Raw genomic sequence first — 288,358 nt, 5'->3', positions numbered from 1 at the left:
TGTAGTAAGAATGAGAAATGAGCTTTTGTTACTGGCATTTTCTACAAATGGAATAATAATATGTTCCTTTTTATCTAGCTCCTTTCATTTGCTCCAATAAAGTTCATTTAAGCTACATTTCATGTAAGTTCAGAAATTTAAACAGTTTCTGGAGCCACACAGCATAAGAAAACAAAATTATTATTGAAATGTTAGTGTTCTTGCAAGTAAAATTTTAACAGTAAACATGTGTAAGTAGATCCAATAAGCAAACAGTTCAAATATGTCGGTTTATACTTTATATGTAATCTATCTCATTATTAAATAAAGTAAAGCAACTAAAAACTATACAAATTGACTTAAGTTTTTAAAAGATGATAGAGACAGAAAAATGAAGAGAAAATGGAGGAAAAACGAAGTTAGTACAAGAAAGTATAAAAACAGACATTTGTCAAATGTAGAGCACAAAATATACATAAAGTTCACATTGAAGAACAGATTGTACCCTGCTCCAAGTTATTTCATATTGTATAATATATGGATGTTTTGGGGATTCTTTGAAACAAGGTCTCACTATCCAGGTCTGGCTGACCTAGGACTCACTTTTTAGACCAGGCTACTTGCCAAATCATAGAGATCATCTTCCCTTAGAATGCTGGGATTAACTGGCCTAAAACTGTGTTTTGACTCAAGAGACTCCATTTTACAAGAAAATTGTGGCTCCATTTTGAAGATGGAGAATGACTTGACACCTATGTGCACTTGTTAATATCACTGTGCAGTACCATCAACGAAGCAGAAACTGAAAATCTGCCTGTGTCTGGGTGAATTTTGAATGTAGAAGCATATAAGGATGTTAAAATAATATCAATAATAACATATTGAAAATGCCAGATCAAAGAAAAGACGCATCCTTAGCTGGAACCCATAAACAAGTAGACTCTCAGAAGTATGATAGTGACAGCCCCCAGAGATCTGTCATCTGATCACTCAGTCTTTGCATCAAGGACCAGCATATAGGAAGAAAGAGAATTCTTGACTCTCCTTGGGACTTTATTTCAGTTTGGTCCCTACTGATGACTTGACTTTCACAATTTTCATCCATTTGCCTGGCCATCTTTGGATTCATCTGTCTGGACCTGCCATCTATCTAACTCTCTATCCATTCCTTCATCTGGTACCTGTCTTACACTTTTGTATTCGCAGTCACACTCTGTTCTACCACTTTGCTTTCAAACCATTGGTACTCTCTGCCACTACTATTTCCTCATCTTCTTCCCTGTATCCTGGTTTGGTTCTTATTAGTGAGAATTCTATTTCCATTTCTATTATCCTACCTCTAAAACCCCTTGAATGTTACTGTGTGTGTGTGTGTGTGTGTGTGTGTGTGTGTGTGTGTGTGTGTGTGTGCTGTATAGTGTATGCTATGATATTTACAATTAATGAAGACTGGATTAAAATATTCTATTTTCTGTGGCCAGGATTATTAAGGGTAAGTATTGGCAAATAGTTGCCACCGATACCACTTGATCTTGTGAATATGTACTGTTATTGAATATGTTTCTAACATTGTAGACAGACACAATGTGCCTACCTATGTTTCTGATCTAGTGTGCTCATGACCATTCTTACTTGTACTAACCATATTATAAGTGTGTATCAGCTACCCAAAAGAAATAAAGGGGGAAGTATCTCTGTACATATTAGTAAAAAGGCACTAGAGAAACTGTTCCCATAGGACTATTTGGTAGAGCTGTTTCATCAAAATACCCAGTAAAATTTATAAAAAAAAAAAAAAATCCATATTCCCAGGTAGAACCTCAATACTTTAAAATTTTATCAGATGATTATATGTGGGAAGCAAGCTTTACAACCACCCATGTCAAACATTCTGTTGTGTCTAATAGTATGTAAAATACTATGAATTTCAACAGCTGTTTTCCATGGTATTTTTCATTGCAAGGAAATATAGCATAAAATCAAGACATGCTCTGGGAAATAATTAGCTAGCCAAAACTTGGGTAACAACTAAATATTTCGATGGTCTACCCTAATCTAAGAGTGAAATATTATTATCTATCCCAGAAAAAAACTCAAACTCAAAATTTTGTACAAAGTTTCAATAAATTAAGAGATTTAAGCCCAGCCCTCAGTGAGCCTCAATTCATAATCTTTTACAGCACTGATTCTCAAAGCTTCAAGCACATATACTGCTTACAGAATTCTGCTAAATGAAAATTCTGATTAGTAAATAGAGATGACAAGTGTTAGGTTGGCTTGGAAAAAGAGTATACACCTAATTGCCCTTCAAAAATTAGCTTGATTAGGAGGAAAGGCTTTGAGATTATGGAAGCCATGATCAGACCTTGAGGTAGGAACACATTTAAAAAGGAACAGCACTTGAACAAGGTCTTAAAGAGACAAGCATCCTTTTAAAACATAGCAAGAAATATCATTAAGAGGGATAAGTTAAAGTCAAAGGGAGAAAACCGTTGTGGACAGAATGTCAGAGAAAGGTTCAGAGAAGTGAGCCTTCAGAGAAATTTCCCAAACAAAGGAAAATATATGATTTTTATATCCTTCTGGGAGCTGGCTGCAAGTTCCATACCACATGATTGATTTCAACATAGCCTACAAGACAAAACGTATGCCGGAGCCGGATACTGGATAAGGCCATAAATTAGTGGCTGGAAAAAATAATCACAGTACAGAACAGCTTCTGAACTGTCTGTCTGAGAGAGAGAGAGAGAGAGAGAGAGAGAGAGAGAGAGAGAGAGAGAGAGAGAGACAGAGACAGAGACAGAGACAGAGAGAGACAGAGAGAATGAGAATTCTACAGAGGACAAAACTTGGTTACTTCAGGCTGTAGAATCTGGCCTCTTAGAGAGAACAGTGTCTTACAGGCTCACAACCAAGCACTGATTTGAGAGATCTAAAATGGAGCATGAAATTTCTCCAATTCTTTTTTTCTTTTTTTAATATTATTATTTTTATACACTCCAGATTTTATTCCCCCAGCCCAGTCTACCCTCCGACTGTTCTACATCCCATACCTCCAACCTATGCCCCTGTCTCCATGAGTCTGTCCCTACCTCTACCCCCCCACCTGACCTCTAAACTCAATGGGCCTCTAGTCTCTTTGAGAGTTAGGTGCATTATCTCTGATTGAACACAGACCTGGCAGTCCTCTGCTGTATATGTGTTGGGGGCCTCATATCAGCTAGTGTATGCTGCCTGGTTGGTGGTGGTGTCTGAGAGATCTCGGGGGTCCAGACTAATTGAGACTGCTGATCCTCCTACAGGGTCTGCCCTCCTCCTCAGCTTATTCCAGCTTTTCCCTAATTGAACCACAAGGGTGAGAAGCTTCTGTCCATTGGTTGGGTGCAAATATCTGCATCTGACACTTTCAACTGCTTGTTGGGTTTTCTGGAGGGCAGTCATGATAGGTCTGTTTTTTTGAGAGTGCTCCATAGCCTCAGAAGTAATGTCAGGCCTTGAGAACCCCCGTGAGCTGGTTCCCACTTTGGGCCTGTCTCTGAACCTTCTTTCCCTCAGGCTCCTCTCCATTTCCATCCCTATAGTTCTTTCAAACAGGAACAATTATGGATCAGAGTTTTGACTGTAGGATGTCAAGCCCCTCTCTCACTTGATGGATGCCCCGTCTTTCTGCTGGAGGTAGGCTCTATAAGTTTCCTCTCCCCATTGTCAGGCATTTCATCTAAGGTCCCTCCCTTTGAGTCCTGAGAGTCTCTCACCTCCCAGGTCTCTTCTCCAAGTTTTAAAAACTTCCAAAGGATGCTAATATTGTTGGAAGACTTCTAGCTGTTTTTTAGAAGCAATTTTTGTGAAGAAGTGTGTATCTTTCAGGCAATCATTGAATCACTGAATATTTTGTCTTAACAGCACACTTTTACTACAAGATCAATGCTAAATTCTTAATTAAAAATCCAGAATATCTCTATTTTGTGTTTTCACCATGAATCAAATCTTTGATTTTAATTTTGTTGTGTGAATATGCTATAGTGTGGCCTTTTCCCCCTAAGCACATATGTGGTCAGCCAATTGCCATTTTTAAGTAGATATTACTTTGGCAAATAACCTCAACAACTCATTGAACAAAGTTATACAATATCTCAGTCTGTGATCATAGTAATATGGCTCTTAACACTCTATAAAAGCAGCAGAAAAGAAAAGGACATAAGAATCTCACCTGAGATTCTAGCCATTACTCCTTCCTACCCATCTCCAGCTACAAGTGCATATATAGAAATGAAATGGTTAACTGAATGCAAGATGTCACTATAGTGACACTTCCAAGAGCTCATCATTTATGATGGGCTTGGACTTCGCAGTAAATCTGTTCTACAGTCACTCACACTTTTGTAAGCAATCTTTCACCCAGAGTATGTCATTAAACATCAATAAAAGCATTCATATACCATAGTATACTTGGGTGAAAACATGCTTAGTTCTGACATTGCTACCTTATCTGGGCGGAATCTGGATTGAAGTTTGTTTATATCATACCAAGAGTTCATCAAATGTTATATAAGATAGAAAACAATAGAGTGATAAGATCTTGTCATATTTCAAATATACATATTTAATAAGTTGGAATCCATTATTTCTCCTTGTGTGATCCAGAATACCTATGTAAAACTTAAGTGCCTAATATAGACATAGAAATTACACAGTCAGCATTGCCATTACAAAGAGTAATCTACATTGATAAATAGAATAAAAATAAATATAAATAAATAAAATAAATAAATAAAAATAAAGAATAAAGAGTAGTCTACATTGATTCTCATAAGCACTTATATTTGTGTACTTACTATGCTTAGTTTAGTCACTGGCCACTCAGATAACACTTTATATTTCAACTAACATTTTTTAACTATTCATGTACTATTAAGCATTTTAGTACATATCTGTAGACTTTTTCAAAGATGAAAAGAAATATTTGGAGAATGGTTGATTCTACATTAGTATACAAAGAATCTATAGAAACTTCTACCATAATGTACTTTGGTTATTATCATTAGTTGGTAATTCATTGGTCTGCAGTACCACAGATGTGCAAAATTGGTTCTAAGATAACCACATATTATCACAATCGGTCTATACATGATATTCTTTTGTTTATCTACTATATTATATACTAGCTTAAAAAAATCTCAAACAATTTGTTCACCAAAACCATTCTGAGACATTGAATATTACAAACATACTACTGGTACCTGCCCTCTCCACATCTCTTCTGTCTCACTTTCAGAAACAATGACCAACCTGACTGTTACATTACATTTATGATTTGTTTTTTCTTTAATTTTATAGTGTGCATGCCTAAAACTAAAAATATAATACTTTATTTTTATAAATTTGCTGTTTATAAAGGGAATAATTTTATAAAGAATGTTTTGGGAACTAATACTTTAATCGCTACACTGTCAAAATTTACATGTGAAAGTTGTAGTTTGTTCATTTTCAATGTTCTGCTATATTCCATTGTGCCACTATGAAACAATTTAAACAACAATTTTTCTCCTAATTATTATTTGAATCATCTACAATTTTTCTACCAGAAAAAAATATTGCTATACTATCATATACCAAAGTTGTGTGTATTTGCCTATGTTCTTTTATAAATATCTATTCAATTTGCTAAGTATATTTTTCTGTCTGTAACCAATATTAAATTTATTTAACACAAATCTTGACAAATTCATAAAGATTGAAATTACTCTGTGTATTCTATCTGGCCATAATGCAATAAAACTTAAAAGCAAAAGAAAAAATTTCTAAAGAGTAAACAAATTCATAAAGATTAAACTCATTACTAAATGATGAATAAGTCACAGAGAAATCAAGAAAGAAATAAAAATTTTCCTGGAACTAAATAAAAATGAAAACACAACACACACACACACACAACACACTCACACACACACACACACAATTCTCTGGGACACACTGCAAGCAATCCTGCCAAAAAGAATTTATACCTATAAGTACCTATATTAAAATCTCAGAAACAGCAAAAATATATGATTTAATGATGTGATCCAAAGCAATTGGAAGAAAAATAACAAACCAAGGCAATGGCAAGAAATTAAAAAATCAGAACTGAAATTAATGAGCTAGAAACTAAGAAATCAATACAAAGAATAAGCAAACCTAAGAGCTAGTTCTTAGACCATGACAGACAAGATTACAGGTGCCTGGCTCAAGAAAACAAAGGAAAGAGGGAACTGAAATTAACAGACTCATAAATTAGCAAGAAACATATTGCAAGAGACACCAAAAACTAATATTATAAGAGAATATTTTAAAATTTTGTACTTCCCAGTGTTGGAAAATCTAAAAGAAATGCATGCATTTTTAGATTATGCCACACAAAGAAAATTAAGCCAATAAGATATAAACAACCTAAAGAAACCTACAAAAATGAGATTGAAATAGGATTAGTAGAAGTAAAAATAATGATGATAATAATAATAATAATAATTTAAGACATCTCAACTAAAAAGAAAACATCTAGGAGCAGATGGAACCACAACGGAATTCAACTAGACTTTCCAAGAAGGTCTACAGGCAAATTTTCTAAACCTATTTTGTAAAAAGGAAACAGAAGGAGCATTCTCAATTTTTTATGAAGCAAATATCACTCTAATATAAAAACCAGGTAGAAATGCAACAACCAAAAGGAAGTCAAGAAAATGAGAGATCAATATCTCTGATAAACAGAGTAGAATAACTTCAGAAACAAGAAATATTAAAAACAACAACAAAAATAAAATTTTATGAAGGCAGAGTAATAGAGGGAGAACCAGCAATTCAAAGGGGAGAAACGTAGATTTTGCAGGATGAGGTGGTTGCAGTTTAGTCAGAGGGAGATCAGAGGGTAAAATAACAATAAGGATGCCTGCAAAGGTTAAGAGAAATCATGTCATAACCTATATACCTAAAAATGTAAATAATGATGTCTTTATGTATTGATGTGCAAATATAAAGCTTAAATAAAGTGTTCCCATCTGGAATGACAATGCTCCTTCCATAAACCAGAGACAGAGAGAGAGAGAGAGAGAGAGAGAGAGAGAGAGAGAGAGAGAGAGAGAGAGAGAGAGATCCAACACCAGGCATGACACTCTCTTTTTTGATTTGTTGATCAGAGATGTCCCACTCCCAAAACATTATAAGCTATTACTGTTGGTTTTGGTTGCCTCCCAGAGGTGGTATTTCCTATTGCTGAACATACCATACACTTCTGACATAGGACTCAGATGACCTGAGCTAGATCTAGACTGAATGACTCCTTCTACAAACTAATTTTCACAGTACCAGAAGATACCACACAATCTTTAAAAGGATAAAAAAAAAAAACAATAGTACTACCCATTAATAATTACTATGAATCAAATCAATCACAAGAACCCTAAGGGGATAATGTTGACACTAATACCAGCCATAACCTACAACTCTCTAATTGAACTTCACACCTACTCAACAAGGAACATTTTGCCTGGTGATGGAAACCCAGCTTGTGAGGTCATGGATCTTGGGTGTAAACCTATAACCACCATTTTACTAAACCAGAATAATCTGTAACTATATTCTAAATGTATCTGTTTATACACACAGCCTCCAACTAATGTGTCTACATAATATTAGTACCCCTATAATTATAGTTTATGGATCATTGTGAAAGAGAGGCAGAAAGATTGTAAGAGCCAGAGGAATAGAAATTTGCTGTAAGATTTTTCTCTTCCAGAAATATCAGAGAAATGCACCCATGAAGTCTCATTAACATGGATGCCCAAACAAGACCTCAACAAGGATATCAATAGAATTTCTGACATGGAAGGAGGAAATCTCATGGGAACTTAACCCTGAAAAAAGAACCATAAACAACTAAGGAATACTGAAAGCAAGGAAGAACCACCAAATTGGTTATCCATTACCAAGTAGTCAACCTTTAAATCAAATATATAGTAACAACACATACTCAGTATGTTGAATTTGTGTATTTATTCAGTTATATATGTATAGGTGTATACAATTACATAAAAAGGGCCATGAATTAGAAAAGGCATGTAAGACACAAGAGGAATTGGAGGGAGGGGGTCAAATTATGTGAATACAGGTCACATATATGAATTTTTTTAATTTATAAAAGAGATTAACAAAATTTTAATAAGAATGAGAAATGATAAGAAGCATAGATATCAATCCAGAAATGAAATACATAGATACTAATGACTAAAAATATTTAAAATATATTAAAGTATAATGGTTTGCATATGAAATGTCTCTGTTTGAAGACTTTGTTTGCCAACTGATTATCTTTGGGGAATTTATTACATCCTGAAAGGCATAACTTCATCAATTAAATAAGCCTTTAGTGAACTTATAATATGATGACATTATTGGAACTTGATAGAAGGTAGGAAGTGGAGCCTGGTTAGAGGATTAAATCGTTAGATATATGTTGTAACCTCTCTTTCTCTTCCTCTGTCATGAAGTAAGCTATTGTGTTACAGGAGACACCTCCATCATGAAACCTGAACCAGTGATGCCAGCCAACTATTCACTGAAACCTCTGAAACTATTGATTTTTATTTTAAGTTGATTTTCTCATGGATTTCTCATGAATAGTGAAAATTTACCACACAGGACAACTTTAAGAACCTTAATTTGACAATTTAGATAAAATAAACCAATTATTTCACTAAGTTATTAAAACCCACTCAATATGAAAGAAATTCTAAATGGTATTGTGATTAATAAAATAGAACAAGAAACAGAATATGTAAGTTTAAAATCTTCCAAAATTATATTAAGATAAAATGGTTTTCTTTTTTACTAGTTACAGATTTTCTTTTCAAATATTTTTAATTTAAATAAAATTGCATCACTTGCTCACTCAAGTATTCCCTCTATACTATCCCAGTTCCCCTCCTTGAAGCCCCTCCATGCTCTCCAACTCTCAAATTGATAGCCTCTTTTTCTTTGATCATATTTGTTACACACACACACATACACACACATATATATATATATATATATATATATATATATATATATCCTGCTGAATCTGTTTTTTGGTGGTAGTGTTTATATGGTTGATCACTCTACATGGGAAAAACCAATAAGAGTGTTCATTCCTGGGAGAAGCTAATTCTCCTTCTCCCAGCAGTCAATAGTTGCCAATACAAGGTAGTTTTCACTGGAAAATTATATACAATACTTGAAGAAAAATAACATTAATTCTGTAGAATTACCCCCCTTAAAAACTGGCAATAGGAGCACTTTCTAACTTTCTACTACTGATTAGAGTTACATTATTTTGATATCAAACAGACAATACTGCAAGAACATAAAAATCATACAGGCATTCTGGTATATACCTGTAACCCCAGCATTAATAAAGCAGAGTCAGGAGAATCCAAATTTTAAGCTATCTTGGGCTACACAGCAAGTTCCTCTAGCCTAGGAGACAAAGCAGAGCAACACTCTGTCTACAAACAAAAACAGGAAATAATAGATCAATATTACATGTGAATATAAATAATGAATACCTGATAAAATTCTAACAAAATATATCAGACAATCTGAAATTTTCTAATACTATATAATCAAAAGTTGCTTAGGTCAGTACTGCAAGGTAGTTTCAATGCTCATAAAACAATCACTGCAGTCTAATGTATCAGAAAGATCAAAGAAACAAAAGCATATTGCCATATCCATGGATACAAAAGCAATATTTGAAAAGTAGTTGTTAGATCATTTTAATCCAACTAATAAGAACTAGAGAATAATTTTCTTAAACTTGATAATATCCATTCACAAAACTGAGATTTAATGTTATTACTAATTGGGAAAGACAAAGCATCCCTCCAAAATTGGTTCCTAAACAAGGATGCCTTTTTCAGCATTCATAATCAGGGCAATAAGACAAAGAAAATAAATAAAATCCATACCAACTAAAAGGGAAGAGATTAAAATTATGCTTATCTAAATACAAATAGAGTGCCAGTAGTTAATCACATACAATGGCAAAACATATTTCAACATTTACAAAGATTAATCACATGTTTATACTGGGCTTATGCAATCAGAAATTGACATTTAAAAGAAGAGAATAACATTTAAATATACCTTAGCAGGCTAGTGATGTTGCTCAGTCACAGAATAATTGTCTAGCATGCACAAGGCCCTGAGTCTATCCCCAGCACTGCAAATATATATATATATGTATATATATATATATATCAATTACAATATTTTTATATGGTGCTGTGGGAATCACAAAGAAATATTCATGCTTCTGCATTCACAGCAACATCGTTCACAATACATAAAGGCAACCTGAATGCCCACCAACTGATGAATAAATACATGAAATGGGGGTACATGTACATAGTATTATTTTAAAGCAAATTATTCAACAATAAATAGAACAACAACTCTGAACCATACAACTTGGATGAACATTAAGGAAATTGTGTCAAGTGTAATAAAGCAGAAAGCAAAACATAAATGCTATGTGATCCCATTTTTATACAGTTGAATAGTGATTATCAAGAAGTTGGGGGAAGTTGAGCTGTTACATGATGGGTACAGATTTAGTTAAAAGATGAAAAAGTTATCAGAACTGGTTACCATAGTAACATAACTATATTCAATACATTTTAATTATATGATAAATTGTTAGTATCTTTTTATCATAATTAAAGTCTACCATTTAAAAATAAGTTGTGAGACCTATAAAATTGCTCAGTAAGTACAAGCACTTACTGCCAACTGTGTTATCTAAAGTTTCAGAGTCCAGAGTCCAAGGTCACTATTATACCATGGAACCCACTAATATCTTGAGGTTAATCCCTGGGAACTACATGTCAGAAGGAAAAGATCAACTCTCACAAGTTATATTCTGACATCTGCATGTGCACAATTATTCTCTCCCCTACCCCCAACACAAATTCTTTCAATAAAAACAAATAACATAATTTTAAAAATGGTTCTAGAGAATTATATAGAAACCAGTTTAGTGGTTTCCTAGAACAGGGTTAAGGATCAAAAGAAATCATCAATAAATGTATCTGAGAGCTTATACTGGGGTGATGAAATATTTTAAATTGGAGATTCTAGAGCTTTATCAACTTTTTTTTAAATCTTTGAAATGTACACTTTTAGGATGTACAGAGCCTCTGGGTGCAGCTCACTTGGTAGAGTGTTTGTCTGACATGCACAAAGCTCTAGATTTGATTCTCATTTGATGCACAAACCAAATATGGTAATACACAAGCATAACTTAGCACTAGGGAAAGTGTAGCAAGAGGCTCAGATGTTCAAGCTTATCCTAGGCATAATAACTTTGAGGCTAACCTGTGCCACATAAGAATTTGGTTTTAAATCTTTGTTACTTTTATTTCATTAATTTACAAATTTATTCACTTTACACCCCGATCGCAGCCCCCCTCTCCTCCTGGTTTTCCCCTCCCAGTTTTCCCCTCCCAAAATTCTTTCCCTACTCCCCTTCCTTTTCTCCCTTGAATGAGTGGGAGGCCTCTCTAGGTATCCCCACCCTGGTGCATCAAGTCTCTGCAGAACTAGGCATCATCTCCCACTGAGACCAAGCAAGGCAACCCAGTTAGGTGAATGGGATCCACAGACAGACAGCAGCTTTTGGGATAGCGCTGATCCAGTTGTTGGAGGACCTGTAAGAATCAGAAGCTGCGCACATGCTATATATGTGTGGAGACTATATTTTTATAAAGTTAATTAAGGGATTTGTATGGTAGCACATGTTGGTAATTCCAACATTGGAAAGACAGAACATAGGAGGATCCTGAATTCAAGTTCACCCTCAATTATATTAGGGAGACCCCATTTAATAAAACAAGTAAGTGAATTGCATGAAATGTATATCTCTCAACAAACTCATTATTAAAATCTATACATAGATTTTATTCATAGAATCTATGCATAAAAGCAGAAACAGCCCAGGCCTAAAACATGGAAATCACATAGATGACCAAAGACATGAGTACAGAATACATGGAGAACTCTCAAACAAGAAGAAAACAATCTGATTTCAAAATATACCAAGCCCTCAGCTGGGTACCTCATGAAGAGAATGTAAAAACTGCCAGAAACTCTCAAATCAGTTAACAAATTAAGGACTTCAATACATCAATTACATTAGACATCTAGAAAATTCACATGTGCCTTCGGTTGTTTTTACTGATCTTGCCCATTCTGAATGAGGTAAGATGAAATCTCAAAGTAGTTAAAATTTGCATTTACCTAATGGCTAAGGATTTTGAACTTTTTAAAAGCATTTATCAGCCATTTGTGTTTCATCTTTGAGAAGACTGTTTAGTCCTATACCCCATTTATGAACTCATAAATTGGGTTATTTGTTTTCTTGATGTTCAGCTTTTTTAGTCCTTTATATAATCTAGATACTAATCATCTCTTAGATGTATAATTTTAAAGACTTTTCCCATTCTGTAAATCACTGCTTTGCTCAAATGATAGGATCCTTTGCTCTACCTAAGCTTTTAAGCGTACTTGTAGAGAGAATCTTTTATAAGCATTACTTGACAATAAAAAGGCTGATGGCCAATGAGCTGAGGCAGGAAATAGAAGGTAGGAAACTGGCAGGAAGAGAGAGAATTCTGGGAAATAGTGAGGGAATAAAAGGAGATAGTAGGAGAGAACACAAGACTGCTGTGAAGAGATTAATATAAACCAACAAGTAGATGAACTCAGGAAGATGCTGAAGGAGATGTTAAGGATACACAAAGGAAGAAGTAGTCTAGGACTGAAGAGAGGTAACTAATCAAGTGGTAGATATAGAATAGTTTGAATGCCTTAAATAAGCTATTAGATAGTGAGGGAAAGAGCCAAAGTTTATGGCTTAGGCATTTAATGATAAACAATTAGTCTCAGAGTCATTATTCTGGGAGCCAGGGCTGTGAAAGGAAAAATGGACAAATGTTTATTATAGTTAATAAAGTTCCATTTATTGTTAGTCTTAATGCCTGTGTTGGTGTCTATATTTATTGCTACTTTATTCATAATAGCCAGAAATTGAAAACAGCCTAGATGCCAATCAACTGATTAATGAATGATAAAAAATTAGTACATTTACATAATGGAGTATTATATAACTGTTTAAAAAAGAAATTTGTAGGTATGTACAGATATAGAAACAATCATCCTAAGTGAAATATCAACACTCATCAGAGAAGCTTCTTTCAGGCTTTCCTCACACTCACAGAAATCCATGTGGCTCTGTCTCCCAAGTGCTACTACTAAAGGCATGCACTACTATGTCCACTTTGGCCACCTGATTTTTGAGAAAGAAGCCTGAAATACACAATGGAAAAAAAACAGAATCTTCAACAATTAGAGTTGTTCAAATGGATGTCTATATTTAGAAGAATATATATAGATTCATACTTATCAACCTGCACAAATCTCAATTCCAAATGGACCAAGGACCTCTCTATAATAAGTCTAGATACCCTGTGTCTAAAAGAAGAGATAGTGGGGAATAGGCTTGAACTCAGTGGCACAGGAGAAGACTTCCTGAGCAAGATAGCACAGACAGTAAGACTAACAGTTAATAAATGCAATCTCATGAAATTGAAAAGCTTCTGGATGGCAAAGGACAACATCATTCAAGCAAAGTGGCAGCCTATAGAATTCAAAAAGATCTTTACCAATTATACATTTGATAGAGGATCAACCCACATCAGAAAAACTTCCACAGAAACTGAAAAGTTATTGGAAGTTGATACTCACAGGCAGAGGAAAACTCAAGTTGTCTCAAATGAAGTGTCACTGGGTATGTCAACTGTACTCCAAAGCAGGTCCCATGCAAAAGAGTAGTTGACCAGCAGAGTTTCATTTTATTTTGTGTCTTATAGATTTTTTTTGTGTTTGTTTTAATTTTCATTTTTGTTTTGCTTTGTTTTTTATTTTGTTTTGTTAGAGAGAGAGAGAGAGAGAGAGAGAGAGAGAGAACATGAAGTTGAAAGTTAGGAAGCAATGTGGAGGATCTGGAAGGAGTCAGGGAGCGAAAATGATCAAAATATATTGTAACAAAAGTTAACAAAAACTTAATTCTTGTTGGAAAGTGTCTGAAATGGTCAATTGACTATGTTTATCATAATAAAAAATAAACTAGTCAATCTTATTCTATTTATCATCTCTCTCTATGGACTTAAACCACAAAACATTCTTTAACCCATGACTTAAAAACCTGATAAAAATTACCTACCTTATATGGTTATCATAAAAAAGTATGAGACTTTTACATAAACAGTTGTCATATAATAAGGGATCAATAAATAGATGTTACTTTCACCATATTAACACTAATTGCTCTTCCACTGGAGCCATCCTAACCAAGTTCTTGAGATGCATTTTGTCAAGTAAGCTCCAGGGACATCCTCAGATTGAATCTAACAATCAATTCCTATCCTGGGGCACAGACAACAACCTATGCTGAGCAAGAGTGTGCTATTTTCTCAAGATATTATACTTGAAATGGAGACCTTTAATGAGATAGCATTGACACCATTCTTACAGTTCAAGTACACTCTCTCTTTATGCATCACTACTGAAATCCCAACATAGAATTCACAAGTATTCTAATTTTTTCAGGGTAGAATACCAAGAGAGAATCGCAAAAAGATAAGCTACACATGTGAAATTAACAATGTTATGTTGTTCATATACATGCATATATACATGTATATGTATATATATATATATATTCACAATTGTCCAGAACCTCTGCCCATTTTTAACAATTTCCCACTACCACCCAAACTGAGAGATGAAATAGCTTACCTCAGTTGACCCTAGCATCTAGGAAAATCTTTGAAAGAAGTGGCAAACTGGGTGATGCAATTGAATTTGATATCAGATGCAGCATATTTTCAAGCCATAACTGCAACAAATTTACTCCAATTTTAATTTCCCTCACTTTGCATACCCTGCCCCCTGCCCTACTGTCAAAGCATGCTATAGATGCTGCTTGTTCAATAACACATCCCCCAGCAATTTCTTCCTTAGCATATAGTCTCCTGCATCAGAATCTACCATAGATGGGGGGAAAAAGAAAGACATTTCCATCTTCCGCCTCCTCATGATCAAACTGGGGCTTCAGCCCACACAGATCTGTCACTCTGAGTAGGCTCCCCAGTCACAGCATCATCTTTGCCAAAGAAGAACAGAGATAATTGCATCTCAGCAACACAAAGCTAACTTTCCTATTCTAGCCTGTGTTTTAACAGTACTCCCTTCTTAGAACAATTATCTCAAAAGTACAAACTCAGTTTTTACCTGAGTTAAAATCTAACTTGAGAAACAAGTCTCCTGGGCTGAGTTTACACCACAGCCTAAAACCATACTGCAAAAGAACCAAACTATAGAATTAATGAATGTTAAGGTATAAAATCTGGCTTTGTTGGGAAAGCCAGGTTTGACAAGTGTCATCCTGAATTTACTTCCTGAGATGGAAATCCTCTTTGGTTTACATCCCCCTATTGTGCCAACCAAGAGTAGCAGCATTAATGCTGATTCATACACTCTGCTCTGCATTTTAATCCTTCCTGAAGACAAGATTAAAATGCTATGCCTCCCAGGGTACTGCCTTAACTAGTTCATTTTCTGTTCCAAATTCCTAACATGAGATGGTTTTTTTTGTGCTACTACTCAGTTACGGTGGGACACGTCTAAAGTATGCCTCAATGAGACATCAGGCTCAGGAGTAAGAAGTTTATAACATGTTTGTTTGCTTTAGGCGGGTTTTTGTTTCATCTGTGTTTACTAGTTCTTTGAGAATATTTTACTTTTTATGAGTAGGTATTTCACAAGCATTTTCTATTCAACTAAAAATTGCTGAAGTACTAATAATACCTAGGTAGCCGTGAATCCTAGTAAGTCAACAATGTCAAATATGACGGAGCCTGTCAACACTTTCTTCCCAACAGGAGATGGCTGCTACTACAGTCTGAAACATTTGAATAGGAAGATTCATGTATTCATGGAAAGACTAGGGCACTTAAAAGGGAGCCCAGCAACAGCCTTAAGTGAGTTCTGTACTGGCAAGATGAACAGTGAGTTGGAAATGTTTTCTTGAGTACTCCCTTCCTAAGTGGATCACATACACAAATGAAATACTTGTTTAAGTAGCACAGTCCCAAAGGCCAATATCTCCTCAGGTCAAGATTGCTTCCAACAGACTGCTCGTGGGTGTCTCCCTATGTTCTTGAGAAGAAACGTTCTAGTGCTATAAATCCATCTGCAAGTCCTGCTGAGTCACTGTCAAAACTATAGAAGGATTACAGAGACAGGACAAGAGGACTGAACTAAGGAATCAAAGTAAATTTGCACATTCAGAGTATGGTTCAGGTCTAGCAAGGGAAGTTGCTAGAACTAGAAGTTCATAGTGCACTTGAGACATATAAGCACTGGGAGTCGTAATAATGTAGGGAGTTAATATGAGAATGGCTCAGGGGATTCTGAAAACATTTGCTTAACAGACAGTAAGACAAGGATCAAGGTTGTATAATTAAAGTACAACGGATATAGAGGCAATCATAGACACAGTTATAATACTTACTGGTTGTGTGATCTTTGGCAGGTCGCATCACCATTGCCTGTACTCCTTTACACATGAAACAGGACAATTAAATTTACTTCACTGTCTACTTTACAGAAGAGTAATAGGGATCAAAGGAGATATATTTGAACATGCCTTGTAAACTCCAAATCACTGTTCAAATGTGAGCAATTACTATTATTAAATCACACATAGAGACAAGATCAGAGGTGTGTAGCACTAACAATAAAAGCAAGCTGAGTAATGAGCCTCAAACTTGCACCAAAGGAATATAAAGATAGATCAGAGCAGTAGAGGTGCCATAAAGCAACAGAATAAAACAGGCAGAGCAACTTTTCATACAGGGAACATCTCATAGAAGCTAAGACAGGTGAAGACTTTCTCCTCTATCTTAATAGAGAGAGATTTAATAAACATCACACATTTATTGAATGACTGCTGAGGACCCCCCAGTGGAAGGGAGAAGCCCTCAGGTGTTTCCTGCCTTGGTGATTGACACTACCACTATGTTAATCGGTGTTGTACCACTATGACAGAGAGCAGAAGAAAATGATCTAAGTGGAAAAAATTCTTTAGCTCCTAGACTCAGAGGTTTCTGTACTTGCTTGGCTAACTGTTACTTTGTTCCTCATGGTGGACAGGAATCAGAGACAGCTAGACAAACAACAACCAGGCATAAGCTATGGTACCCCCAAGAGCACACTCCAGTTACCTAAGTCACTCAACTAGGTTCTGCCTACAAAAGGTTTGATCATCTCTTAATCATGCCATGAGATTAAAAATCTAGCAGCTGATTAGGTCAGACCCTTCAGGATGCATTTACCTCTTGGTGATTAGACCCACACACTTTACCTTATAAGTCCTTGAGTAAGTAGTTCATAAAGAAACATAATAATCCCTTACCCAGCACCTGAGATGTATTCTTGACTACAACTTATCCATCTTCAATCCTCCCTGTGTAATCAGTCACCAACTCCTGCCATGCTCCTTTTGAACCTCTGTGCTTCCTTTCAATCCCTACACCCACAGAACTCAGTCTATTACTCTCCATTATTTCTGATTAGTTTCAGTGCTAACTATTAACCATTCTCAAACACAAATCAGATTATGTAACTACTCCATACAAAATTACACAATGATTCATCAGTGTCTGCAGCTTAAGTTAGTGTCATTAAAGTGGCAAGACCCTCTATAATCTGGTCCTTACTAACCTTTGTTTATTATTTGTCTGCCCTACTTCCAACGAATGACTGTCTGGTCCTGTCAAAGGTCAAGGTATCATACATTTTCAAGTTTCTGGCATTTCTTCTGCTGATCTTACTGTTTGGATAACACTTCTCCCTCTTTTCTGCCAAGTAAATGCTGACTAAGCTTTTAAGACAAGGCTTAGTCATTATTTCCTTTATCAGCCTTCTTCTACTTAATTTAAACAGAAGTGCCCCATCCCTCACTTGTGCTTATATTAATTACCTTATCTTAACTTCTTTCACAGTACCTACAATACATCATTACCCCAATATGCTTAGTTCCTAATTTTTTCTACTAGATTCCTCTTAAGGACAGGAACAAAGTCTTATTCATCTTTCTATAATTCCTATTTGTAGTTTCACTGCTTATCTCAAGACATTCTTTGTAGTAGGTGCTGAGTAAATGATTGCTGATTAAAAGAAGAGATAAAAATTCACCTGGTGAAGATTTCTAATGCATGAAGTAGGGCCTCTCAAAAAATGTATTCTCTGATCAAGGAGGATGGCACAAATTAGTACAGTAAATAAACATTCAATTGTGTCTTGTGCAGAATAGACACTGCAAAAGAAGAAGAAAAAAAGTTCCATTTTTTAGAGAATCCATAGTGGTGATAACATATAAACTGGGTCTCATAGGATTCACAGGGCTCAGAGCTGGAAGCATACATCTATATGGGAGGATTTGCATACTGGTAAAGAATAAGAGAGTTTCAGGGAGATACTAAGGAAAATGAGATCTCAGGGACAGGCTTAGATTCTTTAAAACATTCAGAAGGATAATGTTAGCCCTTCCTCGGCACCAAATAACCACATTTCTAGTTAATAAGAAGGCTCTCTCTTTGCTTTCTGAAAACAAGGAAATTAAATTATCTGCTTTGGAAAGATTCCCACAGGAATGCTTGGCACACTGGCTGACTAAAGAGTCACCGTTCTGGCAGAAGAAAAATCAAATACAACATTACTTTGACAACGCTCAGAATATGCTGCAAAAACTAAAAGGGACAGGGCTTGGATTCCAGCCATAGCCAGTGAGTCAAGGCCTCTGAAGGATGGCAGAGAGCATGATTTAACACCAAAGGAAAAGTTTCAGTAGCTCTTGAAGAGAATGTGACTTTCAGAAACAAATCTTAACTCCCAAAACAGTAGCAATATCATGCATTCAAAAATATTTCAATATACAAGTCAAAAAATATCTGCTAGATATAAAGAACTGATGGAGCCATTTCCAGAGATTTTTAAAACTAGAGTGAATTTAAAGAATATATTTATTCCCATTCCCAACATCATGACATCTCTGTGATACTAATATAGATGGACAGAAGCTATAAGCTCATATATTCTGCCTGATTTTTGTAACATTTCTGATGCAAACAGATATCTTTTATCAGCAATTTTTACTGACAAAGCCAGTAGCTGTGAAAAACTTTTCAATTCACATTTTGGGGACTTTGTTTTCTTTCTCAGCAAACTAAATATAAAATACATGTACATCATACCATTGACATTGGAGGGAACCATCTAGCTTTTTCACATTTTGATCCATGATGCTTGAATCAGAAAGAGAATTGGGGCGTGAATTGAGATGCTGTAATAGGAGATTCTAGGACTTCTGGAAAAATTATGTAGAATTATTATAAACATAGAAAAAGAAGAGAGAATGACAGGGAAAAGGAAATCCATTTATGTTACAATTAATTTTATGATAAATCAAACTGCTATACTTCTAAGGCAGGTTGTAAACTTAAACTTAACTCCCTAACCACAGATGTGTAGATATATATAAAAATCTTTCTCCTCCCTAGTGCTGGTTACTGAGTCTCATGGAGCATATAGTCCCTGATACCACATGGACCCAGGCACAGATAACTTCTTCTCTCCTTAGCCCATTTTTCTCTCCTTGTTCAAGATGCTCTAAAACTATAAATTATCCTGTATGCCCTATAAAATTTAATATTGCTGTACAGGTTGATATATACTCACATTTAAAAGGAAAATGTAACCAAGAACTGAACTAAAAATACATAGGGATCCTCACTCACAGTAATCTATGGCACCTGGTTTGATCATGCTGATCTTAAAAGACAGAGATGTGAAATAGCTTCTTACTGTCCTCTATTCTGTTCTTTCTTGTTTATGTAAAGTTATATCCACTAAGGCCAGAAAGAAGGTTCCCTTCAATGGAAGACAAATAGTAATTGACCTTGCTTCTGTCACAATGGGGTCTGTCCAGTCTCACAGCACAGAGTAACTACAGATACTCTGGATCACCTGGACATAAATATTTGCTCAGTTATTTCTGAATAAAAGCATAACTCATGTGTTACTTTCCTCAGAAAAGGCTCCCATACATCTTAATGTACAATTGCAACCATTTCTATGTCCTTTTTATGTGCAGAAAACCTACTATTGTGTTGTGTTGTCCCATAGAACTTTCTTTGAAAATGAAAATATCCTATTTTCTGGTGTCTAAGAGAGTGGTGACTAATTTTGACTGGCCATTGAGCATCTGAAAATTGGCTGGCACGACAGAGAAACTGAACTTTTCATTGCATTGAACTTTAATTAACTTAAATTTAAATTGGCACTGGTATTTCTTTGGATAGTACTGGTAGTTTACTTGTGTTTCATAAGAGTAAGGGTTATTCTGATGTCTCTGTGATACTATATCCTCAGGGCCAGTATATAGCAACAATAAATGAATACTTAACTACTCAATTGACAAATCAGTCTATTGACTTTTATTTAGCCCATTGGTGTCAATTCGCTTAGAATAATATTTATGGAAGGAGTACTACAAACTATTCAATGGGATGGTTACCAGATATTCAAGCCGATAGTGAGGACAGAGAAAGCAGAGTCAGAAAGGAACCAGGAGAGAGGATACCCAAAAGTTAATATTTTTGTTCAGACAGTAGCTAGTTATATGGACTTTGGGGTACTATTTAAACCTGCAGATCTTTGGAATTCTCATCTACATATTTTGGACAGACACAATGACTATCTTGGGTTGTGATGGTAAAATGAAACAGCACATTGAAAGCACTGGAGAAATAAGTGGTAATGTTGTTTGTTTATTGACTTTTGGAAACAGGGGTTTTGCCAAATAGGAATAGTATGGCACAAATCACTGAATTCTATAAAATGGTCATAAATCCTAAGGTCACTCCTGAGAAATTCCATTTCTTACTGTATTTACTAACTAAATCCAAGCAGGGTCCTGTATGGCACTCTACTAAATCCTCTTTACATAGACAACAATGTAGACAACACTAGCCCCAAAACCCATGGTGATTTTATATAGTTGTAAGTCTTCACTACACACAAGTGTCCTAAAACCAGATGATTATATTTACAATTGCCACTAGGGTAGTATAACCTTTGCTGAGCATTTGCTATGATGATGGGTTTCTTCACCTTTGGTCATCTCTTCTTCACTGGTGCATGTTATGTAGAAAATGGCAGCAGCCTAGGCTATGACACTTAGGGTGAGAAATAACCTTCACAATTAGGGAGTTATATCCAAGATGAAGGATATGAACCATTCTTTTTACAGCTTCTTATAACCAAAGACAAGGCTGTCACACAACTCATTCATATTTCAGTGATCGTCCAGGCTTGTTGTTTCAGGGTAAAGCTGGCAACTATGGGTAAGAAAGAGAACTAAAATAAAATGTAAAAGCTAATTTTTTTAAATAAAGAATTCTTGGACCTATACATGTGAAGCACAGTAATTTTACAGTGTGAAAATAAGCTAATGTCTCATAACAAATAATCAATTACAGTAGCAAAGACAGGAAAACTGCAGTTTGGGTTATGATGAGGCCTGCCTTAATTAAGCAAGGCATATTACATCTTACCATTTGACTTTGTACATTGTATAAGGGCATAACAGAAAGTCATATTATCCTTTGAAAAACGTCAGAAACAATTTAGCTCAACATTTCTGTTTTCTAGATAAGGAACTAAAACTTGGAAACAGACGATGATCTCCTCAAGGTCACCCAAGCCACTAGTAGAATCTGGAATCCAGGATTCCTGGTGCTGACACATATATTGCTGAAGGTTGAATATCCCTTCTCCAAAGGCAATGAGGACAGTTGTATAGAATTCAGAGGGTTTTGGGGTTTTTTTTTCCATAACTGGGAATATCTGCATAAACTTTGTTGCCTAGCTGTCTGTAATTTAAAAACACAATATGCAAAATCTGAAATTTGTTACTCAAAAAGGATTCTATTTTAGACTATGATTTGGTTACATTTTGGATTTCAGACTCATGACACACAATCTACATAATAAAAATACATACAGTCATAAAACCTGAATTTACATACTAGATGTTCTTGTTAGTAGCTCAAGTCACTTTCATTTACACTCTTTGACCCTCATGCCCCAATCTGTGATGTGTAATTAATAATGATAGACCAAAGACAATTATTTTAAAAATCAAGTAAGAAAGCATGAATAAATTATTTAGCTTTGTTCTAAGCATATAGGATACATTTTCATAAACTAGCTTCCTCCCTGGTATAGTATTCTTTTCACTTACCCATGTCATATCTGCTTCATGGCAATGACCTAAGTAATATTCTTAGGAAATAAAATGGAGAGAAATTCGATCACTAGATCTTTTCTTAAGAATAACATTATCATGGATTGAATGATTGCCTTGGTATGTGATTACAGTAGGATAGAATATTAACCTTCTCAATCATTCCTCTCTCCTGCCATGAAATACTTGAATGACCAGGCAGCAGCACATCATAGGGGTAGGGGAAAAGTTGCTCTCAATGTTTTATTGTTTTGGCCTCACACATGGGAGAAGATGAAAAAATTAGCAAGATAGGAGCTGGATTTAAATGATAGGCAGTAAAACAAGTCTGAAAGTTAAGACTAGCAGTATTCATAGAGCACGTTAATATTATTTGTATGGCTATAGTATGAATGGCTCCATATCTTCTGTGGAGTTCAGTAAAATATCTATATAAAAATCTATATATGGCAAAAACTCTGTATAATAGAATTATTGGTAGAAATTTGAATTTTAAAGATCAGGAGGAAAGTTTGAAGCTTTCACCAACCATGAAATTGGCAAGAAATACAACTTAATTGTGATTAGAGCTGACATTTACATTGCACCTGACTTCTTCGGCATGAACACTTTTCTAGAATAAATTACCAGCTAATTGCTTGCCCCTCTATCTTTCTGACCCTAATATAGCTACATTCAAATGTGCTTCAATTCCTGGAGACTATGCCATATTTGAGGTACAGAGTCAAATGTGGAGTCAAGATGCTTCTTCTACAAAGTCTTGAAAGCCAAAACCCTTTAAGTGTCCCAAATAGAAATGAAGGGTTACATCTGAGTGCTGTTTACTAATTTAAGGTAAGGAGTAATGCTCATATCCAACTCTAATAGCTTTCTAATTTATTTTTGATAGTAGTTTTCCCCTAAAGTTATGTGTTCCTCAGCTCACTCATTTGTCATATATACTCTGCAATTTTCTCAAAATAATCTCTGATAATGCTATGTTCAAGAGATAACCAAGATAGTTAATCTTTCTATGTATATAGAAAGTGCCTAAATATAGTAAGCACAATGTTTCCACAAGATATAATACTTTAAGAAGTATTATAGAGAGCTGGGGTAAGGGAGGTGCCTAAAAAGTAATGGGGTAATTTTAGCTGTGACTCACAGTATTGAGGATATGGAACCTAAAGAGACCACCTCCTGTTGCCAGGCAGGAATCCCAGAGGAGTGATATGGATACAAACCCACCCACAAAACTTTCAACCCAAAATTTATCCTATCTATAAGAAATGCAGGCACATGGAGGGAGCAGAGACTGGGGAATAGCCAACCAATAAGCAGCCAAACTTAGGACTCATCCCATAGGCAAGTATCAATTTGTGACGCTATTAATGATACTCTGTTATGTTTGTAGACAGGAATCTAGCATGGCTGTCCTCTAAGAGGCTCCATCCAGCAGCTAACTCAGGTGGATGCAGATACCCACAGCCAAACAGTGGATGGCGTTTTGGGACACCTATGGAAGAATAGAGGGAAGGATTGTGGGTTCTGAAGAGGATAGCAACTCCATAGAAAGAACAAAGAATCAATTAACCTGAACCGTTGGGCATCTCAAAGTCTGAACCACCAACCAAAGAACATACACAGGCTGTGACCTAGGCCTTTTCATACATAAGTAGCAAATGTGCAGCTTGTTCTTCTTGTGGGTACAGAACAACTGGAGTGAGGGCTATCCCAAAAGCTTTTGTTTGTATGTAAGATATGGTATGCTAGCTAGGCTGCCTTGTCTGGCTTCACTGGGAGAAGATGTGCATAGCCACGCAGACTTAAAAGTGCCAGTGTGGAGGATACCTAGGGTGTCTTCCACCAGCTCAGAGGAGAAGGAGAGGGAAGGTGGGAGGAAGTATTGTGGGAGTGACTGGGATGGGGCAGTGGGCAAGAAGTAAAGTGAATCAGTAAGTAAATAAATAGTATGGATTTTAGTGATTAACCTCTGATATAGTGGTTCTCAAATGTATTCATTTTTAACTTTAACTTTAAATTTTAAATTTTAATTTTAATGCTTTTATTGTTTGAGCTTATAATATAATTATATCATTCCTCCTTCAACTTCCAACCCTTTTATATACCCATTGCTTTTTCTTAAATTTATGTCCTCTTTTTTCATAAATTGTTGTTACATGCATACCTATGTATATGTATGTGTATGCATGTATAAATATAGACTGCTGGGTCTGTATAATATACGTTTTCATGATTGACCACTTGGTGCTAGACAACCAATTGGTGTGATCTTCCTTCAAGGAGACTAGTTTTCACACTCTCAGCATTCTCCAGCTACATAGAAATTGTTTGTGTAGGTTTGAGGCCTAGTGGTCTCATCTTCATGTCCACTTTAGCAGACATAAGAGTCACTTAGGAAATCATCATGTCTTCAAACCGCACTAAACAATAGCCTCTGAAAACTAGATTTTTAACAAAATCAGCTACTTATACAAAATGAGGCATTATTCTGCAAAGGTAGTTATAATAAAGTTTTTTCAGGCTGAGTATATTCATCTTTTTCTTTTTGTAATTGAAAAGAAATGTTTTTATACAAAATATCCTGATCATGGTTTCTCTCCCCACAACTCACCCAGCTCCTACCCACCTCCATATCCATATAACTCCATGCCCTTTCTCTCTCTCTCTCTCTCTCTCTCTCTCTCTCTCTCTCTCTCTCTCTCTCTTTCTCTCTCTCTCTCTCTCTCTCAACAGGCAGACAAAACAGGTAAATCATAATAAAATAAAAATGAAGAAAATGCACAGAAACACACACAGAAATTCCTACATTCACAAAATTAGAAATCATAATATACAAGCAAAAGGCCCAAGTCCAAGATCGAAGTGTTATCAATTGGAGATTTTCCTGATGCTTCTTTTCTCCACTTAGAGGTAGCTATCATCTTTCTCTTGCCCTCATGTGGAATATCCTCTCCTCTTGCATATTCCTGGCAATTTTTCTTCGTATAAGGAAACAAGTACTGCTAGTCTGAGGTTCTGCTCTCTTACAAGCTCATTAAATTTTTGTTTTCACTTTAAAGAATTTCTCTTATACACAGTAACTTTGACAGTTAGGGATTTAACATAGAAATTGGTGGCAATCACAATTCTGTTAATAAATGGTTTACAACCTTTACTTAGAGAAATAATAGTGACTGGAATATAAATTGTAGGGTATAATAAGTCAGAAACTGCTACCCAGAATCCATGATATGCAAAATTTAAGCTGTGTACCTATAAAATTGTAAGTAGTAATTAAAATGGTTTTGCCATCATAAACATCCAAGATAGAAGAAAAAGAAGGAGTTTTGCAACATGCTAAGTAGCCACATGACCACTGAGCTACATCCTCAACCCACCTTGGTAGAAATTTGATAATACACTCAATATATTGAAAACAAGTTCCCAATACAGTAACCATATAATGTATCACCCAAACCAGGACATTTGAAGGTAAAACAAGGCTATAAGCACAAACTAGAACTAACATAGGTAAACAGGTTCCTCTGATAATCATACACATACTGTCTTCTTAACTGCATAGGGACTACCAGTGTTTAAGGAGTAATCATTAGCCTATTCCATTTACTTGTGAATTCATCTGACTAACATAAATGCTGCCTTACAGGGCAAATGAAGGGTGGGTGAGGAAGGGAGTGGTGATACATGAGTCCGTTACGACTTATTAACAGTTTAGCTTGAATCCATTTTCCAAATTAATACGTTCTCAGTTGATAAATGCTAATGAGTATACAGAACAAATTTGATTTTATAGACGAGGGAGTGAAAGGTCATAGATGAGGAGGCTCAGCCACTGTTATCCAGTTCAAAGGTGAACAGGCTGGTTTCTGACCCAGGCCCTTAGCTGTCCAATCTAGTGATCCTATCAAATATACTCCAATATCTTTAAAGAGTAACATTCTTAGGTAAGATTTCATACATTGTTGTCATATAGTGAAGATGATAAAAAGCCTAGAACATGAGCTAGAGAGATAATTCAGAGGTCCAGAGCACTTGCTGCACAATCATGAAGACCAGAATTTGGATCCCAGTATGCATACAAGCTAAGCATCCACCATGTGTCAGTTAACCCAGAACTGAGGGAAGTGAAGACAGGAAGATCAACAAGACATGTCATGTCAGCTTCTATCAGAGTTGAGAAAACATAAGCCCGAGTACAAGAAATGACCCTACACTGAAAGCAAAGTTGGAGAGGAATAGAAGGAAATACAGACACTATAAGCTGGCTTCTACTTTCACACATGAATACATAACTTTTTTTTAAAAAAAGCCTAGAGTATTTGACATCTGTTAGCAGGGTAAAGCCTCCACCCAAAACATCCACATCCTCATCCCCAGCACCTTTAAATATCTTAGACTTTAGAGCAAAAGTGGAAATAATACTGCAAGTGAAATTAAGGGTACTAATAAGCCCACTTTGCAAAGGTTAACCTGTATTGTACAGGTTGGTTCACTGTATTAAGAATGGGCTTCAAAGGTAGAAGAAAAATAACCTCAGGATGATGTGACATGAAGAAACCTTGGGTAGTCGTGGCAAACTCTGAAAATGAAGGGACATGAGCTAAGAAAATGTGGATGTCTTCTAGAAGTGGAAAAGGGCAAGAAAGTACATTCTGCTACCAAGTCTTTAGGAAGGAATTCAGTCCTGTCAAAACCTTCCATTTATCTCACTGAAATTTGCCCTGAACTTCTGGCTTCTGGTCTCTAGAACAGCATGATAACATATTTGTATTAATTTATCCAGTAATATTGTACTAATTTGTTATAGTCTGGAAATTACTTGCAGGGCAGTTAGCTCACGTGTGGGTGCGGGCGTGGGTCCTGTTGAATGGAGTTGTGGTTCTGGTTGTGGTTGTGTGTCTTCAGCCCAGGGCCGCTCAGGGAGGCCCAGCTCTGGGGAGCAGAGGCATGGGAATTTGACTGAGTTCCCTCCACACAGCGCCAGGCTGACGCTGGGCTGTGAGAAGCCACTTGGGGCTCTGCCAGGGAGTGGAGAGACCTCAGTCTAAAATTCCCATGGGGGCAGGGCTCCTGAGTGGACCCAGAGGCCGGTAGTCTTTGTCCTTGGGCCCCCAGACTCTACAGCATCCTATAGGAAGGAGACTCTTGATTACTGCACTCGCTCAGCTCTATTGGCTGCTCAGCTAGCTTGCTTGAATCAGGGTCCTCTGTGGCTAGAACACAGAGAAAGTTCAGCAGTGGCTTGGTAGTTCTAAGGCCCCCTCCAGGGTTTTCCATGGCAGGACCCAAAGACACGAGGAAGTCCATGGTTTTAAAGGGTTTATTGTCATGGTGGAAAGGTAGATGAATCTGGCTGTAACCCCACACCCCCCAGAGCAGGCCTTTGGTTAAATACCATTTGTAAGGAGGAGGATCTGGAAAGGAATACTTACTTGGCTAAGCCCTCTGGCCTACAGGTAACTCATTAATATGGAAATCTCTTGAGAATGAGTCCTGTAGTCACGCCCTCTACCTGTGGAGAGGCTGGTAGGGGAATTGCCCAAGTTGACTGAAAGGCATTGATTAAATGGAGGTCGTAGAATGCCATTGTCAGGAACCTGGAGTCTGGGAGCCTAACAGAAATATATGCTGTTCCTCGTGGCATGGACACCTGTTGGGTCTCCGGCTATCTCTAGCCAGTGCTCTACCAGAAACCAAGCCATCCTTTCATGGTCCCACAATTACTAATCTCTCAGAATGTGCTGAAGGCATGTTCTGCAGCTGACAGTACTTAGAGGAGGAAATAAAAATATTAGGAGGTCAGGCATTTAAAAGATATAGATCCTAGGGGTCACTGTTTTGAAAGTAGACTAAGATGCCAGAGGTAACTGCATGATTTAATGTTTGTCCCATTGTTTAAAGTCTGTTGGATTTCAGATGTGCCTTCTTCCAATCCCTCTTCCTAATTCCCTATTTCTCTCTTTTCTGAATAAGAATATTTATATTTCCTATCAGTATACATTTGAAATCTGTAACTTGATTATTTTTAAGTTTTTCAAAGCCTTATGCAAAAAAAGATTGCCTTGAATTTTGGAGACACTGGGCTTAAACTTGTGAACTTTATTATAAAACTGTTAAGACTCTGAAAGATAGACAGGATGCATGTTCCTCTGCAAAATGCCTGTGAGCCTTTTGGAAAATATTAGTTACTTTTCTGGTGCTATGATGAAACCTATGGCCAAAGCAATTTATAGAAGAAAGAGTTTATTTATGTCTGAGTTCCAGAGGGATATGAGTCCACTGTGATGGGGAGGTATGGCAGCAAGGAGCACAGCTGCCAATGCCAGACTTCACATCCTCAACAGCAATCATGAAATAGAGTGAACTGAACTTAGGCAAGGCTTTGAGGCATTGACTCTTGACCTTCCTAATGCTGTGACCCTTTAATACAGTTCTTCCTGTTATGGCAAACTCCAATCCATAAAATTATTTTTATTGCTACTTCATAACTGTAATTGTGTTACCATTATGAATCGTGATGTAAATATCTGTGATTTCTGATGGTCTTGGGCAAACCATGAGAACCACTGCTTTAAGATCTTGAAGCCCTTCCCTAGTGACATGCTTCCTCCAGCCAAAAACACTCCCTAAACATTCCAAACAGCACCACCAACTGGAGATCAAGTGTTTAAATGCCCAAGATTGTGGGAGATTCCACAGAGGTCAAGGGTGCAATGTCTTAGTTATAATTTCAAGTACCCTACATTGTAACATGTTAGAGGCTTGGTCCCTAGTCAAAACTGCTATTGGGAAGTGATGAAAACTCTAAGAAGTGAGGACTATTTGGAGTAACTAGATGACTGGGAGGGTGCCATTGAAAATTACATTTAAGACCTGAAGAGATGGCTCAGCAGTTAAGAGTACTGGCTGTACTTCTAAAGGTCCTGAGTTCAATTCTCAGCAACCACATGGTGGCTCACAACTATCTGCAATGGGATCTGATGCCCTCTTCAGGTGTGTCTGAAGACAGCTACTTATATACATAAAATAAATACATATTTTTTTAAAAAAAGAAAGTTATATTTGAACCTCTGTCTTGTCATCCTTATGGTTGAATTTATCCTTATTTCCAGCAGTTTCTCCCCTCTGATCAAAGATGATGAGTATTTACTGTGCAATAAGGGCCTTCCATCTTCCTCAGCATTCTTAAAGATAATATTTGAGATAATATTTGGGTAATATGGCAAGCAACAGCTTTTGGGAGAGCCTCACTCTAGTTGTTCAGCACCCATGTGAAGGCCCAGCTGCATATCTGCTACATACAAGCAGGAAGGCCTAAGTCCAACCCTTGTATGTTCCTTGGTTAGTGGTTCAATCTCTGAGAACACCAAGGGTTCAGGTTAGTTGACTCTGTTGGTCTTCCTGCAGAGTTCCTATCTCCTTCGGAACCTGCAATCCTTCCTCCTATTTCCACATAAGAATCCACAAGTTCTATCCACTGTTTGGCTGTGGGTGTCTGTATCTCTTTCAGTCAGCTGCTAAGTGGAGCCTCTCAGAGGACAACATGCTCCTGTCTACAAGCATAACAAAGTATTATTAATAGTGGTAGAGATTGGTGCTTCCCCATGGGATGGGTCTCAAGTTGGGCCAGTTATTCATTGGTCATTTACTCAGTCCCTACTCCAACCCCCATGCCTGCATTTGTTGTAGACAGAATACATTTTGGGTTAAAAGTTTATATCACTCTACCAGGGATCCTGACTGGATATAGAAAGTAGACTCTTCAGGTTCCATATCCACAATGTAGTGAATCACAGCTAAGGTCATCCACATTAATTCTTGGGTGCCAGATATCCCATATCTCTGTCTTGTCCTAAATATGCCCCCCACCTTCTCACCCCCATCAGTTGCAGATTTCCATTCATTTTCATGGCCATCTAGCCATCTCTTCTGTCTTTCCACACACCTGATCCTGAATCCTGATTCCCTCCACATTCCCTCTCTCTCCCAGTTCCCTCCCTCCATCTGCCTCTTATAACTATTCCATTCTGCCTTCTAAGTGAGATTCTAGCTTCCTCACTTGGTCCTTCCTTCTTCCTTAGCTTCTTTGCTCCTGTGGAGTATAACATGGTACCTATATTTTATGGCTAATATCTACTTATAAGTGAGTTTATACTATAAAGGTACTTTTTGTACTGGGTTACCTCACTCAAGATGATATTCTCAAGTTCCATCCATTTGCCTGCAAAATTTATGATGTCTTGGTTTTTAATAGCTGAATAGTATTCCACTGTGTAGATGTACCACATTTTCTTTATCCATTCTTCAGTTGAGGAACATCTAGGTTGTGTCCAGTTTCTGGCTATTATAAATAAAACTGCTATGAACATAGCAAATGTCTTTGTGGGATGGTGTGTCATCTTTTGGGTATATGACCAGGAGTGATATAGCTGGATCCTGAGGTAGAACTATTCCTAGCTTTCTGAGAAAATGCCAAATTGATTTACAAAGTGGTTGTACAAGTTTGTACTCCCACCTGCAATGAAGGAGTGGTCCTCTTGCTCCACATCCATGCCAGCATGCGCTACCTCTTGAATTTTTTATATTACTCATTCTGATGGGTATAACATCTCAGAGCTGTTTTGATTTGCATTTCCCTGATGACTAAGGTCATTGAACATTTCTTTAAGTGATTCTTGGCCATTCGGGATTCCTCTGTTGAGAATTCTTTGTTTAGTCCTGTACCCCATTTTTTAATTGGGTTATTTGGGTTGTTGGTGTCTAAATTCTTGAGTTCTTTGTAAATTTTGGATCGTAGCCCTCTGTCAGATGTAGATTTGGTGAAGATCCTTTCCCAATCTGTGGCCTGTGGATTTGTCCTATTGACAGTGTCCTTTGCCTTGCAAAAGCTTTGCAGTTTCATGAGTTCCCATTTATTAATTGTTGATCTTAGAACCTTAGCCATTGGTATTCTGTTCAGGAACTACTCTCCTGTACCAATGCATTCCCACCATCTCTTCTATGAGATTTATTGTATCCGATTTTAGGTTGAGGTCCATGATCCACTTGAATTTCAACTTTGTGCAGGGTGGTAAGTATGGATCTATTTTCATTCTTCTACATGTAGACATTAGGGTGAGCCACTTTGTTTCACAATATCACTTGCTATAGTGACATTCTGCCTCATTACAAGCTCAGAAAATAAAAACAGTAATGAACTATTAGCAGGCCAAAATAATTCTTACCTCCTATTAAACTGTCTTTATTGGGTATTCTGATACAGTTATGCAAAAGTAACTAGTACATAATTTGTTACGTCAACATTAGAAAACTAGTTTTCATAAGCAGTAAAAGTGATTAGGAGAGAGAAAACAGAATTAAGGTCATTTATTTTCTAATATTAATTTTGTTTATTTTACAAATAAAACAACAAATACAACTCATAATTGTTACTGATAGCAGTTTGGTTGTAATATTCCTTTATGTCATTATGTATAAATAACCCTGGTATTCAAATCTGCATAAATAAATCAGTATTGATAAATTGAAATAACTCATCTGGACCTAAAGATAGGTTCAAAGTACTTTCCTTCCCAGTCTGTCTGCAAATATCAGCGTTTTTAAGACCAGAACATCAAATGGATAAATAAGAGAAATTGAAATAAAATGTTTCCATTCTTGACAATTTTTCTCTACACAGAACATCTCTTCTTGCATGACCCAATGATGATTCTGCCAGTGACTTGCACAAGCATGAAATTCTATTTACTCTGCATTTATTTTTCTATTACTTGATTACATGGAGAAAGTGAAGTGTTAACCAATTACATAGAAAGCTGACTTTGAGCGTGATATTCTCAATTGACAATCAGATTTTCAGGGACAGCTTCAACTGCAAATACACTTTTCTCTCTCAAGCAGATACCCTGAGCTAAGCTGTCACATAGTATAAATTTGGAGAATATCACATTCTAATAGTTCTATAATTTTCACTATCTTGAACACTGTAGCAAAAGCAGTATCTTATCAATGTGCATATCAATGGCCTGAAAAGGAATGTCTTGGCTGAATATTAAAAGAATAAGATTTTCCTCAAACACACTGTGTCCCATTTAAATGAGATCAGCTCTAATACCTCAGCAGCTACTGTTCACAAGGAAGAACAATTAACGAATTCAAAAAGTAGAGTTTAGTTGGCACTTAAACTAAAAAGAGAAGTTATTTTGAGATTATACATTAACCTGTAAGTTGAATTTAAGGAAAAACAGCAGCTTTGTATAAACCTTAAATTGACAGACTTCTGCCATAGAATTTTGTAGATCTATGAATATTTTAAATAGTACCATTATCATCATTAAGACACAAAATTTAGAAAATATACTTATCTACTTCCATAATGGAATATGATATCATCTGCCAAAAAGGAAAGGCCCAGAAATATGTTCTACAAATAATTTCATGACTCCCACAAGTTTGAGGTTCTAGAAGTCTTCAGTAATAGACACTAAAAAACCCCTTTTTATCTACTTCTTCATTATATAAATGACTATGTCTTGATTCTGACAACTTTGAGAATCATTATTTCACAGTAGAGTTGCGTGGGTCATATACTGACTCACATGTTACAAGATGAAGTGTGGAAGCTGTTCTCTTTTAAAGCACAGGGCATAGATTTTCCATGAGATAAAGGAAGGGAAAGAAAAAATATTATCAAAATATTACAAATAAACAAATACTTTACATACCAAAATTAACCAGACCCAAAACATATACAACTCGATAATATTTCTATACAGATAGAATAAACATTTGAAATGAAAGTTAAGGAAATTTACATTAAATTTTACATCTTCTCTACCAAATATATTTCATGTACTTATCTACCACCAGACACAAAAAAAATCCATGAAAGAATTAAAACTAAAAATTTAATTAGCTTTATATCTTCTTCCATCATAACTTGTGTCCATTTTTTATATTCAGTCCTTCCTTACTCTCTTATGTTTAGCATTTCTTGTTCTTCTTTTTCATGTTATACTATATGTACATGTGCATTTGTTTTCATATATACATATATACATATACTATTTGTTAGATTCCATACATGAGAAAGAACATGCAGATTTTTCTTTCTGAGATTATGTGGTAATCATTTAATATTATGCATTCTAAGTTCATCCACTTAACTTTGCTTTTTAGAGTTGAATAGTCAAACTACACACACACATATATGCATATATATATACACACATACATACATATAGTAGTGATGGTTTGAATAAAAATGGCCCCCATAGACTCATATATTTGAGTATTGAATGTTTGGCACTACTAGGAGGTGTGGCCTTGTGGAAGTAGGTGTGATCTTGGTGGAGGAAGTGTGTCACTATGGGGGTAGGCTTTGAGGTCTCCTATTCTCAAGTCTGGCCATTGTATCACAGTCTCTTGTTTGCCTTTGGATCAAGATGTAGAACTCTCAGCTCCGTCTCCAGCACTATGTCTACAGGTGCACTGTCATGTTTCCTGCCACAACAATAATGGACTAAACTTCTGAAACTTTGAGCCAGCCACAATTAAATGTTGTCCTTAATAAGAGTTGCCTTGGTCATGTTGTCTTTCCACAGCAATAGAAACCCTTACTAAGACATACATATATATGTACCAAATTTTTATTTTACATTGTATTTCTATGTACTACCTGTGTTCGTGCTAAACCACACACAAACTACGGATTTGAAACAAACAAACAAACCTACACTTGTATCACTCTCTAATAGTGAAACATAGCCAGAATATTCCCAGAAAATGTGGACCAGGGCTAAACTCAATTCTGAAATGCCAGAAGTTACATACTCAGAGAAAACAAGTAAATGCTTAGAATTATTAGAAATATGAGTAGAAAGAACTCTGGATTAGAAACAGTAATAAAAACCATATCCTTCAGTGATCAGAAAATCCCACATTAATACCTTTCAATAATTTTTAGTAAACCATGATCTCACTAAACAGGAAAAAAAGAGCTGATAAGAAAGTACCAAACAGTGTTCAGTTGGACAAATTCTTATTTTAAAATAGCTGTTTCAATGAATTTTTAAAAACACAGAAATCATTATTCTATACTCTAACAGATAAACTTAACAAAGAAATGGAAGCAGTTTTTAAAAAACCAAACAGAAGAAAAAAACTTAACAGAACTGAACAAAAAGCAGATCAGTCCAGGTCAGAAGAAAGAATTGGTGAACTTGGAAGTACACTATGAAGAAACAACAAAAGAGATGCAAAGTAATGAAGAAACTATAAGAAACTGGGGGCGGGGTGGTGAAGAGCAAGTATTTAGGTTTGAAAAGAGACTTGAGAATAGAAAAATTATTCAAAGAAAACTAACAAAACTTCTCAGATGCCTGAAGGATAAACATACAGAAAGGTCAAAGTTACCAGGCATATTTAACTTAACCATGTCTACCCCCAAGGCATATTTTAATCAAGCATTTACAACTCATTTTGTCTGGTATGAGGTTTCTTAGCCAAAGAGGCATTCTCAAAGAATAGAAGGGAAATTTTTTAAAACAAGCAACAAAGACTATTGTACCAACCCAAGCTATCATTTTGAAGTGAAGAAAAAATTAAAAGGATTCTGGTGAAAATGCTGAAAAAAAAATACAGCTCTTGCCTTATAATAAATGTGAAAGAAAACTCTTCAAATAAAAAGCATGGAAAGGTATGATACAAGTTAGAATAATTATCCAAAGTGAGACTAGTCTATAATTGTAAATATGGTACACAAATCATTCTTATCTTTAGTGTAGTGAGCCGCTGTTTCAGTGGCTACACATTTGCATTTCCTAGATGGCGCTGGCCGCGTGTCTTCTCCAGATATAAACAATTATCTGCGCAGTTGCTAGGCAGATAGGCGTGCCTTAGTCACTGCCAATCCCGAGGCATAATATTGGGTGGTGAGCAAACAGCCAATCAGAAGTGAATACGTCACTCTAGACTGTACTTAAGCTGGACCCCTTCCTCAGCTCTTCCCTTCCGCGCCTCTCCGCGTTTCCCACGTGTGTGAGAAAGATTAAAGCCTCGTTTTACAGTAACTACCTGATCTCTGCGTCTCGTGATTTCTCCACGAATGCAAGGCTCGAAGGGGGGCGCGTTAGACTTTAGTATTAAAATAAAAAGATTAAAGGCCTGATCTAGTGGCAACTGCCTTTAATCCCTGCTCTTGGGAGACTGAGGCAGGTAGACTTGTGAGTTTGAAGCCAGCCTGATCTACAGAATGAGTTCCAGGACAAGCAGGGCTACATAGTGAGACCCTGTCTCAAAACCAAAATGAAACAGAAGATTAAAAGATTAAATAATTTACTATATATTAATTGTTAATAGATAAACAATACAAAATATGTAAATTAGGCCAGTGGCAGAAATCAATGGATGAAAGCAGTTGCTCTAAAAGTTTGATGATGGCTTGATTCCTCAGTCCTATGATAGTAGGGAAGAGAAAAAAGTTGTCCTCTAAATTGCATCTGTGTGCTCTGACTCATACATGCAATAATAATAAGTAAAATACTAAAATACATGTTAAACAATATGGTAAAAACAATTTAATCTAAATCTTAAATAGTATCTATTTGATAGAATCAAACATCTGTGTCCTACCAAAGACAAATTATGCTACTATAGGCATACCTTTTCAGCTGAAAAAATATTTTTTTTATTATGATAAAGTAAGAATCTTATTAGATGCAACCTCTTTGGGGTATTTCCCACAGAAAAAAGTATGCCATAGGCAGCCAATCCAATGGCTGGGAAGTTAAGTCAAAGTAGAATCACTTCTTTACATAATCTTCATAAGACTACTGCTGCAACTTGAATAAGTAATACCCCACAAAAAGGGTCAGCCAGTGCTACAGGCTCAGACCCAGGTAGATGTTATAGGAATAAGTAATTTCATCACAGAAGCACTTAGTTTTCCTGTAATTTTAAGTGTTTGCTATATTTATGTTTTAGAGAAAACATTTCAAGATAATAGGTAATAATGGAACTCGAAACACAAAAGGCAAAACCAGGAATTGATAAATAAGATTACTACAAACCAGTCTTTGCTCAGCAAAGAAAACAACAAAAGGCACAGAAAACTTTTAAATGGGAGAAAATAACTTTCAGCCATTCATGTGCTGGATGATTGATATCAATAACATATCAATAATATTTCAATAATTCAGAAAAACCCAACAATAATTTTTTAACATGGGCAAATGATTTGAATAAACATTTCTATAAAGAAGATATACAAACAACCAAAAAACAAATTTTTGAAAAGCTCAATATAAGTGGCTATCAATAAAATGAAAACAAAAACTGCAGTATACCATCTCATCTCCATTAGAATTGCTGTTTTAGGAAAAGACAAAAGATAAGAACTGCCAGCAAGGATATAAGGAAAGAAAAAAGACTCTTGCATGCTATTGGAAGGAAAGCAAACCACTGTGAAACACGGTGTGTCACTTAAAAAAAAAAAAAAAAAACTAAAAATAGGATGAACTAAAGTTCCACTCCTTAACTATCCCACTTTTGGGTATACATCAAAATGAAATAAAATCATTTTATATATTCTAGTATGAGTATGTTTACTGTAACAGTACTAACAATAACTTATATATCAGCTTACATGCTCATCAAAAGATGAACACATGTTGCATGAATTTTTTTTCCTGGGGAGACATGAACAAGTGTCTCCCCTCCAAGATAAAGCACAAGTTGCACACCAAAGTATGACTTCACCAAGGTCCTGCTTAGGAAACCAGTGAGGTTATTGGGTTTATTTATATAGCAATGAATGAGGGGGTTACTTACAGAAGCATTGATGACTATAAAGCAATTGAAACATCAACAAGTCTCACTCTACTGCTAAATAGATGGAGTCATCTTTTTTAGTTAAACAGTCATGTTTTGCATTCCTTAGCACTTCCTAAGATCATGAGACTAAGTGTGATTAGAAAAGAATTACATACATCTGGCTGGGACAAGCAGATAAGAGTGGCTGGAATCTCAGGTGAGTGTTCTGCCTCCATAAGTCACATTTGTTCTGATGAAGATGATGGTGGCTATGTTCAGAGGATATCATTCTATATAATATATAATGCATATAGAGTAATAAATTGTTATTCAGTCATCAAAAATTGAAATCCTCTAATTAGCAGCAAAGTTAAACATTGTATCAAGTGCAATAACTGAAAATAAGAAAGACAAGTACTATGTGAGCTTTCTCAGACCTGAAAATAAAAAAGTTCCAACTTACAGTAGATTCTTGAGTACCAGTGATTGGAAAAATCACTATAGCTGGATTTAATCAGTACACACTTGATGGATGTATGAAAACATTACACTTAATCCATTAAGATGTACAATTAATATGTATTCATTTGGCACTTTAATTACATTGTGATACATTAACCAACAGATGTAAAACATAATTTTCTAGATAAACTAAAATGCTAAAATATCTACTATAAAATACAATTGGCCTCTTAAATTGTATTTGTAAAACATATATTTGAATCTATGAATAAATATTCCTTAATTTTCATCATTATACATTCATTGTACAAAATGATTGGTACCCTAATGACATTTTTTACAAATAGCAAGCATTTTGACCACATTCACTAACTCCCATTCTTTTTTGCAAACATGCTTCATTCTATTTTCACATCGTGTGAAACACTTTCACATCATATGAAATACTTTCACATTATATAAATATATGTGAAAGAATATTCATGTCCTTTCCCATTTACTGGTAACATTATCCCAGGACTATTTATGTTTAATTTTTGAGCTTTTTATATATTTCAGATGTACAGATGACACATTCCATTCTTTATGCTGTTCGTCACTCTTCTTTCCATATATGAGTGAAAACATGATATTTGTCTTTCTGCATTTGGCTTGTTTCACTAAATATCATAATCTCCAATTTTATTTGTTTTCCTGGAAATGACAAATATTTTGTTCTTTTTAATGGCTGAATAAATCTCCATTTAATAAACTACTAATAAAACCCCATAGATACCACCACTTCTATCCATTATCAGTTGATTGATTATAGGCTGATTCAATGACTTTACCACTATGAACAGTGCTTAAATTAATAAGGATGAGAAAAAAATCTCTGTGACATCATGATAAAACCTTTTTTTATAAATTTCCTATTCTGGGCTATAATATTATTCCAGTTGTGATGGGATTATTTTTAAGTTTGAAATTACCATTTATTTTTATATCTTTAGTCATAATTAGTAAACAATAACACAAAATCACCAGGAAGATTCATTGATAACATGACACCAAATATCTACATACACAAATACATAGAGAAAATCACATCAGGAAAAAAAGGGTATCTGTTAATATAGCTGGGATGAAACATAACTAAACATTTTGTTTAAGTGTCTACATAATATTCATGATATCAACATCACTCATTATATCTCATATATAAAGTCAGTAAAGTAGACTTCAAAATGATGATTCAGATGTTTGAAGAACCCTCATACTGATTTCCATAGCATCTGTACTAGTTACACTACCACCAGCAGTGTAACTAGTTGAATCCACATTCTAAAATTTTGTGAGGGAATATTCTCTAGAACGATGGTTCTTTATAATACTGTGACCTTTAATACAGTTTCTCATATTGTGGTGACCCCCAACCATAAAATTATTTTTGTTGCTATTTCACAACTATAATTTTGCTACTTCTATGAATCATAATGTATGCATAATGTAAGCATCTAATATGTGGGGATATATGATATGTGACCTCTGTCAAGGATCATTCAACCCCTCTCTTAAAATGGGACATGACCAACAGGTTGAGAACCACTGCTCTAGAGTCTGCCTCTTGCTCTGTCATATTCTTATCAATAGCTCATGCTTAAGACCTGACATAGTCTGTAAGAATGGTTTTATGTTGTTACCAAAAAGCAAGGTGACTAATACTTTAAAATGCTAAATAATATATATATATATATATATATATATATATATATATATATATATATATATATAACTGTGTATGCAGAGAATACAAAAAGAGGGCCATTTGGATGGTTCAGCAAATAAAATTACTTGATGTACAAGTCTGGTAACCTGAGTTCCATCTCTGCAACCCATGGTGTAAATTAAAAACTGACTCCTCAAAGTTGTCTAATGATCTACACACACACAGACACACACACACACAGAGAGAGAGAGAGAGAGAGAGAGAGAGAGAGAGAGAGAGAGAGAGATACACATACACACACACACTGCACCCATGCATATATATTAATTATATATATGTTATATGTTACCTATTATATATGTTATATATTAATTATATAATATATGATATATATCATACTACACATAGAAATAAAGTTTCTAAAAACAGAAAGACATTAAGTTGTATTTTTATGCTAATAAACTACATGAAAGTCAAAATATGCTGTTTGGTTAAGAAAAAGTACATTTCTCTAAGTTTGGAGATTTTTGAGAGATGGTGAAAATGTAAATTTAAGAAAGGATATAGGACAGGCAAAATCCAATGGGAAAATAATGAGATTTTATGAGGAAAGTTAACAGTATAGAGATAGATTTTTCATTAAAAAGTATATTGGTATAAGAAGAAATGTTGCATAGAAAGTGACTTTTGTCTTCAAGTACAATGGGTGGCATTTCCTTGGTTGGAAAGAAGAAAAGACAGAGAAAAACTAAAGGTTTAAAGGGGTCTGACCATTATACAACTTCATGAAGGAGAACTTTATGAAAGAAAATATCTTTATAATCAAGTTAGCCATAACTAAAAGTAATTATTTGCATAGTTTTCTAACACTTAAACACTAAGAAACTAATCTAGACCCACAAACTGATTCCTTATGCTTAATGTTTTTCTTCAGAGGTTAATATACTTCTAATAAAAGTTACAGAAACTATACTAGAAAACAAAGATTTGTTTCAAATCAATGTAATCTCTTATAATTTCTGCTATAGTTCTTAGAATTTTTGTTATTTAGACAAATATCTTTTAGATATATATGTACTTTGAGTCTTTTAAGTATTTATACTTGGTTAAATTTGGTTAGTTACACAGGTTAAGTAAATGGCTGTTAATTCAACAGAGTGTTGTGATCATATTTTATATTAAATTTCTAACTATTATGTAAAATGTATAAAGATTATTATGATTGTAGGATAATGAAGCCTACTGTGACTTTTATTATAAAGTAGTGTTGGAAATAATAAATAAAAATTCTTATTAATTGCTAAACTCTATAAAAATTTTATTAGTAGTCCAAACCTTTTATCATCTAAATTTTGATATTTTTCTAAATAATTGCAACCAAATTTATCAAAACAGCTACTGATTAACTAAAACATTATTAATTCATTTAATTTTTTAGTGTATACAGGTGTTGTGACTGCAGGAATGTCTGTGTACCACATGTATAGCTGGTACCTTAGAAGGCCATGGTTTACTGGGAATCAAACCTGGGTACTGTAGAAGAACAGCCTCTAAACTGCTGAGCCATAGTGTCACACCATAAATCTACTCTTAAATACAGGATTTTTCACAAAACAAAACTCATTTTACAAGTAAATTATTTTTTATTTGCTTATCTTTAGTAAACACTATTATGGCAAGATAAAAATAGATTATTGGTTCAAAACTATTATACAAATTGGGCTTTCTTGTTTCTCTTGTTTTGAATTTTCTGTTTCAAGCTTTATTGCAATTGCCTGACAAAATTGTACAGAAGTGTAACTTTAAAAAAAAAGTGACCCTGTGATTTTTAGATAGCACTATAAGACATATCTGAAGTTAACCACAAATTCTATTTGAACTTAGCCTGAAAACAACCCATTCACTAATTATTGGCTGCTCAAATGTATCTAAAGAGACACCTAAACACAGTCATAAATTGTTCATCTTTAGCTCAGATATTCCCACATTAGAAATTTTCAGACCAGACCAACAACCAGTAGAAAACCCAGGTACATCTCAGCAATGAAAGGTAATGAAAACCTAACTATGGGATGGTTGATAAGTCATATTTTCAGAGAATAAATTTTGATCAAATGAAGAGAATGAAAGAAAAATGTCAAAGTTTTCAGAAACAAAATAGAGTCACATAAACCTTAACAGAAGGAAAAGGTAAATAAAAGGAAAGGTTTTGAAGCATGTGTTTTTACACACTATTTCTGGTAACTATTACAAAAGTCTATTGACGATAAAAAAAAAAATTGCACACAGCACAATATCATATAAAAAATGTGCCCAGCAACTGTCTGTTCAATCTAAGCATGTCATTGTTGTTGCTAATCACTGATCCTTCTCATTTTTTGCTTTTTCTTTATTCTTCTCTCATACAATCCCTTCCCTCCTCTCCTCCAAATCTTTCCCCTGCCACCTTCGCATTCCCCAGATCCACTTTCCTACAGAAAAAAAAAAAAAAAAAAAAAAAAAAGGCCTTCCAAATTTGGTATATCAAGTTGTAATAAGACTAAGCAAGTTCCCTCATGGCTTGAAGAGGCAATCCAGTAGGAAAAAAATGGTCCCACATGCAGGCAAAAGAATTAGAGATACCACCACTCCCACTGTTAGGAGTCCCCAATAACACCAAGCTACACAACCATAATACATGTGTGGAGGTCCTAGCTCAGACCCATACAGGCTCTGTGGTTGTTCCTTCAGTCTCTATGAGCCCCTATGAGCCCTGTTTAGTTATGGACTCATAGGGCTATGGGCTGTGTTCTCCTGGTACCCCTGATTTCTGTGGCACTTCCTCTCCATCTTCTGAAGTTCTGAGGCTCACCTAATGTGTTTCCCATCAGCTGCTACAAGAAGCCTCTTTCATAAATAAGAGAATCTTTGCCTCAACCTTTTCATATATTCCCAGTTTACTGTGGCATATGCACTCTTATTACAGTATTATACAAAAGAAACATCATTATTCTTTCTCTGATTACTTTCTTCATTTAACACTATACACTGGGATTAGTTCAATAATTAAGTGACTTATCTTTATGCGTCACTGGCCCTCAACAGAGAAGCTTCACCTTGCAGTAAATGGGAAATCATACAGAGGCCCCAAAACTTGGAAATGTGCAGAAAGTGACAGACTTTGGGGCGTTCAGCCCTGAATAGTATACATTTATCATGTCCCACTTCTCAATGAACTATGTGAAATACGAGGTAAAATTTCTACAAGTCAGAGTGGTGGATGATCCCAAGAAAATATAATCTTCCAGACACAACAAGACTGATATATATGCACACAGGAAATATGACACCATGCACAAGACCTTCACTACTTCAAACCTTTAAAATCCCAGTTCAGAGAATAGCATGTTGGCACCAAGAAGCTATTTGGAACTGATGCCTGATGGAAAATGGGAAATCAGTTTTCTCCAACAGAGTGTCATGGAGTAGTTGACCACCACTAAACAGAATCTATTTTTCGTGTACTTTTTGTTTCGAGATGTGTTTATTGGAATAGTTCCCACTTATCTTGAATCAGTGCTACTTCTCCCTGGAGGTTTTTGTCTTATTGATTTTTTTTTTTTCAATTTGTCTGTTTTTATTTTCATTTTTATCTTGTGTTGTCCTTCTGGTTTTTAAAGACAAAGACACATTCAGAGTGTGGGTGGAGGATCTGGAAAGAGTTGGAGGTTAAGAGGAATATATGGAAAAATTACAAGTAATTTCTTATTAATAAAAGTTAAATACCCAGATGAATGCTGGATTACTTCTACCATAATTAAGACTTTTTGATTGTTTTATGTAATGAATGGCCAAGCTTCAGCAAAAATAGAAAATGAAATGCAAGCTCTGTGAAATCTGAACTTTATAACCTGGGAAAAGTCTCTCTCCCTCTTTCTCTCTTCCATTTAAAATTTTTAATCTTCAAAATCAAGATAACCATAATACCTACTTCTGGGATCAATGAGGCATAACATATCATCATTTAAAAAATATCTATCATGTTGCTTATCATAAAGTAAATGTAAAGTAAATATAAAGTAAATGTATATATACCATTACTGTGGGTGTGGGCTTAAGACCCTCATCCTAGCTGCCTGGTAGCCAGTATCTCTTAGTAGCCTTTAGATGATAATGTAGAACTCTCAGCTCCTCCTGCACTATGCCTATCTGGATGCTACCATGTTCCCTTCTTGATGATAATGGACTGACTGTCTGAACCTGTAAGCCAACCCCAAATAAATGTTGTCCTTATGAGAGTTGCCTTGGTCATGATGTCTGTTCATAGCAGTAAAACCCTAAGGAAGACACGGTGTGACTCATACTTCCTGACATAAGAAGAAAATTTAGTCAAAAATGTAAAATCAGAGAAGAAAGACAGTCCAGAGAAAGTTGTGTTCCTGGTTGCTTTTTATTTTTACTTCTAACTCTAGACATATTCAAAATCAAACAATCAAAAACCCTTTGGATATCTTTTTTTTACATTTTTTATTTTTTTATTTTTTGGATATTTTATTTATATTTCAGATGCCATCCCCTTTCCCCTTCCCCCCCCCCCAGAAAACCCCTATCCCATGCCCCCTTTTCCTTTTTGCTTTTATACAATTTTTTTAAATGTTAATCAAAGGTTTTATAAATTTGGTAATGCTCAATCAGAAGTGTAACCCAATACCAAACCTAGATATATCAACTATCTTTGAGTGGAGACACGTGAACAACTGCCTCCATGTCCCCCTCTCTCTTTCTCTGTTTCTCTCTCTCATCACCTAGCTTCTCCTCCTTCTCCTCCTCTCCTTACTCCTTCTCTTCCTCTCACCTTAGCTCCTCCTACATATCACTCTTCCTGTTAAAATAAAACTTTTCTCTCTAAATACAATTAGAGCATAATTATACCAATTTGTACCAGTGAGGTACAAGATAGTCCTAATACCCAGTCCATCATTTTGTTGACTAACCAGAACCTCTGACATCTCTCCTAACTAAAACACTTAGTTCTGAACCTGGCTTTTTTCTTGGCTTTAAAATGAATGTCAGCTGAAAACCATCCACTCAAATCTTTTCTCTCTAAGTAAATAGCCAGGATTGGCTATGAGACTATAAGTTTTCAACCCCGTCAGAAATCCAGAATGACTGAGTTAACTGAAATTGTGGGAAGTACAAAGTATAGCTTCTAAAACTTAGCCAATTTATAGAGACCGCTGAACACCTGGACAGTCCCTATAATACAAAACGTTGGAGCATCTGATCTACAGCCTTCTGGCCCAGGATCATCTGACAGACATTAGTGATGCAGAATTATTAAGGGCTTATTACTCTGTCTAGGCAGATATAATCAGTCGACTATTCTGCAAGTGTGTCCTTTTCTGGACAGTAATTTGTCTGTAGATGAAAAGAGGCAATTCTTGCCTAGTGGCTGTCTCACCACAACTGGAGTAACTCCAAAGATGCTCAATTTCTTCTTAGAATCCAATACAGGAAGCTGTCAGGACCAGAAAGGTCTCTAATCAAAATGAACATTAATACAGAAATGTTTGTAACGTCAATTCTGTGGATTTCTGATGTTTTGAAAACCAACTATCCATGTAAGGTAATCTGGACTGTTGTCTGTTAACTCCTCTCAGCTATTTCTAAATAAAATATAGAAAACACCCCAACAATAACTCAAAGCCATGAATTTGCTATAGGCACTTAACTCACAGGCTAACCATCTCAACTGAGTTAAGAAAGTTAAAGAAGGACTGGGTCTAAGCCTTGTATTCCTAAAAGTATTATACAGGCACAATGCCTATGAGAATAACAATATTCAACTCACTTTTATATTAATAAGAAGCTTGTACCAATGGAAACCTTAAATTTGAAATCAAAATAAATTTTGTATCATTTAAGAAACTATAACTTCATCTTGATAACAATTATACAGATTTCTACCAATAGGTTATGGCTATGAAATACATCCTAGCTAATCCTCCATGTTCCAACAGAACCACTACTTTTCCCTAGAAAGACAGACCAATATTAACCACCTTAGTCCCCAAGCCCAGGGAATAGGGGCGCTGACTCTTCATTAACTTCTTCAAGCTGATTACAGGCATTGAGATATTAGAAGAGGGGCAGGAGGAAGAGTAAATTGATAAGCCTCTGACGCTGGGTCTTCACTGCATCCAGATGGAATTCCAGGACATCAGAGGTTTGAGAAGGTCTGCTCAGCTTGCCTGATGAGTAGATAGATAAACCAATAAAAATATCCAATAAAAATGAAAAAAAAAAAAAAAAAAAAAAAAACAAAAACAAAAAAGTTACCCCATTCTCTTTCTGCCTCCATCCCCTTCTAGGTACCCCTCTCATGTCATCCCCATTTTCAAATCAATAACCTCCTTTACGTTGATGGATGCACAAATATATAATACAACATGCTGAGTCCACTTTTCTGTTTGTGTTATATAATTTCAGAGCTGACCACTTTGTATTAGACAACCAATTAGGGGATTCTTCCCTAGGAGAAGCTAATTCTTCCTCTCTCGGCAGTCATTAGTTTGTAATTTCTGTTTTGCCTTGGAATAGGACCTTATGAAATTTTCCCCTTCTGCCTTTGCATGTCTTTTGATGTTGTCATTGTTCCAGTCTAGTTTATGTACACATTTCTAAGAGAGACTGTTCCAGGAAACTTCTGATATTCTGGCTCTAACAATCTCCCTATCCTCTCCTTATCCATATTCTCTGATCCATAGATGCATGAGCTGTGATATAGATGTGTCCATTTAGACTTGGTTCTCTGTGATCTGTCAATCTCTATCTTGTGTCCAGTTGTAGTTTTCTTACTTTTTATGGGATATTTTATTTATTTACATTTCAGAAGTTAATCCCTTTCCCATTACACATCATAAATCCCCTATCCCTTCCCTCCTCATTCTTTTTTGCTTTTATACCATTTTGATTTCATGAAAGTATTAAGGTCAGTTCTAGGTTGAGGAACTAACAATAAAATAGATGCAGATATTCAAGGAACAAGCAGGACAATAAACACAAATAGTCAAATAACAAGCAAGGCAGTAAAAACAGTCCCATGATCACTATTTCTAAGGGCTTATCAGGATGACCAAAATATCTGAGCCTACATTCCTGGCCTAGCCCAAAGTCACTTTTATGCTGGAAGCCTACTTCTTTGTTCTAGCCTAAGACTTATATTCCTGCCTGTAATTACTTCTTTGTACTAGCCTATTATTTAGATTCCTGCCTGAAATTACTTCTTTGTTCTTGCCTAGGATTTAGATTTCTGCCTGAAATTACTTCTTTGCTCTAGCCTAATGTCAGATTCCTGTTTGCTGCCCATTTCCTTGACCTTGGTCATTGTCAAATTCCTGCCAGGAAGCCCCAAAAGCTCTCCGCATCTCCCCCTTTTTATTGCATAACCAGACTGAGCCTGTTTTAGGTCATTCTGACAAGAATGCCTTCCTTACCCATCGTGGAATATGCATTATCAAAAGCAATGCACTTCTGTCTTAGGTTGGTAAGGCTCTATGCAGAATCTTACTCATCCCTGGCTTGCCAGCCTGTTAAATTAATAATTCTGTCTGGGGGGGGGGTCCATTTTCAGTTTCAAGTCACGTACTTTGGCTGCATGTAGGTTTTTGTTTTGTATTGTATGAAACGCCTTTCATTATCTTTTTTTGATAGCTTTATGTTGAAAGTCAATTTGATATTAGAATGGCTACTCCAGCTTGTTTCTTGGGACCATTTGCTTAGAAAATTGTTTTTCAGTATTTTAGTCTGAGGTTGTGTCTGTCTTTGTCACTGGGGTATGTTTCCTGTATGCAGCAAAATGCTGGGTCCTGTTTATGTATCCAGTCCTTTAGTCAATGTCTTTTTATTGGAGGAATTGAGTGCATTGACTTTAAGAGATATTAAGGAAAAGTGATTGTTACTTCCTGTTATTTTTGTTATTAGAGGTGGAATTATGTTTGTGTGTCTATCTTCTTTTAAATTTGCTAGAAGAAGATTACCTTCTTGCTTTCTCTTGGGTAAAATTTCCTTCCCTTGTATTGGAATTTTCCCTCATTATACTTTGTAGGGCTAGATTTGTAGAAAGAAATTGTGTAAATTTGGTTTTGTCATGGAATATCTTGGTTTCCCCATCAATAGTGATTGAGAGTTTTGCTGGGTAAAGTAGGCTGGGCTGACATTTATGTTCTCTTAGGGTCTGTATGACATCTGTCCAGGATCTTCTGGCTTTTATAGTCTCTGGTGAGAAGTCTGGTAAAATTCTGATAGGTCTGCTTTTATAAATCACTTGACCTTTTTCCCTTACTGCTGTTAATATTCTTTCTTTGTTTTGTGCATTTGGTGTTTTGATTATTATGTGACAAGAGGTATTTCTTTTCTGGTCTAGTCTATTTGAAGTTCTGTAGGCTTCTTGTATGTTCATAGTGTCTCTTTTCTTAGGTTAGGAAAGTTTTCTTCTGTAATTTTGTTGAAGATATTCACTGGCCACTTAAGTTAAGAATCTTCACTCTCTTCTATATACCTATTATCCTTAGGTTTGGACTTCTCATTGCATCCTGGATTTCCTGGATGTTTGGGGTTAGGATTTTTTGCACTTTTCATTTTCTTTGACAGTTGTGTTGATATTTTCTATGGTATCTTCTGCACCTGAGATTCTCTCTTCTCTCTTGTATTCTGTTGGTGATGCTTGCATTTATGACTCCTGATATCTTTCCTAGGTTTTCTATCTCCAGGGTAGTCTCCCTTTGTGATTTATTTATTGTTTCTACTTGAATTTTTAGATCCTGGATGGTTTTGTTCAATTCCTTCAACTGTTTGCTTTTGTTTTCTTGTAAGTTGTTAAGGGATGTTCGTGTTTCCTCTTTAAGGGCTTCTACCTGTTTATCTGTGTTCTCCTGTATTTCTTTGAGGCGTTATTTATGTCCTTCTTAAAATCCTCTATCATCATCATGAGAAGGGATTTTAAATCTGAATCTTGCTTTTCCAGTGTGATGGGGTATTCAGGACTTGCTATGGTGAGAGAACTAGGTTCTGATGATGCCAAGTAACCTCAGTTCCTGTTGCTTATGTTCTTGCACTTGTCTTTTGCCATCTGGTTATCTCTAGTGCTAACTGCACTCACTGTTGCTGACTGGAGCCTGTCTTTCCTGTTATCTTGGTTGTGTCAGAACTTCTCAGAGTTCAGCTGTCTCTGTGATCCTGTGATCCTGAGATCCTGGGTGTAAAAACTCCTGGGATTCAGGCTGCCTCTGGGATCCTAAAATCCTGATGTGATCCATCTCCTGAGATCCTGTGATCCTATGATCCTAAGTTCCTGAGCATGTTAGAGCTCCTGGGAGTCCAGCCTCCTCTGGGTTTTGTGATATTGTATGCAGAGCTGATGCTTAAAGTCTGCTCAGTGCTCTGGCACAGACCAGAAGGAACTGGTGCCACTGGCCAGAAGTGAGTTCCTGGGTCCCAATAGGTCCCAGTTACTCCCTATTTGAGGCAGGTGTTACTGCCCCTTTTCCTACCCTCCTGGGTGTGTTAGAGCTCCTGGGAGTCTATCCTCCTCTAGGTTTTGTGGGATTGGGTGCAGAGCTGATGCTCAAGGTCTGCTCAGTGCTCTGGTACAGACCAACCAGTTGTGGTTTTCAATGTGGTCTTTATTTGCTGTGAAAAGAAGTTTCTTTGATGAAAGGTGAGAACTGAGATACACTTCCCTGTGTGTATACGAACAAGTATTTAGTCTATACTTAGGAATTATACAGCTTACACATTTAATTATAATCAAACTGCTTTGACATTGTTTTCTCTAATATCCTAAAAAGAAACCTTCAGACTGGTCTTCTTTCTTTTAGGAAACTTTTTAAAGCTTTCCCAATTCTTTATTCAGGCCCATTTAACAATCACTTACAGTTTGCCCTGGTAGAAATAGATCTGATGTCATTTGAGACTTTGTTTTTCTTTCTCTGTAGCTTTATTTGAAAATTTTCTCTCTAATTACATCCTCCAGTCATAACCTACTGTTAATGTGCATGGGCAATTAACAAAGAAAAATATAAAGAAGCTCTAAACTTTCTGTAATTCTTTGCTATTTTCTGGAGCAATTGAAAAAATGACTGATCTTTAAATGAGTCAATTATTGTTCCTTCTGAAGTCCACATTGCTTCTAACAGTGCCTTGTTAAAAATATTTCTAGACAATTTTGCTGTAGAAAAAAACACTGCTCAAAAAATAGACTGTTAAAAGATTTGATCCTAAAATGTAAATGTTCCTGAGAAATACTTTAATAATTTAGTGAAAGGGGGCTTTTTTTTTTTTAAGTAAATCAGGTCAGGGAGAGTCCAGGGAGAAAGGCTGATCAGTATACAATACATTACAGTTAAATAGGAACAAAAAGTTTGAAATGCTATTACACAATAAGGTCTTCATAGATAACAGGAGTGTAGTCAACATTCCAAAAGTTAAAAGAAAGTATTTTGAAATTTTTCACCATAAATAAGTGGCAAATGTTTCAGCAGACACTCTTAATCTGATTTAAACCATGCGTGCACACTCACAATCACACATATACAAGCATACACATACACACTTTCATACACATAAATATATACATTAAATGGTATCCCTTTGACATTTATATTTTCAAATATTTTATATAAGAGTTTAAAATAAATTTCAAAAATATTGTCAAACCAATTCTCGGAGTATCATCAAACTGAGTTCCAAAGGCCTGTAATGAATAAGAAGAGGAAAAAATAAGGTAGTACCTTTCCTGAAGTGAATCATTGACCATAAAGAGACATGGACATTTATTTAAATAAATCAAAGGAAGAGTTGATACACTCTCTAACACTACAACTACAACAAAAATACTTCTGGAATACAAGAGACAAAGGAAACTATTTCAAGTGTAAGCCCTTTGAGAAGACTTATGGTGCCTTTATTGAAAGGGAAAATGGGATATTATTGGTAAAACCCAAAGGCCCTACTTTGGGGCAGATCTAGGTGTAGCTAAGAAATTTGAAGCAACTAGGAATGATGGTTTATGCCATTATTCCCAGCACATAGGTTGCAGAAGGAGATAGAACTTGAGTTCAAGGACAGCCTAGACTACATGGAAAAATGCTATGCAAAAAAAGCTAGAAAGGAAAGATAGAAAGAAAAAAACAAAAGAAATTAAGGGTTATCAATAAACATTTGTGATTATACCCACAGATGAGTGTAGTCTTCACCCCTACCTCTATCAAGGAAACCCCATTGCACTTGACAGAGACCACTACAGAAAATCACAACCTATCAAAATGCAGAGTTGTGGAGGCCAATCTAAATGGATACATGTTGAGGGGAAAAAACCTCCATGCCTAAGGCTCAAGGAACATTGCAAAAGAGGGGTCAGAAAGATTCTAAGAGCCAGAGGACTGGCTAGTTTGCTATGAGACTGTGTCTCCTAGGAATTTCAGAAGCTATACCCATTAAGTCTCACTAACATGACTGACTAAACATGAGCTGAACAAGGATGACACTAAAGAACTGCCAATGTGGATGGGGGAAAGCCCATAAGGACTCAACCTATACAAGTAACTATAAGCAGCTGAGGAATTCTGAGAGTGGGAAAGGTGGTCTTCTCGAAAGCATAAAAATTGGTTGTTCAATGCTCTGAGAACATACATACAAGTAACACATATATCAGGTTATACTTATGAATATATCTAGAAAGCCAGAAAATGGTTGCAGAGTGACTTTTTAAAAGCCTCAGTGAACTTGGGAGGACTCAAAGTTATAAATGAAGTAAGAAAATCAATTTAGAATCTAAGAAAGGAACCTAGTCTAGAGAAACATGCTCATCCATCTTCATTGTTGCTATACTCATAAATATCTGCAAATGGAAAGAGCCCAGATGCCCATCAACTAGTAAATGGATACTGAAAGTGTGGTGTATGTACTTACAAATGAAAGTATAAAATGTGTGGCTACATGTCTGGGTCTGGGTTCTATCACCCAGAGAAACAAAAGTCACATGTTTTCTTTCATCTACAATATTAGATCTGAATCTTCAAATTTGCATATTGCATTAAGAATACCCATAAATGTCTGGAAATTACTAAGAGGCTATGAAGAGGACCTCTTATGGGAGGGGAAGATAGAACACACTGTTTAAAAAGGGATCAAAAGAGAATAATGAAACAAGAAATAAGAAGGATTGAACTAGAATGGGGAAGCAGAGACTATAGTAGAGGCAGGAGTATAGGGAATGACAAATAATACTAAAGACAGATTGAAGAAGCCTCCTAAGCATCACTTAGGCAAAAGTGAAGTTCTATTGCCTGGCTCCACTTGCTATTCTCTCTCCGTTTCCAGTGTGTAGCTTCAATATGATCATTCTCTGTTCCTATCACATTCTCTGCCCTGCCTGTTAATATGTCTCCCCACCACAATGAACTCTATAGCTCTAGAACTGTAACCAAAATAAATTCTTTCACTCTTAAGCTGTTTTTGTCAGGATGTTTTATTAAAGCAACAACAAAATGAATACAGGCTACAATGTAGATAAACCTAAAAAATAGCTTGTCAAGCAAAATAAGGTACACACAAAAGGACAGTAGTCCTACTTAGGTGGCATATCTGGAATAGGTACATTCATGTGGAAAGAATAGAGATTAGGGTAAAGCTGATAGCTCAGTCAGTAAATTGCTTGCCTTGTAAGCATTGGGAGTAGAGTTTCATTCTCCAAAGATCACATAGGAAAAAAAAGTAAGCTAGGCATGGTGTTGTATGTTAATCATCTGAGATTGTGAAGGTGGAGCCATGAAAATTTTTCAGGCTCATTAGCCAACCACTCAGTCTAGTTTCAAGCCAATGATAGACCTTCTCTCAAAATAAGTGACACACAGTCACAAAAGAAAACATTTAAAAATCAGATTATAAGTTATTAATACAAGGAATGTGGTCAGAATATTATGGGTTGCTACTAAATATGATTATGAAGTTAGTTTAGGTGAAGAAAAATTTTAGAAATATGTAATTGTGGCTTCATATCCTTTTATATGTAACTAATGTCAGTAAGATGCATACTAATGTCAGTAGGATGCATACTTAAAATTGGTTAAAAGGATGAATGTTGTGTTTTGCCACAGCAAGTAGTCAAAACCTTATTTCTTTCAAACTATAGTATCCACCCAAAAGATTTTCTTTTTATTTTCCAGAACAGATACTGCAAGTGTTTGAGTTTGTTCTATGCCACCTCTTGGGTTATATTAACACTAACCTATAAGCTGAATATGGTATTGCATGTCTGTAACATGGGTGGCAGGAACAGGAAGATTACTTGTCATTTGATGCCAGTCTGATCTACATGGGAGACCCTGTCTCAAAAGCCTTTTTGCCCTGAAATAAAATAAAAACTAAACTCTTAATCTTCTATTTCTAGAAGAGGGCAATATCCACAACCAGTGTCCTGGATTGGATTTGAAGTGTTCATCACAAAATGCTCAGAGGATTACATCATTCAAGTTCTGGCCTCACCAACCGACAGGTTCCTAATCTGATGATATCATTAGGTTATAGACACTTTCAGAGATGATGTCTAGTTAGAGAAAGTAGACTGATAGGCATATGTACTGAAAGATATTCTCTCTCTTATTCTCTCTCTTATTCTCTCTCTTTCTCCTTCTCTTTCTCTTTCTCTTTCTCTTTCTCTCTCTCTCCTTCCTTCCTTGACCCCTCCCTATCTCTCTCTCCCTCCTTCTCCCTCTCAGTCTTGCTTTCAGACTCTCTAACACTCTAGCTCTTTTACTCATGCTCTTTCATGTTCCATCTCTTCCCCAATTCCAAGTCCCATCCCTATTCAAGTATGAAGCTTTGTTCCATAGCATGCTTTCATCACCATAATGTTCTACATCACCACTTGCTAATAGCAATGTATCAAAGGGACCATACACCGAAATCATGCACCAAAAGAAATCCTTCCCTTGTATGTGTCAGGTATTTTGTCACAGTAATGAAAGGACATAGTACCACAGATACTAAACTGAGAAGGACAATGAACAAATTCTTGATTTGGGAAAGATAATCACTTCTAAGAGGTAAAACTAACAAGAGAAGGAGAAAATCAAGACTAGCAGGCCAAAATAAACATCTAGGACTTGAGGGATTTTAGGGGTGTATACAAGAAATGGAAGACTGTTCCATGCTTTGTAAGATACCAAAGGGATCCAGTCCATATCCACCTGCCAGCACAGGCCTCTTGCACCTCCTCTGTCACCTGTCCACACCTGCCACCAGTTCACTACGGATGATGATATTGCTTTGCTTCTTGCTGACAATGGCTCCAGTATGTGCAAAACTGGCTTTACAGGAAACAAAGTTCCCCAGACCATCTTCCCCATCATGGGCAACCCTAGGCACCAGGATGTGATGGTAGACTTAGCCCAGAAGAATGCATGATGATGCCCAGAGCAAGTAAAGCATCCTTCCCCTGAAGTAGCCCATTGATCGTGGCATTGTTACCAACTGGGACAATATGGAGAATATCTGGCACCACATCTCTACACCAAGCTGTGTGTGACTTCTGAGGACCACTCTGTGCTGCTCATGGAGCCCCACTGAACCTCAAGACCAACTATGAAAAGATGGCCCAGATTATGTTTGAGACCTTCAATACCCTAATTATGTACATAGCCATCTAGGCTATGTTGTCCCTGTATGCCTCTGGTCATACCGCGGACATTGTGATAAACTCCAGATGTACTGTGCACATCTATGAGATCTAGGCTCTCCCTCGTGCCATTCTTTGTCTGAACTTGGCTGGCTGAGACCTGACATACTACTTCATAAAGATCCTGACTGAGTGTGACTAAAGCTTCACAACCACAGCCAAGGGGAAAATCATGAGTGACATCAAAGAGAAGCTGTGGTGTGCCATTTTATTTTGTTTTGGTGCTTTTGACTAAGGATTTTAAAACTTGAATGGCGAAGCCAACAGTAGTTGGTTGTAGCAAGCATCCTCCAAAGTTCTACAATATGGCTGAGGACTTTGCTTGTACATTGTTTTTCATTTGTTTTGTTTTGTTTTGTTTTGTTTGTTTAATATTCATTCTGAGTATCAATGAGATATATGGCTATAGGAAGTCCCTCATCCTCAAAAAATCCACCTCCACTCCTTAGAGGCAGATAGCTAGGTGCTCATCCCAAGCCTGCACCAGAGAGGTGACAGTATTGCTTCTGTGTAAATTAAATACTTCAATTTTTTCCAAATCTTTTGCCTTAATACTTTTTCGAATGGTCAGCCATCATGGCCCTCCCTTTCTTTGTCCTCCCAACTTGGTGTATGAAGGCTTTGGTCTCCCTGGAAGTAGGTTGAGGTGTTGAAGCATCCAGGATTTGTCTGTACACTAACCTGAGTTCAGTTTAATAAAAGTACACACCTAAAAAAGATCAGAGGGAAGGGTATAAAATTACATTTTAAGTGATATTATTCTTTTTAATATTGTATAAACTATTTTTAATATTTTATGAGTTCTTTGAGAATTTATATATTTTTATTATATTTGCCCTGTCCTCCAACTTCTTTCATATCCCCAATGTCTACCTTCCCTTCCCACCCAGCTTCAAGCTTTCCCCACCCTTTGGGTAGAGTCTGTGTTGCCTAACTATTCTTGGGAGTGAAATCAGTTCTAGCACATGGTCAGCCTATCTGGAGTCCCATCATTAAAGAAAAATAAATCTCCATCAGTCCCCCGGAAGTTGTAAAATACCTCAGCTCAGGGTGGGATTCCATGTACACCTCCTTCCATGCTGTGATTTTTATCTGGCTTCAACATATGCATGCTGTCAGTCACTATGTGATTACATGTCCAACTTCCCTGTGTGTCTTGAGGGAGAAACAATTTCCTTGATGTGTGTCACCATTGCTGCCTTTTACAATCTCTCTACTACGACATTCATAATGATCTCTGGGCCTTGTGGAAAAGAGCATGATGATGTATGCCCCATTTAGGACTCAACACTCCACAGTCTTCTATTCTCTGTATCTTGACCTGTTTGGGGTTTCTGTGTTAACTACCACCTGCTGTAAGCATCTTCTTGAACTCAAATGTATATACAGCAATATTCAAAAATCAATAGTCTAAAAGTACTGGATACAATATAAACATTCATAAATAAGTCATATTTCAATTACAAGTTTAATTTAATTCAATTTCTTGTAAGTGGAGTTTTCTTGAATATTGGAGATCTTTTCTTTTTAAGATGGTTTTATTCCTTCACAATTTTATACATACATAATATGCTTTGATAATAGTCCCCCCATTATTGTCTCTTATTCCCTTCCCAACCCTGCTGAATCTCTCCTTCACAAAAAGTCATCTTCTTGCTTGTCAGGCCTGACAGGAGGTCTAATCTCCATTCAACTTTCACCCTTTAGTCACATACACAGGTGGAGGGTGTGATAAACAGGCCTCAGGCCCTAGAGAGATTTACATACTAATGAGGTACCTGAAGGCCAGAGGGTGGAGTCAATTAAGCATTCCTCCCCAGTCCCTTCCCCTTCTCTCTTTCCCTGTTTAACTCAGGTTTGCCCTGGGTTTTGGGGGTGTGCATCCAGATCCATCTACATTGGCCATGACATTAAAGCCTGTAAAAATCCATGGACTTCCTTGTGTATTGGGGCCATACTGTGAGGAGCCATGGTGAAGCCTTTTGCGAGCAGCCGGGCCTAACTTCCAGCTGGAGGAACCCAGGGCGTTCCCAGCTAACTACCTACAGCCTGGCGTGAGAAACCCTGCAGTTCCCCAGCATTTTTACCTACAGCTGGCGCCCAACATGGGGTACGAACACCCCCAGATCTACAAGAACCGTCCTGGCCAAGTCTGCTAAGCAGGTATACTTCCTGTGAGGCTTGGTGCCAGAGCTCTCCGTTCTCAGTGCATGCCACGTGCTCCCTGCCTCCATCCTGCTGTGTGACCAAAGACCCCAAGATGTAGGCCAATCTCGGCACATAGACCTGTCGCCATGCGCCCCCACAGTCTCCGTCCTGCTGTGCACCCACCCCCATGATGACTAGGGCCCAGATAGGAGATTCTCACGGAGAGTCCTGCGCCTGCCTGTCCTACCAACGTGGGACTCGATCACCCATGCAACCAAGCAAGTACAGTAACCTTTCTTCTGCCGGGTGCTGCCAGAGCTTCTTTCTTCTCCCCACCCCTCATTTCTCTTGGCTGTGGGCTAGCTGGTCATGCTCCCACATGCCCCCTCATCTCAGTCCTTCCGAGGCCTCTCGGTGGTCTGCTTAGAGAGTTGATTTCTGAAACTTAAGTAATAAACACAAGTGTTTATAAAACTGAAGAAAATACCTGTAATGAGAACTATATATAGATAATGCTTAAGTTTACATTCACATGAAGAATACAAGGGTTTATTCTGTTGCTAATTATTTCTCACTCAGTAACTGATAACAATTATATTCTAGTTAACCAGGTGTGGTCTAGCAAGCTAACCCAACAACTAATTATCATTTTATTTTATCTTATAATTTTATATAATATGTTTATTGATTATTTGGGAATTTCATATCATGAAACCCCAATAATACTCAATTCCCAGTCTTCCCATGTCCACCTTTGACCCTTGTGAGTCCTTTCCGAAGAAGAAGAAGGAGGAGGAGAAGAAGAAGAAGGAGGAGGAGGAGGAGGAGGAGGAAGGGGAAGGGAAGGGGGAGAAGGAGGAGAAGGGGGAGGAGGAGGGGGAGGAGAAGAAGAGAAAGAGGAAGAGGAAGAAAAAGAAAAGGAAGAAAAAAAGAAAAGAAAAACAATCAAAACAAAAAAGCCAATTTGTAGTTACCCATTGGAATTCCAGTTTTGCTTAACTGGGTGACTTTTCTGCTTCACATGTTATCAATTAGAACCACTTGGTGGTATATTTGTTACTTGACTTGGTGTGTAGGGTCCAAGATAGCTTGACTCATATTCCTAGCGTCTTGCTAAGGACATTTCAACGTGACCTTTACCACTCTGGATGGCATTTCAGAATTTCCCTATTTAATCCCTTAGCAGGTCATTGAAACCTCACATGAGGTTAAGGATCCATGAAACAAAGATGGAAGCTGTCAATATTCCTACTGTTAGGTCTAGAACAGACACAGCATGCTCTATTAGCCACATCAGGAACTAGTTAGCCCAGACTAGTTGTTGTGTAGTAGTTTTTCCTAGGAATAAAACCTTCAAACTTGGAGGGAAATTTCTTAAGATACGGCATGAAAAGGGGGAAGTAAAACAACAGTATATTTAAGATAGAATGCTTATAAAAAGGTAAAACAACAGGATTAGTAGGGGAGGTAAAACATTTCATCCTGCAGGGATGCTCATTAAGACAGGAAATAGACAATTCAAAATCACTTTAGGAAGTCTCTGAAACTGACCAGATTAACTAGACTCCTTCCACCTTAAGTGCTCTTGAGGTACTCAGAGGCAGTAAAAACTGCTAAGAGTCATTTTCAGACACACTGATCTGCTTAGAAAACTATAATACAAGCTGAGCAGCTTAGAAGAAGCCCTTAGTCAGCAGCTTGAAAGAAGCTGCAGAAAGAAAAGTAGCCAGGAAGAAGCAGAATCCAGCCAGGCTACTTGGAAGAGACACAGACCAACTGACCCACCAGTAAAGGATATCCCTAACCTGTTCAATGTGTTCCAGGTCTCCAGCTTTTGTAAGCTGTCACCTTTGTTGGCGTGGGCTTTTGGTGATGTATCTGTCTTGGACTATTTCTGTTCCTAGAAGTAATCCTGACTTGAATAAATCTCAATGGCTCCCCAAGTTGGACTTTGGTGGCATCCATTCTTCATTCTGTAATTGGTTCGCTAACATTTGTTTGTGTTAGCCACAATAATGGTGGTGTATAATTCTAACCAAATTTCAGTGTAGTGGAGATAGATACTAACGCTTGACCAAGTAACTATTGAAGCATTTGAAACTTGTATCAATTTGTTATAAACACTTAAGCAAATGGCTAAGAGGCTTGTATCCCACTTTAGATAATAGACAAGGATCAGCCTGCTTATTCCACATTATTTGAGACCTGAAATAGTAGTTATACTACTATAACTATATTACTAATTCAAATGAAGAGAATAGCCTGACTATTGGGTATTAAGAATGTTTGAAATATGTAATGAATCTATACAATGGACAAAATTTCCCATCTCTTCAAGGACTTCAGGTTTCCCTCTTGTTATCAGAAATACAGTTAGCTTTTAGACACAATATTCTTTCATTTCATTGTGAGTAAAAATTACATAATTAACATTATGCTGTACATAGGTACTGCCAACTGAAATTTCAATTATGTGACTTAATAAATTAGACATATATTTAGCTTCATTATGGGTTAGAGAATATTGTAACATATAGTGTATATTAGATTATCTTGAAAACTATATTATATACAGAAAAATTCCATGGAAGCCTTTTTGTTCGAATATTTGCTTCTAACTAAAAAACTGGGAAAAATATGCTATAAATCTATTAATACTTTCCCTACATACTAGAATAAGGGCCAGAAAAATCAAATTAACTCAATACATAGGTCATATGTTCTAGTTTTGAAGTATAGACAATGCTAATGGCTGCTTAATGAAGGAAGTTTCTGAATCTTTATGCAACTTAAAAGCAAGTAGAAAGCAATATAGTTTTGATGACTCCATCAGTGACCTTTTTCCTTGTTGTAATAAAATACCTAACAAAAGCAAACTTAAGGAATAGTTTATATAGGTCCACAGTTTAAAAGGATATAGTTCATCATGACATAGAAGGCATGGTAGCAGGAAAATGAGATAGCTGTTCACATCATATCCATAGTCAGGAAGCAGAGAGAGAAGAAGACCAGTGACCAGTTTGCTTTCCTTTTTGTTTCTAAAATAATATTTTTTTAATTATTTAGAATTTTATATCATGCACTCTGATCACACTCACTTTCCAGTCCTCCAAGTTCTGTCCCCAATCCTTGTGTCCTTCCCACAAAAAGAGGAAGAGAAGGAGAGGAAGAGGAGGAAAAGAGGGGAAGGAGAAGGGAATGAAGGAGGAGAGAAATGTAGAGGAATGGTTCTGATGCTTTGATTTAATTGGGAATCTGTGAGTACTGACTCTGAATGTCCTTTTCCCCAATTGGTTCTTGATCAATCAATAAAGATGTCAGTGGCCAATGGCTGGGTGGAAAGAAAGAGGTGGGACTTCCAGGTTCCCATAAACTAGGAGAGAGGAGGAGGAGAATTGAGCAATTGAGGAGAGAGAGACAGAACAGCCTCAGAGCTGCAGACCAGCTCAGCTGTTCTGGCTCAAACTCTTCTTCAAGCTGACTGATTCAATCTGGCTTCTCTCAGCTTCTCTGAATTGCTCTGTTTGGCCTCAAACTAACTTTGGCAATATGTTCTAATCTTTGGGCTCATTATATAGCTCATACTGTCTTCATCTATGTCTCTGTAAAGCTGTCCTGGTAATTCCACCTCTGCTTTCCACAAACTGAACTACAGTGTGCCAACTGCAGGGAATAGAACTGACTCAACCAAACTAAATTCCACTGCACTGACTTTGACTGTACTCAAGTGAATGAAACAGAACTTCACAAACAAAACTGATTCAACTGACTCCATGAACTGAAGTGACTATACTGCTGTTAAGGAGTCTTTCTTTCCTGTGTTGTTCTTGAGAAAGTTGAGTTTATCCTATCTTTGACTCATTCTGTCAAATCTTTCTCTAATTCATCACATTGTATGTCACTCACTTAGACACCACTTTCAAACATGTGTGCTTTCTTCTACAAAGTAACCTTACCTTCACTGATAGTGGTTAAAATTGTGTGCTAAGGGCATGACTGTATTCCAGTCACAGGTATTAAAGGTATGTACTAAAGTATGTCTGTATTCCAGGCAGATCATAGACCTAAAAGGTCTTTGAATGTGATTCCTTGCCAGAACAGTCACATTTCTGTCTCAAAATTGCTCTACAAATACCCCACATGTACCCTCCAGATGCCATAAATTATGGAGAGCTACACTTCAGCATCCTTACATAATTTTCAAGAGTTCTTTTCAATGGCATTCTACCTAGGCTACAATTGGGGGAGTGAGGTTAGCTTAGGAGACAGGGGTTATAACAAAAGATTGCTATGTCCCTCTTTATTCAAGACCAAAGCATATAGGATGGTGTTACCCATATTCTGGCAGGTATTTCTTCCTTAGTAAATCATTTCTGGAAAGATTCTGACAGGCATGTCTTAGAGGTATGTCTCCTAGATGGTTCTAAATTCATTGAAGTTGACAATAATGCTTAAAGAATTATATATATATATATATATATATATATATATATATATATATATAAACATTTTCTCCATCTTCATGAAGACTCCAACACTCATCTGACACTGAAAAAATGAGGTGCTTCAGTAAAATAAGTTATAATGAGACCCCAGTAAACTGCTTCAAGAGCAGTAGCTACTAGAAGGGAGTGAAGAACCAGAAAGAAATGCAACAACTGAAATGTAGCTATAGTAGTGGAAAGCAGGTTTGAAAAAAACACTCACTGCATTTTTTGGAAGCTCCACATGTGTGCAGAAGACAGATGTTGTTACTAGTGTTTGGATATGAACTACTCTCCTAAATTATGAGTGTAATAAAGGCTTTAGTCTCCAGTTAGTGAAAGAACTATTGATCAGGGTATTAATTCATTGATGACATCATAGCTGAAGGGACTCATAAATGATGGGAACTAGTCAGAGAAAGATAAGTTTCTAAGAGCATGCCTTTAAGGAGTGTAACTCATGCACCATCCATTGTTCTCATTTTCTTTGTCTCTTGGCTGCAATGAAGTGAGATACTATTCTCCAGTACTCTGCTTCACACAACACATAGGTACAGAAGCAGTAGATTCAAATTACTATGAACTGAAAGGACTGACACCACCAGTCACAAAAAATCTTTCATTCCTTCTTTTAAATCACTTATCTTGGGAATTTTGCAACAGTTACAAATTCTTACATACAATTACTTTGATAGCTATTCATGGTTGCCAACTTGACTACATCTGGAATAACTTATAATCCAGAAATGGAGGGCACACCTGTGATCCAGGTCTTGGGGCTGGAAGACACAGGCTTCTAACCTGAATCTTGACAGGAAGATCTTGAGGCATAGTGGCCATGAAAAGCTTAGACCCAGCCAAGGTAGTACACACCTTTAATCTAAGGAGACTGAGGCAAGCATATCTGAGTTCAACATCAGCCTGAGACAAAGTAAGTTCCAAATCCAAGCATGGTGGCATACATCTTTAATCTGGGACACACCTTCTGCTGAAGGCCTACATGAAGATATTAGAAGAAAGAAGACTCACCCTTCTTCACCTGCTTGCACTTATTTGCTAGCACATCTGTTGGAACCTACCCTTCAGGATTCCAGCTTATCAGGGGAAACAACTAGCCTTATGGACTGAAAGTACTAGTTTCTTGGACTTCCCATTCACAGCTTCCCATTGTTGGGTCAGTTGGACTACAGACTGTAAATAATTACAATAAATTCCCTTACTATAGAGAGACATTCCAGAAATTCTGTGACACTAGAGAACCCTTACTAATACAATTACTAAGATCAAGATATAATCTTTCTGCCCCATCTTTTGCACTGTTCTCTTAGGTGTGGGAGTGTTTTGTAGATGTATCCATTGTGACTGGGCTCTACAACTATGCATATTGATTGGTTGTAGCTTTCTGTACTGGTCTCTGTCTATTGCAATGAGTTTTCCTTGACAGGGGTATGGGTGAAAACTACACTTATGTATAGCTATAAGGACAAATGTTTATAGATTGTTGTTAAAAATTGTGCTGGTATGGTAAGTTAGTGGTGGAAGATTCTCCAGTTACCATAATTTGGCTAGCACTGAGTAGTTAACTAGGTTTCCAGTACCAGGTATGGTATCCCTCTTGTTGAATGGGTCTTAAGTCAGTCCACCAATGGTGTGTGTGCCACTAACTCTATACTTTTGGTCATTGTGCCATGCTGGTCATTGATATGATTCACAGACATCACAGCTGGGTGAGACTATTGGTTGCCTCCCACCTTTGAAAGTTTTTATTGAACCTGTGGTACCACTGTGAGAGCTAGTCCTCAGGAATGAGGCATTCAGGTCAATTCCAGCTCAAGAGCCTCTGGGCCCTGTGAATGAAGGGCATGGTGTTGTAAGAGCCAGAGGATCATGGACTTTGCTGTGAGATTGTATCTCCTAGTAACATCAGAGGCTATTTCATTAAAGTCCCGCCAAAGTGACCACCCAAATGTAAATTGAAAAAAAGACAACAATGAACACAAGAAACTGAACTATGAAAAGTCCATCATGTCTCAACCTTACACAAAGCACTATAGGCAACAGAGAAAAGCTGGGAGTAATAGAAGTGGCCCCTGGAAGAGAACACCAATTGGTAGTTCAGAGCCAGTCAGCTCTTAAAACATACATGCAGGTAACACTATATGAACTGAGCAGATTATATTTAGGAATTTATAGCTGCACACATGCACACGTATATACACAATACACATACACACATGCACACACACAACACACACACACACACACAGGTACTGAGAATTAATGAAAAGAAGGGCCATGGATTTGAAAGAGAACAAGAAGAGGTACATAAGAAATTTTAGAAAAAAGAAATAGAAGAAAATGATGTCATTATAATATCAAAAGTAAAAGAAATAATTTTGACAAAACAAAATAAGGTGTTGGTAAGAATGTGGTAACACAGGAGCTCTCATATACTGTGGGTGGAAATATAATTGTATTCATTTGGAGATGTTGTCATCTGGTAAAATTGATGACATATGTACCTTATTATGAAACAATTCAATTCCCATATTTTTAATGATATTCCTTGCAATATTCTAAATGTTCAGCAGTAGAGTAAACACATTGTGACATAGCCACATAAAGAAATATTATTCACAATAAAAATGATTTAAGTATGCATAAAAGCAACAATATATACAATTCTGGAACATAGAGTGAGAAAAGACATGTCAGAGAAAAACACATAGTGTGGTTGTTTGATGAGAATGGCCGGCCCCTGTAGGTTCATATATTTGAATAGTTGATCCTCAGATAGTGGACTGTTGGGAAGGATCAAGAGGTGTGGTCTTGCTGGAGAAGGCATGTCACTAGTTGTGAACTTTGGGATTTCAAAAGAATTGTGCCATTTCTACTATCCCCCCCACACACACACACACCTCCTACTTGTGGATCAAACTGTAATCTCTTGGCTGTTCCTGCCATCATACCTTTGTTCTGACCCTATGGACTTTAACCCTCTGCACTGTAAGCCCCCAAAACTTTCTTCTATAAATGGCCTTTGTCAGGATGTAGTATTATGCAATAGAAAAGTAACTAAGACAACAACATTATACAGATTTTGTGAGGTTCACACAATAAAACAATAACAGACAAAACATCATTTGGAACTATCTACATGTATGATAAAGCTCTGAAATTTTCAAGGAAATGTTAAGTGTATGTTCAGGCTAATACTTACTTTTGAGACAAGCAGAAATTTGAGTCAGGGATGAAAATGAGAAATTTAACAGTACTGGTAATTTGCTAGTTTTCTAGTACAGAATTTTAAAACTGAAAAAAAAATATATAACGTAAATACATTTTACCACAGGCTCATGATGGAGCCTGAACACATGCTAGGTATCCAAGATAGAGAAAGCATGGCTAATAGACTGTTAGAAGCTCTAACGTTTAATAAAATAAAAACACACTTAGCCTCGGATACATAGCATACCATTAGGGGAAAATGGCCACATGCTGGCTTCCACAGGGCCTCACAGAAAGGTGCTCATTACTTTGGCTAACTTACCATGGTGCTGGGTTTGGCCCTATGCCTTGCAACCTCTAAAACCGGATATTATCAGCTCACCAACAGCAAATCCACATCTCAGCAATGCGTGCACACTAATTAAGCTCTGCAGACTGAGACAGACACCAAAAAGCCAGTTCATTAACTGCCAAAGCAAAATCTAAGCCTCACATGGACTAGCATAATCAAGTCAGCATGATAAGAGAATTCTCTCCCAGTAGTCATACCATGTGGGAGGCCAAATCATAATAAAAAGTTATTTTATTAAATTTACACTGAGAATTAACTGTCACCATCACAGGATTACTTACAGTTTATAAGAAGAGGATATTTTTCTCCCCATAGTTATACTGCATAGAAAGCCACATAATACTCAGAAGGTTAACATAATGAGCTTGAAATCATCACAAAGGAAATCAAAAGGATCTAAGTTTTAAAGGCATCATCTGTAGCCTGATGCATTGGTCTCATTGAGATGCTTTTAATAATAGGTTAGAGTATTAGAAGGACATTAGCTCAAGCTCTCTTCTCAGCAGTCTTGGGTAGACACAGCTACCATGTGACTTCCTGAATGTCTTTTATACTTATTGGATTAATATACCATCTTTACAGATTTCTTTATCTGGTATATTAATATAGTATACACATTAATACAAATCCGTGTACCATTTAACTTTAAATGGTTATATATATCTATCTGACCTAAGTGATAATTTCAGAGGGTAACTTGTTCCCTCATATTTTATGGTTTTGAAAGCACCTCACTAAACCCATTCTAAATGTTTCTAAGAACCGTTTTGTGGGCAAAACCATAAGGAAAGGATCTGAGGCCCTAGAAGACTGCCATGGAAGACTGGAGCATTTGGGGAGATAGGAGAAATGAGCATACGCCAGGAATCACACAGATGTTTGGCCTGTTCCTTTTCACTCATAATATCCTCTATAACAAAAAGAATTTAAAGTAGCTTCAATAAGTGACCACAAAACCAGTTCAGTAAAGAACAAATAAATTGAGCATCATTGATGAAAAGGGGAGTTACAGTATTACTCAAGAATATAAATAAAATCATTACTGTAGTTACGTTTGGAAACCTGTCTTATTTATTTTGACAACCAAGATAAAGAGGTACAGAAGCATCAAGATATACTTTCCACAAATAAAATATGAGTATTGTTTTGGAAGACTTCATTTACATTCTGCCCTGGTACATCATCCAAGTTCTACCTTTGCTCCTGTTAAACAATATCAACATTTGTCTTAGTCAAAGAAGGCACTTATGAGCCAATATTGGTAGACTGAAGCATTTTCCTGCTTGATCTGGGCCAGCAATGTTGCCTAGACTGATGCATTTGTACATAAAATCAGAAAGAGGGTGTTGTAAGCAGGGGAAGGATACTCACAAGAAAGGGGAATAAGAAGGTAAAGGAAGAGAGTGATTAAAGTGGGAAAAGCTGTTATGATTTCATTTATGTAGCTGTGATTTTAAAAAAAATACCCCAATGGGGGAAAAAAAAAAACAGAAGAAAGAATTTTTTTGGCTTATAATTCCAGGTTGTAAGGAAGTCAAGGAAGAAATTTGCACATTCACAATGTAGAAAAGAAGTGAATACATTCAAGCTGATTCCTTTCTTTGCTTGTGCTCAACTCAGCTGCTCCAGTCTGATGCAAATCAGGACCACTTTCTTAGGGAATGGTGGCACCAAAAGTCAACTGGACCTTCCTTAATTGAGGTACATGCCCCTCCACAGAGACATGCCTACAGGCCAAACAAATGCAAACAATGCCTCACTGTGAATATCTTCCCAGGTAATTTGTCAAGCTGACAAAGTTAATAATTGCAGAGACAATAAGAACAATGTATAAAGGGCTGGAGAGCCGTGAAGCAGTTAAAAGTACTTACTAATCTTGCAGAAGACCCAGTTTCTTATCTGCTGCCCACATCATGTAGTTCACAAGTGCATACAACTCCAATTCCAGGGGTTCTTGTTCTCTCTTCTGGTTTTCATGAGCACCAGGCATGTACATAGTACATGTACATACATACATACATACATATATACAGGTGGCCATACATAAACGTAAGAAAGGGATTTTTAAAAGAACATCATATGAAAATGCCATACTAAAAGCTTTTAATTGTGTGCTAACATTAAAATTAATTTTTAAAAAATGGGAAAAGGAATGTTTATTTGTGAATGATCATGCAAGTGTTCTAAGTGACAGATCTGTCTGGTTCTCACAGGAATGAAAACATTAGAAGTGGCTTCCTTACCCTCACAAGATCAGTAAACCAGAGTTAGGTGACAATTTAACTTATTTAAGCCCTATAGCAGTGTTGTAAGTGCTATACAACAGGATATATGTCACCAATCAGAATATGAAAGTCTGAGCAGTTCACTGATAGTGAAGCAAGAAAAGGCAAGAGTTAGCTAGTCCATGATCATTGAAAACCAATGCCATAGGCATATTCAAATGTGCCTAAGAAAGCAATATACTCATTTCTCTCCCAGAGAATATTTTCTAAAGATGCAAAATCATCTTAATAATAAGGTACATTGTTTCATGCAGAATTACAGTCTCACCTCAGGAAACAGATGACACATACAAAAAGAAACATAATTTAATATTTAATAAAGGAGTTCTTTACAATGTAAAATGATTACAGGAAATCAGCAAGGAGTGATAAAGTAGATAAATCTGGAAACGTTAATCCCTTGCTTATCTAAAGCACTAACCAAGCATGAAAGAACTTTAGGGGAGAGATGCCTAATAGGAACTGTGCCCTTCCATAAAGGAACAAAGTCAATCTCAAATTACATCAGAAAGGGGAACTAGAATAAGTGCCTCGCTGTTTTCCACCCACCTTCCAACTCCCTGCCAACTCTTCCCAGTTATAAAACCAAATCAAAAACCAGTGAAAAAGGGAAATAATTGATGCATGTGGCCCATAAAAACTGGTCTCCCGGGAGATAAAGCCCAGTACTAAGAGATCTGGAGGATCAAAAGGATGATACACAGCAAGTATTAAAGACACACAGTGGGCAGAGACAATATTCTATAATGTACATATCATATAATTAACATAAATATCCTAAATTTAGCAGAGTACCTGCAAGCATTCCATTCCCAGCATACAGATATTCATTATGTACACAGCACCATACACCATATAACTTTCTTAGCAGTAAGTGATTTCTCAAGTTCTGGAACAATGTGGCTGTTTTAAGTGTGGTACAAAAGCAAAACTGAAGGCACGAGGTTTGACTAAAGGCTGAAGGTATCACACAGGATAGTTCAGCAAAGAAATACATTGCGTTTTCAAAACAGATGGAGAAATTGAATAATTTGAAAAATAGAAATTTTCCAATCTTCATTTCTTAACAAGAATTCTGAGGTAGAATAGGCCTGACCTGCTGGTACAAGTCCAGAGATATGTAGGATATGCCTCTCCCGGGAAGTTTGTCTGACTCTTCTTTCTCTCTCTTTCTGTCTCTGTCTGTGTCTCTCTGCCTCTAGGTCTCTGTGTCTCTCTCTCTATCTCTGTCTGTATCTCTGTTTCTCTCTGTATCTCTCTGACTCTTTTACAGCTGTAGCCATGTGTTCATGCAGTGAACTTGGAGCTCATCAATTTGATTAGGATACATAGCTAATGAGCTCCACTGTTGTGCCTGTCTCCTCCTCCTCACCAGCACTGGGGTTACAGGCTCACGCCACCAAGCCCAGCTTTTTACACGGGTGCTGAAAATCTGAACTCAGGCCCTTTGTGCTTGTGCACCAAAACTCTTTACTGACTTCAATCTCCGTATCCCCTATAAGTATAATTATTAAATCAGAAGTGGATAGTAAAAAGCTACTCTCTTTAAATGGATACAAAGTGACACTCTTCAGAAACTAAGACATTGAGCTGCATAGGGTGAGCTCAAGTCTCAAGGTGAGCTCAAGGTGAGAACAAGTAGCCTGGGAGCTGGATGTGGTCTGGATGAATTTCAGAGAAGAGACAATCCCCAGGATAGTTTTGGATTTCAGTAGCTGCGGGTATATTTATGTAGACAGGCCAGAACTCTTAAAAAGGGGGGTGGGGGGGCAGAGATGATAAGCATGTGTTCCATGGGTGTCTTTCTCAAAGCTTCCAGCTTCTGAGTTAACTTCTGTCTGAAAATGAGCATTATCTGAAAAGGTAGAGTCACTCCAATATGCCAGGGTTCCTTGGGGTGAGGAATTATGCTCTGCTTTGTATTCTCCTAGTCTACTCTTATTATTCCCCTCCTACCGTCTCATTACCCAGCACCCAAAGCCGTGGTTGGTCTCTGACCAGAATGTCACACTACAGGGGTACACAGGTTCTCCTTATTCATCTATAAGGTTCCTCTGGCACAAAACTGTTATATGTAAAAGGTCAATTTTGCTATTTTTCTGCCAAATCTCTCATTGTGGATCTTGCCCTAGAATTCCAACTTTTCATGTATAATAATAAAAAAAAAGTCTTTCAAGATGTTTTTTTTTTTTCAGGAATAAAGTTACTTTCTTTGCACACTGGGCAACACAAAGAACAAGCAAAAGTTTTGTAATTGCAGCTTTTCTCTAATTTGCCAGATAACAGTTTGACACAGGACTCCCTGTCCTGCCAAGTGCACTATAAGCAGAAAGTGGGCAATTCAAAAAATACATTGTCTCCCCTTTCTAAAATGCATGAACATAGATTTGAGGACTTTTCATTTAATGGTTATATAAGGAACAGGAATGTTCTGTCCTTCAAACTTGATCAACTCTGTGGCTTTTTCTGTAACTGTGAGCATAGCTTTTTCCCAGCCTGCTGCTTTGCAGAAACGAAAGGAGACTTTGTCAGAGACAAAGAGGAAATAAAATGAGATATGTCAACTAAGGCTTCTTAAGTGGCAAGTGACCAATAACCTGCTCTAAAATCAAACTTTGATAATATATATAAAATGCAAATCTAGAATTGCATTCCAGGGATGATTGGAATCTAAGGATTTCATCTCCATCCTCATCTCTTATCAGATCTTCTCTTGAATGAAGAACACAGTATCTGACAACTCATGTCATCAGCATTGCTTGTAAAAGCATCAGATTTTCCTACCTAATAGCTCAACAGAAGTCCCAAAACTCAACCTATTATGAAATCAATTAGTCACTGATATTTCATGCTACTTATATAATGATTATGTATAGATGTTTTATAAGACTTTTCATGAAGCTGGTCTTCTATTATCTGAAGATGGTGAATGGAAACAAATATTAAGTGTACTTATAGAATGAACTGAAAGGGTATGGCACCTCAGATACTTGAAAATGCCTAGTGTTGCATTCTGTTCAATGCCAAAATCTCTTATTCTGTAACCAGACTGGTAGACATTCAGCCACCTTGCTAAAACTACAATAACAAGGTTTTCTACAACTCATCTCACAAGGCATTCTCTTTAACTCAAGATTAGAAAATCATGCCTGTAATAACTGTATTTTTCTCCAAGAAGTAGCCCATTGTTTGTTATAGTTCTGCCTTTGAGAAGAAACAAAAGCAAATAATTATTTTATATGCTGGCCTCCAAGTATTGAAAAACAATTTTCATGTGTCCTCAAATTTATGCTCCTCTTATTTTCCACCTTGTATTCATTTCTAGGCTGTCAGGTAAACTCAAAATTATATAACCCTTTATACTTGACAAATTTAGTCATCATATTAATAATCTTCAAAATTATGTTTGTTATCATGTATCCCATTATAAACATAAGAAACCTGTCTCAAAGAGATTTCAGAAAGTCTTATAGCTTTTAAGTATTGAATCAAAGTCCTGTTATGTCAAACCTAAGTTAAAGCACAGAACACTGACACCTAGAAATCATACTGCAGTAGAATCTCTAGATTTCTGTGTGTCTCTTGTAACTCCCAGAAGTTAACTTGATATTTTACATGTGGTGTCTTTCATTTTCCAACAATTATCTATTTTTGTTGGACTATTTCATTTCAGTAGAGTCTTGAATGCCTTAATCCCTATTTCATTTCAGTAGAGTCTTGAATGCCTTAATGCCTAGTGTTTTCTAAATTGTACTTATGGACACTTCGATCACAACTCTCATCTATTTTATATGCTGTGTTTTCAGGTAAAATCTCAAGGCTACAGATATGACTTACTGATAGATTATTTGTCCAGTATGTGTGAAGGTCTGTGTTTCGTTTCCAGCTACATCTAAATATAGGACATCAGGCAAGATTTTTAACAACAATCCAAAGAGTTTGGTCAAAAATAAGCACTAAAACTCGTACCTTACCAATGGAAACCATTGGCATTTAATGTGCTGTGATCCTTCAATGAAGGAACTATGTCAAAATCTTTCAATGTTTGATAAATCCCAGCTTGCTGTCCTTAGCTTTTCTCATCATGTCTGGTTACTAAGCTTTTATGCTGTCTTTCTTGGGTATTCTGTTGTAGCTATGCAAAGTTGACTAGTACACAGTTTGTTACTGCAACAATAGAAAACTAGTAAAATTGAGCAGGAAACGTGATTGGAAGAGAGAAATGGACAAAGGCCCAAGGTCATTTATTTTCTAATATTAACCTTGTTTATTTCGCCTCCTTTTCAACCTGAAGTACTAAACCAAGCTCTAAGAGGAATCCCCTTACATATCAAAACTGTCTTTTTTCTTCAGCTCTTAATTTCTTAGAGAACTGAGTTGCACTGTAACCTGACTGAAGAAAGTCTCACTGATGATTTGGACATGCTTACGCACTGCTTCCTTTAAGTATCTCTTTCAACAGGACAACAGCCTGGGCCTAAGCAGCTTAAAGAATCAACATGTTACTTTGTCACTTTGATCCTCTTACTGAATTTGTTGGCTTCCTGGCTTTCTAGAAATTGTATTTCCACTCTACTGAGACATAGCTGACACGGCCTGATCTCAAAAGTCTGGCTATCATGGAGATTAAAAGATAGTTGTCACTAGAGTTAGAAGGGAGAACGAGTATAGTGAGAACCAGAGTGAGTTTCTTGACAGCACTAACATGTTCTGTACATCCCTCGATATTTTCTCCAAGAACTGAAACAGCAAGAGTAAGAGAAACGAAACAAGGAAAGCACAAAAACAAAGAAGTAGGCACTGTGCTTCTGACGAATAATAAACATGCAATCTGGCACCCAGACCAACTTCCAATGCAAACCATATTTATATTGGCAAGGCAATAAAACCGTAGGTTTACACACGTGAATGAGCATATGTAACATATTGGGACATTTTCTCAAATATGCCAAAATTTTTGAAAGCTGGCAAAAAGCCCTTTGTGTGCATATATAATACACACACACACACACACACAGATATGTTTATATATATATATATATATATATATATATATATATATATATATATCAACTGGTAATTCCTTCTGACTTCTAACTGCCTTATTTTCTGAAAGTTGAAGCCATGTAAATGTAGAAGATATTATAATCAAGGAAATAAAGTTCAAAAATGGAGGCATGCTTGGATTTAAATCAACCCAAGGCAGAAAGTTGTCCTTTTGCTTCAACTTCTTCCACATTGCCTCCACAAAAAGGAATCCCAAGTTCACTGTGGATTGCAAGTTCACCAGTCCTGAAACAACATTCTGTATGAACTAGGTCAAACTACTTTTTCCCACTTGTAATTTTCCCCTTTGTAAAATAGGTACATAAAAAATGTATTTCCAAAGTTCAACACAATACGGCCACGATTTGTTATTTAATTCTAGTATTTGTTAAATATACAGAGCTATGGATAGATATCATTCTTCCAAATCAAAAGAAGTCAGAAAACCAATTTCCTTTCCTAATGAACCCTTAGTTAGAAAGGGTTTGTGTGAGCATTTTAATAGGAATTAACAACAGCTCTGTTCCTCATCCCTAAGTCAATGGCTGATAGAAAACAAATGAAAGGATTTCTTTAAAAGAGTCTGAAGATGAAAAATAGGGCAATCCACAAACTTTAGGAATTCCTAAGAAGTGCAAAGCAAAAAAACAAATAATGCTGAATTGATGAACCAGAAAAAAATGAAACCTCAGCCCAGAACACACAAGATAAATGCAGTTCTTTCAGAGTCACAAACGAAATTTTAAATAGGAACAAAACCAAAACAGAGGTTTGGCCCTTGAGTACTCCTCACCTTTTTTCATTAAATTGCATCCAAAACACTTAGACCAAGGGGAGCCTGCTTCCTCACAGATATGAAATGAATAACTGGAAATATAAACTTTTGTTCTTAAGAGAACAATTCTCAAATTTAAATGTATCAAAAACACTTGAATAACTTGCTTAAGCACTTTGAAATGTTTTTCTAAAAGTTTCTATTCAGTAGTTATGTGATGGTGCCCTTGACTAAGGATTTAAACTACTACTACCACATGAAGCTGGCATTGCTAAGGTAAGAAACACACTTTCATAATCACTGTTCAGTATAAAACCCAAAGAGCCTATATTTTTTTAAAATGTGGTAAATCTGGTTAGGGATAATTTCTATTTTTTAATTTTTACTTATTCACTTTACATTACAACCACTGCCCCCTCTCATTTACCTCCTCCCACAATCCTTCCCTCATAACCCCTCCCCTTATCCTCTAAGCAGATAAGGACCCCTAGGTATCCACTCACCCTGCCACTTCAAGGATTATGCAGGGCTAGGTGAATTCTCTCCCACTGAGGCAAGACCCTGCTCCAATTGTTTGGGACCCACATGAAGTCCAAGTTGCACATCTGCTACATATGTGCAGCAAGGACTAGACCCAGCCCACGTATGCTCTTTTGTTTGTGGTTCAAACTCTGAGAGCCCCCAAGGATCCAGGTTAGTTGACTCTGTTGGCCTTCCTATGAAGTTTCTAGCTACTTTAAGACTCTCAATCCTTCCCCAAGTCTTCCATAAGAGTCCCAAGCTCCATCTAATGTTTGGCTGTGGGTGTCTGTATCTGTCTGAGGCAGCTGATAGGTGGAGCCTCTCAGAGGACAACATGTTCCTGTCTACAAGCATAACACAGTATTATTAATACTGTCAGGGATTGGTGGTTGCCATGGAGTGGGTCACAAGTTGGGCCAGTTATTAATTGGCAATTCCCTCAGTCTCTGCTCCATCCTCTGTACCTACATTTCTTGTAGATGGGATAAATTTTGGGTTGAAAGTTTTGTGGGTGGGTTGGTGTCTATATCACTCAACTGGGGTAACGTCCTGGCTAAATTGGGTGACCATTTCAGGTTTCATATCACCAATGCTGTGAGTTATAACTAAGGTCACCCCCATTGATTCTTGGGTCCCTCCCTTATCTCAGGTCACTGTCTCTTCCTGGAGATACCACCTACCTCCCCATCACTTGCAGATTTCTACTCATTTCATTACCATCTAGCCATCTCTCCTGTCCTTCCCCAAACCTGATCCTGAATCTCCCCATTCCCCTGTCCATCTCCCCTCCTGTCCAATTCCCTCCCTCCATCTGCCTCTCATGACTACTTTATTTCCCCTTCTAAGTGAGATTCATACTTCCTGGTTTGAGCCTTCCTTCTTGTTTAGCTTCTTAGGATCTGTGGAGCATAGCATGCCTGTATTTTATGGCTAATATCCACTTATAAATAAGTATATTCCAATTGTGTTGGAATTTTGATGAGAATTGCATTGAATCTGTGCATGTCCCTTTAGACTGGGTTACCTCACTCAGGATGATATTCTCAAGTTTCATTCATTTGCCTCCAATTGAGGGTAGGAGAGCTGTCCCAGCCCCTCACAGCCTGTAGCACTTAGGAGAGTGTGTCTTATACCTTGACTGAGCATCACAGTGGAGCTGTCCCTGTAGTCAGGGATGCAGGTAAGCCAGTCCCAAAGGCCTTAGAGCAGGAGAGCTGACCCTGCCTTTGTTGATGGTGGCATTGGGTAGCCTAGCGGAAGCAGTGCTAGAGAGCTTACCCTGGTCATGTGGATAAGGGAGAGCCAGTGGGCAGAGCACCCAGGCCCAGATCCAAGGCTCTGACATGGCCCACCTCCAAAATCTACATCATCTGCAAATGCTTGGGATGTGTAAAAGGGCCAGTCCTGTTGTTCCAAAGCTGCAGGATCTCCATGACACAGGACATCAATAGGATAATGGGGAGTGATCCTGATGAGGATCCAATATTGATGGTGTCACAGAAGCTAGAGATTTTTTTTGTTGAATATTATATTTACATTTCAGATATTATCCCCTTACCCCATTCCTCCCACCACCCAGGAACCACCTATCTCATCCCCCCTCCTCATGCTTCTATGAGGTTATGCCCCCACCTACCCCCCACTCTCCCATCCCCACCCTCAAATCCCCCCCAACTCAGTGTTCAGCCTTCATGGGACCAAGGATCTCCTCTCCCACCTATGCCGGACAAGGATATCCTCCCCTACATGTACAGATGGAGTCATGGGTCCCTCCCTATGTGCTCCTAGGCTGGTGGTTTAGACCCAGGGGAGCTCTGGCTGGTTGGTATTGTTGCTCTCCTCATGGTGCCACAAACCCTTTCAGCTCCTTCAGTCTTCTCTCTAACTTCTCCATTGGGAAACCCTTGGTCAGATCAGTGGTTAACTGTGAGCATCTGCCTCTGAATGTGTCAGACTCTGGCAGACCTCTAAGGAGACAGCTATATCAGGCTCTTGTCAGCATGCACTTCCTGACATCCACATCAGTCAGTGTCTACCTTTGGTGACTGCACATAGGATGGATACCAAGGTAGAATGGTCTCCAGATGGCCCCTCCTTCGGTTTCTGTCCCACACTTTGTCTCCATATTTGCTCCCTTGAGTATTTTGTTACTCCTTCTAAGTAAGACCGAGGCATCCACACTTGGTTTTCCTTCTTCATGAGCTTCATGTGGTCTGTGAGTTGAATCTTGAAACCAGAGATCTTGAATCAGATGAATGACTCATTGCAATGAATATTTGCAAGTAAAGATATGTTGACAGAGGGACACACTATGGAACAGACTAGGACATATTATAGCTTTCATGGTGAGACATTTTCTATGCTTTGTCTTTGTTGTTGTTTCTTTGTATGATTTTATTTGGGGGAAGAACTTGCAAGGGCAAAGAGTGGATATGAGGGAACAGGGCTATAAGAGGGACTGGGGTGCCCAATGTGAAACTCACAAAGTATAAATACCTGCCAAAAACACTGGCCTAGCTACTATAGAAATCAATGTGAAGAATTCTCAAAAAATTGTAACACTCCTTGGCACATGCCCAAAGAAGATGACATTCTACTCTACAGGAGATATTAGCTCAGCCATGTTCAATGCTGCTCTGTTAAGAATAGCCAGGAAATGGAAGGAATCTAAGTATCCTTCAACTGATAGATAAATAGATCATGGAAATGTGGTACATATGCTATTCAGCTATAAAGAAAAATGAAATCATGAAATTTTCAGATAAATGACTGGAACCAGAAAATATGATACTGTGGGGCATGTGAGCCATGTGATCAGGTGAGCTGGCCTGGAGCAAGAGTGAGGTCAAGACAAAACCCTGAGAATTTCATCTTGAGACTGGCATGAGTTAGCATTGCTCTCTCTCTGATCCCAGCCTGCATGCTCACATACACATAGTCCTGCACGACCCCCCACCTCTGTCCTTCTTGAGGTAGTCACATAGTCTAGACAAATTACAGGTTTTTTCACTCTCCAGATAAGAACGTGTTCAGCAAGTGCCTGGAATTCCTCTCCCAGTAAATGAAGTATTCCCAACACCTCAGCCACAGCCAATCATGTACACTCACCTCAAAAACCCTGCCAATCCCCAGGTATTATATAGCCCTTGTTTCCCCTAGATAAAGAAGAATGGTTTCAATAAATAGCACGCAGAAGAGCAAGAAGAACTGTAACACTGAAAACCATCTCAGGGAAGGCCTCCCTGCCCCCCACAGCACTCATAGCTGGACTGAGATCCTGACCCACTCCATTCAGTTCACCTTCACCCTTTCCATCCGGGTGTGCAACAGTATCTGGATACCCTGAAGGAAGAAGAGGGAAGCGGAGGGGGGTGTGGGGGTACAGAACGACAATAAACCAAATCCAGGAAGACAAATGTTGCAAGTTCTCTCTCATATGCAAAGCAGATGAAGTCCTGAATGAATGTGCATTACTCACACCATGGCCATGCAAAGGACCTCAGTCTTCATCCATGAGAATGGAAGGGCCTACACAGGTCCCCTGATCTGAATATGGATGTTGATTGTGCACAGAAAATATCAACTGTGGCTTTCTCTTCTATGTTGATTATATTTAAAGACTTGTCCCCTACAGAGACTCTCTTCTGAAATGAGCTAATCTGCCTCCTCCTCATTTATATGCCCATGTATAAGAAATGCTCTGAGTTTCCAGACTGCCACTGGTGTGCCTCCCTCCAAAGCATGGCCCACTAAATCCCAGCATTTCTGTATTTGTGTCTGTCACTTCCTCATCCCATATCACCCAAATCAGGTCAATTCCAAAGCTGCAAATGCTGTAGAATTTTCATCCGTGTTTCCTAACTCCCAGTCTTCAAATATGAGTATATTTAATGTATAGTAACCACAGCCACCAGGAAAGTCAAAAGGGACCATGGAAGAAGGAATGTCAGAGAGGGAAATAACAGAGTAGTGGTGATATGAAGGGAGACAGTAGAGAGGCTTTAATCGGAGTGAGGAAAGGGAGAGAAGAAATCGATAACATATGGGATGATTGAAAGCCATAGAAAATCAAATCATTTTATATTTACCAAAATTATATATAAAACATCTAAACATAGGTACATACATATGTGTCTAGTTTAAGTGAAGTTATGCCATTTGAGATGGCATTAAGACTTCCCCAAAAGCCACAGACTTTTTAAGAAAAATCCCAGAAGCAGGCATGATGAACCTTGTCCTGTTGTTAGGGAAGTCCAAAGGACTCCAAAACAATTCAGTTTATTGCTGTTATCTTTTGTTGCTTCCCAGAAGTTGAAGGTAAGACCCTATTACTGAAGACACTACACACTTTGGATGCTAAAGTGAGATGTATGGGTGTGGATTTGACATGGAAGGTGTAATGCAAGCTGCTAAGAGAAGAAAATAGTCAATAATCTTACCAAGATGTGATGATGCCTGTGAGCCACACAATGATCAGAATGGTAAGATACCCCCAAAGGTGAAATAAAGCACTTATATCTTGGCAGTAGCCAACATTTGTCTAATTATGCCTAATGCCCTCTCTATAAGAGAGGAAAATTGTGCCCAGGAAAACATAAGGGACAATCTTTAGAATGTACATTTTAAAATGATTTCTTGGATATTATGAGCAACAGAAGAAAATATAGGTAAACCAGACATTGTGAAAATCAATTTTGATATTTAAAAGATACTAAAATGAGAAGGAAAGCTCAGCCTATAATATCAGAGAAAACATTTATGGATTCGTATCTCATAAGAGGGTCATAGCTAGTATATATAAATGATTATGGCATGGTTTGATATACAGCACAATGGTACTTATTTAGTACATGTCAGGCCCTCAGTTAAATCCCCAATACAAACACACACACCCCAAAACACCTACAACAATGACCAAAAAATATCTTATTTGAAAAATTCATAGGACTATGCATGTAACTCGGTGATAGAACGTATATTTAGCATGCACACTACTCTAGGTTCAATCAAAAGAACAAAAGACAAACAAAATGTGATCAAATCACTTAAATGAACAATTTTTATGGTGCTGATGATGTCACCGAGGACCTCATATATTAGTCAAGAGCTCTAAATAGAATGCTGTACTGATGAGCTACATGCTCAGCCCTCAAATATTTCTAGAAAGAAAATAATATGACTCTAATAAGCATTCAAAAAGATACTTAATAATAACCATTAGACACACATAAATAAAAATTAATCAGATACCACTTCATACCTATAAGAATGAGTTTTTTTAAAGGAAAATAATGCATTGCCAAAAGTACTTAAAACTTGAGGCTCTCATATATTACAAGTGGGATTAACATGTGCACTGTCTTCGATTTCAGAGCATATTTAAGGGACAGGGGACAAGAAAAGAACTAGAGTTTGACCTCAACAGATGAGACAGTGTTTACTGACACACACAGAGGAGCATAGCTTTTCTCAGAAGAAAAAAAAGGGGGGGGGTCTTGTAAGGGGAAAAACTTTATAATGGCTTAGAAATAAGGAAGTTGATTCAGCTCTAAGGGCTGGCTGTGTGTGTGGGTCTTTGGTCTCTTTCCTTCCTGGAATTGCTTGTTTCAAGCAAGACAGACTATCTTGGGAGACAGGCTGTCTCAGCCAACATTCTTTTCTGAGTCGTGACTGACCAATAACACTGAGGAATCTCATAGGGATCCTGTTATTCTAACCAAGACACTCTACTACTGTGTAAAAAACACTTGGATATTTCTTCAAAAAGAATAATGCAAAGTTTCCATGTGATCCAAACCCAAAAATTCTCCTTCTAGGTATACACTCAAAAAATGTGTCACTGTCACAAGAATCTAAGAGAATCAATTTAAAAAAGGAAATTATTACTTTGACTCATGGTCTCATGAACCCTGATCATCTGGCTCCACTGTTTCTGGGCTTGTGGTAAGGCAGAATATTATGGAGGGAGGGTATGGTGGATCAAAGATGTTCATATAATGACAACCAGGAAACAAATAGAATGCATACATCAGCAATCTTTTCATGATTACAAAATCCTAAAATTCTAAAAAGTAAGGAAAAGTCCCTGTTTATGCCAGAGGGAATTTCTGAGCAACTTGAATGATAAAAATGTTCTACTTAAAATCAAACAGAAATGAATAAAATCTACTTTTATCAATGCTATTTAATACATTAGAAGTCTCAGTTGAAATGAAAGACAATAGTAATAACATTAAAATGCACACAAAGAGATAGGGAGAGATAAAACTGATGTACACAGTAGCATAATGGTATAGAGAATTGAAACGAAATTTTTGTAAACAGCTAGAACTAATAGCAAGAATTTAACATATTCCCAGGATATAAAAAATAATAAACACAATCAAATATATCCTATAGAGTAGTAATTAAGCAGTACAATCAGCTCTAAAATTTAACTGCTTAAATGTACTTCTAACAACAAAGGTAAAATAGTGAAAAGGGCAAGATAATTTAAAACTACTAGTATACGTGTCAAGTTAATGGGTTAGAAAATATAACAGTAAAATGTCAACTTTACCCAAAATAGATTTTTGGATTCAGTGCAATCACATTCAAATTCCAGAGGATATGTTTTCATTGGAATTGATGATCATAAAATTCACATAGAAAAGTAATGAACCTAATATAGCCAGATCAATTTTGAAATGAACGAGGTTGGAGAACACGTACATACTACCTTATGTCAGCTTTATATGAAGGCACAGTATACAAAACAGTATAATAGCAACAGAAATGTAGGTGCTTAGATAAATCATACAGAATAAATAGTCTAGAACTAATCCCATACATACATAGTTTGCTTATTTGGGGGAAGAAGTGCAAAGATCGACAATACACAATGTTAGAAAAATTGAATAAGTATATGCTAAAAAGTTAACATTGACCGATTCCTTACACTATATATAAAAGTTAACTCAAATCTTGTCAATCATATCTACATAAAAGTAACAAATTCTAAAGGAAAGCATAAGAAAAGAAACTTTGAGACTAGAGTTTAAGATAACAAGCTATAGAATGGACAACAAAAGGACAATCCATCAAAACACAGTGATAAATTGGACTCTATCAAAATTTAAAATCACTGCTCTACAAATACAGTGCTAGGGAAATAAAAAAAAACAAGCCAAATAGCTGGAAGCAATATTTTGAAGTCAAATATCTGATAAAGACATATCTAGAATACATAACAGCTCCCAAACCAAAATATTAGAAACAAAACAAACAATGCAATAAAAAGTAGCCAAATGATATGATATGATATATGGATAAAAGCCTTTCTGAGTAGAAAAAAGACATGATAATATGAAGAACTATCAAAGACACAAAGCAACTAAGCAATTTATTCATGGTGAGTGCAAAAACTGACAGCAACTTTGAAGAATAGTTTGGTATGTTCATATGATATGGCCCAGCAATCCTCTTAAGTATATACTGAAGAAAATATAAACATCTTTATTCAAAACATAGTGTTTATAGCAGCTTTGTTCATATCCAAAGACTAGAAACAACCAAAATATTTCAACAGGTAAATTAATAAACAAGCTGTAGTATAAATGAAATACTACCCAGGAAACCTATTAACAATCTAACAGCAACATAGATTATCTCATTTGTTATATAAAGTGAAAGCCAGACTCAAATTCTAACCAACTACATAATTCTATTTTTTTTAATTTTATAAAATAAAATTATATAATAAAAATAAATTAATAGTTGCTAAAAGCTGGGGAAATTGACTATGATAGGGTATATGGAATCTTTTAGGGGTTATGGGGTTATTCAGTAATTTTATTATTATTGTTATACAACTATTTGTCAAAATGTATGACTGTAGACAAAAAAGGCAAAATTTTTGATGAATAATTTATGGCTCAATAACCTTGATATTTAAAAGACTGTATATGTCTGATTGTTTTAACTGCATGTGTATGTAAGTGTGCCACATGCCTGCAAGGCCTACATAGACCAGAAGACAGCATCAGGTACTTGGTGAGTGGGGGTACAGATGATTTTGGGCTGCCAAGTGGGTACTGGGGATTAAACTCTGATTCTCTGAAAGAAGAACAAGTGCTCTTAACTTTAGCACAATTTCTCCATCCCCTATAGCACTGATTTTTTTTAAGTATATAAACAAAAAGAAAGAAAACCTTAGGTCAGATGCCCACACTTAGCAGTATCTCTCATGAACTTTGTGGTCATTTTCTCCAACCAGTCAGAAAGGAAAACAAGCAACTTTATTATATGGCTAGGACAGCCTTGGCGTGTGTAAAGTACTACTCAGACGATAATTGAGACTCCAGAAAAGTATAATTTTATAACATTAATCCCTCTGACCTTATAAATTATAAAACATAAGCAAAGAAATTACTTGATATTTTCTAAATATTTCAGGTTTGTAATCCATGTTAAAAGTAAAATCTGAGTAGGAATATTATAAACATGCACATGAAGGAAGCTGCATACCACCAATGTCAGGATTAATATCAAACAAAACTATAAAATTGACGAAGTGTTTCTTAGTTGCTTCTATGCCTTCCCTTCTCAGATCCTCCTCTCTCTCCAATTCAATTTACTTTCATGCACTACTTATTTCTTCTCTTCCTACTAAAACATTTTCTAATCAAGAAGGAGTCAGAAATTTTTTTTTAAAAAGCAATAACAGCTTAAAAGCTGCCTTTTAAACTAGAAACTGAAAGAGAATTTGCTGGACCAATCACTTTGTTATTTAATTTCCAAAAAAAAAAAAAAAAAAAAAAAGTCACATGAGTGGAACTTACTAACTCCATTTTGCAGAAGAGAAAACTGAAGCCCAGTCAGTTGAAAGAATTCATCACCTCACAACCACTTTGTATACTGAGAAAAGGCCAAGTGAAATGCTTTGAATATGTATGGCCCCTATAGACTCATATGTTTGAATACTTGGCAGTCCATAGAGAATGGCATTATTAGGGGGTGTGACCTTGTTGGAGTGGGTGTGGTCTTGTTGGAGTGAAAGCTGTGTCACTGGCAAGTAAGTGTGTCACTGGAAAGGTGGGCTTTGAGGCCTTACATGCTCAAGCTACTCTGATTATGACATACAGTCAGTCACTTTTGCTGCCAGCAGATCAAGATGTAGAACTCTCAGCTCCTTCTCCAGCACCATGCCTGCCTGCATACCAGCATGTTTCCTGCCATAACAATAATGGACTAAACCTCTGAAATTGTAAGCCAGCACCAATTAAATGTTTTCCTTTGTAAGAGTTATGGTGGTACTGGTATCTCTTCACAGCAATAAAACCCTTATGTAAGACACAAGTCTAGGCTTAATTCATAAGGTTATCAGGTTACAAAATCTGTGTTCTTTCGGCCACCAAAATAATACTTATGCTATTGGGGAAATTTTAGTATTTCAAAAGAGAGTAGAGATTTAAACTAAAGGAAAAAAACCTAGAAATACAAGTTACATAGAATTAACATAAATACGCACCCGTGCGGACACACAGACATACACACACCTATAAATGATTACATGTAAAATGTGGTGCAATCTGAAAAAAAACTTGTAGTTTATAGTTAACAGCATTGTGCCTCATCAATTTATTTCTTGATTTTTAATAGTATAGTATATTTTATATAAGATAGTAACAGAAGGAGTTTGATAGAAAGTACATGGAACTCTGCTATTTTTATTACTTTATAGGACACTAAATATTTCAAAACAAGAAGTTAAAAATCAAGTCTCTAAATAGGCATCTATTATAAACAAATATAATAGGAGGAATAACCTTGTAGTGGTATATATGGAAATCTGGGTACTCCAGGTCCCCTAAGTCATCTCACAAGGAGCTTTAAGGTTCAACATTAGCTGCTTGACTGTAGAAATTCACCCATTAAAAGGAAGGCAGAAGCACAGATTTTCCTGTAGAAATGATGCGTAATTGACAGGAAGTTTTAACTTTATCTACAGTGCTCCTCTTAGGCATAGCAACACTGCATGATCTCTACCTCCACAACCATTCAGATCCTTGGATCTTATCATTTCTGTCCATGAAGTCTATATGTGTGCAGGAGCAGACAGAGAGATTTATGGGATTCTTGTTTTATATGGTATGGATGTATGGGAAGATAATTAACCATGGAGTTGTGGTCCAGTGCTATGGCTGTGGCTTAATAACCTAGAACGATTTATTTACCATGGTTTAACTTCAAGTTTTTTACCTATAAAATAGAGGCATGAGTCTAGAAAGATGGCTCACTTGGTATAAGCACAAGCAAGAAAAATATGAGGACCTGAATTCAAATCCCCAGAGCCCAGGTAAAACTGTGTCCACACTGTGACCATCTAGAACCCCATATAGGGGTGGAGTGGGAGGTGGAAACAGGAGAAACCCAAGAAGCTCACTGGCCACATATGATGCAGACAGTACAAAACCAACAAAGAAATCCTGTCTCAAACAAGAAGGAAGGGGAAGTTGATACTTGAGATCGCACTCTGACCTCCAGACACACACTGTACCATATACACACTCACATATGTACACATTCACACTACATTATAAACACACATACAAAGACAGAGGAAAACATAAATAACATTAGTCAGATAACATTACATAGTCACATGACTTAATGCCTGTTAATTTCAGTTAACTTTTAAAAGTCTAGTAATAAGTTTTGATTGAAGAAATATACCAAATACTGCACATTGTACATGCAACTAGCAAGTAACAATTCAAAGGCCCCTTGTATAGTTGTTTTGCCACTACATTTTTACAAATCTCCATGTTAAAAAAATGTATTTAGTTATTCTCAGTGGTCTGGATTTGCATATAAATGTAATTCAGCTCCCAGCCTAAACTCTGAATGGTAAAATGAATCCTTGGAGTACCTGAATTATAAGGCTGGAGGCTACCATTGGAGATCCCAATGTTGGTCACAGCTCCAGATTTATGAACTCATAAAACATTAACTACATCTCTTTGTGATTTGTGTCTGATTCTGTTTTTCACACATGATGGGTAAGTGAAGTATGTTATTCCCAGGTGACGTCAGTGCACTGGTAAACCTGTAAAATCAGTCTTGAATTTAACTGTACTCCCATTCTGGAAGTATAAATGCTGGATGATATGAAGACTAATAGAATATCTACAGGTTTCATAAAGCTGCTGGTTTTTCTGTCCTGTTTTAGAAATGTGTGAGTGAAAGAAAGGCCTGGGTTAGTAAACTGGGCTCCATAAGCTAAAGTTGGGGTATGATGGAGAGGCTATCCTTGAGATCCTTAAAGTATTTTTATTTTCTATTTTTATTTTTCACATTTCCATCAAGAATCATGGTAAATGTTGCTTTAGGGGAAATGATATTTGCTGTGGTGAAGGTTTCCACAGTTGGATGACATACCTAATAATCATCCCTTAAACCAGGAACACGGGAGCAAGTGGGTAGCACTAAATTTTATCAAGATTTTTACATACAGCTGAAGGTTTGCATTCCTAGAAACTCACATGCTAAAACTTAATCAGCAATGTGAAGGCATTAACAGGGTTGGGGCAAGCCTTTGGGGAGTGATTAGGTCAGGACTGCAAAATTCTTGTATTGGTCACTTTTCTAATTAATTGCTCTGACCAAATAAATACCTGACAAGAAGAAATTTATGGAAGGGAGGGTTTTTTTGGTTCTTTTGTTTAATGGTTTTGCTTTTCTCTGGGTACAGCTTTGTGTAAGAGAGAATATGGAAACAGTATCGGAAAGCAGCCAGTCACATTATGTCTGCACTCAGCAAGCAAGGAGTGGTGAGCTTGGTTTGCTTTTTGTTGTTGTTGTTGTTGTTTTAATTTGGTTGAGGACCCTAGCCACTTACATTTAGGGTGGCTTGTCCAACTTCAATTAACTCAATTATGTTTAGATGTCTGCCACCTAAATTAGTCTAGATACACCATTCTCAACTTGTGGGTTGTGACCCCTTTGGGGGGGTCACACATCAGACATCCTGGTTATCATATATTTACATTATGATTCATAGCAGTAGCAAAGTACAATTATGAAGTAGCAATGGAAATAATTTTATAGTTGGAGTTCACCACAACATGACGGACTGTGTATTAAAGGGTTACAGTATTTGGAAGGTTGAAAACAACTGCTTTAGATCCCGACAGTATAATAAATATTATCCTTGTCAATTTAACAGTCAAACATATCACCTTAAATTATCAATATTCTATCCCTGGTCTCCAAAAGTCTCACTTTCATCTCATACTGTAAAATGTGCTTAGACTATCTCTAAGCATCCCCATAGTTTGGTTTTGGTTGTTTGTTTGTTTGTCCAAAACTTTTAAGTCTGTTCTAAGACTTCAAGGAATCACCTAACTGTGGTCAAACAAGTTATAACTCCAAATGTGCAATATCACAGAGTAAGTCTTACTACCCAAAAAGGAGGAATGGTGGCATAGCAAGGAATGTTCAATGAATGAACAATAGCATGTTCCAAATATTGCATATGGTGCTTATAATAGAATTATCTGTGCTCCAGAGGGTTTCAATAACCCTGCCCTACATCGTTGCTTTCTAAAACACATAATAGCCTCTTCCTAAGGCTAGCTCCTCTCAGTACCTACTGCTTTCCTTAGTAGATCTCCTACTAAGGCTTTAGCATCTCCAGCATCTTGGTGTCTCCAATGTAACTTAGGCTTCACCTTCATATAATCTGTGCACTCTAAGGATCTCCTTATAGAGACTGCAAGCCTATCATACATTGTCTGGCCTAAGCAACCTTCTGGATCTGTAGTACTAGAATCCATGAATCTGCTCATTTCATAACTGCAAAACCAGTACCATATGGACAATGCTATCAACTTCTGCTCTAAGCCTGGGATACAAGCCCATGCCCTTAGACCATTGCCAATGTTGTAGTGGCCTCTGTGGGGTGCTTTACATATTTAAATCTTCAAAAACCAAAAGCACTTTCCAGGGAAGTTACTTTAGAACAGGAAATTCCTTCTATGGCTTTCTCAGTTCAAGCTCTCTTCATTTGAATAAATTTGCATTTTCACAAGATAGAGCCTTCAATGAATAAACTCCTGCCCTTAGGGCACTTTTCTTATTGTCCCAGTGCTGAGCAGGAAGTTTCTCTCTTTTTTTGCTAGCCATAAAGACTTATTATTTAATAATTACAATAGCCATGTGTGAATTCATAAATTAGTTTAAGAAAAAAATGATTTCTTCTTCAAATAGCAAATATAAGAAAGCATATTGGATGACAAAGTTTTATATGTATATATGTTTCTTAAATACTTTTCCACATATATTTACTAAATATATAATCTGTAGTCTTGACATATTTTTCTTTGATGTTTAAATACATTTTAATTAAAATATGATTGTAACACTGTCCCCCTTTCCTTTCCTCCCCCGAACCCCTCCCATGTTTCCCAATACTCTCAAACTGATAGCTTCTTTTTGCTTTATTATTTGTTATATACCTATATGTATGTGTTTATGTGCACAGATATAAAAAATCAAAATACGCTGGGTCCATTTTTATTATTTGTATGCATATGGTTTCAGGATTGACCACTCAGCATTGGACAAGCAGTAAGTGAGCTCATGCCTAGGAGAGGTGAATTCCCCCTGTCCCAGAAGTCATCAATTCCCTGTAGTTCTTTGTCTAGGGGTATGACACCCATGAAATTTCCCCCCTTCCACATTAACTTGTCCATTGATATTGCATCATTTTCATCTTATTTATGCAGCCATTTCTAAGAGAGACTGTTTCACAGTGGGCTTCCAGGAGATAACTCTTTATTGAGGCTGATTTAATAATTACAGGAATGCACTTGCTTTGTGAGCAACTACAGGTTCTCTCCTTCCTCCCACCAAGTGATACGTCTTTCATATCCTTCTACTCTTGTCATGTTTCTCTCTCACTGTAGACCTGGGTAAGAGCAATGATCAGTAACCACCACAAAGTGTGAATGCTATCCTGTCTTGAAATTTCCGATACCAAACAGCTTAGTCCATTTCCTTTAAATTCTACCTCACTCAAATTCTCAGGACACCGGTAGAATGCAGACAGATTATTTGTTAGAATAAACTATGAATGGTCTCTAGAACAATTCCTGACATAGTCCTTGTTCTACTTCTAAGCCTCTTGAACTCAAGACTCCAATATCCATATTTCCCTGAGCCTTCTGTTCTTCCAGATTCCTACCCATATGATCTATTCAGCTTTGCTTGCAGAAACTCTTGGGTTTTTTCTAGGTCAAAATTCCAATCTATTCCACATTCTTCCCACAAACCATTAATAAAGGCCTAAAAATACATGTTCAGTTCTATGACAGCATTGGTTCCACTTCTTGGTGCCACTTTTCTGTCTTAACCACTTTTCACATTGCTCTTAGCAAATGGCTAATGAAAGCAACATCAGAAAAGCTCGTAGTTCCAAGATACAGTCCATCATGGCAGGAAAGACATTGCAGCGGGAGTAGGAGGTGGCTGGTCACATTGCACCTAAAGTTAGGAAGCAGAAAGAGATGAACGCTGGTGCTCAGCTGTGTTTCTTCTATTTATTCAGTCCAGGCAATAGAATAGCACCACTGACATTTAGGATGAATCTTTTGAATTTTAGTAACCTAATCTAGAAACCCCCACACTAAGGGTACCTCACCTCCTAGATGATTTTAGAGCATGTCAAGTTAATAATCCATATTAACCATCAGAGCCCTGGTTAAAGGGCCAGTGCTCTTATGGACCAGAAAGCTTCTTTGCTATGTTGTTATAGAATGGAAAGGCACTAGGTTCCCTAGGCTGCCTCAAAACTACTCAGAGGAAGGAATCCTCTTGTCTCAGATGTTCTGAATAGCTGGGATTACAGGCTCATACCACTATGCCCCACTTTGCTTTGACTTGCCTCTTTACCCATGCAAGGACACACCTGAAGTGGATCAGAAAACAAAAGTCAATTCTAGAAGGACACAGTGGTATCTGCCTACACTAATGAGACTCTGAATCAAGAAGATCATGAGTTCGAGGTCAGAATGGCAGCATGAACTAACTACATAGTAAGTAGCTGTCAGAGATGGAGGGAGGAGAGGGAGACAGACAGAGAGACAGAGGGACAAAGAAACAGAGAGACAAAAGAGACAGAGTGACAGAGAAAGAAAGAGACAGAGAGAAAGACAGAGACAGATGCACAGAGAGATGGGGAAACTTAAAGATGGAGGGGAAGGGAGAGAAGTTCTTCACTAGGCAATGAGTCTTTCAGGGCCGTGACTTCATACTTTCCATCACGGAGCATTGTAAGAAATGAATGTTGCCCCCTCTCGTGGTAGTCCACTATAGCAAATCAAAACAGCTTGATTCTGGAGATCTTACACAACTTATATGAAGAAAATAACTGTCCAGAATGATATAAAAATGACTTCTCAATTGTGAATTTGGTCATATTCAAAATGGCAAAATGACATTATCAAAGGGATAAAACATTCCAGTAAACTGAAGCTTTATACAAACCATTTTTAAGCTTGTGTAAGCTTCATGCCTACAAAAGAGTCATAGACAGAGAAAACAGAACAAAACAAAACTTCCCAAGAGCACAAATGGGCTAAGTAAAAGGAATATTAGAACAAATGAAAAATAGCCAAACAGAAAGGAAGTAGGGGTGATCTTTGAATAGTTCAAAGTAAAGTAGGTGTCGGTTAAGGCAGGGAAGCCTCAATTGACTTCCTTTTCATCCAAGTTCCACGTTATGTGCAATTTGCCATTAAAATAAGGCTTAGGAGTTCTTGTCTCCTTACAAGGTACTGTTAGCAATTATGTTAGACCTTTGGCTACATAGTGCAATATTGTCTTGCAGATTGGGATATACTCAATGGACAGCCCTCTATCATCTTACCTCTTTACATTCAGCCTACCCTGTAATGTTGATGCCTTTTCCCAGATGCTTGTGCTATTCTGAGACTAATAACCAACTACTTTCCACAAAAGATCTCCTACTCCTGTTGTTACACATTCAAGAACTCTACCATTCCAGGCTGCTGATTAAGCTAAAATGTTTCAGATGTCCTTTTGCTTTAGGTTCTGAGCATACATTTAAAGACTTTTGGCATTTCTTTTATTGTGACTGCCTATCTTTAGCTCTTGGTTAGGTCCATGTGTCTGAATCCTTCCCTGCCCACTGAGGAGTTCTTTTCTAGGATACTCTAGTATTTCATAACAACTGACTCTCAACAAAACTATTCTGTGCTTCTTCTTTATGTGTCTAGGAATATCTGATTGGTAAGGCAACTCTAGTTTAAACTTAAACGTCCTGTTACTACACTTACAATGACCCTATGAAAGAGGAAAATCAAGTGTAAGTTATAAATGACAATTGAGGTAACTGAAACTGAGAGAGTAAGTCTTACCCAAGGATACACTATGAAGAAAATACAGGGCTAGCAAGATGTCTCAGTGTAAAGCACTTGTCGCATAAAGATGAGGACTTAATCCCCAAAACCCACATGAATCTGGTGCACTGGTATACACCTGTATCCTTAGCATTCCAATGACAATATGGGAGTAAGGGACAGGAAAATCTCTGCCAAAGAAACATGTCACAAACAAGATGCACAGTGAGAAATGACACCCAAGTTTATCCTCTGACCTACACACACACACTCATGCACATACACATGCGTGCGCACACACACACACACACACACACACACACCTGTGTGTGCTTGAAAGAAATAAAATTCAGAGGAAGGAATGAACTATATACTCCGAGATATTAGTCCAAAGGACTATGCACTCTGCAATAGAAAAACTGCATCATATAGTTTGTAAATTTTATAGAAAAACATGATGGTGTCAGCAAACCAAATGAATGTAGATGTCATGTAGATTATTTAATATTTTTACATCTTCACTTTAACCATGTCAGTTAGTAGATAAGTAGAATGATCCTATCAGCTGTGTTGTGAGTATGTTGGCTACAGTAGAGCCTTATCTCACTTTAAACATTTCACCAAAGACACATTTCACCAAAGAGGGCATTTCAGATCATATATCTTTTCTTTGACTTCAAATGGGTTATGTTTAGAGCCAGAGATGCATTTTGTGATTGAAGATGAACTCAAAATAAGGTATTTAAACAAGTATATTCTAAATATACAAGAGCTTGAGTGAGGAATGAAAAAGAAAAACACAGGTTCATGTTAATCAAAGTCTCTAAGGCCCCGGCTTGTAAAACTGGTAAGAGATTTGAATAGGCCTTATGAAACCTGTGATAGACAATCAAAACACTCCACATTTTAAAACAAAGAGCTTTGCAAATTCAAGCATCCTCAAGCCTGTGCCCATGGAAACCACTGTACCTGTAGAAATTTTCTCACAGGCAAAACAAGCCAGGCTTGTTCCTTGAAGCAAATCCTAGACTTTTTTCTGCCCCTTCCCCCACTGAATCACTAGTGTCCCTTGACTTGAACTGTTTCTGCCTATGGTCACCCCTTTCCCAATTGCCAAAGAAAGGTAAAAGTTAAGCTTTCAACCATCCATACAAGTCAAATGATGGCTCCGTCTAGCTAAACAAACAAGAGGTGATTCATTGGCTGATTTGTCCTTCGAGAGTAGCAGAAGGGAAGAATTTATTGCTTGTCTCAGACATCCTTCAATATGACCTGCAAAGCAAGCAGATTTAACGTAACCTTAGCTTGGTGCTCAGAGATTTCTGGCTCAACTCCAAAAGCCACTTGTGTTATTTGCATTTTACACACACACACAAACACACACACACACACACAGAGAGAGAGAGAGAGAGAGAGAGAGAGAGAGAGAGAGAGAGAGAGAGAGTCTTTGTCATAACAAGGTCATTCAATATCAAGATCATTAAAGTCTCTGTAAAATGATGTCCCATTATCAAGACTAATTAAATAATAACTAAATTCACTGAGCAATGTCTATACTTTAGAAATGATTATTCACTATTCTGGCACTGCTTAGAAAAAAAGACTTTCAACAAGGAAAAGCTATCCGAATTTTTACATTAAAGCATTCTTCTCTTCTTCAGTCCCACCATCACACACTTATACCCACCACCAATACTAACAAATCTAGGCAAGTTCCAAAAAAGAGACTTAAAGCATTTGGTGTTTGGACATTACAGCCATTAGCTCATCAGCTGTAAAATGCTTACCTCTCATTTTCCAGCAGCTTCTCTGAGCCAAAGTTGTTCCCATCTCATAATTTCACAGATTGCATCATTATGCATGGCTTATAGAGCTTTAGGGAAAAGGTAAAATGTAAACAGTTCCACCCAAGCACACATTATCAAATCAAGCAGACAGACTGGATGGATAATGAACATCAAAGTGACATCATTATTAGTGTAGAAACTTTACCCATAAAATATAGAAGAAGACAAAGAATTGTACCAAATATCTCATAATGCCCTAGAAAGTTAAGATCTTACTACTTAGTGCCATCCTGATAATAATAAATTTTGGCCAGAAGTAACCCTCATGAATGAATACATTTTAAAGTCAGGAAGGGGTCTTTCTATTTAATGACACTACATGGCAGATTAGCTCATTCCCATTCTTTTATTTGTTGTCCTTCCTAATCTAGTACAAAACCCTGAACAGTCTAATCTCAACATATAAGCACCTGAAATGAACAATACCAATATGATTTCTATTTTTTATATTTCCAATGAAAATGAAATATGGGTAGAATGGGAACAACATTAATTTTCTCTATTTTATTAATATACTCAGTTAACATCTCGTAAGCACCATATTCATTAGTACTTCTCTTCATTCAAACGCTCTGGTTTGTAAGCATCCTTTTCTGTGGATTTAGATTGCTTTTTTTTTTTTTTTTGTCCTCCATAAAGTCTTCCAGTATCCTTCAATAAATATTAATCCTTCATTTTCTAAACTTCTAGAGCAGCAATGAAAAACTTCAACACACAAAATAGCATCCTAGAGAGCTTTAAAACATAAACAAACAAACAAATAAACAAATAAATAAATATTACTTGGTGCTTCCTACCACAATTTCTGATTCAGAAATTCCAAAGTACAATCACATAATTTGTATACCTAACTTCCTAAGTATTGCTGCTGACCTGGAGCCTTAAAGACCAACAATCTACAATGCTTACTAGTTCAACTAGAACTTGAGAATTACACCATTCGTCAACTGAGTTGTGAACATATTTATCTGTTAACTAATTCTTTATGGTGCAAAAACCAAAAAAAAAATATCTAATGCAAAGTGGCCTAAGCAAAATGGGTATTTATTTTCCTACTTAACTGAAACATCCAGATACTAGTTGATTCCAAAACTTAATGTTTTCAAATATGTGTCTCTTTGTTTCATTGATTCTTTAGGAATTTGTTATTATTGTTATTAGCTTAATGATTTCAGCCCTGAGTATGATTACTTCTTGCCATCTACTACTTTGGAGTGTTATTTCTTGTTTTTGAAAACACTTATCCAGATTAATTAAAAGGCAGAAAAGGAATATCCAAATTACGAAAATTAGAAACAAAGAGGAGACCTAAGAAATCTACAAAAACATAAGGACATATTTTAAAAGCCTGTATTCCACCAAATTGGAATTCTAAAAGAAATGAAAATTTTGTTTGATACATACAGCATACCAAAGATCAAGTAAGCAATTTAAACAGACCTTTAACCCCTAATGAAAGAGAAGTAGACAATAAAAGTCTCACAACACAAAAAGTCCAGATTCAAATAGTTTTAGCACAGAATTTTACTAGATATTTTAGAGTTAATGGCAAAAATCCTTAAATTACTCCACCAAAAAAAATGAAAGAAAGAAAGACAGAAAGAAAGAAAGAAAGAAAGAAAGAAAGAAAGAAAGAAAGAAAAGAGAGGAGCATTGCCCAATTCATTTTATGAGGCCACAGTTACCCTGATACCCAAACTACATAAGGACCAAACTAAAAAAGAGAATTGCAGACTGATTTCTCTTATGAATACAGATGCAAAAAACTCAATAAAATAGTTACAAACTGCATTCAAGAGCACATCAAAAAGACTATCCACCATGATCATATAGACTTCATCTCAGAGATGCAGGGAAAGCTCGACATATGCAATACGATGTAATCCACCACATAAACAGACCAAAAACTTCATGCTCATCTCATTAGAGGCACAAAAAGTCTTCTCCAAAATCCAATACCCCTTCATGATAAAAGTTCTGGAGAGACAGAAAGACAAGGACATACCTCAACATAATAAAAACCAGTTGACACTAAGCTCACAGCCAACATCAATTTAAATGGACAGAAACTCAAAGAGATTCCACTAAAATCAGGAATAAGACAAGGTTGCCCACTCTCTCCATACCTATTTAATATAGTACTTGGAGTCTTAGTTAGAACAATAAGACACCTGAAGGAGATCAAGAAGACACAAATAGGAAGGAAAGTAGTCAAAGTATTCTTAATTGCAGATGATATGATAGTATACAAAACTAACCCTAAAATTCCATCAGGCAACTCCTTCACCTGATAAACACTTTCAGCAAAGTAGCAGGACACAAAATTAACTCGCAAAAATCAGTAATCCTCCTATATACAAATGATAAATGAGCTGAGAAAGAAATCATGGAAATAGCACCCTTCAAAATAGCCTCAAATAATATAAAATATCTTGGGGTAATTTTAACCCAAGCAAGTGAAACATTTATATGATGAAATCTTCTACTCTTTGAAGAAACAAACTGAAGAAAATATCAGAAAATGGAATGATCTCCCATGTTCATGGATTGGTAGAATTAATACAGTAAAAATGGTCATCTTACCAAAAGCAATCAAAACATTCAATGCAATTACCATCAAAATTCCAACACAAATATTTACAAAACTTAAAAGGACAATTTTCAGTTTCATATAAAACACACACGCACATAATGGAACTGTAGGAAGCATAAACATAACCAATATCAAATTGTACTGCAGAGCTATAGTAATAAAAATAGCATGGTATTGGCACAAAACAGACAGATTTATCAATGGAATAGAGTTGAAAACCCAGAAATAAGTTCACACCTCTATGGACAACTGAGTTTTTATAAAGAAGCCAGGAATGAACACTGAAAAAAAGGGCATCTTCAACAAATGGTATTGGTCAAATTGAATAGCTGTATGCAGAAGAATGAAAATAGGTTCACATTTATCACCCTGCACAAAACTCAAATCCAAATGGATCAAAAACCTCAACATATGGCCAGATACACTGAATCTGATAGAAGAGAAAGTATTATATAGTCTTAAACTCACTGACACAGGAAAAGTTGTCTGAACAGAACACTGATAGCACAGGCACTAAAATCAACAATTAATAAATGGGACCTCATGAGATTAATTTTACTTTTTCATGGCAATTGTTCACACCCAGGGCTTTATATCTACTAGGCAAGAACACTATCGTTGAAGTCTGCCTAACTCAAGTAAATAAAAATCACTTGCTTCATCATGTACTGTAGTGACAATCATACTAATACATCTGGGCATTAAGCTTTTCTGCTCTTAAAACTATATGACTGGAGTGTTCAAAGATATGGAAATGCTAATCCTTGATATTATTATCACACATTATATGCTTGTATCACACTTTCATAGTCTACTCCATAAAAACATACAATTGAGTATCATTTTAGTATGCTAGAACTGTGAATATAAGTAAATGATTAAAAAAAACTTATTATTCGACAAGGTTCTGTATACACTCCCAATACTTCAGAAACAATAAAAATACAGCATAAATGATTTTAAAATAATTATGGCATATATATGCCATATATATGGCATATATATATATATGGCATATATATATATATATATATATATATATATATATATATACTGTAATATCCTCCTTTTTCCCTCACCAGTCCCTCACTCAATTCCTCTGATATCTTGCCCATCTAAAACACTGATATAATAAACACACAATAATGAGATATTCCTGTAAACAGTTACTCTTAAATTTTTTTTACTTAGTCATCTCTCCAAAATCTCACTCATAAAACCACCCAAATTAAGATGAATAGAAAAAAGAAGATAAAAGGAAATGAAATAAATCCAAAAAGGAATTCAAAATTATGTGTATGCAATTATGAAAACCCAAAATGCAACAGAGCTAGTTATTGAAGTTTATAGGGAATAATGAACATTCAGAAAAGTTTTGTGACACCTCCAAATTACTATGAATGACCTATAAAAACATATGACAAGCTGCCCAGCATCATTTATAATCAAAGAAACGCAAAATAAAAGCAATATAAATTTTACAATTGCAAAAAAATAAGTCTGTTAATGAGTATTTACAAAGAACTGGTACAACAGTTACTTATACAGTCAGTTAATAATTGGTATGAAAACTTTGGAAACATTAAATATATTCAATTTTATGATCTTCTAGCATTAACTCTGCATACATACTCAGTACTTACTGCATGGGCCAACTCATATGGAGGAATACAGTATTAAACATGAATAAAGTATAGTTATGTAACGATCTTTATCACATAAATGTAAGGTTAAGAAAAAGAAATTCACAATATTTTTATTCTTAGAAAGATAAAGCATGAAAAAAATTTAAATGTTTTATACAGAGATATACACCTTTTTAAAATTCATATAGCAAAGAAAAAATCGAGAACATAAAATTCATTGTGGTGTCTTCTTCTGAGGGGATGGGCATTAATAACAGATAAAAGGTATTGTAGAGATTGATTAAAAGTATCTGATAATAATCTATTTCTTAACCTAGGTGGTAGATCTGTGAGTGCCCCTCTGTCATTTCAGATGTATAATATAATTACGTATAAGCATTTTATGTATCATCTTACAAAGCACACATGTTCTAACCCTAATCACTGAAGTACATTTGGGACAGAATAGAAGGGATGGGAATGTTAGGGGAAGAAGACTGGTTCTCCCACTACAGTTTCAGTCAGTGTGCAGTGGCATGCATCTGAATACAGAAAAACTCTGAAAAGATTCTCATTTGAAAAGGATTGGGGAGGTTGCATGTGAAAAGAAGGGTGCACAATAAATTACACAGTTCCTTTATTATACTTTTGGTATTTATTGATTGCCATTAGCTGTTTGGCAGGGGGCCAAAGACTTTAAAGTCTCAAGTATCATCCCTAGCACCTGTAAACACCAAATTGGAAAGAAAGAGAGAGCAGTAGTGAAATGATTTTGTGGCCTCAGATAAAACTAGTATCTTCTTACATGCAACTTTCTAGGACTTCATTAATAATAAAGTGGATACAGAGTAACTGTTCTCAAAGTCTTTGCCCTTGGTCCCTTCTTCCAAACAGTGGTAATTTGCATAATGATTTCTAACATCCAAAAAGGATTTTACTCTCTCTCTTTTTTTTCCATCCCTTGGCTGTTCCCTCTCTCTGATGAAAGAGAGAGCCTATGTGGCTATAAATTTTGTTCTTTTATAAAGTATGTCAGCAAATGCAAAATTCATCAGCTCCCCACTATTTCATACTCTCTCCAAATCTCTGGCATCAATCAAAGAGTATTATTGTAAAAATACTTTAACTCTGTGCTTCAGCAATTCCACATATAAATGAATACCATCAAAGCTTTTTGTAGCTTTTAATTCATGTTTCTTTTCTATGGAGCATTTTCAACCTGGTATAACTTGCTTGCTGAATTTGTCTTTTTGTTTGGCAAAGGTCAGCTTTGACTGTGCCTTGGTGTTTCAGCAGAGATGGATAATGTGTTTAATAAGAGCAATTTCCTGCTCTAACCTACCCTTTAATTATTTTTAATCACATATGTGGTGTATTTGGCATGGTGATCTCTCGCTTATCTTGAAAACTTTCACTGTAAATGAAAATAAAAGCACATTTACTCTGGACTGTATTGAATAAAACCATCACAGAGAGAGTCCAGCTTATGTTACAGTAGACATAGGTTCTTGAAACATGAGTAGACATATTATTTCTGTAAGTCTAGGATTATGTTTCTATGAAGAAATATGATATTTGAAAATGCTATATAGGCATTTTGTAAAGCAAGCAAAACTACCAACCTCCCTATTGGCTTTTGTAATGTTTAACTGCCATTCACAGATAAATACCCACAAAAATGACATTATTAAAAAATTCTACACTAATAAAACAGAATTACTTATCTTAATATATGTTTATGTGTGTGTGTATGTATGTATGTGTGTGTGTATGTCATGGTACCCCATAAATATGTACATTTTTATGATTTATGTATTACTTCAAAATCAAATTTAAAACTGAATTTCTAAAGCCTTGTAAATGACCTGCTCTTCAATATAGTAATTACTGTCACACAGTCAGTCACGAGCTGGGGTAGTAACACTGAATGAAAACATTCAGTATGCTTTTTATGGCACAAAACCTGGCACATCTCCTGAGATTTTAATATTACTCAAAGACATTGACACAGGAAAAAGGAGGAATGATTTAAATAATTTAAAAAAGTATTGTGGTTCATTTGTTGGTGGACCAGTAATAACAATAGTTAGGAGGCAGGAGGAATGTGTAAGACAGCCTAGACTATAATCCCAAAGAGTGCTTTCAATTAAAACAAACATTTCCTGGAATAAACATGTTCAATATAATTTAAAGTAAATTATAGGAACTCAAATAAACATCTTCAAATGGTACTTAGAGCTCTTTTTGAAGAGTTCAGCTTACCAAGGAGCGTTTGCTTAAAAAAAAAAAAAAACAACAACAAGGCAAAACATTTCACCATTCAAAAAAGCTACTAAAGCAAGGTATAATGTTTCAGGCCTGTAATGCCAGCACTCAGCTGAGGTAGTAGGATTTCATGAGTTTCAGGTCAGCCTAGACTAGAATGAGACCCTGGCAAAACAACAACAACAAAACATTAACCAAAGGCCATTAAGGAGTGGAAAGGGTTGTCCCTATGTGAGGATCAGAAGGTGGTAGCAGTTGAACTTGGTAAATATACTTTGTAAGTGTGAAAAAAAATATTACACTGAACCTCATCACTATCTATAATCAATAGGTTTTCATAAAAAATATAGTACAAATTAATAATTTCTAAATGTATCAAGGAGCTTTACTGGGACTTAAAGATGAAGATTTGGGTCTAAACAACAATATAGTAGATCATGTCTCTAACATGAATTGAAGATTCAACTTGATTTTATGTTAAATACACTGAATATTTTGTAGGCACTTTTTGTAAGAGTTCTATTATATTTCCTAAATAATCTAAAATTGATTGCAAGTGTTTTGCCATAGTACAGATAAGAGGCTCTCTTAAGTATAGCTATGCTTTAACAACTTTCTTTTCTATTGTGCTAAATTGACCCAGAAATGACCATTTGCAATATTCTTCTAGAAATATGTGTGTGTGTGTGTGTGTGTGTGTGTGTGTGTGTGTGTGTGTGTATATATATATTCTGATTTTAAACTATTGGGTTTATTAAAACTAATATTTTGTTCTTTCTTATGAAATATCTTGCTTACCTGAATAAACAAGTTCCATACAGTACTTTAAAAAAATATATGACCATTGTACACAATTATATCTCAGTTCAACTGATAATTTCTTTGTTTCCAGGCCTAAATTACTATTTCTTGGTCTAGAAAAGGCTTTATGAGCCAAACTATCTATAAACTGAACTGTAGTATAGATTCTAAAATATACACATTCAAACCAGTACCAAATTTTTCTTGCTACCATGACTCTGAACTTGTGTACAGGTTCATTAACAGTGAGATTTCAATTCATACTCAAGATTCATTTATTAAGGCCTTTTCTTTTTCATATGCAAGAATTCCTATGTAGGCAATTTTATTATGTTGGAGTGACTTTGTCTTCCCTTCTTGGTATAAAAGCAAATACAAACCTAATTTGTTTTAATTTTTTTCCTATTCTAAAAAAAAGTAGTGATAACTTTGCTCCCTCTACTTTCTTCCAGCATTTTCTTTAGAAAAAAAAAAAAGATTAGAAAATGCTGCCCCTTGAAGTGTGTGTAAATCTCTTTCAAAACTAAATAAGCCTCTCACCAATTATATTACACTCTAGAAATGTCATTCTTAAAGGCCAAGGAACCAGCTCATTAAGTTCAACACTCAGAGCCAACTCGGTAGAAGGAATGAACTAACTCCTTCAAGTTGTCCTCTGAACTCCAAAACCACACCATGGCACACACACTTCTACACAGACAGACAGACAGACATACAGACAGACAGACAGACATACAGACAGACAGACAGACAGCATTAGCTGAGGCTTTTACTAAAGGCAACTACTCTAGCCAGGGAAGCAAGAGAAAAACAAAGAAAATTATATGTTGTTATTACAAAAGTGCCAGAAAATTGGAAGATCAGATTCAACAGTCTTAGGAACAAGGGAATTAAGAAACCCTAGAATATGGTTTGGGTTCTAGATCAGTGTGTATGCCAAGCATAGGTGAAGCCTTGAGTTCAATCTCCATTATCACAACAAAACAGGACAAAAAATTAACTAAAATACAAATGGCAAATAGAATATACTTGAGAGACAAGAAGAAATCTCATGGGTGAGAAATGGACACTCATATGCTTTAGTAACTTTGCCTTCTGCTTGTTTCTTTTCTACCACTGTCTTAATACATATTAGTCCACAGACTGAAGGCCAGGTTTTTTATTTTCTTATGACTTTCCTGTAAATCAGCTGCAAAGGGTCCTGAGGTGCAAATTAAAGGCTAGCATTTCTGTACTCTGGATGCTGCAGCTTGCTGAGCAACTTGGCAAAGGGGCATCTGGATTGGTTCCTTCCTCCTGCCATGGAGGAAATAAGTTGATGCATCATTGTGAGCCATAAAAAGTAATGATACTGATTTAATTTGATATTAGAAACTAATATAAATACCATACCCAAAAGGTGAGTGGTAGTGGTGTGTAAAACAGTAGTCTTTAGAGTTCAATTTGAAGCAATAAAGCCTATTATTAAAACATTAAGGTAGAAAAATGAATAACATTTAAAGTGAAGTCACTCTGTAATCTCATATTCCACACAAGAGGGGGAAGATAAATTTGATAAAAAATATGTCAAATGCTAAATAGATTTGTGCACGATCTTAAAACAGTAAACAAAATGGGGTAATTCCCAGCCCTGAGACTTCCTCACTTTGGTGTCATCATTTGGAACAGATTCTTCTTGTTAATCTATGCTATACTTTTTCCTTTATTCCCTGTGTTTAAATACAAATTCTAGTTGCTTGTATGTATACAAGAGTCACAAGTTTATGAAGTTGGAGAATTCCAAAAGGTTTTTAGGACTGTTTGTTTGCAGTGGTTTAGAGAAAAACTTAATCATTTAATATATATACATAATAAGTTGCTAGGGGACTGAAATACAAGTCAAAAGTGATAGGTTGGTTTCATGGGGACTTAAAGTCTAACTAAAGCAACATATTTGATCTATCCATTCTCAGATTAATGCTGAAAAGTGTCATATTCTTAAAGTCAGCCAGTTTTGCAGATGAAGGGCCTACTACCACCACCATCACTACTACTCCTACCACTCCTCCTCCTACTACATACATACATACATACATACATACATACATACACACACATACATACACACACAATATTTCAGACATTTCTGACAATGCAATTGCATTATAATCCTCTAGATTCTCCCAGTTTTGCCCTTGAATTCAGACAGGTATTTGAACAATTAGAATTGGCTATACATATCCTCCAGCTTTAGGAATTCAAATTCTGAGAAAAACATTCTTCTACTTGCATATTAATGAAAAAAAGCTATAGCAAGTGGAAGTTTAACTCTCAAGTTCATATCTAAAACCATGACAAAACATTGGAAAGTATCTGAATCATGGGGGGAAAGAATTATCAGAAACATAACTCATGCAGTAGGGCATGTGTAGGATATGTATATTCCACACATGATGATATTTATAAGTATATAAAGCTCCACCTTTGCTGGTGCACTAGTAGCCTGACTACAAATAAGCATTCTATTCAGTCCTATTAATTGTATTTTGGAGATGAAAACTCAAGGATGGTTTGTTAGAGGCTTTCCAACTATGCAAATATCAGTAACTTATTATAGAAATTACTCAGGACAAAAAAAAAAATCTAAAAGCCATGATTTTGCTGGCATCTGTAATAGTTGTTATTAAAACATGAAAACTTCCAAACCTGGAAGCTCTGTTATTGATAAGAAAAATCTTGTTAAGTTTCATAAATAAGAATTAGAAAGGGGCCAGAGAGATGACTCAGCAGGTAAGAGCACTGATTGCTCTCTTTCAGAGGTCCTGAGTTCAATTCCCAGCAACCATATACAGCTCACAACTGTCTCCAGCTCCAGGAATCTGACACACTCACACAGACATGCATGCAGTTAAAACAACAATGGACATAAAATAAAAATTAAATTATTTTAAGAGAAAATCTTTTTTAAAAAAGATTTAGGAAAGGGGAAATGGACACATTAATTGAAAGGGGCTTAAATTCAACTGAACTAGAAGAATTAGCTCCCAACAAGTCCTATGAAACAGTCCTTATTCACTTAGTTTTGGTATATTATCCTCAAAGTTGTCTAAGTAACAGAGAGTTTACATACACTAGACTGTCTCTATACCTTTTTTAAAAGATAAACTTGCTCAGAACATGCTGGGTTAAATAGAAATTGGTGAGCAGAATTCTTTACAGACCACTCTCAAAGTAAGTAGAAAAAGTTTATCCTAATTCACATCACAAGAAAGGTGACAGATTTCAGAGAACTCATGCTTATAGAAGGTAGGAGATTTTTTTTTTCTAACCATGGCATATATGATGTCAGAATGGCTGGAAGACTTCACTGTTCCCAAAGCTTCTTCTTAGACAGTAGGAAAAAAAAAACCCTCTTCATAGGCTAATCCCCAAGTCTTCTTCCTTGAGAACACCAGATTCGACCTTCCATACCCTACTGCCCACATCTCCTGTGGATCCCACAGGCTATCCCCTCCTAGCCCATCCCCACCCCCAACTCATCACTGGATCCCAGCCAGCAACTCTGCAAGCAACCTCTGCTAAACCACAGGCTATGCCTGCCAGAAAACCAGGTAGGCTGCCTGCACAACTTCTCCTTTCTCTCTATTGCCCCAGACACAATCCGTTAGTCTCATTACCTAGAGCTGCAACAGAATACATGCTTCAGCCTTTCCTATCACCCTGCCCACATCTCCTGTGACTCCCACAAACCATCTCCTTTTATCCTCCCTCATCCTACTTATTGCTTTGTCCCAGACTCCAGTTCCAGGAGGCACTCCCTGCTAACACAAGAGCTGCTCCTCACAGGGTAACAAGTAGACTGGAGACAGGTGAATACCTCTCTTACTACTCCTGAGATCCAACTCCATCTCTCATCTCATCTCCAGTTCTATAGCTGGAAAAATGCTGTGGCCTCCCTTTCTGCTTAGATCCTATCTCCAAGAAATCACTAACACCTTTTCTTCCAATCTTCCTTCTCTCAACTCATCTCAGGATTCCAGCCCGTAACACCAGCAGACATTCTCTATAAACACACCAGCTGAAAGAGCCAGGAAGGCAGGTAACATAGAGCCATCGCACTCTGAAAATCCAAAGAAAAACCAGAAACCAAGGAACAAAACACCCATCCAACAAAGACAAATCCAGAAATCAGCTGCTAGGTCTTTAATCATCCCAAACCAAATGTTGAGACACCAGCATAAAAACTCAGTCAAAAATAGCCAAGATACTATGTCACCACTAGAGCCCAGATATACTACCAGAGCAGGCCCTAAATATTCCAGCATAGCTAAAGCAGATGAAAAAAAGACTTTAAAACAGCTTTTATCAATACAATAAAGGTCTTTAAAGAGGACATATATAAATGTCTTAAAGAAATACAAGAAAATACACAAAAAAACAAAACAAACAAAAACATTGTAAGGAAGTAAATAAAAGTGTTAAAGACCTGAAATTGGCAAAGAATCAAGAAAGAAAACACAAACTCAGGAAAATCTGGAAGTGAAAATTTGAAAACTCAAATTCAGAAAATTCTGGAAACGAAAAATTAAGGAATTCAAACAGGAATAGCAAAGGCAAGCATCACCAATGGAATACAAGAGATGGAAGAGAGATTCTCAGGCATTGAAGATATGATAGAAGAAATGGAACCATCAGTCAAAGAAAATATTAAATCTACAAAATCCCTGACACAAAATGTCCAGGAAATCTGGGACACCATGAAAAGATCAAACCTATGAATAATAGGGGTGGAAGAAATGAAAGGAGGGGGAGGAGGAGGAGGAGGTGGTGGTGGTGGTGAGGTCAAAGGTTCAAAATATTTTCACCAAAATCATAGATGAAAAATTTCCTGACCTAAAGTTGAAGAATCCTACAAGGGTACAAGAAGCATACACAACCAAATAGATTGGACCAGAAAATAATGTCCTCGTAGCCCATAATAATAAAACATTAAATATACAGAACAAAGAACAAATATTTTTAAAACTTCAATAAAAAGTCAAGTAACATAAAAAGACAGACCTATTAAAAATACACACGACTTCTCGGGAAAAGGCGGGACTTATGAAGCACGTTCAGTCAATCACTAAGAGTGCTCCCGGAGGCTTTATGGTAGACGCTCTCTACGTGTGTTGGCCACCCGGCTGCTTGTGAAGTTCCAGCCTCATGGCGGAGATAATTCAGGACTGCATAGAAGCTCGAATCCCGGAGTTGGAACAGCTGGAACACATCGGACTCTTCAGTCACACGGAGATTAAGGCTATCATCAAGAAGGCTTCTGACCTAGAATACAAAATACATCGGAGAACCTTTTTCAAGGAAGACTTTATCAACTATGTTCAATATGAAATTAATCTTTTGGAGCTGATCCAGAGAAGACGAGCAAGAATTAAATATTCATTTAAGAGGGATGAGATTGAGTACATCGGGTGCAAGGTATCTTTGGTCGTGCTTCAGTGAAGTGGAAAGATGATGTTCAGCTTTGGCTATCCTATATAGGTTTTTGTAAGAAATGGGGTACTAAATCTCATCTTAGCAAGATATTCTCTACCATGCTTGCCATTCATTCAAACAAACCAGCTTTGTAGATTATGGCAGCCAAATGGGAAATGGAAGATCGCTTGTCTTCAGAAAGTGCCAGGCAGTTATTTCTTCGGGCTCTACGCTTTCATCTGGAGTGTCCAAAGCTCTATCAAGAATACTTTAGGATGGAGCTGATGCATGCTGAGAAACTGAGAAAGGAACAGCAAGAATCTGAAAAAGCCACCATGGATATGGGGAATTTTGATCATCCTGAAGAAATCCTTAAAGGTGAGTTGGCACGGATCATTTACAAAAATTCTATAAGCAAAATTAAAGGTGCGGAATTCCATGTGTCACTTCTTGCTCAGCGGTTGATTTTGCCAAAGATCTACAGAAAGAAATTTATGATGACCTTCAAGCTCTGCACACCGATGACCCACTCACGTGGTATTATGTGGGACGGCCGGGAATTAGAGATGGAGTCCCAACCAGCGCGTTTCGAAACAAGCCAAAGCAGTGGAGGTGGGCTGCAGGGAAGAAAGGTGCTGTGCAGTGTATGAAGAGGCAGTGAGAGCCCTGCCTACAGAGGCCATGTGGAAGCGTTACATCACCTTTTGCTTGGAGAGGTTTTCTAAGAAGACCAGTAGTGTACCTGTCAGAGGGCAGAGGCTGGAAAGGACCATGCTTGCATTCAGGAAGGCCCATGAGCTGAAGCTCCTTTCTGAAGTCCAGTACAAGCAGTGGGTTGACTTGTTGCTACGCCAGGACCTCTTCAAAGAGGCTCTGCAGGTGGCAGAAGCTGGGACTGAATTGTTCAAAGACTCTGTAACAATGTGGCAGATGAGGCTCCAGGTGCTCATTGACTCAAAGAGCCCGGGTGTAGTGATGCACTTTGAAGAAGCCTTTGCACACCTCAACCCCGGGTTTGCTTGCCCTTGTGGGTTTCTTGGGTAGAGTGGAGTGAAAGTGCTAAAAGCCAGGAGGATACTGAAGCCATCTTTAAGAAAGCTATTTTAGCTGTCACAGGCACCAGTTCAGTGACCCTGAAGGAGAAATACCTGGATTGGGCTTATCGGAGTGGAGGCTACAAAAAGGCCAGAGCAATGTTTAAAAGTTTACAGGAAAGCCGTCCATTTCCAGTTGAGATTTTCAGGAAAATGATGCAGTTTGAAAAGGATCAGGACTCCTGCAAGATGGTGAACCTGGGGGAGTATTACGAGAGGGCTTTGAGAGAGTTTGGGTCTACAGATTCTGATCTTTGGATGGATTACATCAAGGAAGAATTGAGCCATCCCTTCGGTAGACCTGAGAACTGCGGACAGATCTATTGGCGAGCCATGAAAATATTACAGGGACAGTCAGCAGAGATGTTTGTTGCTAAACATGCCATGCATCAGGCTGGTCACTAGTCACCATCAGTTTGCTCAAATTGTATTCCAAGTCTCGGGGCAGGTTTGTGATGAGCCGGTGTGTGAGTTGTCGAGAGCTGGCAGGAAAACGGATTGATTTTCGTAACATACTTTTACTTGGCGTTACTCTTTGGTTCCAGAAACGAGAATTGCTGGTGCCTGTTAAATCTAAAATACACAGAAATCATATGTTTCAGTTTCATTTTTTGTTCCAGGCTAAGCATATCCAGCTCTAATCTAGACTAGATATAAAGGAGCCAGTTCAAACCCAAGAGAAAGTATAGTTTTGTGTGTTCTCTTCTTATTGTGAAAGCCTGCATGATGCCTGTGAAGATAGGCAGGACCAGGGTAAGGATGGACTGCCTTGACCTTCCAACTCCCAGAGAATGACACAGAGATTTTATTTAGGAAAGCTTGGGCCTTATAGCTTAGGCTTGTTCCCAACTACTTCATATAAATTAATCCTGTCTATATCCATCCATGTTTATCACATGGCTGGTTACCTCTGCTCAGTCTCATACATCTGAGTTCCAAGGGCTGGCAGATCTCTCACCTCTCAATTCTTCCCAGAGTTCCCATCTCTGCCTTTCCTCTCTTGCCCTGCTATGTATAGGCCATCAGCTGTTTATCAAACCAATCAGAAGGTGATGGAGAAGAATGTTTACAAACTACAGTGTGGGTGATGCTTCATAAAATTAAGAGTACCAACGTCTGGACAGCACTCAGCACTCTGCTGATACAGAATCAACATTTGAATATTCAAAGACAACCTTTACAGTACCCAAGATTATCCGAACACTAGGACAGTGCAGAGCAGAAAGCTATCTGTGATCTAAGCAAGGCTGAACAGTGACTTCATTTCCTGTATCTGAATTGGATCCGTACTTTTAAATTAACCATTCAGGAAATATGAGCCTTCCTTCACCTGCAGGAAAGAAGGGAGACTTGGAAGATGAGTGACAGAGAAGGAGGTGCTGAGTATTGGGAGAAGTTTGTCCTTTAAGGGGGTTAAGGTGGTGCAGAAAATGATTTGGACAGGCCAAGAACTGCCTGGAGGACACCCAGATTTGTGGCAGGGGAGAGAGTGGAAAGTCCTCAGTGGGAGGGATGGAGGGGAGCTTGGAACAAAGGAGGGCATTTGGGGAATGGGGGTGGGGGGGACTGAAATAAGTCTTCTCACTTTTTTTGATACCAGGTTTTTGGTTTGCTTCTTTGTTTTTGATAAACCCTTTGAGGTAAGAGTTCATCTCACTAAGTTTTGGCTGGCCTTGAAAGTTCTCAAGTCAAGGTAGGCCTTGAACTTTGAATCCTCTTGCCTCAGCCTCTCAAGTGGCTGAGATCACAGGCCTGAACAACTGGACCTGGTTTCACTTAACATTTTGATATCATTGGGAAGGTATTCAGAGCAAAGTTACTTGATGGTAAGCCTTAGTTAACGTTAGGTTCATTAGTAACGTGGAACCCCTGGAGCATTCGTAGCATTCCATTCCCTCGCTTCATTAACCTCCTGTGGCTAGAGCTTGCCAGTTATTTTTTTTTAAGTTGGTATTATTTTTTTAAATGGTATTGGTGAAGATTCTTGGCAGTCTTTGGTCACATTCACTAGCTGGTACTTCCTTAGGGGACTTATTTGACAGTGAAATTACTGAATTTAGGTAAAAGAACAAAACTTGCCAATTTGCTCTTTCCAGCATTATATGCAAGAGAAAACACCCTTGTCCGCACTCTAAATTACATACGTCCTTTTCATCATTGTATAATTCACCATTCAGTAGTTGAAAGTGATACATCTTTGCTTAAACTACTTTTTCTTTACTAGTTCATGTTTTAAAAATACATTGAGACAGGGCCTGGAGAGATGGCTCAGAGGTTAAGTGCACTGACTGCTCTTCCAGAGGTCCTGAGTTCAATTCCCAGTAACCACATGGTGGTTCACAACCATCTGTAATGGAATCCGATGCCCTCTTCTAGTGTATCTGAAGACAGTGTACTCATATAAAATGAATAAATAAATCTATTTAAAAACTAAAAAAAAAAAAAAAATACACATGACTTCTCAATGAAGAGTCTAAAAATCCAGAAGGGCCTGGACAGATGTGCTGCCGACTCATAAGGAACCACAGATGCCAGCCCAGACTACTCTACCTAGTAAAGCATTCAATCACCATAAATGGAGAAAACAAGTTATTCCATGATGAAGTCGAATTTAAGCAATATCTATCTACAAATCTAGCCCCACAAAAGGTACTAGAAGGAAAACTACAACCTAAGAAGGTTTAATTACACACATGAAAACACACAAAATAAATACCTCACATGAGCAAAATAAAAAGAAGAGAAGCACACAAACATACACACAATGACAAAAACAAAAACAAAATAGCAGGAATCAACACTATTAATGGCCTCATTCCTCCAATAAAAAGGCACTGACTAAAATAATGTGTGTGAAACCTGGATCTATCCTTCTGCATCCAAGAAACAAACCTCAACATCAAAGATTGACATTATCTCAGAATAAAGACTTGGAAAAATATATTCCAAGCAAATGGACCAAAGAAGTAAGCTAGATAGCCATTTTAATATCTAACAAAATAGACTTCAAACCAAAATTAATTTTTTAAAAAGAGGAATCTCAAATGGCTAAGAAACAAAAAAATGTTCAATATCCTTAACCATCAGTGAAATGCAAAATCAAAACGACTGTGAGATTTCATCTTACACCTGCCAAAATGGCTACAATCAAAAACACATGTGACATCTCATGCTGGCAAGGATGTGGAGCAAGGGAAACACTCCTCCATTGCTGATGAAAGTGCAAACTTGCATAACCACTCTGAGCACCATTATGGTGGTTCCTCAGATATTTGGGAATAAATCTACTTCAATACCCACCTATATCACTCCTGGGCATATATCAAAAGATGGTCCATCATTCCACTAAGACACTTGCTCAACTATATTCATTGTGACTTTATTCATAATAGTCAGAAATTGGGAACAGCCTAGATGTCTCTCAACTGAAGAATAAATAAAGAAAATGTGGTACATTTACACAATGGAGCATTACTCAGCTGTTTAAAAAATGGCATGATAAAAATTTTCAGGCAAACGGATGGAACTAGAAAAAATCATCTTTAATGAGGTAACCAAATCCAGAAAAATAAATAGGTAAGGATTCACTTATAAGAGGTTATTAGCCATTAAATAAATGATAATTAAGCTATAACCCATACACCCAGAGTGATTAGGTAAAGAGGAGGATTTAGGGGTTCACAGAAATCTCTGTGAGAGGAGGAAATAGACTAGATTTTATGGCTAGACTGGGGTTGGATAGGCAGGTGATCAGTTCACAGGAGATGAAGTAGAGGGAAAAATATAGGGAGAGATGGCAGAAATTTGGGGAGTATTTAGGGGATGGTGTTAAAACCTAGTGCAGGGAAAAGATCCTTAAAGGTGATCCTAATGATGACTTTTAGTAATGGGGGTATATGGTGTCTGAGCTGGTCATCTCTTATAGCCAGCCAAGGCTTCCAGTGATGGGACTAGATTGCATTCAATTGTGTCTTTGTTCAAGGAGGTCCCATAAAATTCCCCAAGCAAGGCAAGCTGGTGCTAAGATAAAAGGTTGCTTTCAGGAAACTGACATTGGGACCTTATTGCCCAGGACAACACCCATACAATTCACTGAACATAGAGACATCAATTGGTGCCTACATAGAACCCCTCACCCTTACATTCTTCTAGTCTCTTTGGTATGGGAAGGTACTCTACAGGCTATCTAAAGAAAAACATTGACACCAACCCCACCATAAAAGCTTTGACTTGCAATCTGTCTTGCCTGAAAAATATTAGGGTAGTAGTGCCACAGAACTTGTGGGAGTAGACAACCAATGTCTTACTTGACTTAAGGCCCACTTCAAGAACCAGAGATTACATATTCTGAAGACCTAGGGTAAAACCAAACACTACTACTCTAAAAGGTATAAATAAATAAATAAATAAATAAATAAATAATTCCTAATGGTACTCTTCTATACTAATAGATCAGTGCCATATTGTCATCATCAGAGAAGTTTTCTCCAGAAGCAGATGGGAACAGATACACAGAACCACAGACATGCATTATGCAATGACTGAGTCTAAATTGGAGGTCCCCATCAAATTCTTCCCCTTGGAGCTCAGAGAATCTCTCAGAAAAGTAGAGAGAAAGAGAGTAAGAACCAGAGGGGATGGAGGATACCAAAAGAAGAATACCTTCTGAACCAAATAAACAAAGCACATATGAGCTCACAGAGACTAAAGTAGCAAGCACGGAGCCTACAAGGGTCTGCACCAGGTCCTCTACATAAACATTATAGCTATTAACTTAGTGTTTTTATGAGACTCCTGACTGTGAGAATGAGTGGGTTACTGATTCTTGTGACTGCTCTTGAAACTCTTTTTTTCCTCTTGGGTCTCATTGTTCAACTTTAATATGATAGCTTTTGCTTCATCTTATTATATTTCATTTTGTCGTGTTTTGTTGTTGTCTCTTAGAAGCTTGTTCTTTTCTAATGAGAGACAGAAAGGGAATGGATTCCGAGGGAAAAGAAAGTGGGGAGGAACAAGGAGTAGAGGGAGGGGAAATTCTAATCATGATATATTTTATAAGAAAATAATCTATTTTCAATAAGAGGAAAATTAAAAATATGCTAATCTATACTGTTAGGAACCTAGGGTTTATTAAAAAAGAGACAGAGGAAATTGATTTATTGCCACTGCCAGTCAGGAATTAAAACAAATGTCTGAAAAATAAGCTGCCATTCTACAGTTGGGCATGATGGTGCATGTCTACAGCCCAGATTATTTGGCAGGCTGCTATATGAAGTGCATTTGAGCCCAGCCATTTTTACAATACAACAAGACTCGATGTTAAAACAAAATAACAAGCTGTCACACTCCAGGTAGAATGGATAACTTAAACTCTAAAAAAATTCCTGGGCTGATATTAAGCAATCCACAGGGTTGAAATGGCCTGGAGGCTTGCCTCTTGCTTTGTTTACACTAGCTTTACTAAAAATTATATCGAGTCTTACAACAAACACCATTATATCTCTTTGAATTTCTGCTTGGCAGACCCATGAATTTGAGTCTGAAACACTCACAATGTCTTCTTTAACTGAATCATATTCAGTACTTTATAAGACTTCTCTTTTTCTCTAGAAACCCTGAGACAAAAGTCAAAAGGATCTGGATAGATTTACTGAAAGAAATCTATCAGCTTTATCAAACTATGCAATTAAGCCAGACATGGTAGTGTGTACTTGTATTCTCAGCTACTTGAGAAACTAGAAATGACTTAAGAATGAGAGTTCAAATCCAACATGAGTAACACTAACAACAAAAATGTACAGTTCTTTATATATATTCTAGAGAGAAGGTGACAGATTCTAACAGTGCTAGATGGACTCCATTCAAGCTCTGTTGCCTATTCAAATGTCTATCAGACTGAAAGAAAATCTGCATGGATTCATGTTTCCCATATGAGGCCAGATCCTCAGAACTAAACTATGCTTTCTTTTTTTGTTTTGTTTTTTGTTTGTTTGTTTTTTTTGAGACAGGGTTTCTCTGTATAGCCTTGGCTGACCTGGAACTCACTCTGTAGACCAGGCTGGCCTAGAACTCAGAAATCCGCCTGCCTCTGCCTCCCAAGTGCTGGGATTAAAGGCGTGCACCACCACCACCCGGCTTCTTCTTCTTTTTTTTTTTTTTTTTTTTTTTTTTAATAAAAGACAACATTTAATTGGGGCTGACTTAAAGGTTCAGAGGTTCAGTCCAGTATCATCAAGGCTATGACATGGCAGCATCCAGGTAGGTATGGTGCAGGAGGAGCTGAGAGTTCTACATCTTCATCTGAAGGCTGCTAGTGGAAAAATGACTTCCAGGCAGCTAGGGTGAGGGTCTTAAGCCCACGCCCACAATGACACATGTACTCCAACAAGGCCACAACTCCTAATAGGGCCACTCCCTGGGCCAAGCATATACAAACCATCACATTACACTCCCTGGACCCCATAGGCTTGTTCAACCATGAGTCTATGGAGGTCCCACCTAAACAGCATAACATTTAGTCTAACTTCCAGAGTCCCCATAGTCTACAACAGTCTCTAAGCTCAGGTGGAGTTGATCAACCTAAGCTTTGAGTGCTATAGAGGGCAGAGCTGGAGAAGTGACACCAGCCTTTTGGAGGAGCCCAGAAAATCATATGTGGATTCTAGACATTAAAACAAGAAGCTAAACCGTGCTTTCAACAGATAACTTGAGACTAAGATGTCTTGAGTGACTGGCATTGGTATTGAACATGGCTGAAAGAAGGCATTGTGATTAACATTGACTGTCTTGCTTTCCAAAGAGGCATGGATTGTGCTTCCAGTTATAGTAAAAATCACACTGTTTTTCTAGAAAATTAACCTTATTTCTAAATATATATATATATATATATATATATATATATATATTTCTATAGTGCGAGTAATTCCAATCTGCCTAAATTGTTCTTCTACCCTTTATTTAACCTGTATATAACTCTAGTACTCAGGTTAAGAGCAGAATAAAATACAACCATATTCATTATCATTTTAATAATATTGAAGAAAAATAACCAATATACATTCAGAATCTCAAGTTCTCAATTACACACAAGAGTATGTTCCTAAAATTTCTTTGTAAGGATAATATAGAAATGTATCTAATTAACCAAACAAAAACTGGTCATTTACAGATAAAGACCGTAAAATATGACTTTGATGTCACTTCTTTAGTAAACGAAACAAATTTTCTCTGTGTGTCTATGTGTGTGTAGTTATAGTTATCTAAATAGTTAACTATAATACTAATGTAAGTACTGATTTGCACCGAGGTGATAAAACATCTCACAGGTTATATTTGTTATTCAAGCTTAATGTCTTGAACCTAAAACACTACACATTCAATTTATACCCCCAAGGAAGGGCTCACCACTGCCTTTGTGTTTTACACCTGGGAGAAATTATTTGAGGTTATAGAATAATCACTGAATGGTAGTATAGCATGTAAGTATTCTGTTCCTTGTTATGAACAATGAGAACTCTAGGGAAGTTTAGTGGGCCTTATAAGAAAGATTCGCATAAAACCTAGATTACCAGACTCCAGATTTATGCTATGCATTAAGCTTTGAGACAGTACAATTTTATTAAAAACTGCAAAATAATTCTCAAGTAGTCATTTGAAAGCAGAAATAATAAATATATGACAACAGCTCGTAAAATTAATGCATGATTAGAAAAATTATGTATTGCTAATGAAGAATCTGCCTTAATCATTCATCATTGGTATGCTACACTTACAGATTATTCTTCTAGGTTGAATGTTGTACTCATTTTTATTTTATTTTACCCTATTTTAATTCTTGTGTTTGCTTTGTTTTATGTTTCACTGTGGACTTATTGGTTACTTTCACTGCTGCAAACTGCCAGGAGGAAAGTGGAAATAGCATTATAGAGAACTATGATACTAATTTCACTAGGAAAAGGAAAAAATTGTGAGGGTAAACACCCATCTAAAGAATTTTTCCTTTTTAATTAATTAATTTATTTACTCTACATCTAGATCACAACTTCCTCTCCCTTCTTTCCTCCCAGTCTCTCCCTATTATCTCTCCTTCCCCCTATCCCTCCTCCCTTTCTCCTCAGAGAAGGGGAGGCCTCCCATGGATATCAACCCACCATGGCATATCAAAGTGTAGTAGGACTAGGTGAGTCTTCTTCTATTGAGGCTAGACAAGACAGCCCAGTTAGGGGAAAGGAATCCAAAAGCAGGCAACAGAGTCGGGTACAGCCCCTGCTCCATTTGTTAGGGGACCCATATGAAGACCAAGATATACATCAGTTACACATGTGTAAGGGGCCTAGGTTCACTCCATGCTTGCTCTTTAGTTGGTGGTTCAGTCTCTGTGGGCCCCTATGGACACAGGTTAGTTGATTCTGTAGATTTTTCTTGTGTCCTTGACCTCTCTGGCCCCTTCAGCACTTTCTCTGCTTTTCCACAAGATTTCCCAAGCTCCACCTAAAGTTTGGCTATGTGTCTCTGTATCTTTTTCCATCAGCTGCTGGGTGAAAGCAAGTGATATAGGCTCCTGTCTGCAAGTATAGCAGAAATTAATAGTATCAGGAGTGGGATCTCTCTCATGGTATAGGACTCAAGTTAGGCCAGTCATTAATTGGCCACTCCCTCAATTTCCTATCCATCTTTATCCCTGCACATTTTATAGGCAGGACAAATTGTGGATCTAAGGTTTTGTGACTGTGTTGGTGTCCTCATCAGAAGTATTGCCTTGTTACAATAGGTGTCTGTTTCAGGTTCCATATCCCCCATTATCAGTAGTCTTAGCTAGAATCCCCCCTCATTCCTGGGAACTTATGTTGTCTTAGGTGTCTAGCTCTTCCTAGAAATGCCTTCGAACAATTCCAGTTCTCTCTCCCTCCACCTTCCTCAACATAAAATTAGATACACTAAATCTGATAGAAGAGAAAATGCCTTGAATGCATTGGCACAGGAGACGACATCCTGAACAGAGCACCAACAGCTCAGGCATCAAGATCAGCAATTAATAAATGGAATCTCATGAAACAAAAAGCTTCTATAAGACAAAGGACACCATCAAATGGACAAAACAGCAGCCTACATAATGGTAATATGCCTTCACCAACCCAACATCCAACAGAGGTTTAATATCCAAAATATATAAATAGCTCAAGAAGTTAGATACCAACAGCTTAAATAATCCAATGTAAAAATGGGATAGAGTGCTAAACAGAGAATTTTCAACAAAGGAATCTTGAAGAGCCAAGAAGCACTTAAAGAAATATTCAACACCCTTAGTCATCAAGGAAATGCAAATCAGGAAATTGGGAATAGATTTACTTCAAGACCCAGCTATACCACTTCTGGGCATATACCTAAAAGATGCCCCACCATACCACAAAAGTATCTGATCACTTGATAGCAGCTTTATTCATAATTGCCAGAAACTGGAAATACTCTGGCTTTCCCTCAACTGAAGAATAGATAAAGAAACACCGTATAGTTATTCAATGAAATGTTACTCATCTACTAAAAAACAATGACATTATGAAATTTGCAGGCAAATGGATAAAACTAGAAAAGATCATTCTGAGTGAGGAAACCCAGACCCAGAATGACAAACACGGCATGTATTCACTTACCAGTGGATATTAGCCATAAAGTACAGGATAACCAGGCTACAATCCACAGACCCAAAGAAGCTAAGTAACAAGGAAGGACGCTTGAATCTCACTGAGAAGGAGTAATAGAATAGACATGAACATCAGGGGTAGATTGTAGAAGGGAACTGAGTGGGAGAGGGGTGAGGAGTGGAACAGGAGGAATCAAGTGTAGGGAATTTTTCTTAATGTGTAAGAATGAAGAACTTTCTCCCTTCCCTTTCCCTTTGGCAATTTCTTCAGAAAATTTGAGACCATGAGTACAATTATAAGACCTCTTGCTAGTTTTTTTTTTTTTTTTTAACCACAGGCACCTTATTCTTGGCAGCCAAAGAATCATGTCTTTTAGAAATGAACACCATGGAGCAAGAGAGATGAAGGCTCAAATGTTAAAGGACTTGGTGTGCAAGTGTAAAGACTAGAGTTTGGATGCCCAAACCCACATAAACAGGTGTGTGGGAAGTTTGCATCTAATTCCGATCTCAGAGGTCAGAAACTGGGGATTTCCAGAGCAGTCTGGGTATCCAGCTGAGTCTGGGTAGAGAGGTCTGGATTCAGTTGCCCCAATATGTGAGCTAGAGAATGATCAAGGAGATGACAGATGTCAACCTCCAATCTTCACATATATGTGCACACTTGTGCACATGCATATATATATATATATATATATATATATATATATGTGTGTGTGTGTGTGTGTGTGTGTGTGTGTGTGTGTGTGTAGGCATATATATGGGTCATACTTCATGTGTGTTCACACATATGCAATACACACACACACATACACACACATGTACAATCATGAAAGATTGTTCCCTCTTTCCTTGTGTCCTCTTTTCTTGTAGAAACTTACCTCCAAGATATAATTTCTTACTTATCAGAAAGATACAAGATACTTGAATTTCCTTTTGATAAGTACATCTAATTAACACACACCATACTCTAAAAAGAATAAGAGTTCATTTTTGTCTTTTTAGGTGATTGCCTTTGATGTGAAACATGGTCTGGATTAATGCTCAGTGGTTAATAATAGCGCTTCATTATTTTCCCCGTTTTGTGAAAATGTCCTTTCTAGATTTGAAGGAGATTTGAAGTGTAGTCATACGACTCCATCACCATTCACCTTCTTTGGATACTGTCCTTCTCCATACCAGATCCATGGTACGGCAATGTAGTGATATAGTCACTTATATTGAACCACTCAGGGCATAGCATTTTTAACTTTCTTAACCAAACTATTTTTACTTGAATAAGGAAGATAAGTTCTTAGTTCCAACTTTAAAACACACTGAAGCTTTCAGCATGCTAAAACCACATACACTATGTACGAGGATTTGTTCTCACTTCAGCTGTTCCCAGTTGAATTGCATACATAGGATGAGTCAGCTCTATGAATTCTCAAATCTGTTAGCTGCCATTTATGCTTATAATTATAGTTATAAAACAAAGTTTACATAAAATAGTGAAATGTGACTTCACAAAAGACAAATTATTTCTATAAAATCTAAGTGGTATTTCTTAGAAAAGCCTAATGACAACTGATGGTCCTTAGTGAATAAACACCTTGCCATCCAGTAGGGAGAAGCAAAAGTGATAAGCACTGTTCATTTCTAAATAACTCCACATTAGCATTGCTTCTCTTTTTAAATCAACTTTATTGGGTTATAACTCTCAGAGTAAAATCCACAGACTCGGGTATAAAGTTAATAATTTTGAAAAATGAGCACACTAACACATACCACAATTGACATATAGAGCATTTCTATGCAACAAAAAGTGGCTTCTATCGACTTTGCAGCCAGTCTCCACCACACCACAAAGGACTTCAGACAACTTCAATCTACATTCTGGTGTTAGATCATCCTGAATACTTCATCCAAAGAGAATCATACAACGTGTGTATTTGCGGATTTGGTTTGTTTTGCACAGTGTATTTCAAATTTAATACTATTGGTTATATCTATATTGTCTTCCTTTCATTATGGTAGGGTATTACATTATGTTAATACAACACATCATTTTGTTCTATTTTGTCTCACTTCTCCAAGTCAACAGGTATCTATAGATAAATAATATTATCAGTGGCATGTACCAAAAGGCTCTAAAAACCAACATGCAAACAACCTTTATTCATGGATTTTTTTCTGGTGGCTAAGGTATAAATACAAAACAAAATCTCCACTAGTGATCAATTTCAAAGTATCTTACAGTGAAAACTCCAGCTAACTTGTAGTCTCCCAAACTCTAACCTCAGTTCTTCCAATTACAATGGACATCCTTTTTCTTGTGTTTAGGCCTGGAATGTGTCTTCAAGCAGAAAACTGAGGTGATAAAAAAGATTATCGAGCTATTTCCCTTCCCTCAGAGATCACAAACTTGCTGTTTGTATAAAATCCAAAAATTGTCTATTCATATGCCATCTCCTGTTTTGTGGTAATTGATTGCTGGAAATCATTCCATCACATCAGAAGTGCCTCCTAGGTTAGAAGAATAACTTAATAGTAGAAAATATGCTTAGCATGCACAAAGTTATAGGTTTAATCATAACAACCAAGAAAGAAAAGGAGAGGAAAAGAGAGGAGAGGAAAGGAAGAAGGAGAGAGAAAGAGAGAGAGACACTATTATTACAGATTATTTAGTCTGTGTATAGATCAATAACAAACTATTTGCTTATTGTACATGAAGCATAGAGTTTGATCCTTAACAAGGCAAAAACATATATCTTCTCAGTTCATGTTAAGTGATCCACTGCTAAATGTTAACCCATAATCATACATCACTGTGAGAGTTTGAATCTAAAACATCCCTCAAAGGCTCATGTGATGAAGACGAAGTCCTAAGCACGCTTTAAAGGTGATAGGAATTTTAGGAAGTGAGGTCATTTAGGATGTGCATTTAACAAGCATATTGGGAGCTTGACCCATCCTTGTCTCTCTGTTCTCCCTGGACACCAAGGAGTGAACATATTTGCTCTCTCACACACCTATGGCATAATGTTGAACCTTGGAACAGGCCCATAACAATAGAGGCAGCAGACCATGTGTTCAAAGCTTTGAAATTGTGAGCATCAATAAATCTGTTCTCCCTTAAAATCATTTTCTTCCTATATTCTGTGACAACAATGGAAAGTTGACCACCCATACCATCTAAAGACAGACTATAACATGGATAGATACAAACAAGAGAAACATGAATGAAAAAATGCAGAAAACAGAAATATGTTAATCTATTAATATCTTTAGAGAGTTAAGAGATGATATTCTACACACTAAATGAAAATGCTGCTAAGAAAATAAGAAATAAAGAGAATGAGAAAGTGCATAGAGTGAGATATGCGCATCCATATAAATATGTATTTATACATATTGGGAGAAAAGTTGAAAAAACTTTTCCTAGAAATGAAGACAAATAAATAAGCAATAACAAAGAAATAGTAAACTGTAAGGTCAGGCCAAGGCATGCAATAGCCACAAAGTAGGAAATAATGGGAAGGAAATTAAATAATTCAAAAAATAATCTTCAATTTAGCAGTTGTGTCATTGCAGGTTTAAAAGCACAGAGCAATGGTTAATACAACATACAACAGGGTACCTGTTCTGGACCAGTTCTGGACCCAGAATTCCATACTTCATGTCAAATATGACAATAGACTAAAGACACTTCCAGACATGCTAAGTCTCAAAGATTTATTAGCTCCATCAGAAAGAAGAAGAAAAGCCAACAGAAATGATACCATAGCATCCCCAAAACAGAACCAGCAAAATTGAGAAGCCAGGTCTGATGGTGGTGAAGAAAAATGGAAAGAGGACGGCTGCTCAGTAGACTTCACATACAGTTCAGATTGAACCAAGTGAACAGGAAATTCATGAGCAACTAACTGACCAATGACTCTGGCTCTCCCTTTCCAAAGAGTACTGCTCTAGTAGAGTATAATAGATAAACAAAATGAAAGCAAATACAAGGTCAACATTAATTCCAAATAAAAACAGCACTTGTAAAGAAGAAGAAAATAAAGTCACATGCAACATAGTTCACAATATTTGAGTTTCTATGCCATGAAACACTAAATATTGATTATTGGCATATTAAAATGGTAATCGTGTCTCAAAGTTTAAAACCAATAAAAATTAATTAAAAATTATTATAAATATGAAAATAATGAAATAATTAAGTACAGATGTAGAAATCAGGGGTAGTTAGGGCAGGATTACTACTGCTTTCTTGTTAGTGTTTCAAATTTTGCCTTAAATGCAATAATCCAAATGTAAAGAGGCCAAGAGATCAAATTCAGCTCATTTAGGATGAATTCTTACCAGTGGTCCACCTTCAACCCTCAACCTGACCAAATCTTTCAAAAGCTATGTCTTCCATCTCTCTGAGTCCTGAGTTAGCTGTGAGTTCAAATTCAAAATCATAAGAAATCCAAATTTCTCTTTCCCAAGAAGAGAAGAGACTAAAACTTTATAACTATTTTTTGAACCAACGTAGGCCAAGGTCATTGAGTATCATAAAAGGAAAATATGCAACATACCAATGTCCTGAATAAATGTTTTTAACTTGGATGCCATTTCCTGGTTATTAATCAAGGATGCCTATTCCTTGATTATTTGTTTACATGAACACACACACAGAGACAAGAGAGAGAGAGAGAGAGAGAGAGAGAGAGAGAGAGAGAGAGAGAGAGAGAGAGGGAGGAGAGGAACAGAGGGAGAGAGGGAGAGAGAGAGAGGTATGTGTGTATGTGCATCTCCAATGTGTGTATGTGCATCTCCATAGACAAAGACAAATTAGGGCAATAAAATCTATCACTAAAATTGAGAGCAGATTTCTCTATAAATACATTCTTTCTTGTATGAAAAAGTTCCAAGAACAGGATAAAACTAGAGAAAAGCTTGAATTAACCAGCAACTACCCATCGAAATTTAACTCTGAATTACAAACAAAAGGGTGTTTTCTTCCTCAATAATTAAATGAGTAATACCAGCTGTAGGGTTCAGGACTATTGGGACAAATGAAAATTCACATCTTCAGATAGCAGTGCTCAAAGAACCAGTGTTAAAGTATTTAAAAGTACTGCAATTGATAAAGAATCAATAATATGTAGAACTCAAATAAATATTTCAAAATAAAGAGAAACATTCAGCCATAAATATACACAATAGTTAACTATAAGTTAAAGATAACTTGGTTTTCAAAAATACATGTATGCATGTTACAAAAATCAATGAAAAACAAAGAGGCCATGAATTCTAAAGAGAAGAAGGAGGGGTATATTTAATAGTTTGAAGTAAAAAAAGAAAAGGGAGAACTGATGTGTTAATATTATTGTTTAAATCCTTATTTGGTTAAATCACAAATATGTATATGTATGTTTGTTGTGTATGTATTTGTGCATAAACATACATATCAATGTTACAGTATTAATCAAAGAAAAAGAAGCTATCACTTGAGAGACTAGAGCATAGGAGGGGTTCAAGAGAGAGTATCTAGGAAGGATTGAAGGTAATAAAGGAAGGATCCAATGTAATTCTATTTCAATTAAAAGCATATTTAAAAAAAAATAATTCAGATATGTATCTTTGAGACTCTGCCATATTTTTAATGAGCTATCTCTAGACCTTATCACTCCTCAAACTCTTTGCTATATTTTTAAAACCTTAATTTTCCAGTGGAGTTGCCTCACCCCATATCATAAATATATACTTTCGAATGTACAGACACACACTCACTCACTCACATTCACATACACTGTTGATTGCTGACCTAACCTCTCAAATGCTCTACTCCCATATTTTAAATAATGTATTCTATCTATTGCACTGGTAAATTCCTCTTAGAAACTCTAAGTGGATTTGCTCCTGCCTCAACCAATTATATCAGTCTATTTGCAAGGGTATGATGGTGTGTTATGTGAACTTTACCTGGAGAGATGTAAACAAACATCTACTTACCCTGGATGATCCATCCCTGACACGACATGCTTGGTACAAGTCAACCAAAATCTGACTTGGTGAACCAATTGGTTCATCTGGCTTATTTAGAGAGCATGGATGAGGGGTTTCTTGTGGGGTGGGGATGGGAGACCACAAAACAGCTACACAAAGTTCTAAGTCAGCATGAACTGTGATTTCCATGGCAATAGCTGAGTAGCCACACTGCCCTGCTTCAGTTAACCTTCTCCCCTCTATGTATTCTAGCATCTCTAGACTATGAACTCATGTATAATTTGGACTGGGCAGAATTCTATAACTGACAGGAGGTTGCTGCAAGCTTACTTAGATCTCAGGTATGGATCTGCTTACCCATCTTTTTTTCCTGAGCAAATGTCAACAGGCCAAATCTCAAGGCTGTCTTGCAAGTAGTCACAGCTGCTCTGATGAAGATAGTGGTGACCGATATGAGCTAAGGACATTGTTCTACAACACTTGGACCCACCTTTAATTCTAATATGTAGCAGGCTAAGTCAAAGGGATTGTGAATTTTAGCTCTAAGCTACATAGTATTAAGGTATGACAACCCCACACACTTATAACATACAACCTCTAGAGTGTCACAGACTATGTCTACTTTCCCTTCTTGCCCCTGAAAAGCCTGTTTCCTCTCCACAAGAATTTTCCCACTATCTTTCATGTACAAATTCACTACAGAAAAACTACTCTTAGTTTGGCTCTCCCTCTCAGAATGTAAGTAGTTAATGGATCCTTTTAACCAAATGCCATTTTAACAAAAATATTCTAACTTATTTTTTTAATGGAGGTGGTCCTTCCACTGTAGTTAATTTCAGACTAATGGATCTAAAAATCTTCAAAGGTGCATCTAAAATGCATATGCCTAAGCTCTATGCCTCCTCCCACTCAAGAAGCTCTGAATGTAGTAGCTTTATGGTGAAATCTAAATATCTACATTTTCTATAACACTAAGGTAATTCTAATCTTGGGGATAAAATAGACATTACTTCGAAATGCTGTGCCTGTTAGCTTTTCAATACAGCCCACATGTATCCACTTAAGTAACAAGAAATTCGGTGCTTTGAAGACTATGCATCTGAAAGTCTGCTTCTTTTCCTCTGATGGCATTAAATGCACAAGAAATCAAGACCTAAACTGCTGTTACTGTCTCTTTAAAAAGCATCATTATTCTGAAAATGAAATGTTTGCTTGCTTGCTTCACAAAGAAAGTTCTGCTTGCTGTGGGAGTAAAAGGTGTTATGATTGCAAAATTTTTGTTCACCAGACAAATCCTAGTCTTTTCATATGGCTTTAGACAATGCTCTCTCCTAGCTGTTTGCACAGCACTTCAAAATCCTGAGGAGGTGGCTTCAGTGTGGGCTAATGCCAGTGTTATTTAGAGAACATACAGGCAGACTTCAAACTGCTCCAGGGGACAGAACAGTGGCCTCCAGAACAATGGTACTTGCACATTCTGAAGTCACTGTGGCACCCTAGAACCTCTCCTCAACTCTTGAGAAGTGAATTACTTTTCAAGTTCAAAGAGAAGGAGAATCAGGCCCAAACCACTCTTTGGGATGTGTTCGCTATTCCCATAAGACCTTAGGCAAGAGCAGCAATACGAAGATTCATTTTCACTTCTGACATTTTTCCCAACATGTTTGGCAAGTCATTTCACTCCTCCGAGCTTATGGAATTAAGATATCAATATTTACCTCACAAAGTGGTTATGGAAATTGAGTTTCGTTTATGAAAGTATAAAGCCCAGCATCTGACTCATAATTTGGTTCAGAGTCAATGTCAAAACAATCCCTTAATAACAATGAGAATTTTCTCCAGCCATTCTTAAACTTGGGGCTGCAGCTTTTTCCAATGAACACTCTGTGCCATTTAATGTCATTGGTTTTGTGGACAGGGACAGATGGAGTGTGACCTGTCAGTTACCAGTATGATATAGCAGCAAGTAGGTTGTGGGTTTTAATCCTAGTTACAATTCTAATTTAATCCATTTGTTTTCACAGTGTTTCAGTGGCATTTAAAGAGGAGGAACAGAAAAATCTAACTGATCAGATAAAAGGAGAGCTCTCAAAGGCACAATGGAAGCAGAACAGTTTTCTGAAGCCCCAGTGGGTGGTATAGCAAAAGCATGCATATGCATCAGACACTACATTACATTTACTAAGGTTCACAGAATCCTCAGAGACCATCAGCAATACAATGCTTAGAACAGCTATAAGTCTAATTGTCCTGCTAAACTGGGAATTTGATGCCAAACCTGAGCCTTCTTCTAACCCTGAAAATAAAGTGAGCAAAATGTTTTAAAATCCCATAGAAGACTTGTATGGTCTCCTTTAATAAATACTTAGGTTCTCAAAAAGAACTACATACAAAGTATGTCTGAGCAATGATATTGTTGCCATGGTGAAGCAATTAAGAAATTAAATTTATACAAATTTAGAGAATTTGTTTTCCAGCTTCTCTGGGTCAGGTAGAAGTAGAAATCGGGGCAGAGAAAATAGTCCGAGAAGACTACATTTCCTCTGAAATCTTAACCAGAGTTTATGAGCCTATCAGCCACATCGTTCAAGGTGTCTTACAGTTATGCTGAGAAATACTTGTGATCCACTGGTAGGAAATGCCTCCCTGCTTAATTCTGCCCCATCCAATGGAGAGTTCAAAGCACATATTTTCAAATTCTCTGATTCTTAGATATCAAGAATTGGTGAAAGCTGTTTTGCCAATGGCAAACAGCTAACCCTTTTTGTCCTGGGAATACTTTTATTCTTGCCCAACATGTTAAAGCTTTTCTTTAACAACATCAACATGTTGGCAGCCAAAGTACATGGCTTGAACCTAAAAATGGACCCCCAGACAGAGTTTTTAAATTAACAGGCTGGTAAGCCAAGGATGGGTAAGATTCTGCACAGTCTTACCAACCTAAGCAGAAGTGCATTGCTTTGGATAGCGCATATTCCATCATGGGTAAGGAAGGCATTCTTGACAGGACCACCTAAGACAGGCTCAGTCTTGTTAATCAAAAAAAGGCGGGGGGGGAGGTGGAAAACCTTTGGGGCTGCTTTGCAAGCAGCTGACATGGGCCAAGGACAAGGAAATGGGCTGCTTGACAGGAATATGACATTAGGCTAGAACAAAGAAGTAATCTCAGGCAGGAATCTAAATATTAGGCTAAAACAAAGAAGTAATTTCAGGTAGGGAGCTAAATTGTAGGCTAGAACAAGGAAGTAGGCTTCAGACATGAAAATGACTTTGGGCTAGGACAGGGAAGTAGACTCAGATACTTTGGTCATCCTGATAAACCCTTAGAAACAGTTATCATGTGAGTGTTCACATAATTGGGTTTAATGCCTTGCTTTTTCTTTGACTGTTTGTGTTTATTGTCTTGCTTGTTCCTTCACTATTTGCATCTATTGTATTGCTAGACCCTCAACCTAGAACTGACCTTAATACATGCATGTAATTAAAAATGGTATAAAAGCAAAAAGGAGGAGGGAGGATTGGATAGGGGGTTCTAGGGAGGGAAAATGGGGAAAGGGGATGACATCTCAAATGTAAATAAATAAAATAACCAATAAATTAAAAAAAAGAACTCAGGATTAAAGTGACTACATAGAGAAAATAATGAGAATTAGACAGGTAGGGGTGAGGCAATGTGTAAACTCTATTCCATTAGCTTATAACATCATTTTAAAATTTTCATTGTAGGTATGCAACATTATTCATAATTCATCCACTCCCCACAAACTGCTCAGTTTTAAAGGTCATGGTATACTATTATTCAGATATAAACTAAGAGTTTTGTACTTGTCTCAAAAAGTGTGAATGTAGTGTTGTTTCTCCATTAAAAAAATAATCCCCACACCACCCCACTTTTGAGAGAAAGTTGATCAAGGCAAGCATAAAACCTGCAATCAAGTAAAATGACATGAAGCTGACATATACCACTTACATGGTTTATATGCATGCCTTTAAGTTCATTAACAAAATATTTGACCTTATCAGGCCCATCTGGAGAATCAAGAAACACAAAGTAGTATTTATTACTTTCTCTAAAGATAGATGCTCTCCAGGAGAAAATGAAGGTCATTATTTTTAGTTGTAAAGAAAATTAATGCTTTTGAAACTAATGAGTAAGTAATGAATTGATATAATCAAGAAGAGAGGTTAAAAGAAAACCTTACAGCTAAAATAAATAATAAAATAACAGGATTTATCTGGTTTTATTACTTAAAAACATAAAAAACTCTTTTTTTTTTTACCTTATTGCCTTTAGCAATGAGAAGCTGTGCCAATACCCAAACAGCAGTTATAATGAGGTTATGATTTCATGCTTTCAGGGGTTAGTATTGCATTTTCTGCTCTTTCCTACCAAATACCATAGCTTTAATATAATCTGTGCACCCAGTATTAGCAATGTTTTCTCTAGGCCTAACCTCTCTCAGATCTGTACATTGAACTGCCTACTTAGTTGTAATTCCCATAATTTAACAATAATGATGATAATAAAACATATGAATATGCTTATAATAAGAAGAAAATCAAGATAGACAGAGAATTGAAAATGTGGAAGGCATCAAAATGGCATAAAAGGAAAGAATCACAAAAGGCAAAATTGGAATGATTATGGAAAATGAATAGCATGAGAAACAGAAGCAACAAATGACCAAATGACAGAAATAAGTCTTTCTATAGTAATAACGACTTCAAACACAAATATCCTAAAATAAACTAATTAAAGGCTAGATTAGGAGTACGTTCTAGAAAATGACTCATCTGAAAGGGTATGAGGATCACTGAGAATTTGAGCTAATAGTATATGACAGGTCAAACTGGAATTGATACACAATTTTAGGGGAAAGATTCTACTGCTGCTGCCATTAAGACCAAGATCTCTGCCTTTCTCAAAACCTGATCAAGGTATGGAAACCTACTACTGTAGAAGCTTCTTAAAGTATACAAACATATGAAATAAATCTAAATGAATCACCAAATTAATACACTTGTATTGATCAACTTTCTGTCCTGCTGAAAAAAAAAAATGTGTTTAACAACGTAACTTAAATGAAGAAAGATTTAAGAGATTTCAAAATGTCCATGGTTGGCTGGCTCCATCACTTTGGACCTAAGTCAGGGCAGAAAATCCTGGCAGCAGGCATATATGGTACAAGAGTCTGTTTACCTCATGGTAGCTGAGATGAGAGAAGGGACTTAAGAGGGGAACGAAAGGAACGGGAGGAAGGAAAGAAAAAACACTCTGAGCCCCGCAAAAGAACCATGTCCACCTCATGATGTAAAATCTATTAAACCCATCTCTGACTTCTTCCAGTCTCAGCAGTTCCAGCATTGCTTCAAAGTTCATTCTTCTCTAAGATCCAAAGAAATTCTTAGCTTTCAAGTTCTGTAAAATTCAAAATCCACTTACATGCTTCCAAAACACACTGAGGAGATAAGCACAGAAAAAAATATTAGCAATCCAAAAGGAAGGAACAGAGGCACAAATGAGGGATAGAATCAAAGCAATATAAAAAGCCACTGGAGCAAACATCTAATCCTGGATCTCCATGCATTAAATTCAGGGTATAGGATGATATAGTGTGAACACCAAAAGACTCATCCCTATGGCATCCTTCTTAAATTGGTTCTGCTGAGTGCTTACAGCTTTTCTTAGCAGGCTTTCTACATTGCTGGTATCTCTAACTTCATGAAATTCACATTGTATCATCAGATGCATCATAGCTTCAGACCTTGCTCTCTTGGGGACTGGTTCCTGGGACTCTCACCTGGCCACATAGTGATTGACTTTCCATGCCTTTAAAAAAATTGCTTCCAGTGTTCTATAACTGTTGTATTCTGTATGTCTTCAAAACCAGCATTAGATGAGACCCCTTGGACCATGGTTGCAATGGCCTCTGTTAACATGGTTAAATAAACATGGGCAAATATTTCCCTAGGGGCTCTGTTTCAGTGAGCAACCTGAAATGCTTTCCTCAAAGCAAAACTTTTCAAGTAAGGTTACAGCTTTACATGCTTAAATCTTTAATGGCTAGTGTCCAACTAACACCTATTGTCCACATGCAAAGACGCACATTCCTTGACCCCCAAACTTTTCCTATTTTGGTCAAGCTATAAGTTTTATAAATCATCTCAATATGTATTTTGTCTCAATTTCACTGCAAATTTTGCTACACACAGCTACAACAAGCCTGAGGTTATGCTGCTATGAACTTCTATTCACAGATTAATTAGTTTTTCACATTTAAATTCAGTCTCCTAAGAAGTTTCAAAGAATGGGAAAAAAGTTAATGGCAATAATGTAACATGACTAGGAAATTCCTAGTCCAGTCTTCATTCCAGTCTGAGTCTCATGAGCATAGTCATTTCTGTCTGCACTTCTATGCACTCTGTCCAGCATTCTAGTCATCTGAGATGCACCAGCAAAACTCTTAAGAAATTCCAGCTCACAGCTGGCTGGGTCCATTGCATCTAATCATATTGAAAGGCAGAACATTTTGACAGGATGGTATGAAACAAAGAAGCTTCTAACATCATGGCAGACAGGAAATAAAGAAGGGTCCAGGAACAAGATAACATTCTTCAAGGCATGTCCCAAGGACTTACTTCCTCCATCTAGGTTCCATGTCAAAATGGAGCATCCAGCTATGACTTCATGTTCCATGCACAAATTAGAGATGATCATCAAACAACTTAAGCAATCAGTGTGTCAAAAAAGAACTCACAAGTAAAATCAGACAAGGGTTTCACAAGAATAAATATGAAAACAGCATGGAAAAAATATAGACATGAAAGTAACTACCTGTGGGTGGAAATATGTATGTAAAAAGAAAGGCTATATCACAAAATCAATAATCTAATTTTTTACAGCTAGAAGATAGAAAATAAACGTAATCTATATCCAAAAGTAGAAAATGGATAGAAATACAGGTTAAAACAGAGCTTGATGAAATGAAGAATAGTAAACAATAGCCAGTCAATGAAAATCTACATCCTTCAAGAGGAGCATAACACTGAAAATAAAATTAAAATTGGTCTCCACAGCTCAAGAGGGAGCAATTCAGTTTCGTAAAGATATCTGTGAATGGATATTTTGCTCAAGGCTATGTTTAGCTAGCTGTGTTTTTGTGTAGGGGGATTGGAGTGTCAGAACTCTGGTTATAAGGTCCACATCCCTAAGTACTTTCCTGTTCAGAGCAGTGCAGAAAAACAGTGGCTAGTATTTATTACAGAACAAAGATATTGGAACAATTTCTAATCATAAGTCCTCCAAAATTTGCTGAGTGTCTTAGTGACTGAGCTCATTTATCTACTTGGGTCCTGGGTTTCTAGTTTGGAAAGAAAGGATGCATTAGTGTAACAAGTTCCCAAATAACTTTCTACCCCAAATCCCAAATTTGTACAAACAAATCAGCACAAAGTCCTTGTATTGTATGAGCATACAACCTCCTTCATACCATTACTTTTCACTAGCAGTCCTGATGTAAAGCAAAAGGGAAGCAAAGGTTCATAAGGGAATGGAAGAGTGGGTAGCATGCTGAGGTTAGCTCAGGATATCTGAGTAGTCCTCCAGCCAAAGACTCTGAGAATACTCACAAAAGAGGGCTTCATTACAGAGTCCATATCCCAGAAGTGGTTCATAAAATCTAAATTCTCAAGGAAGGATGTATGTAACACTGAAATTAAAATTGCTCTTCAAAGGTCATAAGGGAGCACCTCTGTCTTATAAAAATGGCTAAGGATGGGTATTTAGCTTGAGAATATGTCTAACTATGTTTTTGTTGTGGGTAGGATAATAATTAAAATTTATAACAAAAATAAGTGCAAGTGGATGGAAAGTTGGCATAAGACTATTTAAAAATCAAAGAAAGCTGTACATCTACAAGAAAACCAAATCTCTCTCTCTCTCTCTCTCTCTCTCTCTCTCTCTCTCTCTCTCTCTCTCTCTCTCTCTCTCTCTCATACACACACATGTATACACACAACCTGCATATAGCTGTCTAGAACAATGCAGGAATGACTTAAAAATGTCACACACAAAGACACAACTTTGAGGATTTATTTCAGAAATCCCCATGCCTTTTGGTATAATAGTAACACAGAAAAATTAAAATTCCTAATATATGGTGGGGACCTGTGCCAATTCCATCGGAATAGCTAAGGGTGGGACCCAAGCATTTTTTAAGTCCCCTGGTAGATTGTAATGTGAAGCGAGACCTGGGAACTAGTGGTTTAACTGATCGATACAGAAATCACCATTTTTCCCTGAAGCCTCTGAGGAGGCATAAATGGCAAGGAAGCCTTTGAGCACCTGGGGTTATTTATTCAATCAATACTCGGGGTAAGATTCATGATTATTAGGATTCTTGAATCTTCCTTGCAATCATGGGCTTTGTTCTTCCTTGAGAAACATCTCTTCATTATTTTAGCATCATATAAGAAATGAAAGAGAGAGAGGAGAGTGACTCTCAAACTTTTTTATTGGAGGAGACCTGGGAGGGGAGGGGTGGAGGCAGTGTTGACACAGTGCATTGCAGCTGCACTGTAAAGCAACACACAACCCCTGGACTGTGTGTTTGTTTAGGGTGATGAATGCAGGTTGTGAGGCAGGATGAAAGCCATCACTTGTTAGCACTGTGAGGGAGGAAGGAATGCAAATTTCCTTTCTGGTTAAGGTGACTTTTAGCACAAGAGAGAGGAAGGTGGGAGTTTCACTCCATCTGAAGCTTCTTAGCACCATTTTCCTATATGCATGCATTCATACATTTGTCAGGCTAATATATTGTAATTATATATTTGAAAATTATAATATATTCTTATGTGTACAAGGTGATGATGTAATTTTGCATAAAATATTAAATGACTAAATAAAGGTAAATGTTTACCATCTCAACCATCTAATGTTGTGTATGTGTGTTTATGTGACAAGAACATCAGAAATCAACTGCTGAAATTGTAGAAACAGACAACTACAATGTTCCTTATTCTGTTATTAGTTGCAGTGAGCACAATGGCAGTTCATCTGAATCACCTGAATACCTAATTCATGCTTCCTGTGAGAATGTCCATTAAACACTGACTATCATTTTCTCATTTTCTGGCCTCTCAACCCCAGAAATATAAAAATATAATTTCTACTTTTCAGATCCTTTTTTCTACCTTTCACACATTCATTAGAACATACAACATGTATCTTTCTTTCCTGGTTTATTTCAAGGAGCCCAAGGTTCTCCAAATCATTCCATGGTGTTGTCACAAGTAGAAGATTTTTTTTTTCTTTCATTTAAAGGCTGAATGCTATTCCATTGTGTACATTTACTTTTTCTTTCTCAGTTCATCCCTTGATAGACACTTCAGTTGATCAGGCTGTTATGAACAGTACTTCAGTTAAGTTGAGAGTGTAGCTGTCTGTTTAGAAAAATTATTTCATTACTTTTTGATATATACACTAAGAGATATTTCCGGGGTCATGTCAATGGCTAACTATATTGGTAAAAAAAAATTATTTAGGTCCAATGTTACATTTTTCATGCAGGTGATCTTCCAAATACTGAAAGTGTTTCTCTAAACCCCACCCCTTCTTGTCCCATTTTTTCCTTCCCTCCTTTTCCTGTTTTTTCTTTCTTTGCCACACTCTTACCTTGTCTTGTATTAATCAAGATTCTCTTAAGGACTAGAAGTAATTTGATATATAGATATAGATATAGATATAGATATAGATATAGATATAGATATAGATATAGATATATATTCAGGATTTGTTAAACTGGCCTTTAAAATGTAGTCCAAGTATTCCACTAATGGCTATCTAATGATTTTAAGACCAAGAATCTGATAGTCTTTCACTCCATGAGGCTGAGTATCACATTAGTCCCAATTTGTCACTAGGGTCTGGAGGATTCTTGGACAACTACTAAAACCCATCTGTGCTGCAATCCTGAAGACATTGTTGGATAAATAAACTTGTCTGTGAGAGTCAGGGTAAGGAAACAAAAAAAAAAAAAAAAGAAAATCCTTCTTTCATTGTCTTTTGTATTGGCTGCAACCAGAAGGTGTGGCTCAGATTTAGTGTGGGTCTTCCTGTTTTAAATAATCTGATTAAGAAAATCCCTCACCAGAGTGCCTGGCAGCTTGGGTTTCATTTGCTCCCATATATAGTCAAGTTGACAAGCAAGATTAGCTCTCACAACCCTCTTTTTCTCCCTCATATCCTTCCTCCTCTTCGTTTTTCTCCATCCCCTTGCTATTCTGAAAAGAACCATGCATTTGCCACACAATAGCTACATCACTTTATTATAGCCTCAGCTCAGATAGCTATCTACTTACTAGATATTATTGCTTATTCTCACATGGCCAATGAAAGGAATCTTCCCAGAGTCTTAGTATGAGGACATTCCTGGGTTTATCTAGTCACCTATGGATGCTTCCCCAACACACTTCCCAATACCATCTTACTGAAGGCTCAATTTCAACAACATAGTAGGATGAGACCATAGTCACTCAATCATTAATACCTCTCAATTAAGAATATCCATAAGACCACACCAGCTTACATGCCAGCTTAGGTGGGGGAAAGCTCACAAAGCTCCAAACCTAGATGAAGAACTTACATGTAGTCAAGGGCTGTTGGGAGAGGGAAAATCAGTTGCCTCCAGGGGCAAGCCTGGTTATCCAATCTCAAGGGGGCAGCTCTAAACACACACACACACACACACACACACACACACACACACACACACACACAGAGAGAGAGAGAGAGAGAGAGAGAGAGAGAGAGAGAGAGAGATGTTCATAGCTCAACAACAGTTAATTATAGATGAGGAGATCGTGAATTCAAAACAAGAACAGGAGAGAAAGCTAGAAAGCTAGAGGGAGAAATACCAATGATGTAAATACAGTGTAGTCGTATATGAAATTCTCAAAAATTAAAAATTTATAAAGAGGACTCATTTCTGCACTAGCACCACTCTTTAGCATTTCAAATACAGACAATTGAGAAGTACAAGGTATTGAGTAAACTCATTTGAAATTGCCTCATAGCTGAGTAATACTCCATTGTGTAAATGTACCACACTTTTTGTATCCATTCCTCTGTTGAAGGACATCTGGGTTCTTTCTAGCTTCTGGCTATTATAAATAAGGCTGCTATGAACATGGTGGAGCATGTGTCCTTATTATATGTTGGAGCATTTTCTGGGTATATATGACATGGTGGAGCATGTGTCCTTATTATATGTTGGAGCATTTTCTGGGTATATATGCCCAGGAGTGTATAGCTGGATCTTCAGGTAGTGCTATGTCCAATTTTCTGAGGATCCACCAGACTGATTTCCAGAGCAGTTGTACCAGCTTGCAATCCCACCAACAATGGAAGAGTGTTCCTCTTTCTCCACATCCTCACCAGCATCTACTATCACCTGAGTTTTTGATCTTATCCATTCTGACTGGCATGAGGTGGTATGTCAGGGTTGCTTTGATTTGTATTTCCCTGATGACTAAGGATGTTGAGCATTTCTTAAGGTGCTTCTCGGCCATTCGAGTTTCCTCAGTTGAGAATTCCTTGTACCGCATTTTTAATAGGGTTATTTGGTTGTCTGGAGTCTATTAAAAATAATGAATTCGAGGAATTCTTAGGTAAATGGATGGAGACAAAGTATGGGACAGAAACTGAAGGAGGGGCCGTCTGGAGACCATTCTACCTGGGTATCCATCCCATGTGCAGTCACCAAAGGCAGAGCACATAGGGAGGGACTCATGACTCCATCTGTATATGTCGTGGAAGATGGCCTTGTTGGGCATAGGTGGGAGAAGAGATCCTTGATCCCATGAAGGCTGGACACCGAGTTGGGGGGAATTTGAGGGTGGGGAGGTGGGAGGGGGTAGGTGGGGGTACATCCTCATAGAAGCAGGAGAAGGGGGAGGGGATAGGTGGTTCCTGGGTGGTGGGGGGAATGGGGTAAGGGGATAAAATCTGAAATGTAATATATAATAGCCAATAAAAAAAGAAAAAAAGAAATTGTCTCATATAGTCTATTGTGGGTTTGACTTCTTGTTCATTTTTATGCTTAATAGCAGGTAATGTTTTTAATCATCTTCTAATATATTCAGTATCTTACACAACCTGTAATCCTAAGACCCCAGGGAAGGTAAAAATCAAAATCAACTGAGTCCAAAGTAGATGTATATGTTTGGGTTAATGTTCTACTTGAGGAATGCCCTTTGGGCAATAAAATAATACAGCACACACACACAAATGGCACAAGTACCTTCCTAATTCACGAAGAACTGGACTATCCACTTGAAGCTGTGAGACAAATATCTCAGGCTTAACTCATTCCATAACTCACAGACCATATACTTGCTACATGCTGCAAATTGTAGTAGGAACTGAAGACTCATAAACATGTTCGACTCAAGATACCCTTGCACAAAATTAGCAAAAGATGGAAAGTTCTAAAACACAAAGTAAGATATAGCACAGCGTGCCATGATATATGTGGCCAAGAGACTAGTTTGGAGGAGGAAAGCTAATTGGTGCTTGGAAATGTACTTCTTCTAATTTGCTTTTTGTTAGTTTGATAAACACTACACTCAAAAGCAACTTGGGTGGGGAAAGGGAAGGAAGTCAGGAGAGAAATTCAAGCAGGAACAGTGTAGCAAACACAGAGGAATACTGCTTACTGACTTTCTTTCCAGCTTTTGCTCAGCTAGCCATCTTATATAGCCCAGGGAACCCTGCCAAGGAATGGTACTGCCTAAAGTGGGCTGAACCCTCCTATATCAATTACCAATCAAAAACATCCCCACAAACAGACCCACAGGCCAATCAGGTTGAAGAAACCCCCAATTGAGTCTCCCTCAGATAGTTCTGAGATGTGTCATTAACAGGTGATGCTAACTAAGAGTACTCAGGGGATCACGGTTTATCTGACTAATGGTAGATCACTAGCTAACTAAGCATAAAGGCATGGAAAGAAAGTAATTGTAGAGAAACCAAACAATGTCAACATGGTTAGAAAATAACTGTTTATACCAACATGGTGACGGAAATGGGTGAATTGTTAAGAAACAGGTCTATAATTGAGAATAGGGTATTGAATACCACCCAAGCATTTTCCATTTACAATGAAAGTAGACCTTCTGATACCAAAAAATAGTTATTACTTTCTATTACCACTACTGTCCCAACTGTCCAGGTCATTGCCCACCAACATCTTCATTTGTATCAAAATCAACCAACTTAATGCATTAAATCAAACATTTTATAAATACTAAGTTTGTTGTATGTCTACAAAAGGTCCAATTTGTGTCCACTATAACTGTCTTTGGTAACAGACTTGTTTGACATATAAAACCTAAAGAGAGCAGAACTTAAGTGCCTCCTTTTCCCAGCATTTCTATGTCCTTCCAGGGTATTTGGACACAGCCTGTGGAATATAATCTCTCCAAGATAGATATCATATCTGGTATATTTTCCAAGAGCCTAATTTCCATTCAGTCTTTAATCAGGTCCGATGATCTTTAGTAGAGCTAAAAGAAATCACAATGACTGCTGGTAACTTTGAACTCTTATCAATGAGATACATGACTTAGTATGTATGAAGGTGGGGGCAGCCACTGTATTTCCTTAAGATCAAGCAGTTGTAAAGAAAAGAAGATAGTGGTGGTGTTTCTTCAGTACACAGAACCGTTATACAGATAGAGTTGTGATAGTTAAAATTGTCAGTCACCTGGATTGTATTGAAAGATTCCTAAAAGATTGCATGGGTAGGCAATTTCAAAGGCAAATAGATCAGAAGGGTTCTGATATTCTCAATGGTTTAAGTTCTTTATAATAGTAAAATTATGGGGTAAGGATGGTACAGTTATTGAAACATCTTCACCCAAATGTTAAAGAAAGGTGAGGTTCTAGAGCCAGTCATTTTCAAAACTATGGAGGTTACTGTGCACAGGCTACAACTTATATTTCCTAACAAGGGAGGGAAATAAATATTAACTATTTGGCCTGGCTCATCATACATATATTTGTATTAGAGAAGAGTTTATGCTAGTGACCAGCTTAGCATCACAGGATTTCTCAGGGAAGGCAGCAAAAGGGTGTGGAGTCAACTTTATCTTTGGTGATTCATCAGTCTTTAACTCTTTGCTATTCTAAAACCAAAAGCCACTAGCTTCTGGTAATTAGATCCTGCTGTTAGTAAAGGGGGATTAAGACTTAATTATTTTGGTGCTTTTCTCTTTGATTCAGGCCTCTTACTGGCCAGGAGAAGCATAGAGTTCCTTAACTCTCCATGAGCCTGAGAGAAAGAAAAAGAAAACAAGAAAAGAGAAGAGAAGAAAGGAAAAGAAAGAAACATACTGGATGAAGCTGAAGAAAACTGCATCATCACTTTATTGTCATTCCTAGTTCTTATACTTTCTCAGGATAATTGATCACATGGTTTTTCCATATCTTTACATTCCATAAGTTCATAGCAAGTCCAAAACAATAGTTCATGTCATAAAATGACAAAGAGTTACAGCAGAAATGGTTACATTTCTTTCCATTAAGACTAGTACCTGACTAAATATTCATTATCTCCTAGACCCATAAATTCATTGCAAGTTTAAAGCACTAGTTTTTTCTTTTTAATTAATTGTTTTATTTATTTACATTCCAAATGTTGCTCCCCCATCTAGGTCCCCCTCCCAGAGATCTTTACCCCATTTTCTCTTCCCTTAACATCTGAGAGGGTGCTCCCCAACATCCCCCTTCTCTGAAGCATCAAGTCTCTACAGGATTAAGCACATCCTCTCCCACTGACCCCAGAGAAGAGGGGGCCATGGACCAGCCAGTACTTACTCTTTGTTTGGTGGTTTAGTCCCTAGGAGCTCTGAGGGGTCCGAGTTAGTTGATACTGTTGTTCTTCCTATAGGGTTGCCTTCCCCTTCAGCTCCTTCAATCTTTTCCCTAACTCTTCCATAGGGGTCCCTGATCCCCAGTCCAGTTGTTGGCTGTAAGTATCTGCATCTTTCTCAGTCAGCTAAAGCAAAAAATTTTATGTCACAAGTCAGCCCAGTTTTGTCAATAGATGACTCATCTGCCTAGTGTCTTATTATTTTGAAGCTTTGTATACATAAACCAGTCAATATTGTATTTTTTACTCTTGTTCCTACAGTAAGTTGTCCATTTCCAGTTCATGACTTTTAGTTACCAGATAATGGTCTCAAAACTAACTTAGAAGGAATTTGTAAATTTGTTCCAAGTCTGCTTTCTTATCTCAGTGAAATTAGTCCTGGACACAAGGTTTATAGAGCGCTATTTGCAGCTTTTAGAGGGCTTGAAATTACTTGTATAAATTTAGGAATTTTATAAAATCATCATTAGGGATCATTGGGGATCAATTTTTCTACACAGTATTACTACATGATAGTACATCTTCATATTAATCTGCAGAAAATCTGCCCAATAGTGTAGGCTAATGCTAAGGAATCATTAGGGTATGTAATAGTGACAGGAAAAGGTAAGAAGGACCTTGCCTCAGAACTCACCCATTGAAGGACCTGCAAAATGGTGGGCCATCTCCACCAGAAAAGTCTAGCATGCCTTTAGCCTTTCCTAGATGGCTTCAGACAAGTTTAGCTGGGGATTATATTTCAGTTGACTGTTAAACACCTTTTTATTTGCCTATCTTTTTCCATGACAAATGTTCCTGCATTATAGCCCATTATGGGTTTGAAATACTTAGTCTTTGGGGAAGGTTGCACTCTGTGTATCTGGAGCAGAAGCTTGTGGGGAAGATACCTATTTACCTCAAAAACAAATTCTACAGTGAAGCTGAATGTATATTCAACCCCATAAGTACTCCCTGTCTATCAAGCGCTCTTGAAATAGTTAATCATTTGAAAGGACCATTTGCTAAGAATCTGCACTCTAACAAGTCATGAACCACAATGATATGCAGCATTTATTTGTGTGGGATACACAGCATTCATTTGAGCTTTTCCTTTTCTTCCTCTGCTAAGCTCCCTTCTGAAGACCCACGATCATTATATACAATCTCATGAGTTGCACTGAGACTATCTCCTAACAAACACAGGTTGGTAGAAACAGTAAATATTTTCCCCAAACTGTAAAAGGTGACTATATAAAACTTGGCTTTTGTTCTGGCACATTATGTCATAGGGTAGAGATTCCATGGGCCCCATTTTCCTGTCAGAAGCCAGCTCTGGCTAAGCCACAGCAAATAGGCTGCCAAAGTGGAGGCTATAATCTTGCTGTCTGCTTGCATCATTAAATACAACTAATTTCCCTCTTCCTGCTGCTGCCTACCACCCTAAGTCACTGCAGTGACCTGTGGGTCACTTTGATTCCCCTCTTATTGCGTTTTGCATCCCTTTTCTTTATCCCAATAGTCTCATCTTGTACTCTTCCACCTGCACTGCCATCTCCACAGAATCCTCTGACATGGCAGCCTTGTCTCTTGGTTTTTTTTGTTGGTTTTTTTTTTTTGTGCTCCAGAAACTGACAGGCATCCTTGGGCATATATAGGCCCAGGTTGAGCCACAGAGCCAGACCAAAGCTAGGTCTAGGACAAAAATCATGCTAACAATTAAGTCCAGGCCTAGGAATAGGCCCTGGCCTTCATATTTACAGAAAGTACCTATTATACTTGGATTCTAGGACATCTGGAAATTGACTGATTGATGGGTCACTCATTAAGGAACCAAATCATGAGCTGCCATATGGAGTCGAGTTGAGATTTAGTCATTGTCCTAGATGCAGTGCATAATGAAGTGCATCAAATCCAGAAATTTGAAAGAGGAACCAAACATGCAGAACTTACAGGCTTCCAGTGCCCTGTCCAGGCACATCACCAGATCCTACTCCTTTCCTTAATCTAATATCCAAGTCCTCCTCCAAATCCTCAAGCTACATGTCTCAAGACCAGATTGCTCACCTTCCTCATTATCCTGGTGTTTCTTTGCCCTATGACCTCTATCACCTGACATTCTGTGACTTAGTTACCCAGGTCACCAATGGCTTCTTACTCATACCCACACCAGAACCTCAATCCTTCCCATCACTACTTTCAGCCACCAGATCAATTCCTACAAGATTAAGCTGGCCATTCTGACCTGTCTCAAACCCTTATGGCAGATAGGTAGGCTACCCCAGGGGATATGAATGGGCCAGGGAAATAATAAGCAGCAAAGTGACAATTTCCACAGTTAAAATAACAGCTGAAGAACTGGCTGCCTCAAAGTGGAAACTAGAGGGTGGAGACTGAAGTGTAGTAAGAGGTCTGGGGAGAAGATGACAGCTGGGGGTGCAATGGTATATGCTGGTACTTAAGGAGTACCACAGAAAGAGCAAGGGCATGATCCCTGGTGCTACCACTCCAGACTTGCCTGAGATGATCTGAGTCAGGCAAGGAAGGTTCTGTGTAGCAGATAATAGGGTGTGGATTATGAAGTATCAGCCAACAATCAGCAAGCTCAAAGCTGACTCATTAAAAAGTCAAAATCAAGATTAGTATATTCAGTAACCAATGGAAAAAATGCAACTGCTAAATTTATATATCCAGGTCCTTGCCATATATCAAGCTATATTCTGCTTTGTTTGAAGGATTTACATGCCTGCCATTCAATAAAAGATCGAGGTTTGTAGAAGTTCACAGAACTTCCACTTAATTGCCAGTGAAACCCTTTTGGTTCACACCAGTTTTGCTTTTGTATTTTTTTAAATTGTCATTCATTGGCAAAATTATATTGGTTTATCATAGACAGAACCCTAGGACAGGAATACAGTCAATCATTTGACAATCTCCACATGATAAAGGTTTTTGCAAGCAGAAAGAATCACAAAAGTGTTGTGTGGGGCTGGTAATGTGGCTCAGCATGTTTATGCTCATACAATCAAGTCAGATGATCTTATTTCAATCACTACAACATATATAATAGAAGAGAACTGACTCAATCAAATTGTCCTCTGACCTTGACATGTGGACACCCACAGAAACACATACAATAGATACATAGATAGATAGATAGATAGATAGATAGATAGATAGATAGATAGATAGATGGAATATAATTTTCAAAAAGTGCTGTATTCACTTTTAAGTCACAATACCTGCCTTGGTATTCAGGTACACAGGAGCAGGAGTGGCCATTAATTTCATCCTGACATACAGCAGCCCTAACCCTAACCCTAACCCTAACCCTATCCCTAACCCTAATCCTAACCCTAACCCTAACCCTAACCCTAACCCTGAGGTATCAGGGTGGGTTGATACCCAGTGGGGTGACCACCCTCTTCTCAAGAGGTGAAGAGAAGGGGTGGGAGAGGGACCATGTGAGGGGGAAAATGAGGAGGGTTTCAATCAGGATGTGAAGTAACTAGATAAATAAGTAAATAAATAAATAGGAAAAAGAGAAAAATTAACCCTCCTATGACATCTATACTTACTTAATCTTTGCAGAGTAGATAGTCTTATAAATTTTAAAAAATAAATGTAATTTCTTTGATTCAAAAAATGTTGTATGAATCATATTTCAGCAGTTGTTAAAAAGTCCTCCTTCCAAAGACAATAAGCATTTAGATGCTTTGACATGGTTAAAGCTACCTAGAAAAGAATGGGTAGAGTTTAAATGGATGCTGTCAGGACTGTTGAAAATGTAATAAAGAACATATCCTGGAAGGTAGTTAATTAATTCTGCCAAAATTTAAAACAAAATAAAGGCAAAATTTTCCTCAAAAGAGGAAACCATACTAGACATCAAATGGTCAGGGTTGCTAGGAACTTTGTGGAGCAACACATCAAAACATGTTGTTCATTCAAGACATACTCAAAATTTGAGTATGAGGTGTATGGAGAAAGCCACTTCTATTTTATATCATCCTATAAAAATCATAACACTAAAATTAACTTTTGAAAAACATACCAAGTAAAAGATTTTATACATTACATTTAGGAAAGATAATACCATTAAATCTTACCAACTTAAGCAGGGGGTATTTTTCTCTCATTGACATAAACAAATTTCAATATTGTTGTTCTCTCATGCCATTTCAAAAACTGAAACATGATGACATGAAAATTCATTGGTTTAAATCCATAACACAATGTAGAAAAATCTCAAATCTAAAATGTTCCCACAAAGGCTGCAAATTCAAGGTAGAATTGCAATATGAGACTAGAGATGACCTTAGCAACTATCCTCTGATGTGTTATGGGAGAGTTTACTTATGTATAGATCTCAGTTTTATCATCCATGAAGTTATGGAAATGATTAACTTGTCACCTCAAGGTTGCTTTCAGAATCAAATAGTGCAAACAGCACATTGTAAAATATTATACATGCACACTATTGTATCAATAATATTTCTTTCTTGATTTCTTGTCTTTGAATTATTGGAGTGACACTATCCAGTAATTTCTTGGTCTTCTGGAGACCGTTGTACTTTGCTTCTGAAAGAATAAGATTTTTCCCCACCACATGAAATTAGAGATTGCTTCACTGTTGGAGTTTATAGTCTGCCTTCAGTCAGTTCAGTGAGATAGGTAGATAGAGTAAGATAAGATTATACTTATGATATTAACCCTGTAAAAATGTTATCATGCTTTTATTTGACTTAGTGTTTCTTGGTGCATCATTTTGAAATTTTATGTCTCAAAAATCTAACGATGCTTTTTCTTCTATGGTTTTTATTAGTGTATATTCATCATGCATAGGAATAGCTTTCATAAGAACATTTTCATACAGGTATGCTGCATAATTTGACCATGTTTCCCCCATAACTCCTCCTGCCTCCTTTGTTCCTATTTCCCCACTCCTGCTAGTCCTCTTCATGCCCATAAATAATTCCATTCTCACTTTCATAACACATATACATATTTTATATATTTATACAAAACCTAGGATCCACAAATAAAAGAAAACATACAATATTTGTATGGTTCTGACTTCATTCACTTAATATGAGTATCTTCAGTTGCACCCATTTTTTTCAATATGTACCAGATTTTTTTACCCATCTTCTAATGAATACGTAGGTTGGCTTCATAGCATAGCTGTTGTAATAATGCTACAATACACATTGGTTTACTGAGATAATACTGAGTTACAGAAGCCCTTGAATAAATATCCACGAGTGGTATAGCTGTGTAATATGGTAGATCTGTTTTTCATGTTTTGAAACCTCCATACTGATCCCCACTATGGCTGGATTAATTTACATTTCTATCAACAGAAAATAAGGATTGTCCTTTCCACAGGTGCTCAGCAGCATTTATTGTCATTTGTTTTGTTAATGACCACCACTCTGAATGGAGCTAGAGGCAGCCTCAATTGATAATTCTAATTTGCATTACTGTGGTTGCTCTCCCCATATTTTTCATATTGTTTGGCCACTTGTACTTCATCTTTTGAGAACAGCTTATGTCAGTACCCATCTGTTGATTGGGTTGCTTGAATTCTTGGTATTTATCTTTCTGTAGTCTTTAAATATTTCTTATCCATCCAGTAAAAGTCTATATAATATTTTATTTGAGGGTGACCTCTAAGTATTTTTACACTTAATTCCTTAATCTATAGCAAGACAGTAAAGTTTCAGCTGATTTTTATTTTAAACAGTTCACCTATGTATAGCACCATTTGTTAGATCATAGTTCCCCTGTATGTTGATGTGTAGCCATGTTCTCTTTAGCACTTTCTATAAAAGTAGATGTTCATATTGTGCTCAAATTTCAGGACTGAACGGTGAAGGGGTGGTTCTGATGCTAAGGTCCTGTTCCCCAATTGGTTCTTGATCTGTCAGTAAAGAAAGCCAGGAGCCAATTACTGGGCAGAAAGTACAGGCTGGACTTTGGGGTCCCAGGAGAAAAAAGGCAGATGCAAGGAAGGGGAAGGGGAAGGAAAAAAGCAGAAGCAAGGAAGGAGAACAGGAAGTTTTTGTCATGCTTTGGAGGGAGAGGAATGCAGTAACCATGTAAGGTCTTCCGGGGGTTGGGGGGGGGCTGGAGCCTGTGGCCACTACTACAGGCAGGTGGCTAGGTATGTTTGACAAGGTCTAGGTGAGACTAGCCACTGAAGTTTACGGCAGGTGGGAGGAGTGGAGATAGAATATTATTAAGGGCATGATTTTCCAGGCAGGAGATAATAACACCCAGCAATTGTGTCCTAAGGCAAGTTGAAAAGGAACAAACTGTGTGTGTGCTTTTTGTCTGAGGATTCAAGGAAAGCTGAGTGGGGTTTATCTCCCAGAGATAAAGGAAGTAATTTAAAACTATATGCAACAACTAGATATCCAGTCTAAGCCCATTTTATTTGAGAAACTAAAGCCTGGAGTAAGTTTATGGCTTGGTCAAAGCTATACTACTTAATGAAGAGCCAGTATTAGTACTGGTATGTTTTCACCTTTAATCTGAAGTAGAATTGTCCCTGATTCTTGTACATATAACATTGACAGACTCCTTGATAACCCAAACTTATTTAACAAGAGAAGTAAGTCACTATGAATTCAATGTCTAGTACTAGAGACCAGCCTTTCAGCCTGGCTCCTGAATCAGTCAAAACTTTCTAAACAACTGCATGCAGCAGCTTGGGCCAGACCCTCTCAGAAATGGTTCTGTATGTACCACTATTTTGGTGATAGCAAACTTAGAGTGATTAGGAGAACAGAGCAATAAGGAAAAGCAGCTCCTGACATGTAGAACTAGGCTGGCACACACACAGCTAGACCATCTCATTCTCCAAAAGTTGAAGACAAAAGTACTCCATGCCATACCTACAATAATAACACTCTGTATCCATGAGGAATGAACACTAAGTAAAGCCTTTGTAATTCTACTTAATGGAATTTTAAAATGAGGTCATGAAGCCCTAAACTTCTTCATCTTTTGGCTAAAGTGTCTATACTTTTTTGTCAGATATGACTGTATTATAATCTTTTCTCTGTAAGTAAGATTACTGAACTGCCAATCAGAATTACCCTTATGTTCTGGAACTGTTTATTCTAAGACAAGAACATAGTGTGCATACTTTCTTAAAGCAATGAGTAATAAATTTAAACTTAAACTACAGCCACAATACTGTTAGTCTTTGGCAGACGGACAATTATAAGGTAAACATTTTTGTTATCAGTCTGTAACATATTGATTGATTCAGTCAAGTGAGTTAAGAAGCAGCACAATTGGTAAGCTACTCCTAGCACAAGCTTCCCAGAGGATGAAGGACTTTGTAATGTCCCCAGCAGAGTATGGCTTGATTTAGAGTTTTTAAATTTATGGTGGTTCAAAAGTGATACATATTCAGAATAAATCATTCTTTCAATTCTGAAATTTGGCTTTCTTCTGGGCTGGTGAGGTGCAGTAGCTGATTTTCTCCATTCTGAGGGATAAGAGTGAACCACAACTACCAGTTAGTCATGTGATCATGGTAGCAAAGCAAGAGATACTCTAAACTTCACTGAATGGCTAATCTATGGCATCCATTATGTTAGGTTTTTAAAACACAAACTTGACATAATTTTCAGTTTGTTGTAGGTTGAGTAGGACATAAACCCATTCTAAATAAAGAACTTCTGCAAAATTTGTCTTTTGAAACATAGAAATGGAAAGCAAACAGATTTAGTTACCTTTCTAAAAATTTCAGGATTAGTAAGATACCGAGTCTGGTATAAGAAAATAAAAATTACTCTTAAAGCTCATGCTTGTAAATCCCAGCATTTAGAAGGCTGAAGGAATAGCGTTGGCTGTAGAATGATACTCTGTTTTAAGAAACAACAATACAGGTATTGGAGAGATAGCTCAGCAGTTAAAACAGTGTTTCTACTGTTTCAGAAAACTTGAACTCACATAGGGTAGTTCACAATTGACTCTAACTCCAACTACTGAAGATCTGATGCTGTTTTCTGGACCCTGTAGGTACCAATACCTATGGCATGCACTCATAAGCATATGATATATTCATTCTCTCATTTCTGTTCCTTTTGAGAATCCTGACTAATACACATAAAGACACACAAAAAAGTGAAACATCCTTTTAAAAATTAAACAACAAAAGAAATCACCTTTAACCTCACTATATTATACATAAATAATGACTATATAAATTGATATGTAGCTTGAGTTTTCTTTTTCCATATTGTTGGGAAGATGTACTTCTCTTGACAGAATACATTTTATGACTAAACTAATGTAGATAGGGCTGTACACATTCCATTTAGTGTGCTATCCCTGTATAAATGAAAAAAATTAAGTCTGTAAATTTTTAACATTATGACTATCAAATTTCCATGCAGTGCCAAAAGGAAAAATGTGATACTGCTTTCTAATATCCACAGAGTATTCTTTAAACCCTCAAAATATATATGTGAATGATTTATATTAATAAGTATATAAATTGTTATTAAATATTTTTATAAAAGATCAGTAATAGTATGGTATATAGCAATGTAGCAATGGCTTTTGAGATTCTGAAGTTATTTGAGTCTATATCTTCTGCATTTACATCAAAGTGCACATCTATAACCCCTATGCTGGTGAAACAGAACCAAGCACATCTGAAGAGTTCACTGGCCAACTAATCTATCTAAAGAAATGCACAAAAAGTTCAGTGAGATACTGTCTCAAAATTTAAAGTAAAGAATAACAAAGGGAGAAACATCCCATTCGACCTCTGTACTGTACACATTCAAACAGGTGCATGAGAGGGTGGAGCCAATTCAGCATTCTTCTCTAGACCCTCCCCCCTTTCTCCCTCCCTATTTAACTCAGGTCTGGCCTGAGTTTCATGGGGGGTGCACATCTAGATTCAGCCATCATCCATCACGTCAATAAAGCCCTTTTGGAAGCCCACAGACTTTCTTGTGTCATTGGGGCCATGCCATGAGGAACTGTAGAGAAGGCCTTTAATGAACAGCTGTAGCCACAGCTGCCATGCCTAACTTCCCCCTGGAGGAGCTTTCAGAGTTCCTAGCCACACTACCCACAGCTGGCGTAACCAACATGGGACAGACACAGTGACACAACTACAAAAACTGATACTGTGGATAAGCGTGGAAAAGGTCTCAACTATCGTGCTGCTGTGGAAGAGGACTTCTCTGCATTCCAGCCAAGGAGACAGCTGTCTTCAAGCAAGCTAGCTGGGCCACCATGTCTGCTAAGCAAGTACAGTAACTGAGTCTCTCCCGTGGGGTGCTGCCAGGGCCTCTTTCTTCTCTCTCCCCCTCATTTCTCTTGGCTGTGGGCCAGCCAATCATGTGCCCACATGCCCCTAGTCTCGGTCTTTTGTGGCCTCTTAGTGGAGTCTGAGAGCCCAAGGGCTAGAGACCAGTCAGTCCCTGGCCACCTCTGGGCCCGGGGAGCCCTAATCCAAGAGCTCTACACCCCCGTGGAACCAGAACACAACAGCCCAACAAGATTCAAGAAGCCCTGTCTGTGCCCATGCATGAGCTAATCATTCCCTGCCCATTCAACCAAGCTAGCCAACCCTGCCAAGTGAGTGACACTCACTCTGTGGGGCACTGCCAGAGCTCTCCCTCTCACCTCTCTCAGCTGCAGGCCGATCTAGCCTGCACGCCCCCAGTCTCAACTCTTCCACAGCTTTCAGTGGCACCTGGGAGCCCAGGAGTCTGAGACCAGTCAATCCCTGTAAGCCTTCTAGCCCGGGGGTCCCCACCCAAGAGCTCTGCACCCCACGGAATGTCAGACTGAGAACTTCCCCCGCCAGACGGGCCCATAGCACCAGCTGGTATGGTGCGGAACCAACTCAGTCAAAGATCTCATGCTTCTGATTCTGGCATGCTGAGCCGCAGTTCCAGCTGGCTGAGCCATGACAAACATGCAGACCCACAATGCAGCAGAGACTCACACCCACACGTACCCATACGCTGGCCTACATCCTTCCCTACAGGTGGTAGAGGACAGTGCAAAGCCAGATCCAAGAGCACCCCCGCTGGCACCCGCCGATAAAGCCTCTCCATGGGACAGTGAGTAAATCCAGCCTGGTTCACAAGACCAGACTTGCCTCTCTCTCACAGCTGCCTATGCTAGAGTAGGCTTCCCCTCCTTTTCTGTCATTTATAGCAGGCTACAACTACCTAGTTCAGCAGGCTCACCTGAAGCAAACCCTGTTTGCTCCCTTCTTTGTTGTGTTCCTCACAGTTTCTTCCTTGTGGTAAAAATGCCAGGTTGGGCCTGGTTGCCACCTGCCAGCTTCTCCCAGGAGCTGCCGCTCCAACCCAGCTCCCATGTGTCTCCTATGACTCAGTCTTTTACACAGAATCTCACTGCTTCTGATGCTCTAACAAGCCCTTATGTTTCTTGCTTTGAGCTTTTTTCCAAGGTTGGCCTTTCTTCTCTATATTTAAGATTCCTAAGGGGAAAAAAAGGTGGAATACCCTGACTACTCTGCTAGAGCACAGACACCACATGGCAGAGCAAGGCCCTCCCCCACTGCTTCTTAACCCACCATTAATGCTTCTTCTCTCCAACAGGAAGACCTGCAACAATGTTCATGTTTTTCAACCAAAAATTTTAAAAGTTTCCTTTTCTCCCTAACAGGAACACCTAAAGCAACAATGTTCATGCTTCTCAACTGAAATTTTTCTTGTTTATGTTTAAATGTTTCCTTTTCTCGCTAACACTCATGATATATGTCCAACATTTTTTTCAACTTTTTAAGATTTCTTTAAGGTTCACAAGTAATCTAATCTACTTCCACAGGTTAAATGAACATGCTGATCACCATTTTCAGCTCTTAATTAACAACTAGTTTCCTTCTACAGACAAACTGTTGCTACCTATCCCAGATACATAATTAACATGATGTTTTCTTCCTCTGCCATCCAAAACAGACTCAAAGGTGCCTTCTAAGACTAAATTTCCTCAAACACCTTTGCTTTTCTAGGATCTCAACATCAGACCATGACGTGCTTGCTCCCAAGTAGCCTAATGCTTGCTACATTCCCTTTACAGACTCCCCCCTGATGGGGTGCTGCTTCCTTGCTGTGATTATTCTATAGGTACTCCCACAAGTCCAACAGAAACAATATCACCTCCTGGAACCTGCCTGGGACACCAAGCTACCTTCTTCCAGCCACCTTGTCTGACTGAAGACCCCAGAGATGCACACTGAGACCCAGAGATGCATGCTGAAGACTCCAGAGATACAAGCTGAAACCAAGAGACACATGCTGAGTCCTACAGAAAACAGATCCATACCTCCCAGCTACAGATAAACTCTCTTGTCAAAGTCAAATCGCTAAAAGTTACATGTAAGGAAAACATAATGTCTATCTAGATTAATCAAATATTATTACCCTCTAACTTTACCAACTGTGTTTAATTGTTTCAATGATCCCTTGGCTTCCTAACCCTTACCCCCAGTTCCCCTTACCCTATGGCTTAGATTCTTCCCCTCCTTGGCCCCATAGAAGACATTGGAGCCTTGCTTCTCTTAGCACCCTACCTCATTCAGTTTCTAAAGCAATAGATAATACCAATCAGGTCTTGGTTCAGTATCATACTGTTCCCAACATAAGAGACACTTATTCTGATGACACCTCTCCTTTATAAAAGAAAAAGGGGAAGTTGTTGTTGAGAGCCGCACTGCCACATGTTTGGGGGCCAAAATGTCATGGATCCTCTGTCAATGTTGGAACCTGCACTGCCAATAGCCTTGGGAGCTAAACTGTTAGAGCCCGCACTGCCCCAAGCTGCTCCGGTCCTCAGGTCGGGGTTCAGCAAAAAAGAGAGTGAGGACAGATGTGAAGAATTAGAGACCAGACAGAGTATGACTCAATCCCGTTTATTCTTCAGTCTCTCTTTCTTCTCTCCAAGTCCCTAGTTCCTAGTACCAAGTCTCATGTCCTAATCCTAGTTCCAGTTGCTAGTCTCTTTCCCAATTCCAAGTTCTTTCTCCAAGTGCTAAGTGCCTCATAATTTCTTCTGTCTGCCTCTTGCCTTTTATATGTCTCACTTCTAAGTCACACCTTTAAGTTACACCTTTAAGTCTCACACACCCAAGGAAAAATCCTGGGTATCTAAAACAAGATGTTATCAGAGTGTGCTCAGCTGTTGTAGGCTGTTGTAAACAAGTCTCTTGTCAGGGTATATGGCTCAAGATGGCTGCAAGGATGATAGCCGCCTTCTGTTAGCTCCCCACAAGTTGTGTGGCAGTGGGCTGTGAGAAGCAGCTGGGTGCTTGGTTGAGCATAAGCCTGGAACCCTGGACCTTTATTAGACAGCAGGAGTTCAGCTCTGCTCCTGGGCCCTGGTTCTTTTCATTTAGCTTCAGCCCTCCACAGCCCCTTTCACAGAGAGGTCTATGGCCATCAGACATGAGGAAGAGGCCTCAGGCCCTAGAGAGATACTAATGAGATACTAATAAGATACTAATGAAATGCCTGAAGGCCGGAGGGTGGAACCAATTAAACATTCTTCTCTATTTCTCCCTCCCTATTTAACTCAGGTCTGCCCTGAGTTTCACAGCGGGGTGGGGGGGTGCACATCCAGATTCAGTCATCATCCGTCATGTCAATAAAGCCATTTTGGAACCCACAGACTTTCTCGTGTCATTGGGGTCATGCCATGAGGAACCATAGAGAAGGCCTTTAATGAGCCACTGTAACCACAGCCACCACACCTAACTTCCCTCCTCAAGAAACCCTCAGAGTTTCCAGTCACAACTACCCACAGTACATTACCACTTTCTCACTTCATCCCTCAAAACATGCTTAAGAGGTTGTATTGCACAGAAATAGACCTCTAGCAGTGGGCTTGGACAAACTGCTAGTCTCTGTGTAGGTCCTAATATCAAGGTTACATATTATTCTGTATTAGTGTATGGGGATTAGGAGACATGTGGTGGAAGAGATATAGCTAAATCCAAACCAGTTGAGACCAGTCACTATTGCGAAACCAATCAATTTGAGAATCATGGAGCTACTATGCTCAAGAAACAAGCCATGACACACAGTGAGGAAGGAAAAGGGGTATAAGATAGTTATTTAATTTGGTCAGGAGGCATGTAACTGGGTTCAGAACAATAGTTCAGTTTAAGACCCTCGCTTATTTCAAACAATACAATTGTGTTATTCTATGGTATATATTCTTCCATGACAAATAAATCTTCATGACAAATGTTAGATTTAAGGATACCTGGAGTCTTCTAAGAATTGCCCATACTTCAGGAAGAACTTTTTCTTCCTTGGTAGTGTTTTTGAAACTATAGAAAGTACTACTATATGCATCTATATATTCATCACTTAATTTTATAAATATATATATATATATCTTCACTAGGTTACATTTCTAGGGATGCATTTTTGTCTCTATCTCTAAATATACCCACAGTCATTCTGCAGAAGTAGTTCGTTTCATTAGATTTAATATATGTAATGTCACATCTCTAGCCTTCGGGAAACATGTAGTTTTCCACAGCCATGGCCAATCTTGGTCCTGCTGTGACTACTGCCCCTTCTGACCCTTGCCATCCCAGTCAATCTACTTGTAATAGTTTCAGGCCAGTGAAGTAAACCTGGTTCTACTTTAGGTGGGTTTCAGATGGTTCTCCTGTGACTCTAAACAAGTGAGTCTCAAGACTTAATGTGCACAAAATCCAAAATCCTCTGGGGAGTTGTTTAAAACACAGGAAACTGGCCCACAGTCCCAGAGGGGCTGATTCAGTAGGTCTTGACCATAGGCCAAGAAATCCCACCAAGAAGTGCCTTTAAGACCCAAGAAGTTAAACAATAAGGCAGGCCCAAGTGAGGATGCTTGAATCCCACTTAAAGGGGAAACAAAATAATCATGGGAGGCAGAGGGGGAAGGGATTGGGTGGGAGAAAGAAGGGAGAGGGGAAAAGGAGGGTAAGTTCAGGTATGGGGGAGACAGGAGAGAGACCCCCAAGGCCAAGAAAATGAATATAAATGTGCTGCTACCAGGCATGGGGGTGGGAGAACCTCTAGAAAGTCCCAAAGACCTAGGATGAATGAGGTTCCCAGGACTCAGTTGTAGGTGACCTTAGCTGAAATGCCCAACTAAGTAGGGGATATGGAACCTGAAGAGACCACCTCCAGTAGTCAGACAAAAACCCCCAGTGGAGGGATGGGGATACCAACCACCTACAAAACTTTCATCCCAAAATTGCTCCTGTCTAAAAGAAATTCAGAGACTGAAAGAATGGCCGACTAGTGACTGGCCCAACTTGGGATCCATCCCATGGGCAGGCATCAATCTCTGACACTATTACTGATGCTACGTTGTGCTTGCAGACAGGAGCTGAGCATGACTGTCCTCTGAGAGGCTCTACCAGCAGCTGACTGAGACAGATGCAGAATTGGACAGACTTTGGGAACACCTGTGGAAGAGTTTGTCAAAGGATTGAAGGAACTGAAAGGGGTGGCAACACCATAGGAAGACCAACAGTGTCAACTAACCTGGAGCCCTAGGAGCTCCTAGAGACTGAGCCACCAACCAAAGTGCATACATGGGCTAGTCTGAAGCCCCTAGAATATATGTAGCAGAGCCTTGTCTGGCCTCAGTGGGAGATGATGCACCTAATCCTGTGGAGACTTGAAGCCCCAGGGTGGTGGGATAGTGGAGGTAGACACCCTCTCAGAGGTGAAGGGGAGGAGGGATGGGCGGAAGAACTCTTTGAGGCAGGACTGGGAGGGTTGGTAACACTTGAGATGTAAATAAATAAAATAGTTAATAATAATAAAGAGCTAAGTCAAAGATACTGTTGGTCTCAGCAGAACTGTGTGGCCCCCAGATAAGCCTGGGCTACTCATAAAATTTCCTTTAAAATTATTCACTAGTATAACACTGTACAATAGGCATCTAATATGATTTACATGTGGAAATATAACTTTCAGCAGCAGTCCTAAGAAATAAAAGGAAACTGACAACATTGTAATGCTGTATCTTTATTCTCTATATTTATTACTATTTAGCATGTCTACAGTATTTTTCACAACTACAGAACATGTGAAATCAGACCAGTCATATTTGAAATGGATAAGGGCTATAGGTGGTTAGTGACTAATACAGTAAATACCACAGTTAGCAAGGCCTTTCACATCTTTCTCATAAGAAAACATATTTTAAATGTAGCATTTCTATGGATTTTGAGTAATGACAAAATGATTTAAAATAGGTTTACATTTCATTGAGGAAAAATTTGCTAAATTGCTGAAAGATTTGTATCATGATTATTTAAATAAAATCTCTATATTAATTAAAATTATTTTTAACATTGCCAAACAGGGTCAAATGTATTTGTAACAAAGAAAAGAAAGGGCCGTTGTCTTTGGATACCACTTTGGGTGTGATGAACTTTGGAATGATGTCAACATTAAAATTTCCATGGCCTTCCGAGAAATGAAAACTTAAAAGACAGTGAACCATAGACTCTTTCTTCATTCTCCTTCTTGTTTTCATTCCTCCTAGCTGAATGATCAAATGAGAAAAAAAGAGCAATTATACATTAATCAGGATCAGTGACTTTCTAAACGTAAGGCAGTAAGAAAATGTACATGTAGACATGTGTGCTGTGCAATTGTGTAGTAAATCTGAACCGAGAGAAAACACGATTTCCTCTTAGAACTTGTAACTTGTGTGATTGAATATCTTTATGATGTCTTTGTAGATTTTGATCCTGTGATCACAGCAACTTGGCTTCCTTGTGGTAAACACTAGAAAGCTCTCTATGCAAGTGAGCATGTATGCATGCATGTGTGTGTATGTATGTATGTGTGTCCATGCATGCACACACTGTGTTATATATTTACTTGAGAGATAATTCTGGCATTAAAAAAAAACCTGAAATTCTTGGTTGCAGTATCTGCAATGTGAAAAGGAGGCTGTCATGAAATCTATTGCTGTGAAAATGGAGAAAAAAAAACAAATAGCAAAATGCTGATTCTCTAAATATGCTTAAAACCAAGATATACCTTAGGGCTTGTTTGACGATTTAAATATAATCACTGTACCAGAATTCTGTTACTCCTGAATTTCTGAATATATACATTCAGAAAAGTATCAAAATACAAAGTCAATATGGTCAAATCATTTAGCAACAAACTTGCTGAGAAATTCAGAAAGCAATTCCATTCATAAGAGCCTCAAACAAGATAACAAAACTACAAATAAGCCTGACCAAGAAGGTGAATGACCTATAATTAAAACTACAAAAACCTGAAGAGACGTAACCAAACACTACACAATAGAAGGCTGTTCCATTTTCACAGATCAGCATAATTGAGACCATGTTATGTTAACTGATCTGTAGACTCAATGTAATCCCCACAACTCCAATGATGTTCTTCATAAAACTAAAAAAAAAAAAAAAAAAAAAAATCCTAAAATTCACAGGTTCACATGGAAGTGCAAAAGAGCTACAATAATCCTAAGCAGAAAGCCTATCACTGGAAGTATCACAACACCAGAATTCAAGTTATACTACAAAGACATAATAACAAAACCAGAATGCTACTAGCACAGAAACAAACACGTGGAAGAAAAAGTAAAAATCTCGAACAACTACAGCCTTGTGATTTTTAATAAGGCTACCCAAAATAGTCATTGTGGAAAAGAGAGCCTCTTCAAAAATTCATGCTGCAAAACTGGATATCCACATATAGATGAATGAAGACAGATCCTTCTTACACGCCCTGGATGGAATTTAATTTCAAACATATCAAAAGCCATAGAGGCAGGGCTGAAAGTTTTAAATTGCAAGAGGAAAACCCTCCAAGATATAAGGATAGGCAAGGACACTCCAAAACAGACTCACATCGTTTAGGAAATAATACCAATAACTGAAAAAAACTGGGTTTGCACAAAATTAAAAGACTTCTGCATCATAAAGGAAGCAACAGAAGAGAAAATAACCCACAGAATGGGAGAAATCTTTGCGTGAAATCCCACCTGAAATGTGATTCATATTTAGAATATGTAAATGACTAGATCGAGTACTGTGATATGCAAATAACACAACACAAACCAACCAATGAGTTGGCAAATGAACTGGAAGATTTCTTGTAAGAAATCTTACATCCTTATATCCTAAGTCAACAGGAAAGTGCAAATCAAAACGATTATGAAATCACTGAGACTCCATCTCTCCCCCCACCCCCCAGTGCCAATGGCTATCCTCAAAGGAATAGATGCTGGGGAGAATTTTGAGAACAAAGAAGCCTTACAACCCCACTGCTGGGGATGAAAATTAGTGCCACCACTATGAACAGTGTGGAGGTCCCTCAAAATACAAATACAACTCTTTTGAGTAGGAAGGTGACCAGCAAGAGTGACTGGAGTACATGAATATGAGAAAAGTAGGAGGATGCATGTGTTTGAAAATAACAAAATAAAAGCCACTATTAAGCAGGCTAGATCTAAAAAGGTTAATTTAAAATTTACTATTACTCTATTGTTTGGCTAACATAAAATAAAAGCATCTACAACTAAAGACATCCTTATTACCTAAATGTGGTTCTACTTAAAATTCCAACATTTTTACTATTTGACAGTACTCATTAGAGCCACTGTTTCTAGTGGTTAATATTTGAGTCTGCAAGCTGGGACCTGGTACCACAGGCCCCACTAGTGACTGTCCCAGCCACTTATGCTGCTGCTTCCTACAACTGTTTTCTAAAATAGGTCTTAGTGTATGTCTGATAAAGGTGCTGGGTCTACAGCATTTACCATTTTTAGTAGCCTAAGATTAGAAAAAAAAAAAACCTTGGAAGAACCAATGTATTGGAACACAGTGTGGCTTGTTTTACCCTGCACATTAATATTCTGGAAACAATCTAGATTAAATTGAATTTCATTCTAAACGTCAAGATTTTTTTTTAAATTTGCTTGAATTTAGTGAGTACTTGAAGCTCCAAGTAATAAGCAAATGCAGGAAGACTGAATAATACACAAAACAAAATGCAGATACCTGGGCTGTGGCTGTCCTGCTGGATTTTCTCAGGTTGCTTTGGTCTGATGATTGTCTTTCCCACCTTCTTCGGCTCCTTTTTTCACTGTCTCATCTCCAACAATATCATGTAAATCCTCCCAACTGTCATACTTATGTTTACTGATTGCTAGAGTGAAGAATAAGACAAACATTGGGAAGAGTCAGTCATGGACAAAATAACCTAATTCAAAGCTAGCACCTGTATTCTACCCTCAGGAGAACCAATAGGATAGAACTAAGAAAAGAACAGCCGAGCACCTTCCTGCTGTTGATATTACCTACTCTGCCTTTCACATTTCTCCTGCATGATCATTTCCATAGTGATGTTGCACAGTGGTTCCCTATGTGTCTCCCAGTCAATACTACTGACAAACTTCTTTGAGGAAGACGGAATCGATATCATTGGAGCTAGTGGTAACCTTTAGACTTGGGCAGAGCTTTCCAGGGAGGATAATTGTTTGCCTCAGACAAATTCTACAGTGAAGATGACTGTTTCCTCAAACTGCTGCTTCTTCTCTTTTTACCAAATGCTCTCAAACCAGTTCATCGTTTGGCGAACTGACTTTCTAAATACCTTTGCACATCTTTTTTTTTTTTTTCAAAAGTCATAAACCAAAATGAAGTATAGCAGTCTTGATTTTCCTTGAGCTTTCCTTTCCTTTTTCTGCCAAACTTCCTGCTGCACACCAGCTTCCCACTGACATTATGTGTGGGCTCATGAGTTGCACTGAGAATCTCTGCCGTCTTATTAAACATGGGTTGGTAGAGAGTAACAGATGTTCCCTCAAAACTGCAAAGGTGTTTACTGAACTAGGCTCTTACTCCAGCACATGCAGCCTTATGCTGGAGGAGATTCCACCACCAATTCCCCAACTAAGATCAACACTGGATATGGCCAATATCCAGCACCTCTACAGAAGCTGCCTATGAAAACCTACAGTCCCCACCTCTGTGTACCATCTTGTGAACTCATTTCCTACTTCCCACCTCCTACAGCTGCCTTCCACTTCATGCTGGGTGGGGGAGGGGACTCCCCTTAGATTACTTACCTTTTACATCTGAGATCTGCCCAACGTTCTCATCTATCTTTTCCATGATCGATCCCACAGAATCATCCACAACAGCAACATTGTCAGCTGACTCCTGGTGCACTGAATCCATTGAGGTCATCTGGGGCATGTCAGGGTTCCGGCCTAATTTGATGCTCAAGCCGGTACCCAGACCCAGACCAAGGCTTAAACCAAAACCAGGGTTTAAACCCAGGCCCAAGCCCAAGCCCAAGCCCAGGCCCAGGCCAAAGCACAGGATCAGATAAAGGCAGAGGCCATGGGCATTGCTATTCTGGGAAACAGCCCTCATTCTTCGCCTCTGGTGAAACCGGCCTGCGCCATTAGGTGTATAGAAGCGGGGTCTCATGATCAGAGATCACTGTTGGGTTAAATCAGAATGTAGTAGTTGTCCAGATGCAATACAGAAGATAGTGGAGCAGATCCAGAAGCATGAAAAGAAACCAAACATAGAGAAATTACATGTTAGTGAATCAGGTCCTGTCTGTTACTGCCAGATCTCAACCGTCCTCGTTCTCTGAGGGGTCCATTTAACCAGTCTTCCTCAGTATAACTGCCCTCACGGTCTCTGGCAAAGACTAAGATTGGGACCTACCCCCTCCTTGAGTTATTACTTGGCCTCTGTGTTCTCGAACAGATAGTACTGGCTTCTCTGGCCACAGATGTTTCCTTGAACAACTATAAGCCATAAACTGCCCTATTTAAGGTAGACTCTCAACCTAACCCACACCTTCTCCCTACAGTAACTTTGTCCACTCACTTACCCAAGTTCATGCTAGAGTCACCTGACCATTTTGACCCCCTTGGGGCTTGTCTTTGCCCCATGAGATAGACATAATATCTGTGGGATCATTTTGTGGCATCTACATGGTATCTCATGTAGAAGAATCAAATAAATTCTTCAACAGAGCTGCAATCGGGATTTGACAACCAGGACTATGACTAACAATACCCACCACTGCTAAGACTGTGGACAGTGAGCTGCTATAGAGAGCAGGTCAGCACTCAGGCATAAGGAGAAGGGAAAACCCAGACAAGTAAAACAATGGCAGGTTAAGAGTGGTATCTCCATAGGAAAAACAAAGGCCCAAAGAAAAACCAACTTGGGCTTTGCCTCAGAAGAACCCTTTAAGGGTTCTGTGTGGCAGGTGATGGGATAAGATCATGAAGATTCAACAAAGACCTTCTAGCCAAACCTACATTACCAAGACCATGTGTTTACACCAGCCAGAGTCATCATATCTACAAGCGGTATGTTCTCCTTTCCTCCAAAGTCAAGACTGACACATTTAGCAAGCAATAAATTACAAGGCCATTGGGTTCTACTATGACTCAGAATCAGCTACCTTTCCTTCCAGACCTTGGTTATCATTAGCTGTACCCTTTAACTTCATAACCATCCTGCCATTTACTTATATTTACAGGCAAAAGCATAGTGGTTCAAGGTAGGCTAGACACAGTGAAGAATTCATCAACCAACTGCCACATACCGATGGCTTCTGCAAGCAGGAATAGTCATAAAAATACTGTGTGGCTCAAATCTCAGCAGAAGCAAAATGTTCCCAAGGAGAGAGTTAGATTCTTATAATGTAACATACTTAAAGCCACTTTGAACAGAAGGGCACAGTTGAGAGAGAACAGTGAGACCTCAGTGCTAAAGAGCTGAATGACAAAGAACTGGAAAGTTTTTAGCAAGTCCTGCCACATTCAGTCTATGTCTACAGAGACTGAATGAAATAAAGCTTGTTCTTAGAAAATAATAATGAAGAAAAACACATTATATTGTGAAATGCTATACCTATGTATTATTGTACCAGTAGGAAAATTTCTTTATCCTTGAATTCTTGAAAGAAAGTTTGAGGAAATTTTACATAACTTCAGTGGACTCCATAATTTGAATCTTAAGAAATCATTTTTTAGCCAGGCAGTGGTGGTGCATGCCTTTAATCACAGCACTTGGGAGGCAGTGGCAGGTAGATTTCTAAGTCTGGTCTACAGAGTAAGTTCCAGGACAGCCAGGGCTACACAGAGAAACTCTGTCTCAAAAAATCATTTTTTTTACAGACATGCAGAATTATATGCTACTTCTACAGTGGAGTTTATGCCCAGTTACTTCAAGAAGATGAGTTGATAAAATGAAATGATATTTAAGATATTTGCCATCTGCTTTGATTTGACTTTTTAAAGTTGATTCTCCCTTACTGAATTGAATAACCAACCCAATTTATTCAACTGCAAGTATAGTCCTTGTAGGCATTGGATGGAAAATAATCACAAGAAAAACATATCTGTCTTTACCTCAGACAATGAGTCAGGAGACATCACAAAAATACATACTCTTTTCTCATGACTGTATTCATAAAGGATGGAAGACTTGCACTCCAAAGAGGGATAACACATCCTAATAGAGAACAATTGCAGAGAAAAGCTGTTTTCTGTGCATAGACTTTGTTGTAATGTACTCAAAGTCTCATAAAAGCCTAATACTTGGGGATAATTGAAGAATACGGCATTGACCTGGGACAGAAAGTAGGGAATGTGATAGGGAAATCCTTGGATAAGGAAGGTATCTAATAATACACTGGCTCTTCCAATAAGGCTACATACATACTTGCCTCATTTTTTTTTTTTACTAAATACCCACAGAGCAGTGCTTAAATATATCATCAGTGATCTAATTTTTAATTCTCCTTTCTGTCTCTGTTCAATCATTATTGCTTCACAACTCTCAACAGTTCCACTAATATTCACTTTACAGGAGTCAGCATGGTACAAAAAATAAAAATTCCAAGCCCATACAAGCATGTTCCCACATAGAGAAGAGTTCAGCTCTCGCCACTTGAAGCTGTAAGATAAATTCTCCATGCGCTAGTCATCCACTCATTCACTGAGCGTACACTAATCACCTTATGTCTGGAATTGTATTAGAGGATAGGAATTCAAACATACTTAAGATTCATGGCTTGTTCTATCTAGCCCATGCTCTGGAGAGCAAGACAGACATTTGGATGACATTAAGTCATATCACACACTAAGAGAGAGGACAACAGTGTGCTATGGGAGCTCAAGACAAAGATCAGCTGAGGTGGGAAGGATCTGGAAGGGAGATACCTTGATGTGTAGGAAAGCTGGAAACAAAATTAGAAGCTCAGCTGGCAATAGACAGAGGTAGCAGGTGGCTGCAGATAAAGAAAGCAGTATGAAAGTGGCAGAGGTGTGTGGGGGGTGGTTGTATATATATTTGTCCAGGATAAAATATCTAAAGCATTGGAGAGTGTAGGATGGGCCTTTAAATGCTTCATTAAAACCTTTGCCCAGAAAAGTAGATTTTCTACCTTCAGAACAGTCTGTTGGGAAAAGGTTTATATCTGATCTTACCTTTCTCTAAATATAATATTAAATATTTTCTCTGCTATTTTCATAATCTAACTCTATACTTTCCTCCCATCCTTACTTTACATGTTCTCCCCCCCTTTCACATTCCCTCCTCACTTCACGAACTTAAATGTTGAGATCTTCAGCTCTTTTTAAAAAAGACTATGAACTATGTCTTCCCCAACCAAAGCACCATGCTGCTACTGTCCCTGAACTCAACCGGGAATACATAGTTAAGTGAAGAAGTTTTTTTTTTCCTCCTGTAGCTAGCACTAAGACAGTTGCCAAACTATAACAGTTGTTACTGCAGCTGGCTTCTCCTCAAAAAAAATTAAAATTCAGAGGACATATGCATTCCAACAGATGCACATAACACAACAAACAAAAACAAAAAAAGCCAAGAGACAGCATTCTACTATGACACCTCTTCAAGGTGGCAACTTCTCAGTACTAGAAAAGAAAGATAAGGAGATAGCTGAGATGCAAGATAAGCATGTTAGATTCCTGCCTTAAATGGGACCAACAATTCCATACAGCATTCAAATAAACAGATACAGAAGTCAATTCAAGATGTAGACATGAACATGAATAAATACACTCTGGACCTAGACAAGAAATTTACCAAAGAGGATGAAATAATAAGCAACTTGGAGGAAAATTTTTAAATACATAGAGGAACAATTCAGTAAGGAAACTGAGACGCTGAAAAGTACCAAGCACATATTTTGGAAATGAAAACATCAACCAGTTAAATAAATAAATAAATAAATAAATAAATAAATACCACAGAGCTGGGTGTGATGGCGCATGCCTTTAATTCCAGCACTCAAGAATCAGAGGCAGGCGAATTTCTGAGTTTCAGGCCAGTCTGGCCTATGAAGTGAGTTCCAGGACAGCCAGTGCTACTCAGAGAAACCCTGTCTCCAAAGATAAAAAAACGGCAGAAGGCAAATAAGACCAAGTAGAACAAAACAACTAAGGAATAGATGAGAGGGTCAAGAAAATACAGAGAGTGAGACAGACAGACAGACAGACAGACAGACAGACAGACATACTTAATGATTTTTAAGACGCTTTAGATTCAACCTATTTAATAAAATTATAGCTGAAGTTCAAATCTAGAGGAAAAAATAGACACCGAAACATGGTCAGCATTTAGAATACCAAATGAACATGACCAGAGAAGAATATTTTTGATATACCAAGCTCTATCAAAATCAGGATGTCAAAAATAAAAAGCAGCAGAAACAATATAATAGCATAGTGGTATTCATAACTAATGAATTAGACTTCAGATAACACTTATCAAGAGATAAAAATTTTCAGTAAGTATTAAGAAAGATAAAATTCATCAAAAAATAAATATTTTAGTATTACTCCATGGCATATTAGGGCTCCTTATTTCATAAAGTAAATATTAAAAGGTACAAAAATCCACACAGAACTTGACAAAATGATAGTGGAGAGTTTCAATGTCTTCCTTCACATCCACACAGGACTTTCAAAAACTAAAAAATCAACAAAGAAACTTCAGATATGAAATACACAGCCTTCTCAGTAGCATATGAAACCTTCTTTGTATTTAATAACATTATAGGCCAAAAGCAAACCCAAACGTGCAAAGGCAAATAGAAATAATTCTCTGCATCCTATCAGACCACTGGAGACTAAAACTAGAAAGTGGCATCAAGAATTCTCAGAAACTACACAAATCCCTGGAGCATCATATACTTTTCAACGAACTGTAAATCATTAAAGAAATCAAGGAGGCAATTAAACAGTTTGTAGAATAAAATCAGACAAAGGTGCACACTGTTTCCACTCTTCCATAGGATAGTGTTTGGAGACTTAGCTAAAGCAGTAAGAAAGATATAACAAAGATGAAAACGAGAAAGGAGAAGTCCAACTATACCTAGCTGGAGATGTCTTAAGTTTATACTTTAAAACCCCAGTCTCTAACAGAAAATGTTTACCTTTAATAAACAAATATTTACAGAAAAGGGGCAAGGTCCAAAATTAGCATATAAATTCAGTACTTTTATCTATACCATCACCAAAATTCCTCAGAGGAAAGTTAAGAAACACATCCCAGTCACAATAGCTCCAAAAGTATCTAAGAATAAGTATGATCGAGGAGGTAAAATCCTTTTGCAATAAATTATTTTAGACACTAAAGAAAGAATTATATGAAAACACAAAATACAGTGATGTCATACTGCTAGATAGTGACAGAGGTGGACAGGCACCACAGCATGGGGATGGTGAAGAATGTCAGACCCGCAGTGGACAGTGTGCTGTGGTGAGTAGCATTTGGCTTTTAGACCTGGGGGTGGGGCTCACTGGTAGAGTGCTTGCCTAGCATGGACATGGCCCAGATTCCATCCCTAGCACCACACAGTGAGGCACTTCTGTAGTGCAACACTTAGGAGCTAGAAACAGGGGTCCCTCAGGTCCAAGCCCTTCTCTGCTGTATGAAGACTTCAAGGCTATTCTGAGCTATAGGAGACTCTCTCTTTTCAAGTGCTTTTTATTCTTTATACCTTGTCAGAACTTTCTATACCTGTGTTAAGCACTCTCATTGCTTCCCCTGGTTCTGGTGATGTTGTTTTCTTACTCATCTCTTCATGCTCTGAGAGCATCAGAGGAGGTACAGCACTTAGGACATGGGAACTAGAATTCTAGCCAATAGCCATCTGCCATTTGCTGTTTCAATAGATTCTCTCTCTCTCTCTCTCTCTCTCTCTCTCTCTCTCTCTCTCTCTCTCTCTCTCTCTCTCTCTCTGGTGTGTGTGTGTGTGCTGTAAAGAAGTGAGGAAATCTTCCAGGTTAGAACTTAGCTAACTCTAGCCGTAGCACCTCATCTGCCAGCTACTTTAATTCATTTCTATGCTATCACAGAATGCCCAAGACTGAGTGATTTTACAGTGAACAGAAGATCATTCCTTTATGGTTCTGAAAGCTGGGAAGTCTAAGATCAAGATGCTAGTGTCTGGAAATGGCCATATTTCCTGTTTCCCCACAGAGCCTGCGCTGGCTAGTCTTATGTCAGTCTGATACAAGCTACAGTTAATCTGAGATAAAGGAACCTCAATTGAGAACAGGCCTCCAGATTTCTAAGTTCGAGGCCAGCCTGGTCTACAGAGTGAGTTCCAGGGCTACACAGAGAAACCCTGTCTCGAAAAACAAACAAAGAGAGAGAGAGAGAGAGAGAGAGAGAGAGAGAGAGAGAGAGAGAACAGGCCTCCATAAGATCCAGCTGTAAGGCATTTTCTTAATTAGAGATTGATGGAGCAATCCATGGTGATGTAGCCAGTAAGCAGCACCCCTTTAGCGACACTCCATCAGCTCCTGCCTCCAGGTTTCTGTCCTGTTAGAGTTCCTGTCCTGACTTCCTTCAATAATGAACAGCAATGTGGATATGAAAGCAAATATACCATTTCCTCCCTCCCCCCCAAAAAAAGAAAGAAAGAAAAAGAAAACACAAAATACTACAGATACCCAAAGCAATATTAAGGATAAAGAACACTACTAAAGATATCCCAAAACTTGATCAAAAACTACATTACAGACTGATAGTGATAAAGATGTCTAGGTACCAGCACAAAAACAGATGTGCAAAGCAATACAGCAGAATAGATCCAGAAACAAACTGACAGATCTATGGACACCTAATGTTTGACAAATGTGTCTAAACTATACACTAGAAAAAAATTACTATTCAACAAATAATTTGGGCAAAATTATGTATCTACCAGCAAAAGAATGAACTTAGATCCATCTCTCTAGTCATGCACAAAAATCAATTCAACATGTATCAAAGGTCTTAATTTAAAACATAGGCTCTAGAGAGAAGTGCTGTTCTAACAAACATGAAGACCTTTCCTGCAAACAAATCAAAATGTCAGGCATCACGTTGAATGTACCTAAATCCCAGTCCTGAGTATATGAAGACGGAGATCCCTGGAGCCTGCTGGCTAGCCAGATTAATTAGAGAACTCAAGGCCAATGACAGACTTTATCTCAAAGGAAGTAGAGGTTATTCCTCAGTATAATACCTGATTACCTTTCTATTGTCATGACAAAGTTCTATGAACAAGATAACTCACAGAACAACACTTAATTTAGGGGCTCATGGTTTCAGAGGGTAATTGAGTCTGTAATCATGGTAGACAGCATGAGAGCAAGCATGATGATGCTGAGGCAGTTACTGAGAACTTATATCTAATCCATAAATACAAGATGGGGGTGGGGAGGAGGGATGAGAGAAATGATTAGGGATAAGAATGGTGTGGGTTTTTGAAACCTCAAAGCCCAACCCCAGTGACATTCCTCCTTCAATAAGGCAACACCTCCCAATCCTTCCCAAACAGTTCCAACAACTGTACTTAAATATAAAAGCCTATGAGGGATATTAAAACTACAACACTCAAGGTTGTCTTTGGCCTTCACACTCATGCATGTACATGTGTAAGCATACCTACATTCATGAACAAGCACACACACATGTATTTTAAAGGAACTTGAAGTAATGAAACATATAGAGAGAAAAATAGAGGAAAACATTTTAGAATATAGGTATAGATGAAAATTTTTTAAAATACAACCCCAGTAGCACAGGAAATATCTGCAAAAATTAATTCATGTAATTACATGAAACTAAAAAGCTGCTGCACATCAAAGGAAACAGACACCTGACACTGTAACAGGATAATATTTTTGTCAGCTATACTTTAAATAATATGAAAATATATAGAATATATGAATAGCTATAAAAATTAAGCCCCAATAGAATATCAAAACTGTCTATTAATAAATGGGCCAATAAACTGAGAAGTTTTCAAATGAAGAAATACAAATGAACAAATAGCTATATTTAAAAGTGTTCATCATAGCCATTAGGGACATGCACACAAAAACTACTCTGAGATTTCTTCTCACCTTTGTCAGAATGTCAGTCATCAAAAAATAAATAAATAAAGGTTCTGGCAAGTATGTGAGGAAGAAGAAAGCCTTAGTGTTGGGGGGCATGTGAACTGTTAGACAGCCACTACAAAAGTCAGTATGGGAGTTTCTTAAAATCTTAAAAATGGAACTGCCATATATTTGAAAATGCCATATTATCTACAAATTAAGGATATAAACCCAAAGAACTCTGTTGCATACTACAGATATCCTTGGTCAGCCATGTTCATTGTTGCTCTATTCACAATAGCCAGAAAGTAGAAACAACCTAGATGCCCATCAACTGATGCATGGATAATAAAAATCTGACACATTATGGAACACTGGTGAGCTACAAAGGAAAATGGCATTGCCGCAGTTGAAGGAAAATGGGTAGATCTGAAAAATATTAAGGGACATTACAGTAGTTCAGAAAGACAAATACTTCATATTCTCACATACATGAGGATCCTACACTACTTTTATATGTTTATGTTAATGGGATAGCTAATATGAGTATAGGATATGAAACTATAAAAAAGGACCACGTGACAGAGAAAAATGAGTTTAAGTAGTACAAGTGCAGAGGGTATAACAGAATATATGTGACATGAAAGGCCAATACTGGAGATACACGTGGGGTGGGGTGCAATGAGATGGGTGAGGAGCAGCAGATGGGGAGAATAAACTCAATCATAGTGCATTTGAAAATTCCATAAGGAAGTCTGTTACATTTTCTGATAATTTACAAATAAAGGCATTGCAAAGTTTAAAGAACCACCTATAAGATTCCACTATAAATATTTGGAAAGGAAATAACAGATTGGATGGAATTTTGGTTTTTGTTGTTGCTGTTGTAGTTGGGTTTTTTGTTTTGTTTGTTTGTTTGGTTTGGTTTGGTTTGGTTTGGTTTTATTTTTTCATCCTAACAAGTAATTTTTAAAAGCTCTAAATTGTCAATTTGGGATGAACTTGGTGTGACTTCTTAACTGAGATGTGCTCTTGTTTCTGTTTGGTTTGAATATTGCACTCATTGAGAGGAAATTAGGCATGGACATGGCAAAATACAGAAATTCAAGGGTAAAGCTGTACAGTGAATGTTAGTATTCTTTCCAAACTCCACCTGCACACCTGCACAATTACCTGGGCAACAGCCTGGTATACTCCTCCCCACAGTTACCTGGCAACAGCCAGGTATGCTCCTCCCCACAGTTACCTGGCAACAGCCAGGTATGCTCCTCCCCACAGTTACCTGGCAACAGCCAGGTAGGCCTGATCCACTATAAAAGGGGCTGCTTGCCCCCTCCTCTCTCTCTTAATCTCTTGCTCTCTTGCCTCTAGCTTCTCTCTCCCCTCCCCCTTCCCATTCTCTTCCTTTCTCTCCATGTGATCATGGCTGGCCTCTACTGCTCTTCTTCCTCTCTCTTCTTCCATCTTCTTCCATCTTCTTCCCCCCCCCAACCTTTGCCCTATCTCCTGAATAAATTTCCCCCCTCCTTGGAACCGTTTGGTCTGGAGTGGTCTGTTGTAAGCTGCGCGAGGACGTCTAACAGTGAATTCCTTTGATTTTTGTGCCTGTTTAAACTTTGATATTTTTCTAACCCCAACAACCCTATGATATTGAGACTATTACAGACAGTCTTCAGTTTGCTATGGCTTCACTTCAGTTTCTCAGCCTTATAATGGTGCAAATCCGATGCATATTTAGAAAACTTTATATTCTGAATTTTGATGTTTCCTGGGCTACTGAGGTGCAATATTGTGCTTTCTCCATGCTGAGCCCTGGCGGTGAGCCACAGCTCTCAGGCATGCATGAGATCAACATGATAAACCACACAAACTATGCACCATGCACCATGTATGTTAAGGCCATTTGATGCACTTTCAATTACTCTCAATTTCTTACAGGTTTTTTGTTTGTTTGTTTGTTTTATTTCGTTTTCTTTGTTTTATTTACTTTTGACTGGAAGGGATATTCCCTCCTAAGCTGAGAAGCATTTACACATCTATCTTTGCAAACAAGGAAAGAAAAACAGGATTTTAATGTTCTATTTTCTTGCATTTTTATTTTTATTTTATGTGTATGAGGGTTTTGCATGGCAGATGGTTGCAAGCTGCCATGTGAGTGCTGGAAACTGAGCCTGGTTACTCTGGAAGTGTGGATAGTGTTCATAACACCATATAACCAGTAAATGACAGAACCTGAATTAAAAAAAATATTACCTTTAATCTCAAGGTGTAGAAATAGTCACTCTGTTATTTGCTATATAACCCATTTTCATTTTTCCAGATGTCTAAAAAACTGTAATTCTTGACTCATTGTTATCTACAAATTAAGAAATGATAGATCATCTTGCCTCATTCTAAAGAGGTTTCAGTTTATCATGGCTGGGGGTGGGGGTGGGGGGTGGAGGAGAGCTGGCAAGGTAGTGCAGCTATCATCATGACAGCCAAAAATTAGGAAAAGAAGGCAAGAAGGAAGAGGGTATACACAAGATACCTCAAGAACTGAACTTGCTTTTAGTGACCTACGGCCTCCAACTAAGTCAGCCTTACCTCCTAACCAAAATAGTGCCACAAGCTAGTAACCCAGTCTGCAGTATATGGGCCTGTGGAGGATATTTCATTTCCAAAACAACAGCCAGTACACCTGTGCTTATCCCAGCACTGGTCACAACAGCCAAGTTACTGAGTCATCCTAGATTCCCACCAATTGGTAAATTAAAGTGCAGGGAAATGAATGTAACTGGAGATTAACACATTAATTAAACAAAACTTAGAAGTCAGCTATCACACATTTCCTCTCCTGTAGAATCTAGGAAAAAAAAGATTTGAAAAGTTGAAGGGACATTAAAGAAGAAAGAGACTGTGATGGTGGTGAGTAGGTAACTGGAATCAACTGGCTAATTGGAAGGGTGGATATAATCAAAACATAATTGTGAGTGAATCAAGTCACGAGTAATTCATTTTTTTCAACTATGATGCTCTAGAAAATGTTTTAAACTTCTAGTGTTGCTTAAAATAGTAGTAGCCTTGTTTAAATGATGGTTTTGATTCATAATCATAAACTCTCAGTAATGTTTAACATCAGATAATGTTTCCAAATATAGAATATATTCATTAAAGGGAGCAACTCAGTGCTATTCTTCCCAATGTATCCCATAAAATCTGTCCTAGTTTCCCCTGTCTATGCCTGCCTGAGCTTCAGTCATTTATCTTCCCCCATCTCAGAGCTTCTTGAACTAGGAAACTCTTCATGGAAATAATTTTCCTTGAGCTGGGATAGTCAAGATATCATAAGATATAGGATAGCTAAGGTAGTCAAGATTTTCACTGGTAGAAATGATTGGACAAGGAATTCTAGGTGATTATGACAAACAACAAAATACAGACTTGGGAAAGGTGCAGTGTGCCCAATAGTGTAACAATGTTTTGAGGATTCTGTCCTGGTGCCCATGAAATATCATATAGATACTGTAATAGAAATTAATATCATATTTTTCCTAGATGCTAGAAAAATAGACTGTTAACTAAAAATATACTTTAGGAAAGAGAGTTCATTATCTCACATACTACTGAGCCCAAAGTGTCCCAAAGACATATCCTCATATTCCAGGAAAGAAAAAATTTGGATATGATAGTCATAGGAGACATAAAGATAGGAATTTACTTTTAAAACAATCATTAAAAAGTGTTTTCCCTCCTGGGGAAGGCAAGGAAGCATCCATAATAAAAGATGTATGAAAAGTCACATAAAAATATAATTTATTTACAAATTTTTGGAACTAGAAACCAGAAGCAAACTATGATTATAAATTTTTAGAGCAAGTAACCACTGGAGACAGCATTCCACTATATTACACTCCTCCAGGCTACCTCGACATATCTGCCTATCTGTGCCTATAGGGAATTATAAGATCTCTGAACATGGTACCAAACAGACGAGAACAAAACTCCTGCTTATTTCTCCTCAGCTGATAAAAATATCTTTTTATTACAAAAATAATTTCATCTCTAAGATTCCTAAATTTTTTAAAAGCAAATGATCAAAACATTCCTGATACTTCTGTAGTATTCAAAATATTAAGTAAAATGAGCAAGCTAAATGTAAATACAATGTGGTTTTTAGGATTCTAAGAAGTAGATTTTAGTAAATAAATTGCGATTTAAACCTAAAGCAAACTTCCTTCTTTATTTGGCATCATGCATCACTTCTTTGCTGACTTGAAATGAGTCAGTAGGGAAAGGCAGTGGGGTACCATACCTTTGTTGTATTAATATTGCTGGCAAGGTATCATCCTGATGCACAGAAAGCCTCTTCTCTAATGCAGAAATGGAACTGTGATAAGAGATTAGGGAAATGGCAGCAGCTTGTATGTATTCAAGCATATTATGTATTTATGTCTGGAATTAGGTTTCTTTGAAACCCTTTTTGCTTTTCTCTCTTCTGCTTTGCCAACTGAATGGGTGAGGGATTCAGCCTCCTATGTTATGGCTTCTCCTAAGGGGAAGGGATGGCACACTTGCATTTTTATATAAATAGGACAATTTTCTGTTTCTCTAAACTTCCATTTTGTTCACTGAAACAAGAATGAAAGAAAGATACACTTGATTAGGCCAATCCCTTCATATGATATATGATAGTGGACCAGAATTCACTCTGTGTGATTGCTTTCATGGTTGTTTTCATCGATATGCATCATGCTTACTAAAAGGTGATGATAGTATGCATCCATTAGTCTTTAATTTGTAACAGTCATAGCATGTTATATATAATTTAATTCTTGTGATAAGCCTGTGAAGTAGGTACGGCTTTTTTTCTATTTTATAAAAACAAGGAAACAGCTTCAGAGACTCGATGTTTGTTGAACTATACTTTCTAACCACTGTGAAATACTGTCATATTGTCAAAGATTAAGGATTCACAAGTATGGTAGTCAAGATGTTTTCCTTATTTTTATATAGAACATGTGGTTTGGATATACTTGGCCCAGGGAGTGGCACTGTTAGGAGGTGTGGCCTTGTTGGAGGAATCCTGTCACTGTGGGCGTGGGCAATAATACCCTCCTTGTAACCATGTGACAGTCAGTCTTCTAGAAGTCTTTAAATGAAGATGTAGAACTCTCAGCTCCTCCTGAACCATGCCTGCATGGACGCTGCCACGTTCCCACCGTGATGATAATGGACTGAACCTCTGAACCTGTAAGCCAGCACCAATTAAATGTTGTTCTTATTAGAGTTGCCTTGGTTATGGTGTCTGTTCACAGCAGTAAAACCCGAAGACACAACATATGACAAACTTTCATTCATAAAATTAGACAGAAGAATGTTGAGAATGGCATTCATATACATACTAGACTTGATAGGGAGAAAAAAGAACAAAACTCAGAGCTGGATGGAAAGGGAAGAGAAAGTAGAGATGATTGATGTAGAAAGAATTGTGGGAGGGGTGAATATTTCAAAACACTGTGTGAAATTCTAAAAGGATAAAAATATTGTTAAAAGACTATAACAATTTTAATCTCAATTATGGATATAGTCTTTGTCAGCCAGTTTTCTGCGCTCCAATTTTATTATAAGTGAGAAGTTTTTCTGAGTATGCACTTCAGTCCTTTGTTAATGTTCTTTGTTTACTGAAGGTCGCTTTTGGTGTAGAAGCTGTGTTTCTCCTAAGGACCTTGTATAAATTTCATTGTGATTTTCTAATAGCCCTCAACTTTATATATAAATTGATTTACTAGTTATTAAAGAAAACAAATTATTCTCTATCAAAAAATGTTCCCTTCTATATCAATGCTATAACTGTATTATATAGAGAAATCTGTTTCTATAAGAACATATATTCATATATTAAAGTTAAATGTGGTTGTCCCTCATAGATATAGGGATTATTTTGAATTTTTCTATGAAAGCAATGAATTTTCCAATTTTTCTTAATGAATGTTTATACTAAGTGGAATCAACACAAATTAAAATTAGAAGAATATGTTTATCAGATTTTGACTGGGATGAAAAAAGTAGAGAGTCACCCCACAGGCTAGAATCTAGGAATAGGCGAAACTTAACAAATATGACACTTAGCAGTTTGAGGGTTATTTTGCAGCATAGTGTTCTATAACTGTGAGGCTGGATCTGAGCTCTTTAAACAGATTTCCTCTTCTAGCCATTACAATACTACTTTTGTCAGCAGATACAAAATAGACATGAGAAGAAGAGGTTTGTGTTCCTACTTCCAGTGTGTTCCATGAGACAGATACTTTTGGCAGTGCTAAGCTCCTGTGCTGTGTGGGTGGCATCTCCCAGATAAAAGCTCCTCAGTCCACTCCCCTCTTAATTGCTTCTGATGGTTTGCATATGCTTGGCCCAGGGAGTTGGGCTATTAGGTGGTGTGGCCTTGTTGGAGTAGGTGTGTCACTGTGGAGGTGGGCTTTAAGACTCTCATCCTAGCTGCCTGGAAACCAGTCTTCTCCTGGCAGCCTTCAGATGAAGATGTAGAACTCTCAGCTCCACCTGCACCATGTCTGCCTAGATGTTACCATGTTCCCTCCTTGATGATAATGGACTGAGACTGTAATCCAGCTCCAATTAAATATTGTCCTTATAAGAGTTTCCTTGGTCATGGTATCTGTTCATAGCAGGAAAACCCTAACTAAGACAGTGGTTTTGTGGTTAGTTTCTATAAAATGATACAGCCCATGAAACCCAGCAAAAGTATGTTTCTGAAAATGTTCAATGGGTTGTTTTCTGGCAAGTTTTATGAGTATAGCACCAGAGAAAATGTTTGTCAACCAGTTAGCCACACCTAGACCTTTTCCATCATTATCTGAATCTCAGCTCTGTCTGAAGAAACAAAGGTGGAAGAAACTCTCCCATTCACACTATATCTCAGCCCTAAGGATAGTGTGTGCATATGTGCGTGCATGCCTTGAGTGTGTGCCTGTGTGTGCTTTCGTGCCTTTGTGCCTGTGCTTGCTTGCCTGCATGTGTGTGTGTGTGTTTAAAACTATCGTGTCAATTATTTCTCCTAATTAGACTCAGACTGATACTGACACCAGGTTACTGAATCTGGCCACTTAAGTCTATCTTACAGACAGGCCCTTATTTGGCAACTATAGAGAGGGACACTACAATGGGAAGGTATGTATATACCTTTCTGACAGTTGTGGAAGTGCTGAAGCAAAAGTGGGTACATAATCCAGAATTAAATGTCACCATTCTCTTCTTAATGGCTCAATAAATTCATTTTCCTGAATCAACCAAGTTTTCCTTTTACAAAAGGAAAGCTATAGAACCTATCCTACATTATTTTTTCATAAGAAAAAAAAAAGAAAAGAATTAAGAACAGCGAATATAACGACCCTAGTATTGGGCTAAGGATGCTTCTCATCTCAGCCTTTGGAATATCATGAGTTTGAGTCCAGGACAAGACATTTAGCAAGTCTCTGTATCAAAATATAAAATCCTAATATGGTACTTCACATGTAATTAAATAACAGTACACAACAATACACAGTGGTATAACCTAATAGGAGGAGGAGGAGGAGGAGGAGGAGGAGGAGGAGGAGGAGGAGGAGGAGGAGGAGGAGATGGATGGATGGATGGATGGATGGATGGATGGATAGTATGGATAGAAGGCTTCACTCTGATGTAAATAAAACATGGAGAAGAAAGAGTTATAATATTAAAGGTGAAACTACAGACATGTGTTAGGAGCAGATGACAACATGAAAGTGTATAAGACTGTGGGAAGCCATGGCAAGGCCTTACTCTAGGCAAACATTAACCCTTGGCTCTCCTATCTACTATTCTTCTTTCTGCTTACCTTCCATGATTCACTTGTCAGTTCTCAGAACTTCAAACAAGGCCTCATAGCAACCCACCTTAGTAACCCTTCCTCCTGATCTCTAGATTTAGCCAACATTCTGCTAGATAGATGTTTGTAGAACCCCTGGTAATGGAAAGGCTTTGCAAGAATAACTTAGTTAGACCCCACAGCTGCAGCTAGCTTCCTCCACCTGCAAAGCCCTCTTTCCTTTCCTATTCCTCCCCATATCTTGTTTTTAGAGTATATAACTGGTGTGAACAATAAAAATTTTGCCAGCTTGATCAGACCTCTTGACTTGCTGTGCCTCCTTATTTTCTCTCGCATCTCAGTCCTCTCCACAGGGTCTAAGGGTCCCACTTGATTGTCCAGCTGGCCTGGACATAAGACTTTCTCCTTTCATTCAGGAAGACCCATTTGTGCAACCTGTAACTGGGTGAAGAAGAGTCAGGATGGAGTCCAGCATAGGTGATGAGAACAGCATGGGTCCTGGTAACTCCTGACTGAGTTTACTGGGCTCATAGGTGAAAGGTACTAGATATAACAAAGGGTAGCACTATCTGAAAATTGATAGGACAATGATAATTATGGCTCCCATTTCTCTGTGTGAGCAGACTAATTCAGATTGTTTTCACCCTTAAGGGCTTAAGAGAATATTCAGAGTGTATGTGTTAGGAGAGTGGTATCTAAGTTGTATTTCTGCTGAGATTGACTCCATGCAAGTAAAACAAAATGTGGACATTATTTGCTGTCCTTGTCTTGTCTAAAACACACACACACTAGCTTTTGTCTGGTACCATGTCCTGGCTAAGCCCCTGCTGTGTCACACCTTCCTCTCAGAGCAAACATTTCGGCATCTGCACTCAAAATACTCTCGGGAGAAAATACACAGACAAAGTGTGAAACAGAGACTGAAGGAAAGGCCATCCAAAGACTGCCCCACCTTGGGATCCATCCCATATACAGACATCAAACCCAGACACTATTGCGGAGACCAAGAAGTGCTTGCTGACAGGAGCCTGATATAGCTGTCTCTTGAGAGGCTCTGCCAGAGCCTGACAAATACAGAGGCAGATGCTCACAGCCCACCATTGGACTGAGCATGGGGTCCCCAATGGGGGAGTTAGAGAAAGGACTGAGGAGCTAAAAGGGTTTGTAACCCCATAGGAGAAACAACAATATCTACCAACCAGACCCCTCCCCAGAGCTCCCAGGGACTAAACCACCAACCAAAGAGTACACATGGAGGGACCCATGGCTCCAATCACATATGTTGGACATGGATGAGAGGAGAGGCTCTTGGTCCTGTGAAGGCTCAATGCCCTAGTGTAGAGGAATGCCAGGGCAGGGAGGCAGGAGTGGGTGGGGGAACACCCTCATAGAAGGAGAGGGAGGGGGATGGGTAGGGGGTTTCCAGGTGGAAACTGGGAAAAGGGATAACCTTTGAAATGTAAATAAAGAAAGTATCTAATAAAAATAAAACATTCATCAGTGGGGAAAGGGCTGAAATGAACGTTACTTCTGTAGTTGCAATTCTGATAATTACCTTGATCAGCTCTACCTACAGAGTTTATGGCTAGATGGCTTGGCCTTCTACAGAGGTAGAACAGTGTTGTTTGAATTAAATTACTGAAGACTCTTGTAATTTTTTGGTCATGATCTCGTTAAAATTGTGTGAAAGAAGATGTAAACATCTCATTTTAATCACCAAAAAACTATGAAGTAGATCCAATCATTTGGTTTAATAAATAAGACAATTGAGCCTTAGTTTAAGACACTGATCCATGGTCACATAACTAATACATAGCTTTTACTCAGTGAATGAAGTTTGTTTATCATCTATAGTGGCCCTGGTACTATTCTGAGAGGTAGGAAAACAGCAAGAAACCATTGAAAATAATCTCTGCCCTAATAGAGCTCACATGTCTAATGGTAAAGGGTAAATAATTAAAATTTAAGTAACATTCTCTATATAAAGCAGAAATAAACAGAGAGTACATGTATTAGATTATGATTTAGATGGGATGATAAGAAATGGCCTTACTGAGAAGGAGGCACTTGAGATAATGTGCACAGAGTACATTCTAGTCAGAGAAATTAGGAATTGCAAACAACAAAATGCATCAATAGACTGGATGTGTTCAATGAACAACAAAGAAGTCAGCAACATGAGCAGAGTGAGGCGATGTGACAGGAGATGAGAAAGGCGAAAGAGTCCAATAGGTAGGATCTGTAGCTATGATAGGATTTTTTTTTGTTTTGATCTTTACTTTTATTTTACAGATAAGAGGGAGGGAAGAATATCAAGTTGAATGTGAAGGAAGGTGGTGAGGATCTGGGAGAAGTTGGGGAAAGGGAAAACTATGATCAAAAACATACTGTATAAAATAATTTTAAAATACAGAAAACTTAAAAATAAAACAATGATTCTTATATTGGGAATAGAGAAATTTGGTAGAGAAATTATACAATTCTTTTTTTTAAAGGGAGGGAGGGTGGGGGAAACCTGATTGTTACATTGAGAATATACTATGGTTAAAAGGGTTGTAACAAAAAATAATCCCTTAAGTAATCCCTTCAAAGATTGTCTTTGAGTTCAGTTCAGCAAACATTGAATGCAGAGATGAATCCAATACCTGTGGCCCCTAAAGTAGTACACAGTTTGGGATCCTTCTCTAGTTCAAGAATTCAAAACTAGGCATGAAAGTGAGTCTTTCTCCCTTTTCAGTATTGTATTTTGTGATAAGAATGAGAAGATGTATTGCAGTGCCATTTTAAATTTTTAATTAAGAAGTATGTGCATATTTATAGTATATAACATGAGATTTTGATATATTTATATATTATAGACCAGTTAGATGAACTAATTAATATATAAACTACCTTATATATTTACATTGGGTGGTAAGAACTCTGAGAATCTCAACTAGAAATCTTTTTGGAAATTTTATATTCTTCATACATCCCTCCCATCCACTATGTCCAGCCTCTGTTACATCCTACTCTCTGTTTCCATGAGATTGATTATCTGTTTAAAATATGCCTAACTGGAGGCTGGGAAGACTGCTCAGTCTGTAAAGTGCTTGTCAATCAAGCTTAAGAAATTGAGTTTAGATCCCTAGTATTTATTTTAAAAGTCAGACATGGTGGTGTGTGCCTAAACTCCTATGTCGGGGCAATGTATACAGAATAGTTACTGAAGCTCATTGGCCACCCAGCCTAGCCAAATTAGTCAGCTTCAAATTCAGTGAGAAACCCTTTCACAAAAAGTTATGTGGGTGGGCTGACAAGCAGGCTGAGCAGTTGAAACATGTCACCAAGCCTGATGACCTAAGCTTGATCCCTGAGAACCACATAGTGAAAGGAGAGAATTGCCAAATGTTGTTATCTGACTTCCATATATATGAGGTGACATGCATACATACAAATACATACATATATGCATACATACGTACATACAATGTAAGTTTAAAAGAATAAGGAAAGGTGATTAAAGAAGAAACCAGCTGGTGACCTTTGACCTCCAAATATGCCATCACATAAAGCTCCTTAATGTGGGATATCATTAGATCCATGTTAGTTATAAGACTGACTTTTCATGGGCATCCTTCCTATTTTTCAGTATAGATCATTCTACACCATCTTCCTCCAAATGCCTTACACATTCTTGACTCTGCTGGGCTTTTGCTAACTTTGCTCCATGAGGCTGTAATGCCCTATCTTGACCCTATGCCTCTGAATGATGGCCCTTCCTCAGTTCCCAGCATTTGTCTAGTTTTTTGATGGCTTCCCATACCAAACAGCCCACAGAGATCTCTCTGCCTCCCCAACTCCTACAGATCTCATCAGCAACCTTGTCATTTTTATTGTATTCTTTTACCTCCCAGACAAGTCTGTTAACAAAACAAAGAAATATCTCTGGGAAGGGTCAATTCCTTTAACTTTTTGTAGCCCTGAGGGTCTTGTCTAACACTACACAGGAAAGCCATAGGAAGTGAGCTGAAAAGTGTTTGCATTCACAGCAGGTTATATTTCTTTCCCCTTATGTTCTCATTTAGTAGAGTGTAACAAATTCGCAAACAATTGCTTTTCAATGAACAACATAGATTTGGGTCATAAATACAAGTTCCAAAAATACATTGAAGATAAAAAGTTCTTTGTTTTGTATGCTCTTATTGCAGGGAGGTATCCTATGATATACTACAGGATACTGGCTGCTATCCTGATAAATATTTTATGGATCTATTTATCTAGCACCATGACTTATATTTTCATCCAAGGTTATAGTTTATATTTTGTAGACTTAAAGGGAGTTTATTTGGGAAAGAAACATCGCCATTAAATGTGGTTATCCATCAATATCTGTGGGCCCATATTCATGGGATCCATCAATCATATATAGAAAATATTTGAAAAACTATTCGTCTCATCTGAGGGTTTAGCTTAGTGCAACAGTGCTTGCCTAGCATGAACAAGGTATAAGGCCCTGGGTTTGTTAACCTCTAACACTGGAAAACAAAAAGAATACATGTGCCTATATGGACCATACTGAACATGTACTGACATTTTTCTTGCCATTATTCCCTAAATAATTTGGTGTAATAACAATTTATATTACCTCTACTTTGTAGTAGGCATGAAAATGGTCCAGAGATAATTAAAAGTATACAGAAAATGTGCAAAGATTTAATGCACATTTTACAAAATGAATTTAGAGGCTAGGAAGATTGTGGCACTGACAACTCTTTCAGAGGGTAGGAGTTGAATTCCCAGAACCCACACTGCCGCTTACAACTGTCTGTAATTCCAGTTCCGGGGGACCCAATGCCCTCCTTTGGTCTCTGTGGGCACTGCATGCATATGGTGCATGAACAAACAAGGAGGCAAAAATACCCATTTAAAAAAAAAGTAAAATTGAAATAATTCTTTTTGAGAAGAATTCAAGCACTTACAAATTTTAATATCCTAAGAAATTTGTCAAAAATACAGGGGATCACACATATTACATTGCTGTTTGCTAATGACTATGATGACATATTCACTAGGGACAGAGATAATGTTCTAGAATCAGTTTCATTAGGATGTTCAGGAAGGAATGACTAGTATGAGACAGATAGAGATGGAGATAGATATATAATATATATTTAAAGAGGGAATAATTCAGACATAAGTGAAAAAAACTAAGGCAATGAGATTGTAACCTTGCTGTAGGTGGAAAAGATGAAGCTTTGATTTCTTTTTTTTTCTATGACAGGCAGCTTAGTTTATAGCACAATGATTTTTAAAGTGTATCCTAGGTCTTGAGGCTTTATAGAGTTGCTTTGAGAATCACTGTGAGCTAGTGGGTTTGGTGGGTACTGTTGACAATATGAGGAAGAAAGCAGTTTGGTTAAAGTCCCATTTGCTTTTTATCTTCATCACAGAGAGCAAAATAAGCTATGGAACTTATGACCTCATCTTTTAGTCTAGACAATTGATATCCCACTAGCCTTATTCCAGATAAAATGAGTGCATCATTGCTAGCAGTTCCTAGCTACTTTAAGCCTATCTACTCATCTGTAAAATGGAAAATGATATCAATTTTATAGTTTGGCAATCAATCTCAAATGGGAGATAATAGTAAAATTCTATTTACTGAACAAATAGTTGTGCATCAGGTCCCTTTCTGTCACTTTCATAAATTAATTCATTGTTTTCCAGTGAACCATTGATTTAAAGAACTTGTCAGAACAAGGGGAGTAGCCAGAACTAAAGCACAAACTGAGAAATGGAGAGTTTAGGACAACTGTGAGATAGGAAACATGGAGACCCCAGCTAGCGTTAAAGAAATTATCACCTCAAGATCTGGGTTTGAACCCCAACCCTCCTGTCAATTTGCTTAATGACCTGCAAGGTAAATTACTATTACTGACTCTTGTTTTCTGCATCTGAAAATTGAGGACATGGGTTATCTTTTAGAGAATACAATCGGAAGAATTACATGAATTCATGAGTGTAAAAACTTTTGGCAGACAGTGGGATTTTAAAAACAAACAAACAAACATGGTATTAGCCAGGGCACAGAAGATTTCAAGATTTTGTTTAAAGATTTTATTTAACACTCTGTAGGGATGAATACATGGGCCAGGGGGAAAGAAAGAAAAAACAAAGAGAAGCAAGTGGTCCTGCTGACCTCTTGTCCAGAAAAGTCTGCAAACTAAGCTTTGAGACAGACTCCCAGTTTCCACAAAACAGTTTTAGTTTTACTTTCTTGAGTTTTCTATTAAAAATAAACACTCACACGAAACTTGATGAGGCTAGCCTGGTTTTGTTGCTGTTGTTTTGTTTTGTTTTGTTTTTACATTGGAATATTTTTAACTACCGATTTGATCTTATTGGATGTTACAGTTCTCTAAATTGTTAACATAATCGTGATTTAACTTTTAATTGTTTTTTTTTATTTTTATCTTATTTTATGTAAATGAGGGGTTTGTCTCCATGCATGTCTGCAAGTTGGGTCTGCATGCACCTGGTACTCAAGAAGACAGAAGAGAGGGTCAGAGCCCCTAGAACTGGAGTCAAGCTGTTAGGTGGGAGTCAAACTCTCATCTTCTGGAAGAACAGCCAGGGCTTTGAAGCCAAATCGTCAGCCTTTTTTGATTCAACTTTGATAATCCATACATATATAGAGAGAAATTCATCTATGTCTTTTAAATTTTCCAGTTTGATAGAATATAGACATTTAAAGCTAGTCTTTATGACTCTCTGAATTTCCTCTGTGTTGTTCCAATGTCTTCCTTAGGTGTAGCAAAGGGACTTTGTAATGCTCAACCTAGATAAGACATCTATATCACACCTCCTCCTCTCAATGCTCAGGGATCAGAGAATAAGAAGGTTTGGAAAGTGTGTAAGAGCCAGAGGCAATGAATGACTATAAGGAAACCGTATTTTTCAGACACAGCATGGCAACTGCACATATAAACTCATAGCACTTATAACAATATGCACTTGTGGCAAACTCAAACCAGACCAAATCTAAGTATTGAGAAGAGAAGTAGGCATGAAGTCCCACCCATAGACAAGGAGTTATTTTCAACTGATAGCTGCTAGGAAATGGAGATTCACCTTCCTTCAAAAGTGTAGCCCACTACCGTGACCACACTCCAGGGGAAGGCCACACATTCAAGAATATGTCGACAGCATAAAGTGGACTTCATGGGCTAAGAAAAAAGGACCTGGATCTGGGATGAGCTTAAGGAGGGCGGCAAATATGACTCAAAAAATGTATAAAATTCTCATGTAAATAGTAAAAATAATTTTAAGTTGATAAAACAGAACAATTTATAAGTAAGACTGATTAGATGTGTTGACAGATAAAGACAATTGTCACAAAGCCTAACAACCTGAGTTCAGTCCCAAGGAACAATATGGTAGAAGGAGAGAACTTATTCCTGCAAGTTGTCCTCTGATTTCCACATATGCATCATGGCACACACACACACACACACACACACAAAAAAAAAAAATAAAATAAAATAATTTTTAAAAAATGTACATAATCAATAAAACAAAGAGTATCCTCTTGAAGTTATCCTACACAAAGGATAATAATCATTGCAGAAACAATAGATTATGAAATAAAAATCCCAATGCCAGATCTAGGATAACTTATTTTGAGTTATTGGTCATGAGTGTGTCAGAGATCCTAAAACAATACAGGCTATTGTCATAACTTTGGCTGCCTACCAGAACTTGACAGTAAAACCCAGTAAAAACAGTAAAACGTGTTGAAGATACATGCCCTGTGTTCACAGAAAGTGGAGAAATCACGCTGGCACTAATAAAGAAGCATCCTCCCCAATGGCTTGCTTTCATAGTACCTGAACCTGCTGTGTAGGCTGCTGGAATAAAAAGTCATGACCAGTCTTATTTAGATGTGGATCCTGTGACTACAACAATGACAAAATGATGAGTTATGGCCATAGTTGTAAGAGTGTCATGAGTGGTTTAGGGGTAACCAACTGCTTTCTGATTGAAGACTACTACACAGAATGAAACACATGTGTGGTGCTATAAATCTAGCCAACAGCCAAAGGTTGGGAGGCTGACAAGAAGCCATAACTGTGAATAGTAGCAAGCTGCCTCTAAATTAATACCTCTGTACCCATTGAGTAGCACAGCTCTCAGACCTCATTGGAGTTTCATTGTACAGTGAGTAGTACCTAAACATAAAAATTCACAACTGATTCAAGTTCAGAGAGAACAAGAGACTATGGATTGCTTATTCCTAAATTAGACATCTATATCACTCTCCACCAAAGTAAAGTAATCGTGGAAGTAAAAGAGAGAAAGGTTGAAAGAAACAGAGGTTGGGGAGATAACTTCTGGATTTATAGGAAAACTACCCTCATGAGTTACAGCAGCTGTGATTGCCTGCACAAGATCAAGTCAATCAATGTTCCAGAATGGATGGTAGAGAAAGGCTCCTGATTCCTAACTTAGGAGATATTATTAGCTGTTAACGGCTTCTGAGAGATGAAGAGTCAATTTTTTTCTTCAAGCATGTGGTCTAATGGTCCAGTGGAGTGACATGAATGAAGTTGGGAGAGGGTGAAGACAGGCCTGAGAGGACTCAGGGGGACACATGGGAGATGAATTGAATTGAATGAAATTCTCAAAGAATTAATACAAATAGTGTATGTTTGAAAAGATAAGATTAGCGTAGCAGATTATAGCCAATGCTGCCAAAAGAATGACAGAGATGGCCCAAATTAATAAAGTATATGAAAGGGGAAATGTTGAAACAGATTCTAAATAGATCCAGAGGATCATTGGAACATACTTTTCAAATATTCTGTTTTTAAAGCTGGAAAATTTATGTTAAGAATATAATATGGAAAAAAGGGGGTTATCTATTAAGTCTTACATCTGCTTGTTCTCATGGGCAGTATCTGCAGCTTGTTTTTGCAACATATGTAGGCTACATTTTGGATAGCTTATAAATTTTTGTTGAAAATGAGACATTTTGAATAATATGTTCTAGTAGCTCTAGTTTCTGGTATTTTTTTCTTCCCCCTGAGGGGGTTGTTATACTTATTTGCACATTTATTTGTTTGATAGCTAGCTGGATAATTTTAGTGAATTGTGTTTGCTTCCCACAGTGTGAAGCCTCTGATATTTCTCAGAGGAAGCTGCTTGGCATGTATAGAGCCACTTGCAACTGGAATCCACATTGTTTTGGCAGGGGTTGCTTTCTCTTTCCGTGAACCTACCCTGCTATTGGGTTTGTTAATTGCAGCCTTATTGTTCTACTGTTTTCTCAGTACTCCAGAGCATAAATTGTTCTATAGGCTGATCCAATTAAATTCTGACTTTATTGACATAAATTTTTGAGATCTAAGAGAGAGATACAAAGATGGAGACAGAGACAGAGAGACAGAGCATGTGGATATGTGTGGTGGCAAAAGTCTTAGTTGCTATGATAAAATACCCTGACAATAGCAATTTTAAAAGAAGAATGAAAAGAATGGGTTTAGACCCCTGGCAATGGGCAAAATGACATCTTGTTTGGTGGTGATGTTCTTAGCAGTCAGGGGCAGAGCAGATGGCAGTCTTTTGTTCATCCTAGCTTGATGCCTGGCTTGGTGGCCAAAGCTGTCTTATGGCTAGAACTCATAAAACTCGAATCAAATCAAATCCAAGCAGCACAACACAGAAGGAGAAAGTCAAGAGATCTGTGGACCGCCATGCCACCTGCCCTCCAGTGCATGGCACAGATGGGCCATAGATAGCCCATTGATGATATGCCACACAGTGCGGATAAAGGATGTCACCCAGGGGCTTGCCAGCCCCTTGGCCAGCCTGCAGTGGGAGCCACCACAATGTATGAGTATGTGGTATCAGATGGGAGAGAAAGAGAAATGGACCAACTTGAGTATTACGAAGAGAGTGGTGGAACCGGCAACTCGGGGGTTAAAAGGTGGAGCCTGTTATGAGTGGCCAGCCCTGCCACCTGGGGCCATGATGAGGTCCTAGCCGAGCACACTGAAAGCCATGTCTGAGTCTGTGACTATTAGTGCCAGTGGTCAGTGTGGATGTCCATGGCTCATATTACCACTGAAGAACATGTGGATGTCCCTGTTCAGGGCAGCCACTAGGGAGAAAACGGATGTCCAGGGGCTGTGCAGAACTGGCCCTGCCCATCACTGGATACAGCTCTCTAAAGAGCTGGCCCCATTTCTCACAGGTGGCAGCACTTGGGAGAGTAGGTCCTGTGCCTTGCCCAGGCAGCACAGTAGAACTGTCCCCGATGGAGAGGGTGTGGATGAGCTGGCCACAAGGGCATGAGTGTGGGAGAGCTGACCCTGCAGCTCATCTTCTGTGGAGTGGCATAGACGCAGAGGTGATGCACCTCCAACCCCTTACCACCCCCAGCAGTCCGGAAAGGTACCAACAAGGTCATGAGTCCAAGAGAGCTAGTCCTGTCTGTCGCCAGCTACAGCAGTCAGGAGAGTGAACCCTGAACCTTATGTGAACAGCACAACAGAACAGACCCTGGTGGTAGAAGTACAGGTGAACCAGCCCTGGAGAGCACTCAGTGAAAAACGGGGGCCTGCACTTCTCCTGGGCAGCACAATAGTGCTGGTCCTGGCCGCAGGTGAGCCAGGCCTGAGGACAAGTTGTCGCAGGCACTAGTCTGTTGTAAGGTGGCAGTGGCGTGGGTACAGGGATGATATCCTCCCTCCCCTTACCCTTCACCACCAGCAACAGTCAGGAGAGCTAGCCTTGCTCTCTCACTGCCTTAGGCATTCAGGAGAGTGGGCAACACAGTGAAGCTGTCCCTAATGGCGAAGGCATGAGTGAGCTAGCCTCGAGGGTGAGAGCAGGAGACCTGTTGCAGACTCTCACAGTCTGCAGCCCTTGGGAAAGTGGGCCTGTGCCTTGACTGGGCAGCATGATCGAGCTGGCTCTGTAGGTGTGGGTGCCAGTGAACCAGCCCCCGGGTATGAGAGCAGGTGAGCGGGCCCCAAAAGCATTAGAGCAGGAGAGCCTGATTCCTGCTGATGGTGGCATTGGTGGCCTAGCTAGAGCAGTTCTGGAGGGCCTGGTGGTGCAGCTAAGGAAGAGCCAGCAGGCGAACCAGCTCTGCTACCACTGAGGCCCAGATCCAGGGCCCTGAACTGGCCCACACCAAAATCGATATTATCTGTTGAATGATTAGGACATGTGAAAGGGTGGGTCTCTCTGATCCAAAGCCACAGGATCTCCATGACATGGGGCAACGACAGGATAACTAGGAGGAGTGCTCATCAGGATCCAATATTGATGGTGTCACAGAAGCCAGAGATCTCAAACCAGACCAATGACTCAGTGCAGTGCACATTTGCAAGTGAAGATGTGTGGACAGAGGGATAAACTGTGGGACACACTGTGACACACCACAGCTTCTGCCATGAGATGTTTCCTATGCTTTGTTTATTGTTTCTGTTTGCCCTCTGGTCTATTTATTCACTCTCATCTGTTCCAAGCCTTCTACCTGAGGAATGAACTCAAACATAAGTGATTAGAAGTCCCAGCTTTCTCAGTGTTTTCTGCTCAAGGGAGAGTCTCTGTCCCTTGGGATTGTGAGGAATAGAGCATCTACCACTTGTCCACACCCGTCCTGAGTTTAACTTCGCTGTTAGCTGGAAGCAGGATGAGACATGCTTATATCCTTCCCCTCCTCATGAAGACACTGCCGTCTTCCGTACTTGTCAGACTTCTGTCACTGTAGCAAAATCCTCCAAGTAGTCAACTTTGAAAAACGAACAGTTTTGCTTTGGTATGTTGTTTTAGCCCATGCTTTCCTGGGGCTGTTTTAAGCCTGTAATGAGGCAGTCTGTGGTGAAGGAGGGAAGCAGGTAGAGTACCACATGGAAGAGGAGAATGTGGTAGCAGAAGCTACTGTTCTATTTCACAGTGGCCTGAGAGACTGAGAGACAGGGTGCCTGTGCTCAAACACAGTGTCATGGCAGAGGAAGCTACTCACATCATGATGGCAAGGAAGCACAGAAGAGGAAAAGGAAGGAAGGAGGTCTTCAATATCCCATTACAGAAGATGCTACAAATGACCTAGATTCTCACTGCTATACTAAGTCTCATAAAGATTCTACCACTTCCCAATGGAAGTGCCTTTAATGACTGTGCCTTTAAGAATAATCCATATATACATTACAAAGTCCTGAGAGCTATGACGGAGATTGAAATAGAAATGTCTATGATCTGAATACCACAAGTACTTAGCATTTTTACAAAGTTTTCTTATTTTTCCTTATGAAGAAATATCTTAATTTGCCATGTATCCTTATGATCACCTCCAGAGAATTTTTAAAACCTTGTTGCCAATAACTATGAATCAAACCCAGAGACATGCTAGGTAACGTCACATTACCACTAAACTACATCCTACACCTAACTGCTGGGTGTTTTTAGACAAATCCCACCAACTTCATGTGAGTCTATAAAACTCATGTTTATGTCAGAATTGTAGTTGATTGTTACGTTTTCAGTCTATCTTTTATATATTATTTGTTTGTCCAAATGTACTATTTGCTCGTGTCAGCTTGTCAATTTCAACATTTTGCCAGTTTGAAGTATAAAAATCCTTCATTTAGTCAAGTATTTTCACTCTCTTCATTTACCACACACTTTAATGAAGTACATACAACTAGGAGCTGTGCTTCAACCATTAAATGTGATTTAAAAAATCTCAAGAGGAAAAAAAAACTAACGTGTTTGCACAAAGCTTTATTTTTTCTATTGTAGCTTCTTCCATTTTCATGTTCCAAGTTCTTCTCTAATTTGCTTGTTGTTTACTGAGTTATCTTTAGCCATTCTTTTAAGATTGTCCAACTGATGACAAACTCTTTAATTTCCTTCATTTGATGTTGCCGAGATTTCACTTTCTTTTCTTGGAGAACACCTATAGTGTGTTTTATTTTTTTTTTTATTTTATATTTGATGACATTCTTTACTCTACCTCAACTCCTTCCAGAGCCTCATCACCTCTATATGCAGCCAACTTCCAACACTGCCAGTGGAGGGAGTAAGGTGGCTTTCTGGAGGTAAGAGAGGAGGTTGCAGCTGGGAGAGAGAAAAGGACAGACAGAGAGAAGGAAGCCACAATGGACCAGAACCACATGTCTGGGAGAAACTGCAAGTGGCAAGGGGCTTTATAGCTAAGGAATAAGTTAGAATAGCCCTAGATCTGCTCTATCTAGGCATATATGGCTTATAAATAAAATATCTGGATTGTGTGTCTTTTATATGGAATAATTAGAATACTAATTCCAACAATAGCACATTCTTTCTCTTCAACTGAGACATCAATGATCTAAATATCACATTTTTTGTATGTTCCACAAGTCCCTTAGTGTATCTCCGTCCTCCAACTATTTTTTTCTGTGTTGTTCAGCCGATTTCAATTTCTATTGTCCTAAATTCATTAATACCTTCTTCTGGCATTTCTAGTTACTCTGGCTTTTCATTTTGGTTGTGACTTTGGGTTCTAAAACTTGGTATTTATCTATGCTTTTGTGTCTGTATTTGTTTTCTATTCCTTTTACAGAGCTGTCTCATTATTTTCATTTCATTAGCTTTTATATCACTGCTCAGTGACTCATTATATTTTTTATTTTTTCTTTTTTATTGGATACTATATTTACATTTCAGATTTTTCCTCTTACCCCATTCCCCCCACCACCCAGGAACCTCCTATCCCATCCCCCTCCTCCTGCTTCTATAAAGATGTGCCCCCACCTACCCACTCACTCCCACCTCAATTCTCCCCCAACTCGGTGTCCAGCTTTCATGGGACCAAAGATGATCCCTCCCACCTATACCCAACAAGGCCATCCTCCCCTACATATACAGATGGAGTCATGGGTCCCTCCCTATGTGCTCCCAGGCTGGTAGTTTAGATCCTGGGGAGCTCTGGTTGGTTGGCATTGTTGCTCTCCTCATGGTGCCACAAACCCTTTCAGCTCCTTCAGTCTTCTCTCTAACTTCTCCATTGGGAAACCCTTGATCAGATCAATGGTTAGCTGTGAGCATCCGCCTCTGAATATGTCAGACTCATTATGATAAATTCTTTAAAGCCCGTGTAAAATAATCTATTATTTGCCTCATGTTTTATTATATTTGTGCGTGCGTGTGTGTGTGTGTGTGTGTGTGTGTGTGTGCCTGTGAATGAGTGTGTACATGCATGCCACAGATTGAACTCAGGTCATCATCAAGCACCTTTAACCACTGTGACATATCACCAGGCCCTCTTTTTTGTTCTTTGCTTATGCATGTTAAGATTTTCTTGGTTCTACAGTGCAGAAGGTTATATAGGAGGTTTTGAGGGAGGAAAGGGAGGGACAAATGTTCTAGTCAAAGTATAATCTCAAAAATTTTAAATATATATACTTATAAATATATGTACACATATATATGCATATATGTGTTATATATATATATATATATATATATATATATATATATATATATATATATATATATATTCCTGGTTCTTAATATCATGAGTGACTATTTTAGTTGTGCTTTGGGAATTTGTGCCTCCACTAATTTTTTTTTGCTTTATTTCATACTATGCTCAGAATAATAACACCAACAGTACTTTTAACGGTTGATTACTAAAAATAATTTAAGAATATTTTCTACTTTGTATCTATTCTTGTGTACTTGTGTACTTGTAGACTGTAATACACTTTCTGCTAGATAAATAGAACCAAATGGTTGAATTTTTAAACCCTTTTTAAATCTGTTGGTTAGCATATAAAATGGGTTTCTTTATAACATATTTATACATACATAGCTTATCTGTTTCTCCTTTCCCCTTCCTTTTCTCTTTATCCCCCTATCTTGCTGATCCCCTTCTTCTCCCAAATGGCCCCTATCTCTGCTTTCATGATGCATGTATCTCATTATCCTCCTTTGTCTCAGCTCTATTTAGACCTCTTCTTCCCCTTTCATCCTCTCCTTTCTACCTTTATCATACCATGTTAGATCACTGTATTGTCATTTCATGAGATCAGAACATTACCAGTATGCAACTCCAGCCTAGGAGAGCTTCAGGCATAAGAATCAACCCCATTGGAGTTTCCATATAATCTGTTTCCAATAAAGCCTTAGTCCCATACCAGTAATAAATTACACATACCAGTGCATAGAAGAGTCAGGGCATGATGTCATATCCTGCTGGCTGTTCTTTTGAACATAATATATAGGACCATTTATGCTTTATTTTTTTTCTTTTACTTTTAAAATAGAATGCTTATCCTATGCCTATCTCACAATTTTTTTTTTAAATATATTGCTTTGATTTCATAGGCTCACAACCAGAGGGGAATTTTCCTCTGAAAGGATGGTGCCCTAAGTCTTACCCAAATCAAAATTAGATTTGATTTTTAACTTTTGATGGGTTGTTGTACCCAGCTAGAGTTTTGGAGGTATATTAATGAAATAAATACATTGTGTATATGAGGAAAAAATGAATTTGAAAAAATCCAGGATCCATGTGCATTTATTTATTTTTTTGTGGACTAGAGTTTGCCACAGTGTGTATGATGGTCAAAGGACAATTTTCAGGAGTTGGCTCTCTGTGTAAGTTCTGGAGGTCAATCTCTGGTTCTAAGGAGAAATGAATCCACTTATCTATTGTATCAGAGATGGAGTTAAAGAGGACAATTATAGTCATTTTGGGCACTGGAAACATTTTGATGAAACATTTTTCTTACAGCATCAAAACAATCGTGTTAAATAAACCATAAAGAATATTTCCAGCTCCAGATATTGTACAGAGATTCATTCCTACCTCTCATATCACCCTATGATTGACCTCCTTGGAAATGAGTGGTACTATCTGTCTGTGAAGGAAACAAGATCTCCTTAAGACAAATATGCTTCAGTAATGCTTAAAGAAGAGAATGTGTGTTAAATTTTTCCCCTTTCTCTACCTTGGATGGTACCCTTTAATGTCAGATATGATTATATAAGATGAAAAGATATAGTGTTTACATCAAGATGGAAATAGAAACTGAAATTGGGAGACTATATTATCCAATTAATGCGTTTAGTATGTGAAGGTAACTCTTGTACCTATTCTGAAGTAGATTTTTTTTTTTATTAAAGTAAAGAAACAGTGATTAGCTTTAAGGTCAATAATAGTAAACTGTAGTCTCAGGCTACAAAAGTTACTGAAATGATGTCATATCTTACAGAGTTTATGAACACATCAAGTTATCCTAAGGGCAAGTGGTTTGCTACTTTCCTGGAAAAGCAATCACTGTTTTACTGTTCATAGGATTTCCCCCTGCCCCTTTTCTTTTAACACCAAATGATAGATTTTGCTATCAGCATCTTGACTCCTACTTGCTGGGAATAGGTGGAGGATACAGAGTCCTGGATAGAGCTATCTAGAGTTGTCCATATTACTTGAGCTTACTGAGTGAACAATGGTGTGTGTGTGTGTGTGTGTGTGTGTGCGCTATATAATCTATATATCCTTTACCAAATACTATCATAGCTCATGAGGAGAACATTTAGAGTTAAATGGCAATGGTTAAGGGAACCTCAGGATGTTGGCTCAAATAAATTTACTTATTATAAATTTATTAATAAATGTATATTAGCTTTAAAAGATAAATGAGTTTTGAGGTTATATCTTCAATTGATTGTCTACCTTTCTAATTGATTTTTTCTTGGGTATCATACATAAACTTGGAGTCAGACTCAATGCTTCAATCCCTGACCTTCCTATTAACTACTTGTGATAGGCAAGTTATGTTACCTTCCTTTGCTTTCAGACCCTTGGCTTCTTTAGTGGTAAAATGAGTACCCTGGTAACATCTGTCTCTAGCAGTATGCAATATTTATCTACAAAACTATGGTCCATCATAACTAATTACTTACTATGTGTAAATTTAAATGGTAGTGATTTTTCTCAGGAAGATGAATCTATCAATATGGACAAATCACAATTCTTGATGGTTTTTAGTAGCACTTGCTTTCTCCATTTCTGAACTCTCAGTGAAATACAGAGTTGGGGTAGTGCCCAGCTTTGTAGACATCACTTTAATATAGAAGTTGTAACAAAATTTATGGGTCATATTTATTATGTTATGCAATTGTGGGTAAAGATTTCAGAAATCTAAACGAGGTGAAAAAGGTCAAAACAAATTGAAAATGTAGTTAATGTGAAGGAATCATTTCCCTCCTCCTTTTAGTGGATTTGGGGTCACTTGTGAGGATACATATTATGGACTGATATGCCTGCACACATAAATGTCTGTGTCTTAAAATTCAGAATGTCCTATCAGAGAATACTGATATCTACTTACTACCATTTACTAATACAATCTAGAAAAATAATATTCATCATTATAGCTTTAGAACCAAATAAAAGTATGAGTAGTTTGACATTTTATTATTTTCTAAAATAGATCTTTGGTTTTATATTTACCAGTAATTTAAAAATATTTTATGTTAAATTTCTAGAAAATATATATTTTGTATTTTATTTTAATTTTATTTGTGAAATTATCACTGACTTCTATTTTCTTTATTAACACATTAAAGTATATATTATTGAGTTCAGTGTGATATTCAAGTACATTCATAAAACGTGAGGTAACCAAGTCCAGCCTTCATCTTTCTAAACTTTCCAATTTCCTACTCAATATTCAATAAGCACATTTTTTACTTTCAGGTTAGATTTCACAGCTTCTACATCTCAGAAATAAGATATAGTTCTTGTTTTTCTAAGTCTTGCTTGTTTAACTTAATATAATCACCCTCAGTTTCATACATTTTGCTAAAATGACAAGTTTCACTCTCTTAATGGCTGAATAATAATGCATTGTTTATCCGTACCATATTTTTGTTCATTCATTTATTGATAGCTACCCTCATAGTTAACTATGGAGTCAAAGTGGCCTGTGGGCATGACTGTGAGTGACTGTCTTGATTGTTGAGTGACGAGGGCCCAGTTTACTGTGGGTAGCACCTCCTCTGGGTATGACAGCTAGTGGAGCATTAGCCTAAGTGAGCCAGCATTACCACTAAGTTTCTGCTTCAAGTTCCTGCTTATTCTATTCCTGCCTTGAGTTCCCACAATGATGGACTGTGACATAGACATACAAGGTAAATAAACTCTTTCCTTTTCTTTTCTAAGATACTTTTGGTCAAAATGCTTCATCACAGCAACAGAATGAAACTAGAACAGACAACCAGGGTAATGCTGTGTCTTAGCTCTTGTGAATAATGGCACAATAAACAAGATTATGGAGATACTGGGGCACTGGTTTCCTTTGGCTATCAAATGGGAGAGCAATATTATACAGCACATTTACTTCCAGTTTTTCTGGGCTATTCCATATTGTTACACATGTTTACTGATTTAGAGTCTGCTGTATAAGAGTTTATTTTTCTCTACATTCTCTTCAGTGTGTCTTTTGCTTTTATTAAATCATTCATTCTAACTTATCGTTAACTTATTGTGGTTTTGATTTTTATCTCCCTGATGGCTAATTATATTGAGCATTTTTCCATGTATTTATAGGTCATTTGTGTTTCTTTTAATAAGTGCCATTTTAGGTCATTTGCCCATATTTAATAGGATGACTTGATTTTGTCAACTTTTTAAATTCTATATATAGTCTGTTAGATGAATAGTACAAAAACTTACTCTTTGTGATGTCTATTCATTTTTCCAATTGTTTCTTTGGCACTATAGAAGATGTTTAGCTTGGTTTAATCACATTTGTCAACTTTTATCATTGTGTTCTGTACCTTGGAGGTCACATTCAAAAAGTGACTATCTGTGCTTATACCATAAAGTGTTTTGCCTAAACTTTTTTTCTCGTGGTTTCAGAGTTACAGATCTTACATTAGGGCCTTTGATACATTTTGAGTTAGGTTTTGTTCAAGCTGAAACATAGTAATTAATGATAAATATTTTTAAAAGTTGGAGTAAGAAGATTAACACAGATCAAAGTGCATGTTTTCTCCGGGTACTGTCATATGGACCATTATATCCAGCTACTTAGGAGACTGAGGCAGGACTACTTGAAACTGTAAGTTACAGACTAACTGGACAAGATAGCAAATAAAAGGCTTTTTACAAGAAACATTTGGATTTCCAGAAGATGGCAGATAAGCCACAGGACCAGCTATAACCTCCTGGGAATAAACTGAGGACAGCTGAGTAGCAGCTATCCAAAGAGGTGAGTGACACTCTAGTTTCAATGCCAAAATAAAACAGGAAACAGTTAAAAAAAAAAAAGTTACTTCACAAGATACTACTCTTTGCTATAGACAGAAACCATTACAAAAAATGACAAGCAATCAAAATGCAGAGCTGTGGCTCACAGCACCAACTGATATATGTACAGTACAAATCCTCAAGGATCATTGTAGGAAAGGAGGTGGAAAGATTATAAAAACCAGAGCAATGGGGAGTTTGTTATGGGATTATATCTCTTGGTAATATCAGAAACTACACCTATAATAAACTCTCACCAACAGGACTCCCTAATCATGAGCTCAACAAGGACAAAAACAATAGTCACGCTAACGTGGATGAGAGTGCAGCACAGGAGGCCTTTACCCTACATACACACACACACACACACACAAAAAAAACTACAAGCAAGGAAAGAACGCTGAGAGCTATAGAAATCATCTTCAGAAGGGAAGAGCACATTAATTGTTTATCTAATACCAAAATGGTCATTCCTGAAAACATACATACAAGTAACATTATACAGACTGAGCAGATGGTTATTTATTTGTGTGTGTGTGTGTGTGTGTGTGTGTGTGTGTGTGTGTGTAACAGACTAGCAGTAATTAATGAAAATAACAGACCATGTGTAGATTTGAAAGAAAGCAAGGAAAGGTATAAGGGAGGTTTCGGAGGGAGGAAAGGGAAGGGGGAAATGATGTAATTCTATTATAATCTCAAAAACTAGAAGAAATAATTTTCCAAAAATCTTAACAGTCAAGTAACCCCCATACAGCAAACAGGGCACAACCAAATGCAAGTCAAGAGTCAAGAGCTCAGGTTAAGCCAAAAGGGTAAGCCAAGATTAGCCCTGTGATCACAGCCAATGGTAGCATTTCATCAACTGGAAGGGAGGCTTTGTGCTCCGGATGGATCAAGATAAACATAGCTGAGAAAAGTTAAGGAGGAACAGAGCTGAGGTGGGTGGAGCAAGGACTAAGAAGATGCTTATTTTTCATTAACTATGGAAATATTGAAGGTACTAATTTTAAATAAAAACTCTCAGTAAAATGATTTTAACATTTAAAAAAGACAGGAGAGAAAGTCCAGTCTGTTCAGGAGGGATCAGCTCACTTTGAGGAGCTGCCTGTACCCCAGGAGAAGAATCCCAAACAGCAGGTAACAGGAGCCACAATTTATGACAAATGGGCTCATAAAATTCGCACTTTTGTGCTTTCCTCCCTCCAAAACTTTCTGTAACAAGTATTTTTAACAAACAGAAAATAAAAGAAAAATAGAGGGGATCCAGAAAAAGGAGCAAGGTGGCATGGGGAGAGGGAGGAGAGACTCCAGAGGACCACCTCTTTGAGGCACTAAATTTGACTGCAGAAGCTGTGGGATGCCATTTTTAAAAAGACTACTGCTGAGACTCTCTGTGAATCACAATATGGTGAAATACAGAGGAAATACTATGGGAATATGTGCTTAAAACTGGCCAGCAGAGTGCCTCAAGTATGCAGAGAGAAAAATGAATCAGAACTATGCAATATTTAGTCATATTGAAACTTGATTGGAAACAGAATCTGCCAGGGTACATAGATTCAGGGTCCAGATGGAGACTAGGAAAAATATAGAGCCAAGGCTGACAGCTAAACCTCGAGGTGAAGACCAGAGAGGCATCTGTGACTCAACATCATAAGTCATTGCCCTAGGCAGAGCCTGCACATGCCCAGATGTGTGAGGAGCATCTGTGACTCCTGTGAAGTCTCTTGTGTGTGAAGAACTAGCTTCTCCCTGGACCAGCATCTGTAACCCCATCTCACAAATGAATGCCGAACACCCAAGACATAAGGTCTGAAATTCCCAGAGACTCTAACGGGCCAGTTTACATTCATGTTCTACACTCACAACCAGTTCCCCTTTCTTCACATCTGTTCTTCCTTTATTTAATAGCCAATGTTAATTTACCCATAGCATGAGCAGCTATGACTGCTCAAAGATATGCCATTTGCAAGAAAACTGTTGCAACTAGAAATATGTTGAGTAGACTGAGTATATCTCAGACAAATGTATGTATGTTTTCTCTCATTTTTGGTACCTAGATTTTATAAAACTATGTAAACTTGTATATGTATATGAGATGTGAAAGTACAAGTGGAACTGTCTAAGGGACCAAAGGAGGAGATTAAAAAAGAGGAAAAATGGAAAATCACACATGTGGCATGAAGGACAAAGGAGACTAGAAGAATGTAAAAGAGGGAGTTGTGGCTGCTAAAGGGGTGAGAAGGTAAGTGGAGAAAATCTACTAAAGCACGTTTTGTTCAAAAATGTAAAAATGAGGGGCTGGAGAGATGGCTCGGTGGTTGAGAGCACTGACTGCTCTTCCAGAGGTCCTGAGTTCAATTTCCAGCAACCACATGGTGGCTCACAACCATCTGTAATGAGATCCAATGCCCTCTTCTGGTGTGTCTAAAGACTGTATGCTCACATATATGCATATACTATGTGTGTGTGTGTGTGTGTGTGTGTGTGTGTGTATCTATACTCATGTATATATGTATACTCATAGATATACATATATATATACTCAAATACATGAAAAAATATATCTTAACATGCAAAAATGATATGAAATGCTTTGTATGCTAGGTTAAATTTTTAAAAATAAAATTGTGGACAAGACTATAGAAGATAACAAAGCTTCTGTACTTGTTAAAGAGAAACCTCACAGAAGCCACTGAAAAAGGCTACAATTTGTGACAGTATAAATTCCTTTTATAGTTAATAAGCCTGAACTAAGAACACCACAGAAACTAAAAGGGTTCCCTGCTGGAAAATACATTCCTCTAGGAAAGTTATTTTGCAGATCCAGCCACCAAGGTAAACAGAGATCACTACAACTGTGACCTGATGCTAACAGAACTTCTCAGCATTTTGCACATTCTAGTTTGAGAGGCATGAAAAATCCAAGTGTTATGGAGTCTTGATCCAAACTCTGAGAGCTGCTGAGACAAGGCAACATGTGGTAGGGTTGGAGTACCTGAAAAGAGGCCTTGAGAGAGCACTTTATGAAGTGATGAAGGTGAAGCCTAACTATGTAGGAGAGGCCAGAACTTTAGGGCATCTGTTTATTTCTTTTTTAAAAAGCTGCAGAACAATACAGAGATAGACCAAGAAAATGAGTCTGTGTGCTTCAGAAAGCAGAGTTGGAGGGGCAGAGCTAGCTAACAAAGCCTTCTGAAACCCAGATGATTCCTTTATGGGCTTCCAATAGCTGGTATGTAGCTACAGGTCTTGCTGTATGCCCTCCTGGGTTTCAGTAATGCACTTGATATGATCTTCTCTCACTATGCTTCCATCCCTCCCTATTGGAAAAGTAGTATATATTCTGTGACGCCGATACTCAAAGTATACAACTTGTTGGGTTTTTTATTATTACATGGTGGTGCATAGTTAGAGTGTTATACCTTCATGTCTTTTCTACATTTCTCTATTGGCCTATTAAGTTTACTGATTTGTATTGTGAAATTATTTTCCTACCTCTCTTTAAGCTTCTCTGTTCAGCCAACTGGCTGTTCAAAGAATATGCATCATTTTTATAAAGAAAAACAGTGTAAATACAGATGTTTCTTTAAAAGATCTTTGAGGCAGCTAATAGACATTCTCTTTATCTTACTTGCTCCTTGCTCTCTTCTCTCTCTCTCTCTCTCTCTCTCTCTCTCTCTCTCTCTCTCTCTGTGTGTGTGTGTGTGTGTGTGTGTGTGTGTGTAATGTATTTCTCAACAAGAAAAGCAAGTGAAGCATTCATGGCTTCATCTGCTTCAAATACTCATGACTCTACTAAAAGCTCCAGAAATTTTGTTACCCTAGAGAACTAGATTCAAAGAAACATGCACTCACAAAGATGTGCATACATATCTGCCACTTCCATGTTGTTTTCCTTACCTGAAGCTACATGATACATTTCTTCAATGCCAGATATACTGCTAGATCACCCCGAAGCTTACTTATTAGGTACCAGCCACCTCCTCTGCAGTTCTTCTCACATTAATAGATCATTATCTCTCCTGAGCTCCCTGGTACTCTATATTCACCTCTTTAAAGCATTGACTACCATTCAGCAACATCAAAACCAGAAATTCTTACATAGGGTGAGGGCCTGCAAAGGATGAGCATGTGAGTATGGAAATGTGTCAAAGCAGGTCTTAAGCTGAGCCTTATGACCTTGCCTCATAGAATCCTGGTTGGGATCTTTTAGGACAAATTTGAGTTGTTCCCTCCTGAGATGGAGCTCCTGATTTTCCTCCAGAGCATCAGCAGACACCACCAAGGTTCCACTGTTCTTATTGGTCAGCTTCTCTGTAGTCCCCTTTTATCAAGCACCAGTGCTGAGCTGTTCTCCATAGTGGTATTTAATGCAGTCATGATCTTAACAATGATCAGTACCTTGGTTATCCCAACACAATTGCAACCTGGTAGAGGGACTTATTGTCATATTTTCCACAGGTGACCAACACCAGACCCAAGACCCTGTAATTCAGAATAAATAAATCACTATTAAAATGTTTTTCTGGGGCTGGAGAGATGGCTCATTGGTTAAGAGCACTGACTGCTCTTCTGGAGGCCCTGAGTTCAATTGCCAGCAACCACATGGTGGCTCACAATCATCTGTAATGGGACGTGATGCCCTCTTCTGGTTTGTCTGAGGACAGTGATGGCATACTCACATACAATTTTTTTTTTAAAAAAAAAAAAAGATTTTTCTGGAGAGAAATAGATCAAGCCTTGCCAGCTGTGCTATCTACAACATTAGTCAGTCACAGGTGGCTGGTGGGGATTTAAAATATTGCTAATCCAGAGCAATCTTTCTTTAAATCCCTATGCTATAAATGACATAAATGTGAAGTGTAGGAAGAAGTGAAACTAAAGGCTGGAGCACAAGAGAGGAAGATGATGGTGCAGAAGTTCAAGTAAACTAGTTTATGCACCCGGAGGATGGGACCCTGGTACAAGTTGTTGAACTGCATGCTACAGTCAGTAATTCATCGCAGTGATCTGGAACTTTACCACCATCTAATTGCCAAGACCCCCTCCAAGAGAATGCCTGTCATGCAACCAAAAGAGTCCCTATGGGCCCTCTGCTTTGGGCCTGTGACATTCTGGAGTAGTTCTGCTCTCAGCTATGGCCAAGTGTAAGTCATGCACAATAAACCATCTCTTTTGCCGCCTCAGCTGAGGAATCAAAAATAAATAAACAAATAACCATTGCCAATCTGATCTGAGGTATAGTATATGTGCCAAAATGATGCAGCATATCACACTGTCAGTGTCAATTTCATATTGTAAACATTGCCTGATCTTAACTATAATAGATTAAAATACAATATTAATGCTTTGCAAATATTTCTTTTATTTCTTAGGATAGCTAAGGGAAAAGATACATTTCTACATATGAATTACACTCAATACCTACTGTACAGTCTTCCTTTAGTAAATAATTTTGAAAGAAATGTTAAAGGTGGCCCAGCCTTTCTGGTAGCCACATTGGGTTGCTAAGAACATGTGGGGACTTTAGGTTGGTCCAATAATTAGCAATATCACATTTTCTGGGATTTCTTAGTCTCTACCCAAAACATACTGAATTAGTCACTCTGGCAATAGGATGAAAGTTAAGGTTTAGTTATGAAAGAGAAAAATCACTTTTCTTTGGGGAGGTAGCTACTGATAGATTGTCTGTGACCCAGCAGAAATCCCCCATACTCATTTGCATATGGTCATCACTAATTGGCCTCAGGAGGGTATTAATAGTAATTTTTTAAAAATCCATGAAGTCAGGAGGGAGATAGGTTGCCGGGTCCTAAAAGGAATTTAAGAGAGATAGTGGATAAGATAGTGGATAAGATGTAAACACACTGTATAATATACGGACTTGACAAAGAAGCATAACTTCTAAGATCCATGTCTTCCCATAGAGCCCTACTTTCTGTAGCTCTACCACCTCCCAATAGTCTATTCACTTTCACTTCCATCATTAAATTGAACTATTGAGCAATTCTGAGATCTCAGTTTTATTGTCTCTGAAATTCCCTGCAGAGTCACTCCCTGCTGTGGGGAGTAGATGAAGTCCTAAATAGATGTGTGTTGTTAACATGAGCATGGCCGAGTCAAGGACCCAAATGCTTCAGGCCCATGGGAATGCCAAGGCCTTGGATCAGGCTCAGGAACATGGCAAGGCCTTCACCAGGGAGAGCATGGATGTGGGCCGTGTGTGTAAAACTTATCAAGCACAGCTTCCTCCTCTTGTATGACTATAGCCTGAGGCTTTCACCCACAAAGATTAGATAGTTCACCTCCTCTTTCAACTGTATCTAACAAACATACTGAGTTTCCAGGCTAGTGTACATATACATCAAAGCACCCAGTGACCAAGTCGTAGCTTTTGTCTGGGTGTGTCTCTCCTTCCATAATTCCCTATCACCCCAGTCAAATCACCCTCAATGCCATGCAGTGTGTGGCAGTATGCTTTACTAATGTCTGAAGCATTTCTCAACTCGTTTAAGCTGTCAACAGAACCTTTGAAGTTCTATATATGAGTTCTCTGTGTTACTGTGAGCCAAGATTTAAGTCACTGGAGGTCATTAGGTTTATGTTGAAGGTCTTTCAGTGTGCAGTAGGGTTGATTAGGTGACTTGTCTTTGCAATACTTGGAACATTAAGCAATATGTGAATCATTTCACTAGACTCATTATGCCTAAAAGAACATTCTTGGGTCAAAATATCTGGAAAAATCTGGATCTTCCTATTTGAAAGATTTATTTATTCAATAGAATCAATAACTTCTTAACCATTCCAAGGAATTTTAATTTTGTTTTTTTTTTTTACTTTTTTATTCATTTATTTATTTAGTACACATATTATGTACATGTGTTATATGAGGAAGGCAATAGTGTACAAACAGCACAGATGTGAAGGTCAGAGGGAAAATTGCAATTATCTCCTTTCATCGTGTGGGTTTCAGACCAAGAAATATTCTTTAAGTGCATTATCTAAAGAGAAAGATCTTGTAAGTCTACATACAACTGTGAATCAGCATCATATCCCTACAAGGAAAACATAATGGAAGTAATGGGTATACATAAATAGTCAAGACCTAAGTATATCATCTAGAAACACCATTTCTATAAAGTTACTTAAAACCCATGTGGTTCACTTAATATTTCTCAAATACATCTCTTGAGTCAGGAGTGATAAATGTCTTAAACTAGAGAAAGGGTTGGATACTCTCTATAAGGACTCCAGGTTTTCAAAGGAGCTGAGCGATGTCTACGTATATCACTGTAATTCAGAATAACCAGAGGCAAGGTTGGTAGTATGGAACAGTCAGGCATAGAAAGAAAGGCTTCTTGGTGATGTGTTTTGAGCTAGTCTGTAAAGCAGAGCTTTGGACACATTGCCTCTCAGTGTGTCCTGCCATCTCTGGCTAAGTAGAAACAACTTATAATAGTGTAGCCTTAGGGTCTTCCCTTTTCCTCCACTGATACTCATCACAGATTTGCAAATAAACAAATACGACTCCTAACTGAAAGAAGTAGGTTACAAAAATAGAACACATTTTCCTGACAAAGTATAAGTGTTGCTCATTCCTAAGTTGGAGAAAACCGAAAGTATTTTATTGGTTGAAGAACCATCAAGAACTTCATAACAACAATAGGGAATACCACCAATTGAGTTTTCAGCTTGGTTTAGGCTCAGAAAGATTACCAAGGTAGTGTCATACTCTGAACTTGTTATCTATGAAGCACCAATATAAGAGCTAGGTTTATTTTAAATATTTTATAAAGGCATAGGTGCTCATGTTCTTTCTTTCTCCTTTATTTGTTAGTGTCTACCATTTCTCCCCCAGAGCCATAGAGCAAAAAGAAAAAGGAAGGAAGGAAGGAAGGAAGGAAGGAAGGAAGGAAGGAAGGAAGGAAGGAAGGAAGAAACAGCACCAACAAAAACATTACTTCTGTGATCTCACACCTTCACAACTGCTTGATCTGTAGCAAATTCAGTGGCCAACCCTACCTACACTCAAGTGGCTCTCATCATTCACTTCATTGTTGAAGAAGACTTCAGAGTTGACAATAGACATTTTATCTTGTTCTAGACCCACTAATATCTGTAGTAGACAACAAGAGAGTTAGATATTGAATGTCAACTAGGTTTTTGGGCAAATATATCGGAGGACAACACTGTATGTATCCTGAAAGAATCATCATCTATAGGTCAGGGACAAATACCCAAGAAATCCAGGGAAAAGAAGTAGTAGAGGAACCATACACGGGTATCAGCAGTGGCAGCAGAACAGAAGGAAGGAAGAAAATAAGAAAGAAGGGGGAGAAGAAAAAAGAAACAGAGTTCAAAGAATGATTTCAATATTTGGAAGATCATCTAGCCAGAAAAAAAAAAAAAAAAAGGAAAACTGAACTTAAAAACACTTGGCAACAACAAAGTTTACAATCCACAATGACTCCCCCCACCAAAATCTCCCTTTGTATATACATTCAAAGGCAATAAAATTATTATGTCAAAGATACATCTAAACCCTGAAATTAACCTAAGTATTGTTCACAACAGCCCAATTACATCATCATCCTGTGTCTGTCAAAAGATGAATTGAAAAAAAATGTAAATGCACAAAATGGAATACCATTCAGCCTTTAAAATGGAAGAAAAACATGCCTCAAGTGACAACAGCATGGATAGATTTGGAGAACCTGGAAAGAAAGACATGGTCTATGGGTTCTAAGTTGTTTGTGGAAGCTAGAAAATTTTGAACTGGAAAATAGAAAGTACATTGTGGAAATCAGTGTGGTAGTTCCTTAAGAAGTTGGGACTACCAGTCTTGGGCATATAACCAAAGGATGTTCATCCTACCACAGATACAACTGCTCAACCATGTTCATTGCTGTTCTCTTTATTCATAATAGCAAGAAATTGGAAATGAACTAGATGTCCTTCAACAGAAGAATGGATAAAGAAAACTTGGTACACACAGTGGAATATTACTCAGGTGTTAAAAATGGCATCATGAAATTTGCGGGCAAATAGGTGGAACTAGAAAAAAATCCTGAGTGAGGTAACCTAGACCCAGAAAGACAAATATCTTCTGTAGTTATTTACACGTCAATGTTACCTTATGTCATTGATAAGCAAGCTAAAATCCATTTAACCACAGAGGTTAGATAGAAAGGAGGACACTAGGAGGGAGGGATCTCCCTTAGAAGAGGAAATAAAATAGCTGGTTATGACTGGATGTGGCAGTGGAGCTGGAATGGGAGAGGAGATGGAGTTCAGAGAGAAATATGGGAAAGACAGCTAAAATTAAGGACTATTTTAGAGATGATATAGAGACCTGATATAGTAGAATCTTCTTAAAGTATATACATATATGAAAGTAATATAAATAAAATTGCTAAATAATAGGGAAGACAGAGCCCCACCAGGCTGTCTCTCAGTTGTACTAGTGCCTACAACAAACAGCTTTCTCCCCATGCATGCTAGAGTCTTTGGTACAGAAAGGTACTCTGCACACTACCAAAAGAGAAATGGAAACACAGATCCAGCCACAAACCCTTTGATCTACAAGGCTGCCCAGCCTGCACAATATGCTATGGCAAATGTGGCATAAGGCTTGCAGGAGTAACCAACCAATGTCTGATTTGACTTAAGGTTCACTCCATGAAATGGAACCCATACCCAACACTGCTTGGTGACTAAGAACCACCAGAGATTAAATATCCCAGAGACCTAGGGTAAAACCAAATACTACTGCTCCAAAACAATGTAGCCATCAGATAACTCCTAATGACACTAGGCTTTACTCATAAACCAGTAACTTGATCAGTGCCTTTATTCAGCCATCATCATCATCAGAGAAACTTCCTCCTGCAGCAGATGGGAACAAATACAGAGGCCCACAGCCACACATTCTGCAGAGAGTGGAAGACCTTGGAACTCACAGATCTAAATATGACAACTCTATCAAATGCCTCCCCTCAGAGCTCAAAAAATCTTTGCAGAAAAGGAGGGACTTAAAGAGTGTAAGAGCCAAAGGTGATATAGTACACCAAGAAAACAGGGCCCTCTGAATCCCCATGAACAAAACTCATATGAACTATCAGAGACTAGGGCATCATGCACACAGCCTGCATGGGTCTGCACCAGATCCTCTGTGTATATGTTATAGTTTTCAGTTTAGTGTTTTTATGGGATTCCCACATGAGTGAATGAGCTGTTCTCTAATTCTTTTGCCTTCTCTTGAGTTCTTTTTCTCCTATTTGTTTTGTTCAATTCCAATTGTTAGGTTTTGTTTTATATTGTACTGTACTGTATTGTACTGCACTGTACTCTAGTGTATTGAATTGTATTACTATGCCTTAGAATCCTGTTTGTTTTCTAATGGGAAGCAAAATGGGATAAATCCAGAAGGGAGGGGAGGGAAAGAGGATTTAGGAGGAATAGAGGAGGGGAAACTGTAATCAGGATATATTATGTGAAAAATCTATTTTCAATAAAAAGGGAGAAATGAGAATGTACATTTTTGTATTTCTGGGAGTGAGGAGACCAGAAAATGTGAAGATGTTAGTTAAAGCCTATGAAAGCTCTCATTAGAATTTAAGGTAAAGCCAGATCCCCCGGAGCTCCCAGGGACTAGACCACCTATAAGAGTACACATGAAGGAACCCATGGCTGGCCACATATGTGGCAGAGGATGGCCTGGTTGAACATCAGTGGGAAGACTGGCAACTTGTAAAGGAATGAGGGCCATTGCAGTGTCTGCCACTCAGAGTCAAGTTCAGATGTTCTTGTCACAAAGAAATTAAATGTTTAAAATAATGGATATTAGGCCTTATTCATCCATTCAGTATTGTATCTAAAAAGTATGCCATCACATTGAAGTACATAAGTGCATACCACAGTTAGCAAATACATAATCATAGTAAAACTTACTTGGTTTCAATCTGACAAACATATGAATGCATATAGGAAAATGGTGCTAAGAAGCTTCAGATGGAGTGAAACTCCCACCTTCTTCTCTCTTGTGCTAAAAGTCACCTTAACCAGAAAGGAAATTTGCATTCTTTCCTCCCTCACAATGCTAACAAGTCATGGCTTTCATCCTGCCTCACAACCTGCATTCATCACAACCTGCATTCATCACCCTAAACAAACACACAGCCCCCGGGGATTGTGTGTTGCTTTACAGTGCAGCTGCAATGCACTGTGTCAACACCACCTCCACCCCTCCCCTCCCAGGTCTCCTCCAATAAAAAAGTTTGAGAGTCACTCTCCTCTCTCTCTTCCATTTCTTATATGGTGCTAAAATAATGAAGAGATGTTTCTCAAGGAAGAACAAAGCCCATGATTGCAAGGAAGATTCAAGAATCCTAATAATCATGAATCTTACCCCGAGTATTGATTGAATAAATAACCCCAGGTGCTCAAAGGCTTCCTTGCCATTTATGCCTCCTCAGAGGCTTCAGGGAAAAATGGTGATTTCTGTATCGATCAGTTAAACCACTAGTTCCCAGGTCTCGCTTCACATTACAATCTACCAGGGGACTTAAAAAATGCTTGGCTCCCACCCTTAGCTATTCCGATGGAATTGGCACAGGTCCCCACCATATACTGGGAATTTTAAAATTCCCTATGTTTATTTTATACAACAAAGCTTGAGAATTCCTGACATAAATCCTCAACATTGTTTCTCTTTGTGTGATATTTCTTTAATCATTCCTCCCTTGCTCTAGACAGCCATATGCAGGTTTTGTGTGTGTGTGTGTGTGTGTGTGTGTGTGTGTATGTGTGTGTGTGTGTATACACATGTATACACATGCATGTGTGTAGGGTGCATGTGTGTGTGTGTGTTTCTGATTGATGCATAACTTTCTTTGACTTATAATTAGCCTTATATCAACTTTCTGTTCACTTTCATTTATTTTTCTTATAAATTTTAATTATTATCCCAAGACATCTGTACAAAATACAACTGCTCCCCTGTGACCTGTGAAGACCAATTTTAATTTTATTTTCAGTGTTGTGCTTCTCTTTAAGGATGCAAGTTATTAGACTTATTTATTTAATTTTATGTTTTGCTTACATGTATGTATGTGTACCACACATATGTCTTGTACCCATAGAGGCCAGAAGAAAATGTCAGATTCTCAGCAATTGGAGTTGCCAATGAGTTGAAAGCCACTATGTGGATGTTGGAAATTGAACCCCTGTCCTCTGAAAAAACAAACCCTTTTAATTACTGAGTCATCTCTCCAGCCCTAAGGATATACATTTTTATGGACTACTTGTGGGATAGGAATGCTGCAGTAAAACCCTCTTTTGTGAGTATTTCTAATTCCCATGCTTCTCAGAGCATTTGTCCACAGGCATGTAATATTAAGATCAGCTTTCTTCCATGCTTGTGGTTTACAGCAAGGCTGTTACTTTCTGTAGGGTTATGGATGCATGTATCTTTATGCAGTGCAATGGCTTTGTACTAATTAGCATACAGTCCTGGAACTGAGAGGAGGACAATAGATTTACAGAACTACTACTCTAGTCTATCACTCCCTTGCAAAATGAGAAGGCCAAGGCCCAGGGAGATGAATTAGCTCAATCCCTGAGGCATTCAGTAAGTTTCTGAAGGACTGAAAGTAGAACTCCTACAAGTAGGCATGTCCTGCAACAACATTCGAATGGCTACTGTTCTGCTCTCTGGCATGGCTCAGAACGAACAACAAGACAGTGCTTAAGAATGTGGCCACTGAAGTCATATTATTTTTCCTGAAAGAAAGAAAGTCGGCCTAGAGCTTTGGGATGTCCAACCTGATAAGTCAGGCTCTTAGATGTTGATCCAATGTTGTATCCATTGTTGTATAAAGTGTAGGATAGGAGGATCCAACAGAAACTAGTTTTTAAGGAATTCTAGCAGGAAAATCTCATCTTAAAATGAATCAGGGCAGGGAGGGGGAGGTGGGGAATAAGCTCCAGTCAGTGAGCATCCCTAAGTCACTAGGGGGCGACATTTAAGAGCAGCATTATCTCTTCTGCATCTACTTGTATCCTAGTGAAAACATAAAAGAATTTCATGGAAGAGCATGATGTTAGCAAGTTCATAGAACAGTACTTTCTAGAACTTGTTTCCTTTCAGAAACACTAATTTAGACAACCTTTGTAGACAAAATTACCTCTCTGAGATCTAAAAAAAAAAAAAAAAAATCAAAGTTAATGATTTCAAAACCTGAGTAGAAACAGAAATAACAACAGGCACATTGAAAAAGTTATAACAGATGCTGCAATGCTCATGTCACCCCTGCCTCAATAATTATCACATAGAAGGGATAGATAGCTCAACAGGTGAGAAAGACTAAAGTATGCATATAATGTAGCTTGTAGGTCACAGCACCAGTCCTGCCCTGGTGAATTCCAAGGTAAGGTCCACCCCTATGACCTTGGGAACTAAGGCTCCATGTCCATGTAGCACTAAGCCTATTCCATGGACCCAAGTTCATGGACCTTTTTGAGCACAGCAACTATATATGTCATTCATACGCCCAGTTGATAGACCCACTCCAGTGGAACCCAGTACTAGATTCCCACAACTAACTCAAATACCAGACACCTGTGGACAAAGGGAACCACCTGATCCAATTAATGACCCAGGTACCACCAGCATGTGAGAGACTGAATAATAAGCCTGACAATTGATACTGCCAGATGGTACATCCAGAATCCCTAAACCCATCTGTAAATATTGTTGGAAGAGGCCATATCTTTAAGCATGTAGACACCAATGCATAGCTATCAGGATCATAAATAATCAGAAAAAAGATGAGAGGACCAAAGGAGCAAAAAAGAAGCACTCATCCCAGATGCAAATGAAGGACAATCTATAACTTGACAAAAATATATAATCTTCTTCAAGAAACCCAGTTACTACTGGAGAAAATAAAAAGATAAATAAACAAAATCAGGAAACAATTCACGGACAAAAGAAGTTCACAGATGAAAGAGAAACCTCACAAAGATAATGAAACAGAAACTAAAAGTGAAGAACAGAATGTCTGAAATAGAAAATGGCATCAAGATTGTTAATATAAGACTTAATTAGACATAAGAACTGGTCATTCATCACAAATCCTAGCCATTTGAAATGAATTGAAATAAATTGGCTAAGTTTTAGAAGCTATGCTTTGTGCTTCCCATAACTTCAGTTAACTCGGTCATTCTGGATTTCTGACGAGGTTGAAGACATATAGTCTCACAGCCAATCCTGGCTATTTACTTTGAGAGAAAAGATTTGAGAGGATGGTTTTCAGCTGACATTCATTCTAAAGCCAGGTTCAGAACTAAGTCTTTTAGTTAGGAGAGATGACAGAGGTTCTAGTTAGTCAACAAAATGATGGACTGGGTATGAGGACTATCTTGTACCTCACTGGTACAAATCGGCATAATTATGCTCTAATTGTATTTTGAGAGAAAAGTTTTATTTTAACAGGAAGGGTGATATGTAGGAGGAGCTAAGGTGGGAGGGGTAAGGAGAGGAAGAGAAGGAGTAAGGAGAGAAGGAGAAGAAGGAGAGGAGAAGCTAGGTGATGAGAGAGTGAAAGAGAGGGGGGGGAGACAGGGAGGCAGATGTTCACGTGTCTCCACCAGTCAAAGATAGTTGATATATCTAGGTTGAGTATTGGGTTACACTTCTGATTGAGCATTACCAAACTTATAAAGCCTTTCATTAACATTTTTTTAAAGTGCATAAAAGCAAAAAGGAAAAGGGGACATGAGATAGGGGTTTTCTGGGGGGGGGGGGGAAGGAATGGGTGGGGAAAGGGAATGGCATCTGAAATGTAAATAAAATATCCAATTAAATAAATAAATAAATAAATAAAAATCTTACAAGAAAAAAGGAAACATTGAATTATTAGGAAGCACTTCAGATGTTAAAAAAAATTAAGATGCAAAAGTAATATACCATCTGATGCCAACACTAGCTTTTGTTGTACATGACTGCTCCTGTCTGTTCCTAAGGCTTGTATCTACATGAAAATTATTAATACAAATTTTATTTTCCAATCTTTAAAAAACAAACAAACAAACAAACAAAGAACTGGTCATTCATCACAAATCCTAGCCATTTGAAATGATTTATGGAAACAAAAGGGGGAAAGAAGGGAAAAGATTCAGAAAAATCATAGTATGAAAAAGCATCAAGCCAAGTGATACACACATTAGAGGAATCATTAAATGAGCATTAAAAGAAAAAGAGGTAGCTCTGTCTAATGTTTCTCTGTGGGTCTCTGCATCTGTTTCAGTCAGCTGCTGGGTGTAGCTTCTCAGAGGACAGTTAAGCTAGGCTCCTGTCTGCAAGCATGGCAGAGTATCATTAATAGTGTTGGGGTTTGGATCTCTCTGCTATACTTACAGACAGGAGCCTAGCATAACTGTCTCCTGAAGGGCTTCATCAAGCAGCTGATGGAAAAAGATGAAGAGACCCACAGCCAAACATCAAGCAAAGCTTGGGGAGTCTCGGAAGAATGGGGAATAGAATGAGTGAGCAAAAGAGAAGGAGTCAAGGACACCACAAGAAGACCTAAAGAGTCAACTAAGCTGGGCCCATCGGTGCTCACAAAGGCTGAACCACCAACCAAAGAGTATGAAGGGGCTGGACCTGGGCCACCTATACTTTTGTAGCATATGTGCAGCTTGGTCTTCATGTGGGTCCCCTAAGGATTGGAGAGGGGTCTGTCTCTGACTCTGTTGCCTGGACTGGATTCCCTTTCCCTACCTGGACTGACAGTGGGAGAGAAGGTGCTTAGTCCTGCTGGTATTAGATGTCCTAGAGCTGGTGGTACTCGAGGGGGGGATCCCCTTCTCTGAGAAATGGAGGAGGTGATGGGGAGGAATTTTCAAGGGTGGGACTGGGAGGAGAGATGGGCTGCGATTGGGATCTCATGTGAATAAAAAATAAAATGTTGGGAAAAAAAGAAAAAGAAGGCAGAAGACTTAAAGAAATGAGAGAGAAAAAAATCCAGAAAAATAACCACCTCTACTCTAGCCAAGAAATATCAAACATATTGAGGCTAAAGCTATTGTCACCAATAGACAATATGATAAAACATGCAAAAAAGTCAAAACAATGAGAGGATCTTGAAGGTACCAAGATATAAGCAGCTTATCACATTCAAAGGAACATTTATAGTTATCTCTAAAGAAACCTTGAAGACCAAGATAAAAGATGAGATATGCTGTGATATATCCAAAGTCATAAATTTTATAACACAGCTAGGAAAGGAAAGAAAAAAGTCCCAGACAAATAAAAGGTGAAGGAGCCAGTGGACTTGACCTAAAAAAAATATTGAAGAGAGTCCCTAAAATCATATCAAAAGATGGATAACAACATGAAAACTTATGATACTATAAAGAGAAAAATATAGTAAAATCAAAATATTCTCATATCATAAACGCAGTGCATAAACTCCTCTTAACTTTGGGAGAAAGGTTAAAAGGACTCTTTAAATAGAGTTCCGAGATTAAGAGTACCTGCTCCTCTTACAGAAGACCAGGGTTTGGTTCCTAACATCCAAATCAGGAGTCTCACAACCACCTATAAATCTAGATCCTGGGGTACCAGTGCCCTCTTCTGACCTCCAAAGGTACCTGCATGTATGTGGTACACATACAGACTAGCAGGTACACTCACATAAGTACACAAAATTCTAAACATTCTTAAAAGACTTATTCACTTTTATTTTATGTGTATATGCTTTGTTTGCGTGTCTATCTGTGAACCATGTGCACACAGTACGCACAAAATCCAGAAGAGGGTGTCAGATACTCTAGTACTGGATTTATAGATGGCTGTTAACTAGATTCTGAGAATCAAGCCTAGGTCCTCTAAAAGAGCAACCTGTGCTTTTAAGTGCTGATCCATCTCTCCAGCTATTTTTTAATGTTTAATGTCCAGATAATTTTTAACATGAAAAGTATTTTAAAATAACAATACCAATAATTTGTTGGTGGAGTCAACATCCATAAAAAGTATACATTTTGAGCCAGGAGTGGTGATGCACACCTTCAGTGCCAGCATTTGGGACATAGAGGCAGGGAGATCAGGAAATTAAGGACAGCCTTCACTATATATTAAGTTGAGGGTAGTCTGAGCTTCACAAGGGCTTATCACTAAGAAAACAAAAGAAGGTATAAACTCTGATATCAGTAACAAAAACTACAGAGAAAAAAAAGGACATTAAAGTACATGGTTATTATATGTGGTCAATATGCCATCATCTGTTGAAGATAAATTGTTTAAAAATTAAAGGCTTTTTAGTCTCATGATAGCCATATTAGCAAATATATGATTGGTATAGAGAAAATAAAGAAACATTAAATAACAGTAAACAATAGAACTAAGAAACTACAAATAGTCAGAAAATAATGGACAAATGGTACCAAGTTCTTAATCTATAAATAATGTATTAAATATAAATGGGTTAAATTCTGGCTCAGAAAATGTAGAGGAATGCCAGCTAGCTGAGAAGCTAGAGATGCTTGCTATCAAGCTTGATAAACTGAGTTCTTTCCCAGGAACCTACATGGTAGGAGAAAACTGACTCCTACAAGTTAATTTCTGCCTTGGCATGCCATGCACAGAGAGAGAGAGAGAGAGAGAGAGAGAGAGAGAGAGAGAGAGAGAGAGAGAGAGAGAACCTGAACAATTTTTTAAAGATTCAAATATATGCTGTATATACCACAGCATCACTTTAGATTTAAGGACTGTTGAAATTTCTCAGAAAAGTTTACATATAATACAACTTTACTATTTTTAAGTTTAAATTAACAGGCTTCACTATGATATTTTCATACATATATCACAGTACTTTGCTCATATTTGCCCCCAATCATCATGTACGTATATGTCATTATATTTTGTTCTTAGTATCCCACCACTCTCTGCTGCCTCCCCCCCCCCCGTCTCCTCTATGCTTTTGAAGCTCAAGGACCATTTTATTAAAGTTTGAGAGAATAACAGGCAGGCAACCTGTAAATCTTGGCAGCTACTAGAAGAAGGGAGATACAGAAAAGAAGAAAAAAAGAAATCTAAGTCTTTTGAGTTAGGTCAGCAATGGAAGTTAGTGAGAAGCTGTAAGATGGGGAAGGGAGGTTGTATTCAGACAAAGCAATGAGAAAGCCCCAGGTGCCTACTTCCTTTGAGCCAGTTAGTTCCCTTCCTCGAATAATCTCTCAAATAATCTTTTACAATCCTTGTATTCTACTACCCATCCTCTCTCTTTTTATACCACTTAATCTAATTTATTTGTTTTTATTTTGAGACAAGGTCTTCATATGTAGCTCTGGCTGCCCTGAAACTCACTGTATGGTCTAGAACTCACAGTAATTCTTCTGCCTCAGCCTCCCCAGTGCCAGCATTACAAGAAGAAGCCACTCCACCTGACTATGAATATAAAGTTTGATAGTGTCATAAATCATCGATGAAAATTGCCATTGCATTTCTCAACAGAGAAAATTCTGGCTGCTAAGTAGCTAGAAGCACCAAGGCTATAGCTTCCAACATAAAAGCTGAAGGCACACAAGAGACAGGCAGACGTGTAAAGACCAGGATACATGAAAAGGTACATGTAAAGATCAGGGTACATGAAAGAAAGAATGGAGAAGAGAGAAATCTCATATGCCTCCATACAGTGTTCAAGCAGTGAGTTTACAAATAATGGAGATGAAATCATCTTAGACAAAACATTTAGTGGGGAAATACTTGTCTCTGAGCCTCACAAGGCAGGAATTAGAGAATTACCACACAAATGTATTCTTGCGAACAAAATGTCATCTGTACATCCACCTGATAAATATTTACTTTCAACCTCCTCTCAGTCACTGTGACATAAAAGGATGTTAAGTCCTTGGCCCCAAAAGGGTTGTGAAGCAGATACACAAGTAGATGCATCAAAGTCTAGCATTATAAATGATCTAGTGGCTAAAAATGAAATTTGGGGTGCTATGTGGTAAGAAGATGCTCCAAGGTTCTTCAGAAGAGACTCACGAAATACCTGTACTGAGTGCTACTTACACAGATGCCTAAGACACTTGCTTCTATTCTAGGAACTCTACAAGCTCACAGAAGAAAGAACAGACACGGGGCACCAAACCATCTAATAACTCAAGACAGGACAAAAAGCTGATCAGAGTGCATCGTGGGAGCATGAAGAACAGAGCTACAAGTTCTGAATATTGGCCAACCTCTTTTCCATAGCTCAATAGCACTTCTGTGACTACAACAAAGCAAATAACTTCCCAGAGCAATGCTCTACCATATCCAGGATAAAGACTATTGTTATAGCTGGGCATAATGACTCATACGTTTAATCACAGCACTTGGGAGACAGGTGGATCTCTGAGTTCAAGTTCAGCCTGGTCTACAGACAGCTGAGCTATGTAAAGAGACCGTGTCTCAAAAAAACAAAACAAAACCAACCAACCAACAACAACAACCAAGAATAAAAGACTCTTTTCAAGTCTTGATAGAGGCAAAGCTACTCACTGCTAAAGGGAGACCACATTAACTTCTGAACTAGTCATTCCAATGTAAAAGCTCTGATAAACACTGTCAGTTCCCAAATACGTCTTTCTCTTCCCTCCAAAGCTGAGCTATTTACTTTTTATTTGGAAAACTCGGTTTATAGTTAAGAACCTGAAATAATTAATTAGTTCTGCTGGTATCTTATAGCTCACTAAAGAAGAAAGCCAACAATGACTTCCTGTTTGTGTGAATAAGATGTATAGACTTATAGACTACTAACATAACTTGCATTGAGGTTCAATTCCAAACACTGAAAATACAAAACAGAGCATCTACTGAATGAGTTCTGGGAGACCCTCAATCAATGATGCCCTCTGCCACACACAATAAGAAGACTCATGAATTTAGAAGCAGCAAGCCACACAGCCACCGAGCTTGAAGGAGTCTTTGACATGTGTAGTGTGCGTCAACCATTTAACTTGACAGATAAGCAACCATTTAACTTGACAGATAAGCAAATGAAGGAAAAAGGAAACTGCTGACAACCTAACAAGTACTTGAGAGAAGTATTGGAGCTCTAATCTAGGCTTCTAAACTAGAGTTAAAAACACAAGGCTTAGCCGGGCAGTAGTGGTGTGGGCCTTTAATCCCAGCACTTGGGAGGCAGAGGCAGGTGGATTTCTGAGTTCGAGGACAGCTTAGTCTAAGTTCCAGGACAGCCAGGACTACACAGAGAAACCCTGTCTTGAAAAACCAAAAAAAAAAAAAAAAAAACCAAGGCTTAGGCCAATGTAGAGATAGCATGTTTCCCTATGAGAATATGAGAGCTGATAATAGAAAAATTAAGAGCTCTAAGATCCACTGACACACTTCCTCAACCACTGGGATCCCCACTCCAATATCAACCCTGGAAAAATGTTAGTCTTAGCTCATTAAAGTCACTCCCAAATGTTTTTAATGTATCCTCCATAAACACATTAAAATTTCCACCACTTCTGGTTTAGCAGTAAAGTCAAACAATAAGAGTTGGCTTGGTCTCTGTTTAAATAATCCTGTTTAGTTAAATGGAAATAAAATACGTAAGAAATGAAACAAAACCAAAGATTAAAAGAAGCAGCTCTACTTTTAGGGGCATGCCCTATGAATGGATCACATACCAGCAAATAGACACTGATAGAGTACATTCATATATATATATATATATATATATATATATATATATATATATGACATCAGTTAACAAGTATTATTCCAAAGCATATCTGTGTCTTTTTTATTTGATTCTTTTGCTTTTGTTTGAAACAAAGTCTGTATATTGCCCAAGGTGGTCTTGAACTCATGCTTCCCTGCATCAGCTTCCCTGGTGCTAAGATTACAGGTGTGTGTCGCCACGCCTCCATCCCAATGGTTTCTTGTGTTTCAGAGGGCACAGACCACGCCATGGTCTAGAAGAGGGGAGGATGATTCATCCTAGATGGCCCAAAAGCCCCTGTGGGGAGCAGGGAGCATATGAAGTAAACAAATAAAGGAGTACAGAGATGAGACATGACCTGATCCTCCTTCCGGGAACCTGAGCCAGCCTTGGGAAGTTGCCAGAAAATAAAGATGAGGAATGAGAAGAGAAATTCTGTTTTGAACAATGAAGAGACAAGGTTATTATATACTGAATATTTCTTCACTCCCCCCTTTAACTCCTGAAATAAGGAGTCCCTAGATCTTAATACTTAATACTATCTTTCTAATACAGGAGACTAGTAGTAACACAGTGACATGATAAAGCTCTCAAAGAGATTCTTTCAAACACGGCTTCAAAACCAATAGTTATTACTAGTCAAACTCAAAGCAGGGGGAAAAACCTTTTAAGCATTCTAGTTCAGAACTGCTCTTATCTCAAGACCTGCTCATTCAAACAGAAGGGAATTACATGCTCTTATTGATACCCTTGTCCTACTTCTAAATTCATCCAGAATTAAATAGAGGAAAAGATGACAGAATAGAAAGCAATGAAAAAAAAATTTATCTCCACAAAACAAAGGCCATACAGGGCTCTTTAAGACCCAATTTACACAGATGTTTCAGGATTCTTTTTTTACCTAGATCAGAGAACGCAGTTTTGAAAGTGCTCAGTTTAATTGATTTGCAGACACACTAACTCAAACCCCAGGGACTCCAATTACACATCACATCATAGCTAGGGCCTATGGAAACCACATATCCCCTTGAGATTACTAGATGCTTTTCACAGTCAAGTGTTATGATTAACTCCAAGTACTTCCTTCAAGAGAGATGGAGGATGCCACATTTCTCTTTCCTCTGTACAGACTTAAGAAAAATAACTCCATTAAAAATGTGGTATAGCAGCCTATGATAGTGAGAGTGAGTGGAATTTTAGAGAAAGACAATAAGCTGAAAACGATTCTTTTTTTCATTTCTTATCTTATCCCAGTATGCTAATCAGCTAAAAATGGGAGCTCGCATTGTCTCTTCTACAAGCTAGAAGTTAATTGCTTTGAAGCACCAGAGATAGGCCTCAGATAGACCAAGTACTTATACCAGGCATATATAAATTTTTTAGGGGCTGTGAAACTTCAAGCACTTTCAAGTGGTTTCAAGCACATTAGTCCTGTTTTACAGAAAGCATAATAAATCTGGTGGATGGTAAAAATAATAATGTTGTTAATCCCAACAGCTTGAACGAGAACCATCCACTGCAGCAATCCAGATTGATTTAATGCCCTTTGGACAGTATGAGTCAGTTCTTTCCTGGAGGACTAATGGATAATCAGCATCTCATTTAGGCACCATTCACACTCCCCTTTGCTTCTGCCTGAAGAAAACAAGCTGATGGTTTCCTGGGATACTGAAATAATGGCCTTAAGTGATTGTGCCTCCATGGAAAGACCTTAGCTATTACAGAAAACCCAGGGCTGCAAATCCCTTATACCTGATATAATCAAATCTCTTTGGTAATTGATATTATCTGGAGACAATAGCAAAGGGGTCAGTGTGAGCCAGAAAAAAAATCAAAATTTTGGCATAGCTTGAGGAAAACTGTTATTGTTGCTTTCAAATAAAAACAATTTAACATTTGAGCATCCACCCTATACTTAATAACTTGAATCAGAAATCTACCTTACATAATACAATCTTTACCCTTAATGCTGATTTATTTTTTAATAAATGTAAATCCATTTATATTTATTTTTTTGAAAAGCAACAACTGGATTCAAAATGCTTTAGGAAAATATTATCTCAGAATCACATTGAGACAATTAGGAAATATTTGCAACTGACAGATCATTTACAAATTGAAGATGAGTATTCTATTTTAGAATAGTTTATTTAAAGACTGGGCAGTAAGTAAATAATTCTATATCAAGCTAATAATTAAACTTTAAATGGCTAAAAGCCTTCCTACTAAGGACATATAATAATAAATGTTGAAACAGGGTGATTAGGAGGTACATTATACTTTTCTTTATTCCTGTTAAAATTTGAACAGTTTCCATACTATTTGTTTTGTTTTGTTTTGTTTTGTTTTGTTTTGTTTTTCAAGACGTGGTTTCTCTGTGTAGCCCTGACCATCATGGAACTCACTCTATGGACCAGGGTGACCTTGAACTCAGAGGTCCACCTGCCTCTGCCTCCCCAGCGCTGGAACTAAAGGTGGACACAACCACCAACTGGCTAATAAATTTATTTTTAAGATTTTGCATAACAAAGGTAACTTTGGGGTCAGCCCTGGACGTTATTGTCAATTTGAAATTACTAGCACTAGTATTAGAGTTTTGACTCTACTTAAACTTTATTGTTAAAGCTCCTAGATCCATGAACTTCCCAAACTCAGCCTGCCTATACTTAAGCTAGGGGCAAGGGTAATTGGGATCCTATGGGGCCAAAATTTGTTCTGGTTCTAGTACAAATACTAAGAGAGGGGAGGGGAGAGACTACTGGGGCAGGAGATAAAGGACTAGCTTTGAAAGCCAAAGCTGTTTTGATGGCAACCCCTGCTGTTAGTTTTCCATTTCCAGAGGGATTGATTATGGAAAGTGTCCTACATTCTCTTACTTTAGTTCTATCAACCACCATATAAACTAGGACACTTTCTCATGGTCAGAATGAGCTCAGCTAGACGGAGAACCCATGTGGAACTGTGGCTTTGGTCCAGTGCTTTACCATAATGAGGAAAAGACTCTAGCTTTCAAGTATCTTGTATTCTGGAGCAATACTCAGTTAATCACGTTTCTCATTTGCCTTTGCCGTTCACAGAACATCTTGGAAGAGCTTGAAGTGGCCAAGTAATGAAACTTAGATATCCTCCTATACCTGATTTTTATTTTATTATTAATTTTTACCAAGAGACTATCTTTAGGCAAGAAGCAAAGATTCCTAGAAGCAAACTGCACCCTTCCAATGGTAAAAGATACCAAATTCTAGAACGAAAATGTTCTACAAGCTAATTCCTTTTTAATCATGTGGAGGATGTTTCTTTTATAGAGATTTCTGAAATTTTTACAAAATTGATGACATGAATTTAAAATGCTTCTGTGAAGCAAAGGAAGCATTCACCAAAGGAGAGAAGAAAGACCAACTGGAAAAGTACCTTTTCCAATGATATACCAGACAAGGGGTTAATATATACAATATACACAGAGCTTTAAAAATTAAAGACAAAAAACAAGCCTTCTAGTCAGTAAATGAAGTAAATAGTTCTCAGAAGAAGAAACAGAAATGGGTCAAAAATCCATTTTAATTGTTCAATATCCTTAAGCATCAAGGAAATATAAATAAAAACTGTTTTCAGATTTCACCCCACCCCCCAGTCAGAATGGGTAACATCAAGAAAACAAGTAATGACAAATGCTGTTGTGAATAAGGAAAAACAGGTAACTAGATCTACCACTACATTAGGAGTATGAACTGGTGTAGTCAATACCCAAGTCAGTGTAGATGTTCCTTAAATAACTAAAAATAGATCTGCCATATGAATCAGTCCTACAATTCACTGAATATATACCACAAATATACCTATGCATTCACATTTTTTGTACTATTCCAATATTTAGGAAATAGAACCAGCCTAGATATTCATTACCAGGTGAATGAAAAAATAGAGTGCAAATACACAAAGGAATTGCATTGAGTCGCAAGGAAAATCATAACATTTACAGGACAGTGAGTGTAACTGGAGATCATAATGTTAAGAAAAATAAGCTAGACTCAGAAAAATATTCTTTTCTACCATATGTGGAATTAAGATTTAAGTGTGTGTGTGTGTGTGTGTGTGTGTGTGTGTGTGTGTGTATGTATGTGAGCATCAGTCATGAAACCAGAAAGGGCATCGTGAGACAGGGTGAAAAGTTCTTAAGAGGGAAGGAAAATAGAACATGTGTGACATGAAAGCAGAAAGGGGACTACTCTGCAGGAAGAAAGGGACCAACAATCGGGAGACTAGTGAGGAAAGGTGATAAACAGGAACAAAGTCTTTATAAAACTCTCACCATGAAGTCCATGACGTAGCATGCTAACTTTCAAAGCTGATTCAGAAACAAAAGGAAAGGAAAGAGTAGATTTTTGATAGACTGTTGCAGCAACTAGATCATTCACAACTCTACTCTTGTCCCCATAAAGAAAGCTAGGCCTAACAACTATCTATACATTAAAATACAGATTATTTTATAGAATAACTGTCAGAGTGGACAGGGGGAAACTACAGGTACACAGGAAAGCATATGCAACCATCTCAGACAATACCACAGAATAGCTACACTCCTGCCTTGTGTCACTTTCATTCTTATTCCCATTGGATGAAAGATGTTGGAATTGATGTTAATGTCCATCATGGAAAAAAAAGAAAGCCTTAAGTATTCATTAGACCAAATTACTTGCTAGTAAAACAAGCATTTTATAGATGATGGGTATGCTGCTGATTCAAAAGCCTTACTGTGTGGCAAATACTGTAATAGACAGTGGGGAAATATTTACAATTTTTATGAACACACAGTTCATATGTTTACCTACACAAAAATTTATACACACAAAAACACACAACAACAATAACAACAACAACAACAGAGATATTTAAGGGAGCCTTATGGGAAAGAAGGGGATTGTAGGAGTAGAAGGATAGTAATAGAAGGTAATTGGGGTGAATGTGTTCACAATACATTGCCTACATGTATAATGTTGCCAAAAATTACATTTAAAGACTTTTTAAATTAAATTTAAACAAATAATTTGAAAATATGACATGCCAACATCGTAGTAGATTCAGAAGTTTAAATCTGTCATTCTGAAAACAAAATTAATTTTAATTTAATTTTAATTATACAGTACCCTAGGCCAGGCATGGCATGCCACCACATGACTCTATTCTAGGATGAATAGAATCAAGTGATGCTCATGATCCCAAAGTGTTTGTGGTCTGTAAAATATTATAAAGCTATATTATTAATGTATCAACTCTTTTCTATCTATACACAGTACATGTCATTAATGTTTTATATTAACTCTTCTTTTATCAATATATAGAAATTTTTTTTCAGATGGACTAAACCAGATATTGTATATATCATATAGTCTGTATCTGTGCCCTAATATCAAAAATGTATGGTTAATAAGCAGAGAGTTTAAAATAGGTCCTTATGATATTTCAATTTCATTTTTATATGTTGTAATGTCTCCTTTTGTCTCTGATTTTATTAATTTAGCTCTTCTATTTGCTTCTTGGATTATTTTGATTATGAGTTTATCAATCTCCCTAGGATATAAAATGATTCCTAATGATATTCTGCTATACTCATAGACTTGTGCCTAGTCCAATTGTCATCAGAGTGGCTTCACCCAGCAATTGATAGCAACAGATGCAGAGACCCACAGCCAAACATTATGCACAGCTCAGAGAATCCTGCAGAAAAGGGGGGAAGAAAGATTTCAAGAGCCATAAGGGTCAAGCACACCACAAGAACATGGCCCACAGAAGCAACTAAACAGAGTTCACAAGATTTCACTGAGACTGAACCAGCAAGCAGTGAGCCTACATGGTACTGACCTAGGACTTTTATACATATGTTATTGTTGCATAGCTTAGTCTTCTTGTGAGACTCCTAACAGTGGGGTAGGGGTTGTCTCTGACTCTTTTGCCTGCTTTTGGGATCCTTTTCCTACCACTGAGTCACCCAGTCCAGCCTGAGTATGAGGGAAGGTGCCTAGTCTTACTGCAACTTGCTATGCCATAGTTGATTGATATCCATGGGAGGCCTGCCATTTTCTGAAGAAATGGAGGGGGATGTGGATAGAGGGGGAAAGAAAGGGAAGGTGGGGAGAAGGGCTGGGAGGAGAGGAGGAAGGGGAAACTGCGGTAGGAATGTAAAAAAAATTAAGTTTGTCAATCTTGTTTATCATTTCAAAACACTAGGGAGGATCAGAAAAGAGCTGGAAGAGAGGACAGAATATGATCAGCCTTTACTATATGTCAAGTGACACAGAGATAAACAGACTATATTTAGGAATATGTACATATATGCATTATATATATGTAATATATATATATATATATATATATATATATATATATATATTAGCAATTAGTGGGGGAATGTGGCCATGAACCTAAAGAGGAGCAGGAAGGAGTGTTTGGGAGGGTTTGGAAAGAGGAAAGAGAAGGAAAAATGTACTTATATTATAATCTCAAAAATAATATTAGTAGAAATGTATATTGTATAAGAAGCCAAAGGGCCAAGGAAAATAATTGGATAAAATAAAGATCTAGGTTTTTGCATTATTGATTCTTTGTATTGTATTTGCCTGTATTTTATTAATTTCATTCCTGAATTTAATTCTCTCTTCCCATCTACTGTTTTAGGGTTTGGTATGTTCTTGTTTTTCCATGGCCTTTCTTCAGGTGGATCATTAAATTATTAATGTGAGATCTATCAATTTTTTATGCAAGCACTTTGCACCATAATTACCTCTTAGAACTGCCTTCATTGTGCCCCACAGATTTTAGTATATAGTATGTTTTCCTTTTCATTTAGTTTAAGGATTGTTAATATTTTCTTGATGTCTTCCTTAACCCAGTTACCATTCAGATACAATGTTGTTTAGTCTCCTTAAATTTATGTGTTTTCTGTATTTCCTATTGCTATTGATATCTACCTTTTTTCCATTGTGGTCAAATAATAATAGAGGGTTATTTCTTTTTTCTGCTATTTGTTGATATTTTCTTTGTGTCATAAAATGTGATCAATTTTGGAGAAAGCTCTGTGGGCTTCTGAGACGAATATGGATTCTTTAGTGCTTGGGTAGAAAGTTCTGTAGATGTCTGTTAGGTTGTTTTTGATCTGTGATGCTATTTAACTCCAATGTTTCTCTGTTTAATTTTTGTCTGGGCTGCCTTTATTCAATGATAATATGGCATTGAAGTCATCTTCTATCACTGTTTAGGGTTTAATCTGTGGTATTAGGGTTAAAGTACTTGTTTTATGAAGTCAGGTGCTCCTGTGTTTGGTTCATAGTGTTTTAGAATTTTAACTTCCTCTTGGTTGACTGCTCCTGCAACAAGTATAGAGTGGCATTTCTTGTCTCCTTTGACTAGTTTTGACGGGGTTGAAGACTTATAGTCACATAGCCAATCCAGGCTATTTACTTTGAGAGAAAAGATTTGAGAGGATGGTTTTCAGCTGACATTCATTCTAAAGCCAAGAAAAAAGCCAGGTTCAGAACTAAGTCTTTTAGTTAGGAGGGATGACAGAGAAAAAAAAACAGGTAGAGATAAAAGGGTACCTCAAGCTCACTAGCCAGCTACTTTAGCCTAATTAGTGTGTTCCAGACAAATAAAGAGATCCTGTTAGTCTTGAGTGTCAACTTGGCTGGAATCTGGAATTAATGACTAACTAGCAAACCTTTGGGAACAGCTGTGAGAGGTTTTCTTGATTATTTTAATTGAAGGCTAATGATCCACCCTAAATGTGGGTAGTGCCATCTGTCGGCAGCCCAGACAAAAAGAAGTCCTGGCAAGAAAATATTTTTCCTTTTACCTGCTTGCCCTATGTTGTGCTGGCAAGTTCATGTACCCTACTGGAATCTTGTTTCTGCTATTGCTACTGATGACATTAGAAGAACCAGGTTCTCCAGTTTGCCAACATGGAATGAAAACCAGTGCTCAAAGAATTGTCCAGGACATCAGTGCCAGTGTGGAACTGCTAACACATTCAGCATCATGTACTCAGTAGCCTCCCAGTTCTTGATCTTTCCATTGTTGGACTGCCTAGGTGATATTCAGTAAGCCAGTCTAATAAACTTCTCTTTAACATATGTTCATTCTATTGGTTCTGTTCCTCTAGAACAGTTGTTCTCAACCTTCCTAATGCTGCCACCCTTTAATATAGTCCCTCATGTTGTGGTGACTCCCAACTATAAAACTATCTCTTGCTACTTCATATCTGTGTTTTCTGATGGTCTTCAGTGACCCCTGTGAAAGGGTCTTTAACCCCCACACCTGTGGCTTCCACACACACATGCACACACACAGACACTCTTTATGAATTAGGGTTATAGATCTACAACTCCTTGGAGTTCTGAAATCTCTCTCCCTCTCTATACCACCATGTTTCTCTCTTTCTCTCTTTCTCTTCTCTCCCTCTCTCTCTCTTTGTTCTCCCCATCCCTCATTTATGCCTTGCCCACTTCTTCCCCCCCTCCTTTACTCCCTCTCTCTCCTTTCTTCTCTTTCTGCTTCTCTCCCTTCTCTTTCTCTCTTTACAAGGTTAGCAAATTCTAATGAATTACTTACTCTGACCCCAGAAAATATAAAATGCTCTAACTGTAAATTGGACAATTTAACCCCACTTTAAAGCAGCAGTTAATTTTAATGACCACATAGTTGTCAGCATCAATCATTATAACTTTTTATTATCATTAAAAATCAGCAATTTAAGAACCCTGTGTAGTCTTCCAAATTAGCCAGTGGAATCCCTGGCAATCAAAAGAAGAAGAAGAAGAAAAGCATTTTCTCATATCCCTATAGACTCATAGGGATAAAAACTGTGATAATTTGAATAAACTGCAATTTGTAGATGATATAATTAAGTTAAACAATAGAAGTGTCCTTTCCTGTTTGGATGAGACAATGACACCCCCAAAGAGTCTCATTATTCTAGTGATAAGCTCTAGTAGGTTATTGGCTGTGCTCTGCCATTACCTACCCTACACACATAACAGTTATTACTCTTTCCAAATGAGCTTAGACACAAATTGATGTTCTTGAACACCAAGCCATGAATAACTAATATCAATCAACCAGAGGTGATACAGCATTAAAATTCATTTTACTACTCCTGTTTTAGACTTCCCTTCATTTTTATAACATCCTCCATGTTCTAAACATTTCTCTTTGAAGCAATGAAGAGAAATACCCATCATTGTCTCTTTTCTAGATATTGGTAAACCTAAACCCCCCAAAAGTTAACTTTATCAAAGGCACTTAGCTTAAATGTGGTTCCATTCTATCACTAATACAGCAAGAAAAAAAGGTCTTCTTGAACCAGAAAAACAAACGGAACCAAATGTTTACCTGGAAGGTTCCAGGAGATAACTGATACCTTTCAGTTTTTTTACCCTTCTGCTGGCTAGAGCAGCTTATTTGAGAAAGCACAAAAATGGAGATGAACCATAGACTTCTATTTAGCAACCTCTTAGTGCTCAATAGTTTTTCCATACCAAGAAGAATGGAGATTGAATCTAAGATAGCAGTGAAAGGTTACAAGCAGGTTAGTGTATAAGTGTAAAAGAAAAGTGACAAAAATCCTTTAAAATCTCTCTCATCACCTGGTCATAAATCCCTGAACATTTATGCAGCTTTAGTTTTAAAATTTGTGTTCTTGAATACATAAATGGATAGATGAATGTTGTTCAAACTACAGGATGAGTCATAGATGCAGATAATGCCAAATACTAAATGTTAAATGTTAAGTATTACACTAGAGATGAGAATCCTTGACCCCCAACTTGGTTTAAAGACTATCTAAACTCAAGTAATTATTTAATAAGAACCAGAACTAGATTTATTCCACCTGACTCCCAGTCTAGTACTCTTCCCACTGTATTAACTGAATCACTACTTAATTATATGCCTGCTTATCATATGTATATAGCTTAAATAACACAGAAAGAAGCACCCTATTCTTGAATAAAATGTAAAACAAGATTTTATAATATATGTGGTTCCTAATTCACTCCTCCATATTGAGATTTAGATCCAAAACCTTTTAAGAAGAAGTTTTAAGCTAAACATGGTAGCACACACCTATATTCTCAGTAGTTAGGGTCTGAAGCATGAGAATCATGGGTTTGAATATATATACCCTTAACTACATAGTGAGACAAACACCCCCGATAAAAAAGAAAAGTGGAAAAATGGAAGCTAGGCATGGTGGTATGGGCCTGCAATTGCCAGCACTACAGTGGTGAAGTAAGAGAATCAAAAGTTCACGGGGAGTCTCGGCTGCATAGTGAATTTGAGATCAGGTTGGGCTACATGACATCTGGTCTCCAAAAAAAGAAAAAAAAGAAGAGAGAAAGAAAGGGAGAAAATAGAAGGAATAAAAGAAGAAAGAAAAAGGGAGATAAGTTACATGAAGACTCTGGGAAAGAAATTAGCCAATAAGAGGTCTAAAATGTTGGTTTCCACAAATTACATCATCCATATGCCTAAGTTTCTCTGTGTGAGGATTGCTAAAAATATGCAATACTAACTCAGCTTTTTGGTGTCTCTAAATACTTGAAGCCATAAGGATACATTAATTCTTAATTCCCACTTTACATACATATAGGTGGTCACTAATTTCTCTGAACTGGATTAGTGATGAATTGAATACCACTTACCACTTACTTGCCTAGACTACTTGATCAAGCTAACTAATATCCCTACTTGTAATCCCTCCTAGCCCAAAATATCCTCCTTATTACCACCAGGGTAATATTTCAAACCCAACCTGGCTATGCCATGCTTCCATTAACTCTATTTCCAATGTAATAAAGTCCAAATACTCTTCGTGAGATTCAGAAAATTTTCTCCCTGGCTCTCAAATGCTTCTTCATACACAACTTAATCTCAGCCACTCCTCTATTCACACAGTCCTCCAACATCTTAAATTTCTTGCCATCCTAGTACATTGCCTAATATTTTATTTTGCACATTCTATTCTATCAACTTGACATACTCAACCCTCCTCTAAAAATTTCAGTTGATCCCATTAAATCCCTTAAGAATAAATTCAAGGGCTGGAGAGATGACTCAGTGGTTAAGAGCACTGAATGCTCTTCCAGAGGTTCTGAGTTCAATTCCCAGCAACCACATGGTGGCTCACAACCATCTGTAATGGGATCTGATGCCACCTTCTGGTGTGTCTGAAGACAGAGACAGTATACCCATGTGCATGAAATAAATATATAAATTTAAAAAAAGAATAAATTCAAATTTTACCTTCTTCATTACATTTTTTGTATTCTTTCCATGAAAAAAAAATCTCATTTATAATGCTGCAACACCTTGGTCATATGATTGTCATAGTGCTATGTTACTTTCGATGAAATAATCAGTATTATCCCAGATTGTTTTTATCTTCAGTTTCTTGGAAGTTAGGCTGTATCTTTTCCATATCCGTATTCTAAACATATGTACCTGGTCCAATGTATTCCTCTATAAATGTTTACTGGTGGGACACTGGGTAAAGGCACTTGCCTCCAACCCAACACATATATGGGCACATGTGCACTTGCACACACACACACCAAATAAATAAATGAATTTAATACAAAGTAAAATGTTTGATGAATAAATAACTATGATCACTGTGTAACATTATATGTGTGTATGTAATAGAGAGAGAGAGAGAAAGAGAGAGAGAGAGAGAGAGAGAGAGAGAGAGAGATAGAGAGAGTAAACAAGTACAGCTTGTCTAGGTTTCTTTCATTCTTCTATTCATTTGAAGCTTGTATCTAAAATTTTGGGGTATTTGCCATCTTGAAGAAATAAATGCCTTAACTGTAGAGGTTTTTTTTTGAGAGAGAGAGAGATGTCAACCATTCTGTGGATATGAGGGAAGAAGACTGATCATCAAAATCTACCTTTTACTCTTTTGATAACAAAGAATCATTACACCACTTCACTTTTAATTTTTATTTAAATTCCATAAGAGAGAAACATGTCCTAAAAGTTACAGTTCATTTCCCTTTCCTCTTACACCCTACACCAATTTTGTACCCACACAGAAAGGATGATTTCCATTGCTTACACTTAAATAAACTGCCAAACCATTATGCAATTTACACCAGAAGGCTGACAATAAAGTTAGACCTTCTCCAAGGTCATTCACATACTCACTAATATCTGGGAAAGCTGAGAGAAAAATAGGTAGATAAGTCAATCTGTCATGTGGATCTAGGGAGATTGTACAAATACCTCATTTCCATAACAACATTGTACTTGGTGTCCCAACATAATAAATGAATATGCTATGACTGAAGACTAAACAGAGGCTAATGGTAAATGCATTAATTAGCGACCTGTTTACACTTCTCCTGGGAAGGACAGCCATTTGTTACAGCTGCTGTCATGCAAGAATACTGACTGCAGTTGAGTTTTCACTCTGGGAATGCATATAAATTTGTAAGAGTCTCCCACATTATCATTTGCTGACAGGCATTAATGACACTAATGAAGGCAGAAGAGCTTGATTCAAACACACAAATGATTAGAGTTGATAATAGATATGTGAACAGAGCCCTCATTAATGAATTTATTAATGATGCAGAGATGAAAGCTAAGGGGGGTGTCTAGACATGTATTTATAGCACCTCCACCTCCTTCAATCAAAGATAATTCTTCTAGCTCTTTGATTTATACAGCCTTTTAGTTGTATATCTAAAGAAGCAGAATATTCATGTTCTATGAAACAAAATCCAGAGAAAAGAATAGATCCAATTCTATTAGGTTAATGACAATTATGAACAAGAATAGTGTTGGAAACAAAAGATCACCAGCCTTTGTCTTAGGGAACATGTGATGATGAATGCAAAATAGAAAGCTTATTCAAAGCAGAAAGAACATTGACTAATCATGTCCAAGCTCAGTTAAAATCTTCACATTTAGAAAAAGATGAATGTATTATTATCAATTTACTTCCTTTACTGTTGATATCTTATGTAACCATTCTTGACAAGTAGTCGGATTTTACTACTTATGGGAAATACTATGGTTTGACAATACACTTTCATCTCTTCTTTTGTTTTGATTAAATGTCCAAACCATTCTATTTCTGATCAAGAGAGGACAAGAGAATGCCAGTGTTTCACGGGATTATGCCTTATTTATCCAATTGTTCATAGTCCCCTAAAAATCAAGTCTAACCAACTTGTACATGGATTTTATTGAGGACCTAAATACAATGTTCCAAAATTACTTGTTGCAGAAAACAATTTCAAAGAGCAAATTAGTATGTTCAGTATAAGAAGCAACTATAAAAGTTAATCACATGACTAATTGAGTTTACTGACCACTAAGGGAAAAAAATCAGTTCAAGCAAAATGTTCAGTTAAAGGGTCTTGAATGGGTAAAAATCATATTCAACTGTGAACAGCATATTCTTTCTATCAAGCTATGTGATTGAACTATGGTTTCTCATGATTAAATTATAGACGTAACTATATATCCTGAAGGCCAAAGAAGATGTCTGCTATTTTCAGTATTGTCTTAAAACTTCTAAAACTGTTTAATGCTGCTTATGAGCCCCAAAGTAAAGGCATGAAAGTGGTATTTTAAGAGAGGCTTAGATGAGCCATCACTCTCTTTTAGTAAGATTCTTGTTGGAATCATAGAGAGGGATAAATAACACTAAAGACCTTTCAAAAACATCACATGGAACTCTATGCAAAACTTTAGAAGCTTCCTAAAATATACATATAATATATATATATACATACATACGTAATATATATACATATACCACATACACACATACATATATAATATATATACACATACCACACACACGTGTGTGTATATATGTATATATACACACATACACACATATGTATTATATATATACTATGTATATATATACATACATATATATTATATATATGGAGAGAGAGAGAAAATGAAGTTATCTTAATAGGATAGCAATGTCCCTAACTAGATACCACAGGCTAATAAAAACCCTACTTCGAGGAATGGTTTTCCTCTTTGGAAGATGTTGGCCAGGGAAGTACCATAAACTCTCAGACATTACCAGCTACTGCCCAGGCTATTGGTACCCTTCAGAACTTGATGATAGATAAGACCCTGTTGCTAAAGACACCACATACTTGAATCTTAGAATATGGAAATATCAAGCTAGTACTGACCTCATCCCTACTGGCTAGCTTTCATAGTGCTGAAGGTACCATATATACTACTAGAAAAGAAAAATAATTATCAATCTTATTCTGTTACAAACCTTGTAAGTAACAATCATTACTGGCCTGACAAGGCATGACAACTGGTGCAAAATGGCAAGAATGTAGTGGAAGTAACAACCCACTTTCTTAAGACTTATTTTTATACCCATAGATTAATATATTTCTCCGTCTTCATCAAACAAGCTTCTATTTGTAGTAGATGGTAGGGAACACAAATACAAATTGTCAAAATACAGAGAATAGGAGACTTTAGAATGCCCATTTCTAAATACCACATTCCCTCCTCCTAAAGCTCAAGGGAGAAAAGGTAGAAAGATATAAGAACCAGAAGTGGTGGGTAATTATAAGGACACCACAAGGCAATGCATATGAACTCACAGTGGTTGTGCCAGCATATTCAATACCTGTGCAAGGTCAAGTCAGAGTAAATTCTAACATGGAGAAGAGAAGTGGCCTTGAAGTTCCATCCCTATTGATGGGGAGCTGTTGACAATGGAGAGCTACTGGTAGAGAGTCAGTTTTCATTAAGAGTTTGGCCCCTGTTAAGGCAACCACACTCCAGTGGAAGGCCACACATCCAAGAAAATATAGGAATCCCAAATCAGACTCAATGGGTATTAATTTTTTAAAAAAGACACAAAGTTGGGTGGGTAGTAAGTGAGTGTTGATCTGGCAGGAGTTGGTAGAGGAATGAATATGGTTAAAACGCATTGTGTGAAACTCAAAGAACTCATTAACATGAATCTTTAAAGGGGTAAAACAAATGTATAACACATAAAAGGCCTAATGCAAGTTCTGAGTTTGATCTCATGACTAAGAGACAAATGGCTTCTGCTATAGTTTGAATTTGAAATGTCCACCATATGCTCATGTCTTTGAACACTTGGTTCCCTAGCTATTGGCATTGTTTAGGAAGGTTAGAGAATTTTCAGGAGATAGAGGCTTGGTGGAGGAGATACATGACTACTAGTACCTTCAGGTTTTATAACCTGGTGCCACTCACTGTTCTCTTTCTCTGCTTCTGAGTCCAGATGCAATGTGATCAGCTAGCTTCTGGCTCCTATGGCCATGCATTCCCTGCCTGGGCCCATGTCTTCCACACTGTAGTTTGAATTAAAGAAAAATGTCCACATGGGCTCATGTATTTGGTCCCTAGTTGGTGAATATGTTTGTGGATGTTATGGAAATTTTAAGAAGTAGAGAAAGTATGTAACTGGTAAATGAGTTGAGATTTGAGGATTTATAGCCTTGCCCTACTTCCTGTCCTCTCTGTCTCTCTCTGTCTCTCATATACATACATATATATATATATATATATATATATATATATATATAATGTATAATATACATATATATACATACATATATATGTGTATGTAATATATATATATATATATACATATATATATATATATATATATATATATATATATATACATGATCTTTCTGCTTCCTGTCTATCAGGCCTGCCTCATAATCCAGCTGCCATTCCTTTTCTGCCATTATGGGCTCTATCCCTCAAGAAGTCTACAATAAACTTTTTTTTCAACTTGCTTTTTCTCATGTTACTCTATCACAGCAACAGAAACATAACTATAGTTGGCTATGTCCCTCTGGTACTATAAGCTAAAATAAACCATTTCTCCCTTAATTTGGGGATTAAAGTATTTACCTCAACAATAGAAAGCAACCTCATATACCTGATTACTACTTCTCAGAAGATCTTATATTAATAATTTCATTCCACCATGATGCTAAATGTTTTATGATTGCATCATAAGATATTTGGTTTGATATCCTCTTACACAGAAAGACAAGGTATGAATAGTTCTTAGGTAGTTCTTATTGCCTATGTGTTATACATATACAATCTCAAATTATAGACTTCATAGAATCTGAATTGGGTTTTTTTTTATTCATAGTCTTGTTATAGATAAGCCTATACAGTCACAAGTCACCAGATGGCACCTAGAGTACAGCCACAGTGGATCTTGGCACAGACCAGATCACCAAGGCTACAGACTAGAGCTAATAATGTACACAATGGCTAGTTAGGCACAACTCTAATTGCCTAGACTGCTGGCATCACACAGGAACAATCTGGTACTATTTCCAAAATAATTCCTTGTAACTATGTAGCTAGCTATTAATAAGATACTTTAGGCCACAAAGGCACACTTGAAATGGAACACAGGTCAAGATTATTAATATATTCATATCTTTATTAATATAAGAAGTATTTGTGACCTCTCCTCCACCTTCATCACACTCCTGAACCAAACAGGGGGACATCTACCCTCCTGCCACCTCTCCTCCACCTCCATCAGACTCTTGAATCATATGGGTAAGCTTCCCTTCTCCTCATCCATCTTCCCTGCTCTCTGAGTTGTCTTGGCCAAGCCAAGCTACCCTAAACAACTATTAGCCCAGGGAGACCTCCATTCTCTGCCACCTCTCCACCCACCTTCATCAGACCTGAGGCTCCTGAACCATATATAACTGCTGGTCTGGAACCATACAAACCAAGGATACGAATCAGTAATCTGCCACACCAGAACCATTGAGGTTCACCCACTCCCAATACCTACTACAACAAAAATATCCAGGCACCAAAACCAACCAGATAGATAAAGGCCCTTGAAAGAACACAATCAGAAAAAAAGGGGGGGGGGCAATATGACACTCGCAAAGCACAGCTACCACACTACAGCAAGCCCTGGATACCCTAACACAACCAAAGCACAAGAAAATGACATTAAATCCAATCTTATAAAGATGAAACGAGCTCTTAAAAAGAAAATGAATAAATCCCTTAAAGAAATACAGAAAAATACAATTAAACAGGGGAAGAAAATAAATAAAGTTGTGCAAGGCCTGAAAGTGGAAATAGAATCAATAAAGAAAATATAAACTGAGGAAATTCTGGGGATGGAAAACCTAAGGAAGAGAACAGGAACAACAGAAGCATCACCAACAGAATACAAGAGATGGGAAAATGAATCTCATGCATAGAAGATACAATAGAAGAAATTGATGCATCGGTAAAGGAAAATCTAAGTCATTCCTGACACAAAACATCCAGGAAATCTGGAATTATGAAAAAACCTAACCTAAGAATAATAGGAATAGAAGAACTTGAATCCCAATTCTAAGGCCCAGAAATACTTTCAACTAAATCATAGAAGGAAACTTTCTAAACCTAAAGAAAAAGATGCATATAAACATACAAAAAGCTTATAGAACACCAATTAGACTGGATCAGAAAAGAAAATCCCCCAAGCACATAATAATCAAAACATAAAATTGATCATATCCTGACTCATCCTAGAAGAACCACTGTACTCAGAGCAGCAAGTAAGACCCCTCCCCAAAAACCCTACACACCAGACCTGCAGCTGGGAGCATGGGGCACTTAGGACCCAACACCCACCCAAACCCTGCCCTTCAGAATACCACTCCCCTTCTGCCCCTCACTTTGTTCTTTCTGCTGGGGCAGACTCCTAGTTGGTCTGCTCCCCTGAATACACCATATCCTGAGCCATTCTAGAGGAACCACTGTATTCAGAGTAGCAGAGGAATCACTGTATTCACAGCAGCAGAGGAACCACTGCACTCAGAAAAGTGGAGAATCCTGTGCACTCAGAGCAGTTGAGGAAGATGGATTCTCAGGAGCTCTAACACTCCCAGGATCATAGAATTTCAGGATCCCAGACACAGACTGAATCCCAGGAGCTCTCTCACCCAGGATCCCAGCATCTCAGGATCACAGGATCAAAAGATCACAGAGACAGCTGGACTCTGAGGAGTTCTGACACAAGCAAGTAACAGGACAGACAGGCTCCATCAAAGAGAGTGAATGAAGGTACCACTAGAAAAAAAAACAGATGGCAAAAGGCAAACACAAAAACATAAGCAACGGGAACCAATGTTACTTGGCATTATCAGAACCTAGTTCTCCCACCATAGCAGGTCCTGAATACCCTATGACACCAGAAAACCAAGATTCAGAATTAAAATGACTTCTCATGATGATAATAGAAGACTTTAAGAAGGACATAAATAACTCCCTCAAAGAAATACAAAAAAAAAAAAAAAAACACATGTAAACATGTAAAGCCCTTAAAGAGGAAACACAAAAATCCCTTAAAGAATTACAAGAAAACACAACTGAACAAGTGAAGGAATTGAACAAAAAAAAAAAAAAAAGCTGGGATCTAAAAATGGGCGTAGAAACAATAAAGAAATCCCAAAGGGAGACTACCCTGGAGATAGAAAACCTATGAGAGAGACCAGGAGTCATAGATACAAGCATCAGCAACAGATTACAAGAGATAGAAGAGAGAATCTCATGTGCAAAAAAGATACCATGGAAAACATTGACACAACAGTCAAAGAAAATACAAAATACAAAAAGCTCCTAACCCAAAACATCAAAAAATCCAGGATACAATAAGAAGACCAAACCTAAAAATACTAGGTATAGATGAGAGTGAAGATTACCAACTTAAAGGGCCAGTAAATATCTTCAACAAAATTAAACAAGAAAACTTCCCTAACCTAAAGAGATGCCCATGAATGTACAAGAAACCAAGAGTTGGTTCTTTGAGAAAATCAACAAGATAGACAAACCCTTAGCCAAATGAACTAAGAGACAGAGAGGCATATCCAAAGAAACAAAATTAGTAATGAAAAGGGAGACATAACAACTGTCACTGAGGAAATTAAATCATTAGGTCTTATTGCAAAACCCTGTAATCAACAAAATTGGAAAATATTAATGAAATGGATGGTATTCTATACAGATACCACTTACCAAAGTTAAATCAAGATCAGGTAAACTATTGAAATGGCCCTATATCTCCTTAAGAAATAAAAGCAGTTATTAAAAACCTCCCAACCAATAAAAAAGCCCAGGGCCAGATGGTTTTAGTACCAAATTATATCAGACTTTCAAAGAAGAGCTAATACCAATACTCCTCAAACTATTCTACAAAATAGAAACAGAATGAACACTGCCAAACTCATTTTATGAGACTACAGTCACCCTGATACCTATACCACACAAAAACTCAACAAAGAAAGAGAATTTTAGACGGATTTCTCTTATAAACATTGATGCAAAAATATTCAATAAAATACTTGCAAAACAAATCCAAGAACATATCAAAGATATCATCCATCAAGATCAAGTAAGCTTCATCCCAGGGATGCAGGAATGATTCAATATACAAAAATCCATCAATCTAATCCAGCATATAAACAAACTGAAATTTTAAAAGTCACATGATTATTTCATGAGACACTGAAAAAAGCCTTCAATAAAATCCAACATCTTTTGTAAAAAAGTATTAAAGAAATCAGAGATACAGGGCATATACCTAAACATAATCAAAGCGATATACAGCAAGCCAATAGCCAACATCAAACTAAATGGAGAGAAACTTACAACATTTTCACTAAAATCAGGGACAAGTCAAGGCTTCCCCCACTCTCCCTATCTATTCAGCACAGTTCTTGAACTTCTAGCCAGAGCAATAAGACAACTAAAGGAGATCAAGGAGATAAAATTGGAAAGGAAGACATCAAAGCATAGCTATTTGCAGATATGATAGTATTCATAAGCTTTGATCAATGGAATCCAATCAAATACCTAAAAATAAACTCAAACACCTATAGACATTTTATTTTTGATGAAGAAGCCAAAACCACACAATGGAAAAAATGAAAGCATCTTCAACAAATTTGTAATGGAATAACTGGATATCTACATGTAAAAGAAGAAAAATAGATCCAAACTTATCACCCTGCACAAACTCAAGTCCAAGTGGATCAAGGACCTCAACATAAAAATGGGATACACTAAATCTAGAAGAAAAAGCCTTGACCTCATTGGTATAAGAGACAATTTTCTGAATAGAACACCAATGGCTCAGGCTCTAAGACCAACAATCAATGAATGGGACCTTATGAAACAGCAAAAATTCTGTAAGGCAAAGGACACTGTCTGACATAGGACACATCGGCAACCTACAGATTGGGAAAAGGTTCATCACCAACCCTAAATCTGACAGAGGGCTAATATGAAATATTTACAAAGAACTCAAGAAGTTAGGCACTGACAACCCAAATAACCCAATTAATAACTATGTTATGGAACTAAACAGAGAATTTTCAACAGAGGAATCTCGAATGATGAGAAGCACTTAAAGAAATGTCCAAAGTCCTTAGTCATCCAGGAAATGCAAATCAAAATAACTCTGACAGCCATCAGTATGTCTAAGATCAAAAATTACAGAGATAGCACACGCTGGCAATGATGTGGAGCAAGGAGAACACTTCTTCATTGCTGGTGGGAGTGGAAACTTGTACAACCACTTTAGAAATAAATTTGGTGTTTTCTCGGAAAACTGGAACTAGTTCTACCTCAAGAACCAGCTATACCATTCCTGGGTATATACCCAAAAGATGCTCCACCATCACACAAAGACACTTGCTCATATTCATATTAGCCAGAAACTAGAAACAACCTAGATCTCCCTCAACTGAAGAATGGATAAAGAAAATGTGGTACATCTACACAATGGAATACTATTCAGCTATTTTTTAAAAAGACATCATTAATTTTGCAGACAGATGGAGGGAACTTGAGAATTTCATTCTGAGTGAGGCAACCCAGTCCCAAAAAAGACATGCATTATTCATTTAGAAGTAGGTATTAGCCATAAAATTCAGGTAGCATGCTACACTCCACAGAGCCAAAGAAGCTAAACATGAAGGAAGGCCCAAGTGAGGAAGCTTGAATCTCACTTAGAAGGGGGAATAAACTAGTTGTGAGAGTCAGAGTGAAGGAACTGGGAGGGAGGGAGGATGGGAAGGGGAATGCAGGATTCAGTATCAGGTATTGGGTAGGACAGAAGAGATAGCTAGATAACCATGAAAATAATGGACATCTGTAAATTATGGGGGTGAGGAGGTGGGGGGACAGGCATCTCCAGGATGAGATAGAGACCTGAGATAAGGGAGGTGCCTAAGAATCAATGGGGGTGACCTTAGCTGTAACTTACTTCATTGAAAATATGGAACCTGAAGAGTCCACCTCCTGTAGCCAGAAAGGAACCTCAGTGGAGCGATAGAGACATCAACCCACATACCAAACTTTCAACCCAGAATTTATCCTGTGTACATGAAATGTTGGCATGGGGGATGGAGCAGAGACTGGGAGATTTGCCAACCAATAACTGCCCCAACTAGAGACCCATCCCATGGGCAAGCACTAATCCATAACACTATTAATGATACTCTTGTTATGCTTTCAGACAAGAGCAAGTTGTCCTCTGAGAGGCTCCACCCAGCAGCTGACTCAGACAGATACAAACACCCACAGTCAAACGGTGGATGGAACCTGGGGACTCTTATGGAAGAAAAAGAGGAAGGATTGTGACCCCAAAGGGTCTAGGAACTCCACAGGAAGACCAACAGAGTCAACTAACCTGAACCCTTGGGGCTCTCAGAGTCTGAACCACCAACCAAAGAACATACACAGGCTGTACCTAGGCCTCCTGCACATATGTAGCAGATGTGCAGCTTGGTCTTCATGTGGGTCCTGAACAACTAGAGAGCTATTCTGAAAGCTGTTGCCTGTACACTGGATATGGCATTCTAGCTGGGCTGCCTTGTCTGGCCTCAGTGGGAAAGGAAGAGCCTAGCTTCGCAGAAACTTGAAGGGCATAGAAGGGGGACTATCCAAGGGGACCCACACACTCAGAGGAGAAGGGGATGAGGAATGAGGGAAGAATTGTGGGAGGAGGTGACCAGGAGGAGGGCAGTGAGCAGGATGTAAAGTGAATATGTAAAATTTTTAATTTGATTAATTAATTAATTAATTAAGGGGTATTTATTGGATATCTTTTGTATATCAAGCATTATAATGGGTGTGAGAGATATCATAGCATAAAAGACAAACATGGTTCTTTACTTTATGGATTTATTTGATATCAGGTAGAAATATTATGGTGTAAATATTGAAGACTGCATTAGAACTACATAATATACAAATCGTGGCTCTTCTATTGCTAGCTTTATAACTTTGTCAAACCACTTACCTTCTTTAAGTGTCTAAATTTCCTCATCTGAAAGTCTACAATAAAAGTAATTGACTCACTGAGCTAGCCCAAGAATTAAATGGTTATGAACAAAATGAACTTAGAGTAGTATCTTTGAGGCAATAAGCACAATATAAGTGAATGTTCTTGTTAACTATACTCAAAGCACCACTAACCATTCTAGAAAGAACAGTCCACAATCCAGGAATTACCTTTCCAAGATACATCATGGCTTCTCTTATCATAACAGTGGGGATTCTGCCACCTCTTAGATAAAGAGGTCATTCATTATAACTTTACAATCTTCTTTCATTAAAACTCTAAAGAAAATCTCTGCCATCAACTGCCTTATCTGTAGATGAGAGCTCATAATTATGTAATCTGGTAATACTAATTAAAAGTACTAAATTTACTACACATAGTGGAGCGTGCTTATTTACCCACCAGTGAGGCTGAGGCAGAAAAAGGATTAAAAGTTTAAGGCTGTGATATGCTACATAGCAAGACCTTGTCAAAACAAAATAACTAAATTTTGAATACTGGCTTTACTACATAATAGCTCTGTGGAAGAAGCTAATCAACAGAGACTTTTATTTTGAGTATTATGGAATTTCAATATGTCTCTTGTAGCAGATTTATTTTTATTTATGTTAAGACTTATGCTTTCTCAATATAAAAAATTATTCATCAATTTAATAAAATTCACTATTATCTTTTACTTTTATCTAAATGGGAGTTGAATTTTATAATATTTAAAAAACTCACACAATTGTATGTACATACCAAAGTTATAAACTAATATCAAGGAACATAATTATTAATGGCTAATCACTTAGTTTACCTAAAAAGTTAAGACAAGTCCATGAAAAAATATTTTACATTAGTGATTATTACAGAAATTCAAATCGAGCCCGTGTGTGTGTGTGTGTGTGTGTGTGTGTGTGTGTGTGTGTGTGTGTGAGAGAGAGAGAGAGAGAGAGAGAGAGAGAGAGAGAGAGACTCAAAAGATGAGATGTGTTTGAAATGTAACTCATTGGTAGACTGCCTCCATACATAAGGTCCTGGGGTAATCCCCAAGCACTGCAAAATGTAAATTAAAAATACCTTTAAAAGCAAAATAACAACTGTGAAGGTTGGGAGAATAGGAAATCTTCTACATTGGAGTGTGAATGTAAATCAGGACAAGTTCAGTCATGCAGAAAATAGTTTAGATATTTCTCAAAAATTATATGATCCCAAAATTGCATTCCTAGAGATATATTCCCAGGAAAGGCATTCAGGGCTTTAGAAATATATCCTGTTATGTGTTCCTTGTGACAGAATTCACAATGGTAAAGATATGAAATACAAAGTGAGAATTTATAGATGGAGAAATGAAGAAGAAAACACATATGTCTATATATATACATACATTATATGGGATACTATATATATATATACATATATATATATACATACACATATACATACACACAGTGTGTATAATATTATATAAACACAAAATTAAGCAAAGTCTCCCATCCATAAAACTAAATGTGCCTAGAAGACATCATTTTCAGTAAATAAGCCAAATGTAGAAACATAAATACTGCCTGTACTATATGAGAAAAAATTTGAATGTAGAGTGGAACAATTATTACCAAAGAATGAAAGAAATAGCTACATGTTGGCCAAAGAGTAGATGTTTTTGGTTTTGTTTTTTTTTTTTTTTTTTTTGTTTTGTTTTGTTTTTTGAGGGGGCGGGGGGTCGAGACAGGGTTTCTCTGTGTAGCCCTGGCTGTCCTGGAACTCACTCTGTAGACCAGGCTGGCCTCGAACTCAGAAATCCACCTGCCTCTGCCTCCCAGGTGCTGGGATTAAAGGCATGTGCCACCACCGCCCGGCTGAAGTTTTTGTTTTTATGATAAAAATACTTGGAATCGATGTTCAGACTAGCAGTTGATGGGTACTATTGCCTCTCCTTCAGCTATATCTAGCCACTACTTCCAAAATGAATTTTAGCTTATATTGAAACTTTTTTCTGGTACACTTGTCTTCCAAGTTCTCAAGCAGTGGTTAAAACAGAAATCATAAAATGACAAGATTTAGGTTCTCAGTAACCTTAATTACAAAAGCCTAGGCAATTGACTTAATCAAACAACTTAGTCAAATAGTGTGCCTACTTTTTAAAACTTGACTAGCTATATAACTTTATACTGTTTTTCTCAAAATGAAGAATAGCTTTGGACCTAAGAATAATTCTCTCCCAGGTTCTCAAGCAGTGGTTGAAACATAAATCTTACAATACAAAGATTTAGAGCATAAAGAATAATAGCAAGACAAAGATTTCCAAAGTTATTCTCAGGTCCAAGGCTATTGTTTGTTTTGAGAAAGGGCGTGAAATTATAAGTAGATTAGAGTTGTTTTCAGTTAGGATAACTCATCTCCAAAATTTGCTAAAACATTTAGAAATGAATTTCTACCAATGTTAGCATGCTATAAAAGAAAGTCAACAATGATATTGTACAGTTATCCATTTGCTTTCAAAATATTTTCCGATTGTCAAATTGATCAAAAGACTTCCTTTTAGTCGACACCAGTTTGCTGTCTTCCTACAGTGAGCCTCATTCTCTGCATGATTCTCAGACCACATTAGAAATCAAGCACATGGCCTTCCAGTATTTTTAGTCTTCTTGGGAAAATACAAGCTAATGGTGTGAAATAGGGAAAAAACAAAGGGAAAAATACTTCCACCTAGCATCCAGTATGAGTTAGGCATATTCACATTTAATCGTTACCACATTCCTGCAAGAGGTGTTATTTATTTTTCCATCCATTCATTTAAATGAAATGGGTATATCCAAGGTCATGTCACCAGCAAAAGAACAATTTCAGAGTCATATCTAGATTCTAGAGCCATTTCCACTCGATAGCACATTGCCAAATATTTAATTAAATCATACAGATGAAGAGTAAATAAAGCACACTGACAAGAAAGGCAGTACAGCATATGGTTGAATTCATGGAATTTATAGTCATACTGACCTGAGTTCAAACACCATCTGGGTACTTTGAACAAGCTACTTAACTTTTTTTGAGCCTCTTTTCTCATCTGTACAATAGGCACAATAGTTAAACAAATAATGTATCCAAAGGACTTTAAATAATGCTTTCTACAGTAAACAATAAATTGCAAGTATTATTATAACACTAATTTTTGAAGCTATTCTTTAAACCTAAAGCTATTTTTTTTTAATTTTGGCATTATGAGGGAGGATATGTTGTCCCCATAAAAACTGGTGGCAATATAAAAAAAAATCATTTTATGACCTCTGCCAATTATTTTATACTACAAAAGTAAGAGGCTTTGGAAAAGATAGTTTAATATACATAAAAGATACTCTGAATATATAAAACGAGGCCATAGGCACAAAGAGGTAGAAAACAGTATTATTTTCAGTGATGTGATAAAACAAATCTTCATTAACCCCAAGCAGACATCTGGATAACATAAAGAAGGTCTTTGGAAGTTTAAAGATGGAAAGGTAAGATGGGAGGTCATCTGTGTCACACTACTCTATTAGCTACTAATAGCTACTGATTTTCCTTCAGCCAATTTGTTTAAACGAGAGGTTCTTCCTTCTCTCTTCATTGTTTCATGGGTTTTGCTTTCAAACCTTGCCAAATTATTGAGGCTCCTAGTTTCTATCATCAAGGAGCAGGAAAAATCTGAGGCTTCTTTTTTTTATTTTATTTTATATTTTATTTACATTTAAGATGCCATCCCCTTTCCCCATTTCCCCTCCCTAGAAAACCCCTGTCCCATGCCCCCCTTTCCTTTTTGCTTTTATACAATTTTTTAAAATGTTAATCAAAGGATTTATAAGTTTGGTAATGCTCAATCAGAAGTGCAACCCAATACCCAACCTAGATATAAAAACTATCTTTGACTGGTGGAGACATGTGAACATGTGCCTCCATGCCCCCTCTCTCTTTCTCTCTCTCATCACCTAGCTTCTCCTCTCCTTCATCTTCTCTCCTTGCTCCATCTCTTCCTCTCAGTACTCCTTCCCACTTAGCTCCTCCTACATATCACTCTTCCTGTTAAAGTAAAACTTTTCTCTCAAAATACAGTTAGAGCATACTTATTCCTAATTGTACCAGTGAGGTACAAGATAGTCTTAATACCCAGTCCATCATTTTGTTGACTAACCAGAACCTCTGTCATCTCTTCTAACTAAAACACTTACTTTTGATCCTGGCTTTTTTTTTTTTTTTTTTTTTTTTTTTGGCTTTAAAATGAATGTCAGCTGAAAACCATCTACTCAAATCTTTTCTCTCAAAGTAAATAGCCAGGATTGGCTATGAGACTATAGGTCTTCAACCCCGTCAGAAATCCAGAATGACTGAGTTAACTGAAGTTATGGGAAGCACTAAACATAGCTTCTAAAACTTAGCCAATTAATAGAGACCACTGAACACCTGAAAAGCCCCTATACTACCGAACGTTGTAGCATCAAATCTTAAGGCTGAAATCTGAGGCTTCATGTTAGAGCTTCAGAACGAACTATTCAGCAGAGACTAGACCATCAAAGAGGATTGTGTTTAGGAAGTGGGCTTGGGGTTGAACCTGTCAGGGTATACTGGGTTCAATGTGCCCTGAAAACTGAGAAAGATTTCTGTTACGTCTGGGGAAAAAGTCTTCCTTGGATAAAATGGGGGTGGGAGGACTGCTTCTTGAAAACAAGCATTGAGGTACCTGGTTTGATTTCCATACAGAAAACATGGTTAATGACCAAGCAGCTCTGCTTGAGTTGCATGGCTGTGAGAGCAGAACTGAGATTTAAAAGGGGGTGTCATTACAAATGGGAACCTGACACAGCCCCCTCATACAAGATCACAAACTAGCCTACACAAGTGATATCTAGCAATTGTTCCCTCCTCCAAATCCAGCATTCTGAGCTTAAAGGCTAAGAATACTTAATCTCCAAACTGTAACATGTCCAAGTTAATAAATTAGTCAGAAGCAAGTTTGACTTCACATGGCAAAAGCATTGTCTTAAGCAAGATGGAAATTCTGCACTACAATCTTGAGGTACCTTCCCAATGGACCCTCAGTTCCTGCTCTTCAAGTTTTCCACGAATCAGATGAGACTTACCTACCCATATTATACTAGTCTGCTTTATATAAATTCAACTAATTACAGTGCTTAATCACATTTATAAAATACCAAACTGGTATTTGAGTAAAACATCCCATGATTTTAAATTAGCACATTAAACTGATCATCATAGGTATTACTGACAACCCTACCCTTAAACTTCTTGGTGACTCCTCCATATAATCAGGCTTCTAGGCCACTTTCTAAGTGTAAAATGATCATTGGATGTAAGGAGATGCTTGGAAGAGGGTGAGCTTTCTCTATTACCGCATAAGGCAAAGACCACAAACCTGATCATAGCAGTAGCTTCTGAACCTGCTCCTGAGCCCCTCCTCTTTACAAGACTGCCTTAATCCAGCATCCTCAAGTGGCAAGAAACCATATAGCCCGCAATATCTCCTTTTATTCTCTACTGGGTCCCTTGAGGAACCAAAAAGGTCTTTAAAGCTTGCTTACATTTATATTCATAATCCATGAGTCCGTGTAAAGCTATATTCATTTAGAAAAAGTACTTGCTTTGCTCTGCTCAGAAACTAGAAAAATCAATCTTTTCTCAAGTTTACAAAAAAAATAACAATGCTTTCCTTTAAAGAAATTATGTCTTAAACCTATTAGGTTTAAAGTATAAATGCAAAGCTTCTCTGATTTTAAAAGGTTCTCCTTCCTCAACTTATCTTGTTTCCTTAGTCATCACACCTCCTTGGGGGACTCTTAGGAGAGCCTCTTAGTCTCCTTAGGATGGTTCCAGACTGAAGTTCAAAAAAAAAAAAAAAAATCAAAAAGCAATGGCAAGACTTCTGCCTATCTAGCCAGATGCGCTTGGACACACAGAAGGAAAGCACTATTGCATTTAGGTACAGGCTTAATTCTGAAAACTCTTAATCCTTTTATCTATGATCTCAAATGATAATACCTTTCTCAAATAATTATTGACAGTATTATCTATCATTCCATGTATTTAATATTCTACGGAAGCTAGATACCATTTACCACAAAAAAATACTTTAGAAATCAAGGTTTATCTGAGTGTAATATGATGTCCTTTGAGCTGTCCTCAATGACTAAGAAACACTCTGTAACGATAGCATTTAAATTTCTAAACTGCTTTAAAAGGGAAGCTGCCCAGCTCAGCCACTTCCTCCTGATTTGTATGTCTGAAACAAAACTACATTAAGCTCAATAAGCTTGTCTGGGTTAGTTGATTTTCTGGCACATGTTTTTTTTCCATCTGAAGAAACTGATCAGCTGAAGGAGGCTAAATAAATTGTGGAAAAACGGATTACACAAATTTAAAGAGATGACTCCATGGTAAGACTTATCAGAACTATTACATAAATAATGACTTTCCAAATGGCATGGTAGCATACAGCATCACAAACTTACTTAACAAAGAAGCACTCTCTAGTAGAGCCACACACTTTTGTGGAACAGATGGGGAGCACAATTTGGCAAGGGCCGCTTCACAGAAATGCATAACACAGAGGAATTTTATTATTACCATTTATTAAAATGTTCTATAATTTCTGCCTCACTTATCCTTAATCCTAAAAGAGCCAGAAAGCTCTATAGAATGCTTCACAGAGTGCCATTAGAGAGTTCCACAGTGTCACATGACCTTTCTTTGAATTTTAACCAGCGATAATCATACTAGACAAATTGAAAGCTGAAAGGCTTCAATTAAAAATAGGGCACACAACTAGACAGGGCGGCACATATCACTGCATTCAGTAGGCTTGAGGCAAGAGGACTGTAAGTTTGGGCCCAGCCTGAACTACAGAGCTTGAAATTGTCCCTTCAAGAAGAGCACATAATTATAAATATATGAATCAATAAGCAGGGGCTAGGGAGATGATACAGTGAGTGAAGTGCTTGTCACGAAAGGATGAAGACCTAAGTCAGATCCCCAACTCTCATCCAAAGTCAGGCACAGTAGTGTGTGTTTATAACTCCAATGCTGGAGAGGCAGAGACAAAAGGATCTCTGGGGCTCAGTAGCTGTATTGATGAGTTCCAGGTGCAGTGAGAGATCTCTTTTTCAAAAATAGAAGGTAGAAAGTGATTTGCCAAGATATCTACATGGTCCTTTTTTCTCCATACACAGGGTGAAAGGACAGCTAAGAGCTTCTTGGCAAAGAGTACCTTCTACAATAATGTCCTTATGTTTCTTATGAACTATAATGTGCAAGCATGGAAAGGATATAGCTATGAAGCTTCATTGGAAACAATGTCTGTAGTCAATATAAATCACCTAGATGTCTAAATAAAACTGTGTGTCAGTCAAAAACTATTTATTTTCAACGTGATCACATTAGAGGTATATAGAACTATACCTCTTTTACTTTTTTTTTTTTTTTTTTTTTTGAGAAAGAGTCTCACTGTCACCCAATCTAAGAAGCTTACCGGGTACTTGGACCAACCAAGTGAGACTCACAACCATTCTTTCAATGATTAATTTAGCAAATATTTACCGAGAACCCACAATATGCCTTACATTTTACTAAACATTGGAGATAAAATTGTGGTTGATAAAAGCAAAGTTATTCTCTTCATGTAACTGAACATTTTAATGTGGAGAACAAAGAAACAACAAAAACAAAAAATAACAACATTTAGAAAGAATTTCAAAGGCTGCAGCAGGAGGATCATTGATTTGAGACCAGCCTTGACTATCTAGAAAGCTCAAGGCCAGCATGAACTATATAGAATGACCAGGCTCAGCAACATACATTGAAAGAAATAGAGTCCAGTAAGATGATATAAAAGGGCCACCTAACCCAGATTTGAAAGTGAGAGTAGATATTTAAAGCATCCTGAAAATGAAATAAAGCTGAGAGAGCAGAAAGAATGGTATGTTTAAGACATTAAAATAATTCGAGTATGACTCAAAGACAGCACCTCATGATGTGGTGGAGGGTATGGTAAGATAAACAATGGGAAACGGTAAAAAATGGTAAGGCTACAAAATGGTTCTTGTTTTTTCATCCCATTCTGTACCCATGTGAACCTTATGGAAAACAAAAATTGGGGTGATAACTTGGTCTTGTCCTGCCTCTCCTGTCCCCTATTTTGGTAAACCACTCTTCTTCATTTCCAGTATCTAAATGTGACCCAAATAAATCATGGTTGCCATCCTTTTCACATGATTCTACATCCCCAGCCAGAGTATTTGGTGATGTGAGCATATGGAATGGGTCCATACTACTAATGATGATGATTAATCTAGTACTTGTCACATGACTCAAGACAAAGCAATCTAACCTCTTCTGCAAGTCTTCTTAAACTGGAGCTGCCCAAAAGAAACATCCTCCTCCTTGGGTATGAGTATGTAAGCACAGACCTAGCAACAGCCATGCTCACCACTACAGAAAGGATCTCCCTCCTCCAGTATAAGGATGAAACAGAAACAAAAGAACACAGAGAGTCAGGGAAGAGAAAGATCTAACAGTTTTTGAACCACCAGCTTACAGCCATGATAAATAGAAACATTTCAAGGAACAAATATAAATAAAACAAATACAACCATTTCCTGGATTCTTGTCCTTTCAAAGATCTGACTGTTCAGTTGTTTCTCCAAGCTTGTGAGCTACCAGGAAACCTTTCTATAAAATCTCTTTTAACCTGTGATAATTTTAAGTGGGCACTGATTAAATGCTTTTCACATAGCATGCTCCTCAGAATTGCTGGTCTCAAAATGAGCATGAAACAGCCATAAATGATAGCTTATTCCAAACTTGCTCAAGATGGTTTCTCCAATTCTTCAAGTCATTTCTTTACATCTTTGCTCCTTATCTCTTTTCTGAAGACTTCAAAATCAGTATCCATAGCAGAATCAGGTTCCTACAGGATGGACCAAGCCTCCAAACATTTCTGTTCCTCATCAACTCTCCTGGCAATAACTGTTGAAGCATGGAAGCAAATAGCTATGTGAGGATGAAAATAAAACATAAGAATTTATTTGCATGAGCTTCCATCTCTGTCTTAAATTTCCCTAGACACTAAGTTGGTGTACAAGTTTGTAGACAGGGAAAAGGCCGCACTGCAAATGGCAGGAAAAAACTAGTAGGACCCAATTGCTGCTTCATTAAACATACTAAAAGGAGAACTCACTGTCTCTCCTAAACTAACTCCCAATCCTGAGTCCTTCTCATTTTCCTTGCCATTCTGACATTCGTCTACCCTTAAAATTGTGAGAATTGACATTAATTCCCTATTAACTCCTAGTTAGTAAAATCTGATTCCTGCCTAGTTGTTTTTCCTTGATGCTTCATTATCACTACCCAAACTCATATAAAGGATCCATCATGTCCTCTATAACATATCTCTTTTTACTTTAAAATATTTAATTAAAAATATATATTAATACTATTCAATGTGATTACTTTGATAGACATGTGAATTATATAATGACTATCACAATCATCACTTCCTAGACCAACAGGGACTACATTAGAAAGACCCAGCATTTACTCATATAACTAAATTTGTCCCCTTCAGTTTCCCATATATCCATCCTACCTATATCCCAGCCCCTATCACTACGTTCTCTGGATTTTATGACTACTACTTTTTCAGATTCTACATGTAATAAAAATGACCTAGTATTTGTCATTCCCTAAAAGAAAAGAGGGAAAACGAAAGAAAGAAAGATATGAATAAAAGAAGAGAGAAAAATTTTTTAAAAGAAGACAGGGGTAGAAGAGAGAAGAGAGGGGAAGAGGAAGAAGAGAAGAAAAGACAAAGAGGCATCGATGCTGAATGGATTCTTAAACAGAAGGCATAAAAACAAGTCAAAACTGTAAGGAATGAGATAGCAAAGAATCTGACAAAGAGTCATATGAAACAAAAGTATATGGAAGTGGAAACAATAAGGAAAGCAGAAGCTAGAGGCTGTAGGAACAATAAACTGAGCAGACAGAAAAAATAAGCCTGGTAGCAGTGAGGAGAAATATAGCTGAATCATGTTCATGTAAAACACTAAGGTGGGGGGGAGACCTCAAAATCCTGCTGCTGAGGTTCCCTAAAGGAACCTATGGAGCCAACTTTCTTTCCATGATGTCGCATTACACTCTGCTTTACCTTATCACTGTCATGGGAGTGGGGAGAAAAATAAACCTTCATTATTTTCTTCAAATTATTTAAAAAACAGATTTGGGATAAAGTTCTCTAACAGTACAAAAATAAAACTTTTAGGAAGTATAACATCCACCATAATTCATTCCTTGGAGGTAACTAGTATAAGCAAGGGTTTAGTGTGTGTCCTTCTAGAAGCCTTTATATGCATACATATTTTATTACCTAAATGCATTCACACCTTACAGAGTTATACTGCAACCTCTTTATTTCTCTTTAATTCTCATCTTCCACCCCTTTACTTAAGATAATCTAAAAACATCTTTATCACTTGTGAAGTAGAGTCTAAGAAAATCAGTTTAAATCTTGTCTGGATTCTGAGATGCTCATTCTGTGGCTCTACTATGCTAGTCCAGCTTTTTGAACCTATAATCCCTCAAAAAACGCCCCACTTCAGGGATACTGAATATTGCTATTGTCTTGTTCTTCTGCCTCAATGCAATTGCCTCTCTTTAGCTTAGTAAAGAGAGTCATACTTTAAGAACCTGCAACTACTAGAACAGTGGTTCTCAATCTGTGGGTCTCATATCAGATATTTACATTACAATTAATAACTAGCAAAATTACAGATATAAAGTAACAATGAAAATAATTTTATGGTTGGGGGTCATCACAGACTGAAGAACTGTATTAAAGGGCCACAACATTGGGAAGGTTGAGAACCACTGATCTAGAAAGACTTCTCTTTCTCTGCTGCCCCACATGACTTCTTCCTTCTCCTCTAAACCTCATAATTTAAATCACTTAATCTATCACCCCATTTTATTTTTTTAATCAAATCATGATTTTACTTTTTCACACAGAGGTTATAGACACAAAAAGGCAAGATGTGGGGAAAGGGATGACACAAAAGTGTAGGTATTCAGATCACCCCATTTTATAATGGTTCTTTTTTGGTTTGTGTTAGCTTTCTTGACTCCCCAACTCATGAGGAACAAGAACATATTTCATATAATTTTCAGGCAATGCCCTAATTTCTGAACCTGGAGGATAAGCACTTGTTGTTTGAATGGTACCTACATTGAACATTTACATTCAAGAAGGCATCCATGGAACATCTCTAATGTAAAGCAATTACTAATGGGAGGACTGCTTTAATGGGACCCATACTGACAGTTCAGTTGTCAAGATAATATCACGAGAAAAGGGCTCATGTCAAGGGGAGGTTGATGCCCTAAATCCATGGGTCTTGTGAAAGAACTACATTTTTTTCACTTCTCATAGCAAAAGGAATAGGAAAGGCCTAAGCCTTAGAATGTCACCTAACTGCTGAATGTCATGTGATAACTTTCAACCCTCTAGAAGAAAATATACAACTCTAATCCTATACTCATTTTAGAGCAAGCAACATAACATAAAAAGCTGAGGAAATGCCAATAATTTTCTCCATCCATACTGGTAGACTACATTCATACATTCATACATGGCCTCCTTGTTCATAGACCTTGTCCAGTAGGGCTAAGCTTAAGTCACTTTTAAGAAAGACTATGATTCAATATGGGACTTTGAATATCAAGAGATGCTTAACAGTCCAGAAAACAACTTTCCTTTATTTACATTTTGATGCAAGAAGAAATCTGGCTCTTCCTGGTGTCATTTCCAAAACTGATAAGGGGCCCATACATCATCAGTGCTATTTTGACACTCCACTATGAGTCATAAAATTTTCTAGTCAACACCTCCTCCCTGAGCCCAGAGCATTATTTATTCCAAGGGTTTGGTAAGAGGTCTCAACTAAGTGCAGGATAATCTGCTTCTAAAAGCTGTAGTTAAGAAAAGGGCAAGTTTCTTGTCATCCTCAGAAACTGATATGCAAAAAATAAATCTGACTAAGAACATGTGGGTGGGAAGGTACATGGTAAAGAGGTTTGAAGAAAAACTTCTCCCATCTTACGCACTCAGAAGCAACTGCTATGCTGTGCCTTTTTTTTTTTTTTTCTTCCTGTTTTTGCTTACAGCTGATAAAAACTTAGTGGCAATGATTTTAATCTTCTTTGTCAGCCTTCCAAGTTCATGGTGGGGAGAGAAGGTTAAGAATCATTCCTGTCTTCAGGCAGAAAACCAAAGTTCAAGAAAATGGGCTCCGGCAGCAGATGAAAACTGCAGATGCTCTCCCACAGGCTGCTATGCAGACATTTGGAACGCTTCCAGATCTTGGACAGGGATGGCATGTTAGTCAGGAATCTAGTTAAGTGTCAGACATGCTCTCTGACATTGTGGATCTGGAAGATGGAGAGTTAAGATGTGAACAGAGTTGCAGGGTGGGGCTATTTACCTAGCTAACCCATGGTTTGGAATGCCAACGGTTTGATTATTCTTTCCCTAAATGTGGGCTTTATCCTTACAATCTTGTCTAAAAGGCAAATACCCATGTGAAGCATGAAATACAGCCAGTAACATTTTAGTAAGACCTTAATGTGGATTAATTTGTCAAAAATTTTCCATTGAGAGAAAAATCAGATGTAAAAAGCTTTCCTAACTCCTAAAATGGATGCACAATCATCTCTGTCAAGTTATGAATTTCAAAATAAATGTCAGAGACTGACAACCTCACTTCCAGTTTTCTTTTTAAATTTTTTTTGAATTAAGAAAGGTTTATTATTTTTACTATAAATTTTTAAAAAACAAATACTCATGTACTTTTTTTAATTTAAATTTTTCTTCTCAAGGGACCTAAAAGATATTGGGTCATTATATATTTAGAAGGCAATAGATGGAAATGCAGTTGAGAATCCACAATGTGCAGCTTCCAATTTCTCTCTGAAATTCATTACCATATTACTTTATAAAGGTTCTCTGAGCCATTTGTCTGTATTTCTGCTTTCTTGGCCTAGAACACCAAGTCCCTGTTCACTGCCTAAGTACTAGCTATTCCCTCAAACAAGAATGGTATCCCTCCTCATGTTCATGAAATCCACATATCTCTTTCTCAAAAAGGACTTCCTTATTTAGTGCATGTCTGCCATAGCACATTGCCAATTTTCTTTCTTTATAACATTTGTGAACACCTGGTTTCATCTGATTATTCTTGTGTGTTTACTTTTTAAATGGTTTCCTTCATCTCTCAACCTTCAGGGAGAATTGCATCAGGACACAAACCATATGTGTTTTGTTCACAGATGGGTCTAGAACAGTCTCTGGCTCATAAAAATCACTCAGTACATATTTTGTGAATAAAATGAATGAATATATGAACGAGTCTGTCCTTCCTTGCTACCTACTCTAACCCAAACTGAGTACCCTATGAGCATCTTAAAATACTTCTCAGGGGCTAAGGATACATGTCAGTGATAGAGAACTTGTCTAACATGAGCCATGCATAGGTGTAATCTCTACCACCACCTGCTTCAGTTTCCTTTCTGTTGCTGAGATTAAAAAAAAAAACATTCTGACCAAAAGCAGCTTGGGGAGGGGGATATTTTCACTTACAGTTACATATCAGAGTCAATCATGAAAAGAAGTCAAGGCAAGAATTCAAATCTAGACCTTGAAAACAAGACTGCTTGCTATTTCATACACCATTGCCTCTGACTAAGGAACTCCTTTACAGCCAAATATGTGCAGGAGGAACATGGAGAAGGCTATTCTGTGGCTCACTTGCAGACTCATGCTTACCTATTTTTTTTCCTTTCATACAGTCTAGTACCACCTTTCATGAGATGGCACTGCCCACAGTAGGTTGTGACTTTGTATATCAAATAAAAATTAAGCTACAGCCATATCCACAGGCCAACCTGACCTAAGCAGTTCTGCAATTGACTTTCTCCTATCAGATGTCTCAGGACTGTGTCAAATTGACAGTTAAAGCTAACCAGGACACTATTTAAATACTTGAAAATTTTCAAACTATATCACTTTTAAAATGACATCAATATCAAGACACATCATAAATCAATTCATTTACAGTAGGAGGAACAACTTACCCTGATGACCCATAATGCAAAGATTCTCCCAGGAGTGTTAATCTCAGTACAACTTACAAAGGATCATAGCTGCAGTAAGTGCTACTGACTTTCTATAGCATCAAGTGCAATGTTCAACAGAAAGAAGAAACACATGACATGACACCAGAGGCAGAATGGACCCCATGTGACTAGGCACTAGACACAGAACTGGCTCTGTAGTGAAACCAGCTAGTAAACCCAGTGACCTTCTCCACATATAATTAGAGCACACAGACAAAGGCTTGAACAGCAGCATAGTTCTTAGCAAACTCACTGCCAAACACAGACTAGAAGCCTTTAAGGATGTTCTGGAAGGTGATCACGCAGTTGCTGCCCAACCTCTCCTTGGAGATGACATGAAACTGTTCTTTTTCAGCTCTTGAGTTCCAATAAGTTATGAGTTTTCTGCTATACCCTTTCAGGAAAATAAAACTGTTTATGAATATTATAAAACATACAGATGTGAATTTAAATTTACAAAGTATAAATAAAATTTATAAATATAAACATATTTCAATACATACCCTGCAGAACACAGGGCGGCTAAGCAGCAGCTTAGAATGAGCTGCTTAGCAACATGGCATCCGACCATTCATATTACAGCAATCCAGTCCCTTTTGTTTCCCTGTCATCCCTTTTAGTGTGTGGACAAGGACCACACAGATCTGGCACTTTAGGCTCATTCTTCTTTTTGCTGTCTGTGTAAGTGATACACTGTCTGTCGAAATCTAGAAATGACTCACTGGATCTTTAGCAGTTGAATCAGTCTGACCTTGGCCTTGTGCTGTATATGTAAGATTGATGGGCTTTAGACAGAAAGAAAGCATCCTTCTCATTTATACCACAATGTGTTGTAAAGAATTTCCTGCTGGAGAGTTTAAGTTAAAATGCTGAGACATGAGAGCTGAAATGTAGCTCAGTAGCATATTTGCCTAGAATACATAAAGCCCTGAGTTCCATCCATAGCAGCACAAAAAATGTTAATATATGTGTTTAATTTTTCTTTCAAAAACAATATTCTCACACAGTCAAAATGGTCTGCTGCAACCCAACCTAGCCTTTCTGGCCCATGGAAAATTGAAGTCACTGATCATTTGTTGCAGAACACCCTGGAAGTACTGTCTCCTGTGGTCTCAGCCACTGCCTATACAAAATCACCAATTCACTTTGACCATGGTCTTATGTTAGGAAAGTTTCCACTTGCCTCAGTCTAATGAGGACCGACCTATTCGTGAAAATGTCTAAAAATGATCTATCACATCTTCCATCAGCTACTGCCATCTTCTATTTATCAGAGTATTCTTACATCCTCCGACTTTTCTATTGACCAGCAAAGTCTCTCTGTGGGATTTAATAAATAATATACTGAAGTTGAGAACCCGGCCCTGGGCATCTTCAGTGTGGTTGGGAGAGAGTCACACAGCCCCTGAGCTTCAAGAAATCATATTAGAAGAAGAAAGCCAAACTGAAAATAGAAAAAAAACATTCAAGTGTAAAATATATGAAGCTATATAATAAAAGATGTGCCAAACCAAAGGTTATATAAATGAAACAAATTCTATTGGAGTTAGCATGTCATTATGGCAAATGTGACATTTGAAGTAGAAAAACAAAGTCACAGTTTCAGTAATATAAGAAGCAAGTATAATTGTACAATGAGACTAAACAAAAATAAAGATATCTTAGACTATAAATAATTCTAGGAAGAAAGGAAGTTTTTTTTAGTCCATTATCTTTCTCTAGAACTGTTTAAGATGATCTTTGCATTTATAACACATGGTCAGGATACTTCAAGCCAAAAAAACAAAAAGAGAGAACAAAAAACCCATTAGGACTCATGCTGTAGTTGACAAAACAAAAGAAAATGGATACTGAGTATATACACAAGTAAGCAAAGGTAAAGCTGGCCCCATCACTAGAAATACTGAAGAGTTAAAGGGAAGAGAATGAAAAGTAGACATGCAGCCACTTATGATAACAGTAACAGCAATATTAGCAGCAGCAGCTACAGACTGCTTGGATTCTTTAAGGTGCTAGTGCAGTGGTTCTCAACCTGTGGGTCAGGACCCTCTTGGTAAATCTGTATCTCAAAAAAATATTTACATTGCAAGTCATAACAGTAGCATAATTACAGTTATGAAGTAGCAATAAAATAATGTTATGGTTGGAAGTCACTACAACATAAGGAGCTGTATTAAAGGGTCGCAGCATTAGGAAGGTTGAGAACCAGTGAGCTAGTTGCTTTACATACTTTACCTCATTGACTTCTTTTAGCCAACACAAGACACAGCAAGGTAGGAACTGCATGGGATGCACTGTGTTTATGGTGACTATAACAAAGAGTGATGTACTATGTATTCCAAAATTTCTGAGAGTTGATTTTAAATGTTATTAACAAGAAGAAAGAGAAGTATGTGTGGTGATGGATTTAGTAGTTAGCATGATGAATCTATCCACAAAGCAACCATATACAGGAGCATCACATTGTACCCTAGAATTATGACACATAGTTATTAGCTATAAATTCAAAATAAAATACCACTGCCCTTAATAATGCCTTGAAGGAAAACAGAAAGGAAGCCACAAGGAGAGAAAATTGAAGGCATTAGACTAAAAGCTGGAGTGTACGACTTTCAAGTGTTAAAAAAGGATAAGTGCTCAAGAATAAGTTGAAATCAAAGTAAGAAATTATTAGCCTTTAGGAGAATGAGGGGTCTTGCTTCCCTCAAAACTATGAACACTGCAGAGAAGAGGCGTAGGAGGTTGAGACATAGTGAAGAGATAGCAGACACACACCAGATCCAAGAGGACCTTGAAACGGATGCCAAGTCTGCCTCCAAGAGCAAGCTGCTTATGTTTGATGACTCATTCCCCAGGATAAAGGCAGTTCTTGGCCAGCAACCAGGAAGGATGCTGTAGCAGGGCACTACTCCACACTGGTAAGTGCTGTCACATCCGGACTACCTCCACCAGTCTCCAGGAAGCATGACCAATTCTAAAGCCACTGTGACTGTTTGTCATTAAACCATTTATTCCATTTGGGCAAGGGCAAAAGGAATGAGAGCAAACCACAAAGATGCTCTCTAAGTGTATCAGAGCGGTTTCTTTATGAAGGGAAATAGTGTGCCCTGGAGGTTAATACTGACTGTCGACATGACATGAGCTGAAATCACCTAGGAGACAAGCCTCCTGGCCTGCCTGTGAGGATTGTCTTGATTAAGTTAATTGAGGTAAGAAGACATGCTCAAAAAGAGTATGGCACATTCTGTGGTTGGATTCCTGCACTGCTGAAAAATTAAGAAGCTGGCTGACATAACTGTCCAGCACTTTTTGCTTCCTTACTGAGAACACAATGCCTTAAAGCTCCTGATACCATGACTTTCCAGCCATGTTAAACTGTACCCCAAAACTGGAACCCAAAATTAACTCTTTAAATTTACATTTGTCAGTTATTTTGTCATTTGAACAATGCCAATGATTAATGTGTGCACACACAAAAACACGCACATGTACACATATATGCACACACACACACTCTCTCTCTCTCTCTCTCTCTCTCTCTCTCTCTCTCTCTCTCTCTCTCTCTCTCTCTCTCACACACACACACACACACACACACCCCCTTAAAATCTCCCCAAGAGTGGCACCTCTGCAAGTCTGATCTCAAAAGCCTGAAGGAGGTAGGAAGTCTTTTCAAAGAACCAAGCTGATTTTGTCCACAGCTGTAGTCTGAATGTGCCACAGTCCTCCTCCTTGATCCAGGATGATGCTAAGAAATAAACATAACAGAAATGCATCTTCCCCCAGGAAAAAATATGAGCTGCCCTGAGTTCAGCACATACAGCTGGAAACAAGTTGCATGGCTTCTGAAAGCCTCCCAGTGAACGTGTAAAATGAAATGGGTTGCTTGACACAGCTACAATATGAGCTTTTTCTTTTTCTTTTTTAAATGACACACCAAGTACCTGCCATGTTTAGAAAATGGCGATTTCGTTAAACAATCTGAGTGTTATTCTATAGCAAGAAAAAAGAACCGAAAGACCTTTTTCCCAGAGCTCATGGAACCTAAACCCAAAATGGCAGTAGTCCCTGTTAGACTTGATTAATGTTACACAAAGGGTAGGACAGGAAGGCTGGTCTGGAAAAAGAGAAGCATCTTTGTGAAGAACAAGAATGTGGCCTTCAGGGAGCTAAGCACATGTTTAATTTTGCGTTTTAAACTCCTCAGCAGACTGCAGATCTATAAAGGGAATCACTGAAAGTGAAGATAACGGCGACTTACCCAGAGCATCAGCCTGTTTTTTACAAGATGGGGTAAGAAGTGAGAAAGCAAAATCTTAGCTTCCCTCACACAAACTCTCCCTCCTTTGCAGAGAAACTTGCGAGCTGAAATGGAGCCAGATGCTAATGCAGAGCTTCTGTGAGAAGCTCTGGGCTTGTCAAATACTGACATCTACTGGTCCATTTGGAAATGTAGCTTCATTCTGAAAGGGATCTATTTGCAGTATCAGACAGATATATTTTGCTGTGCTTTTTCTTATGGAGGACATTTCTTCTTTGGCCTTTTGGAAAATACCAACCCAATGCTACATTTTGTTTTTGTAAAATGTATAATTTCTTCATTTATACTATTTTTAAGTTGTAATGTTATTTAGTAGGATGGGAGGATGTGAGCAGTTTCTCTAATCAACATTCATTGGGTAAAATGCTCGTCCTTTATATCCATAAAGCAATAGTCAGTCTCCAAATCATAACCAGTTATTGATCTCATTGTATATTCAACAGATCCTGAATACAAAAGATCAGAACTAGTCTATCTTATATGAAAAAAAAAAACACAAAGGTCCAGAAAATCTAGTTCATAAATCCAAGGTCATAGAGCAATTGAGAGGTAATCCTGATAACAGAACCACGGTTTTCCAATTTACTGGCCAGGACTTTTATCATTAAGGTACCTTTTCTTTTTGGAAAGAAATCAATTACTATCAGCTGGTGAGTATAGAGAAAAAGGCAAATGGGGACACATAAACACACATCCCCTTTTTTTGCTCTGTACTGTTAAAGCTCTGACATTAACTAATGAGCAGAGGGAGAAAGCCGCTCTGGGTGATAGCAGCACTCCATTTTAGTACATCAAGAAAGACTCAGCTAAAGCTAATGAACCCACTGGGCATCATTAACCTTTCCCTCCAGCATACCAGAATCAGCCACCACAATGATGCATAGACGTTGATCTTTTAAGACACACTGGACTGTCATTCAGAGAGACTGAGGAACAGTTATCTGATGTCCAGATTTATCTGCCTTCTTTCCTTTAACCAGGGCAGAGAGATGCTAACAAGCTGCCTAATTGTCATCAAATTTAGGGGTACCTAAGGAAACTTGGGTAAAGGAAGGCACCCCTGAGGATATAATCAATGGATTGACAACTCACTCAATTTCTCCATTTTTGTCTACATTTTACCGAAGGTGTTAGAATTTTAAATTAGAACTTTTCTTTCCCCTAGACTTGGCTGTGAATATTTTTTAAATGTATGACAGTATAGAAGCTGTAGGATAAATGGGCACTTCATAGATGAGCACTAAAATGAAAATGTTGCATGAGATTCCTGCATGCAGCATGAGGCATCTGTCTTAGAAAAGTATGCCCAAGCATGAACTGCTACCTCTTTGCTAGGAGAGGAGGGAGAATTCAAGCATTTTGCAAGTCAAGGTGGTGATAAGTCAGAAGAGACCTGTCATAGTATGGGAGTGCAGATCACCTCTCAGGATTTGGGTATCAGAAGCAGTTCTACCTCCAGAAAGCCAAGATACTTTCTTTTGGTATGTACTCAAAAGACTCAAAGTCAGCTTACTATAGAACACATCCATCTTTATGGATGCACTACTCACAATAGCCAAGTTACAGAATTAGCCAAGGTTACTATTGACAGAGTAATTAATAAATAAAATATTATATATAATTATAATATACAATAAGATTATTTAGCCATAATGAGGAATAAAAATATATCATTTGGAGGATAGTAAGTGAAACTAGAAATATTCATTTTAAGTATAATAAGTCAGGCTTAAAATACAAATATTTCATGTTTTCTCTCTTTGTGGAATCTAGGAAGAAGAGAAAAGTAATGAGAGTTAAAGGAGCCTATTAGAACCATGGAGGAGAGAAAGGAGAAGGGATAAGATAAACTAATAAACAGGGGCAAGTATGTTTAACATTATATACAGATATGGAAATGTTAAAATTAAGTCCAATGTTCTGTGTGTCCACATAAAATAATAAAATGAAGCAAAATAAAATATCAGATTACATATTTCAAGATCACTACAGGATGGGATTATGGAAGTTCTCGTAACCAAAAAAAAAAAAAATTACAGATGTTCAAGGTGCTAGTAATGTTAATTACTCTGCATTGACCATTACACAATGACTCTGTATCAAAACATCAGTGAGTTGCATTATACCCCATTAATGTACTAAATGCTAAGTTGTTATATAAAACAAACAATAAAATATGAAAGAAGAAAACCATGGCATCAAATTCCACCACTAGTGTTCCTTTTAAAAAACAAAGGAAAGATGATACAGACTGACATCTTAATGCATCTCTCCAATTCTGGCAATATCTCCCCAACTCAGGGATGAGATAGGACTAATTCCCCCTCAGGATATTTTTCTTAACAACAATAATAATGATTAATGATAACACAACAAGCACTAGCCAAAACATATTCATGAATATTCATGTATATTCATGTATATGTCTATATATTTTTATATATTAACTTATTAATTCCCAGAATAACCCTAGCAGATTGGTACTATTATTCTTACTTTACAAATGCATAGGTGGAAACACAAAGAGTTAGTCACTGAAATTCTATTACACATATTTTTAATGATGAGGCTTGAATTTAAATTCAGATGTACGCCGGGCAGTGGTGGTGCACGCCTTTAATCCCAGCACTTTGGAGGCAGAGGCAGGCGGATTTCTGAGTTCGAGGCCAGCCTGGTCTACAGAGTGAGTTCCAGGACAGCCAGGGCTACACAGAGAAACCCTGTCTCGAAAAAAAAAAAAAAAATCAGATGTGCTGGTTGGCTGTCCCCACTCCCTCTTCTATAGAGTTATGGTTCTCAAATTACCATGCTTGGGCCAGAATCATACATTATCTAGGATGATGTGCTCCTAACAGACCTGAAACAAAAATTAGGAAGTTGAGGGTTTTGTGGAGATTTTTTTTGTTTTAACTTGGCTTCTACACACAAGTTATTTTGCCGTACACACTTTAGAATTTATGCTGTGTTTTCTATCACCTGGTTCTAAAAGGTGGTTGGAGATGTAGGGCTTTCAGCCATTCTAGCCTCATTACTTAAGATCCAAATTCATAGATGCATATGATAACAACTGATGAAAACAAGAGGAGAGGGGAGGAGGATGTGGAAAGGTTTGGAAGAAGGAGAGGGAAGGGAGACATGCTGGAATTAAAATAAAATCTCAAAAATAAGAAACAACCAAAATAGATCCTGTCTTAAAAAATACGTAAAGTGGATGCTATTTTCATAAACCAACATAATTTCTAGCATTATTCTAAATACTTAGATCTTCATACACATAGATAAGTGTGTTTCTTATCACTCATCCAAATAGCTTCTTTATGCATCTGATGGAGTCTTTTACAGGGATCCACAACTGGTTAAAATGCAGAGAAGAAGGGACTGTGTACACCAAGCTCAATTTATATGTTGGCGACACAACCCGTACACCTAAGGCTCAGGGAAATTCATGGAAGAGGAGAGAGAAAGACTGGAACCAGAGGTCCAGAACATCTGTTACTAGATTGTGTTCTCTGGGTATGACAGGAAGAGATGCACCCATGAAATCCCAACAAGACAGTTGCCTGAACAAGATTAGCATTATGACATGAGTTGGCATGCCAAAATAGAAAAAGAAAATTCCACATGACCCCATCCTTAGATAGCAAGCTACAGCTAGTCAATGGCTGCTGGGAGAGAAACCCTCCTGTACAGAATGTCCAGTCTCAAGTAATTAACCCTGAACACATGTACACATGAATAATACTGAAAAAAACAGAGGCTGTACATGTATATGTTCATATACCCACCAGTATATACATGTAACAATAGTAATTAGAGCATGTGATTTAGGAGGAGGAACATGGGAGGATTCTGAGATAAGGAGAGAGGAGTGAACAAGTGGTTGAGTGATATAGATAAGTTACTCATGTCTGAAGTTCTCAAAAAATTATAAAAATTAATATATGAATATGTATAAAGTACAGAAGCAGTTAAAAACAATGCTCAGTATTACCTTTTGTCCTATATACACACATGCATACACACTCATAAACACACACATGTACAAATTCTATATACAATCCATCGAGAAATCATATAATAAAGCAATGATTACCTTGCAAAGTTCAGTGACTTCCAAACTTACTTTATCAAGAACTCTGCTTTATATAACATTGATAACTTCTTTGGAACAAATAATCTTAGAAATACATTTACAAAACCTAGTTTGGCCGAAGACCACTATGTTTGCCTAGTCTCTATGCCACTGTGAGGAGAAAGATGGAGTAATAGGGAAATGTGGCTCAGAACACTGCTTAAACAAAATATAAGGGTTGCATAAGTGCTTTTTTGTTGCTGTTGGTAGTGGGAGCGTCATGCTTGACACACCTAATGCCTTTACTGCATCTTTGGTTAATCATGAAGACCCAGAAAGACATCTAGGTAATCATGATGAAAACAAGCTAATTTTTTTTAATGAACTGATATAATTTGTATCATTGATTTCAAAGATATCATGCCACCATTTTATACCTTGCACAGGCAAGCCTTTTAAGAGAAAAGCCAAGCAAGCTATCAAACAGTTAGCAATCCTTAGTATATTGTTAAGACCAGTCAATTTTTCTACCCTGAACCCCGTCTCCTAGAAAGTCTAACTAACATATGTATCACCTTCATCAAATGCACCCTGGCCGTTTTAGAATATTCTCTAAACAGTTCATTGGAACTTTGGCACAGCGTTCAACAACATATCTCCAATTACTTGTACTAGGAGGCAGGCTAGTAGCTAGTAGGGACTACTGAAAGTGTGCTGAGTTAAAACTGGAACTAGAGACTGAAAAGAAGTCCTCCTCTCATAATGGGATGAGGAGCTGGAAGAACCTCAAACTACTGTGGGTAAACTGTGATGAATATGGCTCTATGTCAGGATGCTAACATGATCTGTACCAGGCTACAAGAAAAAGCTGGAGCACTTCTGTGCTTTCATCCAGAGCTATCATTATAGTATTTCTAAGGCTTCCCCTTATTTCTCATAATCCCATGACCTTTCTCAGGTCTATTCCTCTGCTTCATAGATCTCATAGGTCTCTGCTACCTATGGAAATGTGGAAAGTGCATTACAGGAACCCACTTTACCACTGCTGTCAGTGTTCCATGATAAATGAAGGCACTCAAGTTTATATTGAGTATATACTTCCTCCTGCTCCCCAAGCCTCCAGGGCCACATCAAGCTATTGGTGCTGGCTGGCACTGTTCACCAACCAACCAAAATGGCACTAGATGCTAATGCTCTGCCAGTTCCTGGGGCTGAGTAGCATCTGCAGCTCTGTGCATCACATTTGGCACTCATGGTGTGCTAGGCATCCCAAGTACCAAAGCTGATTTATGTTCCTTGGAAACCCCATGCGCCAAAATTGACCTAATTCTCAATTAGTTAGTCTTATACAGGATTGCCTTCCCTCTTTTATAATACCTCACTGAGAATTTTATAGAAAATAGTGTTTTCTCTGCTTATCTTTCAATATTACTTTTAGTATCCTTCCTATCCGAGACTGACACCCAAAATAACCAGGGAACTAGACCAAAGAGTAAGTCTAAATGATGGATAAGACTATTGTCATATTTATCCAAATACTATAATAACTAATCTATTTTTGGACCTACCATTTGTACATGGCTTTCTTGAGAGATTCAAAAGATGGAAAAATGAGATAGGGGGTCACATCTAGCATTTCCAAAACTATCTATATACTAGTAGAAGATCCAAATTGGGCTCTTGCTAGTATCTCTTGTTATTCCAAGAACATCAGTCTTGCAAAATAACCCAAAAGACTGTAGGAAGATTCATTGGGCTAGACAGAAAACAATCAGAACTCAAATTCCAGTTTGATTATTTATCAGCTATCTGAGTCCAAGGCAGAACATTTAACATCCATTTATTAATTAATTTATTAACATCCATCCAATAATAATGTCCCTGGCTGCCCCTAGATTTATCCATTGAAGAAATATGTACCGAACTTCCTTCCAGAAGATAGACACAAGGCTGGGTCTGTTGACGAGATAGTGAAGTTAAGAGACTTCACTAGCTAAAAGCACACAAACAACACTATTTTAAAGAAAATATTAGTTGGGTTCTTACCAATTTTCCTTTCTTTACTTGTTACCTTGTTCTTTGTAATAATTGTAAAATATGATTATGATTAGAACCATCTTGAAAATGACAGGGAAACACTTATTTAAATCATGTATATAGAAAATTATGGATTTAGAATTGAAATACAGATGTATCTGATGACAGAATCTATAATTTTTACATTAGACCATACTACCTTGTATATATAAATTTTTGTAATGTAAGATAAGAAATTATTCATTTGTAAGACTTAGATGAAGAGCCATGAAATCAAATGAAATGCATATAGAAAGGTTTTATAAACAGTCAAGCTGACTAAATTGTAAGATGCTTCTGGTATTGTCATCAGGGTAAGTGGTCTGTAAAATATGCTGTAAATAGGAGTTAGCCAAGCCTGGGTAGAAATAATAATAATAACAGTATCTAAATTTTGCTTCAATAGATCATTGAAAACCAAGCAGTACTCTCAATAGCCTAGCATATGCCCATGGGGGTGGGTAAATTATTTTAAAAGATAGAGAGTCCCCAAGTCTTAGTGTTCTACATGAGAAGAATGAAAATGAGTTCAACAGATTACAACAGACTAGATGAATCCCCCAACAGGACATGTTAGAATGGGTTAGTTGGATCACTTGAAGCGGGTGGGGAGATGATTCAGTAGGTGAGTACATTGCCTCTTACACAAACAGTGATGAGTTCCTATCCTCAGCACTCACATAAAAGCCTGACATAGTTGTGCATGTCTGTAGCCCTAGAACTGGTCTGAGAGAAGTGGAGAGAATTGGACCCCAGAGTTTTCTGGCCAACCTAGCCAATACAAGTTCAGTGACAGACTTTACTTCTAAAGAAAGTGTAGCAAGTGATAGAAGACATCAGACATTAGCTTTTGGCCTCCATATGCAGGTGGCACACAGACACACACACACACACACACACACACACACACATGCATGCACGCAGTCCATGATGCAGTCTCTCATTCAGAATGGTTGAATCACTGTGACTACTTTGAGAAAAACCATGTCCTCAAGTGGGAAGCAGATGTGTTCAGAAGCCCTTTGGAGGGATTGCAAAATCTAATAATTGTGTTTTACATATTTTAAGCAGAATCTGTTTTCCAAACTTTGAAGTGAGCATAGTTAGAGTACACTTGAAGTTATCATTCAGCCATGAGGCTAATTGTATTTGTATGGTTTAGGAGCATGACTTGAAATACTAAAGACCTCTACCTGCTCCACTCTTGAACAAGTTAATCTCTTAGACTCAGTTTCATAATCTGTAAAATTGAGATCAATCAACCCTGTGTAGTTGTCATTAGGATGAAATAAGTTTAACACTACAACACATAGAAAATATTCAACACATGGTAAAAAGCCCTGTTTGGCTTTTGAGATTTTTTAAGCAGCCTGTCTTGGAGGACTCATTCTTTTGACTTACTAGGAAGGGCACATACAATTCACTCTAGGCATTTTGCTTGTCTATTGCATAACAACTTACTGCAAAATGTTACCAACTTAAAGCAACACATATCTATTATTTTGTAACTTTTGTGAGTCAAGAGTTGGGGCATAGCTAATTGGGCCCCCTACTTTAGGGTCTTTCACAGACTATCAATAACTAGCCAAGATGTTGTCTTAGCTAAAACTACTACTGAGGGAAAAAACCACTTTCTAGCTCACTTGTGTAGTGGTTATGAGGATCTATACAGACACCAAACCCAGACACTAATGCAGATGTCAAGAAGGACATGCTGACAGAAGCCTGATATAGTTGTCTCCTGAGAGGCTTTGCCAGAGCCTGGCAAATCAAAGGCGGTTACTCACAGACACCCATTGAACTGAGTATGGGGACCCCAATGGAGGAGTTAGAGAAAAAACTGAAGGAGCTAAAGTGGTTTGCAACCCCATAGGAAGAACAATAAACCAGCCAGACCCCCCAGAGCTCCCAGGGAGTAAACCACCAACCAAAGAGTACACATGGAAGGACCCATGACTCCAGCCACATATGTAGCAGAGGACAGTTTGTCAGACATCAATAAGAGGTGAGGTCCTTGGTCCTGTGAATGCTGGATCCCCCTGTGCAGGGGAATGCCACAGCAGTGAGATGGGAGTGGGTCAGTAGGAGGGGAAGCACCCTCATAGAAGCATGGAGAGGGGGCATGGGATAGGGGTGTTTCTTAAGGGGAAGACAGGAAAGGGGATACCATTTGAAATGTAAATACATAAAATATCCAAGAAAGAAATTTGTAGGCTATTGAACCAAAGTCTTTGCAGGCTATTCATTAGGGGACCATATGCAGTTTTTTGTCAAAATTGGGACTTCTATAACGTAGTACCTGCACTCCATCAAAGCCAATGATAGAGTCAACTGGACAAATAAAAGTGACAGGCACATACTCTAGTATCAAAATTATAGCCCCGGACTTTTTGCTGCATTCTATTTCAAGAGCAGTTAGGTCAAGGTTACATTTATAGAGGATTACACAAGGTATAAATACTGCATGGAGCTCACCTGAGAGAGTCAATCAACCACACTCAAGAAAGTAACAAATTTAACAGTCAAATTTCCTTGAGGAAATACGTTTGTTATGATTTCAATAGTATACACTGTGTATATCAAAATATCACAAAGTAGCCCATAAATGAGTACCTTTTGTGTATTGAGTTAAATATATTAAGAAATATCTAGTGGGCCTTAGAGCATAAAAATAAAGCATAAAGCTATGGATTCATAAAGTCGTATGCACAAGTGACATGAAAGCGAAGAAGAAATTGTCTGGGAGCACAAATGAGAAGAGGTGTCTGAAAAGGGGAAAGGAGCCATACAACTTTTACCAATAGTAAATAATTGTATCTCTGTGTGTTTGGGAGATTTTGTCTCAATAATAAAAGGGTTGTGTCCTTTGGTGACAGTTTCATTTTCTTACATTTATTTTATATAATAAGATTTTAATTAGTGGTCATAATTATTTTGCAGATGAGAAACTGTAGCTTAGAGAGATTAAATACCTTGCTCAAGGTATCTACAAGCAAAGTAGCATCCGAATCCAAATCCACATGTCTGTTAAATTTCTGCTTTTTCTATAGTAGCAGGTCTGACACACATACACATATATACAGACAACATTTAGCAAATTAGTGAGTTTTCCAGTTAGTGTTTGTGTTTTAGTATTTTTCTCTTCTGTCTTTTCCTTATTTTTTATTTTATGTGTATGAATGTTTTAAAGCCTGAATGTATGTCTGTGCACTCTATGTATGCTGTGCCTACAGAAACCAAAAGAGAGAAACTATTCTCCCCCCCACCCCCATATTCAAGTTACAGACTAATGTGAGCCACCATGTGGGTGCTGGAATTGAACCTGGGTCCTCTAGAAAAGCAGCAAGTGCTCTCAATCACTCAGCCTTCTCTCCAGCTTTGCTTTAAATACCTTATCTTTTACTAAGCACACATATTCCTGTCTTTCTCACCCACACCCCTAATCCTTGCCATAAACTCTATCGCTTCTAAAACTGGTAATAGCAGTCATTTAGAAATTTTTAAAAGTTAATTCATTATTTATTCAATATATATAAGCACTTGCCTACATGTGTGTCTATGTACTGCCTGCATGCTTAGCACCTGTAAAGACCAGAAAAGGGCCAGTTGTCTAGAAATCTAACACCAATTATTTATAACTAGTAGAAAAATCATCTTCTTTGTTCTTCAGTAAAGTGGGTAATATGTTGTTTTCTGATAGTCTTTAGAGGCTAAATATAACTTTAGATAAATACTAGTCAGGGTTTCTTTTGGATGCCATGTTTGTAATCTTTTTGTCAGTGTTCAAAAGGCTAGGTTTTCTGTATGACTTAAAGTTTTTATGTATTAAGAGAATATGAAAAAAGAGAGAATATGCATGTATTAAGAGAATATATATTAAGAAGACATCTAAGGGAGTGTATATAATCTTCAGAATAGAGGGCAACATGAAGAATAAATGAGAGTGACACAGGAATCGCCTTCATTCCATTACAAAAATTATTTGTTACATCAAACAAAACAGAAAATTTGTGGGCATCTGTATAATCACCACCGAACATCCAATGCACACATGAGGAAAATTAAACCCATGAGATACTGAGTGGGATGAATTTTATGAGGCATAAGAGAGAGTTGCATTCAGGGAGCAATGCCATATAGCACACACCCAAGTGAGCATAAGCTCTTCCAAGCAGACACTGCCAGATGGACTCACTTCCGATCCAGACTAACTGTTTGACACTACAGAATGAATTCTGTACTACATCAGGTTTTTCATGGGCATATAAAAATCATATCCATCCTGTCCTCATCTGTGGTTTGGCCGGTAAGCTTTTTTGTAGATCTTAAAGGTATGTTATTTACCAAGGCAGGATTTGTGAATTTGACTGGAAATATCAGCATGTATAATATATTTCTGCCTATATTTTAAGGATGTATATTTTAAAGGTGGACATAATATGACACTATATGCTCATACTATTTTTGAAAGGATGTATGGAAAAATAGTAGTTAACTCTCTAGGGAAGTGAACTGGACTACTAGGAAACTATGGAGCTGAGACAAATGGGAATGGGAGACTTAATTTTTCATTCTAAAGCCCCAGGTACAATTTTAGTATACTAGGTTTATATAACACATTTTTACGTAAACCATTATTAAGTATTCAGCAAACACATACAGGGTTCTTAGCCATGTATAGGCACTACAGCTTCTTACAGACTTTTTGTCAAAATAACATGGAGGGAGTTTAAATGAATAGCTGAAGCTCTGGAGTCAGATGCCGTGGGTCTGGACAGTGCAATGGAATGTGCTAAGGCTTGATCAGGCCTCAAGTCACACAGTTGGCCAGCAAAGCTAGGTGCAGAGCTGACATTTCTACTCCTCTCTTTAATTTATTCCCCAAGTAGAGGACACTAAAACTAATCCATATGTCTCACCATTCTCCATGTCTTTCACTCCCTTTATCAATCTATAGCATATCTACTTTCTTCTTAGCATGAAGAGGAGAAAACCCAGTTAAGAGGAAGCATCAATTGGGTGTTTCTAAAATAAAAGACAATAGACTCTGGTTATCAATAAAAGTCAATCTCACTAAGAGAATTACTTTCCAACTTGGTTCAAGAAGATAGATGCTATTGGTATTTAAATGGATATTCTCCTTAATCTAGAATGGCATAAATTTCCATAGATAAAATAAATACCTAAATGGCAGCCTCCAGGATCTTGTTCTTATTCAAATTTACAGTTCTTGGGTGGCATTACTTACTCCATTAATGATCCCTCATTTCTGGTGTTGTGTTTTAGGTAATCCCAGTGCTCAGAGGAAGGTGCTGAAGCAGGATGGCCACTACAAAGGTGAGGCCAGTCTGGTCATCCACGCCCATATAGTAAAAGTCTGTCTCAAATAATACAGACAAAAAGGAAAAGACAGAGAAAAGGAGGAGAGAAAAGCAGAGGAGAGAAGAGCAGAGACAGGAGAGGAGGGGAGGGAAGGGAAGAAGAGGAGAGGAGAGGAGAGGAGAGGAGAGGAGAGGAGAGGAGAGGAGAGGAGAGGAGAGGAGAAGAGAAGAGAAGAGAAGAGAAGAGAAGAGAAGAGAAGAGAAGAGAAGAGAAGAGAAGAGAAGAGAAGTCACTACTTACTAACATAAACAAGGTATTATCCAGAAGTGGATAGACTACAGTGTTTTGTAAAAGTAAGTGAGACTTGATTGCTACAAATGGTAATGCATGCCTATAATTTCAGCACTAGGGAGACAGAGTCAGGTGAATTTCTGAGTTTGGAGCAAGCTTGGACTACATAAAGAGTAGCAAACCAGCCAGGGTTACATACTGAGACCTCATCTAGAAAACAGGAAAACAAGAAGAAAAGAAAATGGGGAAAAAGAGAAACGACCACATCAGAAACATGCATTACTTACTACCCCCACTTAAGACCTAGGAATTAAAAAAGAATTTTTTTAAAGCCTGGGGGCTTTTAGTCCCACACATTTTGTCCCAGCATTGGGGAAGTAGAGGCAGGAGGATCTCAGTGAGTTGAAGACCATCCTGGTCTACAGAGCTAGTTCCAGGACAGCCAGGGCTTCACAGAGAAACACCCTGTCTTGAAAGAAAATGAGAGAGAGAGAGAGAGAGAGAGAGAGAGAGAGAGAGAGAGAGAGAGAGATTGATTTAAAAATAAGATCCCAGGGGCTGGAGGCACCCGGAAGGTGGCAAAAAGAAGCCCCTGAAACAGCCCAAGAAGCAGGCCAAGGAGATAGACGAGGAAGATAAAGCTTTCAAGAAGAAACAAAAAGAGGAACAGAAAAAACTTTTAGGAGCTAAAAGCCAAGGCCGCGGGAAAGGGCCCCCTGGCCACAAGTGGAATTAAGAAATCTGGCAAAAAGTAAGCTGTTCCTAACATCAGAGGTGATGGTGACCCTCCCCTTCCATTCCTATGTAAACATCTGGATTCCCTGCAATAACATCTTTGCCACTACAACTACAATGAAATGTTACCCTGTAACCTGTCAAACATCTGGATTCCCTGCCATAACATCTTTGCCACCTAATAGCTAGAATGAAGTGTTACCCTGGAGCCTGTTGTTGTACATTGTAATAAACTTTTGTAAAAAAAAAAAAAATGAGTAAAGTATCATTGTCTCTAGTGTTCAGCAGTTCCTACCTCAGCTGTGAATTTAAAGTGAACCCAGTCAAGAATCCCAGCAGAGCCTACTGTTACATCTTCATTGTATTCTGAATTCTGTGCCACTTTGAATTAAACCAATTCATTTAAAAGCCAAATAAATAAATAAAAAATAAAATAAAAATAAGATCCCTAGACTTCTTCTCAAGTCTACTAAATTAAAAATCTCATATTGATTCTGTATTTGCTAATATATGCTGGAAACTGTCAAACACTTTATAAGCTTTAATCTCATTTAACCTTAACAAGTTTTAAATAATATTATTATATGATTTGTAAAGATCCTGGACTACATTCAATACTCTCCTTGTGACATATGTTTCTTCATTATTCCTCCTTGGTCCAGTAGCTCTTAGGGGTGGCTCAAGTTGTTTGGGGATCCCTCCTCAAATTTCCATCTTTTATCTCAGGGCTTCCACTATAGAAATAAAAATCTCAGCTAAATCCAGGCAAGATCAAAGCCTACACTCATCCCTGTTCCTCCTTAAGACTACTTAGAAACTTGGATCTGGGTATAAGGAAGAAGGCAGAGGAACAAGACAGAATAATGGAAACATAAAAGGACAAATATTGCTCATGTGCTCTCATATGTGGATCTCTCTCTCTCTCTCTCTCTCTCTCTCTCTCTCTCTCTCTCTCTGTGTGTGTGTGTGTGTGTGTGTGTGTGTGTGTATAAAGCAGAATCAGGATTACTTTTGAAAGAAGGTAACTAGTGGGAGAAGAAAAGGGGAACAAGGGAAAATGATGGAGAGCAAACATGAGCAAAACGAAATGGGAAAAATAATAGGAAAAAAAGGCAGCAATCATAAGACTGTCTTTTGAAGGCAAAGAGTGTTTCTTGGTCTGAAAAATAGCAATCTATGTCAACTGTTCTAACTGGTTAATTCTTTTTTTTTTTTTTTTTTTTTTTTTTTTTTTTTTTTTTTTTTTTTTTTTTCTTTTTTGAGACAGGATTTCTCTGTGTAGCCCTGGCTGTCCTGGAACTCACTCTGTAGACCAGGCTGGCCTCGAACTCAGAAATCCGCCTGCCTCTGCCTCCCAAGGGCTGGGATTAAAGGCGTGTGCCACCACTGCCTGGCTTCTAACTGGTTAATTCTAAGAAAGACAATAGCAAGTACTTACTGAACACCATATTCCAGGCACTATACTACATATTTAAAATGTGTTCACTTAATCATAACAATAGTGTTATTATCCTCCATTTTATGGCTGAAAACCCTGAGGCCCAGAATGACTTGTCAGAAATAGCTCTGCTCTTAACTGGTAGAACTAAGCTCAATTTCAGGATTCCTGAGTTCTTATAATTAATCACTCAGTCAAGATGAGAAGAAATATAACCTGATATATACATATATATATATATATATATATATATATATATATATATATATATGAATGATAGGATTTGTGGACATTTGAAATTAGGAGTGTGGTGGATGGGGTTAGGGAGTATAACCATGAGTGAGAGAGAGATATGCTCCTAGCCACATGAAGCAAATATTGTGAATTACTTGTATTTTTATTATAATCATTATTGGTTTAAATATATTTTTCACTTTTGAATTTTATACATGCAATATATTTTGACCACACCCACCCACATCTCTCAGATCCACCGCAGCCTTATTGCCTCCAGTGTCGTGTCCTGTTTACTTTCTGTAACCTACTGATTACAATTTGTGTTGCTCATACCATGCTGGGTGTAGTGTCCTCCAGTGGAGTATGGTTGAAGCATCAGGAGCCACAACCTTAAAGAAAACTGATTCTCTTCCCTCAAAAGCTATCAACTGTAAGTAGCTCCTCAGCTAGGGGTACAGAATCAAGAAAACTGGCTGCATATTTTTAAGATGACTAATTTTGGGGAGTGGAGACATGGCTCAATAGTTAAGAACACACAGTGTACATATGGAGGACCAGTGTTGGTTCCAAGCACTCACAACATACAACCCACAAACCACCTATAACTTCAACTCTAAGAGATCTGATGCTGTCTTCTAGACTCTGAGGGTACCTGCAGTTACACATGAACATACTCACAGAGAGACATACTTGACATACATATGTGCACATAAAAGTCAGTCCTTCACAGAAAGACGATACCTTCTTACACATTCTTACACATTTCTTTTGGTAGCATGGCTCCTGTGAGAGAAAAGTTAAATTCACAAAAAAGGGGATCAGAAGTGATCTTTTGGAGATAACCGGAGAAGCTGTTGTTTACACAGCAGTCTAGTGACTTCTCAGGGGTCAACTCTCACTCTTTGTGTTGTCCCACAAAGTACATATTTCTACCTTAATATCTAGACCCAAGTAACCACAAATAGATAAGCCATTGTGAAACCCTGCATCTTACTCAGAGCTCCTCCGGTATTTTTTCCCCCATCAGACTCAGGCAGAGTCACATGGGGGACGTGGGATTTGAACCGGGAGAGCAAAGGGCGCGGGGGTCGCCCCCTGGAGGCGGAGCCTAAGCCACTGTACTACCTCTCGTTCGCTCCTCCTCTGGTATTCTTATGTAGATATTTTCAAAATGCCCCCCAGCCATAAACACTGCTAGTGACACTGTCAACTAGTACAGATACTGTAAGAATCAGTATAGAAGCCAGGCGGTGGTGCTGCACGCCTTTAATCCCAGCACTTGGGAGGCAGAGGCAGGTAGATTTCTGAGTTCGAGGCCAGCCTGGTCTACAGAGTGAGTTCCAGGACAGCCAGAACTACACAGAGAAGCCCTGTCTCAAAAAACAAACAAACAACAAAAAAAGAATCAGTATAGAAGTTCCTCAAACAACTAAAACTGGAATCACCCTATATGGATATGACACCGACACTGATACTCACAAATCCACATTTACTACCACACAATAGCCAAAACAAGGAACCAGCCTACAGGTCCATCAACAGATGAATAGATAACAAAATGGAGCAAATATATTCAATGGAGATTTATTTGGCTGTAAAAAATAGACAATTATGACATTGCAGGAAAAATGAGTAGAACTGTAAGATATTATATAAACTAGGACTCAGAAATACAAATGTTGCATATTTTCTCTCACATAGAGAGTCTAAATTTAAGTCTATATGTTACATGAAGTAAATATGGCCACATGAGAAGGCAGGAAGACCTCTAAAGAGAGGGATAAAGAAGGAGATAGTATTGGGATATTTATTATGAAAACAGCAGAGGGAGACTCTTTAGGGATAGAAAAGCAAGAAGAGCTAGAGGACAGGGGAGGCCAGTGAGGGTCTGATGAGAACATAATACAGTGATACAGATTTATGAAGATGTCTGCATCAATCAATTTTTGTATGGATACTAAAAAACTTATTTTTTAAAAAAGAAATACCTCTCAAAATACACTTTAAGTTCAAATAAGGGCAAAGACTTTCTGACAACCATAATCAAACTGCTATGAGAAGCCTTTGTCGTCAGTACATGCTGTTGTTTTCAGAGAATTCAGAAGCCCAAAATCTGTCCCCTTGGAGCTCAGAACTGTGTTCCTGGAGAGGAAGCACAGATGTGCCCACTGTGAAACCAAAGAGACAGTGACAGAGCTCAGCAGGGCAGAAGCACCTCTTTCAGGCTGTCACCACCTGTCCTTCCGGTGACTGCAGTACAAGAGGTAGGAAGGGAGGGACAAAGTGAACTTCAACTTCCTCAATAGTCAGACGCTGGAGAAGGTATGACCCGTTAGAGCCAGATGGTTCAGTATCATCTCCATCTTGGTCTGTTGCTTTGCAACTTTTTCTCTCACCTGTTTGGTATCTCTTGAAATGCATAGGAAACTATATATCCTAACATACATATACAGATATAGACACCCACCATCTTTATCTGATTCACTCTGTGAATATGACTTCAATAAAGCCAGTGCAACTACAAAAGAATACAGATACAGGCTTAAATTTGAGTACTGAATCAGTTGTATTTATCTATAAATACTCACATATGCACACACACACACACACACACACCTCCTATAAGCACTCCATTTCTTACCTAAATATGCTCCTGAAAATTCAGTAAAAATCAAAATGAATATCAAAATTACAGGAAAGCCAAATTAAACTCAAATTCAGATGACTTAAACTAAATTATTTCCACACATAAGTGCACTTACTACTGTAAATAATAATAAATAATTTTGATAGTGCACATAAGAGCACAAAGATGTTATCATTAGTCATTGACCTCGTGGGGATGCTGATGGAGATGATTGAAAGGGGCTCTACTGCAAGCCATCTTTATAGCATGATAAATTCTTCCTTAGTGCAAACATTTATACAAATAGATTATAATATATTTGGTATTAATGATTCTTACATTAGAACAAACCTATGTACATAAGATTGAGATTGTACTTCATTTCTATTATATCCACATTAGACTATAAATTCTTTTTTTAAGGAGGCTCCTGGGAACTTTATTGCGTTTGTAACATTTATACAAATCACATTTTCAGAAGTTGGGCTTTGCTGTAACCTCAGGGCTTAGAAACCACGTCTAGGCTTTCAACTGACTCACAACTTCAAACCAAGCCCCAAACACTTCCACATGACCCAGGGATCCTCTCAGTACTTTAATGCTGTGAACATCTAGCCGAGACAACTGCACATCTGTCATTCCTGCATGGCACCCTGTATTACAGCAAGCCCAGGTTATAGTCCGCTATCATGTGTGGCTCGCCTATCAGTTCACTTTGTGGTAAATCATTAAGGATGTCCTCAAAACCAATGGTCTCCTTGTTGCCCCTCAAAATATCCAGTGAGAGGTTTGAGCTCGGAAGAAAGGGAAGCTGCTGAAGCTGCCACACTGCCTTGAACTCCATCTGTAACTTCAGGGGTGCAAAGAGAACCTGGATGCTCCTTGGGGTGAAAAAGTACATCTTGTCCTGGTTGCACTGGATTTTTTTTTCTGATAATTCAAGAGGGTGACTGGGCAAAAGTTCATGTCTCACACAAGAAAACCCTTTCCGGAGAAGATCATGACTCTCAAAAGGCCCACTGGCTGAGAGCTCCATAATTGGAATCCTATCCTTCAGCTGTGACCCAAGGCCTCTGGAGTTCATCTCGGAAACAGCTCTGCGAAAGCCTCTGAACCTGCTATCGACTATAAATTCTTAAAGCAGCATGGTGTGTGGCATTGCAAGTCAGGGCACTGAATGACAAGATGTTTTAATTCCTCATCTGTACAAAGTGGCTACTTTTCATTGTTCCAATTTCCTCACATATATTATTACCATCGCCCCTGACTGGGAATTTTAATTGCACCTGAAGTCAGCGTTCAAGTCAGGTTTTGAATCTTGGTTGGCAAAATAATAATAATAACAATAATAATCGTCCTTGGCAGATAGATGCCATTTGCATTAGCTTTGTATTCCTGAATACCCAAATTACCACAAACTTAGCAACATAAAACACTACATATTTCTAAGAACCCTGAACTCATACATGTTTTATGATGTGAGGTTTGTTGTATTTGGTTATTCAACAGTTCTCACCCATTTGCCAACCACACATGTAAACATGCTGGAGTTGGAAGATCTGGGATTGAAGCCTGCACTTTACGGGCTCTGCCCCTGGGCACATCTTTTCATCTCTCTTATTCTTGATTCTGCTCACTTGTAGGACAAGGATAACAAGCTGTATTGCACAGGATTGCTATGGGGATGGGGGTGACGTGAAAACATGTCCCTGAAAAAAAAAATGTTCAGTGCATCTTAGGGAGTCAGAATTCTATAAGACGGATAGAGGAGTGCATCAGCAATTTCTATACAGAATTGGGGTCAATGTGGTAGAAAACCACCGATGATATTCTGGAAACAAGGGAAGAAACAATTTGATCAAACTGAGATTTAAGGTCTTGTCCTCCGTTCAGTTCACTGGTGATTCTTCGCTTGCAGTTTAAACTGCTGCTTCTCAAACTCAGAGAGCTTTTTTTAAAAAAAATACCAATTTCCAGGCAAGAGAAATGGCTCAGAGGTACAAGCACATACCACTCTTGCAGAAGAACCAAGCTGGTTCTCAGTATCCACACTGGATCACAACCACCTGTAATTCCACCTCCAAGGGATATAATACTTTCTTCTGGATTCTGTGGGCATTTGTGCTCATATGTACACTCAGAGACAGAGACAGATATACACATAATTTAAAAATAAATCTTAAAAGTAAATTGGTAAATAAATAAGATATCAATTGTGCTACACTCTGCCTAGAGACTAGGATTTAATTCACCTGCATTGTGGCTTGGTCACAAAACATTCTCTGAAAAACACAGTATGTGAAAAAACTCCCAAGGTATTGTACAGGAGAGAGGTTCCCTAATTTCCCTTTAAATTCTTTGTTGGCTCTTTGGATGACCTAGAAATTCAACTAATACAAAACCTGACTAATTTAAAAGCTTTAAAATGTTAGTAATTATACATGTGATATAGAAATTATCCTGAGAGGTAAATCCCAACATGATGTGTTTATACTTCTTAGGCAAAGAAAAATAAATCTGTGACCATTTTTGAAGCTATTCTTCCTGAGGTTATTCTTGAAATAACCCATATGCTAATTTGGCATTTCTTAACTGCATCCATCAGAAAACTACAAAGTTCCTACCTTACAATAGCTAAGAAGGTGTGTATTAGGAAAAAGTGGTACACAATTTTAAAGAGGAGTCAGATCATCTTGGATCTGGAAAGATTAAGAGTTTGGAATGAGAAAGAAGACAGAGTGAGGAAAAGATGGAGGGAAAGAGAAGGAGGGAGGGAAGGAGGAAAGGAGGGAGGGAGAAAGGAAGGGAAGGAAAGAGAATAGAGGGATCTTATGAATGGGGCAGATTGATTCTAAAATATATTAAAATAGTAAAACCCAAAAGACTTGGTACTTAACAATGTCAAAGATGGAAGATAGGACTCATAAGTCTAACTATGGCAGTGGAGTGTCCAGATTGACCCTAGAGTGTACTGGGACACAGATATATCTACATACAGTTAATAAATTAATGCAGCCAAGCATTAGTCTCCTGGGGACCTATGTTAAGAAATGTGATTTACAGTCTTTGATATGAACTTGGAGTTCATATCTGGCCAATGAGGAAACTATCGTCCTTGAAATGTCAGGTGTTCATCCTCAATTCACTAAGGAGAAACAGATCTGACACTTATTAATAAAGGGAAAATAGCTCCTTTAAAAGAAATCTTAGTGGCTTAATAATAAACGGCTTACCAGTTTCTTTCCCATTTCTATCACAGTCTAGCATAAACTTTGGAGTGCAGTGGGGAGGAACACAATAGTGGGTGACTATAATTCCCAGTACCCAGGAATGGAAACTAGGAGGACTGAAGCTTCAAGGCCAGCCTGGGCAGTATCCTGTCTTTAAAATAAATGAACATTGTCAAAAAACTGAATGTTTCAAACAAAAGTAAAGAAAAGTGACAAAGAGCACTTCATAGATTATAATAACTGCTCCTCACAGCTACAATGAGCCATGAACTCTGGAATTTCACAGTAAGCCAGATCTGACCTGAAGGGATGGAGCATTCTTCAATCCATTTTTTTTTTTTTTTTAAATCTAACCGAGAAATAACAAAAACAACCACCATCAAACCAAATGAAAAAAAAATGCCTGGTTCTTTTCAACAAAGTTTCTTCTTTTGGGAATACAGATAGAAACACACACACACACACACACACACACACACACACACACACACACACGAACTTAAATCCCTTACTTGCAACTTTTCCAAAGTGAAAGAAATCTACAAAGCCTGCATCGTAGGAAACTTTCTTGTTTTTAACTAAATCCCACTTTTAAAAAGGTAAAATATATCATTTCCAGTAAATATGAAAATACCAAAGACATATATTTATCGCAAGTACATTTCATGTGGTTACTACTTTTTTCCCATTTGTCATGAATTTTTTTTAACGAAGCCTTCTGAGAGGAGAAATGTAATCAATATAATTTTTTTTAACAAGATACTAACAAGGAGCTGGAGAGATGACTCAACCATTAATAATACTTGTTGCTGTGCTTGTAGAGGACCTGAGTTCAGCTCCTAGAACCCACATGGCCACTTACAACCCCTCTGTAGATGCAGTTCCTCGTACTCTGGCTCCCTCCTCTGGCCATCATGGGTACTGCATAAGCCTATGGGCAAAACACTCGTAAAATAAGTCTCTTTGAAAAAGTTCTGGACTCCAGGATTCTAATTTTAAAATTAGTTTTAAAAGTTGCATTTTCAAAAAAAAAGTTGCATTTTCATAAGCACAAGCATATATTTAGTGCATAGTTAGCTAGGAAACTGCATTCTGTAGTAATTTCAGTGTAAAGAGGATTTGCCATACAAGTTTTAAATAAATAAATGATGAACTTAAACCAAACTTGATTATACACAATCCTGAATTGTCTGGTGTTTCACTAATGGATGATCATTGTTGTCAGCCATTCACTCACACTCTTGAAGACTTTATTTTCTATAAGAAGATCTGATCCAAAATGCTAAAGAAAAACTAGGAGAATTTGTATTCTCAGGATTTTAGGCACTATCTAAAGACACAATGAAGGTTATTTTTATGTTAAATGGTACTTTATACAAACTTCATAAGCTAAGTCCTTCTAGAACAAGAGGCCAGTCTTCTACAAATGAGGGTAAAAATCCATTGTCCCACTCAACATAAACCTGACAAATTTAAAGTCATGGCCAATCTTTCTATTGAATATTTTTGTAACAACTGAGATATGATTTGGAGGTGGGGTTTATTTGGTTTTTGTCTGGGGACTTTTTGTGTGTTTGTTTTCTGGGTGTTGTTGTTGTTGTTGTTGTTGTTGTTGTTGTTGTTGTTTGCTTTGAGTCAGGGTTTCTCTGTGTAGCCCTGGCTGTCCTGGAACTCACTCTGTAGACCAGGCTGGCCTCAGACTCAGAGATCCACCTGTTTATGCCTTGTGAGTGCTGAGAATAAAGGCGTGTGCATTTCATGTGCCTGGCATGAAGTGTTATTTTTATTAGGTAAAAATAAGAACTTTGTTACATCCTACAATACAAAAAATATCCCTAGTAAGTTTTCTAAACATTATTTACTTTCATCCATCTGAACCTTTGGCTGTTAGCTTTTGTTTGTTCGGAATCTTTGTGTTGGTTATTATTCATTCAGAATCCATATTTGTTTGACCTAAATAACAATGGAGCTCACATCACTGCTTTCTTGGAGGAAGATTTATTAAGCAAATAAACAATCAGTAATGCATATAGCACTTTCCAATTTAGAAGTCATTCTTCACGCACATCTAATTTTATCTTTACAACCACTCTATGAAATAGACATTATTGTCCTTATTAAGCAGACAAGGAAACCGGAGCTCAAAAATCTCAGGTGACTTTCTCAAGGTTATACAGATTGAGTAGCAAATGAAGATAGTTCATTCTATTTTACTGTTACAAACAACAGAAGGATTTAGTATCTATTGGCCAATGGTATGTAACACATGTTATCTTAACTATTTTACATGCATTATATTTAATTTACATAATCAGCCTGTGCATTTATCATTCTCATTTCATAGATGAAAATATTTTCCCTCACATAGCTAAAGTACCTTGTGGAAGACCACACAGCTAATAAATAATGTTGGAGTAAATTTAAGCTAAAAAAACAAGCTATATTTTAGAATTTTAGAACATTAACTTATGCAAACAAATATTTATCAAGACGCTTCTATGTCCTGCTATAGCGATGCTTGGACTGCCATGTTTATTACTGCTCTTTTCACAACAGCAAGAAAATGGAATTAGATGTCGATCAACAGATAAATGCATAATGAATATGTGATATGTAGATTTTATATTTATATATATATAATGAAATTTTATTCAGCTGTAAAGAAAAGTGAGTTATGAAATTCACAAGAAAATGAATAGAACTAAAAAATATTATCCTGAGGCACCCTAGTTCCAGAAAGACAAAAACCACATATTTTCTCTCATATGTGGAGCCTAGATTATAATTTTTTCTTTTATTGAAAATAGATTTTTTTCATATATGTATCCTGATAACCCTTCTCTCTATTCCTCTCCATTCCTCCCATCTCCCCTCCCATCAAGATACACCCCTTTTCTGACTCTCTTTGGAAAACAAACAGGCTTTTAATGGGTAGGAATAAAATAAGATCTAAAATAAAACAAAAATTAACTCATTGAAGTCAAATAAAACAAACAAATAGAAGGGAAAGAGCCAAAGAGAAGGCATAAGAAACAGCCCCATTCATTCACACACTTGGGAATCCCATAAAAACACTAAACTGTGCGTGCTCCCTCAGTCTCTGAGTTCATATGAGCTTTGATCATGTTGATTTAGAGGGCTTTGTTCTTCTGGTGCCCTGCATCCCCTCTGGCTCTTACATTCTTTCTGCCTCCACTCTTGTAGGGTCTCCTGACTCTGAGGGGTGGAGTTTAATAAAGACATCCTATTTAGGGCTGAGTCTTCCAATCTCTCTCACTCTCTGTATAATGTTTGGCTGTGGGTCTCTGTATTTGTTCCCATCTGCTTCAGGAAGACTAGCTTCTAATTTTTATGTACGTATATCTATGTAGGGGTGAGTATGTGGAGAGGTCAAGGAACTAGAAAGGGACCTATGAGAGTGAGAAGAGGGTATTTAAGGGATGGATGGGGAAGGTAGTGTGACTTTAAAATAAAAAGAGGAATAGTGCAAGTGGAAGGATTCAAGGGGGTGGAGGCAAGGGGGAGAGGAGAAGCCACTGAAACCAAATATGGATAAAAATGCCCTAAGAAAACGTGTACCTTCACATGCTGATTAAATAATAAATGATTTTTTTAAAAAATTTGAGAGCATTGTAGTTGAAATGTTACTGATTGTCAAAGTAATCATGAGCAACAAATAAATTTTAATCACTTTTTTAGATTTTTCTATTGTAGATTTGGGGATTTTATGAAGATGGGAAATATATCTAAACTTGGTGGTGGTGGTGGTGGTGGCGGCGGCAGTGGCAGCGGCAGCGGCAGCGGCAGCGGAGGTGGCTGCAGCTGCTGCTGCTGCTGCTGCTGCTGCTGCTGCTGCTTTTTGAGACAGAGTCTCTCTACACATCCCTGGCTTTCCTGGAATTCACTGTGTAGACCAGAGATTTAGCTGTCTCTGCCTCTCAAACTCTCGGATTAAAGGTGTGCCTGCCATAGGCAGCCTCCAAGTGCATATCATGAGAACGGTATTGTTGCAATTGATTCGGTTTGCTTTTCCTTACAACTTTTATATCGAAATTTCAAAGGGCATAGGCAAGAAGGTGTGAGCTTTTGTATGTAATCAAGAGGTAGCAAAAGTTATCAATGCTATAGCTGATTCTCTTCTCCAATACTTATACACATGTGGGGAGAGAGATAGAAAGACAGAGAGACAGCTAGAGATACAGAGACTGAGGAAGAAAGAGAGAGCTACAGATCTGTGCTTTAAAATGCTCAACTAGAGGCCAGTGAGATGGCTCACTAAGTAAATATAAGTGTAAGGACCTGAGACGGAATCCTGAAAATCTATATTTAAAAGTATCTGTAGAGGTTCCCACCAGCAGCTAATAGTGGTGCGGAGACCCACAGCCAAACATTAGGTGCAAAGAGAGCCCAAATTGGAGATCTCTATTAGGTCCTTTTCCTTGGAGCTACAGGAAACCAACCCCTGGGAGAGCAGGAGGAAGAATTGTAGGAGTAAGAACACCACACCAGGAGAATTTGGCCCATGGACATCGACTAAGCAGGGCTCATAGGGGCTCACAGAGGCTGAAGTGGCACTCCCAAAGCCTGCAGGGGTTCGCATCAGATCCTCTGCATATATATTGGGGTTGTTAGCTTGGTGCTCTTGTAGGACTTCTAACATCGGGCTTCTCTCTGACTCTTTTGCTGCTCTTATCTGTGATGGTTTAGTATATGCTCGGCCCAGGAAGTGGCACTATGAGAAGGTGTGGACAAGGCCTTGTTGGAGTAGGTGTGGCCTTGTTGGAGTAGGTGTGTCACTGTGGGTGTGGGCTTTAAGACCCTCATCCTAGCTTCCTGGAAGCCAGAATTCTGCTAGCAGCCTTCAGATGAAGATAACGAACTTTCAGCTCCTCCTGTACCATGCCTGCTTGGATGCTGCCATGTTCCTGCCTTGATGATAATGGACTGAACCTCTGAACTTGTAGGCCAGCCCCAATTAAATGCTGTCCCTTATAAGAGTTGCCTTGGTCATGGTGTCTCTTCACAGTGGTCAAACCCTAACTGAGACAGGATCCTTATCCTCCTACTGCGTTGACTCCTCGCCTTGCTTTGACATGAGGGCATGTACCTAGTCATTTTGTATCTTGTTATGCAGCCTTCAGTTGATAACCCTGGGAAGCCTGTTCTTTTCTCAAAGGAAAGGAGGAGGAGTAGATCTGGGGGAGAGGGAGGGTGGGGTCAGGGCTTGGAGGAGTGAAGGCAAGGCAAAGTTGAAGACTTCTGGTGGCTGGGGACTACTTTTAGGAACTTGTCACTGGGGCTTTAACCATGCTCCCATGAGTATATAAGCAAGATAAATTAGACTTGATGTATTTTTTCTTCTTTTTGTGGGGGAGGGCACAAAAGAGGGGGTGGACCTTGGAGGACTGGGAAGTGGGTGTGATCAGGGTACATTATGTGAAATTCCCAAAAAATCAATAAAAATATTATGTTGTTAACAATAAAGAAAAACAACAATAATAAACAGGACCCACCTATTTGATATTTTAAGATAATTAAATAAAATACTTGATCATTTTTTTTAAAAAAAGTATCTGTAATCCTAGGCCTCAGAGTAGGAGACAGTGGGTGGAGACAAGAACCAACACATACTGGAATAAAACAACTAAGAGAGTCTGTCTCAGACAAGATGGAGGCTGACCTCCGGCCTCCCCACAGGCACAATGAAATACATGCTCCCACACTCACACACCAAAATATACATCTTGCCTAAGCAAACAGAATTCACATCTATGCTGATAGGATGATACACAGAGCTATTCAACTAGGCAATGACAATAACTCCTATTAAGTGTCCCCACTCACAGCACTGGAAAAACCACAGGCACCATCTTATATGGGACGTGCAACCCAGCTTGATTCCCTCAGGCAATGGTTAGTAACAACTTGGCTAGAGCCTGAGACTATGATTTCCTTGAGTCTTGTTTTCAAATAAAGGCCTACAGAAACATACAGGAGAGCAATGAGATGAAGAAGTGATCAAGCAGAATCCCCTGGGTGTTACTATGTACTAGGGTACGTATAGAAGACAGTAAGAAATGTCTCCCTTGGGCTGGAGAGATAGCTCAGCCATTAAAGGCTAGGCTCGCAATGGAAAAATATAAGAAATGCCTCTCTCTTCCTCATCCCCCATTCCCTTCACTGAAGGTGAAAATGGACAGCCTAGGCCTCAGCTTGCCATTCACCGTTACATTACATGGGGAAAAAAACGTAGTTTTCCATTGTAAACTCCCAGACCTGAGCTAGACTTCAGATAGGAAAGCCTTCAAGCTGCCAAAGTTACCTACTATGCTCATGGAATGATGTAAGAGACCAGATACAGGAGTCACAAAGATGTGCTGCTCAGATCCCACTAAGAAGAACAACGTCCACTCACCTGTGGGACAACACGGAGTTTTCAGTTCATTTAGGGTCTGCCTCACTTGCAAAGAACTGCCTCAACTGAGCTCATGCCCCACATAGGGTAGTCAGAATCCACTGACTGGACAAAGACTTACCCAAGACAGCTCTGATGAACAGGTCTTGTTCCACGGCCTGTTTGCTAAGCCGGCCAAGCTTCTTTCTCTGCTTGATCCTGCTTCCTCTCCTTTTGGTTCTCTGGTGTTGAGTTCCTAAATACCAACTGCTGACTCAGCACCTGCTTCCTGACAAGCCCACTTGTAGGCACAGATAAGGCCTGTTCAGCAATAGAACAGAGTATGCTGGGAACAGAAAAAGGCACGTGATTTCAGCTTGGATGGTCCCCAAGTGGCAGAAGTTTGATTTACTCTGGCCATAATACACTGACACCGAGAACAACATAGCATTGTTCAGTATCCTGAGAACGAGGGAAAACCTGATAGCAAAAGGGCAAGGCAGCAAGGGAGATCATGTCCTTGGGAAGAAGTAGCCATCAATGTAACGGACTACTTAAATGAATTACAATGCACCACTGTACTACAATAATCCATAGCTTTTTAAAGGGAAGAGATGAAAGTGCATTTACTACATGAGAGAATGTCCAAAATATGTTATCTGAATTTTATAAGGAAAATTTGGAGCTGGGTTGTATTTGACTTGACCCTCTTTTGTAAAGTTAAAACAATATAATGACATTTTAAATAAATTTGAATTCTAATAATATTAAATATTATGATATTTTCAACCTGGCTTATATACTGATGACTACCGCAAATCTCCCTAAATTCAAATACCACCATGTAGCTTGAAAGCTGGACAGCCAAGTGAACCATAAGCTATGTTTATGCTCTTGCCACATGGTGGCACCACTTCAGCTGACAGACAGGAATTCTGACCTTCCTTTGTCAAGACTGGTCTAGAATTGGGCAAATTTTTACTTATGTGGAGCCCTCGGGGATATGCTTCTCACATGAAACGCAGTTGTCATGAATACTGACAAGCAGACTCTCTGGGGGGGAAAAGTACCAAAGTTAACTGTGATTATTTCTGGAGAGTTCACAGAAAGATGCCTGTAAACTGTTTCATACTTATGATTTATAATTTTAATTTTCTGCTTTTACATTCAGTAAGAAAAATGTACAAAACAGAATTACTTCTTCTGATTACACACACACACACACACACACACACACACACACACACACACACACACGTCTTCTTTGAATTCTTGGTAAATCCCCAAGGTGCTTCAAATGCCAGAGAGATGACAGAGAGCACACACTAGTGGGGTAAGGGCATGACATCCTCTGGTCATGCATCTTGGAGTGCTCCAAACATAAAAGAGTCAAAGCCAGTAGAATGTGAGTGTCACAGCACTCTGACCCTAACAAAGTCTCTACTGCATCCAAAGGGTTTGTGTTCTCCAGGCCTCCTGTGTGTGTTCAGCAGGCAACCAGAAAACAGACACCGTCATCCTTATTGCTCTTGTGAGGCTGGACCTTCCATCAGTCTCAGGTAGGCAAAAACTTGGGGAGACACAGGACCATTCAAACTGATAAGAAGCCCCAGTGAAGCTCGGAAGCTCCATGCCAAATTGGCTTCATATGGATGAGGCTGCCCAAAGTGCTAACAGCAGCTGCTATTGGCTGTTTTACAACAACACATTAACAAAGCTAAGCATAAGAGTATACTGAAAAACTAATTAATTAGGTAGTTGGATGAGGATTTAGAGGGCTAGAGGTGTGGCTCGGTGGTAGAGCACCACACAAGCAAGATTCTAGGATGGACCTCTATCTCCAGCACTAAAGAAAGAACGAGGACAAGGAGGATGAGGAGGAGGAAAGAAAGAAATTACACATAAGAAATCACATTTCATAGCAGGACAGTAGTGGTGTATGCCTTTAATCCCAGCACTTGGGAGGCAGAGGCAGGTGGGTCTCTGTGAATTTGAGGCCAGCCTGATCTACAAAGCAAGTTCCAGGACAGTCAGGGCTACACAGAGAAACCCTGTCTTAGAAAAAAGAATAGAAAAAAAATCACATTCCATTCCATAGTTTATTTTCTATTTCCTACATTTAAAGAAAATAGGTGACATCTTCTGCTTGTTAACTAACTGCTAATCAACTACCATAACAAGCCCTAGAATATATTCGTCTCATAAGGACTGATTGAATGTGCAATGACAGATTTCAAATACATATGTAGTAGCTTCCAGTTTGCCGCTGCTCTAGGTCCACATATATTTAAACTATCAAGATAAAATGCTTTTGGATGTCTTAAAGACATAATTTTGGAGAAGAGAGGGTGGTACATCTTCTTTGCTGAATAGCATTCTTCTTTGCTCAATAGCATTGCAAATTATGTTCATATTTAGATTTTTAAATGTCAGCTTACACTATCAATCCAGTGGAGAGGGATGCATATGCAGGCATGTGTGTACATCCAGACTGAGGAGCATGCGTGTAGCATGCATATGGAAAACGGAATAACTGTGTCAGTCCTCAGGGACCCTCCATCTTTTGTTTGTGATGGCGGCTCTCACTGGCCTGGAACTTTATCAAGTAGGTCAGTCTAGCTGGCCCACAGGTTTCCATGCCTCTCCACCTGCCTCTGTCTCGCATCTCATCCCTGGGATTTCAGGTATGCATCATTATACCCAACTCTTTACAAGAGATTCTGAGGATGTGCATTCAGACCCCCACACTTGCAAGGCTTCAAGGCAAACACTTTACTGCCTAAGGTATCTCACCAACCCTGATTCGGTTTTGGTTTGGTTTGGTTTCCTTTGCTTTGTTTTTGTTTGTTTGTTTGTTTGTTTTGTTTGTTTTGTTTTGTTTTGTTTGTGTTTAAGACAGCCTCACCCTGAAGCTCAAAGGCAGCCTGGAACTCCACACTAGTCCAGTTTGGCCTCAAATACTTGATGATTCTGTTGCCATAACATCCCAGGTCCAGGCAGTAAAGGCAGCCACCACTCTACCTGCTTTAAGGTATGTTTTGTTTTTCATTGCTACATCATCTTTTTCCTCTGAGTCCACTGTGAATGTGCATGTCATTTCTGCATTTGCCCGTTTATAAACTTCATCAATTCAATTCTGGTGTGAAAACACTGTAAAAGATTAAAGAATGTGGTTTCTGTGTGTTCCAGATAATGGTCAGAAGGTCAGAAAATATTATCTAACCGAGCCCCTCCAGTACAATAGCTGACTATGTAACGTAACTACATTTCTTTTTGACCTTGGAAATGTGTGGGCCCCTCAAACATTCTTGAACTTGAAATTTTTCTGTTGGCAGGAACTGAAATTTGTGGAGCCATAGCCCAAGTTTTTGATTTTGTCAATTTTCTCCTCTTAGTGAAAAATTAAAACTTCTTCATTTTCAACTATAATAAGCAAAAAAAAAAAAAAACCCTCCAACAATGCAAGAAAGAAAGAAAGAAAGAAAGAAAGAAAGAAAGAAAGAAAGAAATCATGATTCCTTATTTCCAAAATTGCTTTATCGTTCTAGGCTGTCAGGATTATTTTGTCTTCTTCCAATTTTAGTCTATTTAGCACAATTTTTAATAACTGGGAGCAATGATAATATAGTTACTTGAATATTAATACAAAAATGTTCAAAATATAGGAAAACTAAGTGTAGTTAGAGTCATAATGTTAGCTTCTTGAGTTCTTTATATATTTTGGATATTAGCCCTCTATCGGATGTGGGGTTAGTGAAGATTTTTTTCCCAATCTGTTGGTTGCCGATTTGTCCTATTGACTATGTCCTTTGCCTTACAGAAGCTTTCATGAGGTTCCATTTATCAATTCTTGATCTTAGAGCCTGAGCCACTGGCTTTCTGTTTAGGAAATCCCCCTTCACCCCTGCCCCATGCCAATGAGTTCGAGGCTCTTTCCCACTTTCTCTTCTATTAGATTCAGTGTATCTGGTTTTATGTGGAGGTCCTTGATCCACTTGGACTTGAGCTTTGTGCAGGGTGACAAATATGGATCTATTTTCAAGGGGAGGGGTAGGAGAAAGGGTAAACATAGTCAGGTATGGACAGGGAGACAGGAGAGAAGCCCTGAGGACCAGCAGAATGAATGGAAACAGTCAACCTTGGGGGTTGAGAGGTGGGGGGACCCTCCAGAATGCACCAGAGACTTAAGAGGTGAGAGACTCTCAGGACTCAAAGGGAGGGACCTTAGATGGAAAGCCCTACAGTTGGGAGTGGGAACTTGTATAGCCCACCTCCAGCAGGAAGACAAGACACCAAGTAGAGGGACGGGGTTGCCATCCCACAGTCAAAAACACTGACCCAGATTTGTTCCTGTCTAAAAGATCTGCAGGGACAAAAATGGAGAGGAGGCTGAGGGAAAGGTGGTCCAGTGACTGGCCCAACTTAGGATCCAGCTCAAGGGGAGGCTTCAAGGCCTGACACTATTACTGATGCTATGGTGTGCTTACAGACAGGAGCCTACCATGGCTGCCCTCTGAGAGGCCCAATAAGCAGCTGAGACAGATGTAGATACTTACACCTAACCTCTGTGGTTGAATTAGGGAAAGGCTGAAAGAAGTTGAGGAAGGAAGGCAACTGCATAGAAAGACCAGCAGTCTCAATTAACCTGGACCCCTGTAGGTCTAAGAGCCAAGTCTGCTCTGCCACAGGGCTCAGGAAGGCAGGAGGCAGGAGGTGGGAGTATTGATTGTGCTTACCCCACAGCAGCTCCAGGCAGGACACCACTCAAGGGGGTGGGGAAGCACAGTCTGAGGTCCTGGAACTCCGGAGCTGGCTGGGGGTCCCCAGGCCTGCCAAGAGGTCTGGGTCTGGGTCTCAGGCACTTGGGCAGCCAGGCACCGCTGGAAGCTGTGGAAGAGCTGAGAACAGAGTGGGGGCCCACAGCCGGATCAGGCTCAGGTAGGGCTAAAGGGAAAAGGGGGGGGCGAGCTCCAGCTGGTGTTCCATGGTGTACCTGGCTTGTCTGTGGGCGTCTGGCTTGGCTTAGTGGTTGTGGCTAGGAGAAGCTTCGTATGGGAGACTAGATGGTGGCTCTGTAGGCAAAGGCCTTCATTGCTTCCCATAGCAGATCCCGATGAAAAGAGACAGTCCATGGTTTTAAACCATTTTTTGTCATGGTGGAGAGTGGTGGTGAGTAAAACTGTACCCTAGTTTCTCAGAGTGGGCCTGAAGTTAAATACCTTTTGCAGGGAGGAATGTCTGGGAAGAAAAGCTTAATTGGCTAAGCCCTGCAGGCCTTCAGGTACTTCATTAAAATGGAGACCTGTCTTGGCTATGTGACCTGTGGTCTTCTACCTGTGGAGGGGCTTGGGGCATTGCCCTTACAATGGCCACAAATCTATGGAAGGCTGTGGCCTTGAGTCATTGTTAACTTAGCTGTCTCCCTTGTTAACCATTATGCTCCTTTAAGTCCAGGTGTGGCTTCTAAATTTATACCCTGAGATTCAGTGTCTAGGAAAGCAGTAACTGAGTATTTGCTAAATGGATTTATGAATAGGTAAAATGTACTAGCAGAACTGGACCACAAAACTTCTATTAGAGTATCAGGAGTGATGGCTCACGCCTTTAATCCAAGCACTCAGGAGGCAGAGACAGGTAGATCTCTGTGAGTTCGAGGCCAGCCTGGTCTATAGAGTGAGTTCCAGGACATCCAGAGCTATACAGAGAAACCCTGTCTCAAAAAACCAAAAAAAAAAAAAAAAAAAAAAAAAAAAAAAAGAAAAGAAAAAGAAAAAAACAACTATCAGAAGAGATGAGAAAATGAAGTCAGCATGAAAAAGAGAGCCAAAGTATAAATGATCTTGAAAAGGATTCTTACTTATATTAGCACGCCTTACAGTTTGATAGCCTCTCAAATACTGACTTCATTTATCTTCCAATAACCATAGAAAGTTGGCAGCGCAGACAGATGAAGAAGTGCATTTGCTGACCCATCAAGTAACTAGTTTAAGGACACACTTCTAATTAGAAATGGAGGTGCTGGAGCTCCTAGTTCAGTGCTCTATTATATGAGTGTCTCTACAAGCTGAGGCATTCGAACATTAACCAGTGGAGTGACCACAATAATCACTGAGTACAAGATCATCAAAATAAAATAAGTGTTTCACAATCATTAACTAGAGCATAATAGGTATTAGCACTCGTATTAGTAACTTTCCTTGTGGATGTGACGCTGTAACTGTCAGAAGCAACTTAAGAGAGGAAGAATTTGTTTTAGCTCAAAGTGTCAGTGAACACAATCCAGTGTGGCAGGGACAACATAGGGCTCTGTCCCTAACAGTACAATCTAGTATCTTGTTCATATCTTGGCCAACAAGGAAATGGAAACCTTGGGCCAGAAGGTCCTTCAAGGTCCATGCCTAGCCTGCTACATTCTACCTCCCAAAGGCTCTCCAACCTTATAAAACAATGCTACCATTTGGGGATCAAGTGTTCAGATACATGATCCTGTAGGAGATATTTCAGAACAAACTAACAATTCTTGATACTGATAATAAAATCTGGATATAGTCATATGAAGTCAGATGAAGTAAGAATGCCCATGAGTTGACAATTATTAAGGAAAGAGATTGGTATCAAAAGTCTCAAATATGACCTCTGAGTAAAATTCAGTCAAAGGAAATGACCCAAGCATACTATGAACTAAATCAATCTTGGCTAGAAATTGCCTGAGACAGTTAAATAAGCACCAGTTTAAACGAAAAGGCCCAAATTCTAATTCTGCCTATTTTTTTTAACTTTTTATTGGTTCTTTGTGAATTTCACATCATGCACACCAATCCTACACATCTTCCCCTCCCCTCATATCTGCCCTCTACTCTTGCAACCTCCCCTGAAACGGGAAAAAAATCTTGCTGTGGAAGTAGTAGTGTATCACAGTGTGTCCCCCAGTATACCCTTTGGCCATACTTTGCTTATAAGTAAGTGTTCATTACAATGAGTCCTTGGTCTGGTATAAGCCCTCTGGCTTCTGCTACTCCATCAATACTAGAACCTCACTGAGACTCCTCTCAGATGTCCTGTTGTTGCCCAGTGCCATGGAGATCCTGTAGTTTTGGATCTGTAGGTCCAGTCCCTTCATGCACTCCAGCAGTTCATCAAAGGGGTAGATGTTGGGTAGGCCAATTCAAAACCCTGCATCTGGGCCTAAAGAGGTATCTGAGCTGATCTGAAGTAGAAATTTCTGGGTTCTTTAACAACTCAGTTGTGTCATGTGATGTTTCTCTGGAAGCTGTCTTGTGAGAGGGCATGTGATATTTCACTGAAAACGGACACTTGAGAGGGTGCGTGATGCTTAGAAAGAATATAAACAGAACCGCACAACCAGTGAGAGGACGCTCTTCCATCGCTATGCCGGGTAATGCTTCACTGGTCTTTGCTGGTCTTCACTGGTTTTCACTTCATAGAGAGAAATGCAACAAAGAACTTCCTGTGGTATTCTGGCTGATTCTGGCCACTCCAGCTGACTCATACTAACTCGGAGAAGCCTTACTATTTCTCCTGGATGGCGCTGCCACAACTGATTCAGTTGGTGTTTACTATTGAATTGCACCCCCAAAGAACTACTTCGAAACAGTTCCACAGCACCCTTTCCTATTAACCTTCTTTCTCCCCTACCTCTCTCTGGTCGGTGGGCTAGAGAGGAAATTGAAGTGTTTGAGAACCCTAAATAAAGTAGGTTTTTGAAAAATCTAGGCCTACACTGGTCAACCCACCAGCTCTCCTACACTTGGGGCTGGCTCACCAGCAACAGGGCCCTGCTGCCCAGGTGAAGTGCGGGGCCTGCTCTCCTGAGTGTGACAGCTGGTGAGGGAAATGGCCGGTTCTCCCACTCTCATGACCCCTTCAGGGCCAGCTCTCTCGCCTGCCAGAAATGGTGAGGAGAAGGGAGGGAAGGAGGACACCTCTCCCTTGTCCTTGCCGTCTCCCAGCAGACAAGAGGCAGGGCTAGCTTTCCTGCACTCATGCACCCCCAGACCAACTTACCTGCAACCTCCACATCCAGGGCCAGCTCTACTGTGCTGCCTAGACAAGATGTAGGGCCTGCTCTCCCAAGTGCTTCAGTAGGTGAGAGGAAGGCTTGTTCTCCTGTTCTTATGACCCCTTCTGGCCAGCTTTCCTGCCTGCCACTGGTGGCAAAGGCAAAAGGAAGGGGAAGGGATCTCTCCCTTGCCCACGTCATTACATAGCAGACAAGAGGCAGGACCAGCTCTCCCACACGCATGGCCTCAAGGGCCGGCTCACCCACAACTCCTGCAAAGTGCAGCCTGCTCTCCCAATACTGCAGCTAGCTAGGGGTGGGGTCAGCTCTTCTGCTCTCATGCCTCGAGGGCCAGCTCTCCCACAATGCCCAGGTGATAGGTGGGGCCAGTTCTGCACAGCCTCCAGATATCCACATGCCTCCCGGCAATAAGTAGTCCAGACAAGGGATGTCTGCCTGGCCTTTGGTGGCAACAGAACCTTGCTGCTGCAGGGCCATGGATACAGCCCCTAGTGACAGCACAGGCTAGGACACTACCATGGTCCCAAGTGGCATCATCGACCACTCATATCAAGCTGTTCCTCACTACCCTCGAGTCTCCAGTTCTGCCTGTTTTCATTATGCCCACATCCTTCTGTTCCTCTTTCTCTTCCATTTCTCCACCACTTACTTGTTCCTATTAGTGGCACCTAGGGTCTCTTGAGTGTCAGGGTGATCTCAGGAGTACTATGCCCCACTTGTGCATTATGGTGCCAGATAGAGGTCACCTCAGGAATGGTCTCCCCCTCCCCTAGACCTGCATGGTGACAGACTGGTAGTCATCTCAGGCTGCCTCCTCACCCAGCCCACCCAGGTGGCCCCTTGCAATGACCATCTGTCTTGGGCTCACTACTGCTGCTTGGAACTTGTGGTCCCAGGCAGGGTTCTTCTAGTCTCCAGCTTGCTCCCCATCCTGGGAGCCTATCTGGGCGTGTCTGGTGCCATATTGGTGTTTGTCTCAGGCTTGCTTTTCTCAAGGAATGTTAGACTACTAATCATCCAGATGTTCATAGGTCAGAACACTGAGTGAAGACATAGCTTCTCCCCTCTCTGCCACCTACTGACACACATGTGACATGGCAGCCATATCTGCAATCCCTCAAGAGACAGGCTGCCTCCTACTTAGAACTAAGACACTTATACATATAGTGTCAATGAGCCTCTGTTTTCTCTATCAAATGGGGCCTGTTTTGGCCACCTCACAAGATTTAGTGAACACTTAATTAAATCATATAAACAGAACTATAGTCAGGAGATAGTGGTGGTGCATGCCTTTAATCCCAGCACTCAGGAAGCAGAAGCAGGTGGATCTCTGAGTTTGAGGCTAGCCTGGTCTACAGAGCAAGTTCCAGGGCAGCCAGGGCTACACAGAGAAACCCTGTCTAAAAAGAAAAGAAAAGAAAAACAAAAAAGAAGAATCAACTATATTTCATAAATTAGACATAAATAATAATTATTTTGTTATTAGCAAACGCATACTCCACAACACAGTCGGATTTCTTCATTTTGTTTTTCACATTTTTTTCTCTTAAAATATCCTAACTTTACCTTAGATACATGTGGGGGCTAAGAGAGGTTAGTTGTCTCATTCAAGATTGATGGATCTGTGTTAAATTTAATAGAGAAAAAGAAGGAGCAGGGAATGCCTGTGACCCCCTTTCACCTGAACCACTCTCTCAAAGATGAACATTTACAATGCTAACACTAGCAGCTACTACTTCCTGACTGCTAACTGTGTCAGGCTCTGTTGTCTGCTTTCCTTAACCCTTTAACCCTCTTCTTTATAAAATAGGCATTATTACTAGCTGCATTTTACAGATAAAGAAACACAGAAACAAACTGGTTAAGTGACTATCTCAGGGTTACACAGTTAAGTGGCAGAGCTGTGATTTGACAAGAACAGTCTGACTCTAGAGTCCAAAGGTTTAACCTTTACCCTAAACTCTATTGGAATCCACTCATCCATTTACTCTCATCCCATATCCCACCTAACGTGTGTCTCTCAGGAGCTGGGAGATGGCTCAGAGGGTAAAGGCATTGCTGAACAAGCATGAGAACCTTAGTTCATAACCCAGAACCTACATAATTCCAAGTGCAACAGCA

At 37.9% G+C, this 288,358-nt stretch overlaps 1 protein-coding gene, 2 non-coding genes and 2 pseudogenes across 3 annotated transcripts; 2 read left to right on the top strand and 3 right to left on the bottom strand.

The window, feature by feature from the left end:
* The first annotated feature begins 103,675 nt into the window (after positions 1-103,675).
* LOC117694727 (U3 small nucleolar RNA-associated protein 6 homolog pseudogene) lies at positions 103,676-105,596 on the top strand (annotated as a pseudogene).
* Positions 105,597-150,580: 44,984 nt separating this feature from the next.
* LOC143435448 (uncharacterized) lies at positions 150,581-278,478 on the bottom strand. The gene is made up of 4 exons (XM_076918180.1): positions 278,339-278,478; positions 154,690-155,068; positions 153,620-153,767; positions 150,581-151,122 (listed from the first exon to the last, which is right to left on the bottom strand). Exons 2-3 carry the CDS (start codon positions 155,054-155,056, stop codon positions 153,649-153,651), a joined length of 486 nt encoding a protein of 161 aa, XP_076774295.1. The 5' UTR covers positions 155,057-155,068; positions 278,339-278,478; the 3' UTR covers positions 150,581-151,122; positions 153,620-153,648.
* On the top strand, positions 180,360-180,502 carry LOC117695615 (small nucleolar RNA SNORA48). Its single transcript, XR_004604666.1, has one exon. It is a non-coding gene; the product is annotated as a small nucleolar RNA SNORA48 (small nucleolar RNA).
* On the bottom strand, positions 269,231-269,656 carry LOC117694823 (proteasome maturation protein pseudogene; annotated as a pseudogene).
* An 8,756-nt stretch (positions 278,479-287,234) lies between the features above and the next one.
* LOC117695620 (small nucleolar RNA SNORA17) lies at positions 287,235-287,366 on the bottom strand. Its single transcript, XR_004604671.1, has one exon. It is a non-coding gene; the product is annotated as a small nucleolar RNA SNORA17 (small nucleolar RNA).
* Positions 287,367-288,358: the final 992 nt, after the last annotated feature.

This window comes from Arvicanthis niloticus, chromosome X (assembly GCF_011762505.2).
Source record: "Arvicanthis niloticus isolate mArvNil1 chromosome X, mArvNil1.pat.X, whole genome shotgun sequence".
Taxonomy (NCBI): Eukaryota; Metazoa; Chordata; class Mammalia; order Rodentia; family Muridae; genus Arvicanthis; species Arvicanthis niloticus.
The sequence above is the reverse complement of the archived record's forward strand: the minus strand, read 5'-3'. Positions and strand labels throughout refer to the sequence as shown.

Bases quoted from the DNA above. Each gene is read 5' to 3' on its own strand.
- LOC143435448 (XM_076918180.1), bottom strand. From the start codon at position 155,056: ATGAGACCCCGCTTCTATACACCTAATGGCGCAGGCCGGTTTCACCAG. The intron at 153,768-154,689 runs GTAAGTAATCTA...TCTTCACTCTAG, and splicing joins GCAGATCTCAGATGTAAAAG to CAATCAGTAAACATAAGTAT.